This window comes from Equus asinus, chromosome 7, assembly GCF_041296235.1.
Source record: "Equus asinus isolate D_3611 breed Donkey chromosome 7, EquAss-T2T_v2, whole genome shotgun sequence".
Classification (NCBI taxonomy): domain Eukaryota; kingdom Metazoa; phylum Chordata; class Mammalia; order Perissodactyla; family Equidae; genus Equus; species Equus asinus.
Window position 1 is genome coordinate 32,405,249 of NC_091796.1, and position 288,358 is coordinate 32,693,606.

At 37.9% G+C, this 288,358-nt stretch overlaps 1 protein-coding gene across 6 annotated transcripts; it reads right to left on the reverse strand.

The window, feature by feature from the left end:
* Positions 1-10,439: 10,439 nt before the first annotated feature.
* Positions 10,440-168,195, reverse strand: PIK3C3 (phosphatidylinositol 3-kinase catalytic subunit type 3). 6 transcript variants are annotated; one of them, XM_014850180.3, is made up of 25 exons: positions 168,025-168,195; positions 165,592-165,780; positions 162,001-162,144; positions 148,839-148,968; positions 107,949-108,035; positions 105,449-105,544; positions 102,714-102,785; positions 99,877-99,981; positions 99,118-99,210; positions 92,327-92,512; positions 84,995-85,149; positions 83,026-83,116; positions 76,763-76,830; positions 70,258-70,363; positions 68,579-68,695; positions 64,172-64,303; positions 60,662-60,790; positions 59,938-60,007; positions 57,538-57,602; positions 54,605-54,689; positions 49,432-49,506; positions 35,185-35,353; positions 28,469-28,559; positions 18,821-18,946; positions 10,440-11,219 (listed from the first exon to the last, which is right to left on the reverse strand). In XM_014850180.3, the coding sequence occupies exons 1-25, from the start codon at positions 168,090-168,092 to the stop codon at positions 11,205-11,207; spliced, it is 2,664 nt and encodes an 887-aa protein (XP_014705666.2). In that variant the 5' UTR covers positions 168,093-168,195; the 3' UTR covers positions 10,440-11,204. The 6 variants fall into 6 exon arrangements, with proteins under 6 accessions (XP_014705666.2, XP_044630592.1, XP_044630587.1 ...); XM_044774657.2 differs by having other exon boundaries at positions 165,570-165,780; positions 168,025-168,151; XM_044774652.2 differs by lacking the exon at positions 49,432-49,506 and having other exon boundaries at positions 168,025-168,193.
* Positions 168,196-288,358: the final 120,163 nt, after the last annotated feature.

Sequence of the window (288,358 nt, forward strand, 5' to 3'; positions counted from 1 at the left end):
GCGAAGCCCACTGTAGCACGCACATGAGAAAGAGACAACCTTAAACAACTACCGGACCCAAACATCACTAATTAGCTACTTCCTGTCCAGTTAATAAACCTGCTGCCAGTCCACCTCCCTGAAGGCCTGCCTGCCCTCCTTGGGCCTTCCCCCTCCCCCCACCCCACCCCCTACAACCCCAGACTCACCTGCATGGTGTATGAGGCATTGCACAGCAGTGGCTATGTGGTGACCAATCGACTAGCTTTCCCTGTCACACGACAGATTTTCACTTGATGTTGCAAACAACCCTATGTAAAAATGTTGATTGCTGTACTTCATATACCATAAAATTCACCTATTTAAAGTAACAGTTCAGTGATTTTTAGTATATTCAGAGTTATGCAACCATCACCATCCAATTCCAGAACATTTTCATTACAAAAAGAAACGCCACCCCCAATAGCAGTTACTGTCCTCTTGAGTGGGGCATGCATTGTCTCCCAACAGTGTGGACAAGCGCAAGGTCCTGGACCTAAGTTTGAGTCACGGAAAATGAGCAGCAGCTGGAGGCAGGAGCGTCTGGGGTCCCATCAGAGAGTTACGCAGATTCCAACCTTGTTTAACTCACTAACTTAGCAGGGCTTTGTCCTGACCCTGTATGGACTGCTAAGAAATATTTAATAGCTTCTCAATTAGTAGCATAATATCATAGACTCATCCTTTAAAACTTTTGAATCTCAAATTCTGTTTTCTTTACAGCTAAGCACTCCTGTGTTCTTCCTAATACACAGTCAGAGAAGCTTCCCCAAAGTAAACCCTTTATGAGACTTGCCACTGATTGATAATTTGCAGATTTTAGAACAAGGCTTATATAATCACCAGTTCCAAGGGATATTCATTGAAAGGCTGTTCCAATGTTTTAAGCTTTTAGTTTTCTTGTTTTTTTTAATCTTCCACAGAGAACTTTATTGTCAAGACTTCAATTCGTCCCGTCACTGTTACCTTGTTCTGATTCAGTCCACAGAAAGTTGTCGCTGTTAATTTGTCTTTTTTCTCTATTTGAAACTTCCAAGAAGCAAGCTCAAAATATCTATCTAGTTTTTTTTTCTGCATTCAGCAACATTAAGCAGCTTATTTAGATTCACAAAGCCCTGCTAACTCCTGCTTTTTGATCCCCTTCCATCAGTCATATTCAAAGAGAATTGCTTCCTCTGTAGTAACCCAACTAATTTTTCAAGTTCCTAGAGACGTGGCAATTGATATCTGTTGTCCTAATGAATCTCTGGCAGTTCCTCCTCCCCTTTCATTGTTGCTTCTGTTTTCACACTCTCATTCTAAATGGCTTGTTTCAAGTTGTCACTGTGTTTTGTATTTCTCTCAAAGTCAAGAGCAAGGTGACGGAGGCAGTGGCCTCCATCCAAGGGGTAACGTCCACCTCAGTTTCTGACCTTTTCTTATAGACTTGGTGAGGTCCTATCTTCCCCACCACAAGCGTGCTAACTCCTTGTCAACATATTCGAGGTCCAACTCAACCACAGATGAAGAAATAGGCTTTAAAAAGCAGCTACATATATTATAACCTCTATAGTTTAATTTGGCTTTTCAATAATTTTACTTTCTTAGGCCAAGGCAGTGCCTTTTAGCTGATATTTACTCATCTAACATTTCTTTTTAAAATAAAATTCGTTTTACTATTTCAAATACTGATGATCCAAAGCAAGTACAACAGAAAAAGCTCTACTCTTGGCTCCTCCTTCCTCCTAAACTCCCAATACAAGATGCCTTCCCCCCAGTGCCAGATCTCTGCTGGTACCACTTGCACTTCCTACCAAGATGGCCCTTCACCCTCCACTAACCCGGCCCTTCCTACTTGCTGTGTTGGTTGTGCTCGGTTTTCTTATATTTTTATATTTTCTAAGGCTTATGTTTCTCTTATTTTCTTATGACACAAGTTATGCATGCTGAGTACAAAAATATCAGAAGATGCAGACAGGCAAAATAATATAAAGAATATCCATTATGCTCACCTGCCTAGTCACCTGCTGATAATACACTGGTGTATCTTTCCTTTTAGATCCTTCTCTATGCACATGTATTATTTTCTTCAAAAATGGGATTATGCATTATGTTTTGTAATCTACTGCAATTTATTTAACTAATCCACCAGTTGTTGTAAAATTATATTACACCAACTTTTCCCTGTTACAAAGAACAAAGAAAAATTTAAAAACAAAAAAGAAGAAAACCACACAAATTCTGAGCAGAAAGAAAATGCTTAAAGCCTCTTAAAAAGTTATCCAACGACCCCATGGCGCACCACAGCTACCAATACTAGAAGATCCTTGCCAAAGAATTATTTTTTTTTATTAACCAAATATTCATTTCAACCAAATTGATTCAGCCCAAATCACTTGGAACTTCAGTGTCCCAGTGGGTCCTTGCCTTCTCTAGGAAGCTTTCTCCAGATTTTCCAGTTGATATTGATTCCCCCCTTCCACAGACCATGTGTCTTGAGGTGGGTATGTTGGCCTCATTATGTTCTAACTTCCTCTGTTGCTTCATTTTTCTCCTGTCCTCAGTTTAACTCCCCTTAATTAGGGTGCTTTGCATATGGAAAGTCCTCAGTAAATAAATAAGTAAATAAAAATAAGCAAGGATCACGTCCAATATTACCCACTATCCTGGGGATTTATTTTGAGGCTTTTTTCCTGACCCAGTTTCAATTCCCCTATTGGGTATAGGAAATTGCATTAGCCAGGGGTCTTTCAGATAAAGGTGATAGAAAACCAATTCAAAGTAGCTTAAGCAAAAAAGGAGTAATGTATTGCTTCATGTAATTGGGAAGACCAGGAAGACACTTCAGGCATAGATAAATCCAGGGGTTCAAATAATTCTCCCTCTTTTTCATATTCTCTCTCTTACTATTTTGTTCTTTTTGTCTCCTCTTCCTGTCGGATTTCCTTTATAGCAGGTGTTTGGGGGCTGCTGTTAGGGTTGGGAGGTTGGGACTACAGATCCACAGATAGATCCAGGCTTACATCATCGCAGCTAGTAAGCCCAGATCAAATAGTTCTTAACTATCTCTCGCAGAGACTGCACATGAAATCCCGTATGTATATAACATCCTGAGCGCTATGATTAGGGCAGGCGTGAGTCACATAGCCACCTCTGCTGCTGGGGATGCTATGTACCATAACTGAAAGGTCTCCTAGAACTGCACAGAATAGGACAAAAATGTAAAGAATTTTTTCTATTATTTTTTAAAGAGAAAAATATGACCGAAATTTCAGATGGTGCCAAATAGTCCCATTGAACACATTCTTCTCCTGCCACTTACATTCCTTCTTATCGAAATTCAGAGACTACAATCAACTTGTTTTCTAGCCAGGTGGAATCTTAGAGTTTTAATTCACCCCCTTCATTTTATTGATGAGGAAATGGACTCTCATCCATCATCAGTGAGCCAACTAGCAGAGGGAAAGTCTTACAGGTGCCTAAGCAAAGGAAAGAGGCTGTAGTGTGGGAACTGGGAAATCAACATGTGGTTTCAGCCCCACAGGAATTCCCTTGTGTCTCAGAGCACTCATGTCATCTTTCTGGGCCTCAGTTTCTTTCATAAAATAAAGAGTTAGGATTCCACGGTTTCTAATCATTTTATGATTTTAGGCATTGAAATCATGGGTCATAAAGATTCGTTTGCTTTTTCAAATCACTGTCATTGATAAAATCTTATAAAAAGAAAACAGTGCTTTTTAAATATTTTCCCTAAAAATGAGCATTCTACCCCATTTTCCAAGGAAAATGGTGCTAACCTCAGCTCACGTGTAAAGAAGTTGAAGATTCATAGTTATAAGCAACATGAGCAAGATGATTTACCCTGGAATTTACTTTATTCTCAAGACCTAAGCTGCCTGTGATTTTTAAAAATTTAAAATCCCACTGATAAGGTGACAATAAATTCTGTATAAAGATCTGTGGAAATGCTTTAGTAACATGACACATTTCAATGGCAGCATGTGTACGTGGCTTTTTTCCCTAAGAAAAGACAAGTCAAGGGGCCACCAAGGGTGGTTGTGGTTAAGGTTGCGTGCTCTGCTTCAGCAGCCGGGGGTTCGCGGGTTTAGATCCTGGGTGTGCCATGCTGTGGCAGCATACCACACAGAAGAACTAGGACATACAACCAGGATATACAACTATGTACTGGGGCTTTGGCGAGAAAAAAAAACACAAAAGAGGAAGATTGGCGACAGATGTTCGCTCAGAGCCAGTCTCCCTAACCAGAAAGCATACCTTAAAAAAAAGAAAAAAAGACAAGAAACCTATGAAATAGACTAGAACCCTGGGCATTCCTAGCACATATTTTGGGATGGGAGATTAATTCCTCACCCAAACCGAGAAAAAGTTACAAAAGTCTCAGAATACCACTTTGGCTTTTTCTCATAACTTTTTCTCATAATTTATAAGCCCTGGTGCTGTTACTACCAACTCAGCACCCACACCCGCTATATATAAAAGGATTGAAGGGGGGCGGTTACCTTTCCAAAGGGACTGCGATGTTCACAAGAGGTTCTTTTTCTCCTCCTTGTGGTGAAGATGGTATTTTCTCACCCCGTGCCCCAGGAGAAAGGCCCCAAGAGAGCTACTCAAAAGTTTGGAGGCGTCTGCTTATATACTGGGCTTGCCTCCTGTTTGATCTCTGCCTCTTGCTCTATTTTCTTATCACAAGTGTTTTGTGAATTGAAGATTCCATGTCTCAAATAATGTACAGACTTAAGCAACACACTGTCTTTCAAGATCTGAGTCTCCTTAGCAAACTGGACGTGTCATCGTGCACTGAGTCCCAGCAGGTTGTTAAGGAACTCGGCGTCTGTGGCGACGTGCCCAGGGCCTCAGGGTCCTCCGTGGCTTCGCAGGCTCCTCTTGTTCCTCTGCAGCGGCCTGCGCTGCTCGGTCCCTACCATCAGCCCAGCCAGAAGGCCCAGAAATACACACGGTGTCAGTTTCCCATGACTTGGAAAAGCAGAGCTGAAGAAGGCATTGCCTGCTAGGGGTTCATAGGCCCATGATGGGGCCAGTGACTACAGTGCAGGCAACCATGGAGATCCAGGCGAGGCCCAGGTTAAGACCAGGCAGACATGGCCGAAGTTGTGGCTTGAGCGGAATTCTCTTGGAATCGCCTCTTTAGGGTGCCATGTAGTCTTCTTACTTCTCCAAATCTGCCCGCCTTACGTGAGCTAGAAAGCCAATGTTTCCTTGCCTTAGACAATGAGTTGCTTCGGATATCTTAGAACCAGCTTTACTGAAGCACAATTTACATGGCATAAAACATAATTCTACGATTTTTTTTTGTTTTATTTTTGAGGAAGATTAGCCCTGAGCTAACATCTGCCACCAATCCTCCTTTTTCTGAGGAAGACTGGCTCTGAGCTAACATCTGTGCCCATCTTCCTCTACTTTATCTGTGGGACACCTGCTACAGCATGGCCTGATGAGTGGTGCGTAGGTCCACACCTGGGATCTGAACCAGGGCCCCCTGGGCCCTGCAAGCGGAACGTGTGAACTTAACACCTGCGCCATCAGGCTGGCCCCTATGATTTTTAGTAATACAGAGTTGTGCAACCATCACCAGAATCCAATTTTAGAACATTTCCATCATCGCATAAAGCTCCCTCAGTGTCCTTTTCCAAACAATTCTCGTTTTTACCCCCAGGCCCTGGCAACTTCTGACCTGCTTTCTGCCAATGAAGATTTCCCTTTTCTGGAAATGGAAGCCTACTATATGCGGTCTTTTGGATCTGGTTTCTTTCACTTACATATTTTTGAGGTTCATCTATATTGCTGCAGTCTAAGTAGTTTGCTCTTCTTTACTGCCTAATAGTAAATAGCATGTATCACATTTTGTTTACCATTCACCAGTTGACTGACATTTGAGTTGTCTATTCTCTGTGTTACGATGAATCATGCTGGGAACATTTGTGTACAAGTCTTTATGTGGACATGCTTTCGTTTCTCTTGGTAGATATCCAGGAGTGAAACTACAGTTTTGTATTATAAGTTTACGATAAACTTTTTTAAATAGCCAATTCAGATCTCTTTATTAGATTTAAAAGAGAATGTGTGATCAAGAAGCCAACTTATTGAAACTAAACTTAAAGTTGGTGAAGAATGTTCTAATTAATGTTCTTGTTAACTGAGAATTAACTATTCTTTTACTCATTTTTGAAACCCTTATTGAGCTGAGCATTGCACTAACCATTCAGTATTAGGTACAGTTAACTAAACATCATTGGTTTTCTTTGATGACTGGTAATCTTGCAAAGAATCACGGTTATGAACATAACAGGCATTATTTAGTGGTGTGTAAAGAGAATGGGGCTAAAAGTATACAGACTTTAGGATATATTCTGAGAATTTTTTTAGTTGACTTTACTGAATTCCTGAAACCAACTTGCTTGGTTTTACTTGCTTTTTTTCTTCTAAAAAGAGAGAATAGGGGGAAAAAAAGTGAGTTGTACCTAGCTTTACAGCACAGAAAGTAAACTTTGACACCCACAGAGTCTGTTGATGATGGTCCCGGGAACTGCAGAGGTTTGGGAGACGGGGGTGGTACACAGCTGTATGGGAATGAGCGAACAGGGTATGAGGGATGACTCAGGGAAGTCTGGGTTTCTTGTGACTAACAAAACAGAGATAAAGGGCAAAAGATTAGTTCTGGTACTCTCAAGGCAGATACTGGTAGTGAAGATCTGAAGCTGGGAAGAACTGAAGAAATAGCTCAATTCTAGTGAAATTCTATGGTTCATTCATCTATGGGTTACTCCACCTATTTTGAGCTTATTTATATCCATGTGGTCCATTGAGATGCCAGAGATTTAGAATGGCAATATCAGGATGCCATATTAACCTCTATTTTAGAAAAATCAGACATTTTATTTGGGGAGTTATCTGGTAAAATCAGACCAGAAAAGAACCAGGACTCCTTAGAAGAATGGCTGACTCCAGGGCTGGGGAAGAGAAAGTAGAAGATGAGCCTGGAACATCTTGTGCCAAAAATAAGGAAAGGTTCAAAGGATACTGGGGGCCATGTCAGGGGACACAGGCACCAGCCTGAAGACAGCTCAGTTCTGGGGCAGTTTTACCATCAAAATAAGTGATCATAGGAATACCTTCTATAATAAAATAAAATAGGAATCCACAGAGGCCATACTAATAGAAATAAATGAATACATAATTAATGGAGAAAGGAGAGCTCTACCTTACAGTAGAACACTAAATGTAGAAGGAATAACAATTAAAAGAAAAATCATCATTTGGCTTTCACCACAGTAATAATTGATTCAGGCAAGAATCATCAGCATATGCTAAAATAGGTGGGTAAAAATGTGCTAGAGAACAGGATATTTACATAGCTTCAAAGTATCTCCTCATAAAACACTTAGGAATTGCTTATTAATTTATAAGTATCAAATAGAAATTCATTAGCTTCAGAATAAAGAAAGCTGGAAAACACCATCTTAATCAAGTAATCAAAGTTACCACTACTAGGAATATGACAAATTGACATCATGTGCCTTCTGATAAGATGCCCTGAGAAAAACATATCATCATTTCTGAAGTATTCTTACCAAAAATAAACCCTGAGGAAAATTAAACAAACCCAACTGTGGGTTTTTCTACGAACTAACTGCCTTGTACTTTTAAAAATATGTCAAGATAAGAAAGACAAGAGAAGACTGAGGAACGACGTCAGGTTGAAAATCTCCTTCAGGATGCAGGACTCCAGCTTCTCTAAGCGGTCACCAAGGTGGGATGTGCACCGACCTCGGAGGCTACTCATTCCATTTTTGTTTTTTAAACTAGTCTATATTTTAGATTTCTTTAGTTTTGAGCTTTTGTCTCTTTTCTGTTCCAGGACCATCCAGGTGGTATGCATTCTTTATGGTGAAGTGTTAATATATCAAATTACTCATTTTGGTAAACTAGTATACTTTCTGTATTTAATTACAGAAAGTCTATGTTGTTTTTGAAATTTATCTGCAAAAGAAAATCCTGCCGAGAGTCTCAATCTGGTTTATTTTTTAAAAATTGCTATATTAGATCTATGTGCAGTTTAAAGTACATCATGACTGCAGGTTCAAAGCTGCATGGTTATGATTTACTTTGCCTGTATGTTTTTACCAAATGATTTATTTTCCATCTCAAGGTAAGTATGAATATGTGGCCTGATGACATGACTCAATTTCTTAGAAATTTAATTTACTTTATTGACTACTGCCTGTACCTGTGGTAATCTTGTTCATGACAAAAAAAAAAAGAAAAAGAAACAGAAAAAAGGAATAGGCTTTGTTTTGGGGGGATTCAAGTCTAAGAGACCACATACACACACATGCTCACACTAGCGGTCAGTACTATCATTGTCGCCTCAGTGAGAAATGGCCAGGAGAATTTGATGGGACTGTGATCACTGGAATTGAGAAACTCAACTTCAAATCTCATCTCTGCTCTCACTTGCAGCCTAACCTTGGGCAGATGATTCAACTGCCTTCAACTTCTGGAAAATGAGAAGACAATTCTACCTCAGAGGACTGTTGACAGTGAGATAAGGCATATAAAGTAGTTAGCATAGTGCTGACACATAAGCCCTTATCATAATGTTGACTGCTATTGCTATAATACACACATACCTAAGCTGAAAACTCTAGAATACAAATGAGCTGGGGAGCATCTAACCCTAGTGTATGAAGAATAGCAAAAATCAGGGTGTATTAACCCTTCATTTAGGAACGTGAACCACACGTTACTTCTTTCTTTCTCATAGCCTCTTGGTGGCTGTCATCCACATTCTCTCCCCTACTCAGAAATCTCACTCTGAATACTTACAGTACATGACCATGGTACTCAACACTTTTTAATTAAAGCACTGTGTCCTCACAAATACATTTCTCAAACTCAAAGAAAACCCTGCTTGAAAAACTATTGAACTTGTCAAAGGATCTGGATGGCAATGACAGTAAAGAAACACATAGTCTACACTGTAAAGACAGAGCTCTGAACAAAAACAACGGATTCGGGGGAAACAGTATGAGCAAAGAGATTGCTTTGAGCAGCAGAAATTGAGACCGATGAATTACTTTTCTTTCTGATGTAGGCTCGCCTCCCACAACCAAAATACACTCAGCAAAACCACAGCCACTGTCCATCCTGAGATGCTCCTTCCTCACTCACTACCTATCTTCCTTCCTAGACAGCTTTACCTCCTTTATAATTATCAAGTTCACACTGAATACAAGGTTACTCCTGATCAACTCTTCTTACCATTTGTCAGTGTTTGCCCTTATAGAACTTCATATTAGTCCAAAAATTATTTATAGAGCTCCACTATAAGCATGCTACTATCTATGCAAAGTGTTGTGGAGTTTATAAAGATGATGAACATGACACAGTTTTCCCTTATAGTTAATTCAAACAGGGTTCTGCAAATTATGGCCCAAGGGTCAAATCTGGCCCTGCCCATTTGTTTACCTGTTATCTATGCCTGCTTTTTCACCCTAACAGCAGAGTTGAGTTGTTGTGACCAAGAACATAGGCTTTCCAAAGCTAAAGATATTTACTATCTTGGCCCCTTACAGAAAAAGTTTGCCAACCTCTGAAACAAGAGACGCAAGCATAACAAAAATACCCTACTTTACGAAATGCCAATTAAAAAGCTATATATAAAGAATTACAAGAGTTCAGAAGATTGGAGAGGTCACTTTCAACAGCGCCATTTTGAGAAAACTTTTTGGAGGAGGTGCCAATAGAAAAAGGACTAAAAGAATGGGAATGCTGATGGGTTAAAAACTCCTAGGTAACAAAAAACGATGTAACTATGTGAGGCAAAGAAAAAGCAAGACAGAAGATGGAGCCTGCCAATTAGTTTGGGCATAAACTCTCTTAACGATGATTTGTAAAGGTCTTTTCATCTTCACCATTTCTCTAATCTGCATGTATGTTTTATACAAATCACATTCCATATGTCTCTAGTATGTCTCTAAATTATATGCTTGCTTTCCAGCTGGTAACCCCACTCTAAAGAGGCAAGCTCACAGATGAGAATTTGCTATCAAATAGACATTATAATTAACGGCGTTCTCTGAAACTGTGACTTAATTTAACCTTCTTAATCTTTTCTGTCATTTGATATTTAATATTTATTCAGCACCAAAAGAATGAGATATTGTTTATCTTCCAAAACAAAGTCACGTGACTACGCAACACATTAATTTGCAAAGATTATTATGTTGCTCTTCTCATTTGTGTGTGTTCCTATTTCCCAAAGTTCCATGAGGGAAAAAAGCTAGATGGATTAGTGGGACTTCCAGTTTTAAAAGACAAAAAATTATTTTGCTTAGATCAGAAAAGATATATTACATTAACAGGTTTAGCAGAGCCAATTCAAAAAGCTTTTGAAAACTAAGTTTTCATCAAAAAGGAATTTATTGCAGAAAGGCAATTTCTACTTACATTTTGTGTAAAAATATCTTAGGCTCAATACTAAAAGCTTTTGTCTTATTACCTATTGGCCAGTTATCCAGTAATTACATTTTTATATCCTGCTTTATGTACTTAAAACCTAGGAGATCTGTGAACTATAGTTTTCAAAAAGAAAAACCCACAAGATTTATAAGTAAGAGAAAATGACTGTCTTATTTGAAGTATATACAATTCTCGAACTATAAAAGAAGGAGCCATAACATGTAAAACTTGAAGTATTATAGATAAGGCAAAAAAAAATAAAAATCTGGAAACGAAGGAAAGAGAGACAAAACAGAAAAAACTTCTAAACTGAGACAGTTAATCCAAATTCATATAACTACACCTGATGAGAAGGGCTGAGGGAAGAAAGGCATTTCAAACTTAAACACTAAATGTTTTACTATTTCAACATAAAATTCCTCCAGAACTCTCACAATATGTACATGATCCTGAAATAGCTTTTTAACAATGTGTACATTTAAAAATAAATATATACAGTATTTCAAAACAAATCCTTCAAGACCATATTTAAGCAATGACATTCAAGGAAACAGAATTCAGGCACCATGGAACATTCAGGACGGATGATATCTTGAAGATTAAATGTTCTCTTCCTTGCTTGTTACTCTGAAGTCTTCCTTATACATAGGTTTCTTCTAAAGTAGTTTCCTTATGGAGTCAAGCATCTTGATGGGCCAAAGCCAGTTTCATTTTCTCCAGTACTACAAAAATTATGAACAAATAAAGAAACATGTAGAAAATAATTAGCTTCACTGTTCACGAAGAAAAGTAAACAATAGAGTCTATAGTGATAAAAAATGCTTAGAAAGAGAGGAAGATATAATTCTTTAATAGAAAAAAAAAACTGAGGTAATTCCAGTCAAGTTTTAAAAAAATACTTTTATTAAAAAAAAAAGTGAAAGAATTACTTTACTAAACGCCATGAAGAGGATTGCAATTAACCACAATGTACAGAATTCCTGAGACAGCTTAAAAATCGGTTTACATGAGAAAATACTTGGGGGAGGGAATGTTTGCCGACTGTAATCTCAAGATGATGAATTATTATATGGCAGACAAATTTGGCGCCAGGAAAACAAGAATACCACTGAACTCTGCAGTGACAGAAGATTAATATTTTGGGTAGTGTGCCTAGTTCTTTGTGTGACATTTTTAGAGAGACTGCACACCTGTAGTTTATTCCACAGAGTGCAGCTGTTTCATTCCAGAAATGGTCTGGAATAAAATCAAAGGAAGTTGTCTTGAAAAAACAAGAGAGGCCCAGCCAAGAGTAGTTTTGGGGCCAACACATTAACAGTATTCAATATTAAAATATCAAGTAGAAATAAAAGAAATCAACATTTTCAGCACCTATTTCATGCTAGGCACCCTCACAATCATCTCACAGAGGGCTTATAAAGAACTATCAGTGACACTGCCCTCTCTTCATTGTTATTATCTCTCAAATTTAGCATTCAGTGAAATTGACAGAATATACCTATTACTTTTGAGGACAATTTAATGCAAAAATAATCTGCAACAGTTAATGGTTGTCTTTAACATGTACAGATACTGTCAATCACCCACACTCTCAGTAAGGACAACTCTGATCATTTTGTTTGGGTGAATATACATTGAGACATCCACACCTCACGTGCCCTTTCAGTCAAATATATGTTCGCATTATCTTGAAGGAATTAAGAATGCTGTTTATGCGCAGCAAAATTTTGTTTCTATGAACTTCACCTCATTATTACTCTGAAAGGAAACGTGAAGGAAAAAAACCTTGTTGACAAATCTGTTTGGTTTTGGTGTGTACACATGCGTGTGTATGTGTAAAACAGTGAAAGATGCCGGCTGATTTTAATCTGATACAGTTTAAAGAGGTAATTCTAGAAATGATATGGTAAGATATATTTTTAATGCTAATAAAAAGAATGTAATTTACAATTTAAGAAGTGTTTAAATATTTTCCTAAAGGCAGTATCAGAGAAAATAAAAATAAACTTCTCAGATGGTCCTCGGCACTTACATAAAACCACACACATTTATTTGGTGGCTACTAGGCGCCACAAACAGTTCAGGTTCTCTGGGCCACCCCAGGTTACTTACAACAAAATGCCTGAAGACAAAATGCATCTAGGAAGAGTCATTGCGCACACACACACACACACCTCCCACCCCCCAAAGCTGGGGAAATGGGTGGGGGGCTCATCCAGGCAAAGACAAAGGTATACTGCTTTCGGGGGGCAGGTACTGGGTATGGGGAAAGATCATCAGAACTACAAAGAAGGTTCTTTCTGAAGGCTGGTGGACAATGATGAAAGCTGAAAATGTGGGTTAAAACAAAACTGTGAAAGGTCCTCACTGACACATTAGGAAGTCTAAATATCCCGGAAACAATTAAAAACGACACGTGCATGCACACATGTATGTGTGTGTATGAGAAAAATGCTGCTACTGCAGAGACGGTCTCGCATACATTTCCTAAATACTTTAAAAGTGCCTGTGTCTGCGGAAAAGAAAAATTAGTAATACTCTGTAGCAGAGCCAGTCCCAAAATATTCAACTCCCTGTACATTTGAAAAATTTATATAAAACGGTTTGATGTAAACCAGAAGGGCAGGAAAACAAGTTAGTGTAACAATGAACCTTACTAAAAGCACTGTTAATGAAGCAAAGAGGCAAATCTTACCATGGACTACACTCAAGTGTTTGAAAACTTTCTTTGGGAAGAGAAGGAAATTAAATTTGTACGGATGAAAAACAAATGGCAGGGCACTTCAGCTGAAAATTTTGGGGCATCTGCTGACTGTTGCTATTACAATAATGAACTAATCTTAAGACCTTACAACACGTGTGATGCAGCAAGTGCCTATGTTGTTTTTAAAGATCACGCGTTTAAACGGGTAGTTGGGCAGCAGTGTTGATTACAGTGCAACCAGGGAGCACGTGGGGGTCAAAAAAATTCAAGACTGCCTTTTGGTCAATGTGCAAAATAAATGTTATCCCATCTTTTTCCTATTTATCTCAGATTAACTATTCCCAGTGACTCCTTTTTATATCATACTCTACTGGCTGTTTCTTTTTCTCTTTTGATGCTCAGATGAAAGATTGTGGAGAGAAAAGTTAAAAGATCATTTTTTAAATTTACAAGTCTATTTTTAAAAACTTGCTGCTCACAACAAAATCTATTCATACCTAGTAAATTAAGCTTAGATGCATATGGAGAAAAACATTATTTAGAAACTAGTGTCTATTTCTGCAAGTCAGGGTGTGGGTTTAAACCTGGACTTTGTTGCCTATTAATCCTGAGACCTTAGACAAGGTATTTAATGTATCAAAGCCTCAGTTTCCTCATCTGTGAAACAGGCCTAGTGATATACCCACTTCACAGGTGTGGACATTAAATGAGGTGATGCAGAAAGACATGGAAGCGACCGTGCCCCCCGACTGATGACTGGATAAAGAAGATATGGTATATACACGCAATGGAATACTACTCAGCCATCAAAAAGGATAAAATCATCCCATTCACAACTACATGGATGGACCTTGAGAGTATTATGTTAAGTGAAACAGGCCAGACAGAGAAAGACGATCTCTGTATGACTCCACTCATATGTGGAAGATAGATAAACACATGGACCAAGAAAACAGATTAGTGGTTACCAGGGGAAAGGGGGCTGAGGGGTGGACACAAAGGGTGAAGTGGTGCAGCTATAATAGGACTGACAAACAATAACATACAACTGAAATTTCACAAGGTTGTAAACTATCATAACCTCCATAAAAAAAAATTTTTTTTTAAATGAGGTGATGCAGAGAAAGCACTTTACACAATTCCTGGCACATTTAAGTGTTCAACAGCCTGTTACTATTGCTAATATTGTTGTTTCTTTGTTGTTTTTATTCCTCCCAGGATAATTCAAATAAATGAGGAATTGATCCAGGACACAAAATGATGCAAAATAGTTTTGAATGACATATTTTGTGTTAAGTCAGCTATTTATTTAAACCACTAGTCCGGGGATCACCTGACTCTTTAGAAAATTATTTAGTAAACTAAAAAGCACTTGGTTTTAGAGAAGAAAAATTTCTATTTGGCCACAGATTTCAATACTTTTTGTCTTGTTCAACAAAATATTTTACACTGCTGTTTTTTATTCCTACTGGCAAAATAAGGTCCATACAATGTAAACTCAGAAAGGATGCTCTGTTCTCTTCTCCTTCAGGCATCTTTTGCATCTATGCCTTCTCAAAGTCGATGAGAGAGTAGAACAGTTACAGTGGAAACATCCTACACTGGGTTTAGGTGCCAAGGGCAGCACATGAAGGTAACACTGGAATATGTATATAAACAAAATCACTCAAGAAAAGCCCTTCAGAAGGGAACACATCTAAAAAGTCCAAAACAGGAAGTTTTTCCCCAGTACTGATGCAAAAACCCTGTTTGTTTGAGCAACAGATGGGGCAGATAGCTTGCACTTAGAGGCAATAACGTACAAAAAAACAGGAAATTCAGTATTGGAATCACATTCAGCATAGTAAGATGCCATGGTACGGGAGGCACTTGGGATCTGAAACACTTCTGAGGGAGCCCCTGTCACGTTTACTAGAGGACATACGCTCTTCAGGGGAAATGTCTGGCATATTAACCACACCATTTTCCTCCTTTTATTGACTTTTGGGTTTTTTTTTTACCCCCCTCAAGCATTTGTGTGTGTGTGTGTGTGCGTGCGTGTGTGCGCGTGCGTGTGTGTGCGCGCGTGTGTGTGCGCGCGTGTGTGCGCGTGCGTGTGTGTGCGTGTGTGCGTGTGTGTGCGCACGTGTGTGCGCGTGCGTGTGTGTGCGCGCGTGTGTGTGTGTGCGCGCGCACGTGTGTGTGTGCGCGCGCGCGTGTGTGTGTGTGCGCGTGTGCAGTTGAAGTCTTAGGTTAAACGTGCACAGATGGACGACACGTTCACGTGCCCCTCTGCCTGCACCTGCGCTTTTCCTCCTTGAACACCACAGGGGCTAAGTAAGGTTCTTGTCAAATGAATGGCAGTGACGTGTTCTTAGTATCTTGAGCTGGAACTTGGGTAAACTTTCCGAACCCAATTTGTTCTTACTTTTTTATGCTCAGTCTGCAAAAAATATATCTCTAATCCCAGTTAATCTACCAAGATTCATTTAATTAGATTTAATATGTATTAAGATTAAAGGAAACCATACTCCATTCTACGATCAATCAGTGAAGAGAGAGACAGACAAGAAAAAGCAGAAACTGGAAAGAAATGGGCTGCGATGTGAGAGAGCACCATTGAAAGGCCTAGTTTTAGAGTGATAAGTGACCCAAACTAAGTGACATCTACCTTTCTGTGCAGACAAGTCTAGAAAGCCCTTTAAAGATCATTTCAGCGAGGAGAAGAGGTTCTGATGATGCAATTTCAAAGACAATGACCCAAATAAAAGTGTTTATCAGTGGAAAATTTGTACCACTAATAGGTGGGTGTTGCTAGGCAACGGATATTGCAGTGTTTAATCTCTACCCGTCCTCGGGAATGACATGATGGAAGAAAATAAGCCTTTTCAGCATTTCCATATAATAGTTGTATGTGGCAATTTTTTAGTCATCTTTTAGGATGTAATTTCTTTTATGCTGAAACAACTATAACTTTTGCTAACATGTATCAGTATGCCTCCATTTTTAAAAAACTGGGTTCTATAATCCATAATGATTAATAAGAGTACTCTAAAATTAGCATAAACCAATTAGCAATATACATCCTTATAATAAATGCTATGCATGACGAAAAAAAATAGATGTCCTCATCAGAATTTGAGTGTGTGTGTGATTTATTAGTATCATACTTAGAAAGTGTGTACGTAGAAATGTGAGTTTCAAAGAGAAAATAAACTTCAGAGATTAGTTAAGAAACAGCTCTGCTTCTATAATTTTATAATTTGAACAGACTTATGTGAAGTTAACACCGTACTTAGTAGCTCTTGTACCCTTCAATGCCTAAGCAAGTTCCAATGAAATTTAACATCCTTAGGTTACACTTATTTTGATATTGTTTCACTTGCACGATAGTATGGGCACAAGTGACATATTTAAGGAAACCTAAAAAATAGCATGAGCATTTTCAAGTTAATTTCTTAGGATAAAGAATATGGGATTCTGATAAAGAAGACCTGAATTTGGTAAGCTAGGAAACAACCTTGGATGCGGGAGTCAAAAGATTTGGGCTCAAGTCTTGGTTCTGTCCCTTGTTAGACTAACATGAAGTTGGCTAGGTCATAATACCTCTCTGTGCCTTTTTTTCCCTATAGCTCTTAAATAATGTGCTGAGCTATACACAGACCCAGATCTACCATTAGCTATCTGGGTGACTTCGACAAGTCACTTACCTATCATCATCACGGTTTACTCTCTTCAGAAGTGACTGGTTAGGATTAACGACATGTGAAGCAGACCTAGAATTGGCACTTGTAATAAAATATGACCCAGATTGGTGTTCAGGGAGAAGAAATTTTTTTTGTTAAGTGAGAAAAAGAGTATAAGCTAACATTTACAGGAAGAAATTCCCTTATGTCATCAGATATTTTTTAAGTGCATAAGGCATTGTGCTCCTAGGTGACTGATAGATATAGCCCAGCCTTCAAGAAGTTTGCATTTTAAGAGTTATAAAGCAAGTATCCAAATATCTATAATAGAAAGCAAAATGTAAGTGCAACTCATAATAAAAGTACAAATACTATAGATATTCAGAGGAAGATGAATCAGAGTGGCATTAAGAATAGATCTTGGAGGACAGATTGGATTTTGGCAAATAGAAGTTTACAAAAGGTTAATTATTAAAAAGATGGATTTTCCGGACTGCAGAAATGGCAGCAGCAAAACAGTCACAGAGATGGAAGAGAACACAAATATTCAGAAAAGGAGAGTATTAGGGGAACAGCTTGGAAAGGGGCTTAGAACACAACATGCTGGAAGGCCTTGAGCTGCTAGAGGTTGGACGCCACTGTTAGGCAACAGGGAAACACTGTACACATTTAAATTTAAAAGGAACAAGGTAAAACATTATTTTGTGAAAATACATCTCATTGGAAGATTTAGCGGAATAAAGATAAGAATGGTCCAAGAGAAAAAGACTGAAAAACAGAGAGAACACAGTCAATGAAGGGTTTTAGTCATCTAAGGTATGGTAAAGTGAAGAACAACTGGATTAGAATGGTAGTAGCGAGAAAATTACAAAACAGGATACTTTAAGAAATGGTTAAGGCTTGGTGACATTCTGGATACTGAGTGAAGGAGGAGTCAAAGCAGACACGTTTTGAGCTTGGGTGATTACTACTCAGCCATAAAAAAACACCAAATCTTGCCAGGTGCAACAACATGGACGGACCTTGAGGGTATGATGCTAAGCGAAATAAGTCAGATAGAGAAAGACAAACACCGTATTATTTCATTCATGTGGAAGATAAACAAACACATAGATAAAGAGAACAGATTAGTGGTTACCAGAGGGGAAGGCGGGGAGGGTAAAGGGGCACATATGTACGGTGACGGATAAAAACCAGACTATTGGTGGTGAATATGAGGCATTCTATATAGAAACTGATCTATAAGAATATACACCTGAAATTTACACAGTGATATAAGCCGATATGACCTCAATAAAATAATTTAAAAATATATTATTGATTGAATATATATAGTCAAGACGGAGTTCACAAGGAGAGGTGTGTGAGGGTGTGGGAGAGGAAAGCAGCCTAATTTTTCTGTTTGCTAACCACTTTCATAATGATCCTCATTATGAAATTCAAAATTAAAAGAGGTTTTAAATCTCAGGTTTATCATCATAGGCTAGTGTGAAAGGTCTTCCGTCAAACATTTGTATGGACGATTCTGCTAACTAAGTCTACGGATAGACCTTTTCAGTGTGTGGAATGCACTGCTTTTCACAGCTTCTAAACTCCTTTCCTAGCACTTCACCATTTACCAAAACCCAATACATGTCCAAGTCTCACTTGCCAAGGCCTCCGCTAGACCCAAGATCATTCTCAAGAAGGGTTTACAATCATCACTGACTACAAAGGACGAATACACCTATGCTGATGAGCCACAATTTAGTCATTACTAAGAAAATTTAAGGGGGATACTTTAGAGTTACTAATGCATTGAACACGTTCATATCAGCTGGCTGGTGAGGTGTCAAAAAGGCTTAACAAAAAACCAGAAAAGATGTCACTGGCAGGAGAAAAGTGTGGCTCTCCGAGGACTGCAGGGTAGTACATGGAGAAGCTGAGGTAAATGCACTGCCCTCAGAGAACTTACCTGGGCAAACTTGTGAATCTGCTCCACCACGGCAGCAAACAGGGCGTGCACACTCTCATCAATCAGACTCTGCATGTAATGCACCGCCTCTTCGTCAGACAGGTCTAGACGGAACTTATCCTGAACCTACAAAGTCACAGTCTGTTAGTATTTTGAAGGAAGAAAAGCTGACATATTTTGAAGAGACAGAATCAAACGGATATAGATATTACAATATATTATGAGCGATTTCTATGCCAAAGAAATGATTCACACTCACAAGGAGTTTTGAATACTGTTCTCTCGAGTGTAGAAGTTTACCGTTTTATGCTCTTTATATCACCCTATCTGTCTTGGTTGTAAATATTTTTTAAGAAAAAAAATTAAGAAAGTAAATAAAAAATCTGATTCTATTAGGCCTTGAGAATTTAAAAACAGACAAAAATTGTTCTTTTAACTCAAAGGTGTGCTTTACTGTTTTGCATTTAAAAGCTGGAGCTACTATATAAGATTTAAATTTTGACATATTTATTAACAATCTCCTTCACTTTATCCCTGTTATTATTAAATGGATGCAGTAAAGTCAGATTACATTAATATTCTCTCCCACCTTCACTGCCTATATGACAACAAGAACTATGTCATTCACTGGCAAAGAAACTAACCTAGATCTTCTAAAATGTTTCCTTTCCTATAGGAGTTTCTAGTACTTCTGCAAAGAACTACTTCAATTGGTCTAGAATTTCCAAAGACAGAGGAATTTCTCCGTATTTCATATTTAAAGATACAGTTGATTCTCAAGAGCAATAAGTACAAGATAAATTAGTAGACATACATGAGACTGGTTCCCTAAAAAATAAAAGCCGCCAATGTTATTGAATGACTACTTTGTGCAGAACACTGTGCAAAGCACTTTACATGGAGTATTTCACTTGACTCTCATATTGGGGGTCTATCAGATGATCTGACGGCTCTGCAGCCTCAGGATAGGGGAGGTACAAGAGAGGCAGATATAAAACTGACGGACAATTCGGTGAGGGGGAAATCTAAGGGTAGAGATCTTCAATGAACTAACTCTCCCATTTCTGGACCCCAATTAATGACACACAAGTTCCTTGAGTTTAATCTTTTATATTCCTTGGTTTCTACTCGAGAGACCATGTCTGAGAATTTTGAAACTATCCTTTATGGACCTAAAAAAATTACAGGGCAGAAGAATCAAAACAAAACTTTAACCCAATTTATCAAAATTTGCATACCTGTATAAGTACTTGAATTACAAACAGAAGATATGCATTTGGCATATAAAAAATGTTATTTACCAAATACGAAAACAGTTTTTATAACAAAGTTTAACTGCATAGATTGTTGATTTGGTATCATATCTACTGACTTATTTTAGGTTACTTGTTATTGTCCCCTATGTCCTTAGGGTTCTAATCATTTTCTTCAAGCTACATTCTCTCTGTTCTTCAGATTATATAATTTCTATTGATTTAAGTTCCCTGATTCTTTCTAATGCCATAATCCAATCTATTTTTAAAGCTATCCAATTAACATTTCATTTTAGTTACTATATTTTTAGCTTTAGATTTTCATTTTGTTCTTTTTCCTTACTAATTTTTCTTTCTCCGATGAGATCCCTATCTGTTTAGTCATTATGCATTTGTTCCCTTAAGCCCTTGAACACACTTATAAGAGCTTCTTTAAAGCCCTTACTGTGACATCTGGGTCATTTCAGTGTGTTTTCACTGACATTTTTTTTCATTGACTGTGGGTCACATTTTTCTGTTTCTTCACATATCTACTGATTTTTTATTAGATACTAGACATTTTGACTATGTTACAGAAACTGAATTATGTTGTGTTCCTGTGAAGAATCATTCTAACAGGAAGTCAAGTGGCTGAAATCAAATCCAAAATCTGTCCTTGTGATGGACAACAGCTGTAAACTCTGCTCAATTCTTTAAGCTTCTGGCTGCTGCTTCCCCATCCCCTGGGATCATTGCATCCACATAGTTTCACTTTCAGTCAGGATTTAGGAAAATTGTACGCAGACTAGGGGAAAGGGACGCACTACTTCTGACTTTCACCTTTCCAGAATTTCTCCCCTAACTTCCTGACTATCCTACCAGCTCCAAACTCTGTCCTTTTACACTTCCTCAGTAAGGCTACACCTGAAACAATCTGGAGAGTGCCTTCAAGCAAAAGGTTGCAAACTTGCAAATCTGAGTCTCTGCAGTTCATCTTTCAAAGGTAGACATCATTTGTGTTTATGCTTATTTTTGATTACTCCCCAATCTTCTGAATAGTATTTTTTATTTTTACCATACTTTTAAACTTGTTATCTGGATCAGTGTTCTCTGTCTTTGAAACAGGTCTAATGCTTAGTACAATGGAGATATACCAGAAGATCGAGGGAAACAACCTAACATTCAGTTTCTATTTCTCCAACTTATAAATGCAATCACCACCTTCCGTCCTAATGATCCACTTGCAATCTTGCACCATACTGGAACCATTTCAGCCACAGGAAACAAAACAGCTTCTCTGAAAGATAGTCATTCATCCACTAATAAAATTTCAGCAGGAGGCAATTAACTAAATTTTGAGGAGCCCATTTTACCATTACCAGCTGCTAAAATTATCTCAAAGTTCCAGTGAGCTAAAACATGTATTCCTTCATTTCAGTTTTACTTTAAGTTTACACCTTTTTTTGTGTTGGTCCTTCTGTACCTTCTCTTACTTTGATTAAATTTCTCTGAGGTCTTTTTCTGGTCTTCCAAATGCCATAATTGCCAAACCTTTAAATATCCTGGAAACAGCTTCACTAGACATTCCTTCCATCTCTTCTTTAGCACTGTCATGTCCTGACTGGTGTGTCTCTATTCATCTTAAAGTTTAATACGGTAGTAGACAAATGCTATAGAATACGGTAGAACTAATATCTTTCTTCATTTGGATATAGTATTTCAAGCAGTAGATAATAAGTTTTATAGGCTTTTATATTAACCACACACCAGTTAGTTCTCATTAAGCTTGAAATCAACTGGAAGGTGGGCAACAATCAACTAAAACATCACTTGCTTATGTGCCCACGGTGGAAGATTTCTGGAACTGGTAAAAACTTTGAAGGTGTTAAATACACACCCTAGCCTTAGGCAGTTGGAACTAAATGAGGGAAAATAAAATAGTTTCAATTTTTCTGTTCTTTTTTTTAAACCAATCTATCTTATTTTTAAACATGTAATGATCTCTTGGAGATCAACTTTCACCCTCTTTGCTTTTTAATTCCTAGACGCACCAGCAGTAAAAATTAGTAATTACCACTCTGTCCTTTTAAAACCCTCATTTATCAACTGTAAATATAATCCATTTTATCAAAATTGTATTGGAATTTGACTTACAAGCAAAAATGAACCCTTTTATTTATATTAATTTATTTATTTCCCTACCTTTTTAAAGCTACCAGAAACTACTGTTTATTCTTTTATTTTTGAAAATTCCCCTTATTGCTACGCTTAACTACAGAGAAGAGAATATAGAACAAGAACTTCAAACTTAACATTATCACTTCATGCTTGGATGTCTTATCTTTAAAAGCATAAAATATTGGTGACATGAAAACAAAATTTTTATGACTAAAAATGATTACATGGAGGAGCACAAGGCATTATTTCATCTTGAAAAGTTAGAATCGTTTGAAGACAGTCTCAGTTAACATCCTCTGCCAATAATAAACAGGACTGATCATACACGTGGGTTGCATCACTTTCATATTGGACTGTAAGAGAGGTTTAATCTGGCAAAATTTGTATTGTAACTAGCCTATAAAAATTGATATTTTCATTTACTTACCAAAGGGCAGCCTAACATTCCTTGTCTAACACTGAAGGGCAGTGTAACCTCTCAAACTGTGCTGGAGAGGTACTTATTTATTATCTTGGATTATCAGGTTTATTGTCCACTAAGTTGTCTATCTGCTCATTTCAGTTTTCCATCCATAGTCAAACGACGGTGTAAGAATCAATGACATACATTAGAATAACTTTAAGAAAACAAAGTAGATAAAATTTTTCACAAGATGTAATAGACAAAATCTGTATATTCTGTAGACTCTATCATTCACTGATTCTAGACATGATTCTAGAGAAGTTGTAATTAATGATAAACACATTTGCTACTCAATTAAACTTTATCAGCAAAGTACAGTCATGTGTGGTTTAACAACAGGGATATGATCTGAGAAATGCGTCGTTAGGTGGATTCTGTCGCTGTGCAAACATCATAGAATGTACTTTCACAAACCTAGATGGTATAGCCCACCACATACCTAGGCTATATGGTACTAACCTTATGAGACCACTGTCATATATGCGGTCCATTGTTGACTGAAACATCATTATACGGTGCATGACTGTAACAGAAAGTCTCTGAGATATCCAAATCCCATTTTCAGACACCATTTTACACTTGGTCTCTTTTAACTAGAGAGAACACTTTTTCATTGTGGCTTGATACTTCATGTCTAAAAGATTTACTAAAAACATGTCCTTGACAGTACGGCTTTTAAAGGAAACCATGGGCATTTCACACCAGAGGCATCCACTGTAATCAATGGACAGTTGTGATGCCCAGCTTAGGCAATTAGAGCAGTGTACCTGAAGTTTACTGAGTTCTTTGTATGTCAATGAATTACCAGTTGCTGATGTCCAACTGAAAGGTCATATCTGCTACAAAAGACAGAATTGAATAACGTGACTTCCTGCTTTCAAATGAAGACCTATCAATTTCTTTCTTCCAACTAACTTCATAAACCTCATTTTGGATACATTAAAAAAGTGAAAACTCATTTTCTTATTTTTCTGTTGAAATGTTAGCACACTTCTACTCACAAATTTAATGTAAACATTTAATGATTATCAAGTAGAATAACAAGTGAGTAATATGTTTTATTATATTTGAAGACTAATTTAAAAGTATACTCTTCTAATCTGTCCCTGAGGATTTAACATGTGATGTGAAAGACAACCATTCTTAAGACACAAGAGCCCTAGCTATTATATATCTGTTCTTCTGATAAATCTTGGATGACTGATACTTTTCTTTTTAGATTTCACACTTCTGGCAATGAGAGATAATTCCACATGTCAGATGGTTTTTTGGGGCACCATAATTAGGGATTATCTAAATATGTAGAAGGATAAGGAACCTCATTCCTCCTGTGATCTGTTACTCTACTCTGTGGTCAGACCAAACTCTGGAAAAGGTTAGGGGAGCTAACAAAATACAACTATTACAAGACAAATTTAACATAGAAAGAAAGCTTTTGCTTAAAATAATTTAGTGACAGCATCTCTGAAATAACAGTAACTTTCATTAAAATAACAAAAGCAGACATTCCCTATCAAATTCTTCCTACTCAAAGCATTAGAATTAGAAAAAATATTTTTCCTGGTATTCATTTCTTAATAACTTAAACACAAAATTAATCACAACAAAGGAATAATTTCATTCATCAGGGTGAAAGGAAGAGTTTTCATTTAAGTATTACTTTCTTGCTGAGTTCATCTGATTACTTGAGCTGCATTAGAATTAAAAATCCCTTAACTTGAGTAAAACCCAGAATTTAAAATAAAGAGTAATTAAAAAGAAAAATGATGAAAACTGAACCCCCATCCGACTACTGCTAAAAGAGAATCCGGGAAATAATTGTTTGTAAGACACATTACTATTAAAGAAAAAAACCCTACCTACATTGTCAAATTTCCATGAGAGTAGATATTATAGCTTGTATGTTTACTAATCTTATAGGCACCAAAGGCAATTTAATTTTAAACATCATTCAAAATAGATCTTCAGATAATTTGTGGCTGCTTGCAATATAATAATTTCTTTGTTTTAAAGTTTGGTAAAAAATCATTTTAAAGGAGGAACATATCCATTTAATTCTTCAACACAAAATAGTATTATTGGGTTAAATTACTTCGAACAAGCTTGTTACACCACAGTTTAAAAAGGTTTCTTTTTTATTATACTGATTTAAAGGAAAAGACAAATGGAAACGCATTGACTGTCAAGTGGACATGTTTATCTATTAAAGTAGTTCTACCTTCTCTTTCCTTATTTTTTTCTGAACAAAGATTCATATGTATCAAAAGGCTAAGAAGATTTAAAACTCCTTGAAGATACGCAATGTCTCCTTTCAACACACTCTCCCTAGTAGCAAAGTTAATGATTTCCTAGGGAATACATATGCTTTTTATCTCAAATATTTTAACTTTCAGTTCATTCATTAGTGCATTCTACAGACGTTGAGTAAGAAGTCTTATTTCCATACTGCAGGTGTATAAAAATCTCCTTTTAATTTATTCAAAAAGAGCTCACACACACCTTCTGGGTGAGGCCACCCCTGGCCACCGAAACTAAAATTGCCAACACCAGTACCAACCCAACATTTAATTTCCCTCTTATTTTAATTTTTTTCTCTATAATACTGATCTCTATTAATATGCTGTAAATTTTACAGAACTCACTTTATCTTAAGGCTCCACGAGGGCAGGAAATTTTGTATTGTTTATTACTACAACTCAAACACTGAAACAGTGCTTGATACATAGTAAACAGCTCAAGTAATATTGCTGAGTGAATGAATGAAGTATAAAAAATATTCCTGGGAAGGATATACTCAAACTGCAGGAGAATGATTACCCTTAGGACAGAGGAACGCACATGAGTGCAATTCAACACCAATTGTAGTATTTTGATTCATTAACAAAAGAGGATTTAAAGCAAATAGGGCAAAATGTTAATATTTATTAAATATGGGTGGTGGTTAAATAGGTGTTTGTTACATGAACATCCACATTTTTTATGATTTGAATATTTCATATAAAAATTTATTAAGAAAAGAACTAATATGATCTGTTTGCTCATTGTCGGAAATTAGTCTATCTGCTATGTTTTAGTTACACCAGCACCGTAACATTTTGCTTTTATCATATGTATTATTTTTATTAGACTACTTGGATAACCTTGCTCTACATTATGAAAAGATTAAGACAATTTTTGATCAAGCTTCTTACAGCACCAAGCAACGAGTACCACACTAACCTACTAATAGCAGGTATTCAATTGATGTTTGAGATTAATGATTATGTGTTTTAAATAGTGATCCCAACTCATATGTTTGGGCAACTGTATTTTCTAAGAAATAAACAAATCTGATTACCAAAATATAATGTATTTCATATATAAGTAATAATTTCCAAAAAATTAAAATGAAATTGACATACGCCAAAATAAGTTATGGAGACAGGAAAATATTGTTGCACTTTGGAAAACCTGTACTTTTGTGAAGACTTCAGCCTCAAATGTTCTACTCTGTTTCTCTAGCCGGCTTCCATCATGAGGCCAATGAAAACATTTTTCAAGTAGTAAGACTTCACAGTAATGCCAGAAATCGTTATTTCATCAAAGTATAAAAACCTATTTCTACCTCTTAAAAAAGTCAACCAATATGAAACATAAATTTTAGCTTATTCCAGCATAACTTTCCAATATTAGGATTTTAATGTCAAGTTTATGCTGCAATTGGCTACTTCACATTCTTTATAAAACAGCAGAAAGCAAAGAAACCTTTTATGAAATACTCTTTTGGGGAAAAATATGGTAAAATACCTTTTTTCAAGGTTCACTTAATGAAAAGAAATAAACAGCTAGAGACTACTAGTCTGTAGAAAAATGACTAACGTACATGCTTTTTTCTTTTTCTTCATAAATGAATTGCTTTGTATTTTAAAAGATAGTGTCATAAAGATAGCTGGTAACAAAAGGGCATTCTCCTTAAACAATAAGATCATGATTTTCTAAAAGAGAAACAGAGTTGGAACAAAGGATCTAATAAGAACAAGAATAACATAATTTAATTGGCAGAAGACACTGGAAGACTACATTTGACAAATGCTTTTAGAACTTTCATAAATGACTTCTGAGAACAAGTGATGTTAGGGAAGAGTGAACATATGACAGAGATAAATGGGTTTAAAATAAACAGCAAAACAGACCCTGAATACAGCAATGAAACAAAACCAAAAAAAAGGCAACAACATTTGAAATCTGGTGCAGTCATCAATTATAGCTATGGAAATTTTCATCAGCCAATTATATTTCTTGATGGATGAGCTTTAGTCAATAAAATAATAAATAAAATGACAAAAAATAAGCCATGCCAAAAACTAGTATGATAAATAGTCTATTTCCTACTGGGGGCGGGATTTTACTGAAACAGTGCTTGCTGGATAAAATAATAAATGAAATCCTAAGAGCCTAATTTTCTTAAATGGTTAAACAAGAAAATATTTACATTAAAGCCCCTCTCATTGTCTGTCAAAGACTTATAAAATTAAGTAAAAGAGATCAGCCTCGTTCATATTTGCAATGGTCTGAATATTTGCATCCCCTCAAAATCCATGTTGAACTACTAATGCCCAGTGTGATGGTATTAGGAGGTGGAGCCTTGGAGCAGGGTTACGAGGGAGGTAGAGGCCTTATGAATGGGATTAGTGCTCTTATAAAAGAGACTCCCAAAAAGCTCTCTAGGCCCTTCCACCATGTGAAGATACAGGAAGAAGTCTTCGACCGGAAGAGCACTCTCACCTACCATGTTCGTTCCCCAGGCTCAGACTTCCAGCCTCCAGAACGATGAGAAATAAATTTCTGTTGTTTATAAGCACCAAGTCTCTGGTATTTTTGTTATAACAGCCCGAATGGACTAAGACAATGGTCAATCAAACAGAGGTATCTTCCAATAATGTTTGGAGTCAGTTACATCAGAACTCAGGGCTTTTGGAGCCAATAATTATTCTCAACCACCACAGTGATTCTATCTGTGAGACTGCAACTGCCCTTTAGTAATTTTATACTTCTACAAGGTTAAAAAGCTATATTATCTTTCTTTGAAGTTCAATATGAATAATCACACTGATATTTAGGATCATCTTATGTTATCTCTAGGGGAATAAAGTGCTTTACATACACTGCCCTCCCCCATCAATGAATCAGAGAGTCAAATTAATCTGGACAAAAATCTTCAAATCCGCTACCCTTTCTCCCATTTCTTGCTGGAATTCAAGGGAAGATAGTTCTGAATCACTGTTCACCTATGTGATGAATGTCCTTTGTTCTTGTCTTTGTAGGCAGAGTTAAAAAGCAGGTCTCTACTCCCCTGACACAGTCAGAAATCCCTGTAAGGGTATAGAAGCGAAGGATAAAGAAGGCCTGTTTCTTCCATATGTTATTACAATATTTTGTTTCTGATCCTTAGCTTGCTCAGCCTGGAGGGCAAGGAACCATGTATCCTATTATGAGTATTAAAGAAGAACTAAACTTTTCAGGACAAAGAGCAAGGGCTGTGGTAGTAAGTTTTCTCTCTAAATAAAGTGACCTCTTCACGGGGCTATGAACAGGGAAAGGGACAAAACTGGCTGCAGAGGACACGAGAGGCTGTTGTATTCTGGAATGTGAAAAAAATTACACACAAGAGTTTGTTCTTAATTTATGTTACTTAAGAGTCTAGGGGCCGGGATGACGGGGAAATGGGTTATTAAAACCCTAATGTCTTCTACCCATGAAAGTAGACTGTGATATCTAAGCATGCATAAAAATTACCTTTTTCACAGTTTTATCTGGTTCAAGAGCAATATCTGGAATGTTTGCATCTACCATCAAGGAAAACAAGTTCAAAATCAGATTAGAATACCTAAAGGAGAATGGGAAAGAAAAAAAATAGCAATGTGTTAGAATTTTGCCGTTCTTTCACATAGCAAGAACACTCCTAGAAGTAATGATACTTGGATCTTTATAATGATTACTATTACTCCTGTGGAAAACAGAATGCAAGACTATTCACCAACTGTCTCAATGAGAAGCAAGCACTGAAAATATCTTATTCTGGGGTGTTGATATAATGCCATTTCTAGGTCCCACACTATGGAAAAAACTTTTGGAGTAAGCATCTAATAATGACATTCTTCTCATTCTTTAATAAGTATATTCTTTTTAGAAGGGGTCTAAGGAGAATCCACTTTATACCTAATTAGCATTTTACTAAACAATGAAGATCTGCTTTGCTAAATGATGACAAGAATATGCTATTTTAAGACCACTTCAGTATGTCATTGCTAAACGAATGAAAGGGAATACTGTCATCCCACTAGTCATTCATGAGTATCCTTCACAGATACTAATCACCACTTCAGGAACTACAGTGACTAGTCTGGATATGAGTAATCCTAAATGAAGGGAAAAATAGCTAGTACTCTTCTCTATTAAAAATCAGCAAGATAACTAAATAACTTTGGGGTATGCTGGCCCCTACAGGAACTAAAGGGTCATCCTCACCAATCCTCAAACTCTTCCTCTTCCTCCAAACAAGGAGAAAGAATGTTACTATTCCAAATGCTCGTTTCCGGAGGTGAAGGCTTATGGGGAAAGGTGTAAATAAGTGTACACTGCGCACAACCACCTCCTGCTCTAGAACACTCTCCCCTTGGACAGTTATGCTCCAGGTGGCCCCTTAGCACGACAGTGATAAAAGGAGGTTCAGGTTTGACTTTGGGGATGGATGTGAGTAAAGGAAGCTTTGGTTTTAGGCAATGAAGGTTTTTAGCTGGTCTCAGTAAAACGGTCAACACAAGGGCCTTGCACTGTCTTCTCAGAGGGTGGACGTCAGGGGTCAGGTGGTACAGAATCTTTATTCCAGCCATCTACCTATCCAAATATAAAAAAGCACAATCTGATACATAAAAACTATTTAACACTTGAACTATAATGATAATAGAACTTGTAGACAAAAATGACTACATGAACCTCAAATTACCTATTTTTATCACCATTTTTGTATTTTATATTACCCATGAAGATCAAGAGGGCTCATAATGAAAACTTCTACCTTGACATAGTCTTCCAGTCAGATTAGGCCCCAATTCATTTATACTTTAAAAAAAAAAAAAAAGCATGATCATAGGTAAACAGCTTTAACATAGCTTTAAGTTACTGATTTTTTTGTGGGAATTGATAAAAAGCATATCATAGATGTCATCACACTTTTCCTCATGTAATTGTATTCATTCAACCGACAAATATTTACTGAGTGCTCACTCTATACACTATTCTAGGTACTGAGGATGTAGTGTCAAACTGAACAAACAAGGTCCCTACATTCACGAAGCTTACATTCTGGAAGTGGTGGGGGGACTCACACAATAACCTGATAAAGAAGATAATTTCATACCTGGTTCACTGATAAAGATTTAAAAAATAAAGTAAAAACAAGGAAATGGATCAGAGACTGATGGGGTGGAAAGAGGAGTCATCTTAAGGAGGTATGACTTTATTCTAAATGCACTGGGAAGTAACTGAGTTTAAAGAGGGGAGGCAGGTACTCAGATATGCATTTTTAAAAGCTTACACTGACCATCTTGTGGGGAATAAGAATGGGGGTAGGGAAACTATTTCACAGATGTCCAGGTAAAAAAGAAACAATAATATAGAGGCTCTCAGACTATATTTTGAAGATGGAGTGAATGACTCTTGCTGATGGTTTCAATGGAATGGGGAAGAGAGGTAAGAGGAACTGAATATGACCAACAATTTAGCCTAAGTAATGGGGAACTATGGTTATTTATCAAAATAAGAAAGAGTGAATGATGGAAAAACAGGATTTTGGGCAGGGAATCGAGAATTCCATTTTAGACCTATTGAGTTTGAGACGCCCACTAGATTCTTAGTCGAGATGTCAAGTAGGCAGTTAGATATATCTCAGGAGAGATATTAGGGCTGATGGTATTTGAAGACATCAGCATTTGGATCCTATTTAAGTCACAGGTCTGGATGAAAATGCTTAAGCAGAGAGTTTACAGAAAAAAGATCCAGAACTAAACACTGATAATGGAATTTCTAGACAGTTCACTATGTGAAAGTCAGACAGAAGAGGGAAGAAATCAGCAAAGAAGCAGGAGTGGCCAATAAGGCAAAAAGAAAACAGGGGAGTGAGTTACACCAAATCTAAGAAAGGTTTTTAGGAACAAAGACGTGGTAAACTGTGTCAAAGCCGCTAGTAAGCAAAGGTGGCCACTGGATTTGGTATAGGTGACTGTTTATCTTGATAAAATTAGTTTTCATAGCAGAGTAGGACTGGAAGTCTTAGTGGAGAAGGCTGAAGGAAGGGCGAGCAAGAGGAGACAGTGAGAACAGAATTTAAGGTAGACGGGCTGTGAAGGAGAGGGCACAGTACAATGGGCAGAAATAGGGCAGCAATACAATGTTTAGCAATATCCTTGGCCTCTCCCCACTAGATGTCAGTGGCACTTGCCCAGTTGTGACAACCAAAATTGTCTCCAGACATTGCCAAATGCGCTTTAGGTGGAGGGCAAGTGTGAAACAGCTCTCAGCTGAGACCCATCGATTTAAAACCAGTGGTGAGAATACCATCATTGTTGGATTTTCACCAGTAACTTACAGCTGTTACACTGTACACATGAAATAGGAAGACAGACAGTTCTGAGTAGAGTTGGGGCTTCGAGAGGGCTGCAAGGACGACAGTATCAGCAGAGTACAGCTAGCTCCTATGTATTATGTCATGAAAAAAAGATGCTCCTTCAACCAACCCTCAATTACTCATACTCTGCTTTGTTGACTATAGTTTCTCCCAATCTTGTCATAGGGGAATCTCAGAAACATACCACAGGGTAGGTCACAGGGTAACACAGGGAGGGAAATAAATGGCTCAGTTTTGAAAGAGATATTTCAGAGGTTCGCAAACCTGGCTGCCCATTAGATTCACCTGAGGAGCTTCTTAAAAAAATACTGGGCCCAGTGCCACCCCAGTGGCGTAGTGGTTAAGTCTGTGAGCTCCACTTCAGCAGCCTGGGGTTTGGATCCTGGGCACGGATCTATGCACGGCTTGTCAAGTCATGCTGTGGCAGGCGTCCCACATACAAAATAGAGGAAGATGGGTACAGATGTTAGCTCAGGGCCAATTTTCCTCAGCAAAAGGAGGAGGATTAGCAGCAGATGTTAGCTCAGGGCTAACCTTCCTCAAAAAAAAACAAAAGAAAAATACTGGGCCCAACCCCAGACCAAGTAAATCTGACAGGGCCCAGAAGTGCCCCCCAACCAAAGTTCTCCAGGTGATTCCAATAGGCAGCCAGGAACTATGTTAAAATTTCTGCCTTTACAGATGCATAATGTGTGTTCTTTTTTAAAGGCCAATATAAATGCTTTCTGGATTATTTGCTGGTTTAAATTTAACTATTCATGCTTCTATTACTATAGCAAAGGGAAACAAGAACGTAAATAAATATAAAATGGAATATTCTGTAAGGAGTTTAAACATTCAATTACTTTGTGGATAATTTGTCCCTATTTTAACTGTATTAATTTTTACATCTGTTGCCATTAACCTGCATTTTCAATTTAAGATAGAACAAATGACCCAAAACACAAAGTCTATGTTAGTCATTCAATATCCTACCCAGAAAAACAGATTTAAAGGTTACTAAAAATCTTCAAAACCATTATCAAAAGAGAAGATACAGTTAAGGTTAAAAAAATAATGACAAGGTGGGGAAAGTGTGCAAAATCAAGTCTAGACAAAGATGTAAGGATGGATATGATATAATTTAGATTTTGTAAAAGGAGTGGGTTGAGTACAGTGTTCTAGGAAAACGTGTTCTTTCTCTTACCCATGTTTATGCCAACCACCATGCTACCCACCAGTCATACAATGATGGTCCAAATTTTCAGTAAAAACCTTTAATACTAAAAATAAAAATGCATTGAACTACATCAAGTGAGGTTCTTACAGTGCTTCAGAGATCTACTTCCCCTACAATCTATCCATTTTGCATGCGACAAATATCAGAGTAGAATCCCCAAAAAAAGGCTTATTTTATAAGTGTACAACTTCAAGGAGGAAAAACAATTAAGTGAATGATAAAAAGTAGTGTGATCAGTAAACTCACTGCGATTTGGTGACTAGGCAAATGTCCTCTGATGCAATATAAGAACTTTGCTTAACACAGCTAAATGCTTCCTAATTTCAGTATATTTACTGAAAAATTTAGGCCATTTTTGTATTATCAGTGTCTAGCATTGTGTTTGACATAAATATGAGTTAACAGAAGGAATTACGTTTTCCTTGAATACTTAAGATTTCAAATGTTTTACCATTGCTACTGCTGCCATGAGAGAGTATTCAAAAATAAACTTACCAATTAGTTACTGGTTTAATGGGTACTGATTAATAAAAGAGACCATAATATGTTTTGTTACATGAAAATCACACCACCATAAAATGTGTTCTGACATCCGTACAACTGTAACCATTCCTAACTTAGTTCCAAAGGAACTGCTCTGTTTATGTAGTCCACTGTTATTCAATGGTTTCTTGTTGCAGAAATTGATCAGAAATCAACAAAAACCATGAAAAAGAAGATGGTTGGTCATACTTACCTTAATAATAAACCTTAATAATAAACATCTCATAACCTTAGCTCCAAAGAAGCTTTTGACTATCAGGTTAACTCTTATGTCCTAAGGGTAATTTTTACTAACTGAACCATATTCTAAAATATTACATTAAAAAATAAATCTTGATCAAAATTTTAGGGTCCATCTAATCATAGCTGAAGTACAGTGAAATTTTTAAAAATAAAAAATAAAACAATTTTCACGAAGACTCAACATAAAATTATTTAGATTAATTTGTTTCTGATTTTTCTTAGTAGTGAGGAAGGTTAATTTTGGCTCCACATTAATAATCTGCCTCTGTTTTCTCATTCTACTGAATTGCTACCAATCCATTATCAATGACAGTTCATAAAGCACATTGTTTTCCTTCTGCTTTCAATAAGATGGAGCACCTTTGACATTTCTCTACTTATCATTTCATATCATCTTGTCTGCCTCCTCACTGAGATCACCATGGTTCCCTTTAGCTTTCCGTAGGCTTTGACTATTTGAAATTAAAAGTCCCAGATGTTAAAGTGGAACTTTCATCTCTCTGAACGTGTTTCTGTAATGCCAGGCAAATCAAAAGAGCACTGATCTTCTCAGTATTCCTTTAGCATTTCTGGGAAGTAAAACTGAGCCACTCTGCCACTCAGAGGATAAATAATGTGGCCATTTGTAAAACGCACGTTAGAGTTTGTGACACATAGTAGAGCCGACTTAACAATGAAGGCCCATTGAGTCACTGCAAAGATGAAACCTGATTAATACAGGACCACCATTCTCCTGGGACCTGCAGCATCAACATCACCTGGGAACATGGCTTCATCCTACACGTGAAGCAGAAATTCTGGGAGTTTTCATGCAAATACCGAAGCTTCAACATACATATATTGAGTGTCTATGTTCTAACTACTTTTGAGTAACTGAGCTTACAAAATAGACAAGACAGAGCCCAAGTGCACAGGCAACTCACAGTCTATTGGTATGTCTCCTGAGCTGGGATTTTCTGCTGGACTAAGAATATTCATTTTGCAGAGTTATGTTGAAAACAGAGTTAGAGTCAAATGATCCTGCCATTTCTGATAATCATCAGAGTTGTGTCATGAATTTAACAAATGCGACTTTTAATTTACTTTGTACCTGATGATATATGATGTTCAGTCCTGATAAACCAGGGTGAAGGAAACAGAGATACAGTGGCATTGGAGAAAACAGAAGGGATAGAGAAAAATCAGCTTTTTTTTTAGCAGAATGCCTGATGAGATGCTAAAGAGAGACAAAATCATATGTAACGTTTATTCTTCAATCATTTAACAAACTTCTGAATGCTCCTGAAGAGCAATCAAAACTAAGGCTGATAAAGGTGCTAAAGAGTAAAAATGACTGGATTAATATCACTCTAAATAAGCTAAATGCTTCAGTCTTTACTAAGAAGAGGGAAATCAGCTAGGGAGAAGGAAAAAACCCAATGTGGTGATTATAATCCTTCAAGACTGGCCTCAGGGAGGTCTGAATGGTATGAAGCTTCTCAACCTTTTCTCTATCCTAGCACTGTCAAAGAGCACAGAGTACATTTTGCTAAAAATATTTCAACCCACTGATTTGGAAGCCTCTGTGTTTGCCTAATCTTGTGTAACGCCAGCTTCCCATTTGGTGAGATTTAGCAATCAGATAATTAGTGGGAAAACAAGAAATTCTTCTTCCTTCAACATCAGACTGTTTATCAAAATAGACATCAAATGCACATTAAGAAATATTGTTGGTTGTGTCGCTATAAGAGTGATGCTAAAGAACACGTACATTTAGCAATTCTTTTCTTGCTCTTTGAAAGTAATTTACCAAAATTCTCCATGTCAAGCAAATCAACTTACCTTCGAAGATGGAGAAAAGCCGTGTAACACTGTTTACGGAACTCTTGGTACTGCTCACTCTGTGTGCCCCCCATTCCTTCCACCATTTCTTTATTCAGCTTCATGGGAGGAGGAAGAGGCTTCGGATCCCGACCCAAAATATATCCAAAGTCTATGTGGAAGAGTTTGCCTGGATGTTGAGAAGAAACTCATCTGTTTCCAGATTATCTTAAAGAACTGGGAAGGGGACATGTCATACATTTGGTAAAGCAGTGTCTCTTCATAAAGAATACTAGTTCATGATGAAGTCTATTAAATTATTTGATTTTCTAACCCTAGGCTCAGGAGTGACTTTCACAGCATATTTTTGTTTCGACTCACATTCAATCAGATGAAACTATGTTTAAAATTATCCCACAGTAATAATAATTTAAAATTTTAAATCTTACTCTTAGATCTACAGAATCAAAGACAACTTTTTAAGTATTAGTAGAAATTAGTATCATGTAGCAAATTTCTCATGCTAAAGTTTAAGCGAAAACTTGCCCTTCACATAGCAGAAAACTATTTCTTTTAAGTATTCCTAAACAAATCTTTCCTTTAACTTATCACTATTCTCCCCCTGCCCCAAACAATCCCCCGATTTCAAATTATACTGTTAGCTTCATCTGAACCATCTTCCACTGATCCATGTCACTCATTATTGAAAGCTAAGAAACCAACCACAGTATTTACATCTGCCAAGAGCTGAACACAGCTGCAGTGCCCATGAAGACAGATCCTAGTAGAGTAGCCATCTAAACTCAAAGACCAGAAATATAAGAATGCGATCATTTACTTCAGAGAATGGTTCACCACAGAATTCAGAAGTACCTTATGATTGACCGCTAGGTATAAAGTAGGCACATATTTTAACACAAAAAGTAGCCCCATGGATCCTACAATCTAAGCTCCACCAAGGCAGGGACTTAGGCCTGTTTTGTGTATTGCTGTATCCCCAGCCTCTGAATAGTTTCTGGCACATAGTAGGTACTCATTGTTGAAAGAAGAAAAGAATTCATTTAAAAAGCCAACCCAGGGGCCAGCCCGATGGCACAGCAGTTAAGTGCGCACATTGTGCTTCAGCGGCCCGGGGTTCGCCAGTTCGGATCCCAGGTGTGGACATGGCACCGCTCGGCAAGCCATGCTGTGGTAGGCGTCCCACACATAAAGTAGAAGAAGATGGGCATGGATGTTTGCTCAGGGCCAGTGTTCCTCAGCAAAAAGAGGAGGGTTGGTGGCAGATGTTAGCTCAGGGCTGATCTTCCTCAAAAAAAAAAATAAATAAATAAATAAATAAAATAAAATAAAAATAAAAACCCAACCCAAAATCCCCCTAGCGCAACCTGCCCCCTCTTTTGTCTTGTAATACATTATGACCTGTTTTATGTGGCCTGTCTTCCATCATGTATTTGGGAATCTTAGATTTTTTTCCCTCGAGCTCACCAGCCAAGTGTTCCTTCTTGAGGTACACGTGTTGAGTTTTTGCACACTTTTGCCACCTTGCAAAATATTTTTATATATTGACTGTACCCATTAAGACTTTAGCTATGCCCTTCTGTCTACCTCTTTCTCTGTGCATTATTTACTGTTATTGGTAAACTTTATATTCCATCCTTAGGGTCTTCTGGAAGTATACAACAGTGACAGGCACAGAACGGACTGGTTATGGCGATGAAGCCCCAGATAACAGTGATGTTATGGCATGCTGAGTCTGTAGTACAACCGCCCTAGAGTACAGCTGACACCTTCAGGTCTCACTTGATCGGGTATGTGACCCTAACAAAGCTGCTTAACCTTTCTAAGCCTCACTTTCTAAACTGCAAAATAGGTTCATACTGATAATTACCTCATAGGGCAGTACTGAAAGAGATAATACATCTAATATTTGGGACAGTACCTGTTACACAGTCAACACTCTAAATGTTAGTTGTCATTATTCTTCTTCCCAACTAAGTTATAGACGAGTGTGTTAAGTAAAATTACTAAAAAATCTCGTTTAAGTTAAGAATAATTACATCTATTGCCTTGTCACATTTTGGAAGGTATGTCCTTAAGTTAGAGAAAAAAAAAAATTTTAGTCTGAACACAAAACTAAATCAAGCTATTTAATATCTAATGAGCAGATCTCTTAAAGGTGCTCAAAAAAGTTCATCTTAAATACCTTAGACGCCACTTTAAAAAAAATTTTAAATACTCAACTCTATTCAAATTAAATAACTATCATTTTAAAGATGCTTAAAATATACTGAATTGATATTACATGTTCCTTATACCTGAGATCACAACTACTAGGAATTAATAAAATTAAATAAATTAAATAAAGGGCTAAGTAATGTCACTTTTTGCAATTCTTTAAGGCATCTTTCTTACAAAGAAAAACTAAATAATACATTAAGTTGGAAACCTTATAAAACATTGAAGAGAGAAAGAACTTCAAATCTGCCAAGGCCAGAAAATAAAAAAAGTCTGCATTTTAGGCAATAATGATATTAAATTGAAATAAAATTCAAGATAGAGACTGGCACTATTTTCACACAACAGTAAAGAAAACCACACTGCAAATTATCTGGAGGTGACAGTAGAAGTTGTACTAAATTTGGGACATGGGATTCATATATAAAGAGAGAACAGCTCACATGTGAAATAATAACTATCCAAAGGCTGAAACACTGTCACCACCTGGCTGTAGAAAAAGGAACTGCTGTCAATTTAACCATTGCACTGAAAACCAGTTTTCCATTTACCCAAATCATCTCCTTGTCTTTTTTTTTAAGGTTATATCAAGCTTAAACATTCTGTTCAAATTGGAGAACTTGTGAAAGTCTCATAGGAATTTTTTTTAAAAAATGGATATATCTAGTACAGTAAATGACAAATGGGAGGAGGTGAGATGAGAAGGAATTATAATTAGATATAGATAGTAAGGTACATGAAGAGAACTGAAAAATGGTTTTGTCCCCCACCAAAACAACAAAGGCAGTAACAGCTTATAGCTAAATGGTTCCTCTAGCTCAACTAGGGTTACCCAAATCAGCATGCATTTGGTAAGCAGTTATGAAAAGGGCTCCTATCTCACCTATTTTGATCAAAACACCTTCGCTAAGTGTACATTGCAATTACCTTTTCATTTATATTTCTCTCCCACACTAAACTCTTAATGAATCATTAAAAGTCTTATAATCAAGAATCTTGTCTTATTTATTTTTGCTATAGTTCCGAAACCTAGGATAATGTCTAGCATACAGGAACACTCAGTGTGCTATTTTGCATTCATTAACCAATGACATCTCAATTTTGCATTTACAGCTTAGACAACTTTTAATAACATTGTTGATATGAAAAATTTTCTCCTAGAATCCTGAGAGTTCTTAGGAGAAGCAGTTTTGTTTTAAAAATTTCATGTCTTCATTTCCATGAAGATCTATAGTAAAATTAATCGAGGCCAAGTCTGGATCATCTGGATGCTACATTACTACTTAGTACTGTCCTGTGATTTCAGGGTTTTTGACTGGTTGGTATCAAACAGCAAGGCTATTTTAATTGTCGCAGGCTAATACTAACAGAAGCAGAATTAGTTACACCTTGAAATTACATGAAAGCATCTTGAACAAATGGAGGTTATAAAGTAGTTCAAGCAGAGAAAAGCAGTATAAGAATAATCACGTGGGATATATTAACAGCACTCTGAACTCAAACTCACATCATACTATCTGTATCACAGTCACACTGCAAGTGACAATTTAGTTTCAATGTTACATCTGTCACATTAATGTTGTTAGATTTAATTTTGCTACTCTGTGTAACATGATTTAATTTATAAATCTGTTTTTATTTTATAGCATGTAAGAGTAGATGCACAAGAAGTTAATACTAGGTTTTATGCTGTACATATTTAAGATTATAAAAGGCAATATGTCAACACAGGGGGCTTCATTTCTATTTAAAACAGTTCTGTGTGTTACTCACAATTGAAAAATACCTTTTCAGAATCTCGAAATAGGCTTCAGGGGTCTCTAAACACAACGAAATCAATTGTTGGGGAAATCCATAGACTTCAACAAATTCAAAGGGAAGTTGATAACTCCAAAAAGATGAGAAACGAGTTTTAGAATAATGAATTTGATAATTGTAGTACTCACTGGGAAAGCAGCATCTCCTAATCGCTTAAGGTTCAAAGGAATATGCTATCATTGAATTTTCCATGATTTGGTAAAAAGTCCATGACCAACTTCTGTTAAGGATTCCACTGCCTATAACTAAATATGTATCCTCTATTCAAAAAAGCTAAACACTTCATTTTGTGCCTCATTCGCATATTTTCTACCTTATTAGAGAAACAACATTCTACCCTTCAAGTAATAAAGAGATAAGAAGCTTACAATATTATAGGTACAGATAAACTTTCCTGGGTTTTACTTAATTACTGAAATAAGTTTTGTTACCAGTATAGTTCCTAATGATACTCAGCTCGTGAGCAGATGACCTTCCTGACCAATCTTTGATTCAAAACTGCCACCCTTAATAAATCATGCTATCCTAGTTTCAAATGGCATCAGCCATCACACATGGTTTATTTAATGGCCTCCATGCTTTTAATAGGAAACCTAGCCCCACTTTTCTTCATTTCATTACAGGCATTACTGGAATTCCAGTGTCAGCTATGCATCATTGCCTGCAAATGAAGAGCATATTTCTATCCTTCTTGTAAGAAAACTCTCAAAGAACAGGATTACCGCTTAATTATAAGGCATAAAAGATTCAATATCTAACAATGAAACCATTATTATGCTTTGCAAGTTCAAAGAGTCATGTATTTTGAAAAGAGGCTATTAATATTTTAAGAAAATTCATCCTCATACATACCAAAGAGAATAGCTCTTTTAAAGTTAATATCTGTAAATGAAACTTGTAAGGATTTTTAAAATGCATTTCATGAAATTTACAAAATTTTCAATTAAGAGATTCAGGGAATGTGGCCCTATTCAAATCTATCACCTAGTCAAGAGGTAAAGTGTACATAAAACAAAACTAATGTTGACTGTAATTACTGCCTTTTGTCCCTGATTTGCAATACAAAGGGAATAAGAGGTGCTAATTAAATTTTCCTCTTATTTGCATAAGTAACATGAACTTATTTCTAAAATTGTAGTTCAAGACATTTGTAGTTCTTGGATTAAAGAGAACAGAAAGTGCTGAAATGAATAGTTATTTAACAGTAGAGGTTTTTTTAAATTTCCATTTTGTCTATCTAATAGCTGAAAGTGACCAATCTCAAAGTTGTACTTATTCCATTTTTCACTCCTCTGCTTACTCCCCTTCTATTTGATTCTCTTCTTCTGTTCCTTATAATCCAAACTGTGTTTTTTTGAAAATCCTGCAATTCCCAAATTCAAAAATTCCTCCCTGCCACTCTATTCCACAGTAAGTTTCTCACTCTCTTCAATTTTCTTTTTTTGTATACAAACCTGACATTTTACTATTTTCCCACAAAGTACCTTTATTTCTAATGTGAATGTTACATCTTTCCTGTTGCCCTACCATGAAACCTAGAAACAAAGAAGGTGGCAAACAACTATTCATCAATGCAATGGAACCTGTATTTCTGGAATTAAAAATGCTGCCTATCCACACTCCCACTGCTCCCAATATTTATTAGTTAAACCCTTATGATATAATTAGAAGTATTTTCACTTAGAGTTAAAAGCATAGCAACGATGAAATATTTCTCAACAATAGTTTTTGTGTAACAAAGGACAATAAGACATACATACGTACAGATTAGTATAGACATTCCAACTATCTGCTAAATGTTTCATATAATTTATCATAATTTCACATTCAACTGTTAAGAAGGCTTCTAATGAATAGGGACAAAATTAAGTTAACTGATGAAACGGGGGCAAACTATGTTTACTTATTATATCTTGATTATATATGATGAGGATTTTTAGGCTGGTTAATTTTAAAACTGCAGATGAGAGGGGGCTGGCCCCGTGGCCGAGTGGTTAAGTTCGCGCGCTCCGCTGCAAGTGGCCCGGTGTTTCGTTGGTTCGGATCCTGGGCGCGGACATGGTACTGCTCATCAGGCCACGCTGAGGCAGCGTCCCACATGCCACAACTAGAAGGACCCACAACGAAGAATATACAACTATGTACTGGGGGGCTTTGGGGAGAAAAAGAAAAAAATAAAATCTTTAAAAAAAAAAAACTGCAGATGAGAGGCAGGCTCAGAGGAGTGGAATTTGCTTGCCCTTTGATCAGAGACAGTTGCATTTGTGAAGGAAATCTCCATGCCTCCCTCTCTGCTCCAGGAGGAAGGGGGGGATGGCCTTAACTCTAGAAACTCTTAATGGGGAAGGCAAGGACTTAAGTTGTTTACTGTCTGGCAACCTCATGCAACTGACCGCCCCCCCACCCCCCCAAAATCCTCTTTTGTCTTTAGCTGAGGATAATATTTAAGTGGTGACTTCTGCCATTTACTCAATCCGGTCTGATTCTTATCTAAAAGTTGTGGGATTGCCCAATGGCCCGACCCTACCAGCACTGGTACCATTTTAACCGTTTTTCTGTCTTGTAAAGAGATAACTCACATACCTATGCCTTAAATTTAGCCTTACTCTCCACCCATGTTTGCAGGAGAAGCGGCAGCAGCAACATGCCGGCAGCAGCTCTGCCTGCCCATGGGTCCTGTCCCCATGCCAGCGGTGGCAGCAGCAGCTCCCCATGCCAGCAGCATCTCTGACTGCCCGTGGGTCCTGTCTCCATGGCAGCAGCAGCAGCTCTGACTGCCCATGGCTCCTGTTCCCATGCTATTCCACACTATTCTCTAAATAAAAGAGCACTACTGTCAGATCTTAAGGGTCTAAGAAATCTTTCTTTCAACTCCTCGGCTCACTGACCCCACATCATATAGTCTATTTCCATTCAAGAAAAACATATTCTTAAATCTTATATATATATTTTTTCCTATAGTGATTAAAACCAATGAAGTATTTTCCCCTGAAATATTCTTTTCTTCTAGAGAACTGTTTTAATGTCTAAAGCCGAACAGTAACCCTTTGAAGATGTAAAACAATGACCTTCAATAAGCAATTCTAAAACATTTTGGTCTCAGGACCCTTTTATGTTCTTAAATATTATTGAGGGGCTGGCCCGGTGGCACAGCGGTTAAGTGTGCACGTTCCGCTTTGGCAGCCCCGGGTTCGCCGGTTCGAATCCTGGGTGCGGACATGGCACCGCTTGGCAAGCCATGCTGTGGTAGGCATCCCACATATAAGTGGAAGAAAATAGGCAAGGATGTTAGCTCATGGCCAGTCTTCCTCAGCAAAAAGAGGAGGATTGGCGGATGTTAGCTCAGGGCTAGTCTTCCTCAAAAAAAAAAAATTATTGAGGACCCAAAAAAGCCTTAGTTGGGCTACCTCTACCGATATTTACTGAATTTGAAATTAAAACTGCAACTTCTTAAAAAATACTAATTAATTTGAAAATAATAAGTCAATAACATTTTAATGTAACTTGTTTTTATGAATAATAACCGTTTTCCAAAACAAAAATAACATAGTGAGGAGAGTGGCACTGCCTTATATTTTGCAAATCTCTTTAATGTCTGACTTAAAAGGAGACAGCTGGATTCTCACTTTTTATTCTTCTCTCAGTCTATGATGATATATTGTTTTAACTGAAGCAAAAGAAAAGAATCCAGCCTCTAAACAGATATGAATTTTAAAAAAAGAGAATTTTAATAACCTTTTCAGATAAGTATGGATAGTTTTCTTTGCTACAAAAACAAATTCTCAGGCTCTACCCTACCTAATGAATCAGAAACTCTGAGCCTGGGACACAGCGATCTGTATTTGAACTCACTCTGCAGGTGATTCTGATACAGGCCGAAGCTTGAGTACTTCTGATCTAGTTTATACGGATTAGTAGAACTCTGAACTTCAGTTAGGTCACTGTGAAGGGGATAGTACTAAGATGAATCATTTAAATAAATTAAAACTCATATTCAAGACTAATAGTTACAGTTTTCCTGTGTTGTATAATCCCATTACCTTAAAATTTGACACATTTTTTGTTCAAGGGGTCACTATGAAAATGTATTAACTTTTTAATAATCTAGTTTATGATCACTAGTCTATGGTGGAACTTTGAATGCTTTAAAGGACATTACAATTTACCCTCCCCCCAAATTATTCATTGCAAAGCAAAACAAACGCAGTGTCTTTGCAGCATTAAAGAATATATCACCTGATAAGGAAACTTACATAAAAAAACTTAATATCCTAATCTGCAGCTCTACTTCAATGACTGAATTCAGCTGTGCTATATAAAAGGTAACCCAAAAGGAAGTAGACTGATTTCCCTCCAGAATCTGACCTCAAATTAATCTAACCAGTCTATATAAACCTGCAAACGCACTGCTTATTTCAGCTTCTGGGTATTTTACTGGAATGTGTGCTTTTCTCCATTTGCATCTTATACAAGCCCAACGCATCCTTCACAACACACTCTAAGTTACTTTCTTCATGAGGTAATTTCCAGCTCCGGAGGCACAGACAGTATAGCACTTTATCATTTTTTATTACTTCTAATGAGAAGAAACAATGTCCTTCTAAAACAAACTTAAAAATAAAAGCACCCTTTACAGCAACCATTAACATTTTCCTTAAGATAGGTTTCAGTAAACATAAGACAACTGACCTGATAAGAAATACTCAAGAAACTTTCAAAAGATCAGATTCAAATAATGTTTAAAAAGAAAACTATTCACATCAAGACAAGTCCTTCTCATTATTATCTAAAGTAATGATTGATAAAGACTAAAAAAGTATTTATGGATAAAAAGAGAAGGTCTTACGTGCCTGATTCTCTTTTGCATACACCAACTGAGAAAAACCAATCCAACCGGTCTATAAACTCCTACAAAATAGTAGTAAGCCCACAGTCTACAGGAACAATAAAAGTTTAGACAGGAGACTGGAAACCCTGAAGACAGATAAAAATGACATGAAAAAATCTAGTTGATTTATTCATTTTAAAACCATTTTTTGGGTGCCTACTAGGGGCATAAAACTGTTTATATCCCTTTCTCTCATGTCCCAGAGAATAAACAAGCACATTAAGAAAATAAGTCTGTAGTTTTAGATTTTACAGTATATTTAATATATTAAACTGAATAATTCAAATACAAATAGTTGACGAAGTACCACCATTTGAATAGTAACTACGTGCTTTCTAAGTAAAAAGATTTTGGAAATCATGAACAACTGTATTATGGCCTGAAAAAAAAATAAAACAAATAAATAAACGTTTATTTTTAAATTATCAAGGTTTATCTGAAAACACAGAAAGGATGACATTAAATCAATGATCAAATTGACTGTTTCTCTTTATAAATCTTCCTACACTCCCAAACTACAGAGCCACTCAGAATTTAGAAGGCAGTAACTTAAAGGAGTTTGGGTTTTAGGGTGAGAAAAAGGAATTTTTGAAATACATTACTTATTTTCTTATCTCTAAAATTAAGATTGCAAATAACAAGCCAAAAACAGAGGGCATTCTTATTTCCTGGTGGTAAAACAAACAAGCAAAACCATAATAGCTGACTAGTCCTTCAGGAATGTTTACTGCCTGCTCAGTACCAAACAAAACTCTACTATACTATCTCATCAACCTTCCCAACTCCACCAGGAGAGAGGTTCTATTTTTATCATTTACAAATTCAGAAAAAGAAACTGAGTCACAGACATATTAGATAACTTATCTAAAGTCACCCAATGGTGGAGTAGCAATTTAAACCTAAGGAATGTGACTTTAGAGCTTGACATATTAACTTCTATGTGAGTCTGTTCCTCCAAATTAAAAAAGGAAGGGAATCAATTTCAGATAAAATTAAAGAATGATGAAGATCAGGATAAGAGATGTATTTAAAAATATATCCAATTAGGATCACAATAAGAATGACTACTTTCCTTTACATTGAGCTTTCTGGCAAAAGGCTCAAAGGGTATTACTGTGAAGTGCCAAGACAGACAAAAAGTCACCGCTTCTCTCACTCTGTGAACAGATGACTCTAGGTTAGAAGGGCCATCCCTAGGACAACACGGAACTTTCTATTTACTACAGACATCCAGCTCCTTGTTTTCCTTTGTGAATGTTTTCAGGTTATTTATATATTAATTTTATGCGTTAATTCCATTATAAAGTCTTTATACCATAACAACAAAGTTTTCACTTACATTATTCCTTTTTGCCCCTCAAATTCTCAAAAATAAAAACAAAACAAACACTTTCTCCACAGAGTTGAGATAAACTCAAATCACGTTTCATTTCAGTCCTGCCACAACTAAATTACCCTGAATAAACTTATTAAAGCTTCCTCAAAGAACACCCATTCTGAAAAAATTCATTTTTTCTCATCTCACACCATAGCTTAAATTTTGTAATTTCTTGCCCAAATAATGCTATATTAATGCATTAATAAGGGAAACATCATTCACCCTAAATTTGTTTCAAGAAAAACAAGTTATAATTGCCCACATGACAACACACTGACAAAGGATTTCGACTTTTACGTTCATGATGGATACACAACGCCCTCTGCTGCACAAGCTGAGGAAACTTCAAGCTGAAAGCTGGCACAAGAAAATAAAGCAGGGGCAAAAGCATGTCTGGGAAATCTGTCACTAAGACTTATATTTTGCATGTTTGTACACTACCACCATATAGATTTTGCAGTTCTCTACATGCAGTGTGAAACATTTTCCTCCACACACTCCTAAAGTTCTCAGTCTGACCCTTTTCTGTCTTATCTATATTTATAGGTAGAACAGTGTGTTGGGGGCAAATCCCCAAAACACTCCAGTGAAATGCAGTCTGGGTGTCTCCTTCCTCCCTGCTCCGTCTCTCAGACCAGGGAACGGGACACAGATGAGTCAGCGGAACTCTGATTACAATCCCAAACCAATTTCACCCAGAGCAGAGTCATAGACTCTAAACCTGCCCAAGCTGGCAAATGAGAAGAACAGAAGATAAAAAGTGTTTTATTTTGAAGAATGGGAGGAACGTTACTTATAAAAAAATGTTCTACCAATACTAAGAGATTAAAGAGTTATATAAGAGAATCTAAAGTTCTAAATTTTTAATATGTAACAGTCTGTGTTGAAGGCATCATGGATCCAAAATATACAAGGGAAGACGCTTCATGATATCTGAGGTATTTTTAACCACAGTTACTGAAATGTATTTCCCGCAATGAACTACACTCAAAATTCACTTTAAATATATAATAGTTGTCTAAACCATACAAGTCTAATTATAACTTATATGTAATTAATATAACCTGAAGCTGCTCTGAAATATTGTTAGTGAAAATGACTATAGACACAAAACATTTTTAAATAAATTATTTTAAATTTTTTGAATTTGAAGCATTCATTATACTTCCATTTGTCTTGACATAATTGCTGTTTCTTTATATGTATAATCTAATTTGATTCAAACTAAACCTGAAAATGGAAAACATTTATCCGAGTGAGGAAGACTTAAAATGTCTGATATACAGCAGTACCTCATTTCATTCCACTTTGCTTTATCGTACTTTGCAGATAAGTGCGTTTTTTACAACACTCTCCACCAGCAAAAACATTACGACTTGCTTAAGGCTCAGGTGACGGGAGCATTTTTTTGCAATAAAGTCTTCTTTAATTAAGGTTCGTACATTACTTTTTCAGACATAATGCTACTGCACACTTCATAGACTACAGTACAGTGTAAAGCTAACTTCCACATGTGCTGGGAAACAAAAAATTCGTGTGACTTGCTTTATTGCAATATTCACTTTAGTACAGTGATCTAGACCTGAACTGCAGTGTCTCTGAGGTATGCCTGTAAATGGATAAAATAATTAAACAGTAGTTATGAAAAAGTAATTTCAAGAAATGCTCTTTTAAAAGAAACAGACTGTGCCTCTTATCTAGCACATTTTAAGGTTAACTTTTTGGTTTTTAAAGGCAAATTTGGAGCACCCTCTAGTGGAAAACTGGTGACAAGAAGCTTAAAACCTTCTGTTTTACAAATTTTACAAATCAATTTCCATAAAACAAGTAACTGTGACCTGGGCCAAAAAACTATATTAGGTAGGCTCCTCTTTCCAAATTTTATTCAAAATACTCCCTTCAACACACACAGACACACAGACACAGACACACACACAAGACAGAGCAGTTCTCAAAGTCCATCAGAAAAAGGCCTATTACTTATTAATTTCCAAAAGAAGAGACAAGTAAGATCTGTGAATATAACATTATAGATGTGATGCTACTCTACACATTAAAGAATTCCATTATGGTTATAAAATGATCACAATACAAAAACAAATGTGGTTAAAAGATTCAACCAAATTACAATTCTCTCCAAATACACTTATGTTTTATAAATATCCTTTGCTAAATTAGCAAATTTGGCAAGAACCTCCATGACAATCTGACTACATTACTTCAGTCCTGGCTATTAAAGGGACTGCCTGGCCTTGACACAGACATGGCTTTCATATGCAAATTCTACCACAGATAACTTTTCACACTAATACCTTAAAACTGAATATATGAAATTCCAGATTATGTGAATTAATAGGGTTACTATATTATTAATTAGTCAGTCTCCACTCCACGTACTATGTTAAATTCTTGGGATGACAATTTGGAAGAATATTAACAAAACGGAAAATGTTCTTGCCGGAGAGACTATTTTAAGAGTACTTTAAAATTTATTTTCTGTGAAAGGCTGAAGAAACAGATTATTTAGCCCAGGAAAGAAAAGGCCACATGGAAGAGCAGAAATATTTATTCATTCATTCATTTAACACTGATCACTGATTTATCAAACAGTTTAGCTAGGTGTTGTTCAAGGCTCAGGAGGTGTGGTGGCAAACTGGGTGGGCAGGGTCTCTGCTCTCATGGAACCTGCATCCTGAATGGGAGCAGATGATGATAAGAAGTCAACAAACCCCATGAGGGCCAGGATTTCTGTCTGCTCTGTTCGTTTTGGTATCTCCAGCACTGAGAACGATACTTGGCACATAGTAGGTGCTCAATAAACATTTGTTGAGTTATATAAAGAAGATAACTTCAGCTAGTGATAAGTGCTGTAAAGGAAACAAAACAGAATAATAAATACAGAGTAATGAGAGGGGTAGGGTGGCAGGTATATGTCATTTCGGATCAGAGAGTTAGAAAAGGTTTCTTTAAGGAGATGCCTTTCAAACTTAGATTTAATAACCAAAGTCAGACTGGCAAAGATGTGAGAGAAGAGCTTGCCAGGAAAAGGAAACAACAAGGGCACTTGCCAAAAGCAGGAGTGGTTTGACACTCAAACTGGTCACTGTGGGCAAGGCACCATGGCCACAGTAGAGGTCAGATTTTACTCAGTTTAGACAAAACATGTTGGTAGCTTCAAATGGGGTCAAAGCAGTGGAAATGAAGAGAATGAGTAACTTCATGATCTATTTTGGAGGTGAGGAGTAGACAAGATTTACTGATAGGTTCAATATGTGAGATGAGGCCAAGAGTAGAATTAAAAATGACTCCTAAGTCTGGGGCTTAAATAACTGGGTGGATAATGTTGCTATTTATTGAGATGGGAAAATGAGGCGAGAAGCAGGCATTAGACAAGTAGTGGAGGAAGAAAACAACTTTTACAACTGCTCATATAATTAGGATTTCGAGTGGTTAGATATTTTAGTTTGAAGCTGATGAAATGGATTGAAGTAGAAAGCTCTAAGTTTGGAAGTTGTTTGCATAGAGATGGTGTTTAAAGCCATGGGATGGACGGAGATGTGAATGATTACTCCATGGAGCTCCGAGGGGAAAGGCAAAGAAAGAGAGGGGTTAATGTGAGTTAAGTGTAGTTTGATAAGGGAAAGAACGTTCCAACATTCTAACTAGAGCTGTACAGTAAGAGACTGGACTGCTTGCATACATTACGGGCTGTCCACCAAAGGAGGCATTTCAAGAAGCAAGGGCTATAACCATCTGTAGGATTACTACTAAAGTGATTCTTAAAAGGGATGAGAGTTCCCCTCGATGCTTCAAAGGTACCATATAAAGGGACTTTTAAAATTCTATGATTTATCTTCATTATGCAACTTATTTTGTTACTAAGTAGATTCCAGGGTAAAAATCACTGGCATATAAAAATGTGTATCTGCTAGTAGCTGTCATTTGTTACCTGTTTTTGTGAGTAAAAGGTTATCCAGGTGCCTGTCTCCAACTCCAAGTATATAGGTAATCACGCAATATCCAGCTGCAGTAACAGTTCAAAAAAAAGAATTGTGAAAAACACGTGCAAACCAGGTTACACATATAATTCAATATAAAAGCAGTTTGTGCTACTTTAATTTCAATTTGATTATTGCTTTCTGATTTCTCACCTAAATTTTCAAATTAAATGGGTAATCTTCTTTGACTCTATGAAGAGTTTACCATTTGAAACGCAAAATAATGATTTGCAGCAGAAAACATATCCTGCAGAGTATTGTCAAATTATAAAAGTCACTTGTATCAAAAGTTAAATAAAGTCCCAAGAACCTTAATTATAACCTGTGTCTACCATTTCTCACTTCAAATTGGACACATGTTAAAGATCACAGGTGGAAAAAAGCATCTACAAAAATACACATAAAGAATAGAACCCTGTTATCTACAAGATAAGAGAAGTAAATGCAGGGTTTAAAAAGAATCTTTAGAGAAACAATCTTGAAGTGCCAGCAGATAGGAAGACAAATGAATTTATTTGAGCGTTAAGGCGTTTATGAAGTTCACAGCATAATCTAAACTATTGAGAAAAATTACACGAGCAGAGCTTGGGGCAGAGTCTCTGGTTCTCGCTTTATTCTCTTTTATCTTTCTCTTCTAAAAGGTCTGGAAACCTGGCATGTGTTGAAAATGCTGAAACACAATTAAGCAAATAACACCTTTTTGAAGCTTATTTTTTTTCCACCCTCTTTCTCCCATTAGTAACTTCACAACAAATACAAATTGCAAACATACATATGACTATACCAGTACTTACAAAAAAAAGTTTATTTCAGCCAATATGTAGAAAAGAGATTAGACCACCTGTTAATAAACAAATTAATCCTGTACAAATTCAATAAATATTAAAGTTCATTTGACTCATGTTCAAGGCCATTCTGGAAGTCCAAAAGTGACTTAAACAATGATATCATCATTGGATTAATCTTTAATTAGTAATTAATAATTAATAATAATAACAGTTAAAATTTATTGAAGGCTAGGCTCTTCACTAGGCACATTACATTCATCATCTCTAACTCTTTTAATGATGCCATCTAAGTATTATAACCATCCTTCAAATGAAAAAACCTCAGGCTCCAGAAGTTAAGAGGATTGTTTAAGGTCGCTGGGTTGGAATTGGAACCTAAGTGTGACTCTAAAGTCCTTGCTCATGCCAGTTTTACACTTTGCAACTCCTCCTCCCCTAAGTGGCTATTTTGATAGATGCAAGATTCAACAAGATATTTAAGATCAAGTATATCTGTTTAGACTAACTAATTATATTCTAATTATAGATAAAACTACATATTATATATATTTCAAAATATATCCATATGTAGAAAATGAATAAAAGATAGCATACTATCATTCAAAAAAACACTTCTAATCATATACTAGTCTACTAACAATTCTCACTTAACTGTAACAAATCAGTTACAGTTCACTGATAATCAGTTATCTTCAAAACCTAGTCTGTAGTGTGATAGGGACTACCAGTTTGCCTACAAAATATCCCTTCTGTGCTTCTTCCTTAAAACAAAACCAAACCAGGATTTACAGGGCAAGACTGAGCCTAGGTAAAAGACCACATTTTCCAGCCTCATTTGCAGTTAGGAGTGTCTACTGAAATGTAAGCAAACGCAGTTTTGTGGGGAACATTTTTAAAAAGGAGGCCAACTGGACTGGGAGGTGAGCCCCTAAGGTTTTTTCTTCTTCCTGGCTAGACTGCACAGACAATGACTGCAGATGCAGGAGTCATCTGAGACCAAGAGAATCACAGAGACCTTGGGGGCCCTAGCATCCTTAAGCACCTAAAACAACAACAGCAATTACATCTGAGCTTCTTACAAAAAAGAAAATTCTTATGTGTGTAACTCACGATAGTTAGATTATGTTAACTGCAGCTGAAGGCAATTGCTTATACATTTAGTGGTCCACTGGGGGACTTGAGGGCACTCTAAAGGGTGAGTCTGAGACAGTTTGAGGGCCAAAACTGGTCTCCCTCTGTTTTTACATTTCATAAATAAAGTTTATTGGAATACAGCAACACCCATTCATTTATATATTTACATAGTAGATTAGAGGATTTTTAGGGAAACTGAAGTTATTCTTTAACTACAATGGAAATACTATACCAGTCCAAGGGAATCTTGTCAAAAGGCTGCTGTAAACCAGAATCTGACTCCACGTGAGATGCCTCTATCATTAAATTGATTTTACAAAACAATTTTGATTTAAAGTAAAATAAAGAGAAATACAGACAACTAAATGATATGATTTACCTTTCCTTAGTAAAGATATGTGTGTGAGAATAATTGGTGTTCTCACATTCACTTACATGATACAGACTTGACACTTTGTGTAATCTGGAAAAAATGTCACCGTAACTATTATCGCTTTCTTCTTACACTCTGCCAGAAACCTAAAACATTACTTTTTAAAATGAAAGTTATACATACATCTATATGATAATGTCCAACAATCAGATTCTAGTACAAAGTAGCAACTTATCAAGCATTGAATCCTCTAATGAAAAAATTCAAATAATGGCTTTCAACCTCTAACACTACCTGGAATGCTACCAACCTCAGTGAAACAGAAAAGATTGTTTTGTAACATAGTAAGATATATAGAAAACAGAAGGCTATTCAAAATACGATGCAAAGAAAAGCGGCTCGCCATCAAATCAGTTATGAGGGAATGAATAAATGTGCAATGTTGAGAAAATGAGAGGAACAAGATCTAATTTGAATTTAACTGTCTGATAGGTATGACAAACGGCTGTTTTTTTTTTTTTTTACATGAAAAAGCAGTCATATTTTCATTAGCTCTTCGGGAGAAATGGAACATTCTATAAAAGGCACAACACTATGACATTTAGCATATATCCATAACATATTCTTCCAGTAATTTTACTAAGTGAGCAGGGTTTTCAAATTTTAGTCAACATTTATAGGTTGTGTGTGTATGTATATTTCAAGTAGAAAAAGTTAACATTTCTTTATTAAATAGACTTAAGATATAAAAAAGTTTATCGTAACTATCTGAAAGTTAAGTTAAAAGACCCAAGTATTTGAGGGCATGCAAAATATCTCATGTATAAGGTACTGAGAACTAGGTGTGGTGAATTAAAGAGAGCCACACATTATTCAACACGCTTTTCATTCAAGGTGGGAATTATATCCCTCTGCTTGAATCCAGGCAGGCTCTGTGACTACTTTGACCAACAGAATACAGCAGAAGTGACAAACTACCAGCTTCCCAACCCAGGCCTTCAAAAACCAACAGTTCGTACTTTCTGTGTCTTACAACACTTCCTCTTGGAACCCAGCCCTGAGAAGCCCAAGTCAGAGAGGCCATGCATAGGTGACTTGATCGACAAGCCTTGCTGAAAGACAGTATAAACTACCAGTCATGTGAATGATCTATCTTAGATGTCCAGCCTAGTCCAGTCTTTAGATCATATGTAATTTTTTTACATCATAGAAAACACAGACTTGAAGGTCTGAGAAAAACAGGAAAGAAGACAAAAGGAAAGAAGGGAGGAAGGAAAGCAGGGAGGGAGGGAGCGAAGGAGAGAGAAACACGGAGTAGGAGAGTAAGAGAAGGGAAACATTTTCTCTGGAATGTTTCAATCAGTGTTTTTTAGTCTTTAAATTTAAATACACTGTATGTGATCATTTTTATGAGTAAACACAGTTAGATGTAACACACATTATGTTCCCTCAGTAAAAATAAGAATTAAAACCTTGGATTCTAATACACACACATATTTTATTTCTATGTTTTTAAACTTCCTAGGAATATTACATCTTCTTCATACTTCTTAGCCAAAACTGGATTATCAAGTATAAATTTGGGAATAAATTATGGGGTCTAAAATAATGTAGAATACTACCTCACAGGAGCATTGTGAAAATTTTAAAAAATCATGTATAAGAAAGCAATTTATAAACCATAAAATGATATGAAAGTTTAAATATAGTTGTTATATGTCTAGAAAGCCCTCTACTTTGTTCTCCCAGCTTTGATTACTTAAGTATAGGTATGAATAGGGGCATAAACATAAATAAAGATAATATTTATACAAAATAGGAATAACATATTATATACCAGATACCATTCAGGGCTCAACTCTAGTGTCAACTCCTTTATTAACCCTCCCTTAAACAATGTTTAGTTATTAAAAACAAATCTTTTAAGAAAATAAAAAATAATCTTCTAGAATATAAACTTCATGAAAACTGGCATAAATGGTTGAAACATATGAATTAATCCCCACGGCATGCTGCTACTTACTTATTTCCAGGAAAGAACCATGAAAACTAATCTAAAATACCATGAGAGGAACCCTCATAATACAATACTGTTATCCTAGCTCTTGAGATTTATCGAAAGCATAATTATTGTTGACTGAGACTTTGTCCACAGTCAACTTAATCAGTTACTCAAGCACAGGGAAAATCTAGGGGAGAATTAACAGCTTCCAGGGAGAGAGAACTTGTAATTATAAAGTAGATAAGTGATTTCAAAGATACATCTATTAAAGACTAAACAGAATTTATATCTCATTACTAAGATTATGTCAAAACATTAATGACTTCTTTTGTCAACACTTTATATCTTGTCATCTTCTCATAGAGCATTTAAGTCTGCTATGATCTGCATGTTTGTATCGCCCCAAAATCCACATGTTGGAATTCTAACAGCCAATGTTATGGTATTAGGAGATGGGACTTCTGGGAGGTGCTTAGGTCATGAGGGTGGAGCCTTCATGAATGGGATTAGTGCTCTTATAGAAGAGACCCCACAGACCTCCCTAGCCCCTTCCACCACATGAAGACACAACAAGAAGTCTCCGACCCAAGACGGCCCTCACCTGACCATGCTGGTACCCTGATTCGACTTCCAGCCTCCAGAACTCTGAGAAAGAAATTTCTGTTGTTTATAAGCCACTCAGTCTCTGATATTTTGTTATAGCAGCCCGAATGGACTAAGACAAAACCCTATCATGTTCTAAATGTGTATGAATATAGCAATATCAGGATAGACTGCTTTCCTTTATTCAAACACATCAATGGAAAGTAACAGCTTGAAAAACTTACCACAGCTTTTAACGTAAGTGTCCATAACCTCAGCACTGATCCCATTTGGCCCATTCTCACTTGGTGCATATTTTCTAAAAAAGTTCTGAAAAGATATTATTACATGTTTATAAATTCAATATAATCTTTAAATAAATTAAGCATTTCAAAATTGTAAATAATGACCAAGAAGTGTCTGCTCTAAAGACTTAGTCAATAATTATAAATTGTGGATTTTAGGAAGCCTACTCCTCAGTAATCAGTCTTATTACTATGCTTACAGACTATGTATATATATATATACACATACAATATATATATATATGCTGCCATTTCTATACCATAGGGAAAATATAAAATAAAATAAATTTACTGCTATATCTCTATACTTAATACATCACTTTATTTCATCTTTCTCCTGAAAGTAAACATGAGTGGGTCTTTTTGTATCACACATTCCCCTGAAAATAAACAGAGTTTTTAAAATCACCTTGTAAGCATACCTACTGAAATCCTGTCACCATTAGCACGCTCAATAAAATTGTGCCCCAAATTTTTAAATAATTACAATACAAGTGCTAAGAATTCTCAGAATTCAGTAGAAATTGATAAATATGAGAAAGATAATGACTGAACAAAAGAATTAAGGGGGCAATACACTGGAGTGTCCAAAGAGTCTGGAAACAATGGAGGAAAATATTTATTTACTTTTTTAAGATTACAAACTGGATCTATTCCCCTACATTTAGATGTTAAAGAAAAACACATAGAGTATATTATTTGAAAATACAATAATGCACTGTTAAAAAAATAAGTTTACCCTATATTTCTAGCTTCTATGAATACCTTATAAGTTAGACAAAGGATCTATATCTAAATATATTTAATATATCTGTATAACATAAATATAATAAATATATGTCTAAATAATATATTTATTATATATATCTATCTATCTATATAGATAGATAGATATATAAATCTATATATAAAGAACTCCTATAAATCAATAAGAAAAACATAAACAACCCAATGGGAAAACAGGCAAAGTATGTGAACAAGTACTTTGCAGAAATAAATGGCCTATCCATATCCTTTTAAATGCTCAACCTTGTGGGTAATCAGGGAAATACAAAGTAAAACCACAATAAAATAAAATTTAAAAGTCTGACAATACCAAGATTAGGCCAAGATGTGTAGCAATAAGAAACACAAGAGGTGAAACTATTTTGGAAAACAGTTTTTAATTACTATCTACTCAAGTTGAAGATGAGAATAACCTGTGACCCTGCTAACTACTGACACAAATGACATGGAACCAAGAATCAGTATACAAACTGCTGTTGTCTTTATTTTACAAAATCTTAATTACGCAGAGTAGCATAATAATTGGTAACTTTATTAAATAATTATTTTAGTTAGAATCTATGTTAAAACTCTATATATATTTCATATCATCTTCAGAACAATCCTAGAGCTAGGTACTATTAATTACTACCCAAATATTGCAGATGCAAAAACTGAGGTTTAATTTGCTAGATGGAGTCACAGACTCGACATATAGTTGTACTACAACTAAGGTTTATTACAGTGAAAGGATACACAACAGGATCATCATGGGAAAAATACATAGGCAAAGTCTAGAGAATCCTGGCACAAACCTCCTTGCTTTCTTCTGTGAGGGATACATTAAGCATACTTACTACTTTTCTCCAACAGCAAGAAAAAAAAAAAAAAAAAAGGAGTAATATGGTACAATGTTTCTGTCCAGGGGAAGCCCAGCAGGAACTCACATAGGCACCCTCTGTCTGGCAACTATCAAAATTCTAAAAAGAAAGCAGGTTGTTGGCTATAAATCACATCATTTGTGCCGTATAGGCACAGTGAACCACATTCTCAGTTAGGGAACAGAGGGAAAACACTGAAAGCCAAGTTCCCAGACACCAGCCAAAGGCTAAACTTGTAAGCAGGCCTTTCTCAAGACAGTAGCCTCAGGCCGGCTCTTAACTCTTTTCTGCACAAAGTGTGAAGCAGTCACTTAAGGTTACATAGCTAGAAAGCTGCATAGCCAAACTTCAACCCTAGGCAGTTTGATGTTCTGAGTCTGAGCTTTTAACCATCGCACATAACTACACCCCAAACCTAAGACCACAATAACTACTTGCTCTACCAAGAAATCAGAGAAACACTTTTCTGCAAATCTAAACTCCACACTGAATTACTGGGACCCTCTAAACTGGGAAAGACAAAAACACACTGCAGCAAACATCCTCTATCAAGCCCGTCTCTGTATCATATTTCATCTCAGGCATATCAGTTTTTGTGTGTGACTTACACAAATTTTTATTATACAGGGGAAAAGAAAAATTATATTTAAAAGATAAAAATAAACCATTAAGATGCAATAAGAACTAATCTGTGTATTTAAAATGTAAAAAAATTCCAAAGGTATAAATGGCTTAGTCCTGGGAACGACTCACTTTTTCTTTTATTAAAGGAGAGCAATGAGGTTAGAGGGGGAGGAACAGGGTCTTAAAACAATCGTGAAAAACATGCATGAGCAAGAATATCACTATAGCACTGTTCTGAATAACAACAAAAACTGGAAATAATAAAAATGTTCATTAATGCTTAAATAAATTATATGATTTCATACTTTGGGATATAACCATAAAATTTAACAAATTTTTAACTTGTTCACCAATTAATTCCTGATCTATTATGTACTAGGCACTGTTTAAGGAATCGAGCATTTCTATGTACTGACATGGAAAAATTTTAAACTATTAGCACTATTTACTTCTGGGAAAAGGAAAAGAACTTGAAGGAAGAAGGGTGATAAAAGGAGCCTTTCACTTTTAATTCTATATACTTTTTATAAAGATTAAGCTTTTTATAACAACATACAAAAATATATTTATGAATTGTATAAATCTTTAAAATAGATACTGTACCTGAATGCTTCCTTCTGTATCAAGAACTTCAGCAACAGGAACTGACTGAATGAACTGCATGAAGCCTACACAGAAATACATCCGCTGTATTAAACAATGCTACTGTATGTCAACCTAAAAGCAAATTCACCTGTATTTTATCCTCGAAATGATTTTATCCAGGAATAGCCAAAAGAATTGCAATTCGGGACATGCATGCTATGACAAACCAGAGGCTAATCCAGAAAACAAAGGAGGGGAGCTGCTTTTATAGAGAAAAAGGTGGGGGGTGGGGAGCGGTAGGAAGGAGCTGTTCTAAATGAAAGTCCATTGGGAGTAAGTAACAGTTCAGGGTGACAACGGCTTCTCATTGGCTGAGCTGCAGCATTTCTCATTGACTGGGCTGTTGCTGGGTAGGGAGAGAAATCTTCCTTCAGTAGGAAAGTGGTTCTACTTCCTGTTCAAGATGCAAACCTACCTCTCTTCCAGGTTGGTGTAATTGATGATGTATGATAGGGCGTGAGAGCTCCCCCTACAGGCCTTCTCCACTCCAATTTAGTTAGTTAAGGTTCCTTTTATTAATTCCCACATTTGGCTAAGCAATAAAATAAAGGTTCTGCTAAGAATAACTTTCATTTACAAATATATGCACTGCATACCTGAACAACTTAAAGAGGTGTGTAAACACTATATTAAGTTTATACTGGCATTTACATCAGAAACTACAAGGAAGCTTTTAAAAAAATAAGCTGATTTAATCTGCATGCTTCTCTAGGCCAATTTCTACTACTGTACACAAAGAACACAAAGTAATAGACTAAGCTTCTTAAACCTGGCATAAAAATTTCTTCTTTCTGTAGTTTTATAACATATAGCAATTAAAAATATTCCAAATTTAAAATCACTTTAAGTAATTTGAAATTGTGTTATACCAATCACCCAATGCTAAAGCTATACTACGTTTATTATTCCATCTTCTGCCATTTCCTGGAAATGATATGAGAAGAAAGTATGAGAATTCCTTAAACTACCAAAAAGAAGGGGATAAGAGTGCAAGAAGGAGAAAACCTAAGTCCAGGAAGTCTGGGAAACAACTGGTGTATAAGATAACAACTCTATGAAAAAAATCACAGTTGAAGAAAGGAAACTATTTCAGGAGCATAAACTATCAAGATTTGGTTTTGGTGAGCCTTACATTATAATTGTTTGCATGCAAATTAGGAGATTGCATACTTTAGAGTAAGAAATGTCTCATTCATTCCTATATCACAAACACGGAATAGTCTGCATTAATTCACTTGAGATATTTATTGTTTTTCTAGTATTATAACAAGAACTTCTCCAGGTAAAAAATAGAACCTTGACCCTGCCTTCATAGTCATACAAGCTTGCAAGTTTTATTTATTCTACAAATGAAAGGGAATTGTGTAAGGAAACCTAAATCAGAATAGAGATCAGAAGGCATCTGACATTTGAGCCATGTTTTGAAGGATAATGGACATAAATCGGTAAAGGTGTGGAAGAAAGGATGTTAAAGGTAATAACTATCATAGCATATGAGAAGGCCTTAAGGCTTAAAAGAGCACTTGGGAAAATGGAAGGCGGCTGGTGTGGCTAACACCTAGGAAACAAAGGGGAGAGAGACAAAAAAGGCTTGAGAGGTGCAGGAGGGATGTCACACCATGCCAGAACTTGTAGACCAGGCTAAGGCTTTTGTCTTTGTCCCAAGAGCAAACGAAAGCTAATAAATCATGTACATAGGATAGTCAAAGAGCCCATGTGCACTTTTAACAAGATAATTCTAAGAGGAAAACGAGAAGAGGAATTAAACCACCAAAAAGATTTGAGAGCAGCCAGGGGAAGGGCAGGAAACCTAAAAGAGGTACTTTTGTTTCTCCAAAGTGTTTAGGGTAAAAAGCTCTAACAGTAACAAGACTATGGAATTCACAATAGGCATTAGGCGAGCATTCCTATGAAATCTTACACCAAACTTACAGAGGTTATTCAATCTCAAAAAGACTTAGACGCTATAGATCTACATAGAAAATTAATTAATAAGGTAACATCATTTGCTGAGCGGCTTTTATAAGCAGACACAGTACAAAGCCACTTTGATCATAGCAATTCTCAAATGATGATTCAGGACACAGATTACCATGTAAGAAACTACTGTGAATTACAACCAGTTTTGCATGCAAAAAAATACATCATAAAGGTGTTAATTTTTCTTCCAAATACACTGTTTAATAATTTCATGAGAGAGGAATGGAGGGAGGGAGACAGGGAGGCAGGCTGGCCCAACTGATCTTCAGGGCTACAAATGAACTCAATGTCTAACATTCTTAACAACTTTCAACTGAAAAAGGAAAAGTATACTCATTGGACATTGAAATAAACAATCATGGTGTAAAAGAAACTTACCATGTTTTGTACTAGTGGCTAATACTTTATAGGGTGTCAACTTCAAATCCAGGTTTTCTTTCCGCAGCAGCTTTTGATCAAAAGATAAATGCATTAACCAAATATAAAGATTGCTATGAAATAATTTTCCAGACATGTATTACAGCAGTTTAATATAAGAGATTTAGGAGGTAAACCTAAATTAAGGTTTAACTAAATTAATTAGTTAATTTAACTTTCATCATCAAAGTAAATTTATTAAGCAATTACTTGATGGTACGCCAAATTTTTTCTTATTCTAAATCACTGTCAGTAGTTTTCAATGAACAGCAGGGTTCCTGCTACTCATTTATGCAGTTTTTTCTTGTCATAAAGTATTTTAGAACTCAGAGAAAAGAAAATGAGGGCAGATATGTTCCTTTAAAAGCCAGGGACAGGGATAAGATTTTAAAAAGATCTAGCTGACTAAGAGGAAGGACATGACTAAATCCAACATTGAGAGATCTTAACTGGGAAAAAAGTTTTTATAGAAAGGAACATGCACTTTCATTTTATACTCATGACAAGAGCCATTCTGCAGTGTACAACCACCACCAAACTTGTTCAAGGTCAAGTGGAGATCGCTCAGCTTTCTGGATTGTACCTAAATATTACAAATACTTCTATGTTCATACGTAACGTATGCATTAAACCATAGTTTTCTAAAATGAAATAATGTTCCCCACTAACGTAAGGTTATATTCACCTTGTCCATGAGTGAAATGATTTGAAGAATAAGTTGATCTTGGCGTAAATCATCTCCATGCTTAAATATAACTGGATATTTGCCTCCATCTTCTGTCTTAAAGAATAATTGTGCAGGCATAAGAGCACTCTGGAAACAAAAAACAGACTTTTCAAATTTGGATATAAATTAATGCATGAAGATCTACTAAGTAGAGAAGCAAATGCTGACCTGCAGGTAAACAAACAGATAAACAGGACTGAAGGAAACAAGCTGGGTTGGCAGCAAGACGCACTTGGGTACCTTGGAGGGAACCGTGAGCTGGCTAATAGCGAGAAGACTACATGGTATAAAGAGCACAGCTCTGGAGTTAGTCATGGACATGAACCCAAGCTCTGCCAGATACGAGCTGAATGATTCTGTGCATATTCTTTAACCTGTTTCCTCTCCTGTAAAATAAAGATAACACCTCTGCTGCAGAGTTGCTACAGTGATCAGAAATTGTAGAAGTCAAGAGTCTGGCACCATGCCTGATACAGAGCAGACAATCTACATACGTTCACCACTATTATTTTATTATTAGAGACACACTGCAGTCAAAGAGGTGACACAGTGTCACATAAAAATGTACCAGATAAAAAGTCAAGAGCCCTGGTTCCTAACAGCAAGTACACGACGACTGTGCAGCTTTGAGATTCAAATTCCTCTTTTATAAAACGAAGGGAGATCTCAAATATCTGTATCTTTTACTCTGGAATAACTATATGTTTTCCCCAGAATTCTTCCCTTAAGTAGATGAAATCTTGGATTTACTTTAGGTAAATGTTTAAATTAACAAATAATGAAATTAAATTCTCTTAAGAAACAAAACATCACATAGAATAGCACCTGGAGACCACTAATTTGGAGATAAAAGGTCAGAAAACTATCCTGAGAGAGATGCCCTACTGGTGTTCATCACTGAGAAGAAATTATATAAGACAGAAATTTGGAGAAATTTTATAATAATATAAAGAAAAGAAATGAATCTGACAAAGAAAACAAATGATAATAATCTTAATTTGTACAGGCCATGAGAAATAATAGGACAAAAAGTATCACAGAGAGGGATGAACAGCTATGTCACAAAGCAAACAAAAATTTTAATGACAAAATCAAAGGGGTAGGTATACAGTTGTTTACTGTTAAATTCTTTCAACTTTCTTGTACATTTGAAAACTATCCAATAAAATGTTGGGAAAAAGGCATCAAAAATGCTATAAAGAATATGTTTTTACAACTTATAACCTCTATGGACTGCCACTCTGAACATTAAATTATCTTAAATTTGGACTGGCCTTTTATCACCCCAGGCAAAAATACATCTTATAAATTATCTTGTGCCCTAGTTCACAAAAGCTCAAGAAGAATAACTGGAAGTGATCTTCCTAAAGATAAATGACAGGCAAGAGGATCTTTGTTGTAATTTCCCCTTTCAGCTTCAGATCTGATTCTGACATTCAGATTCTACCTGAAATCTAAAGCAAGCAGATGATGACCACAGGATGCCAGCGCTAATCCCAGCACCTTCAGGGACTCACCCCCATGAAGATCTAGCTTCAGCCCTTCAGCCAAGGGCTACAAAATACTCTTGAAAAATATAAAAAACTGGGTCCATAACCTCTTCCCTCTAAGGAGTTCATAAAAGGACAAGAATCCATGAATGTGTACAGAAATTTCAGCGTATGGGCAAGTATATGGGTAACTTTCTAAAGTGCACAATCAATCCATCACTTTCCTTGCACTCTCAAAGGCACTCATGACCCAAAAATGATTAAGAATTACTATGGCAGAGTTATGTAGTAAATGTCCCAGAACTATTAATCCTAAACTCCAACTCGGAATTTTCAAGAATGTCCAAATACTTAAGGGCTCGAAGAAAAAACTCAGGACTGGATATTAGGATCAAATAAGATGTCCCATGATATTTTACTGACCATCTACTTTGTATGTATAAGATACAATTATAAAATTATATAATTAAGAAAAAAATGGGTCCAGAATCCACCTAACAATAGTGGAAGATACACATTCCTTTTTTTTCTTTTTCTTTCTTTTATTTTTGTGAGAAAGACTGTCCCTGAGCTAACATCTGTGCCAGTCTTTCTCTATTTTGTATGTGGGATGCCGCCACAGTGTAACTTGCCAAAATGGTGTGCAGGTCTGTGCCCAGGATCCAAACCTGCAAACCCAAGGCTACCAAAGCAGAGCGTGTGAACCCAACCACCATGCCACCAGGCCAGCCCCATAGATATACATTCTTACACCCTACTCTTACAACTCCTGCTGTGTATCTTACATATCTTTTTTCATCCTGTTTGAAAAAAGTGATAAAACTACCTTTTTGGTTCAATGCTCTTGATTAGTCCTTAGGGACCGAGAACATTAGAAGCTGGTCTTTTTTGGGAGTTCCAGCCCAAAGGAACATCAGTTGTTACATATATACCATCTTGTGTGTAGCTCTTTATATTTCGGCCTCCAGTGGACTGTAAGCACGAACTAAGAAATGTTTGGATTTTATCTCCTGTACCAGTATTTTTCAAATTGAAGGTTATAATCCACTGAGTTTTAAAACCAATTAAACAGGCTCAAGCAACATTTAAAAATTAATGCAACAGAAAAGTTTTTAAAAGAATAGAAACTATCAGAGTCCATAACATGCAGTACACTTTAGTACCACTTTATGAAACTTATGTGTCAGTTGTGTGAGCTGGACTGCCATAGGTTGCCTTTAATCATGTCCTTAAAAAGTCTGAACTATTTCTTACTATAATCACGTCTTTTTTTATACACCTAAGCTGTTGTTCTATGAGTCTTTTCTTATCTGATGCAAAGTAATATTCTAATGCAACTTATGCCCTCCACCCCTGGAATCACAAAACCTAAAACACAGAGAACTTTCATTATGATGCTGGGCAGATAACGATGCTTCATAGGTAGTAATGCTCAGTCCTGTGGCCCAATTAGAGACGGCAGCTGCCACCAGCTGTTTCTAACTATCCAAGTGGTGGCCAGCCAAAAGAAACTATTAAGGATTACAAAGAATTACTATTTGAAAGCATAAGAAAAAATTTAAGGCATAAGAACAGATAGCAGATTGAGAAATGTTAAAAATGTCAGGACTCATCTAACCATGTGAACTTATGAAGTGAATACAAAACATAAGTCTGCAATTTAATTTTTTTTAAAAAATAGCTTACTTGGAAGAAAGCAGGTGTGGCTCTGATTAATAAATAGTTCAAAGAATTAAAGATTAAAAAACAATCCAGAGATATAAAAATATTTTACACGTTTCATATAAAAACACCTATTGGTAATACAAGATCTTAAAACATACTGAAAAATAAAAAGTACCTTTTTATCCAGTATTTACTAAATCACATAAAATTATAAATATTACTTGCAACATAATAATTTTCAAAGGTAGTGTCTCTGTTCCAGCTTTAAAGAATTGGGTTCCAATCATATACATTAAAAACCCATCACAATTACCTTAAATAATGTGGCTGTTTCTGGGATTATGCCTCTAATTTTCACCTGCGGTTCTAAAGGCAACGGGATAAGTTCCACATCTGCCAGGTTCATCTTTTCATTGTCTCCAAGCAATGCCTGGAGTCTCTCATTCTAGGAGAACAAGTTAGAAAGAATTAGGATAAAAGGGAAAAGCGGTTTATAAAACATATGGTAAAGACGGATTCTGTTAACTTTAAAATATTTGCAAAGCACCATAAAAGAATATGCAAAGTAACATAATGGAGATAGTAAACATAAAGACAAGCACTTCTAATCCACCCGACAACAGCAGCAGCACGCTTTAAAAGGAGCAATCTGTTAACTATGAAAAGCTGGACTTTCACAAGGTTAGGCAATACATTTCTCTTGCTGCAGCTGAGAATCGGGAGTGCTCTCCAGCTGGACTTAAAGATTCAATTTGTGTTTTCAAAGGATTTCTGAAGCCACAAAAAATTCGTAATTTCATTTGAAGCTTAATTTTGCACGACCAAATATTAAGTGAGAATTTCATTATGCTGTTCAACTACATGTTCTGGGTTTAAAAAGTAAACTCAACTCACTTGGAGGAAACTTGGACCCTACCTTTTCCTGTTCGTTGACTCTGTCTGATCAAACTTTTCCTAGGAAAATAATTTTTTTTTTCTATAGCTCACATATATACTGCATTTAGCCATGATTTCCAAAATAGAAATTCCAGTCATGGCAAAACAGCTTCATCATCTAGCAGTATTTATAGTGTTTAGACCAAGGCCTTCCATTACATTTCAAAAGAACACTCTATTTTCTTTGAAAGCTGTGAGAGTCTTGTAGTTATTCAACAGGTGAGCTTGTTCTTAAAGGGAGAAAACCTGACTTGCGAATCCCAGCAGCATAAAGCACTTCAACCAGAACACTACTGAGAACATCAAAGAAGAGAATTCTTAAATCAATGAGATGGAAGTTCAAAAAAACAGTATGTTTCAAGGACCACCAAGATACCAAATTAAATTCCTCCCTTTCAGTAATACTCCAAATCTCCTTCCGAATGATGAAAAGTTCAAGTTAAGGTCAACTGAAAATTGGTATGAATTCCTACACATCCCTTACAAAAAATCAGTAAATCTACCCCACACCAAATGTACGATCAGTTAGACTAGTATGAATTAATGTCAACTAATCTGAATTTCCAGTTATCCTATCACAACAAATTTCTAGCTGATGTGCTAATAAACATTAAAATAACCAGAGAGCAGATAATAAGAGAAGGGTGAGAAATCGAGCTACTTCTCACACCTCCACTGCTGTAAGCCCTGTGGTCCCAGCCACCATCACTTCTCATCTTGATTACTGCAACAGCTTCCTGACTGCCCCTCTTCTTCAACCTTTGCCTCTTGCAGTCTTATCAAAAACAACCCAAGTGCTGCTGCTAAGATGAAAGTCATGTCAGTCTTCCGCTTAAAACGTCCAATAGCTTCCACTCTTGCTCATTGTTTCACTCAAAGTCCTCATAATGCCTTACAAGGATATACTCCATCGGTTGCCTTATCACCTCTGTTCCCATCTCCTACCACTCTCCCCCATCCTCCCTCTTCTCCCAATACATTGGACTTCTTCCTAATTCTCAAACACGTCACACATGCTCCCACACCAGGGCCTCTGTACTTGCTGTTCCGCTGGCTGGAATAGTCTCCTCTAGATAGTCACATGACTTGCTCCCTCATCTGCTTCAGGTCTTTGTCCAAATGTCAACTTCTCAGTGAGGCTTTCCCTGACCATTGTATTGAGAAGTGAAACACTACCTTACTACTCAAACCCAGTCCTTCCCACTCTCTATTTCAAAAGGATGTGACCACCAGGTGACCAGAGAACTGGACCTGGGCAATAGGAGGCACCTGATCCCTACCCCTGTACTTGGAATGCACACTTTCCCCCCAATTCCCACAGTGGGAGCTGGTTTCAAAGAAGCAGCCTTGAGAGAGCACTGTATCGTTGACACCATTTGGACAGCATACATGACTGTACCTAGTTATGACCTCTATATAAACTTTTAAGAGTTGGTGGACAGTTGCGGAGATCTGCTCATCTTGTGGTCACCCAAGACAAGCCTCCTAAGTATATCGCTTGCTTACTAAAACTGCCCCCTACCCATCTGGAGTGGCCTGCCTTGTTCTTCAGTCTCTCTTTGCCCTCCACATATGGGGGCCAGTTTGTGAACCAACACCCCTTTCCTGCTTTATTTTTCTCCATAGCGTAGAACACTATATCTAGCATGCCATATATTTTACTTATTTATTTTGTTTACTTTCTCCTCCAACAGGAAGGTAAGATCCAAAAGGGCAGGAATTTTTATATTCACTGTTGTATGTCCAGAATCTAGAAAACAGTTTGTCACACAGTAGGCATGCAATACATTTTTAAAGAACAAATAAATGAGTAACGTCACCTAAAGAATCACAAAATGAAAAGCAACTATTTAATATGCAAAATGAAAGCTAATTTAATTTTTAAAAAATTTCGATGAAAAACATTTTTATTAGAACTCAAATATCTCAACTCAGAGATCTCTTCTAACAGAATTTCTCCTAAACTAGAGGTTGATGTGAGAAAGAAGATAGCAACAATAGCATCATTTGTTTTAACCATTTGACACATAACTCACTGGTGACCTTGCCATCTGTCTAACACTATGCACTTACCAATGTCTCTCCCAACTTCCTTATGAGAGATGGAAAAGTGCAACACAGGATTTTAAATTATTAGCAGTAGCCATTTCATTATTACTAGTAGTAACAAAATAATAACAGAAGAGACCCATCTTGGCATTTCTCCTTGGTGCTGGGGCTTGTTTCTAGTAAATCTGTGTAAATAAAATTGTCTTTTACCATATCATAAAAAATTGTCTAAAAAGATTTTTAGCCAATTTTGAGACTGTATTTGGGATTGTCTGACTTAAAATATAGGCTCTGCAGCAAAAATAAAATTTATTTTGGTGGGGCTCTAAGTGATGTTTCAATAGGCAGTCATCCTCCAGAATAGCTAAAAACTGAGGTGTAGCCAGAAGCTTATATGTGTGGTGAACAGACGAGCATGTCACACAAACAGAAATTGTGCTCTAAATATATACCCTACTGACCCCATGGGTGAGTGGCTAAGTTTGCACACTCCATTTTGGCAGCCCAGGGTTTTGCTGGTTTGGATCCTGGGCATGGACCCAGCACTACTCATCAAGCCATGCTGAAGCCACATCCCACATAGCAGAACTAGAAGGACCTACAACTAGAATGTACAAGTGTGTACTGGGGGACTTTGGGGAGAAGGAGAAGGGGGAAAAAAATACATATATATGCCCCAAACTGACCATCACAGGAACCCACACTCCCTCGGCTGGTGGGCATTTGGGATCTCACCTTCTCACACAGGCGCCTCTGGGGAGAGAGGCTCCAGGAGGAACAGCAGTAGGGATTTAGTTATTTAACCATAGTTTGTGATTCTTCTCAACAACAAAGAAAACACCAACTCAATAAAAGTGTGTTTCTCTTCATCCTGTTTTCTCCTCCCTAACCTTGTGAACATCATTCCTGCACATATCTTTAGACCTGATCCCCTGCCTTTGGACTCCTGACTATTTTTCACCATCTCTGCTCTCCACTTTCCTCTCATAAGTTTGCAGAGCAACAGTCTGATGAATGGGTTGTGTTGTTTTACAAAGGTCACTAAGAAAGATCTGCCTATGACGGGTAAGGGGAAGATATCAAGTGAATCCTTCATATCATTTCAGCTATTAATCAGGAAAAAGGACATGAAGAACGGATAGGTACCCATCTGAGGCCTGTGAGTAGAGGCCTCACTGTTGAGAGAAAGGTCAGTGTACCAGCCATGAGAACAGATACAAAGCCAGTGCTGTTCCTAAACTAGTTCTGCAACCTCGGACAAGTCACTCTGGACCCTCAATTTGTCAGAAGAATTCTAGTCCAAATGATCGCTAGAGGTCCTTTCCATGTCAAATAGATTATATTCTAGGATGCTAAGATTCTAAAATAAGAGTCACAATAAAGCATCATAGATAAAAATATGGACCCAGAATGCCTGGGTACAATTCCCAAACCCAACACTTAGTAGCTGAGGACACTGGACAAATTCCTTAACCTCTCTACCCCTGCTCTTCCTTACAATTGGGATAATAACAGTACCTAACTTATAGGGTGTTGTGAGGGCTAAATCACTATATGTAAACTCATAAAATAGGATCTCATACATAATAAGTACTTTTAAGTGTTCCTATTACTATAGTTACATGATAAGAATTTCATAAAATATATCAGCCCAAAGAGACAGTACCAAAACTCAGTATCTTATGACACTGAGGCATTATGAGTCATAAACAGAAAGCAAGGCCCAGAAGTTTACCTTTTTCTTACGATTTCCGCTTTCCCGCTGTACTGCCTTCATTAGATGCACCAGCCGATCTACAAACGTCTGCTGGGCAGCCAGCAAAGAACGCATAACTCTGACAGACTTATCACCCTGAAGGGATTCAAAGGAACGGGAGATGAGTTCTATGTAGCATAATGATCAGGGTTTCTTCAATAGCATGTGTGATCTTTACTTATTCTCTAATAGCTGCAAACCTCAATATAAAGTGAAATTGAAAAAGATTAATTATCTTGATTTAGAGATAATGAGAAACCTATCTTAGTTAAACCCCACCAACTCTTCCACAGCTGAAAATTATCTGAGCCTTCAGCGAATACTACAGTCTATTAAAAGTAGCACTTCTTTTCACATACAACCATGTAACAAGATAGAATTCACTCATCCAAAATGCATTCACTCACTGATTTAGTTACTATCTGGAAGCCGATGATGTCTTCATAAATGTGCTGGGCATATGGCAGAAACAATATTATCTTCAAGAAACTAAAAATCTACTAAAAAAAAGGAAACTACTCAAATAGCAACATAATACATGCTTGCTTAGTAAAATATAAGTCATAAAAACTAAATGCCTCTTATAAAGTCTTATGAAGCGATTCCCTGTTCATAAAACACTGGAAAATACATCTTATCATTTAATCTTCCCAATTATGCAAAGGGCAGCTGGGCAAATATTATCATGCTCATTTCGAAGATGAGGAAATTTAAGCTCAGAGAAACTGAAATTTCTTCACAGGATGGCAAAGGCTGTCAGTGATAGACCTGAGATGAGACCAGAGGACCAACTGCTTATTTGCCAACTGGTTTGATGTAGAGAAGCTCTGAACTCTGTGAACTAAGTTTAGTCTCAAAGAGTTCAGTACGATGTGATTTAAATTTTTAAGAACATGGAATAGGAAATAGATAAAAGATGCTATGAAGTAAAACACTTCTTTAGCAAATCACAAATTAACGTTGTGAGTTTTCTTTTCATTGCCCGTGCGCCCTCTGCTGGCTGAACTGCGACACTGCTTTAAGAATCACAAGAATACCTGGGGAGAAATGGCTTTACAAATCTCTAGAAACTGTTTAAGAAGCAAAAAATATAAGTTACATAGGAAGTATCTGCAATATGACCATTATCCAGAATATTACCATTGCCAGATTTCTGGAAATGTACCTAGTCTTGATAAGAAAAACAGAAAACAGAGAGTGAAATGAAAAAGGAAAGCTTTGGGTATTTTTGTTGCATGTATAGGTTTATTTCATTAAATCAGGGGTCAACAAACTTTCTGTAAAGGGCCCACAATAAGTACTTTAGGCCTTGTTGGCCATAAAGTTTCCATTCCAACTATTCAACTCCTATTACAAACTCATAAAATATGGATCTCATACATAATAAGTACTTTTACAATACTGTGTATAAGTGCCTATTACAGGGCAAAAAAGGCCATAAACAATATAAAAACAAATGAGGATGAATATGTTTCAATAAAATTTTACTTATGAAAACTGAAATTTGAATTTCACATATCACAAAATATTATTCTTCTTTTGATTTTTTTCAACCATTTAAAAATAGAAAAACCATTCTTAGCTCACAGACATACCAAAACAGGCGACAGACCAGATTTGGCCCAGCCACTGTGCTTGCTAACCCCACTACCAGTTACCTTCAGCAATGCTTGGCTGAATCGTCTCATTACATTCAAGTACATCTCATGGGTCTTTGGATCTCTCTGCTGAGTATCCTGATCTTCACATTCCACTATCACATACCTAAAATATATGTTAAGTCATGTGAATTGAAATAAAATTCAGATTCATTTTGTAAATGTACTCTTCCATTAAAGCAGATTAATTCACATTTGCGAAAATAACTGGGATTAACGAAACACATTTTATCATCACTCTTTTAAAGTGGAAAATTAAGGAACAACATATACAACCATCTATGAAAGGTAAATTGATAATAGTAATGCCTTAATTTGTACAAGATCCTAGATTTTCTAAAAATTGTCACATCAAAACAAGCATTTTCTCCTAATACTTTACAAGGTACACTGAGCATTAACATCTTCAGAAATCATCTATACTCATGTCCCTACTAAGTAACTCAAGAACAAGAATATTTTCATAATCTATGTAATATAATACTTTTGATATTACATAAGGATTTTCCATTCTGTAAACTACTCTGAAGCTACTTCTCTTATTAACATACTTCTGAACAAGGAATAAAATTTTTAATTGATTTTTCCTTTCCCATCCAATTTCCCCATTTCTTAAATATCCACATATAATCTTCAATTTTTCTACCATAAAATTGTGGTTTTAGGGAGTTAAAGAAAGTTAAATATTTTCTTAAACCTAAACCACTTACACAATTACAAAATTATAAACAATGATCTAGATTAGATCTTAAAGATCATCTAACCCAGTGTCTCTAACTGTTCTGATGGGAACAAGCCACAGAAAAGAACAAATTTTATATCACAACTTGGTACACATAACCACATGTACATATAAATGCTTAAAACTGAAAAAAAAGTTTCAGATAGCAATACTCAATGAACAATATGTTTATATTTGCTATTCTGTTCTATTTCATTACTGTTTAAATAAGAAATACTAGATTGTGAACTGTTAAATTGATTTCAATGGATCATGATGTGTAGTTTAAAAAACACAGATCTACACCAATCTGCTTGTTTTATCAAAAGCAAAACTTAGAGAGATCGTGTCTTGCCCATGGTGGCACAATTAGTTGACAGTAGAGCTGAGATCAGAACCCAGGATTTTGGCCTCCTAGGCCAGAATTCTTTCTGTTCTACTAAGCTTCCTCTCACTGTCTTATCTTTAAAAACTACATGAAACTTCAACCTCCTTAACTCATAATGTTCCACAAATCTCAAGTCACAGCACTTGTTATTTGCCTTTACGCTATTTCTGAGAAAGAGTATATTCAGCCATCAAGAAGGTAAACTCCGTGAGAGCAGAGAGCTTCCCTGTCTTGTTCACACTATACCCTCAGCACTTACATGCCTAGCTCGTAATACTCAATGTATTACTGTTGAATGAATGACTCCAATCTCCTGAATTTAATGACTACTCAATGTTGATAATTCTCAAATATGAACGTACTTCCCTTTTTTCACACTTAAGGTCTAATTTTGCATTTCCTTATGTGGCCTGCTTTCACACTTATCCACCCTAATTTTCAAGCACCAGACCCCCCTTTCAAGATACTGTTTGTCATTTTGTCATTTTTAACTGACCATGTGTAAAACTGAACATACGAAATGACTTATTTTTCTATCTCCATTGAAAGTACTATCGATATTCCAGGTATTTGGGCTGGAAATTCTCAAGTAGCAGGGTTCACAAACTCAAGTATTCTCAAAAGTCAGGTAGGAAACATCAATGTTAGAATCACTTGACTACAAGAAAAAAGAGCTGAGGCTGTAGCCAAACCAGAGAACACAAGGCCTACCTAAAACTGTCATTGGCCCTTTGTGTTTAATTTGTAGTCCCTGCATTTAGAGTCAAATTCAGCTCACACTCCCTCCCTCAAACACCTGTACTCAATTAGTCCCCACAGCCTGTTGACTTTTTCCTGAAAAATGCATCTTATGATGGTTCTGCACTACTAGCCAGCTCTATCTGGAATCAACCAGCAGACACCTCTTACCTGGCTTTCCAACTATTAAAAAAGAAACTCCTTATTGCTCAATGCAATCATCCTGAATTTTTCTTCTTTAAACTACTGTCATTGTCTCCCATCTATATTAACAAAAACATCAGTGGTTCCCTCTTTTCTACTATTTTAAAACACTTTCTACGGCCCCAACTTCTGGTTCAAACATCCACTAACCCTAATTTATGCATTCAAACTCCAGTCAGGTCACCCCCCAAAGCAACCCTCACATGCACCCATTTTGCTTTTGCTCATGTTGCAGTTGCCACCCAGAAACATGTTCCCATCGCCATCTTTCCATATTCCAATCAGCCTTCAAGTACACATGACATACCATCTCTTCCAGGAAGTCTTCACAGACCCTAACAATTTCTTCCTTCTTTGACTTTCTAGAACAGGCATGGCCTCTCACACAACTTGTGCTGATAATGTTATCTTGCTTGTCACTGTTTCACATGTTAAACTCCTAGCTCCCGACATAGGTTATAAAGAAACTGATGCCAGATGCCATATCTCAAAAATTTTCAGTAGCCCCTGACACACCCAATATAGTCTTATACACAGAAATATTTTAAAGGTTGATAAAAGTAAGAGCTCTCCTCTCCTGACTTCCCAGTGCAACGCTTTGCCATAATAATAACAGGTGTTCTAGAAGTTCCCAGAGTTGAATAAGCTAGAATTTTCTGTAAAGTGGTATGAGGAACTGAACCATGACACTATATCGACCATATCATGTTCACAAGAAGAGTTCTAAACTAAAAATTCACGAAGGTATTCTTGAATCTTGAATCAAGAAAGCTTTCTAGAGCCATCGGACACATATGACTATTTAAAATTAAATTAATTAAAATTAAATTAAAAAATTCAGTTTCTCAGTCACACTACCCACATTTCAAGCACTCAGTAGCCATATGTGCAGCATTGTAGATTATTTCCATCATTGCAGAAAGTTTCATTGAATAGCTCTGTTCTAGATGAATAAGCTAAGAAGAGTTACAATAAACTCATATTTCCTATTCATGGCATTCCAGGATATTTGGTCATTTCAGGACACCACCTAAGAATGTCAGACAGACAGTGATTCTAAACTAGAAAACCGGCAATACAGTCCTATTCAAATCTAATCCATATCCTTCTAACCTTTAAAGTCCTTGACAGTCTCCATCACTTTAGTATATCCATTGTCTTTTCCCTGTGTTTACAGAGCAAACTCATTTCCAAATGAGCAATACAGAACACAGATAACCACAATATATAGGCTCCATTGCTATCTTCAGGTCTCCTTGACCAAGTGAACACAATGGCCCAGTTATTGCCTGTGATTGAGGGTATATGTTGATGCTCATGATAAAGGTCAAGTATCAAACACCTCTCAAAATCACTCAAGCCAAAGTTCTGCTGCAAAGAGAAAGTCCATCTAAAACAAAGATGACAGCATCATCTTCAACGTGAAGAACAAATTAGATCAAGACTAGAAGACCTAGGTTTGAATCACTTCTGAATTCTCTGTTCACAGCAATAAGCTAGGTTATACACAGCACTCTAAGGTACTCCCTTGAAACTTGCCATCTTCAAGTAGAAATGCAGACAAAACTGTCCAGGCACCTATTGTAAGATGACGTCAGTGGGCTACCTGCTTCCTGGCCATTTCATTTTGTGGGTAAATAACCTTTATTACCTTGAAAGGTCTTAAAAGTTATAGAAAAACATGTCAAAGCATCCAAAGTTTACTTTCAATTTCAACATACTGGAATAGCTATAAAAATAAAAAACTGGAACGATTTATAGATCCTGATGCCAAACACTTTACAGATTGAGACTATAACTCCCCTCTGAGGCTTAAAAGGTTGACACTATTCATTTTAAAAGGATTGTCTGCACAACTATAGGCCCCTAAGGATTCAGCTATAGCAGGAATCCCGTTTAAATTACTGGAAAGGGAACAAATGAAAAAGGAAAATCAAAATCTTCAAAAGGAAACAGCACAATTAAAATTTATATTGTAATACATTTGTTATAAAAGAGTAAGCTTAACAGTGAAATGCATTTAAATTGTTACACTTGATTAATATTTTTATACTATTCTGTGCATGTTCAAAGGAAGAGAATGATCATTTTAAACCAACTATTTGAAATTATTACCCATATTTTCATCCTACAATCACAAAAGCAGTGTGTACCAAAGTCAGAAGTCCACATCAATAGCTTTTTGCCCCAGGAGTATTTCTGAATATGTAATATGTAGACTGTAAATATAGGAAAAACACTTACTCCTTAGAGAATGAAAAGACATAGTACAAGCTACTGCTTCAATGAATCACAGAAATAGTGGAAAAACACAAATCAAATCTAAATTTGATGGAATGCTTATAAGACTGGGAGCTGGGGGTGCACTTCGTTTCTTATCTACGGAGAAAACAAAGTGCTCTTTCTGAACAAAAACTATTGCCTTGTGGGAAACTGCTCATCTAACAGTTCATCTACTGTTTGGCTGCTTTCAGAATGGTTTAAAAACTCTTCCTCCTTGAAATAGGAGATCAAAGATTCTATCATAACTAATTTCAGATTTTACAATGAAATCTGGTATGGTCAAAAAAATACATAATTTTAAAATACCACATAATCAGTATATTGCACACACAGCTCTTATAATACTGACTACTCTAGACTACAAATTGTCAGCCAGAAAACTTTTCATGAATATTCCAATGAAATAAAAATACCTATAAAGGAATTCTTAGTAAATGATTTAAAAATGTGTAAAATCTTAATTTTAAAATACCTAAGAAGCTTATAAGTACTTACTTAAAAACTCAGTAACATGCTCCATACATTTTTTTCATTTCCTTTTAAATATTTACCTAGATTTTCATCAAGAAATATTTTTCCCTAACACCAGTCAATAGACATGCACTTAAGAATTCATATTGGAATATGTAGAACATTAGGAAGCAAGAGGTTTCATTAAAAGGCAATAGCCATTTGGCAATATGAGAAGTTCCAAGTAAACTTTTGAAAGCAAAAATGGTGATTAACAACTACCCAAAAAATTTTGTGGGTATATTTTCAAGGACACACTGAAATTTAATGTGAGGGAAATGTAGTTTTATGAGTATTATATTAAACTGCTAAAGTAAAAGTAAGGAACTATTTCTCTTTCCACTACTAAGGGCAACAGAAAAAACAAATCACAGGTTTCAAAGAGAAGAAAAAGCAACATTTAGTTAAGACTGTTGATAGCAGTTTTCCTTAGAGAACGATAAAGACTAAAACTAAACAATTATTTACTATGTAAGTAATGAACACCCGTGTTTGTTAAAAGTTCCTCCGAGTTCGTTACCTATTTCTGGGCTACAGGGGCAGTGTCCAGAATAATGCAGTGTTTGGAGAGCGGGAGAATGAAGGTAAGGCTTGATCTGACCTGCAGCACAGTTTCTCTAAACTCAGTCTGAACAAGATAATATTTTGTTTAATTTCTTCATGGAAAGCAAAATGCCTCATTATTCTTCAAAAATACTGAACTTTCAGAATGGACATCTATTAATTTGTACTGTTTAAGTAAACACAGTAAATTGAGTAAGACCAGAGATCATTTCCAGAGTTGAAAAATATCAAGTATATCAAGAAGTTTAAAGTGTTCTCTCAAACCAAATGTACAGAAGACTTCCAGGAGGGCTGACCCCGCTGGCTCTGTCCTTTGTCTGCTCTGTAAACTGGTTAAGGCTCTCTTGTCTAGTGTTTAATCCTATTGCTTTCTTTTACTGAACCAAAATATTTCTCATTATGGCTTAAGCTACTCATCCATTATGCTTTAGAATTCTGTGACAGATAAAGGGAGCCATGCTTCATATTAACTGCATCTCAGGAAGTCAGCCTCTCTGTGCTTTAGTTTATCTCTTTCCTGCAACTCACTCAGGAAATCTGTTCTCATGTAAAATAGAGATACTTATACTTGCCCTGTTTAAGGGACAAATGAGATAAGGTCCCGGGAAGTCCTCTGTAAATAGCAAAGTGCTAGATAAATGATCTAATCTTAGTTCTGCTTCTACCTGGTCAGTTACATCATGCCTCTACCTTAGTTTCCTCATCTATGAGATAAGTAACTTCAAATTCCAACTTTCTATTTTTACATGATTCAAATGTTTTGGTAAATACTGTGAAAATACACATTCTTAAAGGACTGTGACTGTATCATATTTACACTACTTAATAGGGTGAAAGCAAACAGATATCAAACTGAAAAAACCCATGACCTTACCCCGTTTTATCTTAGATCCTGGAAGTTATTGACAGAGAAACACTGGTGCAAACAAGCATTGCCATGAGAACAGTTGTAAAGGGATACAGCTGGATATAAACACTGCACTGAGGCTTTTGATGATTGATCATACCTTATTTTAAACTGCCTTCGTGTTTACATATGGGAAAAAAATAGTCCTAAAGAGTGACAAGAAAATAAACAAGAAAATTATTTCACATACCAGTATAAATAATTAGCCAGTGTTGAGTTTTTGCAGGCTCTTGATATCAAGAAGGTACAGAGATCTTGCTGAAAGAATTAAAAGACATGTATATATATTATATTACCATCTGCTATTAACAAGGAGGAAATAAGAGAATCTACATTTGCCTATCAGTTTGCATCTATGTATCTTATGTCACAGATCAGATTTTCACGCATCCATCTATCCCTCCCATCTCACTATCCAATATTCATTCTAAACCAGGCAACATATGAGAGGCTAAGGACACCATGGTTCCCAGATTTTCTTGTCCTACTGTAAGCTTAACATTTAGTGGAGGAGAAAGACATTAAAGAAACAGTCATAGGGGCCGGCCCAGTGACGTAGTGGTTAAGTTCACATGCTCTGCTGGCGTGGCCCAGGGTTCCTGGGTTTGGATCCCAGGTGCAGACCTATGTGCTGCTCATCAAGCCATGTTGTGGCAGCATCCCACAAACAAAATAGAGGAATGCTGGCATAGATGTTAGCTCAGGGCCAGTCTTCCTTACCAAAAAAAAAAGAAACAATAATAGAAATAATTTAGGTTGGGAAGTCAGACAAGGCAGCAATGAGGACATGAAATTTAGGCAAGACCAAAATGACAGTAGGTATAAAGGCCCTGAACTTGACTGTTGAAGCAATTTTAAAAAGGCTCAATGTAGCTAAAATATAATGGACACTAAAGTAAGGGAGGCTGAACAGGTAGGCAAAGATCAAATTGTGCAAGACCTTTAAGGTCACACTATTGAGTACAGATTTTATTTTCAAAGCAACAGATATTCAACCAAAGATCTTAAGCAGGAGAGTGAGATGATCTGATTTATATTGTATGAAAATGGCTCTCGTTGCTCTGAAAAGTACTGACCTGAGATCAGTTAAGATGCTATTATAGTAGTCTAGAAGAGCGAACAGTGAGAGTAGAGATGGAGAGAAGTAGACAGATTCTAAAACTACTTTGGAAGTATTAATAGGACTTGCTGGTGAAGAGGAAGTAGGAAGGAAAAAAAAATTGACAGTAACTCCAAAATTTATGAATTTAACAAATGGGTTGATTTGTTACATTACAGATGGAACTTCCAAGTGAGGGACAGGCTAGTGTGGGGAGAGTTGTATTCTGAAATATTAAGTTTGAAATGCCTGTCAGATATACAATGGAGATTAAGTACGTATTTGGATATATGAATCTAAAACTCAGATGAGAGAAATGTGCTAGAAATATAAATTTGAGTTTATCGGTACAGCCTGGGGCAAGAGTATAAATTGAGAACAGAAGAGGACCCTGAGGAACATTAAGATGTCAAGCAGCAGAGAAAGTGCTGACAAAGGAAACTGAGAAGGAACAGCCAGAGAGGAGAAGAGAAAACAAAGGAGGTACAGGATCATCTAAAACACAAGAGTTAGTTTTCCAAGAAGGGAGTCATTTACTTTGCTGAGAGGAACTGAAACGTATGTGCAACCACACATTAAAGTCATTTACTTCTTTAGCAAAGTATGTTTTAATATAATGATGGGAAGCAAAGTCAGGATGACGTGGATTAAAGACTGGAAAGAAAAGAAAGAGGGGTCAGTATGTGCAAACAACTCCTTTGAGAAGCTTGATCACGAAGGGAAATAAGAAAATAAGGCGCTGTTTCAAGGGACGTGGTATTAAGGGCGAGTTTTTGTTTCGTCTTCTCTTTTTCATTTCTGAATTTTTAAGATGTGAGATACTAACACCCACTTGAATATTTCTATCAGGAAAAGAAGAGAGCATATCTTTGAAGGGAGTTATATTTCTTCTGTGTAAGACAACAGAAAGACAGGATGGGAAGGCATTCACGTCTGTAAACCAGGTGATGGGAAATTGAGGCCATTCTTACCTAGCAGCTTCTACATGTTTCCATTAAGAATGAGGCAGATCTGTCATTTGGAGGTTGGAAGGCAAGGCATGAAGAACAGAGAAGAAAAGTTATGGAAGAGACACTGCAGAGCGGGGAGGACAATCCACTTAGTGCCCAGCTCATGTCTGTGATCATGAATTTATAGTGATACCAACATACTAGGCCATGCGCTTTTCTTTAGTAATATTCAGGCATAGAGAAATTAGGTAATTAATTAGGCTTATCAAGGGGTGAGATTTTGCTGGAGGAACTGAAAGTACTATTAAAAGAATGATTAAAATGATGAGCCATGGGATAAAAGCTATATTCAGAGGAAACCAAATATTGAAGGGGGCTGATGAACACAGAAAAGGGTAAAGATCAATGGATTCGAAATTTCAATGCAACAGGAGCATTTAAGAAAGTAAGCTAGAGTAATACAAGACTGTTATCACATAGCAGATACATCAGTGCTTTCAGAGGTAGCAGGAATCTTATCTGCAATTCTAGAGTAAAATCTTAGCACCACATTTTAAATGTAAAACATTTAAAAACCCAATAAGGAAACTCGTCAATCAGAAAGCCATAACACAATGCTGAATCCATGAGTTTAACAGGTAGAATCTAGGCCTAAAGTTTATCTGACTATATAAGAAGGACAGTATACTTTTACATAATGATGTATATATTTAAACAGAAAATGCATGTGTCTCATTTAGACACTATGCTTTTCTCATTAAAAAATTATTTACAGGGGCAGGCCCCGTGGCCGAGCGGTTAAGTTCCCGGGCTCCGCTTCGGTGGCCCAGGATTTGGATCCTGGGCACGGGCATGGCACCACTCATCAGGCCATGTTGAGGCAGCGTCCCACATGCCACAACTAGAAGGACCCACAACCAAAATATAAAACTACGCAGTGGGGGGATTCAGGGAGAAAAAGCAAAAAAAAAAAAAAGATTGGCAACCGTTGTTAGCTCAGGCGCCAATCTTTAAAATATATATATATATATTTACAGAGCATAAATAGAGAAGAATTAAATTTAAAAACATTTGTGAAACAGGTGACATGTCTTATCAATTTTTAAACTCAATTTGTATAAGCAATATTTTAAAATTTAAAAACAATTAGAATAAAAAAATGCGCTTTAGGCAAAAAGAAAATGATCTCATATTGAAGTTCAGAGATATAAGAAGAAATGGTGAATAGGGATACAGCTAAGTACCTCTAAATAATTACTGATTGTCTACAATAACAACATCATCTAATTTGGGGGTTAAACAAGACAGAACTAAATCACTGGATAAAAATTACATACAAGTAGAGATGTGTACTTGTTTTGGAGAAGGATAATACTGATTATGCCAGACTTACAGTTAAGGATAGTTGTTAAAATATCTAGTATAACCAGTGAAAGGACTGGCATGGACAATATAACCTCCAAGCTGTGGGTGGAGGGATGGGGAGGAGAATCCAGGCAAATACAGACAAGAAGAAAAAGACTAGAAAAAAATAAAAGAAAGAATAGAAAGTATCAAGGAAGATGGTGATCCTTCATAAATAAAATCCAATAAATAAATCCAAATATAGCCCTAATCACAATAAAAACAAATGGTGTAAAAGTTCCAGTTAAAAGACAGAGGGGGGCTGGCCCCGTGGCTGAGTGGTTAAGTTAGCGTGCTCCGCTGCAGGCGGCCCAGTGTTTCGTTGGTTCGAATCCTGGGCACAGACATGGCACCGCTCATCAAACCACACTGAGGCAGCATCCCACATGCCACAACTAGAAGGACCCACAACGAAGAATATACAACTATGTACTGGGGGGCTTTGGGGAGAAAAAGGAAAAAATAAAATCTTTAAAAAAAAAAAAAAGACAGAGGGTTAAACTGATTAAAAAACAAAATCTAGCTATATGATATCTTCAAGAGACAAACCTAAAATACAAAGCTACAGAAATATTGAAAAGAAAGGATCAAAAAGTATACCAGTGCATACTAATCAAGACAAAGCTATATGAATATCAGACAAAACAGACTCTAAGGCAAAGAACATGATTAGATATAAAGAGGGTTACTAAACAGTCATAAAAGATTCAATTTACTTGAATGTACCTAAAAAAATAGCTTCAAAATATTTCATGCAAACGCCAACAGAAATACAAGGAGAAATTGATAATTCCACCATTATACAGGGGGAATTTTATCCTAATTCTTTCAAAGATCGAGCAGGAAAAAGCAGCAGCAAGGGTACATAAAATTTCAACAATACAATTAATAAGCTGGCCCTAGTGACATCTGTACAATGCTGTACCCAACGATTGGGGAATATATTTTCTTTTCAAGAACCCATGGAACTTATGAAAAATGACCATATTGGGGCAATGAGATTCACTGAGTTTCTATCTTCTTTCTAACATGTTGCCAGATATACATAGTGGTTTCCTGAAACTCCAAGAAAAAAGGGAAAGGGAAGAGGAAGAAAATGAGACACTCCTCAGGTGTCAGGGAAGCGACAAGGATGTTGGTATGTCAAGCCGTGATATGAGGAGAGGGAACTCAGCTCGGCTGGATAGCACCTTGACATCTCTAGACGCTTAATTGTTTCGGGCTACCCCAAGGATAACGACTGCTTGCCCAGTATTATTACTCCACTGGGGGCAAGGGAACGGGCGGGGAGCTGCACTCAAGATGATCCCCACTGCTTTCCAGGATAGCATGGATTACCTGAACCCTTTAAAGAACTATTCAGCTGAGAAAAAGGTAAAATGACTTAATCATTGAGGAACAACAGACAAGTTCAGCAGTCACAAAAGAAATATTAGAAATATATAAAACTTTTAATTTTAGCCTAGAAGTTTTGAGTGTGTAAAACCATATTCTGAACATAACTTTCAGAATCCAATCACCTCACACAATCTTCAGTGTAAATCAGCCTGGTTCAAGCCACCAGAAAGTCTCACCTGGATTATTTCAATAGCTTCCAAGTAACAGTTACTTGATCCCGTGACCTGTAAGGCCCTACGAGGCTGATCTCCTGCTCTCTCCCTGATCCAGTCTTCCACCACGCTCCCTTTCGCTCACTCCCCACCCAGGCACAGTGGCCTCTGTTGTTCCCCAAAGACATAGGTAAGCTCTGGTCTTAAGGCCTCTGTACTTGTTGTCCCTTCTGCCTGAAATGCTCTTCCCCTACATTGCCACATGGTTGTTCCCCCACCTGCTTCATCTTTACAAGGATGCTATTTTTCCAGGGAGGCCTTCCTTGACCAATCGTTTCAAAATTGCAAACACTGAATCCTACCCCAACACTCTCTATCATCCTTCTCTAATTCATTTTTCTCCATAGAAAATACAGATCATTCTCTCTTCGACTATACATAAATATTACTATCACCCACCCAAAAACTGGAATGTAAGCCCCATGAAGACTCAAGTTTTGACAGTTTTGTTCTCTACTGCATCATCCCCAGCATCTGGTACATAATAAAAGCTCAAAAAATAAGTGTGAGTGAATGAATTACTGAATCAATAAATCAGCATCTTACCTTTGAAAGGGCAAAATAATTAAACTGGAGGTGAATGCTTCCTTAAAGGACTCCCCTAAGGATTCTATCATCTTGTAATTTAAAATTCTTTTTTCAATATTTTCTATGATAGTAAGAGGCAGGCAAACATTCAAACTTTGGTTAACAGTTAAGAGTGAAAACAAGAGTCATTCAGCCATCAACATTAACTCCTAAAATTTGACTAAAAGCAATGTATATACGTTAGAAAAATCAACTGAACTTTCAAATATCAAAGCATGTATTATATGTTTTCAACATCAGGAGTGTGAAATATTCTCCTCAAATTAGAAGTCTTGGGGAGAAATTCAACAATACGTACTGGATCAGCTTCTGCAATGCACTTCCAAATGTACTTTTCAGAGCAGCACTAGCCAAATAGACTGTTTTACCTTAAAAATTAGCCTACTTATCTAAAAGGACTCAACAATTTTCTGTAAGAGTTAAAAACAGCTGCTTAATATATGATCCCTAGTAGCAAAGTCATACATTTCTACAATGTAATCACACCGACAATTACAGTAGTGTTCATAAATATGTTAACAATAAATATTCCTGTTTTCTTAATAAAATATTTAAGCCCAGTTTATTTTCACATTGCATATGAATCCATTTATATGCCCGAAGCACCAATAAAATGCGTTGAATTGAGGATAATCTGGCACTTTTTACTGAGAGGAAAAGTCATAAACATGCATCATAAAACAAGTTATTTAATAAAGTTGTAATATTTAGTTTATTAGTCAAAATCAATGTTTAAAAGACTAACATAAAATGTTTATCTGGTGAGATCTCCTAAAGGAAACCTGGAAAGCTTTGTACTCACCTCCAGACTTTCACCATCTGGACCTTCTTTTGTTTTAGATGCAGGAGGAGGGGAAGACACTGCAGGAAGGGGGCTAGTTATAATCTGGGAGCTGAAAAGATAATAGGAGATAGCACGGATATGAAAAATTTTCTGTCTATAATAGAAGATACACATTTTTTTAGCACAGTTGACCTCACTTGTGTCTGGTTAAAGCACCACTTCCTAAGGTATGTTCTGTGCAACACTGAGTCGCATCATGCTCCGGAAAAAGAGGCTCCATAGTTAAATAATATGGGTAATGAATAGCCTCTTGGAGATTTTTAAGTGTAAGTTTGCATAGTAAAAGGTTTTTTTTTTCTTTTTTTTTTTTTAAAGATTGGCAGCTAGGCTAACAACTGTCGCCAATCTTTTTTATTTTTTTTTTCCTGCTTTATTTCCCAAACGCCCCCGGTACATAGTTGTATATCTTAGCTGCAGGTCCTTCTAGTTGTGGGATGTGGGACGCCGCCTCAACGTGGCCTGATGAGCGGTGCCATGCCCGCGCCCAGGATCTGAACCCTGGGCCGCCGCAGCAGAGCACACAAACTTAACCACTCGGCCACGGAGCCAGCCCCTATTAAAAGGTTTTGAAAAATAATGTAGTTTAAAAAGAAGCCCATTTTACTGTAAACCCAAATATATTTTCCAAATATATTTGGCCACAAGACCACCATCACCTCTTTATCTTTTTAAAAAACACACAAAAATTAGTGACCAGCAGACCATAATTTGAGAAATACCAGGTTACAGTTTACATCCGGTCATGAAATCCTAGACTTCTAATAAGACGTTCTAGGTGGCATAAGTTAGGAGGAAAGTAAACAAGCATGATTAGAGACTGAGGACTCCAATGTACAGTGGGAAAAAAACCTAAGGGGTCTCTTCTCTTAAAAATAGAAAAGTCGAAAGCAGCCTAGGGAAGAGAAAACGATTTTTCTTGTTTTTCAGTTCTTCTCCAAATGAAACATAAAAGATAAAAAACAGTACTATCATAAACATAAAAAAAATTCAGAAATACATCTTGATAATTGAAACAATTGGACCGACTCAGGAAATCTGAATTCTAAACATCATTCTGGGGGATTAACGAATCTCATGACCTTCACAAAACAATTTTATAACCACTGAACCTTAGATTTCTAACGCAAAAGTTCCCATTTATCTCAAACTTGAAAATTTTATGAAGAGTAAAATGGCAAAGTAGAAAGAACGTGGGCTTTGGAGTCAGCACTACCATTTGCAAGATATAAGACTGTGGGCAATTTACTTAACTTCTTGCTAAGTACTTTATCTCGAAATTAGGGATGTGAATACCTATCTCAGAGGATTACAGTAATGAGTTAACACATGTGGACCACCTCACAGTGTCTGTTACAGAGGTGGGAGTTGTTAACTGCTATTATTGTTCATCCCTGACTTTCGATTCAAGTTAACATGCTATTTTTTTTCAGTATAACTACTAAAGAGATGAAAAGCAGTCAATAAAAATACAACTTTATAATAAAATATTTGAGTCCACTAACATGCCCCGTCCTTCATTTTATTTTCGCATGAACAGTAATAGTACCTAACACTGAGCTCTATGTGTCAGACACTTTTCTAAATGGTTTATGTGTAATTAACTCATTTAATCTTTCAACAACCCTTACATATCAGTTACTATTGCTGTATCCCCATTTTTAAGATGAGAAACTGGGGCCACACAGAGAGTATGTAACTCACACAGAGCCAATATTTTAACACAGGTATTCTGACTCCACAGCCTGAAAATGCTGCTCTGTAAGATGGTAATTTGTGTTCTCTGAGTGCACCTCCCTTATTCATTGGTAAAACTTGGAACTAAGTACCAACTAGGGTTTGGCACATTTGGGAAAAAAGGAAAGGAAGAAAGTTTGAAAAGGGAGAAAATTGTAAGATTTGAAAGTAAGTCCTCCCTGGATATCCATACCTATCTATTTCTGCAGAATTTATTCCAGAATTTGACACACTCTCTGACACTGAACCCTGACTATCCTTCTTGGTAGGTTCTAATCCATTCTTTATGTCATCAAAATTTTCATATTTGAGAGCCTGGACCAGCTGTAATAGGTACATCAACAAATCCTGGAAAAGAAACAAAAAATAAGCTAATATTAGAAAAACATGCAATATGATTATAGGCATAATTTATTCCTAAATACCAAGTTAACAATTTACTTTTATCTACCAGTCATCAGCTGTGTTACCTCTGGCGGGTTACTAGATTACTTAACCTCTTGGTGCCTCACTGGGTCCTCATCTGTAAAACGGACATAATCATAAACCTTAGAGATGAGTCACGAGGATTAAACCACGTCACAGAATAGCGCCTGGCACAAGGTAAGTGGCCAGTAAATGCTTTGTTTAAAGTAGTATCCAGAAAGCAAAGCAAGAAACAAAAACAAAAAAAGGATCAAGAGAGTTCACATAAAACTAAGAAATTGGGGAAGGATCCTTTTTTTCAGCAATAGATCAGATATTGGCATTTTACGTCTAAGATTAGATAAGAGACACCCAATTTTCAAGGTTTCAAAGATTTTCTGTTTTATAACCTTTTCTGGTTTTAAAAATCTTGTGGGGTTTTTTTGGCTGAAAGCTCAAGTTTTAGAGAATTTCAGTTGTTTCTTTACTGGAAAATCCCATAAAACAGGCGTTTTAATTTAATATTCTTGGTTAAGCGAAACGCTTACTTTCCTGCCAATTACCAATAATGGCTTGAAAAAAACAAACTGCTGAGCCTAAATTTTCCATACTTCTATTGACATTCAATGGGATAATTAGGACTTAAAATGTGCCAATAAAGTAGCTTTAACTTTTCTGAGTTTTTCCTTCAAGTAAAAAGATTCTTTAGGTTTAATGGTTAGGATGGGAAACATTTCCTGTCTTACTCTATAAATGTAGTTCTTAGCCATTCCCAAGGACTATTAAGAATATTCCAAAAATCTTACTTTTAAACAGAATTACAAACTGAAGAAACTCACAGAGCTGAAAAATATTTTACAAGTATCTATTATCTTCCAATTCCAATTCCGACTCACCTAGTTAGCCCCTTAAAACTCATAATTAGATCATTCTGAGACTTTGTAACTACTGATTCAATTTCAGTCTCATCATTAAGCCCACGAACGAGGTTAAATACCCTGTGAAAATTTCATGGCCCACTCTTTCCTTTCTTATTTGTAACACCTACAGCAATTGTAATTACTTGCTTATTTACTCTATGTCTTTTCCACTTTTATATTATATATTTTATATTATAAACTCCATGAGGACAGAGACCACTTTCCCCTTAACTAATACCATATGTATTTTTTCATAATTTTTTTCTTACACTGACATAGTCAACATTTTTATCATTACCCAAATACTGACAAAGTGCAATTAATACGCATGATTTTACCAGTAAATACATTTTTTTTTTTTTTGAGGAAGATTAGCCCTGAGCTAACGTCTTCTGCCAATCCTCCTCTTTTTGATGAGGAAGATTGGCCCTGAGCTAATATCTGTGCCCATCTTCCTCTATTTTATATGTGGGATGCCTGCCACAGCATGGCTTGATAAGCGATGCATAGGTCCGTGCCTGGGACCCGAATCTGCAAACCCTGGGCCACTGAAGCGGAGCATATGAAGTTAACCACTGCACCACCGGGATGGCTCCTAAATATGATTTTTTCACACAAAAAATTAAATGAAAGGTTAACTGGCTTACTCTTATTCAAACATGTCAATGTCAGTGGCCAGGGAAATCAAGTGACTGTATCAGAGCACCTCTCCAGTGCTGTTTCGAAAAACCATTTTTTATTTGGAACAATACACATCTGATTTTCTATTATTTTATTTGAGATATGCAGCTCCAATTGCTACAGGAATACTTAAATGCTTTTTCTAAGAAAAAAAGTGTATTACATAACAGAAAACTGATCTAACTATGTAAGGACAAGTATCCTTCTGGGGAGGTGTGAGTTATTCGTTTCACTGCTAGCCTTCATTACCGAGGCATGCTTCAGAAGGGCTGCTGAATCTATCACCTGTTGTGTTTTCCCAATTATACAAAAGACTAACCACACGAAATCAAAACGGCGGCACTGTTATTAAATTCCCCAGCAAGGGGAAATTCAGGGGAAAACTTTTCTCTTTTTAAGTCACTCATCACCATCTGACTTGTTGGTCCATCTGGTATTCTATATTCAAACTAGACTTTCTTTCATTTGTATGAAAATGAATTAACTTCAATAGTAAATACAAAGTCTATTTGCTCATTACATAGTCACATCTTGAAAAATACAAAAGTCCTCCAAGCATGAACGACCTAAAGCATAAAACAAAAGAAAAATCAGGTTTTCATCTCAGGCTATTCAGTAAAAATCTCCCAAGAGTTACAAAATATTATCTAGATAGTGATCACCATTTTTCTCAAGAACAAGTTAATTCTAATGCTTGAGAGTGCAAATCCAAAGTCCCATGTCAAAACTCACTCCCCGACTGTCCCATTTCTTACTCAATTAGGAGTAGTTCTTCATATAGGCATTTAGTTAGAGAGACACGAGTTCTGATCTTGTCTCCCAGACACCTACATATAGCCTACACTCCTGTTAAAGTGAAATATTTTCTATTACTCCTGTACTGTTCAATCTCCTTGCCTTTGCTCATATTGCTCTCTCCATTTGGAACGTAAACTCATGTCCAACTGTCAAAATTCTATTCTTCCTTCAATGCCTATCTCAAATGCCACTTCCTCCTTAAAATCTAATAAGGAATCTCTCTCTCCTTTTGAGCCACACAACAGTACAAAATATCCCTTTAAAAAATCCCTAAATAGAAGAATATTGGCAAGTCAAATTCACAAAGGCATTAAAAAATTGAGTAAGATTTATTTTACAGATGTATGGCTGGTATAACATTAGGAAATCTATCAGCACAGATTTCATATATACTATATACTATATATATATCGATGTTTTTCAGATAGCATGAAGCAATACCTACAAAATATACCTACCTACTATCTACTAGAAGTACCAAAAGAAATCACTAAAGCGGCTAGATGAAAAAATACATATTACAACAAAAACACAGTTTTCCACATTTAACCAACAAACAAAAATAAGAGATAAAAGGGGTGAGGTAATTCATAACAGTAATAATAATATAATTGTCAGATAATAAAATTAATTTTTAGAAATGTATAAGATTTTTATAAATTCAAAACTTGAATGAATTAAAAAATCATATATCTCTAGGAGGGAAGATTTAATATCATAATGATGTCAGTTTTTCTCTAATGTAAATATAAATTTAATGTAATTCCACTTAAGATCTTGGTGGAGTTTTAAGAAAATGACAAAATTATTCTAAAATTCATGGGAAGAATAAATATACAAAAATTATAAAGAATTACAAAGGGAGATTTGTCGAACCATATATTTAAAGTTATTATAAATCTATTGTAATTTTTTTTAAGTACAATATAAGCACAAAAATAGAAAACTTGAAGAGGATTATCAGCAAAACGTAAAAGGCACATATCTTTTGGCCCAATAGTTCCAATGCAAGCTATTTAGTCAAGAATATGGAAAAAAACATATACACTAGTCTGTTCACTAAAATACAGTCATAGCAGAAGACTATAACCTAACTGCCTACTGAAAGACTGACTGGTTAAACAAGTTATAAAACAAACTTGCAGTAAAATATTATGTTGCTGTTTAAAAAGAATAAGAACTACAGGTATCCATAAGGTCTAGAAACACAGTGGTTTTTTTTTATAGATTAAACATATCTTGACATCATTATGGACATTCATTTGCCTATGTTTCCACACTTTATGGACACCGAATACATAAGTTGCTAATGTAGGGGAGGAGGACATTTCCTCTCCCCAAATGTGGGTTTGTCTGGCTGGAGAACGAATTAAATTCACATGAGACAGAATAGCAAGAGAAAATTAAACAAAGCTTTATGAGGAACCATGGCCCGGGGCCTTTCTTCCCGAAGGAAGAAAGGGCACCGAAGAAGTGGGGTGCACAGAATGGTTATATACCCCCAAACAGGGTGTTTCACATGTGATTGAAATGTCCCTTTTACAATAGTCACGAGGTTGCTCTGTCAGCACAGCTCTCGATGGAAACGGCAGATAGGTCTGCTGTCTCAGTGAGCGCCGCAGGGTGGCAGGTGTGTTACCTTGGGCTGGGGGTCACAGATGAGCCCCGCAATCGGTTCCCAGCCTAAAGAAAGATGCTTAATCTTTAAGGAGATGCCAACGTTGGGAGGGGGAGGGAAGTCAGTTACAGGAGGTTACCAGACTAGCACAATAAAATGCAGATTTAAGTCCTTGCCTTTGGTATTGATTAAGAGTTTCTAGAGAGAAGGTCATCTCCTTTCTTCTTCCTGGTACAGAGAGGGAGGCACCTTTACAGATAGAGATTTACCTTACAAATGTAAACGTGTCCTAACAAAGGGCAAGTTCCACTCCTCAGAGCCTCCTTCCCTGTCCCAGTTTATCAAAAGCAATCAGCCTCAAATAATCCTGATGCCAAAGAGACATATCTTGGGGTGGCCAATTCCAGGTCCCCACGCTAATAAGAAAATGTCCAAGATATACTGTTAAGTTGGCAAGTTTTTAACAGTATATACATAGTATAGAACACAAATAAATATTTGTGTTCATTTTTGAAAAGTGAGAAGTATATATACTATACATGCGTACGTACGCTTGCAATTTGCATAGAGAATACATGAAAGGATATGTAAGTGGCTACCCTTCTGGAGATAAGAAATGGTGGGAGGAGTAGGGCTGTTGCAAGGAGTATTACTGTCTACATTATTTCTTTCATAATTAAAAAGGAAAGCAAATCAGAAAAAAAAAGATGAATATTACAGCAAAGGAATAAAACAAATGCTGTGGGAGTAGGAAACAAAGGAAAATGCTGCTTGCTTCATGGGATGGTTAAGACAGGCTTCCCAAAAGTGATGAGATTTGGGCTGCAGCTTGAAGGATGAAGAGGATGAAGACTCCTCCATGCTGATGAAGTAACACACATAAGGGCATGGCTACTGGACAGACTATGGCATATTCAAGAAATCAGACTAACTGTACAAACATACAACACGGTATTTTCATTCAAGTTGCCCAAGATGTGGATATTTAGACAATGTGGCCTTTAATGTGTCTTTTGATGCTATGATTCTGATACCAAAAAAATTCTGAAGTTTTATAAAACCATAAATACTCTATTCCACAGATAATGCAAAAACAAGGGGATATTTTAAACCAATTAGGAACAAAAGGTACATGAATAATTTTACTATGAAATTTACATAATATAAATGTGCATTCTTTCTGCATATGTGTATAAGTAGTTTTCAAAACCTTGCCCCACAATTCTTCCTTCATAACTATCAAGTGACATAAGTAGCTACTGTCACTATTTTTTTGGATAGGAAACTGAGGTGAGAATAACGTATAGTGTTCCCAAAGACATATATAAAGGTACACAGAGTCAGAGGAAAGACAAAATTCAGATCTTAATATACATCTGAAGAATCAGTAGTAAAGAATTAAAAACCTTTTGTTTTAGCTGAGTATACATAATTCATTACTGAACTAAGTTCACAGAAAGGGAAATCAAGAGATAACTGCCATACTATTTATGCTATATCTCTAAAACCTCAATTAAAATAACTATGAATAGTTGAATCATATTTTGGAGTTTGGAACACATGCAATGTTTCTACCATTATCATCTATCTCATAATAAAAATTATAAAATGGTCTAAAAATAGTTCAGTATCTGCATGAACACTGATCACTCCAGAGACAACCAAATACCTAGCCTCTAAGCTTGGAAGGGAAGTGACGTCAGACAATCAAAAATGATGATTTACAATTTTTTGATTTAAATTCTGAACTCACATCCAGGGGCTGTCTGGACTACAGCCCAGAGGGCTTTATTTAAACTCTATGACTCATGTCAAACATAGATAGAGAATTAATGACTTAAGTGACATTTCTAATAAACATCAAAATAAATATTTCAATATTTCAAATAAACATTGTAATAAATTTTTTACTTGTGATATAGTAAAGACAACGAAAAAAGAGAAGATAATCACAATGCTTAGATTGCTTTTTGATAGGAGAGTGAAAAACATCCTATTCAGACAAAATTATACAACATCTGAGATTTGCCTCAAATAATCTAGTGGCAGGTAGGGGACAGGAAGGAGAGAGTAAATGGTGTTACAGATGAAACAAGACTGGCTATGAGTTGACAGCTGCTGAAGACAGGTAAATTCTATGTGAGCATTCACTATACGATGTACTTTAGTGTTTAAATTTTACTATAATTAAATATACACATGCACTATCAACCTTAAAATGCTGCATTTTGCTTCCTGATATTCAGATACCACTATGAATTCAAAAATGATTTATTTTTATTTTTAAAAAAAGGTCTTTGATAACAGCTGTTCTATGGGATCAGCATCGAGGCTTGAGAAGAGTCATCCCATATCCCACAAGCCCTAGGGGCTGGCACAAACTATTAGGTTATACTGGAGAACATATTCACTCTATAAAAATTAATAAGTAAAAACAAACTGCTGGATTAGTCTGCCTCATTAGGAATTACTAAAATCCAAAGTCCAGCAATGATTTGTGTCAACACAGAGTGTTCCTCCTTCCCTGGTGGCCTTATATGTATATAAATAGCCAGCATAAAGTTTGCAGTCTTTGCTTTCCAGAGGATTCAAAACCACCTTCAGAAAATCTACATAAACACCTAATTGTCAGCAGCTGAAAGTTTAAAGAAGGAGTTTGAAGGAGAATAAGATGACCATGCATCTCTCTGCTTTAAAGGCCCCAAGGGCTTTCCAAGGCTACAATTAAATGTGGCTTGTTGTATACTGACTGACGGAGGGGATCTGAATTATTCCCTAGCTGGTGCTGCATTAAACCATTTTTCATTAGAATTCCTTTTTCCAGACACAGCAATACAAGCTCTGCTGCCAGGTAAATGTCCTGGGAGAGACTGTCCTATCACGTAACAGATCAGGAAGTAAGTTTTCATTTCACAGAGAAGTCCTTGGAGGAATATTTTAATTTTACTTCTGAAAACACACCTAGCATATCCTCTTCCCTTCTAAAATCTCTGTCTCTCTCTTTCTCTCTCTGTCACACACGCACACACACACGCACGCAGAGTCTATAACCAGTCTCTAGTTTAAAATGTGCCCAGTTGAGGAGGAGTAATGGATAATGTACCTCATCATCTGCCTGTCGCAACCGGGCAACAGCATAACGCCTCACTGTTGGATTGGTGTAATGGGAGGACAACAGCTCCAAGGAATCCTCTACATCCATTGGTTTCCATTTTCCCAGAAGTTCCAATGCCTGTTTGGCCTCCTGAGGTAGATCCCAATTAACACATTTCAAGAATTTTGTCAAAGCCTAAAATCAGAAAAGATTTTAAAATTAGAAACAAGAGGCCATTGCCTGGGCTAGGGAAAGTCAAGAGTGACGAGGCAGTTCCACTTGGTCCTGATGGCAGTCATACAGTCAATGGTAGACTCCTTGTGTAAACGCTAAACAAAGTTATACATATGATCCTAGAAAAACACTACAGGAGAGGAAAAAAAAACCATGTTCCCTGTAACTCCACATTTCTCAGGCCAAACCACTTGCAGAACACTATGAATTTTTAAATTTGTTTTGACTTTTCTTCATTTTGCTTTTGTTATGTTAAAATACTGTATGCCTCATGGAAGTACTTAAGAGATGTCTCATGAAGCTGAGATGCCTTAGAGACAATCTTCATTTTACATCTATATGTGACACAAAATACTGCAGCCAATGGATGAAAGAGTCTGATGCCAAGTGAAGGCAGAATCCCTACGATTAACCCCACTCTCCATCACCTCCCCTAAGTCACTGGGTTTCCTAGAGGCTCCCACATGAGGACTCAAACTAAACTGAATATGTATGTCTCTCTTACACAGAGAAGTAACTATTTAAAAAGACAGACATTCAAAAAAAACTCAAAGAAACAAGAATAAAAACAGGTATATACAGAAGCAGCAGCAAATATTCTATGATCCAGCTGGCTGTAGCATCTTTCTGGAACCTCACTTCTGTAGATTGGTAGCATACGGAAGTTTTCACAAGACTGTCAGTTAACTAGATTCATATCACTCATGGTTGCCTATGTAATAAATGCTCTTTTAAGAAAGGTACATAACTGTTTTTCATAAAAAGCAATCTCTATTTTAGGTCTCCCTACTGGTAACACTTTCCCAACTGAACCCAAGACATTTTCTTCTTTGTCTCCCTCTACAAATTCATCTCTTGAACAAAGCTAACTTTAAAATTTTAAATTCCTGCTCTGCCAAACTAAAATCTTTTCACGAGTCAACCAGTCAAGCTCTCAAGAAAACGTCCACTTGGACAACAAAACACAATTACTGTATAGTATGAAACAAAACAAACCTTCATGCCCATCCCCTAATTTATTCTTGATTTTACTAAACTAAGAAAAAAAGGCACTGTGGAGATTACCTAGTCCAATGCTCAAATTTCATATAACCTCAGTTAAGCGCCTTGCCCATCACTACAAGTGGTTGACAATCTAGACCTAGAATCCAGGTGTACTAAGTCTCAGCCTGTGCCTCTTCCACCAACAGTTCCTCCCTACCATTAAGGCACCACCATCTCCTAATCAGCTAAGCCCATGCCCCTTGGAGCCATTACCTCACCAACACTGATCTCCCTCCTGCATTCCCCAAGGACAGCTATCCATTTCTTCTGCACCTCCTGCACACCATTTAGCATAATGTTCCGTCTCCATAGAGGAACACAGATTGCCCTACTAATTTACTCCACGCATCTATTTTTTACTTCTAAAATGTACTTCTCGGTTGAATGTGGAAACAAAGTAATACTTCTTAAATAACTACAGTGAAAGCTTTTCCATTTCACAGTACACCAGCAGTCTTAATAGAAACGTGTGGGTATGTACTTATTATAGGCAAATCTTGCAGCACGCCAATGTACTCAATTCAATAACTGCAGCAATCTAACCCCCAGATTCTCAGATTTACTAGCAAGATTTATAGAGCACACTGCTGCCAGGGAACTTAAGGCACTGTACAAAGAATTCCACCACTTTATAATGCTAAACATTACAAATGTAAGCAAGGAGGTAGCAGACTCTGCGGATAACTGGAGAGTACAGACTTGAGAGCCAGGGTGCTTGGGGTCAATTCCTAATTCCCAGCTCCAACAATTATTAACTGAGCCGCTTGGAGCACATCATTTATCTTTTAAGCGACCTATCTCATAAGATGTGATAAAGATTAAATAAGTTCTTGAACATAAATGTTTAGAACAGTACCTTGTATATAATACTTGATAAATGTTAATATTTTATTATTCGATATCATTATTGTTATTCTATTTCTGATGTTGAGTCCAATGTCAAATGTTAACTTACCTGCATTTATTACCATGTTTTATATTAACAGCAATAAATATTTTGTTAACCTCCCTTCTATTTTAGAATCATCTCACTATTATTTTCTATTTTTAGAATTCACAATCACAATCACTTCAGAACTGAAAAAACTATTTATCATATATATTTTTAATTTTAACTTCTATTAAATCGATTACTGGAAATTTTTACTTTGCTGCCAACAGAAAACTTATTCTACTTAAGACACTTCTGACACCACATAGGTGGGTTTTCTATACCAACCAATTCTCTAATTCTCTGTGGACACCAATTGGGTGTCCTACAATTTAATTCAATTCTGACACTAACTACCTGGAGTTAGTGTAGATTCCACAGGTTAAGGGGTCAGCCTCACAAGACCACTTCCCATTTCAGATGCCAACTGCCAATTCTGGGTCCCCAGGTTGCCCACACTTCTGTCTGACTTGGCCACAAATCAGAGGTTCCCACAACACTCTCCTCAGGTTTGATGATTTGCTATAATGTCCAACAGAACCAGGAGAAATACTTTGCTTATTACTGCTGGTTCATTATAAAGGATACAAATGAATAACCAGGTGAAGAAGTACATTGGGCAAGGTCCGGAAGGGTCCCAAGCACAAGAGGTTCTGTCCCCATATAGTTTGGGGTGTGCCACTCTCCTGTCACGTGGATGCATTCATCAACCAGAAGCTCCACGAGCTTCATTACAGGTTTTTATGAAGGTTCCGTTACACAGGCAGGATTTATTAAATCACTGGCCACTGGTGACTAACTCAATCCCTAGTCCCTCTCCCAGAGGTCAGAGGGTGGGGCTGAAAGTTCCAACCCTCTAATCACATGGTTGGTTCCTTTGGCAATCAGCCCCATCCTCCAAGATTTATCTTATTAGCATATATTCAGGTAAGGCTGAAAGGGGATTACTATGAATAACAAAAGACACTCCTAACTCATGAAATTTCTAGAGTTTTAGAAACTGTGCCAGGAACCAGGGATGAAGACCCAACAGATATTTCTTACTATACTGCAATATCACAGTTGTTCTAAGATTTTCAATTCAAAAATGAAAATATCTCCTTACCCTGCTTCTTCCACTTGCCACATTTCCTCATTTCAAGCACTCAGGCCTAATCCTGGGAGTTGTCTCCAAGTCATTTATACATTCTTCTTTCTCCCCCTTCCTTTGCCCTCCACTATCACTCTCAAAATCAGTACATAAGCCTCCTAATTTTGTTGCTTTTTTCATTCTCAGCTCTGCTCCAATCCACCCTAGTTTGTCTTAAAACATCACTAGTTAAGACACATTCTGTTGCTTTAGCGGTTTCCTATTGCCAGTGAAATCCAACTCCCAAGGATAAAATTCAAGGCGCATCATAAACTGATTCCACTTTTTCTACTTCATAACCACTCATACAGACTTTTCTGTCTCTGAACCAGACATTCTGTGTTACTCATGCTATTCCTCCCCATGAAAAATGAGCATCAAATAAAAAACACCATAAAAGCTTACTCAAACTTTGACCAATCTTTGCTGTGTGAAAGCTCCTTCATATCACAGCACAGTGATCTTGTTCTACCCCACACTTCTATCACTCATAGTAATTACCTAAATGTTTACTGAGAGCAATCCTCAGTCAACCACTCTCCTATACATCTCCATTTTAATTGTGCATGAATATCCTTCCGGAAAACAGTTTAATTTATATGAAGACAGAGAAATGACATCTTAAAGTCCAGAGTCTTGAATAATGCTAGGCCAATAGTTGATAACAAATGCTTGCTGGACTGAATTCATTTCTGCTATGGGTCACCACCAACTTCTTGTCATGAGGTACAAACATGATTATTGTCCTGCTGTCACTGTCTCAGTAGCTACTTCAGAAGCATTCTCTTAGGAACATTCAGTGCATCACTATTTCCTTCACCAAATATGACTCTTCCTAACCATAGCGGAAGGCATTCAGTTAAAATAACAGTTATTTTTAGTTAACATTTTTATAAGAAGAAAGGCTATTTACCATGGTAAAAGCTGGTTTTGAAAAGTTACAATAATAAGATTTTGGGTTCCATAAAAATGAGTCACTTCCTACAGGCTATGGAACACAAATTTAAAAATACTTCATAAATTTAACTGGTTTGGTTGGACACAGTTATTACTGCGAACTTTTTAGGTGCAACATCAAATCCAAACTAGAGGGTTTTCATCTGAAACACTCAAGACAGGTCATTTTGGAAAATAACAGGTGGAAAGATGAAATTTAATTAAAAAATAAATAAGAAGTATAACTGTGTAAGAACTGATTTCCACCAATTCATTTTCTGCGCACTGCTTTCTCTCTAGGAAATCTTTTCAGCCTCAGGGCCCAAATGCCAAATAACCTAAATCACAGTTCCTGAGAAACTGACACTGAAAAAATTCTTTGTGTAAATAAATTAAGGGACAGGAGTACAGGAGTATTTGTTTTCTACAAAACCCATTTTAAATTATTACAAAGATACAAATATGGCTGTGTGAATAATTCCTCTGGTCACTTCAAGGCCAATATATATTTGGTTTACTGAAAACTGCTTCTTGAACATTAAAAAATATCGTTCACTCTACTCTAGTGATAATCAGAATACTATAATATGTCCTGAGAATTGAAGTTTCATCACCCACCTTTCGAAAACTTGAAATCAACTAGTTAAATGAAACTTGTCACACACTTTATATCACTTGAGCATTTTATTTCTTTTGCACATATCTAGAAGTAATTGAATTTCAGTGGGAAGTGACTACTTGTTTAAACAAACAATTTTTCTTGCAAGCCTTTCTATCTAGGCAGTTCTGCTCTGTAAATCTATTCCATGCTTCCTGAACCTATACATTGTAACAGGTTTAATTCAGTATCTTGTCATGTATTTTGGACAACACTGTGCAGCATTCAAGATGCAATTTCTGTGACAAAGGTTATTCTTCATTTAACAGAGTATCATGTACTCACCTGATCTTTTTACAAAACACAAAATCACAAACCTGTGTTTCTATGGATGAATATTTCCTTTTTTGCAGTGATGAAGAGAATAACACTCAAAGCAACAGAAAAAACTTAAAATTCTTCTCTTATTCTTGTTATGGATATAAAGGAGAGTGAATATGATTCCACTACAAAGAATTTCCCAAGGCATCAATAAAAGACAAAGAGGAAAAGTTGAAGAGTTAAGATGAGCTGCAAGAGGATTTTTATCTTTACTTGAGAAACTAAACGAAACACAATTGTTTCAGAAAAAACAAGTTAAAGTACCTAAAAGACCATCTCAAGTAAAATATATGCATTCATTCTCACAAAATTATATAACAGCTTTCTGGCAGATATTAATTTTCCTGATGCTTCTCTGTTTTGCACCCAATGCATTTCAGGATTCCTGCTGAAGCATGTGCATGATGCTATAAATGTTTTCTCTACAATACTCTCTTCTACGGCTTCACTGATTACCATCTCTTCTAACTCACAAATGTGAGCATATCAAGAGGAAGCACTTATAAGCTTTATGATTCTGCAAAGGTCCTTTAATCGCTACTACTCAAGTTTTCTCATCTGTAGAACAATAACAATAATACTTACATTGTGGGGTTGCTGTGGGATTTAAAAGATCCATGGCACACAGAGGCTGTTTAATAGATGCTGGTTATTTTTACTATACCTTAAGAGTTAGTCCTTGAAGCTATGTTCGAAGAATTTGTAGATTATTTTAAGAACTAGAAGAGACATAAAGTTCACTATCATTTAATAGACTCTTACTAAATATGAGGAAACTAAAACTTGGACAGCTGAAGTAATTTGCCTGCAGTAAAAAGCTTTCTTAGTGGCAATAACAAGACTCAAAACCAAGTCTCCAGACACAAGTCTAGTGCTGACTAATTCCTCACAATTCTCTCTCCAGAAACTCTATCTGTTCCATGTTTCATTACGGAAAGCAAATGCCTAGTTCTGACCCAGCCTCTATCTTGCATGCCAAGCTGGATGCCACTCCAACTCAATTTGCACATTTCAAATCACATTTCTCATACTTTCTGGCCACATCTCCTCCAGAATCCTACATTTCTTTTAATAATGTAAGTATTTGGCTAGTCACCTAGCTTCAAAGAGGTAAGAAAAATGAAGATAGAAATGAATCAAGATTTACTCTGCACCTACTTTGTGCCAGGTACATGGCCAGGTTATTCACCTGTATTACCCTACCTGTGAAAGAGGGTTGTCATCATTAGAATAATGAGGAAACCAAGCTTCCCAAGCAATCTGCCTCACCTATCTGGTAAGAATAAGTTTTAGTGCCAGAAACTGAACCCAAGTCTCTCTGACTTAACCCATTCCAAGACTGTCTATGCATCAACAAACTGGTACATGTGTCTTTGTGTGTATACCTTTATAATTTTTTTAAAAAAAGAGTGTGAGATATACTGTTCTATAACTTTTTTTTAATTCTATGATAACTCTCTATTTCCATGACAGTTTTACCTCATCTTGTTCATTAGCAACAAAATCTGTAGATAAATTTGATATATGAAAATATTCAAGAAACTCACTTTTTCTTGATTAGTAAGATAGTATCTAAACTTCCAAACAAGATCTTGTTCTTCATATGTAAGTTGCTTGGTTGGTGGATAACTCACAATAATCTACAAGGAAGGAAAAAAAGAACTACTTTTGTCAAATGTATTCTTCCTATACATTTCCATTTCAGTTATTTAAATATTTCTATAATAGAACTATTATAAAAGCAAGGAGAATGTACATGCAGCTGAGTAAGACTTAAATTTGCTGTACTTATCAGTCCAAAGGGATTAATTATCACAGTGTAAGGGGGAGAAAAAGATGAGATGAAAAAGTCACACTCCAGATAAATGTATATAACTATAGAGCTAATCTAATTGAACCAAAAACAAAACAAACCAAAATAACAAAAGCTCCCTCCCCCCACCAAAGAGGAAAAAACCCAAACAATAAATCTTTCTCTTGTAAAGTCAACGCACACATCAAAGCATGTGTGCACACCAAGGCCTTTTGAAGGCAGTGTACTTAGGGCCAGCTTCTAAGAACACTATATCATGAAAGTATATGCTACTATTTGTAGCTGTGTCTCCAGGGCTAATATACTTGCTGAAAGCCCCAAAATGATAATAAAACTACAAAAGTGTGAAACTGTTAAAATTACGTAGGGTTCACTAACCTGGAAAAAACATGCATCTGAATCACTTTTTAGTGAAGCGGCATCACATCACATCAGTTGAAACCAAAATACCCATTTAATTATTTTTATATTAGTATTTTATGAATTCTCTTACATTGAGTTGATCTCTTGTAGCAGCATTAGGTTTGAGATCATGGTCAGAAGGTCCACTTCTTAAACTCCGGGCAAGCTTGTGGTGTTTACTCTCAACTAAATTCTCCTACAAATTATTTAAAAGTATTAATCAACAAGGAAAACTTCACCAAAACAAAGTTTCAATAGCCAGTTAGAAATAGGAAAGTAAATAGTTACTTAAGATCATTTTAGAATAAAGTTATGCGTCACTTAATGACAGGGGTATGTTCTGAGAAATACGTCATTAAACGATTTTGTCATTGTGCGAACATCATAGAGTGTACTTACACAAACCTAGATGCGATAGCTTACCATACACTTAGGCTCTGTGGTACTAATCTTATGGGATCACCATCAAATACGTGGTCCACCATTGACTGAAACATCGCTACGTGGCACACGATTGTACTTAACATTTTATTGTTGTAACTTTAATCTCCTATATATCTCTTACAAATAAATCACCATTTTGAGATAGGGAAACTAAGCATGCCTTGTGCTTCACTAGCGCCATAATACACACAACCATTCCAGCTTCTTAAAATCTCTAGCCTTCATTCCCCACATACTCACATCCTCTATCCACTTAAATATCACCATCACTCTAAAATCTCCCCTGATAACCCAAACTAAAGTTTTCCCTCTGCCTCTGCACTACTAGCTACCTTGTGGTATCACTGCACTATCGTCTTAGCAGTTCAACTGCCAGTAGTAAGTGAGGCAGGGACAATGACCATAAGGCTTGAATACACATATTTGTTGTTCACGAGTTTGCCTATGGCCAAAACCCTTAGTTTTGAACATGTTGCTTAAGAGACTTTTTATTTTATTTATTTTTGCATGTGTGAATTGTCTGTTCATGTTTTTTCCCTAATTTTCAATTAGCTTTTTGATCCTTTGTTCCTCAGTTTTTAAGAGTCTTTATATATTAGATATCAAACCCTTTGTCCGTGATGTGTCACAAATAGTTTCTTCCAGTTTGTCAACTGTCTTTTGACTGACTTTGTTATGGTGGTTTCACCATGCAATTTTTTTAACATAGACAAATTTATCAATCATTTCTTTTACTGCCTCTGGATTTTGAGTCATCCTTAGAAAGTCTTTCCCTACACTGAGAGTAAAGTGTTAGTAAGGTTTCATATTTTAACGTTTAAATCCCTGATCCATTTGGAGTTTTCCCTTATGTATGGTGTGAGGTACGGATCTGATTTATCTTTTTCAAATGGCTAATCAGTTCCCTGGCACTAAGTTCCAATGATAAAATGTCACCTTTATCATATACTAATTTCCATATGTGCTTGGATCTATTTCCGGGCTTTTTATTCTGTTTTATCAGTCAATTTGTATAGCTATGTGTGTAGTACCACACTTGTAATTATAGAAGTCTTACAGTCTGTTTTATTGTGTGATACAGTGGTACACCAGCTCAGTGGTACTCAAAGTTTCTTTGTTAAAATATATTCCTCTATTTAGTAAATAATCACAGCTACAAACTGAACAGAATTCATGAACATAGAGGGTGAGGAGGGTAGTTTCATTTTTTTAATCTTTTGTTTTATGCTTGCTTGCATTTAAAAGTAAAAATTTTTAACAGAGTTCCTAGTTCTATTTTGTTTTTTTTAATTACAGCATCCATAATGCTAAAACTATAATTGGCAATAGGCATTTTTTTGGAGAGAATCCACTAAATATACAGACATCTCATTTACTTGACATTTTGGTGGGAGTTACACAAAAGTGACATCTAAGGTCCCAGTATGAGAAAATTTGTTTACTCTAAGCCATTTTGAAGGTAACCATAAAGAATGTCCATTCACGTGTTGCAAGTATCCAGAATGTAAAATATAATTTGATTTTATAATGAAAATTCCAGTGTCAACTGTAGATATACTAACTTGATTTCATTATGCTATGCATAGGGACTGTGAAGGTACTTAGGGTGTTTGTTTCTAAAAGATTCCCAAGTAACCTTTTTCCTAACTTTTTTATACTCTTTTTCTCCCATCTCTTTGATGTTGGGCCATCAGCCATTACTTCCTGCTTTAATGACCTGTATTTACCTAGGTCATCATGTTTTCATCTTCCAATGTGCTACTTTTAAACTACTTTGGTCTAATTAGGAAGGTAACTAATCTAATTAGAAATCTATAAAATGAGAATAAAATGGTTCAGAGTGACATAAATGAGTTATACGTGTGAACATCACGCCATGTATTGTGCTCCTAAAAGGATTTTTCGCCTGGAACTTTCTAAATCTAAAGTCGTCTAATTAAACCTCTGTTGCAAAGTAAGAATTCTTCCTCTTCCATATCCCCTAGATAGCTATCATCTCAAAAATTCAATAGGTAGGTATCTCAAAATCATCCAAGTCACCATGATCCAAATTGAATAGCTGTAGTAGCAGCAACGATCTTCCATATTTTTCAACAAAATCAGTCTCCCTAAGATTTTCATCTGCTGGTCCTAGTGTGACTTCCTGGTATAAACAAATTCCCCTTCTGTATGATGACTATCTTTCAGATACCTGTTCCCCCAAGTCCTCACTTCAAGACTACACTCCCTAGCTCTTTCAATAATTCAAATAAAATGGTTCCCCACACTATACTATCCTGACCTTATTTTTAGGTGTTGACATTTCTTGTAAAAATTCCCTCTGAATCTGATCCCAGATAGCTGAAGTGGATTTATGAGGTAGGTATAGACATACTTTTTAGGTAGTTACAGATACACTTTTTAAAAAGAAAGTATATGACATGGATGTAAGTAATAATCACTCTGGAGAAAAGCACTTTCATAAGAAATTTGACAATAACTCACCATAGACATCTGAGGGTCAGGAACTTTCACTATCTCAAAGCTTGTTAAAATTGGAGATGACTCATCACCATCCTGGATTACAGTGTTGTAAGTTAAAAAAATAAATATATAAAATTTAATCAATAGTAAGAAACAATACACGATGATGTACACCTCAATGTATTTTAAGCCTATTAGGTGAACATCATTCCTCCCTTTAAAAACATTACCTTCTTTTAACTATATTTTAAAATACATATCCACTCTTTATCTTTTGTTGCTGATGAAAAATTCTGAGAAAAATAAAATCTAACAATAAAATTTTATACTACCGCTTTTAGAGATATGAAGTCTAAAATTAACAGATTGCTTTTGTTGGATTTTTTTTAACTTTGTTTATATTGACAAAGGATCAAAACCAACATGTCCTAATTTTCAAACTTACAACAAGAAACCAGAGTATAACTGAAATATGTCACAATGGATGTGTGGCATCATTTGCAAAAACTACTAAGTGGATGTTGGTTACTCTTCAAATTATCACAATTGAGTTCCATTCAAAGAAGCAGAATTTTAAGTGTGGGTTACTAAGTGGATGTTGGTTACTCTTCAAATTATCACAATTCAGTTCCATTCAAAGAAGCAGAATTTTAAGTGTGGGTTAATGTTACCCAAATTTATACACAACTAGAAACTCAGCTGCATTGCTTCTCAGAGAAACACCTACTCAACACAATGTAAACATGAATACCAAATATCAATCCATCAATTCTTAAGAAATAAAGCTGTCTTATTTTGTTGGTATTATCATTTTAAAAGAACGCTTTTATTTTTATCCAATTTAGGCAAGAAAGATAATTCAGCATTATAAATGTCACAGCATACACACTGGAAAAGGCAAACTAATTAACGTCGAAATGCAATGCCTCACAATTGTACACCTAGCATCAAGTTTTTCTGTCAATTTCCAAATGCTAGAATATTTTCAATTTTAGATACGTGCAACAAAATCAGAAGAGACGGAAAAAGGGGAAGTATTGTGACTTTACTTGGGCTCGGTAATTGAGTCTTACAGAAAACCACAAATCCCCACAGCCGTTGTTTAACAGGCTGGTTCTCAGTCACAACACCAGAAAACACATTTATCAGCCCAACTGTGACAAGTAATCTTCACTAAGGCTATCTGTCACAAAAGACAGGTGACAAGAAAGTCTATTTTCATTAGATTCAATACACTAGCCCAGCAATCTTTACACTAAGTGGAAATATGACAGGGTAGGTAGACAGGCATTAATTTATGGGCAATTTTCAAGAAGCAGTAGAAAGGGGTCAAGAACCTTTTCAAAAATACTTGAAATTCTTCTAATTTCTATTCTGTTATTATTTCATCTATTATCAAAGCTGTCTTTCAAAAGATCTCCAACGTTTGAAAGTACCATCTCCATTAGCAAGTTTTTGCAATATAAACTCCATATGGGCAGGAAATATTGCTTTTAATGAAACTGCATATACTATAAAACGTAAAATGTGATTTTACTGAAATGTGTTGGTGACAAAACAATTTCATTCATTTGAATCTCCCTTCCTTTTTAACATAGTTTTTCTAATGAATTAATAAATAATGTTGAATAGTCTATCTTCCTCTTCTTTTTTTCCTAGGGAGTATCATTTATAAAATAAAAAGCTGAAACAAGTTAACTTTTCCTAACCTTTTACTAAAGGGAAGGTAGGGTACAAGCTAAAGGGAAAAAATATGAATATTACTTGAAAAATACTAGAAAAATGATTATAAATTGACTAAACAAATCCTAAACATCCATTTTGAAAACATGTTTCAAACAGTAATTTATAGCTATAAAAATATATGTATTTCAAAAAATCACTCATGACAGCTTTAATAAATAACAATGAAGTGTAAACGTAATTTAAAAGTGCTGCTTCTAATGAACAAATATACCGCATATAAGCTTAGCTATATGCTAGAAGAAATATTACGCTATTACGCCATGTATCAAAGTCTGTCCTCATTCACAGTGATTTAAGCACTTGTCTAAGTATTTTCTCAATAATAGAAGGTACTTGGTTTATGTGGTTTGGAAATACACATTTCTGTAGTACTTAAACGAAGACCCTTCAACAAACATTTAAGGCACAGATATTTTTCAAGTAGCTAAATATCAAACATACAACTACTTTATTTCATATAATGAGATCAGAGTAAATCCATAACTGCATACTTATCACTCAGCCTACTAATAACACGGTTTTCTTAATTCTGCATATATTATAAAAGTAAATGCATATTTATGAAGTCTTTCATAAGCATATTTATATTAGGTCATATATACATTCCAACACATTATACTCAAATAACAAACATACCCTTAACTTTCAATAGCCTACCACTTAAAAAATATGATTCCCTCTTTTTATTTTTCAAATGAATACTAACTGTTAAAAGCTATTGCTTTAATGTCCTACTTGCCAATCTGAAGAACAATTAATCAAAAAGTTTTTAATCTCTTGCATATTTATTGAATTCTGGAACCCAAAACTGCATTACATGAATGATCGGTTTTTGTAATCTTGTTGTAGCTATACGATTTGATTTGTGTATACATAAACAGCTGCTGCTGACAGCTGTCTGCCACTATCCCGCAACCAAATAATTCATCGCAGCAGGAACAACAGTAATTTTTTTTAATGTTTCCTCTCCCCTCTACTTTAGAGACTATAAACAGTTCCAAGGCAAATACCTTTTCATAATAAACAATGCCATATTCCTTATCATCACACTTGACACATCGAAACTCAACCATCAAGTACATGAAATTAGAACTTCGTTTTTCACTCTAAAAAAAGAAAAAGATTTTTATGAAAAATGATCATCTTCAACATTCTCTTAAAGGATCATTGTATACTGTTATTCCCCATTTAGTAATACATAAACCTATCAAGTATAACTTAAAATGTAACAAATTTTTATTTCATTATTATAAATGCACTATTTTATACAGTACTGCTATTTTATTATACACAGCACTACTATTTTATCCAGTAGTGTCTACTGTTCACTTATAACTCCTTCTCCAAACTTAATGAAATGTTTGGTTTATACGGTAGTTTACATTTTATGATATAAAATCATGAAAGTATTTTGTATATATTTGCATAAGAACTATTTTATTCCAAAAATAAAGATGTTTTGTACTTCTTTTTTTTTTTTTTTAAGATTTTATTTTTTCCTTTTTCTCCCCAAAGCCCCCCAGTACATAGTTGTATATGCTTCGTTGTGGGTCCTTCTAGTTGTGGCATGTGGGACGCTGCCTCAGCGTGGTCCAATGAGCAGTGCCATGTCCGTGCCAGGATTTGAACCAACGAAACACTGGGCCGCCTGCAGTGGAGCACGTGAACTTAACCACTCGGCCATGGGGCCAGCCCCAATGTTTTGTACTTCTAACAATTTTAAGCAAAGAACAGTTCTCCCTTAAATGATATAACTAACTACAGAAATTAATCTAAGTATCACAAAAAAACAAAAAGTAAAAGTATGTAACAAAGGAAAGAGTTCATTTGAGCTTGATAGATATAATTTTTACAAGTTTTTCACAATTTATAAATGGCTGGAAAATGACTAACAGTCATTTGTAAATTTTTATCAATATACTACAAGTATACTGGGGAATAGTTACTTTTTCCCCAACATACGAAAACATTGATTGTGTGTATAAATGCGTTCCCTTAAAAAAAAGCAAATACTATGTTAATAATAAAAATGAAGTCTAAAAGGGTGATTAGTCTTGACCCAAAACAGTTTTTAAAATGGCTATTAAATCAATATGTATAAAGCCATAAAGGTCTAAAGAGGTCACAAATTGTTCAGCTTTATGAAAGCATCTCATAGTCTATTATGGTAATGCTAATGGTCTCTTACCTTTTCAAGAGTCGGGATAGGGAGGATAAGAAAGGCTGAGCCAAGGAAGCCCTAACATTACGTTTTCCATATAAGTTAAGCATTTTGGTTAAACTATTTTTGGTATGTACCATAAAAATTTAAAAAATTAAACTTTTCTTCTGGTTTCAGTATATGAAAGTGTATTACGAGTAAATTTAGAAAAGATGTCCCGTATTCATACTGAATTTAAATGTTATGAAACACCACTCATTTTTTGTAAAAAATGAACAATGCTAGAATTTAACTTTTATAATTCATTGTAAAATTAAAAATTTCTCTCTCTTTCCATCTGCTGAAAACTGCTCAGAGAATACAAATTAAGAGAATTGTGCCTTGTGGTCATCATTATAAGCTAAACATATCAAAAAAGTAATACTCCTCGCTCCTAATGTTATGAATATAATTTTTATTTCTGCTCTCTCGACAGAGAATGTTAGGCTAAACAGCTAGTGTTTTCATACAAATATACAAAAAAAGAAATAAATTTTTTGTTCTAATTTACGGAAAGAGGTACATTGAAGCCATCTTTTTTCTTTTTTTTTTTTTTTTAGATTTTTTTTTTTTTCCTTTTTCTCCCCAAAGCCCCCCGGTACATAGTTGTATATTCTTCGTTGTGGATCCTTTTAGTTGTGGCATGTGGGACGCTGCCTCAGCGTGGTTTGATGAGCAGTGCCATGTCTACGGCCAGGATTCGAACCAACGAAACACTGGGCCGCCTGCAGCGGAGCGCGCGAACTTAACCACTCGGCCACGGGGCCAGCCCCTGAAGCCATCTTTTAATTAAACATATTCAAACCAATACACAAGATCAAGAAAAAAATACATTACTTGACCCATGTAACATTATTAAGGGTGCAGAGTCCTACAAGTAGTACATAAGACACACAGTATCTTAACTGGGGAGAGGAACTGCTAACGATGATTTAACGTAACTTGAAGTGAAGAGGTAGCATTGTGTTGACAGATTTATCCAAGACTGACTTGAATTTGATCATAGGCAGCCATATGAAGAGAGGGAGAACGCACAAGTGAGGCATCAAGCTTAATACAGGCTTCACTTATATGATACTTAATACACTTATAATATCCACTACCTACTTCATGGTTTGCTATAACATTAAAACATAAGAAAGGCGGATATCTCAAGTTTTCGACTTATTAGCATAGAAATCACAACTACAGGTTATCCTTAACATTTCAACATTTGTGAGATACCTGGCAATAAACAATTCTTCTAAAAAATTCTTGATTTAGAAATCTGGAGAAAATATTTTGAAACAAAAAGGAAGGATAAAACCCACCTCATTTATCATTTCTATTTCTCTAAATGTCAATCTGTCCAGCCAATCTACTTTCACCATGTGTCCTTGTCGATGAGCTTTGGTGAGCTGCAGAACAAACATAATGGAGAAAGTTTTAACATAGATCTCTCAGAAAGGAGGACAAACAAATGGTAATGATCATCAACATGATAGTGGAAGCACCAGCTAATACAAGAAGACAAGAAAAAGGAAATAAAAGGTATACAGACAGTGAAGAAAGAAAGAAAGCTGTGTTTATTTGCAGATGACATCATCTATGTAGAAAATACGAAAGAATGGACCAAAAACCTCCTGAAACTAATAAGCAATTATAGCAAAGCTGCAGTATACAAATGGTGCAGCCACTCTGGAAGAGTTTGGCAGTTTCTTACAAAACAACATACTCTTACCACACAATCCAGAAATTGTTCTCCTTGATATTTACCCAAAGGAGGCGAAATATTATGTCTACACAAAAGCCTGTACATGGATGTTTATAGCAGCTTTGTTCATAATTGCTAAAACTTGGAAGCAACTAAGATAGCCTTTAGTAGGTGAATGGATAAATGTACGTTCAGACAATGGAATATTATTCAGCGCTAGAAAGAAAGGAGCTATCAATCCAGGAAAAGATTTGGAGGAAACTTATGTGCATATTTCTAAATTGAAAGAAGCCAATCTGAAAGGCCACATACTGTACGATTCCAACTATATGATATTCTGGAAAAGGTAAAACCATGGAGACAATAAAAAGATAATTGGTTGTCCGGGGTGAGCGGGCAAGAAGGGAAGAAAAGGTGGAACACAGAGGACTTTTAGGGCAGTGCAACTACTCTGTATGCTACTATAATGATGGATAAATGTCATTTTACATTTGTCTGAGTCCACAGACTGTACAACACCAAGAGTGAACTCTGAGGTAAACTATGGACTCTGGTTGATTATGATGTGCCAATGTAGGTTCATCAATTGTAACAATGTACCACTGCAGTGGGGGATGTTGATAAGGGAAGAGCCTTGCATGTGTTGAGGCAGGAAATATATGGGAAATCCCCATACCTTTCTCTTAATATTCCTATGAACCTAAAACTGCACTACAAAAATAAAATCTTTAGGGGACAGCCTAGTGGCCTAGTGGTTAAGTTCAGCGTACTCCACTTCAGCAGCCCAGGTTCACAAGTTCAGATCCCAGACACGGATCTACACAATTTGTCAGCCATGCTATGGTGGCATCTCACATATAAAATAGAGGAAGATGGCATGGATGTTAGCTCAGGTCTAATATTCCTCAGCAAAAAAACACATAAATAAATAAAATTTTTTTTTAAATCTACAAAAAAGAGAAAAAAAACTAGTAATGTCACTTTCATATTTGATACATTCCTGTACATAACAGAAACCATTCACAACTATCAGGATAAGAAATGGACTTGGCTAGAGAATAATCATTATGCTTTTTTAGAGAAAAACAATTAAAAAAATTTTTTTTAAAAAGTCCACAATCTGCCATCTAAACACGCTAAAAGAGGATGAATTCTTTCCTGAAACTATCTCCATGTCCTGCACTTCTTGTATTTTGATTATGACAAAGAGAGAGAATTATAGTAAGAATAGTTACTCGAATGGGACATAAACTACTTTTTTCTATTTTCTTCATACCTCTCAATCTAAAAAACATTATGAAAAATAAAGAGTTATATACAGTAAGGTATTTCTCTGGAGTCTATAATTTAATACTCCAAGATTTAAGGGCATAGGTGTGTTGGTGTGCTTTAATTTTAAGAAGCAGTGATAAAAGAATTAACAGTTATAAAAGAATTTCTAGAGTTGCAGTTGGTAGAGTCCTCTTCCATACCAATCTACTGTTGGCTTCACTAATTAAATAATACAATGACACTTCAAATCCAGAGAATTCAAGATAATTTCCAAGGTCCTCAAATTGGAACAAGATTTTGTCTTAGAAAGCGTAATTTTAAACATCAGCATTATCCATCTATCAAAACTCCCTCTTTCTTTCTGAACAAATTCATAGTGTAAAGCAAAACTGAGGATCAAAGCCTCACATAGTAGCTTGTCTATATCAGTGTCTTCCTTTCCATTATACATGCTACAATGGCTTTTCTACAAGGATGCCAAACACTCCCACTAATTAATTATCTCTCTCACAGAACTAAAACTCTTCACCATCAATACTCTTTATCTTCGTCAACTAAGCAACTCTCATCACAGCTATGTGGTCATACGATTACAGAAATGAAAACAGTAACTTCATACAAAAAGCTTCAGGATCATTATAATATAAAAATAATATCAGGGGCTGGCCCAGGGGCAGAGAAGTTAAGTTCGGTGTGCTCCACTTTGGCAGCTTGGGGTTCACGGGTTTGGATCCCAGGTGTGGACCTACACAGCGTGATTCACCAAGCCACGCTGTGGAGGCATCCCACATATAAAACAAAGGAAGACTGGCACAGATGTTAGCTCAGGCACAATCCTCCTCAAGCAAAAAGAGGAAGATTGGCAACAGATGTTAGCTCAGAGCCAATATTCCTCACCAAAAAAAAAAAAAAGGGAAAGAGTACCAGCTTAGCCTTCCTCCAAATAACAAATTCTTTTTCACCTGAGGTAATCTCTAAGCAAAAACTGATAAGGCAACAACAAGTGCTTAGCATATAACTACTCACATAAAGCAGGGATAAACATTTTGTTGGCTCTGGTGGAATTTTAGACAAATATGCTGCAACATGGAAAGAGACCAAGAATTAGTCACAAGGGAACCAAAAGAACATCAGGCAATGTGACCTAAATGAAGGAGTGCTAGCCCGGGAGCCAGAAGACCTGGGTTCGAAACCTTGCACTCCATTTTCAAACTCTGTCATTTTTTAACCCACATCTACAAAATGGAAGTATTAATTTCTATTCCTCCTCCCCAAATTCAAATAAGATAATGAATGCAAAATAAGACAGGTAGCATTATTTCATGCAGTCTTTAAAGAATTATATTCTCTGTCACTTTGCAACATGTTCCAAACCGGTTTTTAAAATTAATGAAAATAAAAGGGGTCATATTACATCCTTTGCTTTTATGAACAAAGTAACAGTACAGAATTTGTAACAAAAGCTTATATTCACTTCCTAGATATATACAGCAAGAAGGAAGAGAAAAATAATATTTATTTACACATCAAATTTTTGGCACTTTTTAAAACCTGACCACACTATGAAGTAGATAATCATCCACAAGTTGGGGTCAGAACTATCAACAACCACAGTGAAGTGGCAGAGCTAGGATTTAAAGCCAGATCTATATGATTCTAAAGTCTATGTTCCTTCCACCAGTCTTTGTTATCCTGTCTATTGATGCACTCTTACTAAGAGATTTAAGTTCAACTAATTTCTGTAATTTACCAAACACTAGTTTCATACTTATGATACAGTAGTTGATTCCCTCGAGGAAAGAATCAGCCAATAGCCAATTAAGCTTAGACGTGGGAGGATGTGGCGGGGCTTCTTCTTTTCCTTATTAAATCATTGGACAAATCAGAAATTTTCTAAAGTCTTTCTCACTAGCTCCAGAACTCAGATCTGTTGCTAATATGTTTTACTTCTTATATAGCATCCTCGTAGCTTCCCTACTTGAATACTAAAGATGGCGATTCTCAACCTTACGAATAGCTATCAAAGAATGCATGGTCAGGATGGTAGCACCATAAAGTGGTAAAGCCACTTTGGAGGACAAGTTTAAATTATCCTAGATACATTCACATTTGTGTATCATTATTTGCAATATAGAAAATTTACACATACAGGAATGTAAATGTCCATCAGTAATGGGTACTGTTAAGTAAACTATAGTACACACACATTATAAAATACTATAATGAAAAACAGGGAAAATCTATATACCGATAGCAAAAAATCACTATAACTGCTGAATGCACAAGCAACTACACTTATGCTATGACTGTCTATTTACAAGCCTGTCTCCTGCACCAGACTCTCTGATTGAGAGCAGAATTTCTAAGTATTTCTCGAATTAGTTTTATAATTCCTGCAGAACTGGAAAGTTACCACTCAAAATGTCCCCTAGCCACTTGTGCTACTTATCTATTACTAAGAAACAGAGCACTCTAAAACTTAGTGCCTTAAAACAACATTCTTTTTTTTTTATCTCCCATGATTCTCAGAGAAGTCAAGAAGTCACCTTCTTGAGGGGAATCTGGACTTTTTTTTTTTCTATTGGTCTAACAGTCTTTCATGAGACTGCTATCATTTGGGGGCTGGAGCTGGAATGTCCAAGATAGCTTCACTCATATTTCCAACACCTCTGTGGGAAAGGGTGGGCTCAGCTGGGAAACTAAGGTGGTGCGGTCTCTCTCTTCCTGCGTGTACTCTCGGTGCTGCTCCCTCTCCAGGTGGTCTTTCAACAGTCACTCCAACAGGGTAGCCAGACTTTTAGACGGTAGCTCATTATTCCCCAAAGCACAAAAACAGAACCTATCAAGCTGCCTTAAGGTTCAGGCCAGGAACAGGCATAGCACCATTTCAGCTGTATCATATTGGTCAAAATGAGTCACAGGGTTAGTACAGATCCAATGTGGAAAGGTGTAAGTGTCAGGAGGCATGTTTCATTGAGGGTCATCTTTGGAGACCAGCTAGCATAACACTTACTTAGTGGAAAGTCCAAGCATACAATATAATTGATTGCTCAATTGCAAAAGAGCAGAGGGAGAGAATCTGGAAATGGTAAAATGAGCTCTTGGCTAGACTTTAGGCAGCAGGGAAAGTCTAGAATTAGTTATCACAATTATTAAACGACTGGCCCCTGCCTTCATCTCCAAAATAATCTCCTACAACTCTCCAACTGACAAGCTACACTCCAGCCACCCTTTTCAGTTCTTCAAACCAGAAGGTCTTTTACTTTTAAGACTCAATGCAGATGAAATAATTAAATATTAGATGAAAATTTCTCACTAAAAATTTTGTAAAATTTTATAAAACTACAAAGCACTATGCAAATTGTAAGCAACTATTGCAATTAACCCATGATCTATGTCATTTCATCTCTCATAGATGCTGATAGCAATGCAGACAGACATGGGTGGTTTTTAGCAGTCCCGAGCAGCTCTAGTTATCTCCAGTCTGGGACCTTCTATAGATACTGAAGACCAAAATTCAACTTTAACAATTGATATTTCATTTTGGGTCTGAAATGTCAGTGACCTAGATCTTTCAAAAGAGAAAATCTGCATTCTGTTAATCAGCAGGGTAAAACTAGTACAATCTGTTTCAAATTGCTTGCAAAGAAATAATCCTCACTAGGGTGCCCATCTTAGAAAGCAGACGGGTCAAGAAATCCATAAAAGAGTCATTCTCTCTTTTTAAGGAGCACAAGTTAATACAGAATTCACAAGAAGTCATATAGAGCTTGGAAGAGAAGGCCACTGTCACACAAATAATAGCATAATTATTGAGTTATGGCTTCTTCAAGAATTAAACAGCAATGGATTTTAAAAGCTATTTAAATAAAAGAATCTGTGAGACCACATAACAACATGCCCAGGAAACTACTTGGAGTACTAATCATATATTATCAGATTTAATGGGAAGACAGAAATATGTGCTTGGGAAAGATGTCTCAGATTAGTAGGTGTTCAATACAAGTACCAAGGACAGACCTAAAAGTGGGCCAACTCACTGCATTGTATATAGACTAAGAATAGCAGGGGAAATGAATGTCAAACTGGATGGTGATGCCTGGGAAAAGACAGACTGCCATGATCACCACAACTTACAGTTCGTCACTCCTTATTCATGAGTGCTAGAGCTATGAATGGTTGATAGAATTCAACATTTATTCACTCAATGAATATTTACATTTATTCAAAGTGCTTCTAACAAGGAAGGGTGATATAGAATGGAAAACAAATGTTTGTTTACTTTGGAATTCTGTTCAAGAACTTTACAGGGTTGATGGGGGGAGGGGAGGGAGTGATACTCAAAAGAAAGCTGGAGACTCTTCCCTAGTCACTTTTCCCTAGTATTTACATACTTTCAAGGGAAATACATATTACTTGATAGCTGTTAGAAGTTACAAACTTCCATCAGGTCTTCTGCTCTGGAAATAAGCATAGAATGTTGAACAAAAGAAGTAAGTTCCCTGCCCTCACAGAACTTAAAGGCAGGAACAGGTGAGCCATTCATATGGCAAATGCCTATATGTGTAACCGCAAATTGAAACAGTAATATGAAGGTAATGAACAGGATGCTGTGACAGAAAATACTTGGGGGGGGGGGTGGTTCTTGAGAAGGCCTCTCAGGCAGGTCACATTTAACCAGAGGCTTGAAGGATAAGGAATCAGTCAAACAAACAAGATGAAATCTTGCAGACAGAGGAAACGGTTTGTCAGCACATAAGTGAGCTTAATGTGCTCATGCATTAAACAGAGACCAGAATGGTAGGCCTCAGTAAATATTTAGCTAAATAAATCAAGTCCTCTTCAAGGTGGAGTGTAGAAAGATCTATACGTACATAAAATGCTTGCTGGGAATCATCTTTCTTGAGTTTCATCATGATCTAGATTTTTCCTTATAGTAGACACTACACTTAAAGCCTGAAGGGGGAAAGACTGAGAAGGACTGAACAACAATGCTTATCTATTTCAAGTCTGCTTGAGGAGGCGAGGCACGGTAGGGGTCAGGGAGACAACGACACAGGGGCAGATAGACAGACTCAAAGGGAAACTATAGAGCAATGTCTTCCACTCTACAAATTTTCCTTGGCCAGTTTCTTCCATATTCACAGACCCATTTTATCTTAACAAAAGACATGTCACTGTATTTAAAAAACAATACTAGATACATGGCCCAAGTTCACAGATGCTACACAAGGTGGGTTAGTTTTATTTGTTTATTAAAAGATAGTAGGATTGTTTGAGGAGTTTAATATCTAGCTGTGAAAACAAAATAAACACATAAAATAGACTACAATGGATAGAAACAATTCAAAGATATATACCAAACTTTGATCCTAATTTTAAGCATTCAAATATAACTTATAATTATGTCTTTTAACTTCAAAATACAGCATATGAGCAAATCAAATAACCCATCTAAAAACAACTCAAGAGCCAGCCCTCATGGCCTAGTGGTTAAAGTTTGGCGTACTCCACTTTGGCAGCCCAGGTTCAGTTCCTGGATGCGGAACCACACCACTTGTCTGTCAGTAGCTATCCTGTGGGGGTGGCTCACACAGATGAACTAGAAGGAAAGAGAGGAAGACTGGTAACAGATGTTACATCAAAGCAAAGCTTTCCTAGCAAAAGAAAAGAAAGTAAAAACGAAAGCACTGCTTGCTTAATTTAAAAAACAAAAATTATGGAGTGATGTCAGCAACGTGGTGGAGTGAGCTGTTCCCTTTCTCTCTCTCCCTTTGAGCTACAACTAAATGGACAGTCATTAACCAATGGAGGATACCCACACAGCAGAAAAGGATGCCTAAGAGACCCACATAGCTACACATATGAAGGTGGATGGACCAGCTCCCTGGGAAGTGGTAGAGATAGGTGAGAAATCCCTTACCCTTCCCTGGCAGCCCTGAGTGTGTGCCTGAATGTTTCCTAGCTGGCAGGAGTATCCATAGTACTGCTGCAGTGCTGAAAATGGGAACACACCTAGGTGTGATTGTGAGAAGGGGCAGCGGCCACCCAGGGCCCGTGAGCAAACACTTTACCAGCTGGTGGGAGAGCCCACCTTGCCAGTGTGGTCCCAACCAGTGGCCCAGGCTCGAATCCCACAAAGAAGCCCCCCTCATCAATCACAGGGGCCAGCATGACCATAAGAAAACGTGGTGGCAGATATACACATGCAGCAAACGCTTTCCCGGCCAGCACAAGAAACCCATAGTACTGCTGTGGCCCCACAAGAGGGAACACACGTCAGACTTGCAGCAGCCCTGAGCCCATGTGTGAACATTTTCCTAGCCAAGCAGAGCAGCCACCATACCCTCACAACTTCCAGGAGACGGGGAGGGATCAGAAACACAGTTCCTGCTTACCCCCGGTGGCAGCAGGTGAAATCTGAGACCTGATACTACCACAAATACCATGGCAAAAAATTAGTTCACCAAACACCATGAAAAAACTACAGCAACAATTCAAAGCAAAAGGAAAATGACAAATCTCCAGAAACCATCACTGAAGTCATAGAAATTTACAATCCAAATGACAGAGAATTCAAAATTGCTCTCATAAAGAAACTCAACGAGTTATGAGAAAGCTCAGAAAGACAGTTCAATGAGCTCAGGAATAAAATTAATGAGGAGAAGAAGGAATACCTCACCAAAGAGACTGAAATTATTTTTAAAAACCCAAGTGGAAATTCTGGATATAAAGAACACATTATTCTGGATATAATGAGGTAGAAAATAATTCAGAATTGGGGCTGGCCCAGTAGCATAGTGGTTAAGTTCATGTACTCTACTTTAGTGGCCCAGGGTTCACAGATTCAGATCCTGGGCATGGACCTAGCACCACTTGTCAAGCCATGCTATGGTGGCATCTCACATAAAATAGAGGAAGATTGACACAGATGTTAGCTCAGTGACAATCTTCTTCAAGTGAAAAGACGAGGATTGGCAAGAGATGTTAGCACACGGCCACTTACACACACACACACACACACACACACACACACACACACGCACAAATCTAGAATCCTTAAAAAAACAGAGCTGACAGTATGGAGGAAAGAATTAGCGATTTAGAGGATAGAAATATAGAAATGCTTCAGTTGGAGAAGGAGCGAGAACAAAGATTTTAAAAAAATGAAGGAATTCCTAGAGAAATATGTAACTCAATTAGGAAAAGCAACCTAAGGATTATAGGTATTCCAGAGGGAAAACAGAGGGAGAAAGGAGTAGAGAGTTTGTCCCAAGAAATAATAGCTGAGAACTTCCCAAACTTCAGGAAGGAACCGGACTTACAAGTACATCAAGACAATAGAACTTTTAATTATATCAATGCTAAAAGACCTTATCCAAGGCATTTAATAGTAAAACTGGCAAAAGTCAAAGACAAAGAAAAAATATTAAGGGCAGCAAGGCAGAAGAAAATAACCTACAAAGGAACCCATATCAGAATTCCAACAGATTTCTTGGCAGAAACCTTACAGGCTAGGAAACAATGGAATGATATTTTCAAAATACTGAAAGACAAAAACTTTCACCCAAGAAAAACTATTCTTCAGATACAGTGGAGAAATAAAAGCTTTCCCATATAAACAAAAGCTGAGGAAGTTCATTGCCAACAGACCTCCCATAAAAGAAATGATTAAGGATGCCCTCATATCTGAAACAAAAAAGCACAGGTCTACAAAGCTTTGAGCAAGGAGATAAACAGACAGGCAAAATCAGCAAACTTCAGCTCTCTTTCAGAAGAGGGGTAGCAAATACTTAATTATAGCTTGAAACATAAAGGGAAAGAAACCATCAAGAGTAACTATAAACACTTTACCTTAGTCACAAACTCATAACACAAAACAGAATAATTTGTGACAACAATAACTCAAGGGGAAGAGGAGGGGGATTGAACCTACTTAGGCTAATGGAGATAAGACACTATCAGAAAATGGACTATCTCATTGACGAGACCTTTTATACCCAAGGTAACGACTAAACAAAAAAATCAGAGCAGAGCCAGAATTCACAAAAACAGAGAAAACCTTCTCAGAAAATCACCAAAATGAAATGGCAGTCAGAAATACAAAGGAAGAGAGACAATGGAAATATAGAACAACTGGAAAACAAGAGATAAGATGGCAGCATTAAGCCCTCACACACAATAATCACTCTAAAGGTAAATGGATTGAATTCTTCAATCAAAAGGCACACAGTAGTTGGATAGATTAGAAAACAAAACCCTTCCTCCAAGAAATACATCTCAGCTCAAAAGACAAACATAGGCATAGAGTGAAGGGATGGAAGACGATATTCTGAGCAAATAGCAAAACAAAAGTAAGTAGGCATTGCCGTACTTATATCATACAAAGCAGACTTCAAGATTAAAAAAGACAATGAGAGACAAAAAGGAGCAGTGTATAATGATAAAGGAGACTTTCCCCCAAGAGGACATAGCACTTATCAACATATATGCACCTAACACAGGAGCACAAAAGTATATAAAGGAACTTTTAACAGATTTAAAGGGAGAAATTAACACCAACATAGTAACAGTAGGGGACCTCAACACCCTACTTACATCAATGGATAGACCTCCAGACAGAAAGTCAACAACAGTGGATTTAAATGATACACTTGATCAGATGGACTTAATAGATATATAGAGAGCATTCCATACAAAAACAGCAGAATACACATTCTTCTCAAGTGCACACGTAACGTTCGCAAAGATAGGCCAAAACTAGGGAAACAAGGCACGCCTCAATAAATTTAAGAAGACTAAAATCATATCAAGCTTCTTTTCCAACCATAATGCTTTGAAACTAGAAATCAACTACAAGAAAAAACCTGGGAAAGTCACAAATAGTGGAGAGTAAACAACATGCTACTGAACAACGGCTGGATCAGTGAAGAAATCAAAGGAGAAATTAAAAAACACCTGGAGAGAAATGAAAATGAAAATACAACATACCGACTCTTGTGGGATGGAGCAAAAGTGGTGAAAGAGGGAAATTCATAACAATACAGGCCCACCTCAACAAACAAGAAAAATATCAAATAAGCAATCTTAAACTACACCAAACAGAACTAGAAAAAGAAAAACAAACAAAGCCTAAAGTCAGCAGAAGGAGAGAAATAATAAAAATTAGAGTGGAAATAAATGAAATAGAGACTAAAAAAGAGTACAAAGGATCAATGAAATTAAGATCCAGTTGAGAAAATAAACAAAATTGACAAACCCTTAGCCAGAATAACAAAGAAAAAAAGAGAGAAGGCTCAAATAAATACAATAAGAAACGAAAGAGGAGAAATTACAACAGATATTGTAGAAATACAAAGGATTATAAGAGAATACTATGAAAAACTACATGCCAACAAATTGGATAACCTACAAGAAATGGATAAAGTTTTAGACTCACACAACCTCCCCAAACTGAATCAAGAAGAAATAGAGAATCTGAATAGATCAATCACAAGTAAAGAGATCAAAAACCTCCCAAAAAATAAATAAAAGTCAAGGACTAGGTGGCTTCTCTGGAGAATTCCAAACATTCAAAGAAGATTTAATACTTATCCTTCTGAAACTATTCCAAAAAATTGATGAAGACAGAACGGTTCCTAACTCATTCTATGAGGCCAATATTACCCTGATAACAAAACCAGGCAAGGACAGCACAAACAAGGAAAATTAGAGGATAATATCGCTGATGAACACAGATGCAAAAATCCTCAACAAAATATTGGCAAACAAAATACAGCAATACATTAAAAGGATCATACATCATGATCAAGTGTGATTTATCCCAGGGACCCAGGGATGGCTCAACATCTGCAAATCAATGTGAGACACCACATTAACAAAATAAGGAATAACAATCACATGATCATCTCAATAGATACAGAGAGAGCATTTGACAAGATCCAACATCCATTTATGCCAAAAACTCTCAATAAAACAGGTATAGAAGGAAAGTACCTCAACATAATAAAGGCCATATATGACAAACCCACAGCCAACATCATACTTAATGGTGGAAAAACTAAAAGTCATCCCTCTGAGAACAGGAACAAGACAAGGGTGCTCACTCTCGCCACTCCTAGTCAACACAGAATTGGAAGTTTTGGCCAGAGCCATTAGGCAAGAAAAAGTAATAAAAGGAATCCAAATTGGAAAGGAAGAAATGGAACTCTCGCTGTTTGTGGATGACATGATTCTAAAAAGACAAAACCCTAAAGAATCCATCAGAAAACTATTAGAAATAATCAACAACTACAGCAAAGTTTCAGTGTACAAAATTAACTTAGAAAAATAAGTTGATTTCTATACACTAATAACGAACTAGAAGAAAGAGAAGTCAAGAACACAATCCCATTTACAATCACAACAAAAAGAATAAAATATCCAGGAATAAATTTAACCAAGGAGGTAAAAGGCTGATACACTGAAAACTATAAGACATTATCGAAAGAAATTGAAGATGATATAAAGAAATGGAAAGATATTTCATGCTCATGGATTGGAAGAACAAACATAGTTAAAATGTCCATATTACCTAAAGCAATCTACAGATTCAATCCAATCCCAGTCAGAATCCCAATGACATTCTTCACAGAAATAGAAGCAAGAATCCTAAAATTTATATGGAACAACAAAAGACCTCGAATAGCCAAAGCAATCCTGAGAAAAAAAGAACAAAGTTGGAGGCATAACAAGCCCAGACTTCAAATTATACTACAAAGCTACAGTAATCAAAACAGCATGGTACTGGTACAAAAACAGACACACAGATCAATGGGACAGAATTGAAAGCCCAGCAATAAAACCACACATCTACATTCAGTTAATCTTCAACAAAGGAGCCAAGAACATACAATAGAGAAAGGAAAGTCTCTTCAATAAATGGTGCTGGGAAAACTTGCACGTGGGCAGCCACATGCAAAAGAATGAAAGTAGACCATTATCTTGCAGGATACACAAAAATTAACTCAAAATGGATTAAAGACTTGAATGTAAAACCAGAAACCATAAAACTCCCAGAAAAAAATACTGGCAGTACACTCTTTGACATTGGTCTTAGCATCTTTTCAAACACCCTGTCTACTCAAACAAGAGAAATAAAAGAAATTAACAAATGGGACTACATCAGACTAAAGAGCTCCTGCAAGGCAAAGGAAATCATGAACAAAAAAAAAGACAACCCACCAACTAGGAGAACACATTTACAAATCATATATCCAACAAGGGGTTAATCTCCAAAATATATAAAGAACTCATACAACTCAATAACAACAAAAACCAGATCAAAAAATGGGTAGAGGAAATAGACATTTCTCCAAAGAAGACATACAGATAGCCAACAGACATATGAAAAGATGTTCAACATCACTAATTATTAGGGAAACAAAAATCAAAACTATCATGAGATATCACCTTATATGTGTCAGAATGGCTATAATTACCAAGACAAAAAATAATGAATGTTAAAGAGGATGTGAAGAAAAGCGAATTCTCATATACTGCTGGTGGGAATGCCAAGTGGCACAGCCGCTATGGAAAACAGTATGGAGATTTCTCAAAAAAATAAAAATAGAACTTCCATACAATCCAGCTATCCCACTAATGGGCATTTATCCAAAGGACTTGAAATCAACAATCCAAACAGATTTATGCACCCCTAAGTTCACTGCAGCATTATTCACAATAGCCAGGCCATGGAAGCAAGCTAAGTACCCTGCTATGGATGAATGGATAAAGAAGATGTGGTGTATATATATATGGAATACTACTCAACCATAAAAAAAAAGACAAAATAGTCCCATTTGCAACAACATGGATGGACCCTGAGGGTACGAGGTTAAGTGAAATAAGCTAGACACATTATGTAAAGCCCAGCAGTCTTTACAAATCATGTTGCAGAATTATCAAACGATCTTGCGACACCATTAAGTGCAAAAGTAGGAATCAACTAAACACACACAATATGATCACAATTTAAAAATAAAGACATACATTCATACATACACACATTTATTAATTTACTGGAAGCATATCAACTAAAATATTAATGATGTTTATTTCTGAGCAGAGGGTTAGAGGTCATTGTTATAGTCTTCGTCCTTTAACAATCATCTACCACTATGGAAGACGCATATTATCTTTGTAATAAGAAAAAATGATATAAGTTACTTAAAAACTAAAGTTATTTTAAAATAGTTAATTGCAGAGTAATTTCTGTTGAGAAAACCACTAAACACTGGAATTCATCAAGATGATGCTAAATAAAATTATTTTACTTCATAATAAAAACTCAAAGAATAAAAACCTATCTGATTAATTTAACTTGACCAACTGAAATGAAAACCAGGTATTAACACAACTGTTCTCTCTAAAATTATTTCTTCCAGGAGCCTTTCAACTAGGTCCAACTAAAGAACCATATAAATTAAATGCTGCTACCATTTTTCAACATGTGTTTAATAATAACTCCTATATGTAGAAATTTATAGGCTTTAGGTATCAAACCCTACTCATGTCAAGAAACTTTAAAAGGAGAGTTACAAGATAAATGGATTTTACAAAAAAAGTAGCTATACAATAAGTGATGCTTGGGCCAGATACATGTAAGCTTTCTTAGGAAATCTAAGCATAAAAAAATAACAAAGCCATATACTGCTTCCCTTTTTTCTCTTTCATTTGAAAGATAAACAAAAAAACTCAGTCTAGGGGCTGGCCCCGTGGCCGAGTGGTTAAGTTCGCGCGTTCCGCTGCACGCGGCCCAGTGTTTCCTTGGTTCGAATCCTGGGCGCGGACATGGCACCGCAATAAACATATGATGAGTCCTATCTGCATCAAATTAAATACAAGCTATGCAGTAATTTATAATTCAAAACAAAATGTAGTTGTATATAAGAATTCACTTGAACTACTGAGATTAAAAAAGGAGTGGTGTGTATGTTAGTTTGCACAAATGCCTATATATTTAATTCTTAGGAAGCAGAGGAGTTTCTTCTATTTTCCTGATTAATGAAGCCTTAGCCACAAATCTTCAATTTTACTTTGAAACTTTACATGTAAATCTTATTCAGGAAGAGTGATATTTGCCTCATAAACTTTCATTCAGTTAAACTTCTCAGAGATTAATCTAGTCTTAAAAGTATGTTACTTTCTATTTTTCTGGCAGAAACTATAGCCATAAAGACAGACAATAGATTTACAGAACATAAATCAATATTCTTCTAGGGCTCAATCTTACACTGCAAAAACTAATTTAGTCTACTTGCTACCATTGATTTCTAGACAAATCTAAAAGTTCTGACAGTCTTAGACAACAATAAGCAAACCAAAGTCACTGATAAAAAAGTCTCTACCATGTATCATTAGGAATAAATTTATCAGAGATTCCCAAATCCTTCTTTTATGACACAAAAGAATGGCAACACAGAATCAAATCAAATAAGCTATGTTTATAAAGGTTACAGATATTATTTATACAAAAACCTGTAGCTAAGAGGTATTTTTATGATGTCAATGGTATCACTGAACAAGTTTCATAGCCTTGAATAATTTCAGCACCTGTCATAATAATTCTGAAGTTTACTATTGTCATTTAGAAAACATATGAGGAAGGAAATAAAACAAAATGAGACTCCTCTGTCCAACTTAAATCAGACAGCCAGGATTCTGTTTTTTCATTTTCAAAGCAAAAAATTTCTCCATTAACACTTTTGATCACTGTTTTCCTTCCTCTAAAATGCAGACATTTAAAAAACAGAAGTTTTTTGTTTTGTTTCTTGTCATTAAAGTACATTATTACAGACAAAATACATAAATGGAGTACTCATATTTTTTGAGAACATGAAATTATTTTTACTGTACTCATTACTATATGGTCAAGTCTCAAGTGCTTGTTTTATACTGTGGATAAAATGTAAATATAACAGACATACATAAAGACCAAACCCTGTATGCACTTTGTCCATACATTTACTTAGATGTGGGTTACATGATTGTGGGTAGCTGAATCACATTTCTAAACTGCTGTACCTAATCTAATATTGCATTGCATGTACTGTTCATATCATAATAACAGCAGTTCATACATGAACTGGTTGGAAGATGAAAAGTTGAAGATTATCAAGGTACCTCACTTATAACCTTAATCATTAGCACTATGAAAAAAAGAATACTTTCTTTATGCGAAGAGACCTAATCAAGTACAGATATTACAAAGAATACCAACTTCCCAAGAAAAGCCCCAACATAAAATCAACTGAAAGTATCTCTAGGAACTCAGTATTATATTCTGAAGACAGTAAATTACATAATCGTGATAAGGGGGAAAGATTATTAATAGGTTCTACTAAATAATTTATTCTATTAAACTAGTTTTACCCAGAATGTCAGTTTATTCATGAAAATTATTTCACAAAGCTGCTTCAAGGTAGCAATGTATTCAGAACCCAAGAAAAGTATACTTAATTAACTTGCTATGCTATGAACAAAATGGTCTCTAAGGTTGTTTCCTTGTCAGATAGCTCAAATATATTAATAATAATGGAATTATTATGATTCCTATATTTAACCAAAAGAATGGAGTCCAAGTGACCACATTTTATCAATGAAAAATATCCACAAATACAGAAGTAATTGGTTATGCAATGAGCCACTGTGAGAGCTATAAATCATAAGTTTCCACTGCCAGTCTTTATATCCAGTTATAACGCATCTCATTACAATTTAAATCTTCCATCAGTTTTGATAGTTCTATTAATATTAAAAGCATAAAATAAAAGATGCCCTATTTTTCAAAACACCTCCTTAGATAATTCCATGTTCCTCGTTTCTCTAAAATCTAACTAAAAAACATGTTATTATGTGGGTAAAACTTTAAAAATCCACATAAATCATCAATTTGATAATCTATTCTAGGATTTGTAACAAGAAATAATGTCCAGCTTATAACAAAACTCATTCCTTAAATAAAATTTCAAAAAACAAAAACATTTGCCAATCTTACTTTTCCAATATATCTCTTCCATTCTCTAGGTTCCTCTAATATCAGCAGCAGATAAGCAAATGGTGTGGGGTTTGATTTCAAGTTTCAACAATGTAGAAGACGAATATAAACTGAAAATCTTCCCACAACAGATAAAAATATGAAGTAACAGTAAAACAGGTATAACAATTTAGGAAGGTAAGCCTTGCAAAAGATGAGTTTACAATCAAAAACTACAATCCAATGAAGGCTAAAACCAATAATCATAATAACTGGAATACATACACCAGAAATTCAGATAATGACTACTGGAAATGACATAACTATTTCAAATAAAACAATAGTATAAAAACATAAAACACAAACCAAGGAATCAAAATACAAAGGAAAGAACAAGACATCATTTATTACTATAGCTATATAGTAAGCCTTAACAGTGAGTAAAGTAATTCTTCCCCCTTCATTCTCCTTTTTCAAACTCAAGTGATTTTATAAGTTGGATCTACAAAAGCTGCTGAGATCAATATGACCATGATATTAAAACTAGAGAAGAAAAATTAAAAAAAAAAAAGGAAATATAGGCAACTCTCACTAATAAACATAGATGCAAAACTTCAGCAGAAAATTAGCAAATGGAATCAAGCAATTGAAAAAAATACACCATGACCAAACAGGATTTATCCCAAGAATGTAAGAGCAGTTTAACACAGAATATCTGTTAGTGTAATGCATTACACTATTAAGTGTTGCACGGGTCCCCAAGATCAGCAGATGGGCTCATAGGACTCAGAGGCAGTTGTAATCCACGCTAAGATTTATTATAGCAACAGTAAGAATATACAGCTAGATGGTTCAGTAAGGGAAAAAGACATAAGTGGGGTCTGGAGAAATCTATATACAGGTTTCCTATGCCATCCCCTCCCAGCCAAGGAGAGACACAATTGAGTGTGCTTCTTTCTCTAGCAAGAAAAATGCAGCGTAGGAAAGCCCATTGTAGAATCAGAGATTAGGGTTTTATTGGAAGCTGCTAACACAGGCATTCTCTGCTCTCAACTACCAAAATTCTAGACTCCAAGAAAGCAAGCAGGTGTTCTTCGTAAATCACAATGTACAAACAGCCCAGGCACAGTGAAACATCTACACCAGTTATGGAATGTTTCAGAAGCCAAGTTCCCAAACATAAGCCAAAGGCCATTCTTGCAAGCAGGTCCTTCTAAAGACAACAGCCTTAGGCATGTTATGTTAACTGTTTCCTGCATGTTAAATTAAAGGAGAAAAACAAATATGGTCAAAAAGATCCCAAAAATCTTTTGGTAAGTTGCAACACTCATTCATCATATAAAGTTTTGGTAAAATAAAGAGGACTTTCTTAATCTGATAAAAGACATAGATCAAGACTAATATCCAACATCTTACCAAATGGTTAAATGTAAGAAGCATTCTCATGAAAGTCAGGAACAAAACAAGGATGCCTCTATTGTTGTTTCTATTAGACACTATACCAGAGTTTCTTGTACTAGTCAGTACAAAAACAACACATATATCAAAGTAAGAAATAATAATTAGAGAGTTAGGACCAAGATGGCGGCGTGAGTAGTCTTCTTTGTCTCTCCCCCTTCAAATCTACAACTAATTGGACATTCATCGCTTAACAAAGGATATCCATATAGCATCTCAGGATGCCTGAGAGACCCGTGCTGCTATACATCGGAAGGGGGACGGACTTCGCCCCGGGAGGAGGTGGAGATAGGTGAAAACTCTCCGACCCCCACCCTCAAACAGCCTAGTACCTGCAAGCAGCTTTCTTTCATCAGACGCCCCCAGAACATCGCCACACACCAAGGGCAGGAGGGTGCGCACACCAGAGGAGCGACTGTGGAAACAGGTGACCACAACGCTACCTAAGCTCCCCGCGATTACACCTAAGCCCAGGGGAAAACTCCAGAGTTCCACACTGGAGGCGGCAAGGAAAACCTCTACTTGCCATTAGTGGAGAGGCCCCACTCAGCATCCACAATGCCAGGAGGCTCCCGGAGAGAATCCTGAATGGGACAGCAGCCCACCAGCTGCCGCCACTGGTCTCACAGTCTGTGGCTGTCGCCAGGTCGGGGCACGGGGCTACCAGAGATCTCCTGGGAGAGGACTGGGGCTGGGTGGAGTTCCAGTGGCCGGATCCACGGCCCAGGGGGAAACTTCAGGCATCCGTCCTGGCAGCAGGCAAAGCCTCTACCCACCATTAGCGGAGAGGCCCCACAGAGCATTCAGAACGCTGGGAGGGTCTCGGAGAAAATCTTGATCGGGGCAGGAGACTGCCAGCTACCACTGCCGGTCTCATGGTCTGCGACTGTCGCCCGGTCAGGGCACAGGGCTACCGGAGATCTTCTGGGAGAGGACTGGGGGTGGGTGGAGTTCCAGCGGGCCGGCTCCGTGGCCGAGGGGGAAACTCTACAGTCTCACAGCAGCCTCAGTGAAAGCCTCTGCACAGCACTAGTAGAGAGCCCCTGCCTGGCAATCACAAGGCTGGAAGACCCTGGGACAAAAGTAGCACAGCTAGGTGAGCTAACCACAGACTGCAGAAGATGCCCATAGCTCTGCTGTGACCTATAGTGGACAAGTAAGATTTTGTGGGTGCCGACAGTGACAGAGCTGCAAATATAGGTGATCCTGCCCCTGGCCACTGGGAAAGCCCATAATACCACTGCAGACCATAAGGAGGGAGCACGTCTAGGTGGTCTGCAACAGTAGGCACCAGCAGCCTGAAGCCCCCTTGTGACTGCCCCCACAGCTGAAGAGGGACCCCACAGGACCACTGTGACTACGAGGAGGGGCCCAGGACCAGTTAGCAACAGCTGAGAGGGTTCCTGGTCAGTGCAGTATAAACAGCTGTTCCCCCACCACACCAGTAGAAACAAGTGGAAGCAGTAACTAAACTCTATCTCTATGCGGAGGCACAAATCTACACCATCAAGCAATATGAAAAAATATATTAAATCTCCAGAACAGAAGGAAAATGACAAATACCCAGAAAACAAGCCCAAAGCCAATGAAATATATAACCTAAACGATGATGATTTCAAAACAGCCATCACTAAAAAACTCAATGAGTTAAAAGAGAATTCAGATAGACAACTCAACGAGCTCAGGAGCTATGTCACAAAAGAGTTTGATACTATAAAGAAGAACCAAACAGAAATACTGGAAATGAAGAACACAATAGAGGAGATTAAGAAAAATCTAGACGCACTGAACAGTAGGGCCAATAATATGGAGGAAAGAATTAGCAATTTGGAAGATAGGAATATAGAAATGCTGCAGGCAGAGGAGAGAGAACTAAGACTAAAAAGAAATGAAGAAACTCTCCGAGAATTATCTGACTCAATTAGGAGATGCAACGTAAGGATTATAGGTATACCAGAGGGAGAAGAGAAGGAGAAGGGGGCAGAAAGCCTGTTCAAAGAAATAATGGCTGAGAACTTCCCAAACCTGGGGAGAGAGATGGAACTTCATGTGACAGAAGCCGATAGATCTCTAAACTTTATCAATGCAAGAAGACCAACCCCAAGGCATACAGTAGTGAAGCTAGCAAAAGTCAACGACAAGGAGAAAATACTAAGGGCAGCCAGGCAGAAGAAAATAACCTGAAAAGGAACCCCCATAAGGCTATCAGCAGATTTCTCAGCAGAAACTCTACAGGCTAGAAGAGAGTGGAATGATATATTCAAAACTCTGAAGGACAAAAACCTGCAGCCAAGAATACTCTACCAAGTGAAAATATCCTTTAAATACGATGGAGAAATAAAAACTTTCCAAGATAAACAAAAATTAAGGGAGTTCATTGCCACAAAACCTCCTCTTCAAGAAATGCTCAGGAAAACCCTCATACCTGAAAAATCAAAAAAAGGAAAGGGGCTACAAAACCAAGAGCAAAGGAGATAAGTAGAAGGACAATAACAGCAAGTAGCAGCTCTCCATCAGAACAGGTTAGCAAAAGTCAAATAAAACATTAAAGATAAAAGGAAGGGAAAAACCAAGAATAGATATAACCCTGTCATTTTAACCACAAACTCATAACACAAGAAAGGGGAAAAAAAATCTGACAATAACAACCTAGAAGGGGAAGAGAAAAGGGATAGAAAGTTTTAAGGAAATAAGAGGCTATCAGAAAATGGACTATCTCATCTATGAGATGTTCTATACTAACCATATGGTAACCACTAAACAAATAACAACAATAAAGACACAAATTACAAATAAGAAGACACCCACTACAGAAATTTACATACCTGAATTAGTAATCCAAAAACTATGGGACGAGAAACAAAGGAAATGCAAGAGAACCAGAAAACAAGAGATAAAATGGCAGCGGTAGGCCCCCACATTTCAATAATCACTCTAAATGTAAATGGATTGAACTCTCCAATCAAAAGACACACAGTGGCAGGATGGATCAAAGAACAAGACCCAACAATATGCTGCCTCCAGGAAACACACCTCAGCCCCAAAGACAAACACAGACTCAGAGTGAAGGGATGGAAGACAATACTCCAAGCTAATAATGAACAGAAGAAAGCAGGTGTCGCTATACTAATATCAGACAAAGAAGACTTCAAAGCAAAACAGATAAAGAAAGACAAAGAGGGACAATACATAATGATAAAAGGGACGCTCCACCAAGATGACATAACAGTTATAAATATATACACACCCAACACAGGAGCACCAAAATTTGTAAAGCAACTCTTAACAGAACTAAAAGGAGACATCAACAACAATACAATAATTGTAGGGGACCTCAACACCCCATTAACACCAATGGATAGATCATCCACACAGAAAATCAACAAGGAAATTATAGAATTAAATGAAAAATTAGACCAGATGGACTTAATAGATATATATAGAACACTTCATCCAAAAACAGCAGGTTACACATTCTTCTCAAGTACGCATAGAACATTCTCAAGGATAGACCATATCTTGGGAAACAAAGCAAGCATCAATAAATACAAGAGAGTTGAAATAATATCAACCATCTTTTCTGATCTTAATGCTACGAAACTAGAAATCAACTACAAGAATAAAGCAGGGAAAAGCGCAAAACATGTGGAGACTAAACAACACGCTACTGAACAAACAATGCATTATTCAAGAAATTAAATAAGAAATCAAATATTATCTGGAGACAAAGGAAAATGAAAACACGCCATACCAACTCATTTGGGACGCAGCAAAAGCAGTCCTAAGAGGGAAATTCATTGCAATACAGGCTCACCTCAATATACAAGAAAAATCTCACATAAGCAACCTCAAATGACACCTAACAGAATTAGAAAAAGAAGAACAAGCAAAGCCCAAAGTAAGTAGAAGGACAGAAATAATAAAAATTAGAGGAGAAATAAACGATATTGAAACAAAAAAGACAGTAGAAAGGATGAAGGAAACAAAGAGTTGGTTCTTCGAAAAAATTAACGAAATCGACAAACCCTTAGCCAGACTCACTAAGAAAAGAAGAGAGAAATCTCAAATAAATAAAATTTGGAATGAGAGGAGAAATCACAACAGATACCAAAGAAATACAAGTGATCATAAGAGAATAGTATGAAAAACTATATGCCAACAAATTGAACAACCTAGAAGAAACATACAAATTCCTAGACTCTTACAACCTCCCCAAACTGAATCAGGAAGAAATAGAGAATCTGAACAGACCAATCACAAGTAAAGAAATAGAAACAGTAATCAAAAACCTCCCCAAAAATAAGAGTCCAGGGCCAGACGGCTTCTCTGGAGAATTCTACCAAACATTCAAAGGAGATTTAATACCTATCCTTCTCAAACTATTCCAGAAAATAGAGGAAGACGGAGCACTCCCTAACACATTCTATGAAGCCAACATCACTCTGATCCCCAAACCTGATAAGGACAACACAAAGAAGGAGAACTACAGGCCGATCTCACTGATGAACATAGATGCAAAAATCCTCAACAAAATTCTGGCAAACCGAATACAGCAATACATCAAAAAGATTATACACCAGGATCAAGTGGGATTTATACCAGGAACACAGGGATGGTTCAACATCCGCAAGTCAATCAACGTGATACACTACATTAACAAAATGAGAAACAAAAACCACATGATCATCTCGATAGATGCAGTGAAAGCATTCAACAAGATCCAACACCCATTTATGATAAGAACCCTCAATAAAATGGGTATAGAAGGAAAGTACCTCAACATAATAAAGGCCATATATGACAAACCCACGGCCAACATCATACTCAAAGGACAAAAACTGAAAGCCATCCCTCTGAGAACAGGAACAAGACAAGGGTGCCCACCTTCACCACTCCTATTCAACATAGGACTAGAGGTGTTGGCCAGAGCAATTCGGCAGGAAAAAGAAATAAAAGGAATCCAAATAGGCAATGAAGAAGTAAAACTCTTGCTGTTGGCAGACGACATGATCTTATACATAGAAAACCCCAAAGAATCCATAGGAAAACTATTAGAAACAATCAACAGCTACAGCAAAGTTGCAGGAAATAAAATCAACATACATAAATCAGTAGCATTTTTACACACCAACAATAAACTAACAGAAAAAGAACTCAAGAACTCAAATCCCATTCACAATCGCAACGAAAAGAATAAAATACCTTGGGATAAATTTAACCAAGGAAGTGAAAGATTTAAACAATGAAAACGACAAGACTTTCTTGAAAGAAATTGATGACAACATAAAGAGATGGAAAGACATTGCATGCACATGGATTGGAAGAATAAACATAGTTAAAATGTCCATACTACCTAAAGCAATATACAGATTCAACGCTATCCCAATCAGAATCCCAATGACATTCTTTACAGAAATTGAACAAAGAATCCTAAAATTCATATGGGGCAACAAAAGACTGCAAATTGCTAAAGCAATCCTGAGTAAGCAAAACAAAGCCGGAGGCATCACAATCCCTGATTTCAAAACATACTACAAAGCTACAGTGATCAAAACAGCATGGTACTGGTACAAAAGCAGGTGCACAGATCAATGGAACAGAATCGAAAGCCCAGAAATAAAACCACACATCTATGGACAGCTAATCTTCGACAAAGGAGCTGAGGGCCTACAATGGAGAAAAGAAAGTCTCTTCAACAAATGGTGCTGGGAAAACTGGACAGCCACATGTAAAAGATTGAAAATTGACCATTCTTTTTCACCATTCACAAAAATAAACTCAAAATGGATCAAAGACCTAAAGATTAGGCCTGAAACAATAAGTCTTCTAGAAGAGAATATAGGCAGTACACTCCTTGACAACAGTTTCAAAAGAATCTTTACGGACACCATAACTCCTCAGATGAGGGAAACAATAGAAAGAATAAACAAATGGGACTTCATCAGACTAAAGAGCTTCTTCAAGGCAAGGAAAAACAGGATTGAAACAAAAAAACAGCCCACTAATTGGGAAAAAATATTTACAAGCTACTTATCCAACAAAGGGTAATCTCCATAATATATAAAGAACTCACACAGCTCAACAACAAAAAAACAAACAACCCGATCAAAAAATGGGCAGAGGACATGAACAGACATTTCTCAAAAGAAGATATGAATATGGCCAATAGACACATGAAAACATGCTCATCATCACTAATCATTAGGGAAATGCAAATCAAAACTACACTAAGATATCACCTTACACCTGTTAGATTGGCAAAAACATCCAAAACCAAGAGTGACAAATGTTGGAGAGGTTGTGGAGAAAAAGGAACCCTCATACACTGTTGGTGGGAATGCAAACTGGTACAGCCACTATGGAAAACAGTATGGAGATTTCTCAAAAAGTTAAAAACTGAAATACCTTATGACCCAGCCATCCCACTACTGGGTATCTATCCTAAGAACCTGAAATCAGCAATTCCAAGAGTTCCATGCACCCCTATGTTCATCGCAGCATTATTTACAATAGCCAAGACGTGGAACCAACCTAAGTGCCCAGCAACTGATGATTGGATAAAGAAGATATGGTATATATACACAATGGAATACTACTCAGCCATAGAAAAAGACAACGTCGTCCCATTCGCATCAACATGGATGGACCTTGAGGGTATTATGTTAAGCGAAATAAGCCAGACAGAGAAAGATGAACTCTATATGACTCCACTCATAGGTGGGAGTTAATATATCGACAAGGAGAACTTATCCGTGGTTACCAGGGAAAATGGGGGAGGTGGGGGGAGGGCACAAAGGGTGAAGTGGTGTACCCACAACATGGCTAACAATAATGTACAACTGAAACCTCACAAGGTTGTAATCTATCATAATCTTAATTAAAAAAAAATAGAGGAAGATGGGCACAGATGTTAGCTCAGGGCCAATCTTCCTCAGCAAAAAAGAGGAGAATTGGCAGTGGATGTTAGCTCAGGGCTAATCTCCCTCCCCTAAAAAATAAAACAAAATTCTATCTAAGCCAGGGTTTCTCAATCTTGGCACTACTGAAAAACACAAAAGAAAAAGAAATAATAATTATTTACAGATGATCAGATACAAAGCCAAAAGAACTTTAAGACCAACTATTAGAAATGAGTTCAGAAACGTTGCTGGATACAAGATTAATAAACAGAAATTAACATTATTCCAAAATTCCTAATTATTCCCTTTTCCCCAATCAAAAAGTATAATCTTTAGAAGATATTTCCAATAGCAACAAAAACTACACGAAATTTAGAAATAAACCAAATAGAAAATGTATAGATCTTCATCTTAGAAATCCAATTTCACTCCTACATTTCTACACTAAAGAAACTCAAAAAGGGGCATAAAAAGAAGTACACAAAGATATTCACTTCAGCTCTGTTAACAATATAAAAAGCTGAAGTTATTGGGAGAATAAATAAATTGCTTTACTCATACAGTGGAATACTATACAACAGTTTAAATGAAAGCACTTGAGCTATATAGATTAACAGAGATCAATCTCAAAAATGGCACTGAGTTTAAAAAAGTAAATTATGAAATAAAAGAATGAGGGAAGTCTTTACAAAAATCGGATATCTTTTTAAAATCTTTTTTCAAAAAGATGTGAAACAAGGCAAAATGTTAACATAAATTCAATCTTGAGGGGCTGGCCCCATGGTCAAGTGGTTAAGTTCACGCACTCTGCTTTGGCGCCCCAGGGTTTCCCCGGTTCAAATCCTGGGCGTGGACATGGCACCGCTCATCAAGCCATGCTGAGGGAGCATCCCACATGCCACAACTAGAAGGACCCACAACTAAAAAAACACAACTATGTAACGGGAGGCATTGGGAGAAAAAGGAAAAATAGAATCTTAAAAATAAAAAGATTCAATCTTGACAGTGAACACGACGCCTACTACATTATTCTGCATACTTTTCTAGATTGTTATACAATAAAAATAAAAAATTTAAATACATACATAATTTTAAAAATGTAATGCACCAGGACAGGGAAAAGTGAATAACTCTATAGTCAGTGTGTGCCTTCCTACTACCTCTTCTCACCAATCTTGAGCTTCAATTACCACTTAACCAAATTATCTGGTTAGCTCCACTAGGCTGAAGAGCACTTTGGTAAAGAAGATAAAACTCAACTAACTCAATTAGGTTGTCTAACGTAGACCTTCTTCTTCAATGTGCTTTTAGGACCTTCAAAACAAAAGGAAAAATACAAATATTCTGTTATCCCGAGGGATTTTTCCTTCCAAATGTAAGACAATTCTTGTCACAAGCCCTTCTCATGTCCAGCTCAAATCACCTCTTGAGAATCACTGTTTCTCTTGGATTATCTTCTCTTTTACATTCTCAAATTAACGGAATATCTTGCCTTTCTCCAAACTTGTTGAAAACTGTTTTCTTAGAGTCCAAAGACTAACCTCTCACTTGGTCAATTATTCCACTCCTTGACCATAACTGCTATCCCAAAATATCATGTGACCTCTTTAGATTTTTCCAAAGTTCCTGTTATTCCCCTTTCACCAACTGGTTCCTTCACGTTGGTTATAATTAGTCCTGGAGTAGCCATGTATTTTTTCCTTAACCTTCTGAAAAACCATCTTGTGATCAAGCAATAATTTGACAAAACCTTGGGCTAAATAAATGATACTTCATTACCACTACTAACTTTCAAACTGCATCATTTTTTTGTGATCACACAAAAAGTATCAGCTACTTCCTCTCCATGGTTCTAAAACGTTTCCACAATTGTATCAGCATTTGTTCTTTGTCTTTTATCCTTAGTAGAGGGTTCTCACATGTGTCTGTACCCTGAAGTTCCTATCATATTGTTTCTTTGAACAACACATATCCAGTTCACAGTTATGTTTCCATTCCTCTGAAACCTTAGTTCTTTGAGGTCTGTGGGTGAAAGAAATCTTAAGAGTGGCTGTTTTTTGGTTTTTTTGCTTTTAATTTATGCATTGGTAACAACTGGAGCCGTAAGTATTGTTTATAACTCCAGTTCCTTCAGAGCACAAATATGTAATGGGCACTCAGTCACCACAGGCAAGTCCCTATTTACTGAGTTACTAGGCCTCATCTTTTATGCACTACTTGAGGACCTGCAGGTACATATACCATGTAGGGGTGGAAGAAATTTTCCTCTACCCTTCTAGGTTTTTCCGGCTAGTCTAAGAATTAAATTGATATGTGAAAGAATAACAGGAGAAAAGTTAAATAAGTTTAATAACATGTATAAATGGGAGAAACCCAAGAAAACTGAGTAACTCAGCAAACTGGCTGAAGCTACCCCCTTAAATACCATCTTCAGCCAAAGACAAAAGAAGATGTTGGGGGTAGTGGTTTGGGACTTCAAAGGAGAAGAAGGCAATTCACATGGAGATGGAAAAGTAAATGTTTGGTAAACAATTGTTTGCCATGCCTTGCAGAAACAACGGGACATGCAGAGGACTTTGATCAAATGGGCCTTGCTATGTTCCTCCCTGTCTACCACACCTAGTTTAAATTATGCCAGTTATCTATGGTGATGGCTCCTTCCTAGAACAGACCTTCTAAAATTCTTTTAGGAGGAAGGTCAAAAGTTTCTTCCTGAGTCTCTTATTCCTAAAAATAATCAAGCCAAAGAAACACATTTTGGGGTAGCAAATTCTGCTCCCCTACAATGGTTTCATACTCCCTCTGCCTCTTCGATTTTCAATTTTAATCCTCTTGATAAGAAGAACACAATGTCCATGCAAACAAATACTTCACAATTCTTAAATCTTAAACACGTCACTGATACTTAAATTTGGAAAGACATTTACAAAGAAGTTAAAGACTTGATTTTACCTCATGGTTCTACAACTTACTAAACATGAAACCTTAAATAAATCACCTAACTTCTCTGAGCTTCCATCTTTTCATGAGTTTAAAAACAATGTATATTACAAGTCCAATTATTACACTTGTAGAATCAAACAAAAGCAAATAAGATAAATTAACGACAACAGCTAACATTTATTAGTGCTCAGTATTGCTGGACAATATGCTAAATCCTTTAAATCTTTTATCTCATTTATATTTAGTCTTTACAATAACTCAAAAAAGTAGATGTAACTACATATTATTACTATTTTACAGATGAGGATTTCATTGCTTAGTAAAGATTAAGTAGATAATCCAAGATCACAACTAAAGAAAAAACACAACTGGAATCTGAATTTAAAAATCTCCAAAACCCTGATTTTAACCACTTCTCCATTTTAGTTCTCAATCTATGCTAAAGGGTTTTATAGATATTAAAGCACTTTATACATACATAGTGATTATCATTATAGTTACTACTATTATTACTCATAATGGCACTAATAATAATGACAGCATCAACCTCGTAATACACTTTTTGTGTCTCCAACATTTACAAGTGTGTCTTTGACACAGCAGGTGATGGTGGTAGACATAAAGAGGACTTGTTCACATACGTAAAATAAAAATCTCGGTGAGCTCCTCTAATCAATGCCTCAAAACAAGTACCCATTCTCTGTCTGCCATTAGCAGAGGGGACACGCACAGCATTCACGGCTCCGGGAGAGGCCCGGAGAGAATCCCAGAGGGCGGGGCGACCCCCAGCTGCCGTTGCCCGCCCCGTGGGACTAGGGATTTCCGAGATCTCGGAGAGGACCGGGGCTGGGGGAAGTTTCAAGTGCCGGCTGTGCGACCCGGAGGGGAAGCGCCAGAGTTCCGCCCAGGCAGCAGACAAAGCTCTCTGTCTGCCATTAGCAGAGGGGCCACGCCCAGCATTCAAGGCTCCTGGAGAGGCCCGGAGAGAATCCCAGAGGGCGGGGCGACCCCCAGCTGTTGCCCGCCCCGTGGGACTAGGGATAGCCGGAGATCTCGGAGAGGACTGGGGCTGGGGGGAGGTCCAGAGACCCAGCTTCGTAGCCTAGGGGGAAACCCTACAGGCTCACAGCAGCCTTAGGGAAAGCCTCTGCTCAGCACCAGTAGAAGGCACCCAGCCGCCAGCCATAAGGCTGAAAGACCCCAGGGCAAAAGCAGCATAGCTAGGTGAACTAACCACAGACTGTAGAAGATGCCAATAGCTCTCCTGCGACCCATAGAGGACAAGTGAGATTTGGTGGGTGCCGACAGCAATGGAGAGACAAATATAAGTGATCCCACCCCTGGCCGCTGGAAAAGCCCATAACACTGTTGCAGACCCCAAGGAGAGAGCACATCTAGCTGGGCTGCAACAGTAGGCACCAGCAGCCTGAAGCCCCCCTGTGACGGCCCCCACGGCAGAGGAGGGAATCCAAAGGGCCACTGTGGCTACGAGGAGGGGCCCAGGCCCAGTTAGCAACTGTGGACAGAGTTCCTGGTTGGTGCAGTATAAACAGCTGCTCCCCTACCGCAGCAGCTGAAACAAGTGAAAGGAGCAACTAAACTCTATCTCCATGTGGAGGCACAAATCAACAACATCAAGCAATATGAAAAAATACATTAAATCTCCAGAACAGAAAGAAAGTAACAAATACACAGAAAACAATCCCAAAGAAAATGAGATATATAACCTAAATGATGATGACTTCAAAACAGCCACCATTAAAATTCTCAATGAGTTAAGAGAGAATTCTGACTGACAACTCAACGAGTTCAGAAGCTATGTCACAAAAGAGTTTGATACGATAAAGAAGAACCAAACAGAAATATTGGAAATGAAGAACACAATAGAGGAGATTAAGAAAAATCTAGATGCACTGAACAGTAGGGCCGATAATATGGAGGAAAGAAGTAGCAATTTGGAAGATAGCAATATAGAATTGCTGCAGGCAGAGGAGGAGAGAGAAGCAAGACTAAAAAGAAATGAAGAAACTCTCCGAGAATTATCAGACACAATTAGGAGATGCAATGTAAGGATTATAGGTATACCAGAGAGAGAAGAGAAGGAGAAAGGGGCAGAAAGCCTATTCAAAGAAATAATGGCTGAGAACTTCCCAAATCTGGTGAGGGAGATGGATCTTCAGGTGACAGAAGCCAATAGATCTCTAAACTTTATCAATGCAAGAAGACCAACTCCACGGCATATAGTAGTGAAGCTAGCAAAAGTCAACGATAAGGAGAAAATACTAAGGACAGCCAGGCAAAAGAAACTAACCTACAAAGGAACCCCCATCAGGCTATCAGCAGATTTCTCAGCAGAAATTTTACAGGCTAGAAGAGAGTGGAATGATATATTCAAAAATCTGAAGGACAAAAATCTACAGCCGAGAATTCTCTACCCAGCGAAAATATCCTTCAAATACGATGGAGAAATAAAAACTTTCCAAGATAAACAAAAATTAAGGGAGTTCATTGCCACAAAACCTCCTCTTCAGGAAATCCTCAGGAAAACCCTCATTCCTGAAAAATCCAAAAAAGGAAAGGGGCTACAAAACCAAGAGCAGAGGAGATAAGTAGAAGGACAACAACAGAGAGTAGCAGCTCTACATCAGAACAGATTAAACCATGGGACGAGAAACAAAGGAAACTGAAGAAAACCGGAAAACAAGACACAAAATGGGAGTGGTAGGCCCCCACGTCTCAATAATCACTCTAAATGTAAATGGACTGAACTCCCCAATCAAAAGACACAGAGTGGCAGGATGGATCAAAGAACAAGATCCAACAATATGCTGCCTCCAGGAAACACACCTCAGCCCCAAAGACAAACACAGACTCAGAGTGAAGGGATGGAGAACAATACTCCAAGCTAATAATGAACAAAAGAAAGCAGGTGTCGCTATACTAATATCAGACAAGGTAGATTTCAAAGCAAAACAGATAAAGAAAGATAAAGAGGGACAGTATATAATGATAAAAGGGACTCTCCACCAAGAAGACATAACACTTATAAATATATATGCACCCAACACAGGAGCACCAAAATTTGTAAAGCAACTCTTAACAGAACTAAAAGAAGACATCAACAACAATACAATAATAGTAGGGGACCTCAACACACCATTAACACCAATGGACAGAACATCCAGACAGAAAATCAACAAGGAAATAATAGAATTAAATGAAAAATTAGACTAGATGGACTTAATAGATATATATAGAACACTTCATCCAAAAACAGCAGGATACACATTCTTCTCAAGTGCACATGGAACATTCTCAAGGATTGACCATATTTTGGGAACCAAAGCAAACATCAATAAATACAAGAGAGTTGAAATAATATCAAGCATCTTTTCTGATCATAATGCTATTAAACTAGAAATCAACTACAAGAATAAAGCAGAGAAAGGTGCAAAAATGTGGAGACTAAACAACACGCTTCTCAACAAACAATGGATCATTGAAGAAATTAAAGAAGAAATCAAATTTTATCTGGAGACTAATGAAAATGAGAACACGACATACCAAATCATTTGGGATGCAGCAAAAGCAGTCCTAAGAGGGAAATTCATCGCAATACAGGCTCACCTCACTAAACAAGAAAAAGCTCATATAAGCAACCTCAAACGACGCCTAACAGAACTAGAAAAAGAAGAACAAACAAAGCCCAGAGTCAGTAGAAGGAGGGAAATAATAAAAATAAGAGCAGAAATAAACGATACTGAAACAAAAAAGACAATAGAAAGGATCAATGAAACAAAGAGTTGGTTCTTCGAAAGAATTAACAAAATTGACAAACCCCTAGCCAGACTCACCAAGAAAAGAAGAGAGAAATCGCAAATTAATAAAATTAGGAATAACAGGGGAGAAATCACAACAGATACCAATGAAATACAAGAGATCATAAGAGAATACTATGAAAAACTATATGACAACAAATTGAACAACCTGGAAGAAATGGACAAATTCCTAGACTCCTACAATCTCCCCAAACTGAATCAGGAAGAAATGGAGAATCTGAATAGGCCAATCACAAGTAAGGAAATAGAAATGGTAATCAAAAACCTCCCCAAAAATAAGAGTCCAGGACCAGACGGCTTCTCTGGAGAATTCTACCAAAGATTCAAAGAAGACTTAATACCTATTCTCCTCAAACTGTTCCAGAAAATTGAGAAAGATGGAGAACTCCCTAACACATTCTATGAAGCCAACATCACTCTGACCCCCAAACCTGACAAGGACAACACAAAGAAGGAGAACTACAGGCCGATATCACTGATGAACATAGATGCAAAAATCCTTAACAAAATTTTGGCAAACCGATTACAGCAATACATCAAAAAGATTATACACCATGATCAAGTGGGATTTATACCAGGGACACAGGGATGGTTCAACATCCGCAAGTCAATCAACTTGATACACTACATCAACAAAATGAAAAACAAAAACCACATGATCATCTCAATAGATGCAGAGAAAGCATTCGACAAGATCCAACACCCATTTATGATAAAAACCCTCAGTAAAATGGGTATAGAAGGAAAGTACCTGAACATAATAAAGGCCATATATGATAGACCCACAGCCAACATCATACTCAATGGACAAAAACTGAAAGCCATCCCACTGAGGACAGGAACAAGACAAGGGTGCCCACTTTCACCACTCCTATTCAACATAGTACTGGAGGTGCTGGCCAGAGCAATTCGGCAGGAAAAAGAAATAAAAGGAATTCAAATAGGTAACGAAGAAGTAAAACTCTCGTTGTTTGCAGACAACATGATCTTATATATAGAAAACCCCAAAGAATCCACAGAAAAACTATTAGAAATAATCAACAACTACAGCAAAGTAGCAGGGTATAAAATTAACGTGCATAAATCAGTAGCATTTCTATACACTAACAATGAACTAACAGAAAAAGAACTCAAGAACTCAATCCCATTCACAATCGCAACGAAAAGAATAAAATACCTTGGGATAAACTTAACCAAGGAAGTGAAGGATCTATACAATGAAAACTACAAGACTTTCTTGAAAGAAATTGACGATGACATAAAGAGATGGAAAGACATTCCTTGCACATGGATTGGAAGAATAAACATAGTTAAAATGTCCATACTACCTAAAGCAATATACAGATTCAATGCTATCCCAATCAGAATCCCAAGAACATTCTTCACAGAAATTGAACAAACAATCCTAAAATTCATATGGGGCAACAAAAGACCGCGAATTGCTAAAGCAATCCTGAGCAAGAAAAACAAAGCCGGTGTAATCACAATCCCCGATTTCAAAACATACTACAAAGCTACAGTGATCAAAACAGCATGGTACTGGTACAAAAACAGGTCCACAGATCAATGGAACAGAATTGAAAGCCCAGAGATAAAACCACACATCTATGGACAGCTAATCTTCGATAAAGGAGCAGAGGGCCTACAATGGAGAAAAGAAAGTCTCTTCAACAAATGGTGCTGGGAAAACTGGACAGCCACATGCAAAAGATTGAAAATTGACCAGTCTTTTTCACCACACACCAAAATAAATTCAAAATGGATCAAAGACCTAAAGATTAGGCCTGAGACAATAAAGTCTTTTGGAAGAAAATATAGGCAGTACACTCTTTGACATCAGTTTCAAAAGAATCTTTTCGGACACTGTAACTCCTCAGTTGAGGGAAACAATAGAAAGAATAAACAAATGGGACTTCATCAGACTAAAGAGCTTCTTCAAGGCAAGGGAAAACAGGATTGAAACAAAACAACAGCTCACTAATTGGGAAAAAATATTTACAAGCCACTTATCCGACAAAGGGTTAATCTCCATAATATATAAAGAACTCACACTGCTTAACAACAAAAAAACAAACAACCCGATCAAAAAATGGGCAGAGGACATGAACAGACATTTCTCAAAAGAAGATATGAATATGGCCAATAGACACATGAAAAGATGTTCATCATCGCTAATCATCAGGGAAATGCAAATCAAAACTACACTAAGATATCACCTTACACCCGTTAGATTGGCAAAAACATCCAAAACCAAGAGTGACAAATGTTGGAGAGGTTGTGGAGAAAAAGGAACCCTCATACACTGTTGGTGGGAATGCAAACTGGTACAGCCACTATGGAAAACAGTATGGAGATTTCTCAAAAATTTAAAAATAGAAATACCCTATGACCCAGCCATCCCATTACTGGGTATCTATCCTAAGAACCTGATATCAGAAATCTCAAGAGTCCGTTGCACCCCTATGTTCATCGCAGCATTATTTACAATAGCCAAGACGTGGAACCAGCCTACATGCCCAGAAACTGATGATTGGATAAAGAAGATGTGGTATATATAGACAATGGAATACTACTCAGCCATAGAAAAAGACAACGTCGTCCCATTCGCATCAACATGGATGGACCTTGAGGGTATTATGTTAAGCGAAATAAGCCAGTCAGAGAAAGACGAACTCTATATGACTCCACTCATAGGTGGAAATTAGTATATTGATAAGGAGATCTGATCGGTGGTTACCAGGGAAAAGGGGGGGTGGGGGGAGGGCACAGAGGGGGAAGTGGTGTACCCACAACATGACTAACAAAAATGTACAACTGAAATCTCACAAGGTTGTAATCTATCATAACATTAATAAAAAAAAAAAAAAAACAAGTACCCATTCAATGCAACGCATTCACTGCAAAATATTTTCTTTCAAGGCAAAATGTTTCAGCAGGTCAAAAAGTACTATAACATAATTTAAAATAGCCTCAATCCCACTTCACGAAATTATATGACAAAAAAATTTCTTGTTATCTTAACTTCAATTTAAAGGAGTATTTTGTGACCATGATCACTTGTCAATGTTTATGCAAAAGATGCAGTGTGGCCAGTATATTCAAGTAATCCTGCAACTAGAAAGATAATGTCAAGAGAGAAAGTCCTTTTAAGATCTCCCCAAACTGCGAGAAATAGCTCACCAAACTTTCTAGCTCCTCATATTAGCTCCTTCAGGCTAGTTTCTTCATGGCTCACTAAGAAATCAACAATCTCCTGAAGACTAATTTAATTTCCAAGGTGCCTTGAAAAATGGTGTCCTGGGTAGCAGACACAAGCAATACAGTTACCAGAAAGATAATAATATGGTTACTCACCCATTACAAATTAGAAAATTGGCACTCTAAACCAGTACTGTCCAACAGAACTTACGGCAATAATGGAAATATTCCCTATCTGCACTGTCCAATAGGTAGCTGCTAGCCACATGGGGCTATTAAGCACCTGAAATGTGATTATGGTAACAGAGAACCTGAATTTTTAATTTTATTTAATTTTAATTAACAAAGTGCCACATGTGAATTATTGCTATTATCTTACACAGTACAGCTCTAGACTGTAAGTAACACTTTGAATTGATTGGCGCGAACCTAGTCTCAACATAGTAATTATTCCTGGATGAACTAAAAAAATCCAGTTCCTACTGCTATAAACCTGAGGTCTGGACCCTGGACCCAGAGTGACCCCACGCAGGCAACCCAAGGGTCAGCCTGAAACATCACCACATCTTACCACAACTTCACTGTAGCAAATGCTCACCCATACACACTGCTCAACATTCCCCAACCTATCTGTGTCACACAGAGAAAAAAGCATTTTTCATCTAGTCATTACTTTCTCTTTGCCTCCTCTTAATCAAATTGACAGAAACTAAAGCACATTCCGAAGGCATCAAGCAGAGCTGCTAAAATGAAAAGGAGACAGTGGAGGAGCATGCTTTTGCACTCACCTTTCATGTCTAAAGACACGGATTCAAATATAAATCAAACAGTAAAGCTTGGTAGTCACATCTCCAACCCCAGGTGGATATGCATCTTGGTCATAAAACTCTTACAATATGACAGCTGAGAAACGGAGCAGATGGGAACAACGGGCAAATTTGCTCAAGGAAGGCTCACAATCATTAAAAGGCTGGGTCACGGCTAATGAAAGTGTAATAAATGCCCCAGAAGTCTGGCCTTTGATTATTGTCACAAATCAATTCAAACAGAAAGATACTATATGAGTAAAAATTAATTAGGGAAGTTTAGATATGGGAAAGAGAAGACAATGAGGAAGATGGGGGGGAAAGAATATATTTTAATACATTTGTTTCTTCCTGTTCCTTACTAAGCCTAAGAAATCGAAGTTATAAAAAATAAGAACTAAACTGAAAACTATTCAGTTTTGTTTCCTTTTCTCACACTCATTTTTCTTCAAAGAAAAACTAGGCACGTTCACAAAATGCGTGAAATCGTTAGAGAGGTTAATTCTACTAAAATCCCTCCGAAAGGATTCGACTTTCAAAAAATGTTAAACCTAGAAATCAGGCTTTTAAACTTCAGTTATTCATACTGCAGTTATAACTCAACTTTCATAGCTGAGCAGTAAGTCAGAATAAAAATATTTAGTCCAGCTTGAGATTGAGGTTCTTTTCTTAATAATTATCTGACACCACTTTCCACAGGCCATTTAAATAGTCACTGCATTTTACAGTCTTCCTGTCCCATCATCCCCAGGCAGCCAAGACTGAAGCAGCTCTAGAACTGAACAAACTTTCTTACGTTGCGGTTTGAAAATTATCACTATGCTATTTATTTTGGCTCATGGGTATAATGCATGGTAACTCTGTGTTACTATTATTAAGATTTATGAGCACCTTTTTACTCTGAGGCCAACTGCCTTCTCAACAATTAGAAACAATCATAGTAAATTCACTAGCTAGAAAATCAAAGCGCAACAAGAAATAAACCATTCAGTTCTAACCACTTAAACCTCATCTGTTTGAATACTCATTTATTTTCTTAAAACGGCAGTGCGAGAAATATAAGTACGACATTTAAAATTTCTGTTCCTTTTGTATGAAAATGGAAACATGAATATACACACTCTTTTCCAGTTTTTAAAAGCATATTGTACCAAAAACAATTTTAAAATGTTTTGAGGAAGAGAATGATAATCTAACTGAACAAACTTTTCCATGTGGAACCAAAAAAATCAGAGGAGGAGGAGAAATGAGAGGGAAGGAGGAAGAAAGAGCTGTCGTGGCACAATTTTAAGAACAAAAACAAATATCAAAGTATAATCTTAAGTTAAGAACACAACAAATATCAAAGTATACTCTCTCCAGTCACTTAAGAAGTCAAGACCACAATAAATACCAAAGCACACTTTCTCTGGTAAAAGGCAAGGGCAACACCATGGTGTGGGGAAAGAAAGAGTTTCCAGGAAGTCAGTCTGAAAAGTTTAAGTAAAGAAGCAGGCACTAATCAAACAACAACAACATAAAGAACACCTAAGAGCACATCAGGCAGGCCCTGAATAACGCTTTACTCTCAGCACACGCAGCACAGGAAAAGGAATAACATGAACACAACACGTTCACAATTGCAAATTGATGACCACCTGTTTATTGTCTACTATACGAGATATATAGTACATTATCTCTAAAAATATATTTCTATAGTGATAACTAGAAAATCCAGGTAGACAAATAATCCCAATTATTTCTATTTCAGTACTCTTAGAATCACAGAATATAAACAGCCAAATAGGACCTCAGAAATCATCCATTCTAAACTTTTAATTTTACAGCCTTAGCAATTATTTTCCCTGAGTCAGTAGGATGGCCAAATCTGACTCATACTACAGTGCTCTCTTTTCTCACTGTAGAGTGCTTCCCAGCACCCAAGCTTCCAATTGCATCAAACCTAAGACATAATGTTAAAAGCACATTCTTCTTCAACAGCAGCAGGGATGTTACAGGTTCTGAAACCTCAACCACCATGACCAACAGAAAAGGATAAAACATATTAGCCCCCAGTGCCAAGAGATAAAAAGAGCTTCCTTCAAAGAGGGAGCAGTTCCTTCAACAATGCTTCAAACATGATGCATGTTCCCCTTAAGAAAAGTAATTACTGCTTTTGATGGTTTCTATATAGTCTCTTGGGAACATGAGACTAATGCAAGCTGTCACAGCATAGCAAGATCTGAAGTCTCCTCTCCACTCAGCTGCAAAAAGCACAATTCTATTAGGGGCAAAGAATTTTGAAACAAGCTCATCTCCAACTAGCTTCAGAAAGACTGTAAGATGCTTAGTCTCATTAATCTTTATTCCCGCTTTAAAGATTTAGAAACCAGTGCACAAAGACTTACTTGAAAACTGGTAACCACTCTAGGCAATAAAGACAGCATTTAAACTTTAATACCTAGCTCTTGAAAAAGCAGGACTCAACCTGTCATACTCTCCAATATAAAGAATTCAGACTGTTGATGATGACTGTTCCCGATGAACAAAAATGCTAAGAACGCTCCTTCCCAACTCTGCACATGCTTAGTCATTGTTCCTAGAGTTGCTCACGACCTCTGACAACTAAAAGAATAAATATGAACCATATAACTCTTTAAGGGGTTACTGTATCAATCATTAAAGACTTAATCATTATCAAGGCACATCTTTTTTCCTACCATAAAATTGAAAAGATAAAATTAAGAAATGTATACTGTACCATCATGCTACATTAAAAGCCAGAAGTCCAGTTGAAACAAATTCCAAAGACACATATACTGCTGTTTGAAAAATGTCATAGTCAGTTGTTATAAAAATTTATTTATTTATTTTTGAGGAAGGTTAGCCCTGAGCTAACATCTACTGCCAATCCTCCTCTTTGTGCTGAGGAAGACTGAGCCCGAGCTAACATCTGTGCCTATTTTCCTCTACTTTATATGTGAGACACCTGCCACGGCATACCTTGACAAGCAGTGCACAGGTCCGCACCCAGGATCCAAACCAGTGAACCCCGGGCTGCTGAAGTGGGACATGTGAATGTAACTGCTGTGCCACTGGGCTAGCCCCTATAAAAATTATTTATGAACCTTCCATAAAAAATAATTGACGGGCCAGCCCAGTGGTATAGTGGTTGGGTTCAGTGTGCTCTACTTGAGCAGCCGGGTTTGTGGGTTCAGTTCCCAGGCAGAGATCTACACCACTCATCAACCATGCTGCAGCAACCCACATACAAAATAGAGGAAGACTGGCACAGATGTTAGCTCAGGGCAAATCTTCCCCAGCAAAAAAAATAAATAAATACTTAAAAAAATAATAACAGTAATAATAATAATTGGGAAAAAACATTAGGAACATGTGAACAGATGCCTAAATAATCTGCTTAAGAAAGCAACAAAGTGGATAAATTGTCAACTACACAGTTTTATATTTCTTGACTGTGCCCATTCTCCTTCAAATCTGGAGTTTTATCCATAATGTGACTCATAATATTGGTTCTCAAAAACCATGTAAATCTTTTGCTTTGTCAACATATCTTCTTATGCTTGAGTTTTAACCTTTTTCACATTATAGTGACCCATAGGCTACAAATGAGCTGATTCTGATAAAATTTCTGTTAATATTCAAGGTTTATAAAAGTCACAGAGAATAAATTAAATGAAAATTCATCACTAAGAGAAACACTTAAAGAGAAGCTAGACATATGAAAAGCTTGAGAACTTTCCTATACTCCGTGTAATAATATAAACAAAACCTCAGAATGTGTAGCTGAAATGAAAATTAAATTTTATTTATTTAACTATGGAGAGGAAAGCTACCAATAGTAATTTGGTTTAAAAGTTTATTAGGTAGCTATGACATTTTTCCATAAAAGAGTAATACAAAATCACATACAATGAACTTGACAACAAAAATTTTACATTGAAACAGAAAGCCTAGCCAGCACAAGTACTTATTCCTTATAATTAAGATTTCTTCCATATGTAGCTTGAGATAAGCTGAAAAATACTTGGAAACAAAACTTTCTCCAGACATTAAAGAGTCAACCATACTAACAAGATTGCAAAGGAAACTTACATGTAAGAAGTAAAAGAAGTTTCTTAATAAAAGAATTGTAAAAGGATCTTTAAACAGTATCTAGCATAGTGCTTTGTGAATTGGTATTCACAAAATAAGCTATATTGTTGTGATTTAAGTACAGAGTTGAGCTGTTTTTGTATTTTTAAATGAAAACACTTCATTAAAATAATTTTGAAAGAAAAAGGTAATAACTCAGTCTGCTTACAAAAACGGGGGGAAGGGGTGTGAAGTGAGGGCAATTTAGACTAGCTAATAGTATAAAAACTTTTCACTTCTAAACAACCTAAAAATCTCTAGCATGTAACTGTTCTATCTATGTCAATAAAAAAAAGGTAGGTGGTCATCTTGAAAATATCACCAAAACATCCAGAATTTAAAATCTGACAGAATTCCAGAGACAAAAGGCTACAGCTATGAAACGTACAGAATAGGCAAACCCACAGAGAAAGTAGATTAGTAGCTACCAGGGGCTGGAAGGAGGAGGCAGTGGGGAGTGACTACTAACGGGTATACAGGAGTATTTTATGAAAGTGTTCTAAAACTAAATAGTGGTGATGACTGCATAACTCTGTGAATTCACTAAAACCCACTAAACTGTACACTTTCCAAAGGTGAACTTTATGGCACAGCCACACGTTGCTTAACGACGGGGATATGTTCTGAGAAACGCATCATTTGGCAATTTCGTCTTTGTGTGAACATCATAGCACGGACTAACACAAACCTAGATGTTGTAGCCTACTACAGACCTTGGCTATACGGTACTGATCTTATGGGACCACAGTCACATATGCGGTCTGTTGTTGACCAAAACATCGTTATGCAGCGTGTGACTGTATATGAGTCATATTCAATAAAACTATTATTAAAAAATTAAATTTAAATAAAAAAATAATCTGACAGAATTTATAACGTCATTCTATACTATAACAGACATCACTCAGAGCGTTCCGCCTGTTCCAATAGTCTCTTTTTTACCTTGGCAAGGCGGCTCATCTGATCTTCTGAGACAGTACTGCTTGTCCTGCCAGGAGTTTTTGTGGGTTCTGATCCATCTGCTTCTACATTAGGCCAGACTTTCAAGTCATGCATCCCTTGGCGAAACATGCTAGGCAAAAAAAAGAGAATGTTCAGAGTAGAAGTAAATTAATGCAGTTCATTACAGGAAATTTTAGATTCCTAAACAAAGAATTCTACACGAGTAAATGCATGTCTCTCTTGCCAAGCTTTAAGCCCCCAGTGGGTTGTGAAGCAATTAACTAAGCAACTAGAACCCATGTAATAGTGTTTTTCACAGGTCATTCTTTTCTCTTCCAAGCAGTTAGAACTATCATAGATTCTAAGGGTAGAGTGGAAGGAGAGAAGGATCCATCATAGACCATACACATTGCATCACTTTTACAGAGACCTTAATAATGGAGACCAAATTCCTACCCAATGGAAGAAGGCCACATTTACAACAACTGAAGCCAAAACTTAAATAATTACATAAGCGTCTTCTTTAAGTGACAATTCAGCATAGTTGACTGTAGAGTAAAACTGCCAGGGTTTCAATCTCAGTTGTGCTATCTATGACCTATGTGACATTGGGTAAGTGACTTATCTGTGCCTCAGTTTCCTAGTCCATTAAGTGAGATTATAAAGTGTATCTGTATCTCACAGGGTTGTTGGAAAAATTAAGTAAATTAGCAGAAGTAAAAAGCCCTTAGAATAGTGCCTGCCACATAATAAGTATTCAATAAATGTTAGCTATTATTATCCTTTTCACTAGGTACAGGTTGATTTGTCTCCTGTCTTCTTTTCCATAAGAAAGATGTCTAAAAGGAAATACAATAGTGGGTTTATATAAAAAAAAAAAGTCCCATGTCTACAAATCAGAAACTGAACATATAGTCAGAATTCAGTCTAAGCTTGATGATCCTGCTTTAAAGTGAAAGACTATTTAACATTTAGTGTCACATTTCCTTGAAAAAGCTACGAAAATGATCTAGAGTAAATGCCAAACACATTCATAAAGGAGCTTTAGACAACTATGCTTTTCATATATGCTGCTCTCAAGTTTTCAAGTTTGCTTTTTTACGAGGGGTTGGACATGTTCTTCTGTTAGTGTGTTCTCTTTATTTAACCGTTTTTTAACAAGGCCTTTCAAACAATATAAAGTCTACTCAAGAACATCCTCCTAAAGCAGAAAGAGCAAGCTGTCAACATCGACAGAATGAGTAAGGCTGAAAGTACGTGCAGGTGACGAGGCAAGTCCACAGCATTTTGCACACTCTCACATTTGGCAATTTTTCTAAAACTAAGGTACATGTTGGATATTTTGATACATTTTTTCCATCTTTAAAAACATTGTCTACTTAACTGTAAAAAGGTTTCCATAATTTTTTTTAAACCATTATCATGTTCCAACTAATGGAAAATTTCTTCACAGATTTTTCTGAGGTAATAAACCAGATTTTCACTAAACACTATGTAATGTATATAAGTAATTATGCCATAAACATTTAGATTGGGAACTATAAAGGATAGCTACAAGCTCATGAGTACAACAAGATTAAGGACCATATCTGCTATAAGGTCTCTAAGGTTGGCAATAAAACAGGTAATATCCAGCAACCATCTCTGTGAAATTTTGTCTTATAGGCCCAATACAAAACGCACTGACTGGTTGTGAAGAATCAAAATTCTCAATATTTGTTTATCACGTTAAAGATAAAAAACAGGGGGGCCAGCCTAGTGGTGCAGCGATTAAGTTCACATGTTCCACTTCAGTGGTCCAGGGTTCACTGGTTCAGATCTCGGGTGTGGACCTACACACTGCTTATCAAGCCATGCTGTGGCAGGCGTCCCATACATAACATAGAGGAAGAGAGGAAGATGGGCACGGATGTTAGCTCAGGGCCAATCTTCTTCAGCAAAAAGAGGAGGACTGGCAGCAGATGTTAGCTCAGGGCTAATCAACAACAACAAAAAAAAGATTTAAAAAAGGCATATTACCAAAAGAGCACATATACAAGCCTTTTATAAAATTTATATTCTTTCCCTTTCAAGTGAGATATAGATTCACCATCAAGCTGACTCACTCAGTCTCTAAGAAACTTGGTACAGTGAGGTAATAGCACCACTCTAAACGAACATCCTTAAGTGTACCTTCAGAAACAGCAGAAGGTTTCCCTTCTCTCCACCTCCCCAGCCCCAGTGAATACTTTGGCTGAACTTAACTACATCAAAAATAAGCATATTTGGCAAGAAGTCAGTTACTAAATGATTTAGGTGCCTGGGGATGGGTCTGGAGAGAAGATTTAAGATAGGGGATAGGGAGGGTAGGAGAGTTGCCAAGTGACTCAAATGATCAAGTGAACATATTACTTTCTTTTGACACTAATGGAACCTTTGCAGAGAGTTACACAGCCTCCAGGTGGCAAGCCAGAAGATGCTCAGAGCCTCGTGTCCACTTGGGAAATTAAGCCAAACAGTCAAGACAGAAGAAACAGCACAGCAGGATCTCCTTCAGACTCCAGCAGAGGGCCCAGAAACAGCTGCCGTTGAGGCGCCAGCTCCCAGTGCCAAGCCACTACAGCAGCAAGCACCCCGACTCCAGAATTCACATTTGGAAAAAACATCTGCAAGCGAAATCTGCAGCTTGCCTATGGGTCTTTGCCAATTCAACCTAATGATCAATCCATTCTTTAGCTTCTTAGAAATCTCACAAACCAGACTTTCAAAATGAGGACTATTAGTTATCCTAGCCATATCCTAACAAATCAGTCTTTCAATTATTAATTACACTATTATCCAAGAAGTGCTGCTTCACATTGACTCAAATATACAAAACAGATATCAGCATTTAGCAAGAGCTGGTAGTCACAAGATTCCCAATACTACAATAAAACTATTAGATGTTTGGAGGACTACTTTTAAAAAGCTGCTAAGTCCATAACAGGCCTATTTAGGAAACAAGTGAGGAGCAACCGGTGTTATTTCATTGCTTAAGAAGCATTCCAGGAAACCTGGGTCTAAAGCACCATTTCCCTAAGTCACGAGAACTGTGGTGGCACAGGACATGATTTTTAATGGCAGGTGGAAGAAAATTTGCCCAGGCTTCCTGCTACGGCCACCCAGAAGACTCACGCTGCTTTCTCTCCCTGGATGTCAGCAGCAGCATACAGAGCAGCAGATGTGACCCAGCGGTCACAGTGGATGTCTGCACTCTGCTACCGCACCTGGAACCTCCTCCACGTCATATTCTTCCATGATCCAAAGCTACACAGGAAGTCCAGTAACATGCTAGGGAATGCCTAGACTTGCCTCCTCTGCAACCCAGTTTGCTCTCATGGAAAGGCTCCAGGAGACAGAGAAAAAGAAGTTATTTTACTGTCCTGAGGTTTCTTAGGATTCCTTTTTCTGAGGTGAAGATAAGCATAAGTATGAGCCTATAGTGAACAGGAGCAGATAACCTAGCTTTTTTGTATTCCTTCCCCACTGTTCAAAGTATACATCGGCCACTATTAAAATCTAATGTTATCATCTGGCTAACTGCCCTACAACCATATAGGAGTTGGACTGGTTAGGAAAGAAAATGCTGATGTAAAACCTTACCTTTACTTTAAATTAAGTGACAATGAGCCGAATAGCCCCGACTAGGCACAAACAGAACCATTCCAATTACAGGACTTTTTTTTGCAGATCACTGCATGCACATTTTGCAAATCAAATAGATTTAGTATCATTTGTATTTCATTAAGGGTTTTTTGCTTAAATTTCCAAAACTTAATAACATAGTTATTTTCATTGTATTTATTTTTATCATTACCCACCAATGTTAACTAATACTTGCTTTCCATGTAAAGAAGGGATGTTAAGATCTTGTTTTAAATTAATTGGAAGCAAAGAAAGGGAGCTGGTTTAAATAAAAATCTCAAGTAAATAAGAGTATACTTAGTACACAGACAGAGCAGGAATTCTGAAAGTGCAAAGTCAATGATTACTCATATTTGAGAAACACTGCTTTAAGCGAAGTAATTTCACAGAATCAATGCAGCTCTCCAACATATTTCACTTCTATCTGACATCTGATGTGCTCACGACATGGAGGAACGGCATGAACTATTTTCCAGTTCAGAGATGAGAGAAAACAGATGACTGTCCAAGATTCAAAGTCTTAACTTAACACCAGAAAAACTAGTTGAAGTGTAACTCCCACTTTACTGCTACTACTACCTTTATGGAAATCTTTGGAATTTAATTACTTCTTAAAATAGAACAAATACTACTGATTTATCTTTCAGGCACGTTTCCAGTGTGATCTGGATGGGAGGTAAAGGAATTTTTCTTTTACTGGGATGTACATAAAAATACAAATAAAGCCAGGGGATGGAGTAAAGGAAGAACTCTTGAAAAGAACTGCATGCATAAGTCACATAAACAGACTACTTGGGGCTAACGCAGTGTTTCTTAAAATGTGGTCCATAGGCCACCTTTCACAGAATCACTCAGGATGCTTATTATAAATGCTGATTCTTGGGCCCCACCACAGACTTACTGAATTAGTGAGAACATAGGAAGGCGCTTTTCTAGTGAGCTTCACAGATGATTCTTATACAGGGACTGATTACTACTTATTTCATGTACTTTTTAAAAGTGCCAAAAGCCAAGCAAAAGACTGTCACCAATGTCAATCTGAGAGTTTGCTTGGCTGTAGGCAGGTCATTTCACCACACTTCTGTGCAAATTTCAATTGTCTTACACCTACAGTCTCGTCAATATCTCCTGAAACTCTATCCTAAGATCATCTAAAATGCACGAGTGTGCTAAAAGAGGTGTTTTTATAAGGGAACCTCCAGCTGATTTTCCAGGAGGTAAATCATTTATGAAAAGACTGGGAGGAAAAACCAACAGGTCTACCTGGCTGTTTCTCAAGAACATTTAACCACTAAGATTACAGTTAAGATAACTATGATAACTATAAATAACTATTGTTCATTTTTCTCTGTGTGGCAAGCAAATCCCACCTTAGTAAAGAAAGGTAAAAGGGAACAAACGTTCTGGAGAGGAACCTTACTGATTTAGTAATATGTCCGTCCTACTGTGACATGCTATTTTATCAAAAATTATATTTAAAAACTGGAGGCCACAATGCTTCAGACTATGTCTAAATTACTGTTCCTGCATGTATTTCAATAAGAAACATCTCTTTAATAGCTACAATAAACTAAAATGCCAACACATTACTAAGCAATCAAGCTATTCTCAATGGAATTACATCTAGATTTTATTGATGAGTTTAAGCCTTTCTGAAACACCCAACTGCTGGAGAGAAAAGTTCAATATTATAAAGGTTTCAATTCTCTCCTTAATTGGAAGACATAATTCAATATGATTTCCCAACAAAAAAACAATGAGCTTTTGTTTTTTTGGGGTTTCTTTTTTGGTGAGGAAGATTCACCCTGAGCTAACATCTGTTGCCAATCTTCCTCTTTTTTTTTGCTTGAGCGAGATTAGCCCTGAGCTAACATCTGCCACCAATCCTCCTCTTTTTCCTGAGGAAGACTGGCCCTGAGCGAACATCTGTGCCCATCTTCCTCCACTTTATATGTGGGATGCCTACCACATCATGGCTTGCCAAGCAGTGCCATGTCCACACCCGGGATCCGAACCAGTGAACCCCAGGCCGCTGAAGTGGAACATGTGAACTTAACCGCTGCGCAACTGGGCCGGCCCCTGTTATCTCACTTTACAGAGGCAGAAACTGAGGCATAAAGAGACTAAATAACTTGCCCAAGGGTACACAGATATTAAGCAAAGGAGATAGGATTTCAAGCCAGATAATCTAGTTCTACAACCTGCCTTCCTAACCACCATATGATATACCACACTGTTTTGCTTAGGCTTCAATACAAGATGAATTGAATATATAAGGATACCATTTCAAAATAGTTGAAAATAATGACTTATTTAATAAACAGTGTTGAGACAAATAACCAGTCATTTGTTATTTTCTTGTTGTTTAAAAAGGAGCTGATTATCAAAATATTGTTCCTTTCACAAAAGTAAATCTAGTTGAATCAAAGATTTAAATGTAAAGGATTAAAAGAACAACAGGATAAAACCCCTTTTAAAAATAGAAAAAGGGGGGTCAGCCTGTTGGCATAGCGGTTAAGCTTGCGCACTCCACTTTGGCAGCCTGGGGTTCACAGGTTCAGATGCCAGGCACAGACCTACACACTGCTCATCAAGCCACACTGTGGTGGCGTCCCACATACAAAATAGAGGGAAATTGGAACAAATGTTAGCTCAGTGACAATCTTCCTCAAGCAAAAAAGAGGAAGATTGGTAACAGATGTTAGCTCAGGGCCAATCTTCCTCACAAAAAAATTAAATAAATAAATAAATAATAAAATAAAATAAAATAAAATAAAATAAAAATGGGAAAGGACTTTCCAAAACACTAAATTCACAGGTCATAAAAATACAAACTGGGGAGGTGATGTCAGCATCATGGCAGAGTAAGTTTCCCCAGTAATCTCTCCCCTCCAACATACAACGAAAAAGACATTCATACTTCAACATAGGACATCCAAACAGAACACAAAAAACGTCACAGAGTCCCATGCAGCCATACGATGGAGGGCAGAGAGGCGGGAGCCTCCCTTGGAGGAGGTAGAACAGGGTAAGAGAAAACTTTGCTCCCTTCCCTGAAGACTGATACCAGGACTGCGGGAAGCCTTGGAAAGAGAAGGAAAGGGGGAGGGGACGTTTGTTGGTAGGAACATCAAGGATCCCCCAGGGCCCTTGCAGCCTAAAGGGAAGCCTTCTATCAAGGCAAAACCTTTCGCTAGGTGGGGGTGGAGGGGACCTCATAAAGCCAATATCCCAGGAGAGCAGATAGTGAGAGCAGACCAAGAAAACCCAAGAAGATGCAGGAGAAAGCACCCCTCCTCCCACCTGTCCAGCACCTGGCATCTCAGCTGAAGGCAGAGAGCTCAGAATACAGGGCTCTCAACGCCCACCCAGTGGCGACAGGCGGTAACAACAACCAAATAACACCAGGAAGCAAAGACACAGAGCCACTCCCTCTAGCAATATCAAACATTATATCAGATCTTCAGACCAGAGAGAAAATGGCAAGTACCCAGAAGTCAGTCCTGAGGACACCCAAATATGTAATCTAAATGACAAAGAATTCAAAATAGCTCTCATCAAAAAACCCAATGCATTAAAAGAGGATAAAGAAAAACAATTCAACGAGATTGGGAGCTACTTCACAAGAGATTGAAACTATAAAGAAAAATCAATCAGAAATATTAGAGATGAAAGACACAATGGAAAAAATAAAACAAAATATGGATTCTCTGAATACTTGAGGAGACATCATAAAGGAGCGTATCAGCATAAGTGAAGACAGACATGTTGAAATGCTCCAGACAGAGGAGGAGAGAACTAAGACTAAAAAGAAATGAAGAAAGTCTCTGAGAAATAGCTGACTCACGTAGCAAATGCAACATAAGAAATACAGGTATTCCAGAAGGAGAAAAGAAGGAGAATGCAGCAGAAAGCTTGTTCAAAGAAATAATAGCAGAGAACTTTCCAAACCTAGAGAAGGAGATGGAAATCCATGCAGAAGACAATACCACATCTCCTAAATATGTCAATGTAAAAAGACTAACTGCAAGGCATATAGTAGTGAAACTGGCAAAAGTGAATGACAAACAAAGAATACCAAGGGCAGCAAGGCAGAAGAAAATAACCTATAAAGGAATTCCTATCGGGCTTTGAGCAAATTTCTCTGCAGAAACTTTACAGGATAGGAGAGACTGGAATGATATACTCAAATCTTTGAAGGACAAAAATTTTCAGGATCCACAAGATATCCAGTGAAAATATCCTGCAGATATGATGGAGAACTAAAAACTTTCCCAGACAAACATAAGCTAAGGGAGTTCATAGCCATGAGAGCCTCCCTACAAGAAATCCTCAAGATGGTCCTCATACCTGGAGGGAAAAAAGGGAGAAAGGGGTTACAAAGCATGGAGTCAGGAGACAAACAGGTAGACAGAATAAGAACAGAATAGCAAATACTCAATTATAGCATTAAAGACAACGGGAAGGAAAACACCAAAAAAAAAGATAATCTTCTTATTTTAACCACAAACTCATAATACAAAATGGAATAAGATGTGAGAAAAACAACTTAGGAGGGGAAGAGGAAAGGGACTGAATCGGTTTAGTCTAAGGAAATAAGAGGCCATTAGAAAAGTGACTATCTTATCCATAAGATTTTGAATACAAACCTCATGGTAACCACTAAACAAAAAAGCAGAGAGACACAAATAATAAATAAGGAGAAAACAAGGAAACACAACATAAAATACTACATAACTCAACTGGTAGAACAAAATACACAGGATGAGAAACAAAGGAAATGCAGGAGAACTAGAAAACAAGGGATAAAATGGCAGCGTTAAGCCCTCATGTATTGATAATCACTCAACGTAAATGGACTGAATTCTCCAACAAAAAGACAGAGTGGTTAGATGGATTAAAGAACAAGACCCAACAATATGCTGCCTCCAGGAAACACATCTCAGCTCCAATGACAAACACAGGCTCAGAGTGAAGGGATGAAAGACTCCAAGCTAATGGCAAACAAAAGAAAGCAGATGTTGCAATACTTCAGATAAGGCAGGTAAAGACAGACAAAGAGGGGCAGTACGTAATGATCACAGGGACATTCCATCAAGAAGAAATAGATAAATATCTATGCACTCAAAACAGGAGCACCAAAGTACATAAAGCAACTATTAGCAAACCTAAAAGAAGATATTAATAATAAGATGATAATAGTAGGGGACCTCAACACTCCATTCACATCAATGGATAGGTCATCGAGACAGAAAATCAACGAGGAAACAGTGGAATTAAATGAAAAGCTGGACCAGTTGACTTAATAGACATATACAGAACACTCCATACAAAAACACCAGAATATACATTGTTCTCAAGTGTGCATGGAACATTCTCAAGGATAGGCTATGTCCTGGGAAACAAGGCAAGCCACAATAAATTTAAGAAGACTAAAGTAATAACAAGCATCTTTTCTGATCACAATGCTATAAAGCTAGAAATTAATTAGAAGAAAAAAGCTGAGAAAGCAACAAAGATGTAGAGACTAAACAACATGCTATTGAACAAGCGATGGATCACTGAAGAAATTAAAGGAGAAACCAAAAAATATCTGGAGACAGATGAAAATGAAAACATACCATACCAACTCATATGGGATGCAGCAAAAGCCATATTAAGAGGGAAATTCACCACAATACAGGCTCACCTTAACAAACAAGAAAAAACCCAAATAAGTAATCTCAAATTACACCTAACTGAATTAGTAAAGGAAGAACAAACAAAGCTCAAAGTCAGCAGAAGGAGAGAAATAATAAAAATCAGAGCAGAAATAAATGCTATTGAAACAAAAAAGGCAGTAGAAAGGATCAGTGAAACAAAGAGCTGCTTCTTTGAGATGATAAATAAAATTGACAAGCCCCTACAGACTTACAAAAAAAAAGAGAGAAAGCTCAGATAAATAAAATCAGAAATGAAAAGAGGAGAAATGACAACAGATATCACAGAAATACAATGGATTATAAGGGAATATTACAAAAAACTATATGCTAACAATATGGACAATCTATAGGAAACTGGTAAATTCTGAGACTCTTAGAACCTTCCAAAGCTGAATCAAGAAGAAATAGAGAATCAGAATAGATCAAACACAAGTAAAGAGATTGAAACAGTAATCAAAAGCATCCCAAAGAATAAAAGCCCAGGACCAGACAGCTTCCCTGGGGAATTCTACCCAACTTTCAGGGAGAATTTAAATACCTATGCTTTTCAAGCTATTCAAAAAAATTAGGGAAGATGGAACACTTCCTAACACATCCTACAAGGCCAACATCACTCTGATACCAAGCCTGACAAGGACAACATGAAAAAAGAAAACTAAAGGCCAATATCGCTAATGAACACAGATGCAAAAATCTTCAACAAAATATTGGCAACCCGAATACAACAATACATCAAAAAGATCATACATCATGATTAACTGGGATTTATACCAGGGACACAGGGATGGTTCAACATCTACAAATGTATCAGTGTGATACACCACATTAACAAAATGAGGAATAAAAACCACATGATCATTTCAACAGATGCAGGGAAAGCATTTTGAGAAGATCTAACAGCATTTATGATAAAAACTCTGAACAAAATGGGGATAGAAGGAAATTACCTCACCATAATAAAGGTCATATATGACAAACCCCCCAGCCAACATCATACTCAATGGGGAAAAACTAAACATCATCCCCCTGAGAACAGGAACAAGACAAGGATGCCCACTATCATCACTCTTATTCAACAAAGTACTGAAGGTTTTGGCCAGAGTAATTAGGCAAGAGAAAGGAATAAAAACTACACTAAGCTACCACCTTTTGCCTGTTAAAATGGCTATAATCACTAAGACTAAAAATAACAAATGTTGGAGAGGGTGTGGAGAAAAGGAAACCCTCATACACTGCTGGCGGGAATGCAAACTGGTGCAGCCACTATGGAAAACAGTATGGAGATTCCTCAAACAACTAAAAATAGAACTACCATATGACCCAGCTGTCCCACTACTGGGTATCTACCCAAACAACTTGAAATCAACAATCCAAAGTAGCATACGCATCTCTATGTTCACTGCAGCATTATTCACAATAGCCAAGACATGGAAGCAACCTAAGTGCCCAGTGACTGATGACTGGATAAAGAAGATGTGGGATATATATATATATATACCCCCAATGAAATACTACTCAGCCATAAAAAAAGACAAAATCATCCCATTTGCAACAACATGGATGGACTTGGAGGGAATTATGCTAAGCGAAATAAGCCAGATTGAGAAGGACAAACACAAGATGATTTCACTCATATGTGAATATAAACAAACACGTGGACAAAGGAAACAGTTCAGTGGTTACTAAGTGAAGGGGGTTGGGGGGTAGGCACAGGAGATGAAGGGGAGCACTTATGTGGTGACAGACAAGAAATAATGTATAACTGAAATCTCACAATGATGTAAATTGTTTTGAACTCAAATAAAATAAAAAAATACAAACTGGGGGCTGGCCCAGTGGCACAGCAGTTAAGTTCACACGCTCTGCTTCGGCAGCCCGAGGTTCACTGGTTCAGATCATGGGTGCAGACCTACATCCCGCTTGTCGAGCCATGCTGTGCCAGATGTCCAACATATAAAAAGTGGAGGAGGAAGGCCACAGATGTTAGCTGAGGGCCAGTCTTCCTCAGCAAAAAGAAGAGGACTGGGGACAGATGTTAGCTCAGGGCTAAACTTTCTCAACCAAAAATAAAAAATACAAACTGACAAATTCAACATAATTTAAGAGCCATGAATTGCAAGCAAACAAGCAAAGAAACATATACTAATTCAAAAGGAAATGCCAAACAGGAAAAACAATATTTGTAACATATAACACACAAAGGGCTAATTTCATTAATCTGCAAAGACTCCTTATACATTAATAAGAAAAATCACAACTCAAAGAAAAGCAAAAGGGAGAAGCCCAGTGGCATAGTGGTTAAGTTCGCATGCTCTGCTTTCATGGCCTGGGGTTCGCAGGTTCAGATCTCGGGAATTGACCTACACACTGCTCATCAAGCCGTGCTGAGGCAGCCTCTCAAATACAAAGCAGAGGAAGTCTGGCACAGAGGTTAGCTCAGGGACAATCTTCCTCAAGCAAAAAGAGGAAGACTGGCAAGAGATCAGGGCCAATCATCCTCACCAAAAAGAAAAGAAAAGAAAAGAAGAAAAAAGGCAAAGAATGTTACAATATGTGAATTTATCTCAATAAAAAAATTGGGAAAAAGACATCAAAAAGCAATTCACAGAAACATAAACACAAAGAGCAAATGAAGATATCAAAATATGATCATCCTCATTCATATTTAGTGACATGAAAACTAATTCAAGGAGATAAAATTTTTCAACTTTAAAATGGGCAAAAGTTAAGAAGTCTGCTAATACCTAGATGAAGGTCTCTACCATTTCACAGAGAAAGGAACGAGGACTTCTTTGAGAGATGCCAGGTCTGGTGCAGAAAACTGCCCAATGAGCCTGGAACAGCTTGTCAACCAGAAGTCAAAGAAGCTACCAACGACCACTGGACTACTGTCCAAAGGACACAGGATGAACTTGAAGAGGCTCCTACTGACCAAAAATGAGAGGTTTTCAGCAATATAAAGAATAAAGAGAGCAATGGAGTGAAACATTTCAAAAATGTCTACAACTAAAAGTTCAAGACAAAACTTAAAAACAAAAAAACCCATCAATCATCACCTTTGCAATTACCAGGGCACCAACTCATTCTTAAAACTGGCAAGAGGGAAAAAATTAGACATCCGTCCGCCTTTCCTATACGAACTACATGAAAATATATATACAACAAGGTAACTCAACACTTGATGAAAGACCAAGCTCTTTAGAGGAAAATTCCAATTAATAAACATAAAATGAATAGAATATCACAAATTCTCCAAAGATAAATAGCAACCCCTCTGATACAGGAGAAAAGGGACAGAGAAAAGCACCCTTCAGGACTATGGGTTCTATTTTTTTTTTACAATAAACTTCTACTCTCTGTAAATTTTTTAAAAACTGAATTAACAACTTTATTATAATCATGACCATTATTAGAAAATTAGCACTTTTTAACCCTGCTTATTGCCCTTTCTATCACTACTATGACAAAGCAGAAAAACCCTATAACAAAGCAGTATATGACAAAGAACCTTTGTTTCCTAAAAGCACGATTCTAGTTTCCAATGACGATTTCCTCATAGAAATCACTTTACCCATCACTAACAGTAGTTACATAAATTGTGTTTCTTAATTAATCTATCTACATATCCCGTAAGAAATATGCGTCAAATTCAGTCTCAAGAATGACAGAATCATGTACCAAACAGGTTTTTCACTTCCTCGCACACAGAGAACCAGACTGGGCAGAAATGATTAAAGCCCTCCCAAAAAGAAAAGGGCCTGCACCATTCCTAGAGACGAGGAGAAGAGAATGCTCACCCGTATTTTCCAAAGAGCGACACTGTTGTTCCTCCCACAGGCACTGCCTTTCCTGGTCCATACACATCCCATATGGTCAGGGCCACCTGGGCATTCCTGGGCAGGTCAGGGTATTTCACAGGCAGTTTGAGCCATTCATTCCAGCTATGAAAATAAAGTCAACATAAACATATATATATATATATATATATATATAACTGTCTTTTAAATTAACAAACCACACAAGAAGGTTTGGCCAGAGAAAATGTCCCAAAAGATTAAGAGAGTACTACAAAAAAGAAGGTGGCAGTTAGCTCAATTTTGCTCTAGGCAACTCCAATTTTCAATACAGAACACATGAAACAAAATTTTTTAAAAACAAAGCTCATGTAAAACAACAGTGGTAAATCCTTTAATCAAGAAACTCAGGGGCTGGCCCAGTGGCACAGCGGTTAAGTTCACACTTTGGCGGCCCTGGGTTCACTGGTTCGGATCCCAGGTGCAAAGCTACACAACACTTGTCAAGCCGTGCTGTGGCAAGTGTTCCACATATAAGTAGGAGAAAATGGGCACAGATGTTAGCTCAGGGCCAATCTTCCTCAGTAAAAAGAGGACGATTGGCGGTAGATGCTAGCTCAGGGCTAATCTTCCTCAAAAAAAAGAAAGGAAAAGTTTGTCGCCGGCACCGTGGCCAAGTGGTTAAGTTCCCACAATCTGCTTCAGCAGCCCAGGGTTTCACTGGTTCGGATTCTGGGCACAGACATGGCACCAATCATGAAACCATGCTGAGGCGGAGTCCCACATGCCACAACTAGAAAGACCTACAACCAAAATATACCACTATGTACTGGGGGAATTTGGGGAGAAAAAGCAGGAAAAAAAAAGAAGACTAGCAACAGTTGTTAGCTCAGGCGCCAATCTTTAAAAAAAAAAAGAAACTCAGACAACATCACTAAAACACAAGGAATATGATAATGGCCAATAAAAATCTGGGAAACCACTTAAACCTGTTAGAACCAAACCTGTTTTGAACTGAACTATGATGTTCTATAAGCATTCTCCAGAACACTTAGAGAAGTGTTTTCTCTGAAGAGAAAAAAATCAGAATGACTCATATTACCTGAAAACACTGCTGAGGATGATATGGTCCCAAATGCCTTAATAAAGCAGAAAAAAACAACCAACTTTAAAGAGACTGAAGCAGCCTATCCACTACCTTCATGACATGAAGTTACCAGACTGCTGTGGCCAGACATGTGACAATTTTTTTACGAGATTTTTTTCTGTTCCTCAAGTTATTTCATTAATACTGATAATGCTTAACTATTAGTTTTTTATGCTTTCAAAGCATGTCTGTATATATGATTTCACTAAGGACTGTTCTTAATAATATAGCAATAACAGCAGAGCTCTTTTTTTTTTTCACTCTCTACTCATCTCTGCAAATTTTCTTCGGTATTCAAACTTCACACTGGATTTCTTTGACAATTTCAAAGCCCTTAAATAAGAGATGGCTTTCAAAATCCCAAACGAAAACTATGCAAACAATACACAAAGTAATACCCAGGAGACCCAGAGAATTGTTTCTCTGTTTACTCAAAATTATTCTGTTTACTCAAAATTATTCTTAAAGGGGCATATCCCAATCTAGGTCAAATATATCTGCACTGGTATGAAACTGAACAGAATTCTCAAAAACTCAAAGAGTAAGTCATTTATATCCACCATATAAATTCAAGAGCCTACAGGCAAATTAGAGATGGCTATCAATTTGAAAGAGAATCAAAAAGTCATTAAATCCTTTTCTTGCATGAAGTTCTTAAAAAAATAAGTCATATGCTTTAAAAAGCCATTCTCCACTACAGATAACTTGAGGAACTAAATGAACTTATTTAATTACTATCCACATGGTGGGCCAGGCTGAAAAGGTAAATACTAAGCAGTGTCATCTTGTGCCAATGAACAAACCACCCTAAATTTGTGCTTCTAAGACTTTTTTGGGGTCACAAATCATCTCAAAAAATATCTAATAAAAGCTTGGAGCTCTGTTCCCGTACAAACACGCAAGACACACAAACTCTGCATACAATTTCAAGGTTTTGTAGACTTCCTGATTCCAGATTAAGAACCTCTGATACAATTAAGGCATTTTGGTCCACCGTTTTAGGTGTAATGATGGTACGGTTGTTATATTTAAAAAAGAGATATACAGAAATATTTACAGTTAAGATGGTATAATATTTGGAATTTGCTTCAAATAGTGGACATAGATGAAACAAGATTAGCCTTGATTTAGTAATTATCAAAGCTAGGCGATAGGGCCTTGGAAGTTCATTGTATTATTCTCTCTACTTTCACAAGTCTGAAATTTGCCAGAATAACAAATGTATACACACACACACACTTTGTGTGTATATCTAGCCACAAAAGGACTAGTAAAGAAATTATACCTTTAAAATAGTTGGTTTCAATGTAGCCAGATCACCAGAGCTCAGGCTTCTGCTGTCTCTGAACACTGTCAGCATGCTAGGCCACACCTGGTAAATTCAGGGCTGTACCCTCAACAGCAGAACTTGGCAGTCCATATGGCCACACCTTGTCTTCCATGAAGACTGTGGGAATAAACTCCTTCCTCGAGAGGCACACAACCTATGGATCCTGCACTGAGCTACCAGGGTGCTGAATAATACTCATGGATCAATCATTAAAACTGCACCATACAGAGCCAACCCTGATGGCCTAGTGGTTAAAGTTCAGCGCACTCCACTTTGGGAGCCCAGGTTTGGTTCCTGGGCACAGAACCACAGCATTCATCTGTCAGTAGCCATGCTGTGGCGGTGACTCACATAGAAGGACTCACAACTAGAATATACAATTATGTACTGGGGCTTTGGGGAGGAAAAAAAAGGAGAGAGGAAGACTGGCAACAGATGTTAGCTCAGGGCAAATCTTTCCCAGCAAAAAAAAAAAAAAACTACATCATACAATCTATCAAATAAGAACTGTGAAGAAGTTAAACTAAGAACTCACAATACTGTTCTGGAAAAATAGGGACTTCATGTTCATTATATTTACCTTGTATCCCAACAATGGTTTGCTAATGCACCATGCTCTATAAACCACGAACTTACAAAGGTGGTTTCATATTTAAAATAATAATAAAAATTGGATCCAAACAGATGACAACAGATCTCTCTAAACACCTAAGCTCCAAATATCAGGTTGGACAACATTTCAGACTATCCAGAAGTGTTCACGTGTTCAAGGGCATAAAATGGTAAAGAATTTAAAGATGCTACACATATGCTTTTGGTTTGGGTCTTTTTGTGAATCAGTCAAATTCTTATAAAAATAAGTCAATATACTGAAAACAAACATAAATTCACTTCCACCTCAATTGCAGTTATAATACTGCTATGTGTGATACTTTATTCTATCTGAGTAGGTTATTGCTTTAAACTACGCAATCAGTGCTTATAGCTATCAAATAATGAAATTTTAAAAACCAAAAATTCCTCTGTAATCCCTACCAAACTATACTCCATACCTGCAACGTCTATAAAGAAATGGGAGAAAAGTCTGGAACTCACCATATGCAATAAAACAACTTACTTCCATCTTGTACTAAATGCCTTGTAGGATGTTCTCACTGGCAAGGCCAGAGGCTTCCCTTCTGCAAAAACTTGACAAGTAACATAAAGGTCAGAGCAAGTCTCTTGGTACAGTCCTGAAAACTTCAACATTGGGTCTTCTAGAACGGCTTTGTAACTCTTTTGTTCTCTCTTCCCTTCCAAACTTCCTCTGGAAGCATAAAACAATAACGTTTAGACACATTTTTTAAGCATGTACACAACAAATACTAAGAAGAGTTTATGCTTGTGTCACAGTAAACTGCTGCTACCTAAACATTGTCCTATATATGAAATTAAAGTTACTTTTATATCTAATAAAGGCCTCTTAAAAATCCTAACATACCTAAGATCATTCCTTTCTTCATCAACATATTTCTCTATGTTAGGCTGCTTAATTTGAAACAGTGTCATCAACTCTTGGTCTATCATCTAGATGTCACCAGCTTTCCAGGTCTTAATTTCATTTTATTAATTTCAAGCTGACCACTTATTCATCTATTCTTCCAACAAACATTTACTGTACTAGGCACAGAGGTCCAGAAATAAAAGACAACATAGTATTACAAGAAAATGTTAAGTCCTTGCTTCTGGGGAAGAAACACACTTTTTAATTGCATATTCTTCTTGTACTCTTTCAATTTTTTATTTTACTATGTAGATGTATGTATGATCACTTCTTTAAGTTGAAAATAAAGTGTTATAAGTCATAAAAGATATTCACAAGATACTATAAAAGAGGAAAGAACATTGCTTGGACATCAAGATTACATAAGATATTGTGCCAGGCACTTTATGTACTCTTTCTTACTTATTTTTCACCATATTCTTATTTTATAAACGATGAAGCAGAAACTCAGAGATCAAGCTCATTATCCAGGATCACAAAGTAAGTAACAAAGCTGAGACTAAAAACCAGGGCAGAAGAAGCCAACACGAACCTTCTTCCCACCATAGAAAGATACATCAAAAAGTCTCAGGAGCACCTAACCCAGATACATGCCTGAAATGAGCCTGAACAAGATAAGGCAGATGGGAGCCAAGGAGGTAGGAAGTCAGCCCAGAAGACAAGAACAGGAGACACAAAGGCAAAGAGGCAAGACGGTGTGTCTGCGGCAATCCAAGTTGTTTGATTGTATAGCGAAAGCATAAAGCTCATGGTGAGGAAGAAGCTGGAGGTGAAAATGCAAATTAAGGGGAAAATGAAATTTCAGTACAGTGCCTGACACAAAGTGAACATGCAAAAATCTGTTCACTGAATTATCTGAAGTGAGAGTAATATAATCAGATTTGTACTTATGGCACTTTTGGCAGGGGGATAAGAACATAATGGAGAAGTGGGATTCAAAGCAAACAGATCACTTAAAAGAACTTCAGCCAAAATTAGAAAGGAAAATGGCAGGCTAAGGCTAAGGGCAGTAGGGCAGAAAAGGGGGCAGGGATCAAAGATATTTAGCAGGTAGAGTCAAGACAACTTGTGAATGACTAAACGGAGAAGGTAAGAGAGGGGAGTCTGCACAACTGGAAGTTTTCTGTCTTAACCACCTTGATGAATGATGTTAACAATCACTGCAGGTGTGCTGCCCTTTGCCTGAGGCACATGTATTGACTATTGAGCAAACATATTATGAATGACGTTGTGATTAATAATTTGTGATAGCTTTCACATACGAAAATACCTCTAGAAGACTTGCCTTAAAATGGACAGAATTTTCAACTCAGTCCTACCCGTTCCCCATCTCAGTTCCATTATTCTCATATCAAGATGTCATGCCCTTTACTTCAACCATGATGCCCCAAGATTTTCCTGCAAGGCTCCTTTCTCAGATCTCTGGTCCCTTTCCACCTAGCACCTTCATTTTTGACTCACAACCTCGCTGGCTAAACAATTCTAGACTGTCCAAAGATTCAACCTAAGCCTCTATCACCTCCGGCGCTTCTAATACTACACTCACGTGCTCATCTTCTCAACCCCCACACCTGCCTGTGTCTACCTCTCCATAACTTCTGCAGTCTCTATTCCACCTTCTAGCCCCGTTCTAAAGTAAAGATCTTCCAATTATTAACTGCGTGACGATGACTTTACCGAGGCTTGATTTCTTCTTCGGTAAAACGGGACGGTAAGAACCCATCAAGAGGTTGCTGTGAACAGCAAAATGCTTTGAGGAAAGTAAAACACCGCGCGACTTTAGGGCTATACCTACCACTGTCCTTCTCACAGAGACCACGTCCTCAATCCTTCCCCACATGGCTCCTCCCCACTCTCCGTTCTCCCCGCTTCCCCGGCCACAGCCTTCCCGGCCGCCCCCAGGGCGGCCTTCAGGCTAGTAACCACTTTCACTCCCCAACTCCCAGGCACCTGCCACCCCGTCCCTAAGCTCCAGCAATCGCAGCCCCTGTCCCCAGATTCTCTTACATCTTAAGCTGCACGTTGATGTCCAGGTCACAACTGTAGATGTAGTGAAACTTCTCCGCTTCCCCCATGGCGCCCCGTGCAAAAACAGGACCTACGCCTGGAAGCAGGGCACTGGAACCACGGCGGGACTGAACCGGCCGAGCCCCACAACACGGGCGCTTCCGGCCTCGCCTCTCCGCCCGAGGGCAGCCAATCCCTGCCCGCAGCGCGACCGGATGCGGCGGAACCACCCGCCCAGGCTTCCATTCTGCGCATGTGCAGAAGGCGCCCACCATCTTGCTTAAGGGCAAATCGGGTTCCGGAGACACAGCCTATCTGGTTAGGTTCCAGGCTTCCTGTGTTCTTCCTGTCTTAACAGGATTTTACTTTTTTTAAAGAAAATTGGAAGCTGTCGTTTGAGCTTGAGCTGTACCTAAAATCAATGCAAAAGCAAATTCGATTGAAAAAGATTTGTGACAACTTCCACTGGCTGCAGGCTGAACAGGGAACAATTACGAGAATTAGAATTTTGCCAAGTGTAAATTCCAGTGGCCTTTCGAAAAATTATGGATTTGATCACTAATTTGCTATCTCAAGCAAAGATTTCCTCTTTCTGCTCTAAAGAGTGGAGAAAGGGCTAAACAAAGAACAAGGGAACCAGGATTCCCGTTTTGGCACTACCAATCTTTAAGCTGCTTTGGACAAAATACTTGGGTGCTTGTTTACACTGGATGTATTCAGACCCAATGTGACTTCCAAGACCTAACCCCAGTTAAAACCTAGAAACGTCCAATAATGACTCTAGAACTCAAATTTCTGAATGCTCTGAACAACAACAACAATGCTTTTCATAATATTTAATATTATCTAAAATTGTAATCTTCATTTCCAACTAGATTCAAAACTCTTTGAAGGCAAAAATAGTGTGTCATATACTTCTTTGTCTGCCCCTATTGGCGCCCAATACATTGCTGAGTTGAGTAATTCCTGTGTGTTATTGATGATATTGAATAAAAGTCTCTATTTTCTATGTGTTTATTTTTAGGTGCCACATTGTAAGAGGGACACCTGCTAGAGTGTGTGTAAGTTACAGTAATTAGGGAAAAAATATCTTTCAAGGAAAGGTTGAAAGGAGTATAGCTGTTTAACCTGGAAAGGCAAAAAATGACTACTGCACAATGCTTTTTCCAAACTAAGTACTCAAAAATATTTGTGGAAGCAAGACTAAGGAAAAACATGACAGTTATCCTCCTATAACTTCAACTTCCAACAAAAAGAACAGCAGACTTGATTTGTTCCTAAGTATAACTACCTCCAAGGTTTGGAACTTACAGGAAATGTAGTTTCAGCAAACAATAAAAATTAAGCTTTTTAATCATAAGAGCTGTCCAACAAGAAAACAAATAGTTACAGCTGCCCTGTCTAAGGGATGATTCCAGCAGTGGTGTGAGGTTTGATGTGAAACAGATTTCTCAAACTTGAATAAAATTGTAGAGGATTAAATGCTCTCATCCTAGACTTAAATTACTTTTATTATAATATTATTTAATGTATAATCGTAAGTAAAAGTCTGTATGTATAGATATCTATTCTTATAAACTATTAAAAAATCAAACTTAGAAATTAAATGTAAAAACTTCAAATTAACAACCTTAGTAGAATACATGGTCTTTCTCTGAAACTCTATTGCCTACAACACTGAAATGTCATTGACTACTCTTACAGGACCAGTTCTTTGAAATTCAGCACATCTATACTGCTGTCTACCACATGGAATTCAATTTTCTTGCCTCATTATCTAACTCAAATTACTATGATATATTCATTAGTGTAAGTACCGTGATGGCATTTGGCCTTTTCTTGGCCCCCAAAGCATTTTTGGTTTTAAGTCTATTTCTGTCCTTTTCTCATTAGCTCACAGCAGTTGAAGTAATACTAATTGACCCAAACACAGTCACAAACACAACACAGATAAAGGCATAAAAATGAAGTATTAGTGCTTAGTTCTGAGATATTCACTCATAGAAGACATGGTAGACTTATATTAACTTTTCCAAGAAAATCATCAGTAAAAATAACGTTAAAAATTTATTATGGGGGAATCTTAGAAGACTGGACTGTAATTGTTGGACATTAATGCAACAAGAAAAACTAATACGCCAGTAAGGAGGAGGATTTTGGTAGGTCATAGAGGCATGGTAAAAGTCACAGAAGCCAAAACTGATTGTGCCTTTCCTGGATCAACCATGGGTGAGGAAGATATTGATTATTAGATCTGGGTATCCAAGTCCAGTTGGCAAGGTTATGTCCATAGAGGAAATGGAAGCCTTAGGCATCTTATCCTGAAAGGAAAGGAATGATAATTTTTTTCCCATTTGATCTCTTACAACTCATAAATATAACGCACACATAATTATAGAACGCAATTTGCATTGCAAGAACCCACATTTCCACAGACCACTGCTGGTCTGTAGGAAAGTAACTTTTATGCATAGGTGTTTTCTTTGTGTGTTAGGCTACTTCATTGACTGGTCCCATGTTTAATTCACTTTTGGAGTTGTAGTTTTCATTTTGTGTTTCTTTTGCCATATTGTTTCAATTTCACGTTTAATTATTCAAATAATGTTTGAATGATGGTTGAAAAGTTTGTTGATAATGGTCTATTCCTTCAAGTTGCCCACAACTCGTGTAGTGATAATGAGGTTTGTTTTCATCAGTTTCTGTCACCCAATTTATCCTCTTTAGCTTGTAATAAAAAAAATTGCACTCATAGCTTAAAAAAGCAACCATCTATTATTGAACTTCTGTCAAGAAAAAATGACTCTGATATTGTGAGATTAAAATGATCTCATAATTCCTTTTTCTCTAATTAACAAAAAAAATAGCCTTTACAAGTTTTCTAATAACTCCAGGTGTCTTAGAACCTAATCACATGAGAGAACAGACAACGGTGTCAGGAAACTTGAAAAATCTTACATCATAAGCCAAGACTCTTGGCCATTTGTCAAGCGACAATGTGGAAAAAGATGGATGTGAGAATGTCTCCTAGTGATTCTGGAGCAGGAACTCACAAGGCCTGGGTAGGGATTCCATTCAAAAAGGTAATTTCTATCAGCTACAAAGAGGAAAAGATCAAAAGCATGAGGTATTTTGAAAAATAAAAAAAGTATATCTTGCATGTGTCCCCCTTTGTACTATTTCTGTTATGTAATAGAAGAAGCTCCTTTCTCAGTGTCACAAGTGAGAAAAGAAAATTTGTAGTAGGGCCGGCAGGGTGGCGCAGCAGTTAAGTACTCACATTCCGCTTCAGCGGCCCAGGGTTCGCTGGTTCAGATCCGGGGTGTGGACAATAGCACCGCTTGGCAAGCCATGCTGTGGTAGGCGTCCCATATATAAAGTAGAGGAAGATGGGCATGGATGTTAGCTCAGGGCCAGTCTTACTCAGTGAAAAGAGGAGGATTGGCAGCAGTTAGCTCACAGCTAATCTTCCTCAAAAAAAAAAAAAAGAAAATTTGTAGTTGAATCATATCACTGTCAAGAATCATAGCTATAAAGTGGATTGGGGTCATATCTCCCCTAGGAAGTATGATCAAGTCATGCCCAATGAACATGGTTGTGGGATGAGCTCTTTGTCCCTCTTCACCCCTCTCACTCAACATGGTAAGGATCTCTAATACTCAGACCTTGGAAAAGAGAGTTAAAAAACAGTATGAGAAATATCTGATTGTTATTTATATTCTCTTGAGTCAAGATTTTAAAAGATTTTAAAAACTCTAAGCCCCATCAACTCTGGGCTTTTACAAAGCTATACTGGACCCTAGGAGATTCTCCATCATCCTCCCCCATCCCACCAAAGGAACATCTGTTAGATCTTTGCATTGCAAGCCTAAGATCACACCCTCCAAGAAGCCTCCTCTGACCTCACTTTCCTCCCCAACCCTAGTTAAGTCCTCTTACTCAAAAAGCTATCATTCCTTCTAGTCTTCTTTCACAGTATTTTCAAGAGTTCCTGCCAGAATAATTCAGCTAATGGCTGTCTCTCTCACTAGACTACAAGGTCTCCAAGGGAAGAGTTTGTGTCAATTTTACTTAGCGCTGTACCCTACTTTAGTTCCTGGCACATAGTGGTGTTGAATAAGGATAGTAGGAAAGAAACTAGCTCTTGAAAGACTACTATCTGTCAGATAACACGTTAGGCAATTTCATGTAGATTATGTATTTAATTATTTCAACAAATTAGTGAGGATGGTGCTGTTACCCTATTTTACAGAAAAGTAACTATAAGGTAGTTTAGATGATAGCTAATGTATGACAGAGCCAGGTGTGTCTGACTTCAAAATGCATAATATCTTTACCAAACTATGAGGAAGTATTCCAGAACAATTCTGGAACTTTTCCAACAAAAACTAAACCATTAATGGAGGTATGTTTAACATCCTTGGTGCTATTTAGTACTACCATTGATCCTCTACCTCTATATAGATTATACTCTCAGGTAAATGTCTTGACTCATTACACATTAACTCCACGGAGGGAGGAGATTTTGATCCACTCCATCTTTGCAGGTCCTCCATTTATTTAAAAAATGTTTACTGAGTGCTTAAAATGTGCCATGAACTACACCAACCATTGTATTAGACATTGGCCTCTCCAATCTCACCAGGAAGAAAATGGTGTGCCCCATCTTGTGTGTGGTGCCACCCCTGGTATCCCTCAATGTCATCATGCAACCTGTCCTGTAAGATCAGAGGCTACAAAGAGCTTTATTTCATTTGTTCTGTAAATATTGTGGGATGGTAATAACTTTAGACATTGCTGAGAACTCATTGTTAGGAAACGCATTGAAATGAGTGCATCCTCAGCCTACATTATGTTAGATCTACAACTATAGTCTGTGTTCACTCCTTACTTGTGCATCTACGTGCTCCACAGGACAGAGATGCTGCTGTTATTTTGGGCACTTCTTATTGCCTTTCCTGTGTGCGTTTGTGTTTGTGCATGAATATCTAATCACGGACACGTTGTTGACCCAGCACTCAGACTTGCTTCTCTGAGAGAGAAGGAAGAGGAGCGATCAGAGTCTGAGTCCATAGACAATAATTAGTGACACAAGTAGTTCCTCGTGATCCCTGGAATCATTCTAAGTCACTTTGCCACCTACCCAAATTCTATAAATGCACAAGGAGAGAGTGACAGAGATCTCAAAAAGAAGGAAAGATCTTCACTATGTTGTAGGAATTTATCTTTTAATGAGAAAAAGAACAAAGAGCTTATTTAAACACTAAAAGAAACCCTGAAATGAAAAAAAATAGGCGGGGAAAGAGAGAGAATTGTTCACTTGAGAGTCTGCTTGGATTTGAGCTATGTGTTATTGTGAAGTTTCCAAAAGTTAATACTCATTCCAGAAAGAGAGGGATGCTTATCAGACTGGAGGGGGATTTAATAGGGGAACAGACAGAGAAAGACTCAAATGAGAGAATGTGAGAAGTAAAACACTGGGCCCTCCATCTTCTCAGAGAAACCAAGCCTAACTAAGGTGCAGGGGTGAAAATTTGTCTCTTTTTTCATCTTAAAGACAGTTGGAGGTGGTCATTGAGAGGATGTGACCACTGGTTGGCCTACAAGCTGGACCCAGGCAATCAGAGGCTCTTTATCTCCCTCACCTGTCCTTGGAAGGTAACTTCTATCCACTATTCCCACAGTGGGAACCATTTTCAAGGAAGTAGCCGTGAGAGACAGCAGTGTGTCGTTGAGACTGTCTGGATGGTATATGGGACTGAAGCCAGTTAAGACTGAACCCAGACTGAATTCTCTATATAAACTCAAGATTCTGGTGGGTGGGTTCAGAGATCTACTCATCTCCCAGCCGCCCAAGAAAAGCCTCATAGGTAAGTACCCTTGCTTATTAAGCCTACCACCTACCAATCTGGAGAGGCCTGTCCCTTTCTCTGGTGTCTCTTTGCCCTCTGTGTGTGGGAGTCAGTTTCAGATTTCACCTGGGAAGCTCCATGTTTGTGAACCAAGAAAGACAAAACAACACAAAGTGTGGTTCTATCCCAGGGCTTTTCACAGCAGTTAAGAGAAAACAGGCTTTCTAGAAACCTCATGGACTATTTAAAATTGCAGCTAAGTTTTAGTTGTTTTGTGAAATGGTTATTTTCTATTTGTCTCTCAATGTTTGTTTGAAGGTATCAGTTCTGTGTAATATCCTTTCTCTTATTCTATGTTCAGATTTTGCCTCTATCTCCACCCAGCAGTGGGATAGTAAATTATTGTGTGTAAGGTCATCATGCACTGAATTAATGAATACTGAATTATTGCTCTTAGTGGAAATAATGTTATTTGGGGGTACAGTGGGGTTATGTTCTTGCAAGCCTCTGGTCACAATATTTTCATCAAACAATGAACACGTAACCTTGTTTTACATGTTTCTGTTTAAAGACACCTTATTTAATATATGTTGTTAATTTGTTAACGTTGAACTCATGGCCAACAGCACTATAACTCATGCCCGAATGAAGTCTACCTAACATGTATTTCTTCCATGAGGCACATCACATTCTTCTTGCTCTTAGGAACACCAGACAACACTCCAGCACTGCCTTTGGGGGCTATTTTAAACAGTGAAATCACCAATAAAAAACACAAAAATTGCAAACAAACAAACCACAACATGGCACTAAATAGCCTGCAAAAAAGACATTTGTTTACAGTATAAGACCTGAAAGAAGAAGACAGAGCGTTACATTGTTTGACCTCAGCTGGGAACATGTGTATCAGGTGACTCTGATTTTACACTGCTCCAAGTGACTCAAATACTCCATCATGGCTATGAGTATTGATTTGGGGGTTACAAATAAATTTCAGCAAGCAGGTAAATTCACAAATACGGAATCTGTGACTAATGAGAATCAACTGTATTTGCTCTCAAAGGAGAATGAAGAGCTTCTCTAGGTCGGTGTGCATATGATTCACTAGGGGACCTTACTAAAATTCAGATTCTGATTCAGTAGATATGGGGTGGTGGGGCCTGAGAGTCTTCATTTCTAATGAGTGAGGCTAAGACTCGCATGAGTAGGGATAATCCGTATCATCCATTCCTCTTCATTTAGAGACACAGAAATTGAATCCTGTACAGACTAAAGTAAATTACTAAGGTCATACGGATAATTATAGAGTTGGAACTGGAGTACAGTGTTCGAGAAGACTTCATGGAGGAAGTGGACCTCTGCAAGGCTAAGAGGCATCAACTAAATTTATGGTTAGGGTTTCTTAGAAAGCTATTGTAGGGGAGGAAGGCATTTTCTCGACCCTCTCTGGGGTCGTCTGGCTGGAGAACGAATTAAATTCACATGAGACAGAATAGCAGGAGAAAATTAAACAAAGCTTTATAACATGTATACATGGGAGAGGTCAGGCAAGCTGAGCAACTCTCAAAAATGGCTGAAGTCCCCACCTTAAATATCATCTTCAGCTAACGACAAAGGAGGATGTTGGGGGTGGGGGGAGTCAGTTACAGGAGGTTACCAGAAACAGGAATAAGATTATTATGCAGGTTTAAGTCCTTGCCTTTGGCATTGATTAAGAGTTTCTAGAGGTAAAGTTATCCCCCCTTCTTCCTGGTAGAGAGGGGGATATCTTTACAGATGGAGATTTCCTTTACAATGTAAATATCTCCTAACAAAGGGCAAGCAAGTTCCAGTCCTCAGAGCCCCCTTCCCTGTCCCAGTTTATTAAAAGCAATCAGCCCCAAATAATCATTATACCAAAGAGACATATCTTGGGGTGGCCACATCCAGGCCCCCACACTATGATCTGCTTTGGTTGCTCTTTGCTTCTCCCCTTCTCCATTCTATCCTAAATCTCCTTTCATTTCTTGAAGGCTACCTCAATGCTATGGAGGGTCTTCTTAATACTTCTTAAAAAGAACAAAATCTGTCTAATAGGATTTCTTATAAGCCCAGATGAAGGTCCATTCTATCCTTTCCATCATGCTTACACTTTACTATACATCACAATGAGTTTGCCCCTCCCGTGCTCAAAACCCTCCAATGCCTCATCACATCTGAAGGGATAAAAATTAGGTCTCCTATCTGGAACTGCTTTATCTTCCAGATTCTTACTTCAGCCTCCCTTTGGTATGTTGTTTTCTACTGCTTCTCAAGGTGAACCTCTGCTTATGGTCTAGCCAAATGCAATCTTCTGTGCAACCTATGTTTTCCCACATATGTATTGCTTATGCTATGTTCTCTCCCTAAAAAGTCTCTTCTTTCCTCATCGTCTGACTTACTTCAAGAACCAGCTTCATTCCCTTTAGCCCTCACTGATCTTCAGGCACAAATTTTTTAAACTCCTAGATGTCTTTGAAACCCCTATACTTATTGGCATACATATGAATGTACATTTTGTCAGCAAAAATAATCCATAACCAATCTATAAATGAAAATTTGGGAGAGTTTGTTCTGAGCTAAAATGTGAGGACCATGGCCTGGGGCCTTTCTTCCCAAAGGAAGAAAGGGCACCAAAGAAGTGAGGTGTACAGAGTGATTATATACTCCCAAACAGGATATTTCACATATGATTGAAATGTCGCTCCCACAATAGGCAGGAGACTGCTCTGTTGGCACAATGCTTCCTGGACACAGCAGGTAGTGGGTCTGCTATCTCGCTGGGTGCAGCAGGAAGCAAGTCTTGTCTGGAGCTGGGTGGTCACAGGTGAGTGCAGTAATCAGTTTCTAGCCTAAGGAAAGATGCTTAATCCTTAAGGAAATGCCAACTTTGGGAGGGGGAGGGAAGTTGCACCTTTATCTCAAGGGCCTTTGTTCTTGCCATAGGGAATATCTAAAGCAGATAAACAATGTATGCTCAATGGCCATGGTCAGGCCCTTTTGGAAAGACAAGGTCAGGCTGAATTAGGTTTACACCAAATGGCTTCCTCATATATTCCAATATATCCTATTACTTGCCATTTTTATTTGTCAATTTGTTATTTTGTATAAGTAGCCCAGAGCCCAAATTAATTTATGTTTGCATTTTCCACAGCACAATAGCATGCAAATTTATTATTCCACCTGTCATTCATTCATTCTTTCAACAGATATTTACTGAGCATCTGCCATGGACCAGGCATAGCACTGGAGAGAAAACAGACAGGTAGATATAGCCTCTGCTCTCTCTGAGTTACAATCTCATAGGGAAGAGAGAAAACTAAACAAGTACAGTAATCTTCATTATTCACAAATTCCATACTGATGAATTTACCTAGTCTCACTAAAATTTATCTGTAACCCCCAAATTAATATGGCACTTTTGTGGTCATTTGCAGACATGCAGAGTGGCAAAAAATTTGAGTCATCCAATGTGCACATTTCCCAGTCGGGATCAAACAAGACAATGCTCTTCCTTCTTCTTCTTTTTTTCTTTTTTCAAGGAAGATTAGCCCTGAGCTAACGTCTGCTGCCAACCCTCCTCTTTCTGCCGAGAAAGACTGGCCCTGAGCTAACATCTGTGCCTATCTTCCTCTATTTTATATGAGGGACGCCTACCACAGCATGGCTTGCCAAGCAGTGCAATGTCCACACCAGGGATCTGGACCAGCAAACCCCGGGCCACCGAAGCAGAACGTGCGCACTTACCTGCTGTGCCACCGGGCTGGCCCCGGGTGTCTTTAAACAAAAAGACACACAAAACAAGATTGTGTATTGACTGATGAAAATGTTGGGACCAGAGGCTCACAGGAACTTAACCCTATACTTTCCCTAGGAGCAGTATTCACCAATTGAGTGACCATGGAGACTTTATAGAACATAACTACTGCAAAGAATCAGAATTGACTGTAATTAGTTGTGATAAGTATGAAAAGTAACATAGTATTCCATGGGAGCACACCAGAGTGGTTCATTACATTTGTGGGGTGCAGGTGAGACAAGGAAGGCTTTGCAGAGGAATAAAGGATGAAGCAGAGATCTGAAGGATGAGTAGAAGTTGGCAGGTAACTGGGGAGAAACATAGATGGGAAGGAAGGAAGAAGAGTGTACTGGCAAGAGGATACAGCCTGGGTTTCCTCAAAAGAGGATGAATTGAAAGAAGCACCAAACACAGTAGGAGGAAGGGCGTATATTAGTTTGCTAGGGCTGCTGTAACAAAGTGACATAAACTGGGTGGCATAAATAACAGAAATTTGTCTCATAGTTCTTGAGGCTAGAAGTCCAAGACCAAGGTCTCAACAGCGTTGGTTTCCTTTGGGGCTGTGGGGGAGAATCTGTTTCTTCTCTCTCCCTTAGCTGCTACTGGTTTGCTGGCAATCTTTTTTGTTCCTTGGTTTATAGATGCATCACCCTGAACTCTGCCTTCATATTCACATGGCCTTCTCTTTGCATATGTGTCAGTGTCCAAATTTCCCTTTTTCATGAGGACACTAGTCATTGAATTAGAGCCCACACTATTTCAGTATGAGCTCACCTTAACTAATTACATCTGCAATGACCTTACTTCCAAATAAGGTCACATTCTAAATCTTGCCATTTGCAACACATGGATGGGCCTAGAATGTATTATGCTAAGTGAAATAAGTCAGGCAAAGGCAAATATCATATAATTTCACTTATATGTAGAACCTAAAACCTAAATAAACAAACCAACTCCAAAATCCCCAAAACAAAGTCATAGTTACAAAGAATAAACTGGTGGTCACCAGAGAGGAGGGGAGTTGGGGGATGGGCCAAATAGGTGAAGGGGATTAAGAGGTACAAAATTCCAAGTATAAAATAAATAAGTCACAGTAATGTAATGTACAGGTAGAGAATATAGTCAATAATATTGTAGTAACTTTGTAGATGACAGATGGTTACTAGACTTGTCATGGTGATCATTTCATAATGTATATAAATGTCAAAATCATTATGTTGTACAGCTGAAACTAACATAATATTGTATGTCAACTGTACTTCAATAATAAAAAATAAGATCACATTGTAAGGTACTGGGAGTTAGTACTTTTAACATAAGAATTTTGAGGGTACGTAATTCAACCCATAACAGAGAGAAACAGCAATGAAGGAAGGTGAGAGAGAGGAGGAGCCAGGGTCTGGTAGACTACTAAAAAGTTCAGACTTCACTGTAAAGGTCATGTAGAAAAAATTGGTGCTTCAATGAAGAACTACGCATTTCCCACTGACACTCCTCCACGTTATATGATTCTAATCTTTCATTGTTTTTGAGCTATCTTACCACTTCTTAAATTATAGGCAACTAACAGCAATGCAAAATAATTCCTACAGACAAATTCAATTGGCCTTTTTAGGGAAGGAAGACATTTCCTCTATCCTCTCTGGGTTCATCTGGCCGGAGAATGAATTAAATTCACATGAGGCAGAATAGCAGGAGAAAATTAAACAAATCTTTATAACATGTATACATGGGAGAGGCTAGGCAAGCTGAGCAACTCGCCAAAATGGTTGAAGCCACCACCTTAAATATCATATCCAGCTAAAGACAAAGGAGAATTTTGGGGGTTGGGGGAGTCAGTTACAGGAGGTTACCAGACAAGCACAATAAACAGGAATAAGATTATTATGCGGATTTAAGTCCTTGCATTCTGTATTGATAGGAGTTTCTAGAGATAAAGTCATCCCCCTTCTTCCTGGTACAGAGAGGGAGACAACTTTACAGATGGAGATTTCCCTTACAAATGTAAATGTCTCTTAACAAAGGACAAGCAAGTTCCACTCCTCAGAGCCTCCTTCCCATCTGCAGTTTATTAAAAGTAACCAGCCCCAAATAATCCTCATGCCAAAGAGACGTATCTTGGGGTGGCCAATGCCAGTCCCCCACAACTTCCCTCCACAACCTTTGGAAAAAAGAGTTTTGCCTTAACTTGCACATTTATGTCAATATTCCTGATTCAAAAACATCAGGAATATTCTTTGAATCCTGGACATCTGGTCATACCAGGCTGATGTGTAGAATAAAATTATTAACATGTATTCATTTTTATATCTGTGTGAGAGTCATCATTTTACCTTTTTCTGAAAATTACCTTTTACAGGAATATGAAGCCCTCCATGCATGATACATCAATAAATGAAGAAGTGCATGTATAGGACAGGTTGTCTAGTAGGTGAACTCTCAAGAGACAAGACAGTTTGGTTCTAGTTAATAACCAGATTGAGAATGACAATGTTGAACTTTGTCTGAGCCCTGTGTTACTGGAAAACAAGAATGGTTAAGAAAACTTCTCTTCTTTGTGATCTGGGAAAATGGATTACTGCAAAGAACCACCCTTCCCTCCGTGATTTAGATAAAACTTGGTAATGAGCCCCTTTTTATTTATGATGAGACCAGACACAGACCTTTCCTTCTTTGTCTCCTAAGTGATTAAATGAACTCTTTGTCCTCCCCAAATTAGCTAAACACAGAGAGAGATATTTCCTGTTCAGTTGCCTGAGAATCCTCCTGATTATAAAAACAATCCCAACTGTGAAATCATCCCACCTGTGACTTAGCTACTTCTCCCTATAAAAGTCTAAGATGAAACCATCCTGCTGAGAAACACTGATCTTCAGATCCGGAGTGTCCCACTATTCATAGCCTGAATAAAAGTGATTTCCTTCTGATGGGCATGGATGTTAGCTCAGGGCCAGTCTTCCTCAGAAAAAAGAGGAAGATTGGCAGATGTTAGCTCAGGGCTAATCTTATCCTTCCCCCCAAAAAAGTAATTTCCTTCCTTGTTTTGTCTTTATCAAGAGCCAATCCCAGATTCCAATGCCTCCAAGCATTCCTGAAATGGGAATGAAATCTAGAATTTAACAGACAATTTGTACATTCAGTGAAATTATTATTTCCTCTTCAATCTTAATTCCAGTGTCAACTCTGCCTTCTCTTTTCCCATTCCATAGCTGGATCTCATCCTGTAGTTTTTGTATTTATTGCTTGAATATATTTGCTAATGGGACCCTCTCACTGTAAGAGGCCTGACTTCTCCCTGCACGATAATCCTCTGATAAAAATTTAAAAACTGGGGCTGTCCCAGAGGCATAGTGGTTAAATTCACGTGCTCTGCTTCAGCGGCCTGGGGTTGGTGGGTTGGGATCCTAGGCACAGACCTATGCGCCGCTCATTAACCCACGCAGTTGCAGCGTCCTACCTGCAAAATAGAGGAAGATTGGCAGGGATATTAGCTCAGTGACAATCTTCCTCAAGCAAAAAGCAGAAGATTGGCAATGGATGTTAGCTCAGGGCCAATCTTCCTCACCAAAAAATAAAAATAAATTAAAAAAGTTATTTTTAAAAGCTATGTATTCCCCTTTTTTATAGAAGGTGATGTGGGGTTGGTGAGCCGAGGAGTCAAAAGAAAGATTTCTTAGACTCTCAAGATCTGGCAGTAGTCCTCTTTTATTTAGAGAATAGTGTGGAATGGCGTGGGGACAGGACCCATGGGCAGGCAGAGCTCCTGCTGCTGCCCCGAGTTGAGGGTTAGGGCTAAATTTAAGGCATAGGTATGTGAGTCATCTCTTTACGAAGACAAAGGAAAGAACAAAAAAAGTTAAAATGGTATCAGTGCAGGTGGGGTCTGGTCAGTTGGGTGATCCCATGACTTTTAGACAAGAATCAAATCGGATTAAGTAAAGGTCAGAAGCCACCACCCTAAATCAGTTACATGAGATTGCCAGACAGCAACCAACTTAAGTTCTTGCCTTCCCCATTAAGAACTTCTAGAGATAAGACCATTCCCCCTTCTTCCTGGCACAGAGAGGGAGGCATCTTCACAGATAGAGGTTTCCCTTAGAAATGTAAATGTTTCCCAACAAAGGGGCAAACAAATTCCACTCCTTGGAGCCTGAATCTCATCTGTAGTTTTAAAACTAACCAGCCTAAAAATCCTCATCATAAGCCATTTTAAAATTAAGCAGCCTAAAAATCCTCATCAGAAGGCACCCTTTTAAAATATAAGTTTTTCTTATACTGATTTAGTTCTGCCATGACTCAGAATCTTTCTATGAGCTGTCGATTTTTCCCCTTAGCCTCACAAATGATCCCACCTTAAAACGCAAAAGTCCTCACACCCTTTTTAATTTTATTTGAACTAGATAATTTGTGTGTGTCAACAACAATATCTGGAATACAAGAATTTAGTTAGGAAAGCTTTATTGCTCATACACACCAACTGGGAGACATGGCCTTTTCAGTGACAAATAAAAATGGCAAGTAATAGGATATATTGGAATATATGAGGAAGCCATTTTGGTGTAAACCTAATTTGGCCTGACCTTGTCTTTCCAAAAGAGCCTGACCAAGGCTGTTGAGCATGCATTGTATATCTGCTTTAGATATTCCCTATGGCAAGAACAAAGGCCCTTGAGATAAAGGTGCAACTTCCCTCCCCCTCCCAACATTGGCATCTCCTTAAGGATTAAGCATCTTTCCTTAGGCTAGAAACTGATTGCTGCACTCACCTGTGACCGTCCAGCTCGAGACAATAGACTTGCCTCCTGCTACACCCATGAAGATAGCAGACCCACTACCTGCTGTGTCCATCAAGCGCTGTGCAGACAGGGCAATCTTGTGACTATTGTGGGAGGGACATTTCAATCATATGTAAAGCACCCTCTTTGGGGGTATATAACTATTCTGTACACCTCATTTCTTTGGTGCCCTTTCTTCCTTCAGGAAGAAAGGCCCCGGGCCATGGTCCTCAGATTTTAGCTCAGAATAAACTCACCCAAATTTTCATTTACAGATTGGTTATGGATTATTTTCGTCGACAGCAGCAAACTGTCTGCTCTAGGAGAACAGAGAAAGGGGCTGCTTTTGTAGAAAAAGTTCCACCCAGGTTAACCTATGCAAATGAGGAACGCAAGCCAGTTTAGTCCTGATTGGTTGGCGCAGGTCACAGTCTTATTGCTTAGGTCCAGGTGGCTGTTCCAGGCTTTTTGTAAAATCAGGAACTTTGGCAGAGTCAAAGCTCAAGAGTTCATTCTGTGTATTTTTCTGAGAACGGAGTATGTTAGCTGCATCTGGGCCCCACCACAGCCGTTTGACTCCATTTTGTTTTTAGTTCCCAGTTAGCCACACAGGGTCCATCTGGTTGTCAGGGGGTCTTTTTGATTTCATTTTATTCCAAAATGTTATATGGGTGAGGTAACCAGCATTATGAAATGTGTCAATGCAAATAATCCATAACCAACCTATAAATCAAAATTGGGGTAAGTTTATTATGAGCCAGAGTGAGGATTAAAACCCAGGAAGGGCTTAGAAGGCATTCTAGAGAAGCATGGGTTTCAGTGCAATCTTATACCTTTTTAGAACAAAAAAGATACAGTAAACACACCCAGGGTACACTTTCAAAAGGTATTCAGTTGCAAATTAGCAGGTCAAAATGACCAGGATGCCAGAAAAGGAACTAATCCAGGTGTTATGAATAGGGTGTTACCAATAGGGCGTAGGAGGGGAAGTATACATTCTTTGTCTCAAGAGAGTGCATTCTTTACTTTAATGGATAAGCAGATGTACAGCCTGTGTTTGATAGGCCATAAATCAGGCTTTCTGGTTCAAGCCGAATCAGTTTTGAACTCGAATAGTTACCCCATATAGCTCAATATGTGAAAATCTCTTGTCAAATGACATAATTTATTTATAGGTTGGTATTACTATACAGAAAATACAAGCTTTATTTATTCAACACACATGTGGGACACCTAGAATATGTAAGGAACGTTGATATTCCTGTTAGTAACTTTAATTAGTGTGCTGCTTTCTTTGTTATTGTTTCCTGTGTTTGCTTTCTCACCCCACATTGATCAGCATGCAATATGACTTTTATTTTCTTATTTTCATGAAAGATCCCAGAACAGCGCCAGACAGATACTGGCACTCAAAAAAAAAAAGGTATTTGTGTTAAATTGATTATCATTTGAGCAATTGCTTCTAGGTGAGTGACAGTGAGCATTTGCAAATCCCTGTTTTTATTAATATGTTAATCTTTTAAATATTGAGACAAAAAGTCAACTAAATAACCTTGGGGCATCCCACTGGAAGGAACTTAGATAAAAATTTCTTTGAAAGTGAACCGATAAATTCAGTTTTGCTGGTGTCCCCAGGGAAGGATGATGATTAAAAGAAAACAGCAAGAATCTCCATTTCTGTTTGGCCTTATGTAAGAAGGGTGTTAAGGCTCCATTCTGCAAGTTCAGTAGGTCATTAAGTGAGTAAATAGAAATTTTGAGAAAAGGGGGAGCAGTGAAACACCAGCACACACAGTGCTGGCTCTGCTTTGCCCTATTTTATACCTAAAGTGACTCGCAGGGCCCCTGATGTGATTTGAATCTTAAAGTGAATTCATAAACTCTCTTTTGTCTTTTTCCTTCCCTCCCCACACCCCATCAATCAGAGATTATATTCGCACAGAGGCAGTCTCCATCATTATGAAGCTAGGCTGCTTCCTGATGTAAATCTGTATTTTAACAAAGAGAGAAAGAGAGAAAAAAGGAAGGAGAGCGAGATGCCTGGGGCAGGGTCATCCTCTGACCCCAGGCGATTGTCCTTCCCCACGGAGCAGTCCCAGGACCAAGCCCAGGCTAAAACAAACACGTCTGCCCCATCAGCTGCTACCTTGCCTCCTGCCTTTTGAAGACGAGGCTTTCTAGTGTGACTGCCTAATGAGTGCTGTCTGCCACTCTCGGGCTGGCTTTTACAGCGTGAAGAGCCCTCTGCACACACATTGAGCTCTTCTCTCTACTTTGCACTTCAAGAATTTAGGAAGCTTCAGGGGAAATAAGGATTCAGGAATTTTTTTCCCTCCATTGTGATGAGCATTTGCTTTCCCCACAGGATGCATTGAAGCACCTTGAAAATTCACATGCAGCTTTCAAGACATGGGGCAATTCAGAGACAGAAGGAGTGTGGTCTGCTGATCCAGGGCTGGAGCTCCAGGAGGTCCTTAGCAGCACTGGGCTGTGAGCACACCCACCTGGCATCCTCTCTTGGCTCACCCAGCCCTGCCAGGTAAATGGGAGCAGCTGAGGCTACAGAGAGGGAAAGAATAATTGGTGAAAAACCCCAAATGATGATATTGTCCTCAACCTCAGTTGCTATGCCTCCCTCTGTCTTCCCCAGCTCTTCTCACCAGGGCTGCAAGGCCTTCTACTTGCAGAGTCCATCTCTTCCCAATGTCCAAGGTGATCCCAACTGAATAGGAAATACTTAGTGTTCCAGCCCTTAGTGTTGACTCTCCTTGCTCTTCCGCCCTGCGCCTTTCCAAACACACACATACTCCAATCCAGCAGAGAGGCTGATCTAGAAGTGTAGCCTGTTGTTTTAATGCCTCAGTGTACAGTGGGGCCAACTGTGAATATTAGAGTCTGGGTGGAGAGGAAAGTAATGGATGGGAGCTCTGGTCATCAATAAATAAGGGCAGACCTCTGGTCCTTAGACAGACGAGTAACTGAGAAGAAGTGATGGACCCTGATGGCAGGAGCTTGGAAAGAGTTTGGGGTTCAAAGTAGGACCACATTATGACTTTCCTAGGCCCTAGGCATATAGCCCCTCCTTCATAAAAAATACTAAAAAATGTATTTTACAACTGCATTAGTAAAAGATGAATATAATTCACGTTGGAATATATTCATTTTTTTCTTCTGATTTTAAAAGAAATCAAAATATTTTCCTAGTCCCCTAAAAGCAACATAGGCCCTAGGCACTGTGCCCACTGTGCCCAGTGGATGTCTGTCTTCATTTGAAGGTGGATGAAGGAGAAATGGTTGGAAGCAGCAGTGGGGATCGAGTGAATATCTACTCCACCTCCTGGCCCTGAAGTAGGTGGTGTATAACAGGAAAAAAGAAACAACAGCCTCTGTTTGAAAGCGATCAAGGTATCCTCAGGGGATGGATACATTACCCATAGGCACAGAGGTGAAGGCATTTTCCGGAAATGAGGTTGAGGTTACTGTCTGATCGCAGAAGACAGTTCCAGAAGGCCCAGAGAAAAGATTCAGAGAAGAGAAGGGATGGAATTGAGTCAGATTAGGGGTGTTGTGGCCAAATGGGAATGAGAATTCTGGTGATGATGGATGACCTGGACTTCTAGCGGCGAGGGGCAATATGAGTATGAGGCTTGATACGCTTGGAGAGGTCCTGAGTTGTTTAAAAGTGGGTGGGTGGCCCATCAGAGCTCTACTCTGGGAATTCAGCTCACTGGAGTGCTATCTTTAACCTCAAAGGACAGTTCCCTCCTGCTGTGATGATCTGTGAAATGACCGAGAGGGTGCAGACTGCATTCAAAGCACTTTTTATGCTTCATGTCATTTAATTCTAACAACAACCCATTTTACAGAAGAGTGATCAGAGAAATAGAGAGGTGGATTCTTGTCTGGGGGCACTCCTCAGTAATGACGTTCTCTCTCTCTGTGTTGTGTGTGTGTGTGTGTGTATACATGTATATATGTATATACAGAAGCGTATATATACAATTACAAAAGTATGTAAATATACAGAAGTATATATACATACTTATATATATACAAACACATATATACAGAAGTATATATGTACACACACATATATCAGATGTTTCTGCTGTAGTCTTAAGTGTGCCTTGAAAAGCGAGGCCCCCTGTATAGTGTATAATGGTCCATTATTGTGTAAGGTAATGCTTTTATTCTTTAGACTGAGTGTCCTTTATGTATCTGTGCCTCCCATAACGTAATTGCCCTGGCTTCTAGCTTCCTAGAGGGCAGGAAACATTCTAAAGCAATCTCAGTGTATCCAACTGCTAAATAGTGTTTTGATGATAGTGAAAAGATAGAGTTTTCAGCTTCCTATATTAAAAATATCGGCTATTCGTAGTCCTCGTTAGTTATCACAATGGGGAAAGAATAAGAGAGCTTCCTATATTTATTCTACAAATGTTCCAGATTTTATTGCTTGTCAGGAACATTGCTACTGAAGCTAGACTTGCCCCCATTATCTGGCTATCCTAGACAAATTACTTCATTCCTTTAAACCTTTGTTTATTATCTATGTAAAATTACTTAGTATAATTCCTATGAGTCAATAGTTGCTCAATAAATAATAATAATTATTACTGTTGAATACTTACTTTGTAAGGTCTTAGGGATTCAAGTATACTCTCAAGGAGATCATAAGCAAGTGGTGAGACAGTGAAACAATGAATTACCCCTCCTCCTCCCCCCTGACACACACACACACACACACACACACCCCCCGCACACACACAAAGTTCTGCATACTGTGATAAACAAATGCACAGTGGACTTTGACACTACTGTGAAAGTAACTAAATATCAAAAGGAACCAGAGATCTCACATCGAGATGGTGGCATTTGGTTTAATTTCTGTGTGTTTGGGGGCAGTCATACTTCTTCTGAGGACAGCTACTTTTTTGGCCTGAGCTGCTTAAGATTCCCTGATCAGTCCCCCACCACAGGGAAGGCATAGCAGAGTAAAACTGGTGTCTGCCATCTATATTCTTTTCTAGATGTGCAAAGCAGCACAGAGGAGGAAGCAACACCCCAGAAGCTTGAAACTCCAACTCTGTCCCTCCTGTTCATGCTCTCCTCCCCATCCTTCCCATACATCAGCTGTGGTCCTGAGAGAGCAGGATGGGTTACTTGGTCATGAGGTACTGAGAGGCAGGTAACACAAGGAGGTGTTTCCTATGTGATTCTTTTTTTCTTTTCTTTCTTCTTTTTTTTAAGTTTATTTTTGCTAAATGAGCAGCCAGAGCCCCAAACTTACTGTTTCTCAGAATCAACAGTAAAGAGCCCTACATGATCACATTTGGAGTTTTTCTCTCTCTGGAATTACAGGCCTTTTCACAATGCTGATGCACGATTTTTAGCTATGTTAGTTCAGTAATGTGAGTTCTGAATATTTTCATAATATTCCCCTGGTAGTTAGAAGCAGGGAAGGATTTATTTTAAAGGGGAAAAAAAGAGATCATTATTTCAGCCCCAGAGTCACAAGTTAAGAAAGTTGGAAAGTGTAAATGCAATACTCTTAGCTCAAACTCTAAACCACCTCGGGTTTTGCCCAGCTCCGTTTATTTATCATTTCAATTACAGAAGAGATCTGTTGCTACAAAGAGCCATATTGTGTCTATTTTCTAAAGGAAGAAAAGGCAATTCAAAGCAATTTAATCTTTAAACTCTTTCATGTGATTATTTTTTTTCTACCATTGAGCATTTTAGGAAATGAAGAAATGTACCTATAACCAGTTTCTTTTCATCTTCAAATCATCTGAGCACAATTTGTTTTTCATCTTTTATGATAGTCCTGGTACCCCTTTTTTCTGAAGCTTAATTATTAAGCTTACCAATGATAGACAGATTTTTTTTAAAAAATCATATGAATTTTATAAACTAAAGGTCTTTAAAAATCTCACTAATTTGCATGCCACCTATGGCCATTCTCAAACTAATTATGTGTTCAACAATGTTTTTCCTACACGTCATTCAAGAAAAATTAGTATGATATGTTTTTCTCATGATACCATAAAGACTTTAAAACAAACAAACAAACAAAACCCATGTGTTCAGGTACGTTTTAAAGATGTTCCTTACTATTTCTAATTCTATTCTCAAACTTTGGTGAGAAAATCAGATGCATCAGGAAAGAGCCACTCATCACTAATCCAGCATAATTATGGAGACAATTGAAAATATCATGAGCTCTTTATTAAGATATCTAATAACAAAGATGTAAATATCTACTAGAAACATGGAGCTCTCACTTTCCATATAACTGTGTATATTTTTATATGCTTTTACAGCATTTTGCATAGTTCAAAAGTAGGATCTTGACTTTCTCCACCTTTACTGAACAGACCAAAATTCTGGTATTAACATTATGCAATGGAATTGACATATAGATTGAGGGCGCTGGCCCCGTGGCCAAGTGGTTAAGTTCACAGGCTCCAATTCGGTGGTCCAGGGTTTCGCCGGTTCGAATCCTGGGCTCGGACACGGCATGGCTTGTCAAGCCATGCTGAGGCAGCATCCCACATGCCACTAGAAGGACCTGCAACTAGAAATACACAACTATGTACTGGGGGGCTTTGGGAGAAGAAGGAAAAATGAAATCTTTGAAAAAAAAAAAGGGAAATATAGATGAAAATAAAGATTGAAGGCAAGAAATTTATCCTAGGGAAATAATCACAATTATGTCAAGATAAACATTTATTTAAAAAATTATACTTTGCAGCACAATTTATAGCAGCAAAGAATTAAAAAAAATCTAATTTTCAATAAAAGAGGATTGTCCAAATAAATTCAGATTTATCTCTGAGATGGTAAACTCTGTTGACAATAAAATAAATTTTCCCAATAATTTTAGTCTCATAAGAAAATGGTCAGGATACAGTGCTAAATTTTTTAAAAAAAGGAGGATTTAAAATTGTATGTACTATATGAATCCTCTTAATGCATCTAAGTAGACACACACAAAAAGATTGGAAAGGAATATTCCAAAATATTAAAAGTAGTAAGGTTAAAGGCATTTTTAATTTCTTCTTTAAACTTCTCTATACTTTAAAGGTTTCCGTAATAAGCATATATTACTTTTCTAATGAAAATGAGCTTTTTAAAAGTTAAAGAAAAAGGATCTAATTTATTTATTTATTCATTTATTTTGTATGTCTATTTATTTATTTTTTTTTGAGGAAGATTAACCCTGAGCTAACTGCCGCCAATCCTCCTCTTTTTTCTGAGGACGGCTAGCCCTGAGCTGACATCCGTGCCCATCTTCCTCTACTTTATATGTGGGACGCCTACCACAGCATGGCTTGCCAAGCAGTGCCATGTCCGCACCCGGGATCTGAAACGGCGAACCCCGGGCCACCGAAGTGGAATGTGCACACTTAACCGCTGCACCACCGGGCCAGCCCCAGAAAAAATATTTTAAAATCAGAGTTGGAGACAAGCTCCTCATTAGATTAACAACTAAATACTCTTTAAAATCTTGAAATATACACATCACAATTGAATAGAGAGTGATTTTACGTTAATCTATTTGTTTTAGTAAAATATCTTTTTAGTATTAGAGTGAAAATAAAGGGTGGTCATATTAAATTATGTTGAAATGGATGACAGTAGGATGAAACTGCTCTTCAAATAATATATCAAAGACTAAAATTTTAGAGCATATGGTATTCATTCATTCCTCCAAAGTATTTTTTTTTTTTAAAGATTTTATTTTTTCCTTTTTCTCCCCGAAGCCGCCCGGTACATAGTTGTACATTTTTCGTTGTGGGTCCTTCTAGTTGTGGCATGTGGGACGCTGCCTCAGCGTGGCTTGATGAGCAGTGCCATGTCCGCGCCCGGGATTTGAACCAACGAAACACTGGGCCGCCTGCAGCGGAGCGCGCGAACTTAACCACTCGGCCACGGGGCCAGCCCCAGAGTATTTTTGCCCAGGAAGATTCCTGGTTGGGCTGGCTCCTGCCTGTGGATCTGGGGAGTGTCTCAGTTGCCTGAATTAAAGCATCAGATCCCAAACTTTCTGCTTTGACCAAAACGAAGGTCAACTGAAAAAACCTGGTCATAACAGAACAAACAAACATAAGAAGACTTTGAAAGGTGGAAAGAAATGGATAGACTGCCTAGGGACCTTAGGACTCGAGCAACCATAGGGCAATGAGTTCTTTGGGTTTCCTTTTCACCTCCCATATATTCCAGGATTAGATCTGGCTGGCAGAAGCACCTGGAATCAGCAAGAAGCACAGACAAAAAGGCTCCAAGAAAAGCCTGTTTCTCCTAGCCAAAGAACCGGGAAAAGGGTGGCCTTAGAGAAAAACCAGCACACACTTCCACTGTGGTTTCAGCAAGGCTGAATGGAGAACTGATTTTCCATCCTTCCCTCCCTCCCTCAGTGAAGCAGGCTCCCCTGACAGGGCAGTGGCAACAAGGTCCTATGTGGAGCTGAGCCTTCATTCACAGCAGGCAGCAACAAGACTTAAAGAGATGATATGAGGTAGGCAGCTGTAGGGGATTTGAGGGGTGTAGGAGGTTTAGTGCCACTATGCTTCACTCCTCCTCAACCCAACTCTTGTCAGCAGGGCTCAGTGGGGAGCTGAACCTTCACATCTACCTAGCTGCAATGAGACTGAATGAGGCAGTGCAAAACAGGGCTAGTCTGCACTCCAGTCCCCCTTCTTGCTACCAGCTCTTTCCCTCCCATATCCCACCCCCTTCTATCTTTTCATCAGCAAGGCCCAGTGGGGCGCTAGTCTCTACCCCTACCTGGCATCTAATGAAGCAGAATGAGTTGGTAGGAGGCAGGGCTAGTTGGTACTGCACTTTCTTTCCTTTCCTCTTCTGGTGTCAGCAGAAGGCCGAGCTTAGAGCTCCATTTACACTCCCACTGGAGAGAGTGTCATGGTACTAGTGTTGTCTCACTTTCTTGGGAAGGTGTCAGCCTGGCCAAAGTGGGAGATGAACTTTTACTCCATGCATTTGCAAAGAAGCAATAGGAATCAGGACTCCGCTTCTGCTGGAGTGCTGCTGGGAAATGGAGACATGGGAGGTGGGGCCTAGAGAAGAACATACACACCCACCTGGCCCTCTCAGTACTCTTCAACAGGTGGACAGCCTGCTAAAAAAGAAGATTATGTAGGATCCAGACTTTCATAATATATTATCCAAAATATCCAGGATACATTCAAAAATCCCTTTTCATACCAAGAACTGGGAAAATCATAAGCTGAATGAGAAAAGACAATCAATACATGTCAACACCAAGATGAATGACCTTGGAATTATCTGGCAAAGATTTTAAAGCAGCCATCAGCAAATGCTTCAGCAAACAACCACAAATTCTCTTGAAACAAATGAAAAAAGAGAAAACCTTGGTAAAGAAATAGAAGTTATATACATTAAAAAAAAACCTAATGGAGATTAATAGAACTGGAAAATGCAGTAACTGAAATGAAAAACTTTCATGATGGGCCCAGTAGTAGAGTGAAGATGACAGAGAAGAAAATGAGTGAACTTGAAGATAGATTAATAGAATTTACCTTATCTGAACAACAGGGAGAAAATGAGCTAATGAAAAAATGAACAGAGTCTCAGGGACCTGGGCTAACATTTGTATCACTAGACTTCCCAAAAGAGGGGAGAGAATGGGACTGAAAAATTATTCAAAGAAATAACAGCTGAAATTTTCTCAAATGTGGTGAAAGACATAAATCTACAGATTAGAGAGCTGAGTGCATATCAAATATCAAATACAATAAATCCAAAGACTCACACCCGCTCTGATGATAAGTATTAACTAGAAAGGGCAAAAGCATCTGGGCTGGAGAGAAAGGGCACATCACATTGCTTAATGAGCCCCATTTTTTTTTTTTTTTTAGAAAAAACACTCCCTAGGACAGGTGGAAATCCACTTGGAATTTTACTAAGGTCTCAAGCGACTCGTTTGCATGCTTACTTTTCAAATCTTTGCTTCTCTTCCTCTCTTCATTTTTTTCTTTTGGATGTTTGTTTTACAAGGAAGCATTCTGTGTTTTCTTTGTTTAATAAATATGTATTGAACATCTACTATATTCTATTCTAGGCACTGTAAAAAGTTCAGGAAACACAAAAGGGAAAAAGGCAAATTATCTCCACCCTAGTATTTCAGAGTTCAATGTGGGACACTAATGTTGATATGACCACGTGATAAGAGATGTCAGTAGGAGTTGTGCCAAATGGAGTCATGGCTTACACTAATGCAGGTTTGGTTCTTATGGAAGAATATATATTTATTTGAAAACATGAGTGTAAACCTGTTATCACATGGTGGCAGCAAAGACTACTTAGATTATGTGTGCCTTTTTATTTGCTGATAGATAGTGGCAGACACTACCCTGGAACAGGAAAATTAGTCAGATCAGTAAATAACTGAAGGTTAGCCTATGAAAAGATCAACTTCCTACAGGTGGCTTTGTGTAAGGCTGCTAGCATTCAGCAACCCCAGAACAGCTGCCCTGAAGTTCAGACTTTGATGTCCACGCTCAGACTATGTCCGCATCCTCCACAATGCATAGCAGCACAGGAAAGGAATGCAGCTGCAGAGGGCAAGATCCTTCTCTTGGAGCCCAGTCTCATGGTGGGACCATTGCTACTCAGTCAATCAGATTACTTCACAGGATGACATAAGAATTGGGAAGACATACATGTGCCAACCCTCTGTCTTTGGTGTCCAGCCTGAAAGAAATGGTGCTTTCTGGTGTTGCTGAAAACCCTATTTGTTAAATATTTTTTAAAATCAATATCTGTATGAGGAAACAAAGGTTCAGTCTGCCTAAATCTTTGCTCAAGGGCTCTAAACCAAGAGTGGTGGAATTATGGTTTCAGAGTAGGTCTTCTAATTATCAAGCTAGAAACCTCTCCACCTCATCAAACTATCATTTCTAGTAGGTTTGAATCAAAAGAGGATATAAATTCTGAATGAAAAAATATATGAGAAAATGTTATTCATAGCATGAAAAGTTAAACAAACTCTTCTGACTTAAATGTTTAAAGATAGAGGAGATTACCATTATTGACCAGATAGAAGGCATCACTGTCTCACTTACTAATGTTGTAAGGTCTGTGTATATTTATCTTTAAAATTTGAGGAACTGACTTGATTGGCTTCATTAAAAAATATTTTTTTCATGATTCATCTGCCCCTAACTGAGTAAGAAATGGATTGTCTACACAGTATGCAAGTCCTGTGATTTCAAATAAGAAAGAATCATTATTGTTGAAATGGTTTAACTGAATTTCCCTTCATATTTGCTTTCATTTTAAAATTACAGTTAATTTTACTAGGATATGTGTTTACCTGTATACGTTTCTTGATCTATTCTGCCTCTGATCTATGTTGATCTTGATCTAGTCTGCTCAATATTACCAAAGTAATTTTCCTAAAATAGCTTTTATCATATTATTTACCTTTTCATCATCGTGTAAGGTATCATATGTTAATTAGTCCACTCTGTGTAGGGGCAACTGCTGGGGGTCAGTCCAACCCACAAGGCCATCTGCCTTCTGGGAGTCCCTTGATTCACAGAGTGAGCTCCCCAGCATCCCTGTATGTATAATGGGATCCTCCCTCTGGTCTACAGCTGATTGGGTCAGTGGGTGACATCTGACCTGAGCAGCACCCAAAGGTCATCTCTCCTAGGATATGATACTGGAATCTAAAACTGGCCAGTCTGTGTCTGGAACTGTAACATGTAAATAGAAGCTGAGAAAGGCAGTCTGGAGAGTGAGAGAGAGAGAGAAGAATGAAAAGATATGTCAAAAAAAGTAGAGGTGAAATGTCCAGAGAAAGTACTTGGACCACTTTTCCCAGATCTGGTTCTTAACCTTTTCTGAGGCTTGGAGGCATTCCTGCATTTGGATTCCTTTGAACTCCTCCATATCATTTTAATAATTTTCCCTATTTGGTTTAAACTAGCTCAAATCAGTTTGTTGCTTGCAGGTAAATTATCTTATGTAATGCATTGGGTTTCAAAGGCTCTGTAAGATCTGGTCTTATGCTATATGGCCAACCATAGTCCTCAATGTTTTTGAATACTTTCTTTACATTCGTCATTGTCCTCTTTTACTACATAGACCTCCCATCTCTCCTTTTGCTCAACTTGCGTATCCTAGCCTAGAATGCTTTTCTTTGTTTCCAAATACCAACCATTCTTGACAAAGCTCAAGCTGAACCCCCTTTTCATACAAATTTGCTTCAACTTTAGACTCATAGCCTATATTAGTCAGGATTGATGGGTTATGTTGTGGTAACAAAATGCCTTGAAATATCAGTCGTTTAACAAATCTTTCTTCCTTTTTTTTTTAAAGATTTTATTTTTTTCCTTTTTCTGCCCAAAGCCCCCCAGTATATAGTTGCATGTTTTTAGTTGTGGATCCTTCTAGTTGTGGCATGTGGGATGCTGCCTCAGCCTCAGAGTGGTTTGATGAGCGGTACCATGTCCGCGCCCAGGATCCAAACTGGCGAAACCCTGGGCCACCGAAGTTGAGAGCACCAACTTAACCACTAGGCCACGGGGCTGGCCACAAATCTTTATTTCTTGTTCGTGCTGCATTTCTAATAAAGGTCATCAGGGCTTTCTCTTCCGCACAATCACTCAGGGACCAATACTTGAAAAAAATAGCTCTACCATCTGGAACACACAGTAACTTTACTGAAATTAGATTTGTTCCTTCCAAATAATTCCTGGAATATAACATCCAATTTACTAAGAAACAAGACTTCAGATATACTCAACCCAATAGCATATCTGTGGACCAAGAAATAACTGAAAGAAACTCTGAGATTCAAAATTATCTGTTATAATATTCTAGCATTTAACAATCTGATTATTTCCTACTCATACAGATTCAAAGGCTATTAAAGTTTTGCTTGTAATTATCTAACACAAGTGTTAGGAAAACAAAAGAAGGAAAACAGGTAGCAGCCAGTTTGGGAGAAAATTTTCTTCATAGATTCTTTTTTCCCTTCCTTTAGAAAAAACAAAAGCCAAGACCATGTCAATATTCAGGGTTCAAAGATGAAAAATGGCACAAGAATAAAAAAAATCTTGTTTGGTCAACATGGTGCAGCCAGAAGAATGCGATAATTTATTTAAATTGTATCTTTAAGTAAGATTAAGAAGCTAATACTGTGATGATCCCTATTCTTCTGCTTATGTCCTAGAAAGAAATGTCAATGTAAGAACTCTGCTCCCACATCTGTTCTGTCCTCTCATCTTCTAAAATCACCCCCCCGCCCCTTACCACCTTTATGGAAAGGACATTAGTGAGAAGGGAAAGAAGGTGGGAGGAGGGGTCGTGGTCACAGAATGGGGCTGCTGGGAGGAGCAGTATATTCGTTTTATGAGGATAAAGTCCTGGTACCCATCCCAACTCCTCTGGCTCTCCCTGGGACTGAAAAGATGGGAATTCATCTGTTCTTTAACACTGAGTCTACCATAAGCTATCCATCGTTAAAGGAAGAATGGCAGGACTCAAGAGTTTTCCATCTATCAGTCAAACTGGGATCTCATTGAGTTATGGAAGTGCAGGGCAACTGTCCTTTATTTTAATTTTATTTCTATAACGAGGTCCCTTTTTTTCCTTCTAAACGTGACTGATGTTAAAGAGTTTGTTTGGTTGAAACATGGGGAAGGGCTAGGGAGAGGTGAAATAACCTTTCTGTAAATTTATGAGAAGCCTTCATAGAAGACATTCTTCAATGATAACAGAAGAAGCCATTGACAGCCTGGGAGGATAGGACACTCAAAACAAGGCAGAGTCAGATGGTGCATAATAGTGTTTTACAGGGAATGGACATTCATAATCCTGTCCCCATTTCATGAAGAAAAGTTGGGTATGGTCACTATTCTCTGCTTCAGGAGTCAGGAAAATAAAGCGTTTTTGAGATATTTCTATCAAGTATGATTAAGGAAAACACAGTGTGGGGCTGGGTTGCAGATAAATTTCAGTTATTTTGTAATGTTTACCTATATATAACAATTCCTTCCTTAAGGATGACAGGTGAATATAGTATCATCGAATTTTGATTTCCACAAAGGGTTTTCCTCAAATCTGATGAGGAAGTGAATACATTTTGTATTTGAAAATAAAACCCAAGAGAGGAACAGAAGAAAAATCAAAATTTGGTAACAGAAGTCTTAAGTTCATTATTGAATAAAACTGGAAGAAATCTCATAAAATTCTATGAACCAACTTCATGCCTCCAGATTAAAAAAGTCTAAAGGCATCAAGACAGTTTATAACACATTCTCTTCTGGAAGCACTCTACAACAATGCCACATATATTTTCTTAGAGCTTTCCAAGCAAATTCTAGTAATTCTAATAATTATGATAATTGAGACATTCTTTGAAAAACCTAACCACCAATTTTTCTTCTTAAACTATTTTTCTTTTTTTAAAGATATTTATCTTTTCTTTTTTTTTGCAGGGAAAGATTGGCCCTGAGCTAACATCTGTTGCCATCTTCCTCTTTTTTATTTCTTCTCCAAAGCCCCAGTGCATGGTTGTATATCCTAGTTATAAGTCATTCTAGTTCTTCTATGTGAGCCACTGCCACAGCGTGTCAACTGATAGACTGGTGGTGTGTTTCCATGACTGGGAAATGAACCCAGGCTGCTGAAGTGGTGAGCACGGAACTTTAACCACTAGGCCGTCAGGGGTGGCTCCCCTTAAACTTTCTATTAACAGCTTTATTGAGATATAAATCACATAGCACAATATTTACCCTTTTATAGAGTACAATTCAGTGGTTTTTAGTATATTCTCAGTTGTGCATCCATTGCCACTAATTTTAATACACTTGGATCAGTTCACAAAGAAACCCTCTACCCATTAGCAGTAATTCCCATTCTCCCTTCCCTTATCCTTTGGTGATCACTAACCTACCTTCTCTTTCTTTGAGTTTGCCTGTTCTGTTCATTCCATATAAATGGAGTCATACAATATGTGACCTTTTATATCTGGCTTCTTTCACTTAGCATAATGTTTCCAATGTTTATCCATGTTGTAGCATGTATCAGTACCTGATTCCTTTTTAAAGCCAAATAATATTCCATTGTATGGCTATGCTACACTTGTTTATCCATTCATCAGTTGATAGACATTTGGATAGTTTCCACTCTGGCTATAATGGATAATACTGCTATGAACATACGTGTACGAGTTTTTGTGTGTACATACGTTTTCAATTCTTTTGGATATATACCTAGGAGTGGGATTGCTGAATCATATGGTAACTCTATGTTTAACTCTTTGAGGAACTTCCAAACTGTTTTCAAAGTGGCCACATCAATTTACATTCCCACTAGCAATCCACGAGGTTTCCAGTTTCTCCACAGTCTCACCAACACTTGATAGCATCTGTCTTTTTGATTATAGACATCCTAGTGGGTCTGAAGTGGTATCTCATTGTGGTTTTTTCATTTGAATTTCTCTAATGACTAAGGACATCGAACATCTTTTCACGTATTTATTACTTCTTTGTATATCATTTGTATATTCGTATATGGAGAAATGTGTTTTCATATTCTTTGCAAATTTTAAAAATAGGTAATTCATCTTTTTATTGTTCGGTTGTACAATTCATTATGTATTCTTGACATAAGTCTCTTATTAGACTATGGTTTAAAATATTTTTCTCCCATAATATCTGTTGTCTTTTTACCTTCTCGATGGTGTCATTTGAAAAATAAAAGTTTTTAATTTTGATGAAATCCAATTTATCTATTTTTCTTTTGTCTTTTGTGGTTTTGGTGTCATATCTAAGAAAACATTACCTAATCCAAAGATTCTGGTTTTTTTTTCCTAAGAATTTTATAGTTTTAGCTTTGACATTTAGGTCTACGATATATTTTGAGCTAATTTTTATGTGTAGTGTAAGGGTCCACTTCATTCTTTTGCATGTGAATATTCACTGGTCTTAGTACCATTTGTTGAAAAGACTATTCTTTCCCCATTGAATGGTCTTGACACCCTTATTGAAATCAATTGACCATAAATATAGGGGTTTCAGTTCTGGACTCTCAATTCTATTCCACTGATCCATGTTTAGCCTTATGCCAGCAGTGCACTTTTGATTACTGTAGCTTTCTAGTATTTCTCCTTAAATTTAAACTAAGTTTCTCTTCCTATGCTAGTGAGAACAATTTGACTGGCCCACTCCATCATTTTAAGTCCTTCTTTTCAGAGTTATGGAATATCTCAGCTGGAAGGGAACTTGGTGATTAGCTGGTCCAGTCACTTCACTTTGCAGATGGTGACTCTAAGCCACAGAGATTTGTCTACATGATGTGATCATATGGGCTTTCCTGCATACATAGTACCAAGTTAAAGAAATCTCATCCATTTGTCATATTTGCAATAAATCAAATATCACAGACTTGGTACTCCTGCTTGATTCTATTCTTCTCTTTCCCATCCGAGGAAAAACCTCCATTCTGAATCTAGTGTGTATCATTTCATGTTTTTGTACTTTTCCAGAACCAATACAAGAGAGTGTAATTTTCTTGGTCATTCAGCAACATGCTTTTCTCATTTTAGCATTGTTTTTAAGGTTTATTCATGTTGGTACGTGTAGCTTTGATTCATTCACTTTAAATATTCTATTATATTCCATTTAATGAATATACCACTTTTATATATCCTTTCTCCTGTTGAGAGGCATTTATATTTTCTTCTTTTTCTTCTGTTATGAGCAATGCTTGTACATTTGTCCTCATGTTCATATATGAGAGTGACTTCGGTGGAGAAATGCCACTGGAGAGCAGCAGAGGACCTATAGCTTTTTAACTAGATATTACAAATTGCTCTCCAAAGTGCTTCTCATAGCTCTTGTTTTTCCCATCCTCACTTGTATTTGATATTGTCACACTTTTTAATTTTTGACAATCTGATGTGTGCATAATGGTATCTCATTATTTAATTTGCATTTCCCTGATCACTAGTAAAATTGAACTTTTTTTCCTATGTTTATTGGCCATTTGTTTTTTCCCCTTCCATTACATGCTTAAAAAATACATTTCAGAATACTATTTTTTCTCCCGCAGTTTGAAATTGCTGCTTTGTATTTAGCCTGTGGTTAAATATGCCTCCCCAAAGAGTAGCTAGTCCTGCTGCTCCTTCTATCTTGCTGCTGCTGCCACCACCAATACTTCCTCTACCGCTCTTTCCCGAGCAGCTGCTCTGTACCTGGAATATCCATTATCCCAATGCTCACAAGTAACTTGCAAGGATATATTATAATTTCCATTTTAAAGATAAGAAAACTGAGGTTCAGAGAGGAAAAGTGGTGTATGTAAACTTATAAAGCTAAGAAGTGATGGAGTTTTATTCAAATCCAAATTCATTTTCTTTAAAAGCCCTTTTCCTCCCCTAAGGATTTTTCTTCTATCCAGTTCTCTAGATCTCTCTCTATATTTTCTCTAAACGTATCTCCTTGCCCCCAATGATTTTTGTATTATTTTAAAGACAATTTTTCCAATTGATCAGGGATGTTTGAAATTTTCTTTCTGTCTTCTAACACTTTGTACTATATTGAAATTTCTTTAACTACAGTGTTGGTTTTTAAAAAAGAATTAGCCATTGTTTTCAACAAATAGGTTGAATAGAGTGGATTCTAAAGATGTATCATTTGGGCCACGATTTGAAATTGTCAGGGGAAGAGTGAGTCATTTCTAACTAACTCCCCTTCAAATAATCCCAGGTAGCATCGATGGCTACAATTCCATGTTTCCTCCAGTGCAAATGATATTTGTCGTAGCCTCTAATGTCTTACTGAAAGCATGAAACATTTATCTTTTGTCTGTGTAATCTATGCTTTATCATAGGAAAAAACAAACCAATCTAAAATGTTATGTTCTTCTGGAAACCATGTTGATATTTGCATGATATTTTATGTACAAAATATTTGCTACTTGGTCAATGACTTGTTCTGATATTTCAGGTGCAGAGACAATCTGGCCTAATCTGTCTTTATTCATTCATTCTATTCAACAAACGTATATGTAGCTCTAATATGTGGCAAGTACTGTACTTGGCAGTAGGGTAATAATCCCATATCTAATACTTATTGAGTGTCTACTATGTCTTAGGCACTGGGATGGGTATTTTATGGGCATCATCTCGTTTAATTTTCCCCATAATCTTCTAGGGTCATTGACTAAGTTTTGTAAATGAGGAAACTGAGGCTTAAGAAATTAAGCAGCATGTCCAATGCCACCAGACTTGTAAGTGGTTGACATTCAATGAATCACACGTTACTTAGTTGACTTGTACATTAAGCAATTGCCAGTCAGGCCAAATTCTTGTGTTTGATTACTTATGTTAGAGTCTTGAGAGAAAGGAACAAGAGAAGTAAGTACTGGCAGAGAAGAAGAAGGGAAATGCTGAGGTGTAACTTGAGGTATCTGAGTGTGGGCTCCTGGAAAGGTATCAGACATCACGAGGACGCTGGGACTTGGCCATCGGGGAAGTGAAAAGTAAGCATCAGTAACTTACTTAAAATTTCACATGTGACAAGACATGCTGTTACCTTTAGATGTTGGAGGTGGGTGACATAGAGAACAAAGGCCTGTCTCCTGAAATGAAGATGAATAACTTATATATCTATCTTTAGTTATTTATTTATTTTTTACTATTAATTCACCAGAGACTTTATTTATAATAACTGATTTTTACAAAAAGCAGCAGAGTGGCCCATAAACAATCATTTCCCGGCTCACTTGTTGGAAGCCATCTTCTGACCTACATTGCTTTGCAATGGCTTCTGAATGTGCTACAAATGGATTTAATCATTATTAGCATCACTATTGTTATTAAAGGTGAAATACGACAAAGGAGATTCATGCTTGTCAACAAGGCTACTTAGCACTTCGTGGTTTTCCTTTTCAAATGTGCTTTTGCAAATATTAAACAGACAAATGATTCTACTGTGATGTGAATAGAAGCCACACAGCTGTAACTCCATGGCCTCTGTGAATACGCTGCCTGCAATGTCAATTAATTTTGCTTCCTGAAGCATACTCTTTCATGTATAGTTTCATCCATGCTGTGTGTTCTGCCTGGAATGATTAGAGGCCTGCTAAAGTGGATAAAAATAACAAATTAAAAACAGAAAAAACAACAAAACATAATAGCTTTTCAGGAGTGAGGCCAGAACTCAGAGTCTGTTTTCTTTCCATTTTCTATGTTTTAATTTATAGTGTAAATTAATCGCCTTTCTCCCACCCCGTGATAAGAATGGTCTTTTGCACTCTATTAACCCCAGGTTCTAGAGAGAGGCAATTTCTGAACAGGTGAATTAACACTAGATAACATTACCTCAAATACCAAGTCATTTAATGTGTAATTGAAAAAAAAGTTTTAGGAGGGAGTAAGGCAGTGTCTTAACTTTTTTTTTTTTAAACATTATAAAGAGTCTTTACAAACTAACTATAGACTCCTACCTCCCGAGAGTGATTTGCCTATTAACAAAGCACAAGAACAACTCCCACTACCAGTACACGAAGAAATAGCCCCCAATTTCCAATTACTTTTGCCGCTGACAGTTCACTGGACTGTTAAGACGCATTCGGCACCATTGTGTGGATGTGGCGAAGCCAGGCAGCCCGTATGCGCCTCTCTTTTTGATTGTGCAGTAATTAGACTGTTCCACTAATGGAAGGAGGGAAAAAAGTTTCTAGAGAAAATGACATCCAGTGAAGCTCGCTTTGAAAAAAATCACCGGCACAAAAGAATAAAGAGTAACCTTTTTGTCACGAACACTGTGAAAGGTTTTATGCGTTAACTAAGCCGCATTGAAAATGAAAAGTTGGAATCTCAAATTAGCTCAGGCATAATTGTATGTTTGCTTGCAAATAATAAAGCAAATAGGTGATTCAGACAAGCTCATTAGTCAATAATAAGGCCTTTCAGAGACGTACACAAGAGGCTTTCTGGATGCAGACGAGCATCTCTAAGAATCCCGGATTCTGTGTCTCTGCTCCATGAATTCATTGAAGATCCCTTGATGGTATTCGGAGGGTGGGAGATTGCCCTTTTGTCCTTGAACTGGCTTCACCTGAGAGCTCAGCTCTTCCTGTAGGTTATTAATGTATTATCACCCTATAAAAGTTCCCTTGATTTATTTTTCTGGCGGAGAATTTAATTCCTTCTCCTCTTAAAATTAAAAACTCAATTCAGTCTCTCTGCTCTTTCAGACTTGCCCCGACATCCACAGTCTTCTTTTCCCCTTTTCTCCTTTTCTTCTCACTTTTTTGCCTCACTCAACTCTGTACTTTTAGTATTTTGTGTGAATGTGACATTTTCCTTTTTACCTATAGAATTTCCCCATTCTCTCTCCCCGGTGTGAATTGAAAACGGTGATTCTTTATTCAGGGCACTGCAAATGACTGACATTCTATTGCAGGTACGAATATAACCAAATGTCTCCCTTTTTGGTCTTATAAATTCTTAGAGCTTGGATGCCCTTTGCAGTTTTCTCCTTTTTTTTTTTTTTAACTGACATAGTAAAAAGAGTTTGGAGATGGAAAATGTTGAAATTATCAGTTAAATGCATGGCTCTGTTGAAAGAGAATTTTTATTTGTCTGGGTTTTCATATATTTCCAGTTTGTGCCTGATTTATACCTGGTTAAATGTCTGTATAATGGTTCTCTAGTTGTTTCTTTTTTATATGGCGATTAAACAAACATTATATTTTTAGCAGATTTCCATGGTGACCGTATTTTTCAACCAAAAATTCAGGATCCAGAATTTGACAAAAGACTTTTGAGCCAATGCTGCCATTGAGAAGCTCATTGTTCGATTTAGATTGTGAGATTGTTACAGACTTGAATGCTGGGATCTTTCCTTGCTTATGGGATGACAGGACATTTAAAATGAGGATCCGTGAAGGTTTTCAACATGGAGCTATGGTATGGACAAAATAGAAAGGCTTTATGTACAATTTTTAACATACTAGTTGTATCTTCATTTTTCCTCTCTTAAGAGAGCATATTTGAAAGAAAATGAGTGAAAGTTATGTTGCTCAAGGTAGAGCCTCAAAGATACTGTTTTATTAAAAATCACATTTTAAAGTATTTTCCCTGTCTAATTAGATCACACTCTAAGATTGATCTTAAAGTACTTCACAGCTGTGATGAACAAATGAACATGTCATGACACCTTAGTTGAGAACTGGTGATTTAAGATATAGTCCCCTGTGTCAAGGAATGTAATGTGGTTTGAAATTATTTGTGATTCTCTACCTATTATTGCCAATGGAGAAAAGGAAAAAAAAGGGAAGAAATGACAATTTAAAAAGGCCCATTTCAAATACAAGATTTTTCATTTTGCCAGTCTTGATTACCTCTGCCATAGACATTATTACTGTCATTAGCATCATTAGTGTGATCATCACCATCATCAGACCCTGCAAATCTGGGAATCACAAAGAAAAGACATCAGATGTCTCTGCTCTTAAAGGTCTTTAGTGTTGTCCAGAATTTAAAAAAATCCAAAAACCAAAAACCAAAAAAAAAACAAAGAAAAACTCTTTCAGCAAATACTTGGAAAATGTATTTTTAAATTGGTTAAATTACTCCTAAAGTAAATGTTCTCAGACTCTCTAGTCTGTATTTTGCATTGCATATATTCCATTCATTATTAAGACACGTAGCATGTAAGCTAAAGCTGGAAAAGCAGAGATTCAACAACAACAAAAAATTGGAGCTGCTTCTCTTTCTGAAATATTGATGCGAATTAAATTCGTGTAAATGGAAGAAAGTTTTAATTGAAACATGCTTTTACATGAACAAGATAGCTAATTTTTGAAATTAACCTTGCAGAAAGTCATCTATTAAATAGGATACTTTTTTTTTGGCAATAGAAATAATTGCTTCCCAACTTTTTGAATATATGTTTTAGAATTTTTTTATCCATATTTCCTTATGCTGGATTTTCTTAAAGTTTGACATCCATTCAACGTGCAATCTTTTTGCTCCTTGGATAAACAGGATATATGTAGCAAAACATACACTTAGGGAGGATTCTGATTTCAGTTCTCAAAACTATTGAGGGAACTTCTGACACTTCCGACCCAGAATATAAGTATATATTTATGGATTTATTTAGGACCTCAGATGCAGAGGGTTGATTTTTTTTTATGCTTCTCAGTTTATAGCACACCATCACCATTAGTTCATGCAGGAACCCCTTCATCACTGTATCCACTCCTATAATTATGCCTTCTTCTACGTCCATTTATTTTGCTTAATATATACTTTTTTGTTTGTATTTTTATAAGAAGCAATTTTTTTCTATGTTCAATGTCTATGAAAGGTGTTAGTATAACATTCTGTTCTTTTACTTTTTTACTAAGCACTATCTCTTAAAGATATGCTCGTTTTGCTGTGAACATTGATTGGATATTTAAAACTTAAAAAGCAGCTCACAAGCAAGCAGCCTTGAGTCTGCTGTAGAGTAAGAGAAGTCTTAGGACTGTAATACAGAAGCAGGTGTGGATCAAAGACTCAGACTGATACATAAAACACCCAATAGGATCATTATAGAATATTATTAAGTAGGAAAATACGAAGTGCTATATTTGGTAAAATTTCAGAGGAAATCAGTAAAGAGTGGAGAAGTAAAAGAAATCTAGAAATTGAAAGACCCAAGATTTGAAAATTTGAAAATGAAAATGAAAAGAGATGTAGGTGTTTGAAATGGGGTCGGGGAGAGTGGTAATAGAGCCACATGACTAAAGGTATAAACTTGGAGGCTGCATGACACAGGGTAGTGAGAAATAATTTAAATGATTCCTCATAGATCTATAGCAAGATTGGAAAAGTGGTTTTGTGTGGACTTGCTCTGTCTTTCTTTGTTCATATCTACTTCTTTTTACCAGTTGCCCTCTTTCTCTACTGTTATAGACAGCTTCCAGTACGTGGCCGGGGAAGATAGTAAGAGTCTGTTTATGTCTAAATTCATGGGTAGACTATTCCTGGTTCTTCCTGGATATCTGTACCTTGGACCAATTGCTGAGGATGTGGGAATGGAGATTCACATGATTAAACCTCTACCCTATGCCCAGGTCTGAGCTTAGAAACAAGTGGGTCCCAGTGAAGGACAATCCCACAGGAGACTTGTAGAGGGAGAAAGGGGACAGTTCCTCCAAAGAAAGAAGGAGTTAGGCAGACAAGAGCAGGAAATATCCATCAAAGTTTCCCATGTGACCCTCACAGCAGTTCCAAGAGGCAGGTAGGACAGGAATTCTCATTCTCACTAATTTATAAGGACACAGTTGCTGGCCTGAAGTCAAATAATTTGTAAGTGGTTGAGCAAGAACTTGATCAAAATCCATTGAATATTTTAGAGCAGGGAAGTGAAATGATCACAATGATGTTTAAGAAAGATTAACAATATAGAGATAAGCCCTAACAGTTATGTTTTATTTTTGAACAAAATTTCCTTCCATTCTTTAAGTTGGCTTTTTGCTTCCTGTTTTCTTATAACCTGTGAATCATATGACAATTCTTTGAGGATAAAATTCAGAAAATGCCAAAAGCTTTTCAATATTCAGAAAAAAAGGCATATATCTAGATCTTAAGCACACACACATTCACATCCACTCTCATTCACACTCACAGGCACAGTCCTATTGCGTTTATTGAGAGTTTACTGTGTTCTAGGCAGCTTCCACACGTTATCTCATTTAACCCTCACATAATGACCCTATGAAGCAGGCTTTATTGTTATTCACATTTTATAAAGTCACAGAGAGGTTAAATAATTTGCCCAAGTTCATGTAGATAGTAGGTGGTAGAGCCAAAACTGATACATACCTTGATTGTCAGAACAGATGTTCTTATCCACCAAGCCATACAGCTAAATAATGTATGCCTATGCAGGCAAAAAATATGTGTATGTATTTTACTACACAGGTATATTTCACTTAATCTGTGAAATTGCTAATGTCAGACAATCTGTAACCAACTTAAACTACATGTTTATTCCATTAGAACTCAGAACATTTCTTAATTTAATATTCTGCTGTTCATTAGAATAAATGGACATGTCAGGTCTGGACTAACATAAATTTAATTGTCAATAGATGACCAACTCCAATTCTTCCTATATACAGAAAGCCCAAATTAGTCGTGAGGGAAAATTTCAGATGTCAAATAGTCTGATAATCACAAGTACATTGACCCATATATAGTTCTATGACTTAATCTGTTATCCAAACACCACTTCCAGGACTGAAAACTTACTAAAACTATTTTTCATGTTTCATTCTGAATATAATTGTTCTTGAATTATATTATAAAAGGCCAACACTTAGCAGCTGGAAAATAACAATTTGATGGTAGCTGAGACTTGGGAAAAAATCTCTACTATGGATCCTGTCAATATTCAGCTGACAGAGGCTACTCTTGCTTGTTTCAGGGGAAGATTTTCAATCTGTCTGCAGCTAGCTGCCAGAACTTTTGGATGAATAGGGAAGAATACAGTCTATCATCCAGATGTTCCACCTGCAGGAGGCCATGCACCCAGCTATTTAGAAACAACCAGGTGCCTGGAACATGAAGACAACACATCTGGAAGATGAGTGTGTGTGTGTGTGCATGCGCGCACACACACACACGTTTGTATGAACTTTTTGAGGAGATATATTGATGTCATGTTGAAACAATTATTAACTGCTCTTGTACCCAACTCTGAGATAAAGTATATATGATATAGTTTCAAGGAATGTGTAAGTATAGTCCATATTATATTTTGGTCTTATTGATAAAATGTGGATAATTCTATCTCAGCATATGTATGAATGCGGATTATCTAATGCTCAACTTTATTTGGATATTGCATATTGAATACTCATCTTGGTAATTGTTAATTAATTATACTCACTCCTAGTTTTTCTTGGCTTTCCCTCATCTCCATCCCAATTTCTAACACTTTATCAAGGTCACCTAGTCCTAAGCGAATTCAAATGACCAATGAAGATAAGAAAACATGCTTAACCTACCTAGGAACTCAGGAAATGTGAATTAAAATGAGATATATCATAGGGATTTTAAATCAGGAGGAGGATGTGGTCAGAATGCTTTTTAAAGGTTTAGCTCAAGATATAAATCATATTGATCTGTGATTTTGAAAAACATAAGCAAAATGTGGTGATTTAGTACATGGAAATATCAGAATATTCTGGAACAGTGAAATACTGAAAGATGGTTTTGTAGCCCCAATCTTAGATGCTCTGGAGTATCAGAGTCTCAGTCTTAGAGGAACAGAGGCAATGGGCAGGTTGTGAGGACAGCAATATAGGATAGGCGAACAAGAATGATGTACTGTTATTGAACGGGGGCATAAAGGGAGGAGGTTGGAGGGGTGTCAGTTGGGCTTGGGGTATAGGCTGAAATACACTCACTCCACACTGCAGAGGCTGGTGATATGGCCTGTGGTAAGGAGTCAACTGGGGGTCAGGGGGCCCTGAGGCAGGGCCGTATTCTGCAGCTGATGTACTGCAGATCCTTGGACAAGTCTCTGTACAAAAAGACTGAGGTCTAATCAGCAGTCTCCTCCCAACCCCAACAAGTGTTTGTAATGGGCTTACAGTTTTATTGTCTTACAGTTGGAGATAGAAATTCACTTAGAAAAATAATCTTTTTTAGGAAAGTACCTAGGTAAGATTCAGAGAGAAAGGTGAGATCCTCGTTCGGTCTGCAGGAACCCAAACCACAAATGAAATAAGTACATTGCTCTGAGTTAGAAAGAAATAGAAATTGAGGTGGGAGAGAGAAGAGATATAGAGGGAAGGAGAAAAGAGCCAGTGAGAAAGAGGGCTGAGGCACCATGGCTGATGTGGCCAGCTGAAAAACATCCCTGGGGTGGATTAAAAAAATTGAGAACAAGGCTACTTGAAAGGCTAATGTTTGTTTTGAAGTTGTTTGCAATTCTATAATGTTTCATCCCCTTTTCCCCAGATCATTGATAACATCTGATGAGAATTTTAGTGGGACCCCAGAAAGGGACTTAGCTTTGTACCTGTATTGATGTGGTGTAGAATGTGGAGTGTAGACCTGAGAAGGTGAGAAGCAAGATCCTCAAGCAAGAGGTCGTCATTAGGACATATAACATTCACTTCCATTTTCCCAAGAATCTGGAGAAAATTTAGTAAGGGCTTGAGATTTCTATAGGACATTTAATGGAGCTTGAGCCAATCAGATACATTCTAGATAAGATTCTAAAGAGCAGGGAGCCATGAGCTGACATCTAGGCTACTTTGTAGGTCTGGAGTCCTACTCTCTTCTTTTTAAAATAGTAAATGGCTTTTCTCCTTTAAGAAATAGGTTTAATGCAACAGCTGAGCACCGTGATAAATTGTCTGAAACCAGTGTGGACCATCTGGCTGTCATGAATAGTCTTAAATAAATCGAACCAAAAGTAAGAAATCTAAGGAGACAGTAGGTTCCATCTTAGGAGACTGAGTAAGAATGAGTAAGAATGAGAATGAGTTTGAAAACATGCTCCAGTTTTCAGAGGCTTGTGCATTGCAACGTGAAACATTGACTAGTCACAGGTGATTATGACACCATGACTAGTTCTACACCATCAAAGCAAAAATAGGATTATAAAAGGATTCATAGATCTCATAATACCAGAAAGACTCTCCAGATAAGTAATTACTCTGTTCCTATAAATTTGTACTCAGGGACTCAGTCTTTATTTGACATTAACGGAAATTTAGTGACATTAGAACCACTATCTCCTGATGATTTCTTTTTCTTATAGGTCCAAATCTAAAAGTATCCATTTATTTATTTATTTATTCATCCATTCATTATCAAGCATTTATTGAGTATTCACTATGTGACAGACACTGTGACATAGCATTGAGGAGACACGGATAAATAAGATACAGTCTCTATCCTTGGGAGCACATAGTCTAATGTAAGGATAGCAGGCAAACAGTTTTAATGGAATTACAAGTCATGAGGCTTGGGCAAGGTTTTTGTGGGAGCGTGGTAGACAGAGGTGCTGACTCTGCCTGGGGAATATGGAAAGGACTTCAAAGAGGAAGTTACTTATGATGAAAGCACAATGAGTAGGATCACATACTTAGGGCACGTTCCTGGAAATGAAACAGGTTTCTTGAGTTGAAATGAAGCATAGACATATGGAAGGCCTGATTTTATTAGTGGGTATTATATTTCTCCCCACTATTTTAACCACAGAAAAAGATAATCAATTTAGATGAAGATACATATCTTAATAATCCTTTCTGCCATCAATATGTTGCATATTATACTAGCTAATGTAAGCTAAACAGTTGTAATAAATAGACCCCGAATTCAGTGGCTTAAGGCACAATCAGTTTATTTCTTGCTCATGTAATTCCAGGGCAGGTATTCCAGGCCAGAAGGCAGCTCTTCTCTGCACACAGATTCAGTGAACCAGGCTCCTTCTGCGTATGGCTCTGTTGTACCCAAGGACTTTTTGTCAACAGTATAGTTAAGGTGAGTCATAATGTCCAAGTTCAAGAGGAAGGATGGAGAAAGGATGAAGTAGGTATACCACTGCCTTAAAGCCCCCTAAAGTAGTCCCCACCCTTTTTGCTCACATCCAGTTGGCTGGAAATGTGTTTCAGAACTGCATAACTACAAAGTGGGCTGGGATTCAGTCAAGTGCCCAGAAAGGGAAGACTAGGTTTTGGCCAGCAAGTCTTCTCTGCCACAGATGTAAAATTAAATTTGATAAAATTCAAACAGTCTAGGTCATTCTAAATGGGTCTAAATACATAAGATAAAATTTCTCAGTATAATATGTAAATTCCTTCATTTAGGCCAAAAAAAAGTTAACTGCACAAGTACAGAATAGGAAAGCCAAATTAACAATGTTCATGTAGGAAAAAGACCTGGAAATTTTGCTCATAGACTAATTCATATGAGGCCACAGTTTGATGTGGTTCTTGAAAGACAAATAAACACACTAACAAACAAAAAAGTGAATGCAATTGTAGGCTGCATCAATACAAATGTGCAGGAAGGAAATGAATTCTCATCCAGAAAGGCTTAATTCAGAATCTTTTAATAGAGTTCTGGTGCTATTTTTAAGAGGCATGTGAGTGAATATAAAGGGTCTAGGATGATAAGGTGATAGGGATCTTGAAACTACGTTATCTGTGGACAAGTAGTAAATAAATCAGATTCTGTCCTAGAGAAGAAATAGCATGAATTGGGAAGCGTGTTTGTGTGTGTGTGTGTGTGTGTGCATGAAGTGGGGAAGGATATAGATTAAAGTGGTCTTTAAAACTCAAAGAAATTTAAATTTAAATGCTTGAAGGTTAACCATATGGAAGAGAGAGTAGATTCATTCTCTTCTGCATCATGAAACGAAGAAAAAAACACTTTGGCCTAATATGATGAAGATGTGAATAATAATTGAAGCAATCCAAGAATAGTGGAATAGGCTGCTTAGAGAAGTATTGAAATTCACATTACTGGAAGTACTTGATCAGAAGTTGAATGACCTCATGTCAAGCCTGCTGTAGAGAGAATTTTCTCTTAGAGTGGACTAGATGATGTCTAAAATACTTCTAATTCTATGATTCACTAAATTTGGCATTATTACGATGACTCTTCTGGGTGATTCAAGCCAAAATAAAATTCCCATTGAGACATATGACTGAAAGCCACCACTGTTAACTTGGCCAAGAGGCACAGACAGTGTGGCCAACATCATTGACAATCCCTCTCCCACTGGAAAAGCACTTCTGAAATCATTTAACTAGCAGCTTTTTTCATGAGACACTATTTTGCTTGAAATTGAACACTGACAGACAAATTATGGTTATTTAGACTTGAGAATTTGGCAGACCCTTTTTGAAAATGAACAATGTGAATCTGTCACTTCAAGAAAACAATGAACAATATTTATTGTCAATGAAAACATTTGAGCTTTTAAGCAAAAATTGGCAGTATGGGCCCCTCATATCTACCGCATGACCATGGTAGCTTCTCAGTACTTAAAGAATTTTCTGATGAGGTCAGTGGCGATATTATTAACAAGTGTGATTTTTTTGATATTGTATAATAAAATGTGTCAACATTTGGCTGATCTATATAACTCAAAGAGTCAAATGACCACTGTTATAAAATCATACATGGATAAAAGATCCACTCAAAGTACACAATAAACCAACGGATTTTTATGTAATGGTGTACAAAAATCATTGATATGGTTTCAGATTCCACAATGTAAGTAACTTTAAAGAAATTACCACTTGTTGAATTTTGGTGTAGTATCAAAGAAAAATATTCACAATTATCTGAAGCTGCTACTAAAATATTCCTCTCCCTTTCAACTACATATCTGTTTGAGGCCAAATTTTCTTCACATACTATAACCTAAAGCACACATTGCAATATTGAATGCACAAGCAGATGTAAGAATCTAGCTGTCTTCCATTAGAGCAGATGTTAAAAAGATTTGCAAAAATGAAAAACAATGCCACTCATCTCCCTAAATAATTTTGCTTTGGAAAATACTCTTTTCATACAAATATATTACTTATATAAATATATAATAGGTTTATTATTGTTATTGTAAATGAATTAGAAAATATTTTAAAACATTTTAGTTTTTAAAATAATAAATATTTTAAAAAAATCTTCCATTTGTACTCTCATCTAGTACTTTCAATAACCATGTATATAGGTATTATTATCACATTTTACTTTTAATGAAAGGAAGAAAATAGAGGTTTAGAGAGGTTATGAGACATACTCAAGGTCATAGAGTGAATTATAATTCCAATTTAGGTCTTTTGCTCTAAATAGACTTTATGCTTTCTTTTAAGAAAAGGTCAAATCAACCCAGAAAAGGAAGAGAGGACAGCAGTTGAAGAGGCATCTGGGACAGCTGCACTAAGGAGGAAACTTAAATAAATCATTACACTGAACTTGCAGCACTCAAGAGGGGCAATTAGAAAACAACTTGATTTACTTCTCCACTGCCCATTCAAACACATGCTGCAGGACTAATATTTGTCTACCTTTGAGTGAAAGCTAAGGCATGGTCCATGATTCTTGGCAAATCTGAGGTGATAGAAATGGTACCAGCCCAGTAATTAGTATGTCTAGGGTAACAATAAAACAGCAAAACTTCTTTTGACATTACAGCTTCTCTGCTTCCCCACCCCAAGATTAGGTCTTACAAAGAGCAAGGGAGTTTGGAACTTTTCCCCTCACCCAGGGCTACTGCTGTTTGTTCATCTTCCTTAGTATGAGTTACAGTGATGGGATTGGGGGTTCAGGAGGGGACAAAGGAGAGTCAGTGGCAGGAGTAAAGTCCTTACTTGACTGATGATATCACTGTGATCTGAGTTTCCTATACCGAAGGCTGACTCTTTCTCTCATGGGAGTGCTTCTGTGGTTCTTTAAACCCCATCTCCTCCCCCGCTCCCAATCTGAACATCTCTGATCATCAGGTCCCTCAAAATGGATAATTACATTTCTTTTCCAACTGGTCACTTGACTTCCAGGCATCCCATGGTGCACATCCTGCTTCCTTTTGCTTGAGTCTTTCTCAATACTTAGGTTTTCATGTCCCTCTAGACAGGGATCCAGGACATCTCTCTCATCATCTCTCTAAAACTCTTGGTTCATGTCTATTCCACAGGAAGCCATGTATCTGTGACCCATCATTGGTAGGAGTATATTAATTTCACAAACTGCAGTGCTTTATTCAGCTGCTCTTACTTCAGATTTATCTAGTTTGAGTCAGACACCAGTTCATGGAATCCTCCAGATTTTAGGAGGTGTATCTCAAGCTTTACTTCTTTCTGACTTCAGTTTAAGGGCAGGCACTCCTTACCCTTCATTTTGGTGTGTTTATAGAAGGGAGTGTTAGTTATACTCAAAGCTCAGCATCTTACCTAATCTCCAACTCTTGATGACAGTGAGGGGTTAAGAACTATAAACCTGTTTCAGACAGTCCCTTTAAAGTTCTACAGGGGGGTGTTGCTTGTCGCTGTGAAATGTAGCATCTACAGGGGTCTTGAGGTAGATTGCTTGCTAAAATGGACATTTTTCTTCACTTCTCCTGTGTCTACATCTTGTGCAAAGTGACTTTGTAGTTCGTCCTATCAGAAGGTGGAGTCTATTTATTTATAATCTGAACTGATCTTGCGATTTGCTTTGGCCAGTTGATTGAAATAGGATCCAAGCCTGGGTCTCAAGAAGTCTGGAGTGGTTCTGCTCTCTCTGGGTACCCCTTACCACCATGTAAACAAACCCAGGCTAGCCTACTGGAGGCTGGGAGAGAACAATAAGAGCTGAGTTGTCCCAGCTGTAACAATCTTAGACCAGCCCACAGCAGCTAACCAATTAAATAAGAAATTGTTTTCTTATACTGTACTCATAACGCTTCTGACATCAAATGTGTGGGGTTTTTTTCCCCCCACATCAGTCAGTTCTCCAACTCTCTGGCTACCAATTGGGTGTCCTACAATTCAATGATGACATTAAGTACCTAGAGTTAGTGCACACTCCACAGGTTATGGGCTCAGTCCCACAAGACTGCCCCTAACTTCAAATACCAGTTGCAAGTCCCATTCTGTTACCTTTACTTCTGACCAACTGGCTATAAATTGGGAGTTCCAACAACTCTCTCCTCAGGATTAATAATTTGCTTTAAGTGCTCACAGAATGCAGAGAAACACTTACTTACATTTACTAGTTTATTATAAAGGATACAGATCAATAGCCAGCTGAAGAGGTACATAGGGTGAGGTCTGGAAGGGTCCTGAGAGCAGGAGCATCTGTCCTCATGGAGTTGGGATGTGCCACCCTCCCAGCACAGGGATGTGTTCACCAACCAGAAGCTTTCCAAACCTCCTAGTTCAGAGATTTTTATGGAGGCTTCATCATGTACACACGATTGATTATTAATTTGATCTCCAGCCCCTCTCCCACGCCTGGAGGATGGGGAGTGGGGCTGAAAGTTCCAAGCTTCTAATCATGGCTTGTTCTTTCTAGTGACCAGCCTCCAACCTGGAGCTATCCAGGAGCTCATCAAGAGTTGTCTCTTTAGAACAAAAGACTTTCCCACCACCCAGGAAATTCCAGAGGGCTTAGGAGTTCTGCGTCAGGAACCAAGGTCAAAGACCAAATATTAGAACAAAAGATGCTCGTAGTGCTCCTAGCACTGAGATACTTCCAAGGGATTTAGGAGTTCTGTGTCAGGAACCAGGAGCAGAAACCAAACATCTATTTCTTATTATGTCACATCAACATACAAGTGAGACAGCTGGACCGAGACTAGCAGAACTATCTACTGAGTGCAGAGGCATAAGTAAGCCCAGCTGAGACCAGAACTACCTAGTTAACTTATGGACTTGTGAACAATAATTAATGCTTGTAGGCTTTTTTTGGGAAAGATTAGCCCTGACCTAACATCTGCCACCAATCCTCCTCTTTTTGCTGAGGAAGATTGGCCCTGAGATAACATCTGTGCCCATCTTCCTCTATTTTATATGTGAGACACCTGCCACAGCATGGCTTGATAAGTGGTGTATAGGTCTGCACCCGAGATCTGAGCCAGTGAACCCTGGGCTGCCAAAGCAGAGTATGCAAACTTAACCACTAGGCCACAGGGCTGATCCCTTAATGCTTGTAATTGAAAACCACTAAGTTTTGAGGTGATTTATTATGCAAATTGATACAGGTCTCAATGAGAACCAAGACTAAAATAGTTCCATTTTGATATCCTGTTATAGTGATATAAAACTTGAAGACGAATAGGGTTGAATAGGCAGGGAAGAATATTACCAACTGGGGAGAAGGGACAATAGTAAGAAAATGAAGAAGAAAGAAAATGAAGGCTAAAATATATATTTATTCAGGAGTCAGTGGATAGGTGTGGAGATAAAACTTTATACCAGGGCACAGAAGGAGAAAGAGGCTAGAAAAGCGAGTTTGAGTCAGACTGTTAAAGATTTTGATTTTGGGGCGGAAGCTTCTTTTGTCATCCTATATGCAATGGAGAACCATTGAAGGTGATGACCGTGGTTTGCTCCATCCCCATTTCTTACTTTTCTCTTTCATTTCAGCCACGACTCAACCCTAAAGCATTTGCTAAAACAGAGTACAGAGTCAATAGAAGCTCCACAATTTTATTCCACAGAGCAGTGACTGGTGATAAAGGAGACATTCTCGATGTGTTTTCTTGTGAATAAACCCCAGCCTACATGTTATGGCTTGAGCACACTTTGACAGAAGATGAGCCAAGATACTTCTATCTTGACCAAAAATAAACATATAAAAGAAATAATTTCCTCTAAAAGAGAAGGCAAACGGAGAAAAGTCATCCTGTTTAAATAGAAAAGATAAAAACATGTTTGGTTATTCATGAAAGGCTTGAAGTCTTTCCTTCTTTCTTGAAGAGCCATGTTAATTTCCTGTTGACCACTGGATGGCACTTGTGTACAGCATTTGAAATTGGTTCCTGTGAAAACAGGGATACCACCGTGTGGTCAGAATAGAATCTGAGGCTTTGCTCTTATGCAGCCCACTTCCTCCCCCACCTTGAGTCAAGAGGGGTAGAATAGAGGGACTAAATCTCTTCTATGCTTTTTTGACTTATAAAGAAAAATGAACATGGCGGAAATGTTCCTGATTAGATCCAGAGAAAAAGGATGATGCATTCTTGCAGTATGAATCAGGAGAGATGATGTTCTGTCATTCTTTAGATATAGACCTGAAATACTAACTTTAAATTTATGATTGCTGGTCCCAGCCATGGTTCTCTGTTTATCCAGCCAGTGCATTTGGGTGAAGCATGAATAGTGTGTCTTCCAATTAGTTACTTTATCACACTGACGATTTCAGAAGATATAATAACTCTTACCCTTTTGGGTGAAAAACACTGATCTCACAAGTCTTCTTATCAGATTGCCATAGTTTGATTCATCTTTTTGAGAGCTGGCTGCCTGGTTGTTCACTGCTGCCTCAACTCATCTGGACATCTTCAGTTGATGCAAAGGGTGATAGTAACTGTGAACATCATCCACAACTGTATTGAGACCAGTGTAGGACACATCTTCAAAAAAAAGAAAAAAACTAGCAAGCAAGCAGACAATCAAACACATAAACAAAAACCTCAATAATACAAGACATCCCAATGGAGGACCAGAGGAATTGATGATCTTGCCTAACCTGTGCCCCCTCATTTCTCTGGGCCTGGAGCTGTTATTGAGAACCACCTAGCAAACCACAACTCCTTTTCTGGATTGTGTGATGCTGGCGATCTGCCAGTTACACTCTGCCAACCCCATGAGCTTGTCACTGCTGTGCTGAGCCTGATCTCTTTTGGGTCTTGTCTAATCTGGCCTTTCAGTAACCTCAGCTTTCTCCTGTTTAGCCTAAGCTGCTGTAAGCACATGTTTTGAAGCATCGCCAGATCTGATATAAAAGGGACATCTGTCCTAAAGAAGATTAGGGTGAGGTCAGGGAGTCCCAATAGGGCAAAAAGAAAACAGCAGATTGGGTCAAAGGAGTAAAGGGAGATCAGACACAGAAATGTATGTGCTGGGGAAGCCACATCAGAGACAGGAGCTCCCTTTATGTCTGTAGTCCTATGCCTTTGACCTCTAGAATGACATCTCTTGGTGCTCTTTTTGGTTACTTGAGCTTTTAGGCTCTTTTCCCAAATTTCCTTTTTAAATCCTACCTTGGGAAGAGAATTGATAAACTAGTTCCAACTGAAGATTGCCATTTTAAAAGGAGTCAAAGCAAGAAATTGATAAAGCAGTGGCATCAAACTCTAATGGTAAGAATGAAAGTTTTGGCGAGCAGTGTAGACACACCTCCCTCTTGTTTGTGAAGCCACCATTTAGGCTATCTACTTTTGTGTTTTTTACAAAACTATCCCTGACTAAATAAATTAATGTATGACCAGGAGCCTAGTTAGCGTCTTGGTTTTTGACAGCACCGAATATGCTCACTTTTACTAGGAAATAAACAGGGCTGAATTATTGGTAAAGTGCCAGAGTTGGAATTTGGTGAGGGACACATAAAAGAATGTGAAAAAGCAAATACATTGAAAATTATGCATGAGAAGCTCAAGGATCATGTGGAGGTAGACGCAGCAAAGGGCCTTGGAGACTGACTCAATTGAGGGAATGTGAAAGGTACCAAAACTCCATGGAGGAAAGAGGTGGAGTTCATGGAAGATTAAGACAGGAAGCCACAGGTGCAAAAGGCAGTCAGGTTCCAGAGCTGACAAGGTCCAAGTAAGAAAGAGCCCTGTTGATGGCGGACACTGTCAGGCACAAAGAACTAGCCCAAGATCAGAGCTTGCTTGCTCCCTCTGTGCTGGTCTTCCTTGTTATCACAGTGCCCTGAGCCTGTAGGCATTAATCATTGCCTGAAGAAAGTTTGAGGATTTAGTTGATACCTGCTACTATTGTCAGGGGCAAACAGAGAGATGACCAGAAGATTCCTAAGTAGAGTGAAGTGAATTTTTATAATTTATGAGAAATGGTCATATGCAGGGCCAATGGCTTCTTATACTGGGCATTTTTTTTTTCTCAACTTACGTTTCCTCTTTCTTCTGGTATGAATATGTCCCTTTCTTTGGGTAATTGACCAGGTGGTCCTTTTGGGTCTGCCAAATATAGTATCTCAATCTTCTGGTTACAGATTAAACATGTTATTAGGCCTCATCAATCCATAATATCTGGTATATAACTGGCTTATGATCCAAAACCAGCTGATCAGAATTCTTCCCTGGGATTTTATATCTGGAAAAATGCTATCTCTTTCTCTGGCATAGCAAAGCTGGGGTGAGGCAAGCCTGGAACTTTTGGTGGCCTGGTTCCCTCCTCTCCTCAGTACATGCAGCAAGACTATCGGAAGTCATAGAGAATGAGGCCAATGCGCAGAGAGAAGCAGAGATGTGAGTTGAGCAAAGGGAGAGATGATAAAATAGCTCCATCTCTGATCCTCCCAGTTAAATGACCCAATTCAATTCCTTTTTAGCTTAAACTATTTGAGCTGGGTTTCTGTCACTGGCAGCCATGAGAATCTTGACAAAGGTATTCCCCAACCAGCCCAACTGAGTCTTCTAATAAGACACATGTGTTGTTAGTAGGAATTCCATGAATTAAATTATTTTACATCTCAAGCTCAGGTTGCCATCTGATTCTAATAAAGACAACAGTCAGTATCTTTAGAAGAAAATATAACTATAATTCATATTTTGGTCATTTTGACTCATGAGCATTTTTTATGACCTGAAGCACAAACATTGGGTATTGCTTCAGGAGATATTGTTTAGGACAGAATCAAATAACATTTACACCAATTTACCTCCTTTTCATAAGGGAATTTTTAGTGAATATATTTTTCACCAGCTCCTGGGCTTTTTGCTTAAATACTGTGATGACTGGCAGTGTGCTGAGCTGGCCAGTGTTCTTCTCTTATGTATTCTCCTAACAAGGCATCAGTGGTCAGTTAGGATTCTAATTCCTGCTCTTTTGTTTTTTTGGAGATTGGCACCTAACTGTGACAGGATTAGATGAAGGAAAAACACACATCAGCAGGAAATAGAATATAACTTTTTGCTCTTAGGTCCCATAGACTTTTCCCCTTACCTCCCACCACCCCCACAGTAGAAATGCAAGCACCTTAGTCCAACTCCCTTATTTTGTACAAGAGGAGACCTAAGAGGTTAATTACGTGATCTAGCCAATGTCACAAAGCAAGTTCGGGAGGAACCAGGACTCCCTGTCCTCTTTTGACATACTAAATTGCACGTAAATACTTGTTCTGAAAGGAATTATCTTGTTGTCATTTAAGGTGGTTATTCTCCCAAAGTGATGAGCCCAAGATAGTAGATGGAAAAAGGAGTTAGGCAATCTTTATACAAACATAAAAGCAAAAAAAAAAAAAAAAAAAAGATGCATTCATAGCTTATCTTTTTTCCACAGCACCATCACATCATATCCTTTCTTTCCTTGACCTTGCCCATGTCTGAGTTTTCCAATTCTGTGCCACTGCTTTTGTTGTTTGCATCTCTTGCAATAGTCTTCCTATGCCTCAGTCTGTTTCAACACACATGTAGTGAGCACCTTCTCTGTGCCAGATGCTTTCAGCACTGGCACTGTCCAACAGGAATAGAATGCAAGCCACACAGGAGACTTTAAATTTTCTAGTAGTCACCTAAAAAAATGAAATAGTACAAATTAATTTTAATAACATGTTCTATTTAATCCAGTACATCCAAAATATTATCATTTCAGCATGTAATCTATATAGAAATTGTTAATAGGATATTTCATATTCTTTTCTTTGTACTAAGCCATCCAAATCTGGTATGCATTTTATATGTATAGCACATCTCAGTTTTGACTAGCCACATCTTAAGTGCTTAATCACCACACATAGACACTGGCTATCATATTGGACAGTCTAGATGAAGACCCTTAGAATAGACTTATAATGTAGCTAAATTTACCAGTTTCTCAAGATCAAAATCAAGATTCATTTTCCCATTGTCATTTTCCCTTTATTTTGCAGGTCAGAAGGATTTCCTACTCGGAACTAATATTTCTGTTACTGTGAAAAATACCTTTTTGCCATAAGTATCAACAAAGAGCCAGGCGTTCTGCTAGATCTTAGGAAAGTCTCTCATTCTTCCTAGAACAGTTTGCCTGTATCTCTTGGGGCCCTAATATACTATTATATCTTATCCTATGTGTTTGCTTAGCTTTGCACTTTACTCGAGAGTAAGCAATCTGCCCACAGGAGCTCTTAATTATACCTGTATATGCCATACTGTCTTGGCTATGGGCCATCATTAATCCAAGAGTGTTGAATTGTATAGATGAGATGAAATCAAATCCTGTGTATTATGTCTTCCCACTTAGAATGTGAGCATCTTGAGGAAAAAGTCCATATCTTGGTTTTCTCTGTGTGCTCTCAGAAATTCATCAGAAAAAAAATTGTTCAAAGAATATACTCGCTGAGTATTTATTGATTGATTTTGATCTCCACCAAGGCAAGGCAGGCATTTTCCTATCCTGAAGCATAGTATACATGAAGGAGATGGAAGTCTGAGTCTCACTTGATCTTTGCCAAATGGGCTTTGTTACCAAACACCCCATGTCTCTGGATAAGATGATTAATTTCCCAGAATTTTTTTTAAAGTCAGAATTTATTTCTATTTAAGAGTGTTCAAGAGACTTTTAAAAGGCCCAAATGCCCAAAGACATCTGGGTTTAACATAAGATTACACTGAGGTGGTGTCTGTTCCTTCCTCCATTGCTAAGTTTTCTAAATTTTCTATCTTGTAAAGTTAGATTTGTATGGAGCACAGATTTAGTGGAAAGAATATGGGCTTTAAATTGAGGAAGACCTGGCTTCTAATACTGGCTTTGTTACCTCCTACTTACATAGTTTGGTTCAGTTATTTACCTTTTTTTTTTTTTGAGGAAGATTAGCCCTGAGCTAACATCTGATGCCACTCCTCCTCTTTTTGCTGAGGAAGACTGGCCCTGAGCTAAGATCCATGCCCATCTTCCTCCACTTTATATGTGGGACGCCTACCACAGCATGGCTTGCCAAGCAGCGCCATGTCCACACCCGGGATCTGAACTGGTGAACCCTGGCCTGCCAAAGTGGAAAGTGCCAAGTTAACCACTGTGCCACTGGGCTGGCTCCTATTTCACCTTTTTAAACTTCCATTTTCACATGTGTAAAATGGGGATCATGATATTTATGTAAGTTGTTCCAATGATGATGAACGTATGGGTTCAAAACCCTTTCTCAGTGTCTGACATACAACAATGAATGCACAGTAGATGCTATGTTTTTCCTTTCTTTTGCCAGAAGGAACACAATTAGTAAATGATAACCTGGGGTTACAAAGTAAGTCTGTCTAAGGTCTGTGCTATATTATTTCTCTTTCTTCTGACTTCCCATGTGGCTTCAGGCAATAATGCAGCTGCAAGATAAATGACCATTAATCTAGAAGAAAGTCTCTTGAAGTGAGTCTCGGGGCTCTCTCTGTCCAGGATTTTGTCCACTTTGTCTTCTTATTGAAGATCTGTGTGAGGACAGTGAGAGAATGCTGATCAAATTTGTAAGTGGCACAAAGCTAGGCTGAATATCTAATATGTCAGAGGTCAGCATCAAGGCTCAAAGAGGTCTTCAGATGTTGGTGTAATGGTCTAAATCCAATAAGATAAAATTTACAGGGAATAATGTGAGGTCTTGCACTTCAGTCTGAAAACTCAATTGGGGGAGATGTAGCTTAACAGTAGATCTGTGGAAAAAATCTCAGGAGGGTCTTAGCTGACTCTAAACTTGATATGAATCCATAGTAATAGGATTGTTGAAAAACAGAAGTCAGTCTTAGGTTGCTCTCCTGGATGTTTGGTATCCAGGATGAAGGTAGTGATAAATGTGGTTCTCTGGGCTTGCTGGACATTACTTGGAGTTTACATTCTATTTTGGGTGCCACACCTGTAGAGGAACAGAGACAAATGTGGGCGTGCTCATCATAGGGCAAAAGCATTTGGAGCCATTCATGCATTCATTTACATACTCATTCAGCATATCTTCAGTGAGTGCCTACTGTGTTCCAGGCACTTCCCTTGGCTCTTGGAATATAACAGTGAATAAGGCAGACAAGCAATTTCTGAGGGAACTCAGGAAATTTAATTCGTCAAAGAAAACTTAGCAAATATGTGCTGTTTTCCAATATTTGAAGGGCATAGCATCCTTCTGGTGGATCACAGAGATAATGCTAAGGTATATATGTTAAAATAGGGTAGTGTTTGGGCCATGACTTTCTACCAATTAAAAGCATCCTCTGATGGAACGGGTTGCTTTACAACTAAGGTATATAGCTTAAGTGATTGATCTCTTATAGGCCATAAGAGGGTGTCAAATATAGTAAAATCCTGTGATAATGAGCGCCATGATAATAGGGATTCTAATGTAATGCACTTGACAATTGGCCATTTTGTCCATTGTCTTCTTCAAAAGGGCTGGCTAAATTTGTTGTCTTTGGGGGGGCATAGAGAGGGAATGGAGAGTTCACTGGGATGTGAAGAGGAGAGGGAGGTTAAGTAGGGAAATACCAGGTAAGCCCACCCAGGGAAGCAGGCCTCTATTCTCCTGGCTCAGTTTCTCCTGACCAGACCTAGGGAATGGGTGCCACTTCATTAAATGATTCCTGGAATTGCTACAGCCATCTTAGGAGTCCCAGCCAGCTCTACAGCCCTGAGTGTCCTCATCAGTATTAATCTGGAATAGATAACTGCCATCAGGTGGCACTAACCATAACTGTGATCCAGTTTATACCATCAAATGAAATGCCACCATTGTCATTTCATTAACTTCACAATAATCAGCTTGGACATGTTGTGCGATTGAAAATTTTGAGTCCACTTTTCAAACTATGGAGGGATTTTACGGTACTGAAAGCATTGCCGGACTGCATCACCACTAAACTTCCACCCAGCCCTGTGTTTATCTAACTGTCTTACCTTTGTGGTGCTCCACTCACCCTTCAGGGACCCACTGAGATGTTATGTGGTAACGTCTAGTCTGATTCCCTCGGTTAGAAATAGTTTTTCTTTATTTGTATTTTTATAGAATTCTTTCATATTTACCCTCAGTTATTAAATTGCATTACAATTCCCTAGCCCCAATACATTCATCAGTAAATATTTGCCAAGCACCTGTTCTTGCCTAAACACAAGGAGAAGAAATGGCACCTGATTTTAAGGGGCTTTCGGGATAATTGGGCAGATCAGATCAGACCAGCATGGCCCTCAGACAGCATTGCTGGGTGGGACTGCAGAGCATGGTGCTGAGAGGGGCATTGCTCAGAGCTGGGAGAGGTTCGTGGGAGCAGAGGAGAAGGACAGGCTTCCAGATGAGCCAGGACTCCTCACTGCTCGGGTTACTCTCCTGGGGCACATCTGGGTCTTTCACGGCATTATTCTATCACATGATCTGATTTCTTCCCAGTTAATAGTGGACTGAAGTGGTGTTAGATGAGAATATATATATATATATTTTTCAATATTTCAGACTATGGAGTCAGGTTTTCAGGGCAGTGCCATGAAGTTATCAAACATTATATCTTAGCAACTATAGCTCCATTAAAAAACAAAACTCATCTGTAGTCTGAAAGCATTATTATCTTGATAGTTAGAGAATAGTGCCTGAAAGTCATTGTCAATATAGCTGCCTTTAAGCACAGAAATTTGAAACAGGATCATTTCCCCAAACACTGTTTACCTTTTTTTTTTTTTTTAATTTAAGGTGTTGGCTTCATGTTTTTATATTAATTTATTAACTGTGAGCCTCTAAGCCAGCCATTTTCTCTCGCCGAGTCTCAGAGTTATCATATGTAAAAACGTTACCGTACCTTTTAGGGCTATCAAGAGGATCAAATGAGATCTTAATGTAAAATTACAGACTAACTGCTCTTCTCTGGGTATTTTCTAAACCAGGCAATTGCTGCCTCAGTTGCCCATCTTCTCATGGCTTATTTCCTTGGTTTCTGCCTGCCATTCACATTGCTTGATGAAATCTAATTGCTGTTTTTCACGATCAATTGCTGTTGGCAAATCTCTCCAAATGCCTCATGTTTTTTCCATCAATAAATAAGGGATTAAAATTATTTCATTGACTGCAGAGCAGTGTATTGGTCTTTGGGAGAGTTTTAGATGCTCTAAAGAAGACTCGGTCCTTGCCCTCCAGAAGTCAATAATCTTAAGAATGTATTAACCAAGACACAAAATTTTCTATAAATACGTACATTAAACCCTGTGTTCCATCCACCTAGAATTTATTCTAACAAGGCACAAAAGGAGAGGTTGTGGGAGCCCCTGGCTGTTCTCCTTGCAGTTAAGGAGATAGGAACATTTTCCAAATACGCTGATTCTTTTCAAGAACACTTTTAGATCTATGAATTCATATCAACTCTTTCTGAGCTATTTTTAAGTTTCTAGCCAGTGTTAGAATCAGGGAGATACCAATGACAATTGTTAAAATGGGTTAAGTTTTTATTATGTTTTCTATGCCATGTGCTCCATATGCACTGTCTCATTTTCTTATGGCAGCCTTGAGAGGGATGATACTCTGATAACTCCCATTTTACAGATGATCACATTGAGATTTTATAAGGTTATTTGCCTTAGAACACACTTAGAGTAAGTGAAAGAGCTGGAATTCTAATTCAGATCTTCTGATTGCAGAATTTGTCTGCATGACAGGTTTGTTAAACTGCCTTAATAGCAACTTCATTCATCTTAAAACTGCTTCTTTCAATTTTTAAATGTCTCTCCACTCTGCCTTTTCCAATTCTGATATTCTGCAATATCGTAAACCCTCTCCTCTCCACCATACCAAAACTTTCGTGAAAATGGATTTGTAGTAAAATGGAAGCACACTGGTTTAACAATCAGAAGGCCCTCTAATTTTTGTTCCATCAACATGTATCTGGGTAAATATGAAAAACTCAGTTCTCTACTTGGCTTCCACCTCTGAGAAATAGAGATGAATGATATCTTCTGTGTAGGCTGTGAAAAAGAAAAACTTAACATACATGAAACTATGTGGTAACCTGTAATGGATAAAACTAATATATAATACAAAACGTAATTGATTTCAACTATCTCTTGCATTTCCTTCGGATCTTGGAATTTTGACATTATAGAGGAAGTCTCCATTTTCTTAACAATCTTAATTATCTTTTCTGGATCTTTCAGAATAACGTAAAGAATTTTAGAAGTATAGGTGCCAAGGGAAAGATACTCTCTTCTTACTTTTCCATTTCCTATCTTAAAAATGTCCTTTTTTTGACTCCTCCAGAAGATTCTGAGATGGGCTGAATGAATAAGTTCTAAGACACAGAAGAGTCATATCTTCATAGCCCTGAAAGATGGAGCTTATTTGGGTTGGCTTATAAATGGTTGTTGAGTGCTTAATAGGCAGTACTAGAAGCAAGAATCAATTGGCTCTTTGAGAGATGCAGGTCAATGATGACCCAATAAAACATTTTCCTCCTTTCATGTGTATAATTCTTCTGCTATCCAGGGAGAATTCCAAAGGATATTATGGTTGGATAATAGAAACTCCTGTTGTTGCCTGGACCTTCAAGGATACTTTTATATGAGGAATGACTGGGTCTTCCAAAAATGGTGGCACTTGTAGTCAAGTCTTAGTGCTGAAATTCTCAAGCAAGCAATGTGTGAAATGGCCATTCTTATACTGGGAGGTGGGATTCATTGACTTTGTTTGAGCTGGGATGATGACTCAGTTTGGTGCCAAAGAATTATTTTTAACATTACATCATTTCTAACTTGTGCATATTGCTCTCTCCCCAAGAATCTTAGTCCTGCAGCCATTCTCTACTGACTATGCATAGGACCTATGAGATAGCCAGTGAAGAGAAAAGGAAGGATATGGGAGTGAGAGGTAGGTGGGGTTTTACAGTCATTTTGTTGAGAGGAGTTCTAAATTAGAGATTTTATGATTGCATTTCCCATGGGTTTATGAGGTCTGGGAAACTTGGGCTTACCATACTTGAGTTCTTTGTTTTGTAGGAACGGCAGACCCAGATCTTGTGATGGTATGTAACTTCGTTATTGTGCTTACTCCAGGCACCCCCACCATCACTCATACATAATTTCTACTACTTATAGTATCATCTTGGGAGAGTATTAGAAACATCGTTTATGAGAATGAATTGCTGTGGGTGAAAATTATAAAGTAGGAAGTTATTTGTATTAGTTAGAGTATAATATCTGTGTATCAATGTATCATAAAGCATGTTTCCCTGTAAACTGCTGAAGATTATGACAGAGGAAGGTATGAGCAAAAATGTTAAGAGTAAGTTGAGGGTTGAGGTAGTACCCAGAGAAGGCTCATCCACAATGCTAAGGAACTATTTATCAAGATAGAGGGCCACCTAATGAATGTGAGTGGGGAGGCTGACTGATGGGGAGGAAAAGCCCCCAATCTCTGGTGCTTTCAGATGGGGGATACAGTTTTACCCAATATCCTATGCTTCTGGTAATTACTTATTATAATATACCCTGTTGAAAAGTTGGGAATGTGAAACAAGCTTCTTGAAGATGGAGCAGCTTCCATCTCAAAAATTCTGAGAGAAGCACCCTTGATCTTTGATCAATTGCCCAAGAGCCCAGTGGCCTTTCCTGAACCTATGGCAGTGAGAGAGTGTCTTATTTCATCAACAGAAGGGAGTCAAGAGCTGGTGAAGGAACTATACACAACTATACCCCCTCCTCCTTCAGTGCCTTTCTTTCTTTTTTAATGTTTAACTTCTTTTTCTGGGTGGAGAGCAAACTTTTATAAAGTTAAGGAATCTTATTAGAGCTTTGAAATTCAAACCCAAGATAAAAGGCGTGTTCCAAGTCCTGTGCTCTGGGAACACAGAGGAGATATCTTGGAAATTTGGGATAAAGACAAGAGATTCTCTTAGAGTAGATGACACTTAAGCAGGGTCCAGAAAGATGAGCTCTGTGTTCAGTGGCACCATGTTGGTACCTTACAATCAGGCATTACATATTTACACCATGGGAATCAGCAAACACTACAAACCAGGGCTTGATTTATTGTTTTGCTGATTATCTAGACTTCAAAAGTGATGGAGAATATGCTCATAATGCAGATTAAACCTAATGTGTGGTATCTCTGTAGCTGTTACATTGTGAATAGGATAAAATTTGAGGAAATATTCTTCTAGTATTCAAAAACTATTATTGATTGCACAAAGAAGTCTCTAATATCATTGACCAAAAAGTGAAGTTCCAACATCTTCATGTTTCAGTTTTATCTTTTTCATTAACGTTTAATTAATTTTTTCCCTAGAGAACCAGTTGGTAAACATTTATGAATGAATCGTTGCTCTCAGGCTATTGTCTACCAAGAAAGACCCTATAGAAGGACATGAAGGTTGGGGGCGAGGTGGGGAATATTGATGCTAGTTTTGTACATTTGGGTCTAGCAAGTAGGAAGTAACAAATGTGACACTTGAGCACATGATATGATGGGTTTAGTAAGGAAGGTAGAAAGTGTTAGAGAGGTCAATGTAAAAAACGATCATTGTTGACTGAATTAAGGATGGTGAAGTTTATGGATTAGGAAACGTTTTCATTGAGCCACACGGAAAAGGGTGGCCTTTTGAAAGAGATGGTAGGAAAAGATACTTCAGACTGAAAGAGCAGTAACAGCAGAAGCATTTGGGTGGGAGAATGTGGCATGATTTTAGGATACAGTTAGAGGTCAAATTGACCTAGAAATTAGGGTATGTATAAGGTAAATTGTAGATTTTATTAGAAAGGTATATTAGGGTTATACTGGAGAAGACATTGATAGCCAATATGAAGAACACATTGGAGAAATATATGATGAGATAAATTATAAGTAAGGTATTTTTCTACATAATGAAACATGGATAGTTTCGGGGCATTTTTTTTTTTTTTTTTCTTTTTGAGGAAGACTTGCCCTGAACTAACTACTGCCAATCCCCCTCTTTTTGCTGAGGAAGACCGGCCCTGAGCTAACACCCCCTCCCATCTTTCTCTACTTTATACGTGGGACACCTACCACAGCATAACTTTTGCCAAGTGGTGCCATGTCTGCACCTGGGATCCGAAGCGGTGAACCCCAGGCTGCTGAGAAGTGAAACGTGCGAACTTAACCGCTGCACCACTAGACCAGCCCCTCAGGGCAGTTTTATAAATGCCTAAATTTATCATTTTAGAGCTGCAAGGAATATTATTCATTCCGTTGTGTTCTTTAATTTTTTTATATGAAAAACAAAAATACAGATTTTTTTTTTGAGGAAGATTAGCCCTGAGCTAACATCTGCTGCCAATCCTCCTCTTTTTGCTGAGGAAGACTGGCCCTGAGCTCACATCTGTGCCCATCTTCCTCTACTTTATATGTGGGACACCTACCACAGCATGGCTTGCCAAGCGGTGCCATGTCTGCACCTGGGATCCGAACTGGTGAACTCCGGGCCACTGAAACAGAACGTCCGAACTTAACCACTGTGCCACTGGGCCGGCCCCCAAAATACAGATTTTTAAAGGCAGATCCAAATTTAGAGCCTCAGCCTCCTAGTTTAGCATACCAGGCTGCGCCTACAATTGAGATCTATGTTACTAACCTCAGTATTTTCTGGCTTTTATGTCGATTATTTACTTACATGGAATGCCTGCAATCTTTTTCGCATCCAGCCCAAGCCTGGCACATAGTAGGGGCTTCATAAATATATTAGCTGAATAAATGGTTGAATATCCTGGAAAACAGTGATGACACATTTTATATACATTGAAGGGTCACGGTAGCCACCAAAAAACAAAACTCTTATAGAAATTATAAGACTAAATCAAAAGCTTATTCCTCTAGCCTGATAATGGGTTAAAAGTGAAAGAAGCACAAGAAAAAATCATGGAGGGAACAAATGATCTTGCCAGTGTCAAAATGGTAGTTTGGAAAGGAGGGAGAAATTGTCAAAATAAATAAATCAATAAAACATACATACATACATATATACACACACACCTGGCCTGATACAAAGGTACTGTTGGCTGGGTGAGATTTCTATTGACAGGCCTGTGAGAAGTCAAGGAATGTTGAAGAAAGCCTTTAGGGGAGAGAGTTTGTACCCAGGCCTGTCAAGGTGGCATGTCCTGACTCCTCACAGTAGAGGCTGTGAAATAAGTCCAGTGCACACAAGACTCAGCAGCCTGACTCAAGTGCCAGCCAGAGTCCTCTTCATGAATTTAGTTCAGGGTGAGCCTAGAAATGGTGATTAACATCAAATGCCCTGTAAAGGGTTTTCCAAACTGAGATTTGAATTGGTCTGTAGGTTACTAGAAAGACTTTGGTAGAATGACTTGGCTTGTAATTAGAAGGCAGCAGGAGTTGAGATGGGACCCCACAGAAGTGATATTTTTTTGTCAATGAGAATTTTCCAGGTTGCTGAGACAGGCGTATGAATAGAGGGGCAGAACTCCTTTTGAGGGACTTTCCCTCAGTTGTAATTCTGGGCATGGATCAGGAGGTATTTCGATACAACTTGATTAAATTTCACTGAGTATATTAATTTTTTATCACGTAACAAGCTGGCCTTCCATGTTATGCTATTTCATTATCCCTTTCTTAATACATTTTAAAGTATCTGCTTATTGTATGTTAGATGATTTGCCTTTATCATAGTGGCCTTTTTTGTTTGCTTGTTTTTCTGAGCAGGGTGGAGGGCTGGATTTCGGAATGGGCATAGGAGTCAAGTCCCATCTTGACTGTGTGGCTTTGGGAAAGCTATTTAACCTCTTCAGGGTGGCTTTTCACTGAGCTGTGGCTACTCTGCCTCCCTCTTCCCTTGCCCCCAACGACCTGGACCACTTTCTGCTCCTGCGGAGGCTCCACCTTCAGGCTCACGCTCTTGCCCCTCTCATCACTCACCCCCACAGAGAGAAGTGATCTCCGTCCTCAAAACCAGGCTCCATGCCACTTGCTTTCCTGATTTCCTGGTAGGAAATGATTTCTTTTTTCTTTCTAAACTTCAACAGCGTGGTACTTGAAACGCTCTTGCGGCACTTAAGTGTTTCTGTTTCTACATTGAATTGCATTTGTTTGTATAACTGTTAACTGATCTACCAGATAGTCACATTCAGGGGTGGGGAGGTCAGGTCCTAACTACTTTTGCCTTCCTCCTTGTGGGGAGCTGGAGCTGTGTTAATGAATGTTATTCCTAAGGATACGCTGTACTAACCTGTTAATTTCTTATCCTTGTTCTATTTCTTCACATTTCTAGGCACTTATCTGACCTTACAGTTCAAGATGTAGGACAAAAAAATAATAATGAGAGCAGTTAACAGTTTCTGAGCACTTACATGTAGAGTCGGCCACTGTCTGAATGCTTTTCTTTCATCCTCTCATTTAATCCTCATGACAACCTTATGAGGTAGGTGCTATTATTGTCTTCGTTTTACACTTGACATTACTGATCCAAGTAATAAAGAGCCCAGTCTCCTCTGCTTCTGCCACTTTTGACACATTGATTTTGAGAATAAAACAAGATTCTTCTTACAGCCCCCGCACCCCTCCCAATTTCTTCTCCTTATAATTACATAGCACATGTGATCTCTTTCCCTAGTTGCTTCTCTGGTCAATAGTTCTTGCTTCAAGTGCTTTGTGAAATGTCTTGATCTTTTGCCTTTGTATGCATTTTGTAATCCTAAATCCAGTGATTAGTATCATTGTTGCTTTCTCTGGTTGCTGAGTCAATCAATCAGCAAGCGTTTATTGGATTGGTACATACCATTTGACCTTGGTCTTGGCTGGATATATCTTAGGTTTTGTTTTGTTTTTGTTTGTTTAGGGGAAGAAGTTACTTTTGATTTCTGAGTGGTCATTGTAGTTGTATTAGTCAATAAGCTCCTGAGAAATAGAACCAATAGAATGTGTATATATGTAGGAAGAGATTTAATATGAGGAATTTGCTTGTGCAATTATGGAGGCTGGCAAGTCCCAAGATTTACAGGGTGGGCCAGCAAGCTGGAGACCCGGGAGAGATGATGTTACATTCAAGTCCGAAGGCCATCTGCTGTAGAACCAGGAAGAGCCAATGCTGCAGATGAAGTTCAAAGCAGTCGGCTAGAGAATTCTCTCTTGCTTGAGGGAGGCTGGTCGTTTTGTTCTATTCAGGCGTTTAACGGACCAGATGAAGCCTATCCACATTATGGAGGGCAATGTGCCTTACTCAAAGCCCACTGATTTAAAAGTTAATTTCATCCAAAGACATCCTCAGAGAGATACCCAGAAAAATGTTTGACCATATATTTGGGTACCCTGTGGCCCAGCCAAGTTGACACATAAAGTTGACTATCACAAGAGTGTTCTAAAAAGCTTGAACTCAAGTTTGAAGGATGTTGGGAGCTTCTAGCAGAAAGAAATTAGGGAGACTGGTCCAGTAGACAGGCAGGGCAAGCTGACTATGATAGCTGCAGTGGCTCCTTTCTGTCTGGGAAGAGTCAGAAGCAGAAAATACTAGATACAAAAGGCAGCATTCACTCAAGTTCAATCCAAGCTGATGTCAAAACACAAACGAGATCATTTTACACTAGCTGAAAAATGACATTATTTCTTTGTGTTCTACTTTATTCTCTGTCTCCCCCACTGTGCATATTAAATTTTGTTTGTATGAATATTACAGTTTCCTCAGTGACTGGCACACAGTAGTGCTCAATAATTTTTTATTGTTGTTGAAAGATGGGGGGGTATGGTGGAAAGTAAGGGCTTCTCAGTGGCAACAGATTGCAGTTTATGGCTCAGGGATGTAGTTCAAAGAGGACTGTCCAAGCTGGGACAAAGCATATTAGACACAGGGGCCCATCCTGGGAGATAGAGCCAGGCAGAGTGGGGAAGAGGCAGCTGACTGCCTGGGGCTTTGTAGCAAGACTTCAATTTTGGTGAAGGCAGAAGTACAAGCAAGAAACCAGGCCAGAAGGCTAATCGGATGGATAAAGAATTGGCTGCATACAATAAGTGTTAACTAGGAGAACTACAGTGTGATATTCACAGTAGGCATTGCTGGTTCCGTAACCACAGGATCCTGGACCTGGGGCTTCAGTCTATGTCTTGACTTACTAATTGGATGCGTTTGCCTGTTGGGCACTACACAGCTTCTCAAACCTTGGAATTAGATTGGACACTTCCACCCTTATTTCCAGTTCCACATTGATTTTCATGCGGTATTGGCTTTCTTATCACAGCAATCACTGAAAACAGCATCACAAAGATATGATGTCACTGGAAGAAATGTAGTGCAATCTAACATTGAAATTGCAGCATCTGATGTGGAGTATTGCTGTTTCCCTCAAAAATTAAAAATATCCTGAAAGACTCTAGTGAGTTTTTAATGGAGTACATTTGGGGAACTATTAATTAAACAATTTTAAGCAGGGCATTCACATGACCAGCCTGTGTTTTGAAGAATCCACTCTGGCCTGTGGATTGCTCAGAATCAAAAGTGGAATTGGAGGAGATGAGTTCAGAAGCTCTTGCCCTGAAGAAGATAAAATGATGGCAGGTTAGTCTGGCATATTTTTAATAGAAATGAAGAAGTATGTGTGAACCTTATTCGAGAGAAAAGTCATCAAAACACAAGGCTTGGAGCTAAAGCAAGGGTAGGGAAAATAGAGGATTTGGACCCAGAATTATTTATTTAGGATATAATGTTTTTGAAATATATTATATTGCAATAAACTCTGCTTGATCCAGGTGCCGGGATATATTCCTTAGCTATCTCACATTTCACTCGAATAATTGGTTAGTCTTTTGTGCATGAAAATTGTCTGTAACTCTTGCTTTCCCCAGCGCCATGCCATGGCATAAATCAGGTTTCATGGGCTATGCAGAGATGCCTCTGGATCGTGACCAGTCCCGTGGTGGCTACAGGTGCAATGCCCTATGCTAGAGGAATGGGCCACACTTTTTTCTTGCCTTTCTTCCCAGCATCACGAACAACTCAATTAAGGTTGTAGAACAGCCCAGAGAGTCTCAAGGCTGCAGGGCGCCTTATCCTGACTAGCTGGCCTCATACCGCTGAACCTCAAATCAGTTTTCGTGCTCTTCTCTGTTGAACTAGAAGTCTTTCCAAAATGCGAGCCTCAGACGCAGGGTTGCACATCACTATCTGTTCCATTGGCAGTTGCCACTTTACTTCTGAGTGTCACAGTTCTTTCAGGCATCAGTGGTCAGTTAGGATTCTAATTCCTGTTCTTTTTTTTTGAAGATTGGCACCTGAGCTAACTTCTGTTGCCAATCTTCTTCTTTCTTTTTCTTTTTCTCCCCAAAGCTCCCCAGTACATGGTTATGTATTCTAGTTTTAGGTCCTTCTGTTTGCACTATGTGGGAAGCCGCCTCAGCAAGGCGTGATGAGTGGTGCCACGTCCGCACCCGGGATCCGAACTGGCAAAACCTGGGCTGCCTAAGGCGAGGACGCGAACTTAACCACTCGGCCACCAGCCTTGCCCCCTAATTCCTGCTCTTTTGGTTCCTAAATGTTAGCTTTGGTCTTAGGGTTATTGCTCCCTCTATCAAGGCACCTAGGAAGGAAGGAAGTCCTTGCTGGGAACCTCTTCTTGTGACCCGGAGTAGCGCAGAGAGATACCACTCAAGAATTCTGACCATGCCCGGGCTCCAGGCAGGGCCAAGATCTATGACATCTTCTTCCCTCTGGCCAAGTGGCTCCCTTCCTGGGCATTCATGCCTGTGGCTGGGGACATTTACATCCCTTCTTTTTGTGAAAATGTCTCAGTCCTGTGGACCAGTGACCTAATTATGAGACCCAGGCCCTCCTCCTGATTCCCTCCAGAGGGTCTAAGGGTCTGCCTCAGTGTCTCACAAGCCCCCATAGCAGGATGGGGTAAAGCTGCTCCACCATGACCCTTCCTGAAAGTGCAAGTTTAGTTCACCTCTCCTAGGAGACAGCTTTTCCAAGACCTGTGCCAAATACACTCCCCAGTGTATCTGTTTCTCTTTTTATTCATGCTTAGGGACTTATTTGGATTGGGGGGTTAGAAGTTGAAACATCAGGAGCAGTGATCTTCTAAAGGGGATGAAACATTTAGGGAATGGCAGTGCATATCCCCAAATGCCTAATCACCCTTAATGAGAAAGGCTGCTAAATTTATCCTAACTCCACAGTGCTAACAAGACCTGGGCCTGTACCCCAATTTATGGGCGTACGTGTGTTTCAGGAAGTCATACAATAGACACCTACACAGGCATATGACAACTTTCCTGCAAATGTATGTCTGTGTGTGCCCTTTTAACTTGATATCTTTTCTTTCTTTCATTCAATGTCAGAGTAAGGATGGCAATCTAATTGTGTGGTGTGGCTTTGCAAAAGTCCACTTGAGGTCAAACACAGCCCCTTTGAGAGATGCTTGGCTCTGAAGCATGAGGACTTTGCGATGGTATTTGCAAGATGGAAACAACCCACAGATTGGCATTTGTGAGGTGCAGGCAAGATGACTTCAAGCGGCAAAGCTGGGCCTTGACAGACGGATGTAGCACCATTAGCAGTGGCTTGTTGAAAAACAAAAATGACTTCAAAACTCTTCCCTCTGAACCAGAATGTTGCATTCATCTCTTCGTTAAAACATCCGTTATTTGCTGACTTGTTTTCTGTCGCCCCCACCCCCTAGCCTCTCACTCTTTTGTGTCGGAGCTAATGTTCCCAGCGTCTACACTGCGTAGGCCCTGATTATTTGTGAGACAGAGTGAGTTAATGCAGATTTGCAAGCTGTTCCCATTTGTTAAATGTCAGAAAAACACATGCAAGTCACTGGCTTTAGCACTTAGCTGCCAGCTGGCTCTTCTGGAGGCAGGGGACAAATGACAGTCTATCACACAGCATGCTTTCAAAGAAAGAGGGGACCTATTCCAGAACCGCAGCATCGGAGCGGCTTTTAACAACATAAGCAAAATAAGAAGCCAACATCAGTTTTTTTCCTCCCTTATTTCTCCCCCTGTTGTTGAATGAATGGCAACACAACATTTGGGAGCTTTTTAAAGCCTTGGGAATATCGATTCCACTGCCCACCATCTGAGAGAGTGATGGGATAATGGGAGCTTGCCAGAAGGGCTGTACTCTCTGGTGAGTGATGATGGAGATACCCTTCAAGCCTTGGGGGAGAGGGTGCACCCCTCCTCACCTCTGTCCTTCAGGTGGTTGTGGCTCCCACCTTCCCACTGTCAAACCTCTCTGCAGGTGTCTAGATTAAAGTTGAATTTCTGCCTTCATCTCCCTATTGGAATCATGCTGCTGTCCTTCTGGGTCCTAGATTCTATCACTCAGAGCCCACCCCCGCCCCACCCTCTTAAGAAGGTAAAACTTATAGGGTGGAAGGAATGCAGGGACCTGCCTTAATTCCTTCACTCATTTATCCACCAGTCATTTACTGAGTATCTAGTATATGTTGGGTATTGGGGGGGGATTAAAAGAAGTAGGAGACATGAATTGTTCTTGCATGCAAGGATCTAATAGAGTTGTTGGTGATAAAAAATAAAAAAAAAATCACACCTGAAAGTACAAATGGGTGCAAATGATGACAGAGGAGGACAGAGTCATAATTCTCTGGTATCAAAGAAAGAGTTCATGAAATGAGCGGGTAATGGACTGGACTGGGAAGGACATGAAAGATGTTAATAGCCAGAAAGAAACAAAGGGGCCCCTGAGGTGGAGATGATGCTGAAAGGGGTTAATGAGCACGAGAATGTGGATTAGACGTTGACTGTGAACATATCAGCCTATTTAGGGCACAGAGTTAGTTAGGGGAATGGTGGGAGAAAATGAGAAACGAGACTGAAGCCAGGCTAAGGCATACTGTCTTTCAATGGAAGATGTTGAAGCAGAGGTTGCCATGTCAGAGTGGCCTTTCAGGTGATTTTTATCTATTAACCCACGTCAGATCAAATTCAGTGTTGTGATATCCCTCAGTGATTTATGCACAAAGCGAAAACAGGTTTTCTCCATGGTAAGTTCAAAGAGGGGCATATTACAGAGAACAATTTCACGGTTTGTTGGGACACTTTTTTGGGGGCCTTGAACCACATTCTTAATGGAAAACTGACTTCCCCCTAAAGTCACCATCTCTCTTACATTGGCAGCACTGCTTATCTTCTGATATTTGGTCAGCAATTTTTAAATTCCCCATGACTATTTCCAGATCACGACTCTTAGACTATCATGGAAAAAATCCCCCTTTGTTAGGTTCATGTCACTGGCTACTCTTTACCACCCCTTTTCATTTAGGACTTTGGTTCTTGCCTTACCTTACGGTTTCTGTCTCTAAAGTCCTAGGTGACTTCAATCCCATGTAGACAGCCCAGGCAAGAGGTGGCAAAATCCTGCCATATGTTCCTGTGTTTACTTCCCCAGGGCAGATATTACTCATTGACTATGGTACTCTTTTCTGTTAAGCCTACATGAGCCCCTAGAATCCTTGTCAACATAGCAGTTCATGAGACAAAACACATTTGACCTTCTTGCTCCAGCCTTAAAACTTAAAAAATATTTATTATCTCTTCTACTGAAGGCTCATAATTCAAGATCATACCTTGGGTTTTTGTTTCTTTTAATCAATTAAAATCTTAAACTGGCTGTATGATCTCTGACACTTCTTCCATCTCTCCTTCCTAATGTGATGGACCTCCACTTCCCTCCTTTTCTTCCAGGCTGCTACCAGGCGTGATTTCATCTTCTTCCCTAGTCAGCCAGGCTTCAAGGTGAGGGCTGGCATCTCTACAAAGGTAAGGCTTTGTCCTGGCCTTCCCAAAGCTCTAATATCTTGTGAAGGGTCACTTCATGTTCCGGAAGTCCCCATCCCCAAATCTGTCCCATCATAGCAGGTGACCTTGCCTTTTGCTTTCTGGGAAATTTATACCTTCCGCTAGACTCCTCTCCTTTCCTGAGGAACAGGAATCCCTCCAGAGCCACTCATGATCCGTCCCACACCTCTCCTCTAAAATGTTGTCATTTTCTTTCTCTGCTTTTCAACCTCTCCCACTTTATTGGTTCTTTTTCTTTGTCCTATAACTATGCTCAAGCCTTTTCTATCTTAAAAGACAAAAAATCCTCAAGACAATCTCTCTATATTCCACGCCTCCCTCTAGCAATGACTTCCTTCTCTCCTTTGATGAGAATCAAGCTTCCTGACCTCACATTCAGGCTTCAACCCACTGCCTTCTGATTTCCATCACTGCACTTTACTTCAACATTCCTGGCAGAGGGCATGAAGGAATGTCTGAGACTCAATCCAGCAGATTTTTAAACTCCCATCTTACTTGACCTCTCAGAAAGATTTAACGTTATTGAATATGCCTGAGGACAAATGACCAGATTTCATCAATTTCCTTGTAATGTTGATGATTATGGGTTTGGGCTGTTATGGTAATAGAAGTGACTTGCAAAAATGGCTTCAGTGTGAAGATAGGCTTATTTCATATGACTTGTTAAAAAGCCTACTCTTTGCACTGGTCTTGAGATGGGATATTGCTTACTCCCTAGATGATGGAGTACACCACATAGCAGGTGCTCAAAAAATGTAGGCTGAATAAGTAAACGAGATCAGCAGAGAATCTAAATAATGGATAAACTCATCAGACTCCTGCTTTCATGACCTTAACTATGAAGGTTTCCAGAAGCTATAAATACTGAATGTGAGGTGGTGGGTTTGGAGTCTGGCAACACTAGAAAAGAGGAGTATGTAACCCAGACTCATAGATCCTGTCAAAGAAGCTGAGTCTTGGTGGACAAGTAGAAGTCAGTGAGGCAAAAGGGGTTGTGAGGGCATTCTAAGGAGGAAACCATGGTGGGCAGAAGGCATGGCTTACATGACATCACTGTTTACTGATTCTCTTCTCTCTTCCTTCTCAACGTTTATAGGTTCTTCTTCATCTTCCAGCTCTTTAAATGTTATAATAATAAAAATAGTAACACTGATGGAATACTTATTCTATAATTTGCATGCATTATATCATTGAACCATCAAACCATTCTGTTGAACAAATATTAACCATCTACCACATATCTGGCATTGCTTTTGGTTCTATGACACAAAAATGGAAAGATATAGGCTAGACCATTCAGCAAGCTCATAGTCTAGAATTCGGGCACATAAATGCCATGTGACGCAGGTAATTTGACACCTAGAACATAGTAGGTACTCAACCAATGTTTGTTAGCTACATTATTAATATAAAAATTATTTAGAAATTGTAAGACGGACACTCATTTCTCATCCTTATCCCTGCACGCACTGCAGATTGCTTTCTCTCTGGTTGTTAGATATGTGTGTATAAGTATGAACTCTAAACGAGTAGATAAAAATGACACTTGTGGAAAAAAGCTTCGCCTAACCTCTTTCTCTTAGTCAGACATAGCTGAATCTTTGCTCTTCCCCAGCCAGAATTCAAAGGGTGGTTCAAATTATTCTACCTTTTCAACCAATTGTTGCCTAATATACAGAAAATATACCACCTCTGTGAGTGAGTTCATTCTAATAAAGACACAGGTTATTTAACAACCCTTGTAGAACCAAAAGGAGCACAGTTTGACCAGAAGTCACTGGGGAAGGGGAGATCAGAAGAAGACAGTATGAATTACCCTGGTAATCTTAGATTGCAGACATTTTCTTTCTCTCTCTATCTCCGTCTCCCTCCCCTCTCCCTCTCCCTACACCTACATCTGTATCTACATCTATATCTATATATCTAAATCCACATCCTCTGCATCTAACTACATATTCCTATTAATGTGGCTTACAAAATTTGTCTTCGTAAATTACTCCAAACTCCTCACTTCTTCTCCCAAAGGATCAGGATGGCTAGAGAATTCTTTTGACATCTGACATATGTTTTTCATGCTTTATAGAAGTACAAAAGAACTTTACAGAGGCAGGCGAAGAAACATTATAAGTTTTTCTCTTCTATATCAGGCATGCAATAGCATGCTAGGGCAAGGCAAAGTTAGAGTACGTAAAGTAAGAAATAGACAAACAAAAGCTCAGGATGGTATGAGTGAGAAGAAAGGGTATCTAACTGAATTATTTTCCAGAGATAAGACACCAGGAGAGGAGAAAAATTGCAATCTAGAGTCGATTCTATTGGTCTTTCTAAAAGGGTTATGTTATCATGACAAATGTTGGGGAGACAGCCCTGGATGCTCAAGTCTGTAGATGAGTCAGAGTGCATGTGCAATGCTGGTTACCAAATGGCTGCTTTCTCTGTGCTTGTATCCAGCATCCTCTCCAGGAAGGAAGAGCATCCATGGCAAAGCTTTTATGAGTAAAACTAATTTGTGATGGTATTTAATAATGATGACAATGATACTCATCCAGCATTTTATTCTTTATAAAGCTTATTAAAAAACATTCTCTCTCTTCTAGATTATTAATTACATTCCACATTTATTAAGCATATTCCTATTTTTGTGCCTTACCTCCTACTTCTTATCCTATATATAGCTTCCATTGCACCCAAAATTGATCTTTTACTACCCTTGAAACTGGCTTGTACTTTTCAGCCTTTTTATATGCCATCTTACTTGCAATGCCTCTTTTCTCCTTTCTATCCTCCCAGATTCTTAAAAGCATAGCTCAAGCTCCATCTTCTATGGAAAGTCTTCCCTTGAATGTCTACCCTGAACTCCTATAACTTTTGTTATCTGTATATCTCACTTGGCAGGTATCTCTATGTATTAGTTAGATCTCTTTCAGATATAAGTGATAGAAACCCAACTCAAACTATCTGAACTGCAAGATCTTTTGTGAGAGGTCGCAGAGCAGAGAAATTAAAAATTTGAGTGTAGCTTCAGGAGTAGCTGAATTTATAAGTTCAGTGACATTGTCAGGGCTCTTGTATTCTCTGTGCATCTCTCACCTTGGCTTCTTTCTCAGATAGGCTCTCTCTGTGCATTGGGTGAGTTGCTATTGGCAGCCTCTGACCCTTATTCTCTCAGTTTAGGAAGTTTAGGACTTCCTGGTGATAGAGAGGAATTTTCTTAGAGATCTCCAGCATAACATTTCTAGGAGGACCCCAATTTGCAAATTTAGATTATTCATCATTTCTGCACCAATTACTGTGGCTACCAGTATGAGTTACTGTGGGGTCAGTTCCATCTGAACCACAGAGAGAATATTCCCTGCATGAACAGAAGAATGAAGGAAAGCAGACAAAAACGATAGACATCCATGATACCTAGTTGTAAATAGTTCTCATGTATTTAATGGTTTTCCTCTACTCAAGAACGCAAACTTTTAAGGCTTAAGATTGTGTGTCAAATTCCTTTGTTTCTCTGACTATTCTTTATACACACTTGGTGTTCAAAAATATGTTGAAATGATTTTGGAGTAATTATGTAATGTGTCTGTAGTTGGTTATTTTGGTTGGTTAGGATATGGTTTTTAGAAAGTCCAAACTGTTGAATATTATGTTCACAAAGGCCACTTACCTGTACATTCATTCTTCCAGGGCCATGGAATACTCCTGAGGCCTCAGACAAGCTGTCTTGCAAATATAGCTGCTGGGTTGGGGGTGCAGATGAGAGCCTGGAAATGGATCACTACAAATCTAATCCCTTTGTTGGAAAAGCAATTCCGTGGGCACATTCTGACAGTGTATTATCTTCACAAGAGAAAAACATGATTAATAGTAGAACATAATATATGACGCTAGGGTGGTTGGGAAAAAAAAGCCAATTTTCTGTGCAGCATTTGGACCCCCTTGGAAGTAAGTTGTATTGTAAATTCAAAAGAGTCTTGTACAAATCTGGTACAATTTCTATTGGAATAGATGACCTATTTAGTCTATTACATCTCTAGTTTCTACAATTCTGAGATTCCTTGGGGCGTGTGCAGAATGGAGCAATCGAAGAACAGCAAATTTCACAGTATGGTCCACCATCTGTATAGGAACAGCAAGAAAACTGATGGGATTTCTCTCCCTGGCAGATATTTATTTCTCAAGTGCCTTTAAAACAGGAGGTCTGCAAAATTCTTCAAGAGTGGTTAAAACATGAAGATTGATTTACAAATGTATATTTACTAGGAAGAAATATTTCACAATGTGCCTAAAATTTCCATTAAAAAATCTAACCAAATATTTCTAGCTTCTCCCTGGACCCTTTAGCTCCCACAATTTTAATAAATCAAGGAACATTTGTAAGTGCTAAATGTTAAATGGTTATTCACAGTTAATTTTTAATCAACTAACAACAGTTACGTGTTAATTGAATGCCATTAACAAACCCTAAGTTGATGCATTAGCTCTTTTGTTATGCAAAGAAACTTTTCCCCACAGCTTTTACATATTGTCTGATGTCCTTCTAAATAGAACATCGATATCTACAGACTGTGAATTTAGCAAATGCATTTGTGGACACATAGGTGTGTGTAAGTGTGTGTGTCCCTGCACCCATTTAAAACAAATCAGAATGTGCTGAAGCATTAAAAATGAAGGAGAAATACAAATTTAGTCCATTGAAAGGAATTAGATAAGCAGCAGCCAAAATAGAAGCTGATTTGACATTTAAAATTTTAATCCTAACTCATTGTTTTACTTTGAATTTCTGAGTAATTTGCTTAACATTTCTTTGACTTCTATTTTCAAGAATTACTGTCAAAAACTGGCTGGATTGATTTTGATAGGGGATATTTCTTCATCATAGATTGAAACAGAAGATTAACACCATTCTCACAACTCAAAAGACTGATATAAATCACCATCTTAATGTATTTCTGAAAATGTAGCATAGCTTTGTGGTCAAAAGAAGATATAGCTTGGGTCACAGTGTGGCAATTATCATGGCCCTGGTAGAATAAGCTGGAGGCATACCAGGGTCTTAAGAACAAGGTCCAGTAGGAAACGAAGAAACAGTACCTGCCAGGTCAGCCTGATTGTCATGCATTGTGTCTGAAGTGCTGTTCTGTAAATATAGCCATTGGCCAACTCAGGTAAAAATACACCATTGAAAGGTACCAATTGTGAAGGTTTTTCTTTTCCTCTGTTTATCTCCTCTGCTCACACTTAGGCTCCATTGTCCTATCAGACTTACTTATAAAACAAAAGATAAGATTATTAAGACTAATAATAAGAGCATTAAACCAAGTATGGGGCCTTTCTGAATGTGGGATCCTGTGTGACTGCTCGCAAAGCCTGACTGTAACCCTGGACTGTCATAGGTTCTAAAGATGTATGGGAAGTCTGCAGATAATGGCACTCACTAGGAAGATTTGAGATGGGGCGAAATAAGGCAACAGGAGGCATTCACATCAAAACCGAACACACTGGTTGCTTGATCTTTTGGAACATTCTTATAATAAGTTTGAAATCTCCATGATTATTACCCATCTATTTTTCACTTACCCTGGAGTGGTCATTGACCAGCCTTAAGTTCCCTAAGATTCTTCCAAGCTGCATTTGACATCTTTGAAGTATGTGTAAAGGAAAACATAATACACTGTGCATTGTATTTATCTGTAATTAGAAAATAGATTGGTTCTATTGAAAGACGTATAATCCTATTAGTATTATGACATACAAGGGAGTTCTAACCAATCAAAAGTATAGAAAATATTTCTTGGTTGTTCTTTCTGAAAGCATTTGCAGCATTTTGTCCATCTAAACACTTCCAGAAGGGTCAAGGTGACCCCCCATCCCTACCTCACCATGGACACTAACTTTTCCACTGCTTAAAAGGTAGACACAGTGAGGATGTCTAAGCCAGAAGCCAGGCGCACCTCACAAATGTACTAGCTCTTGATTTCCAATTTTAGGTAGATCTCTACTTTCCCAAAATATAAGGTCTTTTTGGGACAGACTAATTTAATTCTGTGTCCTGCCCTGGTGCTGGATGGCTTTCACCAGCCATGCTGGGCACATTTCCATAATAATGGTGATAATGAATATTTGTGTAGATGTCTAGGACTTTTTTTTTTAAAACTTTACCTCATTAGGCTCTTACAACCCTATCAAGCTAGTAGAAAAATTCCCCCATTTCACAGATGAAGAAACTAGCTAAGGCCGGTTACATGATTTGCCCAAGTCACTCACATGTTAAATGATGAAGCCAGGCCTTGAAGTTGGGTCTAACTCACTCAGCTACTTTAGAGAAATAGGCGGAGTCTTCAAGGGCCCTTCAAGGCTTCCTCCTATTCCTGGATGCCTAAAAGGTGGAAAAAGGACAAGATCTGCAAGGCTGTCTAAGACCCACCTCCTAAGATCTCACTTGTTTCCGTCATTCCAGTTTACAGGACTGCTCATAGTCCTGCTAACATACATTGTAAATCTGCTTCTGTGGCCTTCTTTAATGCACCATCCCTAATCTTCAACTATTGAGGTGTAGCTTTCCTTCAAATTCAGATTCAGGTTTAGTGTGTGGGGAACTGGAATTGGCCACCCCAAGATATGTCTCTTTGGCAGGAGGATCAATTTAGGCTGGTTACGTTTAAAAAGTGCAGACAGGAGAGAAACTCTGAAAAGCAGAAGTTACCCTTTGTATCAAACATTTACATTTGTAAAGGAAATTTCCATCTGGTAAAGATGTCTCCCTTTTTGTACCAGGAAGAAGTGGGGTGACCTTATCTCTAGACACTCTTAACGATGCAGAAGGCAAGAACTTAAATCTGCATAATAACCTTACCCTTGTTTACCGTGCTTTTCTGTTAATCTCCCATAACTGGCTCCCCCCAACCCCAACATCCTCCTTTGTCTTTACCTGAGGATGCTATTTAAGGTGAGAGCTTACACCATTTTGGTGAGTTGCTCAGTTTTTCTGTGTCTCTCCCATGTACACATGTTATAAAGCTTTGTTTAATTTTCACCTGTTATTCTGTCTCATGAGAATTTAATTCATTGTCTGGCTGGAAGGACCCAGAGTGGGTAGAAGAAATATCTTCATCTCCTACAAATGGCACATCCACAGTGAAGACTTTCTGCAGTAGAATGGTCTTCTCCTGCCTCCAAACACACACACTTAAGGCTTAGGTTTTGCTTATACCTCCTGCCTGGACCTCATCTCCCTTGCTACTAGGACTATTTGTGTACTGCGGCCACGTTTTCTAGTGGTCTAGGAGAGCAGCAAGACCTTGTACGTGCCTAACTCACAGCCTTGATCGTATTAGAGTTCAGTGAATGCTGGTTACCCATACTTCTAAAGTGTAGCCATTACATTTCTTCTGTTATTAGGGTTCAGTCAATCTTGTCTTTTTAGTCATTTGCTACCTCTATACAGAAAGAAACATACCTTAAGTTCCCTTCTATATTCCTTAACAGAATTTAAGACAGAGTAGGTGTGCAATCAATACTTGCTGAATGAGTCATTAAGATTGTGTTAGCCTATGCTTTTCTTGGGGACATCCAAAGTCAACTATAGCTCAAATTATGAAGTAAGGTGACTCGTTTTTGGTATTCTTCTTTCATTTATTTCTCTTCTTCAGTAATTCAGCTACTTGCTCTGCTCAAGTTGTAATTTGGCTTTATTAGGGCTCACCTTTATGCCACCTTTGTGTCCGTCGTCCCTGGGTGGCACCCACGGCTTCAGACTCTACTCCTCCCAGCACGGGCTCCATGTCTCATTCCCTCAGGGTCCTTCTATGCCAGTGCATTCTGGACTGCTATTGTGATTCAGGCTTTACCCTTCCTGGAAGTAGGAGCATAATCCTGGAGTTTTCTGAGACAAAATACTTTAAATTTTAGTGTTTTTGGAAGAGTTTTTTAATGGTAAAAGCTTTAGACACCATGATAAGCAAATGACAGGGAGGTTTCAAGGCACAAGAGTGTGTTTTCTAGTTCTTGCAAATTGCATGTCACAGGCATCTGCCAAAGTACAAATGTGGCACTGCCATCATTCCTGCCTTTTAAAGGAAAATAGGAGAGTGCAGAAGGAGAGATTCCCTGCAGCCAAGTTTACCAGGGGAAATGGGGTTTTATATCTAATTGAAACCCCTTATGGAGATAGACTACTTTCTCGCTAAGTTGGCTTCAACTTGGGGAGAGTCTTTCCTGGGAGGCAGTAAGTGGGAGTAGGAGCAGACAAGGCCACAAAACTGGGATCTGGCTGTGTGACCCTAGGTCATTGCTTTGTCCAGGTTCTCTCAGTTGTAAAGTACATGATCGCTTTAAGATTTCCAAGAGTCCCTGCCATTAATATTTTACCTAATCAGTGCAACAAAATCTTGCCTTAGCTTCATCATAAGAGGGGGCTGGATTGCTGATCTTTAAGGCCTTTTTCAGCAATAAACTTATATTTATTTAGAGACAGTTATTAATTGCCCTTCAGCTTTCCCTGGCTTTATTATTTGGGGGAATAATCTTATGGATTAAAAAATACCCCAATTCGGTGTTTCTTTTTTTAAAATATTTATGAAAATATTTTTAATCTGGGCACTTTTCAAGAGACTAATTACTAAACTAAAGATGAAATATTTAGGCCTCTCAAACTTGACAGTGTCTCTTTAAATTGCTTTTTGCTCCCTCATGGCTAGATCCACATCTGTAGACATGTGCGTCCTGCTGCCAGCCAATCTTGCCTATAGCTACTTGAGTCTGGGAGAGCGTTCCATAAAACTGATTATAGCATTTCCTTGCCACACAGTGAAAAAACAATGTAGTGTGACATGATAAAGCGTGGATTGAATCCAGGAATATGAAGGTGTCTGTCCTCAGATTGGAGGGGGCAAGAAGAGTGGCCTTCTTCTTTCTCTGGGGTGAGGTGGGAATGAGAATTGCATAGATATTCATTGAGATAAGCTCCCTAGTCTTTCCTGAGAAATGACTTTATTATCAGCTTTGCCCCTTTTCAGCTACCATGAATACTGTCAGCCTCCTAGAGTGTGTGTGTGTGTGTGTTGTGATGGGGGAGATGGTAAAATGAAAGAGGAATCGTATTTGCTAAGTATTTATTCACTGATTATTTCTATATATGTTAATAAAGACCATGGTGTCTTGCTAAGTGTCTGGCATCTAGTAGGTCCTCAATTAAACCATTGAATGAATGAAAATATAGTTTCTAATCCAATGAAATTAAATATAAGACAAAAATGAATATTTTATTTTGGGGTGAAAGGATAATGCATTGACTGGGATAGTGGTTGGGTTCTGTGGATGGAAGAAGCAAAGGGCCTGGTCACTCTCCTCAGGGAGATTATAAACCCACTAAATAAAAGAGTTTGTACAAGGGTTAATAACAACTTGAGGAAGTAATTAAAATGACAATAAGAAAGCTGTTTTAAGACAATACATTGTAAATGTTGACTGAGTGGGTGTCGCAGGAAGGTGAAAATTCATAGTAGAGAGCTGTTCCTTGGGGATGGGCGGACATACAAAGAGGAATATATTTAAATAAAAGCATTTATTGAGTAGCTAATACAGGCCAAGCACTTGGTAGGTCCTCGGCATACAACAATAAAATTTAGGTCACGGAAAAACTCAGAATTTATATTAGTGGTTCTCAAACTGTTGTGGGCTTAACATTTTTCTGGGATACTCGTGACAATGCAGATTCCTAGAACCCGTCCAGAGAGAATCATATTCTGGAGTGGGACTTAGGAAGCTGCATTTGACAATTGCCTGAGATGTTGGGTATAGATAGTCTGGGGACTGTGTTTGGGGAAACACTGATATAGGGCAGTGTTTAAATCGTGGTCCCCAGACCAACAGCATCACCTAGGAATTTGTTAGAAATGCAAACTCTCAGGATTCGCCTTAGACCTATTGACTCAGAATCTACGAGATGGGTCCAGCAATTTGTGATTCGGATGCTAAAGGATGAGAACTTGGTCTAGGGGCTGTAGTGAGACTGGGGGTAGCTTTTGCCTCCTTTGTAAATCCTCTGGGCACGTCATGAATAATGTTTATCCCTTGAATATATGTTTGCATTATTTAGTTCAATTTGAAGTCACAGCATGCTGTCAAAAAATCCAACAAGTCTTTGTGTGAGATTAAAATACAGAGAACTGGCCTAGAATAAAGAAAATAAACTTAATTGGGAAGAACTTCATAACACCAAGTACGTGTTCATCGGTTGGTAGGTAGCAAATCAGGTGTTGGTGAAAGCAGAGGAGGGCTCAGCCAGCAAGGACGGTCCTTTTTCCTTCAATAGTCTTCCACATTTGTACTTTCCTCACCCCCACTGTTAGAGAGACAGTGTGAAATGGGGTTAGCACCCAGGACTCCAGTGAGAACGCCTGAGTTGATGGCCTTTTCTAGCTCTGTCACCCTTCACAACTAATGTAATTTCTCTCAGCCCATTTTCTTGTTAATGTATCCATAATGCACACCTTATCTATCATGCAGGGTGGTTGTAAAGATGATAATAGGAAGAGCTAACATTTACTGAGGGCTTACTCTGTGCCAGACACTGTGCTAAGTGCTCTATGTGAATTATCTCTTTTAATCTTCCCCAGAACTCTATTATCATTGTTGGACAGATGAGGAAATTGAGGCTTGGTGAGATTAGGTAAATTGCCTGAGGTCACACAGCTGGAAAGTGGCAGAGCCAGGATTTAAATTTAGACTGACTCAGAGCTCAAGCCTATAAGGGCCATACTGGACTATTAAATTGGAAATGAGAAAACACATAAGCTGTAAAGTGCAATTCACATTGAGGAAAAGGTGCGTGCCCATGTGCTTTGCTTTGTTTATTCATAATATCATCCAAAATATTGTGCATGGAACAGGACCTCAGTAAAAACCAGTTGAGAGATGACAATTATGTCTTCTTTGTTTTTTTATTTCTTCTCTCCAAAGTCCCCCAGTACGTAGTTGTATATTCTAGTTGTGAGTGCCTCTGATTGTGCTATGTGGGACGCTGCCTCACCATGGCCTTACAAGCAGTTCTATGTCCTTGCCCAGAATCTGAACCAGCGAAATCCCGGGCCACCAAAGAGGAGTGCAGGAACTTAACCACTTGGCCACGGGGCCGGCCCCAATCATGTGCTCTTTAATTTTTTTTCCTAACCTAATGGTCTTGTCTTGTCTGATTATGTTCTCAATGTTATATAACAGGCTCTAAGTGGGAAGGAAACCGAGAAGCTTAAACAGTTCCTAGGGTAATGTTGGCACTGAGAATGTTCTCTGAAGTTCCTGCCCAGCTTTTGGTTCTACCACCTTCTTCACATGTTTGGGCAGACAGTACATATGTAGTGTGGTTCTATCTCCTTATTATAATGAATGCTCTGCGGGCTAATCTTTAACATCTAGGTTTTCGTACCTATTGAATAATCAGCAGTAAATCAAACAAGCAGCACACACGGATTCTCTCCATGAGCTCAGAACTGTGCTAAGCCCTGTGGGACATGAAAAAAGTTTATACCATAGAACTATGAAGCTACTCAAGGATGTCATAATCAATTAGGTAGATAAGGTGAAGGAGAAGAAATGCAAAATAGAACAATAATTAGTGATATAGCTGCTAACGGGATCTTATAATGACAAAATAAAGAGTTAGGGAAACACAATTACCAGAGGCACTGAAAAGAATTCTAGAAAAAAGTCTATATATTAGGAACTTAATAAATATTTGTCGAATGAATAATGGATGGATAGCCAAGAATTGGAAGACTTGAACTCTAGTTTTGGTCCTTTCTATTCTTGGTATGATTTGGAAGAAGTTACTTAATCTTTTTGGGTCTCAATTTCTTCATTTGCAAAGTGATAAAATAATCCTAATCCTAGCACCTTCCAAAGTGTATGATGACAATTAAATAATATAATGGATGCAAAAGTACTTTGTAACTGGAGAATGAAATACAATTTTAAACTGTTGTTTTCATTTTTGAATGTTTCCACAATGTTTTAAAATATGCTACATGTGCAATAAAGGGAAACAAAAAATATAAAAATAAAAGGAAGTGAATTCAGGCTGCTGGGCTTCCTGGTTGCAGATGGCCTTGAAGAAGGGGCATGGTTTCCTGCAGGGATCCCTGTGGCTGCTGCCTCTCTCGCTGACTCAGGGAACAAAGCCTCACACCCGTGTCCACGTTGAAACTTAGGAAGCATTTAGACAGTGACCTCAGAGCTGGGACCTCAGTATCTTGTTCAAGAGCTGTTCTTAAAATGCCATCTACAGACAGAAACAATAACCACCTAATACCAACTCCTTGCTTTAATTCTGCGAATTTAACAAAAATACAGAAGGCTACATTGATTTCTTTTTTTTTCTGAAAAATAATTACATAAGTGATTTATGAATTTTAATTCTTCTTATCAAAAAGAAAAATGAGAATGGTAAGATAAAGCTGACTGTCTTCTTTGTCCACCATTCTGAGTTCTGATCCTTTGTCCTCCTCACCACCGGGTGAGTTTGGTGGGTATATCCTCAGTTTATTTTAAAAAGCACTTGTTTTGTACGTCTTTAGCATCATACAAATAGTAAATAGAACATATTGTTCTGTAATTTTTTTCAATCACTGACTTGTTTTTGATTGCTAGTCAGTGAAAATAAGAATATTTAGCTAATTTCCCTTAACTAGACAAAGACCTACTAAAAATGCATTTTAAAACCATGTGGGACTTTGTCCTCTCAATAAGCTCATCGCCTTTAAGAAAAGAGCACATTTAGCACAGCTCTAGGACACACCGCCTCCCGTTTCCAATAGGACAGGCAAAGCCTGCCCAAAAAGGTAAAGAACTACTAAGGATGATTCGTAATCAATATCATGAAACACAATTCAAACAATGGCCCGCTTCTGGGAGCCACTGTTCAGTTGACCTGAAAATAATCTTTCTGCTGCTCCACGCCTGTGCTCTGTTCTCTGCCCCCATTGTCCCCTCCCCAGAGTCTTTGTGTGCTGAATCCAAATGAGTTGAGTTTAAGCTCTAGCCGCTTTCCCAAGAGTATTATTATTTTTCCCCCTTTAAACTTAAGGGTGCTAATTAATGTAGGAAAAGTTATATGCCAAGTTTGCTCTGCCTGTGGTTTCCTTAGATTAAAGGCTCCTGGCAACTCCAGCTCTGTCAGGAGGGCCAGTGCGGTATTCTTATCCCCTGAAGGAGGCTTCAGCTCTGCTGACTCAAGGAGACTTCAGCTTTTGATTTGGAGTTATTGGATATTGACCCATCACTCACTGCAGAGTTATGGGCCTGCTGCCCTGGATCCAGGGGACTGGGCTCTGGCTTTGCCTGCAGCATCCTCCACCCCTCCCTTTTCAGTTTCTGTTGAACCTAAGCCTGCAAATGTCAATTTCATTTTGTAAAGGCCAGGCAGTTGTCAGTTCTTCCAGGGAATTCAGGGAGAAGGAGCTCAGGACGATACCCTCGGCTACGTTTACAGTATTTTGCTGTGGCTTTCCAACTTCAGCCTCTCTCTCTACTTCCTGTCCTGTCCTAGTCTCACCCAACCCATCACCAATTTCCCTCGCCTTGGAGACTATCCATGGCCTGCCTGAAAAATACAACCAGTTTCAAACTATTTCAATAATCTGGAAGATCTGTTATGATATAATTTCAGTACAAAGAAAGTTTTAATACAAAGAAAACTAAATTGTTTGGGGACAACTTCCTCTTTGTAAGAGATTGCTCTTGACAAAAACAAAATCCTAGTTGACCAGATAATGGGATTCACCAAGAGTGGTAATTCTAATAATCTTAAAGTGAGGAAAATCCTTTTCGGTTAAACTTTAGATTCACAATTGGTCCACAGTTATTTCTCTTTAATTCTGATTGTACAAGATCTCAGCTCAAGATGAGATTCCTACACCTACGCCTACAGAACAACTGGATCTGAGGCCATGCCAGAAGGAATTTCATGAAAGCTAAGCAGTCTTGTAGGAGGAAAAATCAAGGGGAGGAAGGAACCAAGCATGATGATCTTGACCTCCTGGCAAAGCCTTGGGTTTGAAGTGATGCTGACGGTCACAAATAAAAGCAGAAAAAGTAGTTCCACTTAAATCTCTGTAACATGGAAGGCACGAGCAACCTGGATTTGAAAGCCCACTAAGACTTTGACACAAGAATGGAATCGAAGTCTAAAAGCCTTCTTTCCCTTTCTAATCACCCCTGACTATTTTGGCTCTTTAAAGAATCCATGTACCAGTGAAGGCACCTGGTGGGAAGTGCAGACAATAGAAGGGCAGCTGTGGAGAGAATGACTTCTGAACAATGGCAGTGCTTTGTGGAAGGTAATTCTTAGATGTGGCCACAAAGCACAACAAGGCTGGGCACTATAGCATGAATGATGGAACCCAGCAGATGCTACCTCAGTGCCTAATGGATGTGGCAGGATCCAGCAGAGGTGCAATGGCTTCTAGTGGTGATAGGGAGGCACAGGAGAAGTAGCAGTGTCAGTCGGTGTAGGTGGATACCAGAGTGAACCAAGTGGCAGACACCATGTGTGATTGTTTCCTGCGGCTTGGAAAGCCCCAGGAAGGCCCCATGCCATTCGCACAGCCTGATGATGTCTTGCAGGCTGTGGAGGGCTCAGGGCAGGACATTACCTAAAGGTGCTAAAACAAGAGTCGAGGCCAATGCTGGGGACCAACTTACCATGTATAGTGGGCACCTTTGGGGTAGCCAGCTCACAGTGTCCTGCTGTTCTCCAAATTTTGGTCAATAATGACCCAATCACTTTTTACTGTTGTTTAATCATGGTGAGTACGTGATCCAGGCCAGGCTAGTTAATTCCCATTATCCACAAATTTCAGTTGGGCCCAAAGGAGGTATTTACTCTCTCCTGGTAGCTGGATCCATGTCTTGCATTCTTTGAATTGTTGGTGGTTACATGAACTGAGGAACCAAAGAGGCCCACTGTAAGAAAGGCTGGGCAATGAGGCAGAGGCATGGAGACGAGCCCAGCACAATTCAAGTTGTGGGTTCTGTGAGGCCTTCCTGTGTTCTTCTAGTGTATCCCTCTAATTTTTATTTCACAAGGAAGATTGAGTTGCTTTTGTACTCTGCAACTAGAAGAGTCTTACGTGCTGGCAGATTTGAGTTTCCAGAGTGGGGAGGAAATTTCCCTGGACATTAGCGAGAAAGGGCTCCGGAACCAAGAACAAGGCAGAATCCCCTTAATAGAATCAAAGACATGAAGCAGAACCTTAGCTAGGAGACTGGGAACTCATGCCCAGGGAAGACCAGCAGCAAGGATTGAGTGTGCAACTGGAAATGCTTGGCTATTACCTTTCTCAAGTCCAGAAGACACTGGGAACAGGGGTGGGGCAGAGTAGCTGAGAGAGGAGGGTAGAGAGGGCCAAGATGCCAGCAGAGGGGGTGAGGAGAATGGTCAAGGCTGGCTGGCGCACAAGAAATGCTTGAAATCTGACTCGTGAGCGTCTGTTAAATGATTCAGTGTCTACACGCAAAACTTTAATCTAACTATAATGCAATAAAATTTTCAAGTGCTTATTCATTTAATGTATAGATGAAGCCACTAGGAATCTTTTGTCCCAACTCTGAGAGAAAACATATTCTCAAGATACAAGATTATGTCAGCTTTCCTACAATTGAAGCATCGTGGCCTGTATCTATATATGATTGAAAGCTATCATTGCACTTTTACATGGGCTTAGTTAATTGTAGATAATATTTTAAAAAACAGAATTTCCAAAATTCAAAGATAATAACAGTAAGCATCAGCATAATATCAACACCTTATTTCTTGGCAATGCTAAAATTCCTGTTTTAATGAGTATTTCATTTAATCCTTATAATAATCCTGCAAGGGTGGCAGGATAGAGATTTTTTCCCCTTATTTTGAAGATGAACTCATAGAGAATTTGAATGACTTGCCAGAAGCTACTTAACAACTTAGTGTTAGAACGAGACTAGATTGCAATCTCCTGAGAGAAGGGAGATGTGATCCAACTTCTGCCCTCTATGGACCACACAATCTGACATGTGACTTCACTTGGTCCCTGCAACATTGCTGCAGGACAAGATTTATTATTCTTTTTCATAGACAAGGAAACTGACTGTCGATGAGATAAAGCAATTTATGATTACCCAACTACTTAGGGTGCAAAAATGAGTGGAACCTGGATCAATCTTTCTACCTTGAAAGCCATCCTCTTTCTCTTGTCCCAGGCTCTCTCCATCCTCTCGATTTTCTGCTGTCCCCGATCCCAGTGAGGATACACTCGTATCATAACTCTAACACTGTAAGGGATTCTCTTGAAGAGTCTGGGATGCTGATGAGGCAGGATTGGAATTCAGTGGAGCAGAGCCATCTATAAGAAGTACCACTAGGTTTAAGTTTGTAAGGGTAGCTGGCGGGAGAGGGTGCATAAAACATGGTTTTTGAACAAATTCAGGAGCTGAGGGGATGTGGGGGCACCCCTGAGATGGTGACCTCAGACTATGCCTGGATGGGGACAGAGGGTTGTTAGCACTAAGCACTTACCCAGTTGTACCATTTGGAGCCTGGAAAAGTTCCCTTCTGATCTAGGATCGGCTTAAGCCCCGAAGCGTGAAATGTGAATACCTTTTGCTCAGCATCCATTAAATAAATATTATTCTTCTCCCTGGCAGAAAATACAAATTTCTCTACTCAGAGCCACTGTGTAGCAGAAGGAACAGAATTGACAATATTCCTCTTTACGATAATGGCTCTCACCTTCCAAGGAAACGAGCTTGGAGGGAAGGAGCACCATTGAGTGCCCAGTGACAAGTCGGCAGGGCTTGCTGCTGCTGCTAATTATCTGGCAGGGAGGAAAGGCTGTGTCCCTGGAATACGGAGGAGGGTTTGTGAACTTTGGAGAATGGGCAAGGCACTCAGGTGTCTGTGTCATGCAAACTGGAGACTGGCCCCACCGGGTCGCGTCTGACCTTTTACCTCTTCTTCACTACTGAGTAGACGTTTTTGCCAATTATAATCCCAAACACGCTGAAAAGTACCCTTGGCCACCGGCAGTTTGCAAGGGAGAAGCAATGCCTCTGGAATAATACCATGCCTAGCACAAAGAAGAAGGGTAAACAAAGCATTACTTTGTGTTGCAAATAGATGGTTTTGTTAAATACTGGAGAAATCCCCTCAGTGTCCACCCTACGCAGCTCTGATAAAAATGCATTTGCAATACACTTGGTGTCAAGAAATCACATCTTGCTGGGCCATGGAGGTTAAGAGCATCTCCCAACTGCAGAATAAAACTCATTAAAATAGTCTTTCCAGCAAGAGAAGGCCCAGTTTTCTATCCTCTCCACACCCTCCTCTTTTTTTCTTTTAAACTAATGTATTGCAGAAATAGAGACACGATCAAAATAGCATAATCCACATTTGTATTAAAAATAATAAGCTTGGTCACAATGGGAAAAAATTAATGGTAAACAGCGTCAGAAAACACAGCAGAGGCAGAAGTTAACTTAACAGAACATACTTGGCCAGCAGGTAACACGTTAAAATGCTATTTTGGCAGACAGAATTGATAGCAGACTTGCTGAAAGAAAATCTGCTCCGAAAAGTCGACAAATACAATCCTAATCCCTTTTTTCCTGCCACAGGCTGCGGATGAGTAAAACCCAGGGGGGATGTTCTTATTACAGAAAATAGGTGTGAGTCTAGAGGAAAAATTAAGTCAGGTTGACAATTTACAAATTTCCTTTCAAGCATGAAAGAGGACTGGAAACCAGGTTATATTTTTTAAAATCCCAAGCTTGGTGTTTGGTACATGTTAATATGGCTGACTGAGAATAGGGTGTAGAAAAAGACTCATTACCAACCCAGAACTCATCTCGCAGAAATAAAGCCAGAATAAAATGGCTTTTGCCAGACAAGTAATATTAGAAGATCTAATATTGGGAAGAGACGTTTCTCCTGCTGCCCAGTGGGTATTGACAGACTGGCAGCTTGAGTTTAGTTAAGGTACAACTGATAAGAATCAGAGGGGGAAAGTACAAGAGTCTCTGGACAGTTAACTATAGGACTGTCAGGGTCATGTGATAACCTCAAGAACATTCGTCTTCAGATGCAGATGTTTTTAAGGGTCTGGGGGTAGTCTCTGACATTTTCATGGGCTTTTGTTGATTCTGCATAGCAGATGTCTTTGCTTATCCAAAGGACAGTCACTTTCAACATATTAATGAATTCTCTGAGACAATGGAGTTTCACAGATGTGATGGAGTTCGAGCCCCAACATGGGCCAACTGGAATATGGAGATAGGAAAGAAATAGAGGAGCAAGATATACACTTAGGTTGTTTCTGAGAAATAAAGGCGAACATGGACCCAAGTGAAGTGAATTTGAAACACACAGGCTGTGATTTGGGTTAATGAAGGAGAAGTCTGGAGCCTGAAGTTCTAGTTGTACTCTTAGATATTTCTAGTCCCTCTGTGTCTGATATTAGCTTTATTTGTGATGTAGGCAAGTCCTTTTAACTAGGGTGAACATACATCCTTGTATGTCTTGGAGAGTCTTGTTTATGTAACTATCAATAACCCCCATTTCACTCTCCAAGTATCCCATTTTGGTTGAAAATTATGTAATCACTCAACTTATTAACTCTGTGGGGCTCAGTTACCATATTTGAAAATAAAAAGATTGTTCAAGAAAATCGTACTCTCAAACATTCACAAGCATTTTCTGTGTTCCACCATGTTAAGCATGCTCTTAATTGGCTAGTGAAATTAATAAAGGTCAACAAATAAGCCGTGGTGGATTAGAATGTTGCCCCTACCAAGGATATTTACCTTTTACTAGGGCATTTTTGAAAATAAGCTTTTTATAACTCAAATTTCTGAATCTTTAATGGTGAGATTATATGCAATCTCAGCTGATACGAGCTATTTTGTCTTCCTCGAGACTCACTAAGTCCAGAGTTGGTGTCCTTCAGTGGATAGTTCAGGAGATCCAAAAACCACTTCTGGGCAGGTTGTCTCCAAATAACCCTGGAAATTAAAACAAGAACATGTTCTTGGGCCCTAACCTCCAATATTTAAGTATGGTCCCTAATTTAGATTTTTTAAAAGCTCTCTCAGTTTTTCTGATACACAGCTGTCTTTGGAGACATAGTTCTAGCCAGTATCTTCATACAGATGAACAGACTGAGGCCCAGAGGGCAGCAGCAACAACAATGGCTATTTGTTTGTTTTTTGTTGTTTGCCGAGTGGTGGACAGTATTTCCTTGAGTCCTTATCAGAGTCCCACAGGGCTTAAAATATTAGCTCCATTTTATAAAGGATAGTATGAGACAAAACAAAGGAATGTGCCCCAAGTGGCAGAGCTAGTTACTGGCAGAATCAGAATCAGTATTCATGTCTCCTGATTCCCATTTGGACTCTATTTCAACAACTCAAGTTGTTGGGGAAAAGCTTGTGTTTCTTTGACTGAAGTACTGAGCTCACTTTCTTTTCTTGTTTTCCAGAGAGATACACATTTAGGAGGTTGTTTTCTTCCTGGTCTTGGATTTTTTTGGATGAACATTTAATTTTGCTCTCCCTCCTCCCTGTGCGTGTGTAGTGGGCTGCCTGGCAGAGATGGCAGGAGATGTTTTCATGTGCAATCAAGGACATAGATGCATTGGCTGCCAGCCTCAGGCAGGGACACAGACTTGTCTCCCACCAGCAGAGCGATGATGCGTTTCCCCAAAATGTTCCAAGAATGGCCTGGAATGTGACTAGACAAGGTCCATGCGGCCCCATGAATGGCTTCACACTGCACCGACTAGAAAACAAACACAACAATAATTCTTGGATTAGCATGAAAACACTTCCAAAGGGGGCTCAAAGACAGCCTTTTTTCCCTTTCATAAAAGAGAAGAGATGAGGTGTGACAAATGGCCTGTTGGATGGCTTTCTGTGCCAGGCAGAGGTCATCTTGGAAGGGCACCACAGACACAATCGGTTTAATAGAGAAGAAACAGACTCAAAGCTAAAGGATAAAGAACATTTCAGAAGAGATGAGGTGGTGTCTAAAGAAGATAACTTAAATTAAAATAGTGAAAAGAGGTAGCATGACTCATGTATTTTTCTACAAGCATTGAGTCACGATGCACATAATGCCAACAACAGGGGCATTTGCAGTTAGGAGACGGAGGTATTCCAACCTGAGCCAAGATACTCTGAAGTTCTGTGCTTTAGCTTTTGTACTCATAAAATAAGGCTAATAATACCTACTTTGCCTGGTTGTTGTGAGGATTTAATAAGGTTAGAGGTAGGAAGTCAGAAGGACGTGGATTGGTGAGGATAGCCTGTGCTGGGACACAGACGATTGGGGCTGGGGTCCTTGTTTCACAGTAACTAGGTGATATGGGGCAAGTCATTTTGCCTGAACTGCCCTCAGATTGTTCAAATCTTTTTGGATATGTCTATGGAACCATAATTTAACAAATTAATTCTCAAGCAAAACCCCAATAGATAAAACAGATAGATGGGACGGGGCCGGCCCTGAGGCCGAGTGGTTAAGTTTGCACGCTCTGCTTCGGCAGCCCAGGGTTTCACTGCTTCGGATCCTGGGTGCAGTCATAGTCCCCGCTCATTAGGCCACGTTGAGGCAGTGTCCCGCATGTCACAACTAGAAGGATCCATAACTACAAAAATATGATTTGGGGAGAAAAAAAAAAAGCAGAAAAAAAACCCCACAGATAGACGTGGAGCTGCCCTGTTTGAAGCACTGGTGTGCTGGGACGTCTCTAGGCTTCGCCATACCCCTTCTCTCCTCCCATCTCTTCTTCCCCCACTGACGATGTCTGAGACAACCCTATGTTTCCGTGCTCTAGAAAAAAGCGAGCAGCTGCTCACCTCTGCTGCCTCTCTCATTCTTTTCAGCCTGAATCGAGAAGTAATTCTTTCAAAACCTCTCACCAAATCTTCTGAAACTTCAGTAGAGTGGCCAAATGTCCCGATCTTTGATGATAGTAAGAACAAAAGGAGAAAGTAGACGAAGGTAAATGAGTATCTGGATGACAGAGTTTAAGGCCTCTGGTTGACTTGGTGCTACTTTCCAGAGCAGGGAGACTTAAAAACCACGTCCAGGGCCAGCCCCGGTGGCCTAATGGTTAGGTTCAGTGTGCTCCATGGCCATGCTGTGCTGGTGGCCCACATACTAAAAAATAAAGAAAGATTGGCACAGATGTTAGCTCAAGGTAAATCTTCTGTAGCAGCAAAAAAAAAAAAAGTCACTTCCACATTCATAGACACAAGATCATTGTCATTGTCCAAAATGCTTCTTTATTTATTTATTTTTAGGAGAAAAAGAAGTAAGAGTCTAACTGTAAATCTCACAGCTAAAGAGTTAATTTGAACTTCAGGTAACCTAAGTGGCTATATAAACAACCAATCTCAGTCTACGGTCAGGAGTGCCACGTAAAGAATGTGTGATTTTCTGACTTTCATTTTCATAGCATGATCTATCACATGTTGCCCTTCTGTTATTTCACATGCACACACACACACACACACCACACACTGCCATAGGGGCCCTCTCTCAGCATCAGGAGCACAAAGCCAGTCTCATGAGATTTGAAGGAACCCGTCAGAAGTCCTCACAGTGCCATGTTACTTCAAAAGCATTTCCTTTGTCTCTGCTTTAGAATCTATCTATGTGTCAATTTGAGGAGATTAGATAAACCTTCAGAGCTTTGAGGATAGAGACGGAGAATTATATATTTGGAGTCATTCCAAGAAAAATAAACAAAGAGCCCCTCCTCTCTGTGTCATATAAAATAAACGTATTTTAATCCTTTGTCATGAGTCCTGGTTCTACCATTCTTTTACTGTGTCGTCCTGGGTAATCACTTTGCACCTGTGGCTCAGTCGTCCTCCTCTGTAAAATGGGGATAAACAATGCCTTGGGAGGGTCAAATGAGACAATATATGTTAGGTTTTGAAAGGTATGAAAATGCTAGTTAAATGTGATCTTTATGATTAAAATTACAAAATATAATTGTTATTATTACTTGAATAATATTTTTAAAAGGATGCCTGTTCCTGCTTCCAGTAATAACCGGAGGAGCATAAACTCATCGCTGGTAATAAATGGCATCATTGATCTTCAGCACATGTGGGACTTCATTTAAGCTTGGAGGGAGGGTTTATGGATAGTGGCTTGGAATGTCAGCACAATGTTCTATTGTCCAGTGGAGTTCTCCGAGACTGTTTTTGTTGGTTCCTGATAGGATCAGGAGGTCTTCGAGTTAGTAAATTGGAGCTGTATTCTGCAGCTGTTGCCCTGCGACTTCTCTTGGGAAGTCTTGGGGCTCTCCAGGCTTGAGCTCTTCAAAGCCTCCTGGAGGATGTAAGAATAGAAACAATACTCAGGGTCGGTTCCAAACAAAAGAAAGGTGTCTGTTTGGGGTTCCTGGTTCCAATGCTACCTTCAAGTTGTCTGCCTTTCTGCTGCCTGTATTCCTCTGCACGGGGAGGAAAGAAATCTGATAAATTCATTTACCTTGAAGTGTTTACAACTGAAAGTGAATCTGAAAGGGGATGCTTGGAGCTGGTAGGGAGGCCAAATTCCCCCAAACAACATGGTGAGAATGAGAGACAAGGTGGAGTCTCAGAAGCAAATCAGGGTGCTGCTAGGAACGAGAATGCCTGCTGGGCAGCCTCAAAAAACACTCACTCACTCTTTCTGCTTTGTTTAATTACAGGAATTTCTACTTTTTTTTTTTTCACTTCCTTGTTTCTGCTGCCAGTTTGAGCTGAGTTCTCTGTCACTGCTCCTTAGAAGCAGCATTATTATTGTGGTGGGAGCGTTTGACCAGGTCAGGAGACAGGAGTTCTGGCTCTCATGGGTCACTGATGAACTGAATGACCTTGGGCAGTGTCATTTTACCTCTCTGGTTGTGGCTTTCCCTTTTTGTAAAATGACTTTGATATACAGATTTTTCAAGGTGCCTTCCATCTCTAAATACTGTAATTACTTTATTTTCTATCTATTGACTTCTGTAGATGGGGTGTGGCTTAATTGTGATATGTAGGTTACTACTCAAAATAACACAGAGATGAAAAGCAACGCAATGAAAGTTGACCACTGTGTGTGTGTCCTTCATCTGGTTTCTTTCCACCCCCAGCACGGGAGGGCAGGAGTGATATATTCTCTGTGTGCTGCACAGATGAATATCTGGCATCTGACTTGTGATCATTATAAGTGATGTTCAGATTGGGATAGCTAAAGCGAGCATGCCATATAACAGGAAAAAGAACATTATTACTCCAGCAGCGATCTTCACTCTTTTAATTGCTGTGGAATGAAAAAGAACTCCTGGAGATGTAAACGGAGGGAGTTGACTACTTTCCCTCTTGAATGGCTTAGATTGCAGCCTCAACCAGAAGCAAGAGGGTGGAAGAGTTGACCTCTGGGAGTCCTGTCTTAGCCCCTCCATTCTCCCAAATGCTGGCCCTGGAGGAAAAGTGTCACACGTCTTCTTGCATGTCCTGTCTCACTCTGAGTAATGTTGCCCCTCTGCCCCCAGCGGAGCATTTTAATGATAACGGCTGTCTCCAGGGACAGATTGTGACTTGTCTTTTAAAGGAAGATGAAATCTATTAAGACAGTGAGGGCAGAAAAGAAAAGCTATGTCCCTGAGAGGAGAACTCTAAAGGAGAGCACGGTCAGTCTCTTTCTTGCCCGCCTCCCCAGCATCTCTTTCTTTCTTTGTTAGGAGAGTGTATCCTTCAACTTCTCTGTTTTGTGTCTGGATTATTGTGGTTGTTGGTGTATAAAATTGCTGCTGGTGTGTATAATTTATAAGCTCTAAAAAATGATAAATAGTCTCAAGTAAGAAGAGTGATTTGTGTTAAAGTCTTCAGGGTACTTTTGTAAAGGAGTTTAATTTCTTGGGGGAAATTATCTGTAACTTCCTGTGGAATGTTAGTTAACTGGTTCATAGCTGGGATTTATTTTCTGTGGTCCTGTTTTTTTTTTCCATTATTGGTTTGGATAGGTTTACCTGAGCAAATGAGACTATATAGCAAAGTCTTGATGAGCTGGGAAGCTTAGGGAAATAGAGAGGCTACTTAATATATTTTTCTTAGTTTCATTTGAAACCTATTGTTAAGATCCTTTCGAGTTTATTTTTTGTGCTGTAGTCCAGTAGTTCTCAACTGGGGGCAATTTTGCCACTCAGGGAACATTTGGCTTACTCTGGAGACATTCTTGGATGTCAAAATTGGGACATTGATAGTGGCATCGAGTGAGTAGAGGCCATAAATGCTGCTATCCATCCTCTGAGGCACAGAACAGCTACCCCCACCAAAGAATTACTAGGCCAAAAATACTAATAATGTCAAGGATGAGAAATCCTGATGTAGTCATTAGGCTCCAGGGGACTTAATTCAATATTCTTTTACCAAGGAATTTCTACAGAATCCCACTATTCTTTTTCTCAACTTGAATTCTCATCACCAAGGGAGGAGCTAGGGAACAAGAAGAGGGCTGTAACGAGTCCCACAGTATATAGAATCTAGTGCTTTTTTTTTAAAGAAATATCTGACCACACCTGTTTTACTATCATTTTTTCGCATTTTCATAATATTTAACTTCAATTACTTGATTGCAATAGAAAAATTCTGGCTAATTGGCGTAACCAGTGAAACAGATTTCAGTCATTTAAGGTATTACCTTCATGGGCTTCTTGAAAATACTTTCAACAAAGAATGATCAAGCATTTAAACTTGTGATCCTAAACTCGCCCTGTATGTGCAAAACTATGGAGATTCAGACTGAACGTTCAGCAAGGGGTGTTGAGTAGTGGGAGTAGGACCTCAGATGCAAAGATCACACTGCCTAATACCCTCTGTACTTTGCTCAGCACTGAATTTAGTAGTTTTTTCTGAGATTAACGGATGGGCTAAAAATGCAGGAAGCACCATCCACAAGTTAGTATTCAACTGTGCGAATATGAACAGCCTTAAACTCCTCAGGCTGGTATTCAAGATTCCTTACCATCTGATTTCGACTTACTTCTGACTCACTCTCCTACCTGAGTCTTCTGCTCTAGTCAAATTTTTATTCCCAAAGCCTCATAAACTCAACTCACAGATAGTCATATATTTACACTGTTGTGTATGCCAATTCCTTCTCCTATTGGCCATTAACATTTCAGCTATCCTTCAAGAGTGAAATAAAATTCTATCTCCTCTGTGAACCAACCAGCCAGAAATACGATTCCCTCCCTCCTTTCTTCTTTTTTGTCCTTCCACGACAAAATGATAACATTGATTAATTATGGGTGGTTGGCACATTTGGGTTTTTTGTTTTTCATTTTTCTGTATTTAAATTTAAAAAAGATGTGTACAACGAGTTAGGGGGCCTCCAGTTCCAAACTGACACCAGCAAAACTTACTGTCTAACCCAGAATAAGTCACTTAACTTCTCTGACCCTCATTTTTTAAAATTTGTAAAATAGGCAGAATAATACTTATTCTGCTTTGCTTGCAAGGTGGTTTTGGATCAAATGAGATAATGAACACAAACAGCCCTTTGAAAAATATAAAGAACTACATAAATGTAAGGCATTATTTTTGTCATCAATTTACAAAACCATAGTGAGTGCCACAATGTGCCAATGCCATGTACATTCTGCAAAGCATTTAGTTGTAGACTGCACTTAATAAATGAGAGTTCATACAAGCGAATTGTTTCCACAGTTAAGACAGACTGGCAGGAATAGCAGTTAGAGATGGGAGGCTGGGTAGAGGTTACTACCTGTATTGATAGAGAAGCTATTAAAAGCAGAATGTGGTTTTTAACATCCCCAGGACCATGATAGAAATGAATAAAATTTTGTGCGCTTTATCATTTGTGACCCAGAAAAGAGAACCCTGAAGGCATGAAAAGTCTTAAAATAAATTATTTGTGTGCAAAAGGAGGCAACGTATTCCACTGATTTGACAATTTCAGTTTCTCCATTAAGAGTACAAATAGGAGATGGGGTCACTTAAGCAAAATGCTCCCTGATTTGTTAAAGTCATTCCTGACTACAAATTAATAAGCCTGAATTCATTTTCATGGCTCATAACTGGCACAGTGTCCGAACTTCCCTTCTTGATTGGTGGGAGGGGGCAGAATTTGACTGGATGGATCTGGGTTTGTGGTCTAGGAAGTGAGCAGAGCTGACTTTTTATTTCTCAGCATGGAGCCAAGAGAACAGTTTCAGTGGCAGTGGAAGTCCAGGGTGACAAGTACAAGGGAAAGGAGTGGGAGAAACAAGAATAGAATCAACTGACGATGGCTCATGGCTAGTGGGTGGTAGTAAGCTACCTAGAAGTCTGGCAGTTTAGCTAGTAGACATTCCCTGAGGCAAAGTAGAGGAGACTTTTATGAATTGACTGTGCGTTACCCTTCCTTAGTGGTTGGGAGGGAGCTTTTAAGGATTTATAGCTATAAGGATATTAAATGAATAATAGATTAATCTATTGTCTTAGAACTAAATGTGGCAATATTTTTTCCATGTGAATATAGTATAAAAAGAGACAGGATAGTGAGTATGAAGAGTTTAGGATCTAAGCTAGCCTGCTTTTGTTCAATTCCTGTCTCTGCCATGGGTTAACTTGTTGAGACCTTGAGCAAGTTACTCAGCCTCTAGGCCTCAGTTTTCTCATCTGTAAGATAGGAATAAAAGTCCCTCCTTGGGGCTGGCCCCGTGGCCGAGTGGTTAAGTTTGCGCGCTCCGCTGCAGGTGGCCCAGTGTTTCGTTGGTTCGAATCCTGGGCGCGGACATGGCACTGCTCGTCAGACCACGCTGAGGCAGCGTCACACATGCCACAACTAGAAGAACCCACAACGAAGAATACACAACTATGTACCAGGGGGCTTTGGGGAGAAAAAGGAAAAAAATAAAATCTTTAAAAAAAAAAAAAAGTCCCTCCTTCACAGCGTAGTTGTAAAGGTTAAATTAAATAATAAATGCAGTGCACATTGCACAATGCCTGGCAGAAAGAGTCCTCAGGGATCGTTAACTGATGTTACTGGATGGTCAGCAAATAGAGATGGCGAAGACTCCTCTTGTATCTCTCTCTCCTCTATCTCCCCAGCTACGTCTAGTTGTTTAAAGAAATGCTTAAAATTGAAGCAATGTAAGGAATGTTTTTCTAGCTTTATTGACATATAATTGACATATAACATTGTGTAAGTTTAATGTGTTCAATGTGATGATTTGATATTCATATATATTTGTGAAGTGTTTACCACAATAAGGTTAGTTATCACATCTTTTACCTCACATAATTACCATTTTGTTGTTGTTATGGTGAGAACATTAAAGTCAAGCAACTTTCAAGTATACAGTATAGTATTGTTAACCGTAGTCACCAGACTGTAAGGGACTTTGAGGACAACTAATGCCTTGCTACTCAAAGTGTGCTCCATAGACCAGCAGCATTGGCACCATCTGGGAGCCCATTAGAAATGCAAGATTGCAGCCTCCTCCAGTCAGATCTACTGAATCAGAATCTGCATCTTAACAAGGGCCCTGGTGATGCTTGTACCAATTAAAGCTTGGGAGCACCACTCTAGAGCAATGACACAAACAGGGTTTTTGGAAAGAAAGAAAAAGGAAGGAAAGAAAGAAAGGGAAGCCACATATTGTCGGGCAGTTTGAGCTTGATTGATACTAATGTGTTGGATCAAAACAAAAAAGTAAAATTCTAGGATAAGAATGAGATATAGCACAGGCATCATCATAATTGCAGGGTATTTATGATTAGACTTAGTTAAGGTGGAGAAAATATAGCAAAACCTAAAGAGGATATGACATCTTAGAAAACTTTGAGAAACAACTGCTTGTTTGCCAAGTATCCATGTTCCTCCAGAAAAATAAAGGAACAAAGGAGCAGCATAAAGGAATTAGGATCAGGATATTTATTAGAGAGAGAAAGAAGTGATTAGAAGGGAAGTTTAGGGAACTACGGAGGAGAGGATTGTCAAATGACTGTATAATAGATAAATTTATTTAATCAATACTATTATTTCTGCAGTACTAATCATAGAACTTCCAAGTGCAAATTAAAGTGCTTTGGCCTAGGGGTGGGGAATGCACTAAAGAAGATGATAGAGTCCTTGTCCTTAAGGGGATACAATTTTATTCCTGAGATCCTTGTAATAAATGAAAATAAGGGAAGAAAGATGCCCAGGTTTATTAAGTTTGTTGAATAAGTTGTAGTTTTACTCTCCCTTGGCTGGTCCCCATTAAAGGTAAGAGGCACTACGCAATTCCAAAAAAGTAGAACTGCTCACACTTTCATGAGCTAGGCCCATCACTCACCCAGGAGGCTGGCTAACTCAGACTTATTAAGTCAATACTTCTTATATGCTCACATTTTTGGGTGCATTTTTAGCATTGGAACAGAGATCATAATGAATGATATGAGATGGGGGGAAGTGGGTTAGTGCAAAGACGAACAAGATTGGCCACATGTTCATAATTATTGAAGCTAAGAAATTGCTATAGGAGGGTTTATTGTACTATTTTTTAATATTTTTTTTATATATAGTTGAAAATTTCCATGAACTAAAAGACAAAGAAAATATTTATTTTCCATTCTCATTGTCAGTTCAGATTGGGCTCTTACTAACTGCAAAGCCTTGTAACTGATCTGCTTGCCTCTCTTCTCTCTCCAATCCAATTCTTTCTGCACATTCCTTCCAGATTAAGGACTCTTAAGGACCCATTTTCATCATTCTGCCTAAATGATGAAGCCCACTCTTGTTAGCTAAATGTTCAAGTGTCTCCAAAGCAGAACTTCCAGCTCTGTTTATAGTCCATTCATTTAACCCCCTTCTTTGCCTTATAAGAATCAGCCTCCCCAACCATACTAATGTACTCATTGGCATCTTTGACTTTTCTTCAGCAATTTCGCCAGATAAATCCTGCTAGATTTTGAGCTCTATCTCAAACAATGACATGTTTACGAACTTGTCCAAAGTGCAAGCATTGATGTCTTCCACTTTTTTGTCTCCCTCTTAGGTTTACACCAAATCTTTGGTTATAGTAGATGGTCACCCAATATTTATTGATTGACTGATGGACATTTGTCTACCAATAACACAGCAGTCAAAATATTGAATTAAGTAGCTACTAAGTTAGCATGAGCAATATTTTTTTTTCTGATAATATTTTCTTTTTTAGAGACATAATAAGATCTCCATACTTGTGGTATGTACTGCTTACTCCCTTTGGCACTTAATGACATTCTTTTGTATTCTTTAAAAATTATTTTGTGTAGTGTGTATGTCTTGTGTCTCTAACTAAATGGCAAGATCTTAGAGGATGTGAAAATTAAATTTTAGGTCATTCCTCTAACACTTAGGATAATATTATATATGTATATTGAGTTCAAATATTTGTAGAACTAAATGAGTACACATCTAAAAGAGTAATTTTATGTTGGATTGGCTTCTAATAAGAATAAGGGCTTTGGTCTATTGAGCATTTACTGTCAGACATTGTGCTAAGTGCTTTACTTAGAAGGTCTCATGTAATTCTCTTGCTGACATTATGAAGTAGCTGCTCATATCCCACTTTACAGATGGTAATATTGAGGCTCAGAAGAGTCAAGTGACTTTCTCAGGGTCACACTGTTAGTCAGTGTCAGAAGTGGATGCAAAGACATCTGACAGCTATGCTGTTCTCTCTTCCAAGATAAGATACTAAGATTGCACCCTTCATTTCCTTTGTGAGGAATTCGTAGAAAAGACACCACTAGCATTAGACCTTGGGTGAAAAGATCAAAGAAAACTGGAACTCTCCTGGGAGACCCTTTGAAGAAATTGTTTTTCCCAGTGTTTTGGTTTGGGATTACATGTGACTTGTCTCTAGGGTTTGGATGTCTTTACAAAACTTTTGAGGCCAAGACACAGCTTCCAAATGATGTTGCATTAATGTTATAATAAAGTGGCCTTATTTCACATTAGCTAGTGAGATCAGGATGCTTTAAACTCTACCTTCTCCAAAATCCTTTCCTAACCCTCCATCTGCTTTGATTTCTACGTTTTCTCCAGCAGTTTTGGATGTGTATCACATAGTTGGCATACATATTACATCATATGGCTAGTTATATGGAGAACCCAGATGTCAACTTTGGTCTCCTTTCTTCCTAAGATCTAGGTTAGCATATATTCCTGTTCCATACTTTGTGTCAGGGATCACTTAGTGTCTGGATCCAACTTCTTGCCATCTCTGAACTTCAGATTTTCTGTCTTGTGTTTTCTCCCTGTTTACTTCCACTGTGGCCTCTATCCAAGCATGAATCTTAGCCCATTTCTCTGATTTCCACAAAAGTATCAGCTTTTGGGTTTTTTTGCATTTTGCAGACTTTACTGAAAGTTTGGGGAGAAGAAAGGAGTCTGTATCCTAACAAAGCAAAATCTTATGATCAAATATTAGGCCTGTTTCTCATCAAAAGGCCTTCTTTTACTTCTCTAAGTTGCTGGGTCATTCTCTCTCTTCTCCCTCCTCCTTTCTTCTCTACTCCATCCCAACCAAATCCAATATTTCCCCCATTTTCTGATGCAAAGGAACTCGGCTCTTATCTCCCAATCTCCAAACTCAGGTCTTAGCCTTTCTTCGCATAGCTAAAAACTCTGCAGAGCTTCTTAATTAACAGACTCTCCCGGAGAAAGCAAATGTTTCTTTTTTTCAGTTATTTATTAATACATATATAAATCTTATTCCTCTTTCTGCAGGCAAATTTCCTTAAGCAGTAGGACAGAATTCTCCTTCTTTGCTACTCCTATACAAAATTTAGGAACTGGTTCATTCATACCTGTTTGGCTGAATAGATAGAAAAGAAAGAAATAGGTATAAACATGAAGTAGGGGAATAATTAGAAAGAGAAACAAGATGGTCCCATTACCTCACCTGTTACTGAGGTAGGCCCAGAAATACTGTACACCTGGAGGCCCCGCCCCACAGTGTCCTTGGTGTTTGGGTGAGGACTGACAGCCAGTGGCTTCATTCCTTTTCTCTACATCCAAATGCTCCTTCTTTTCCATCTGTCTTGTTGGATTCCTTCCTTTTCAGGTTAGTTTATGTTGTCTTTCCTACTAACTGCTCTGCCCTTTAGATACAAATTTCTCTTTTTAGTTTTTACAGTAATGAAAATAATAACAATCATTATTATTTTGACTAATCTAGTCTCTAGCCAACTCGATTTATGCTCCTCTAGGCGGAGAAAGGCAAGATTACAGGAACTAGATCCTTTGCACATGGGGTTCCTCAGAGTTGGAGACTGAGCTGGGAGTTCTGCCTAGATATTCAAGAGAACTAAGCCAAAAGAAAAAAAAAACAGTATGGGAAAGTGGAAATCTGAAGATCCAACCTGGGAGGTCAGAAGGTCATCTGAACCAAAGTGGACCAGTGGCAAGTTTTGAAGTCAGGTATGCAGCTGAGATTTCTGAAATGAGATAAACAAGGAAATGCAAATGGATGATCTGGGTGGAAGGGAGCAGTGGACATTACGGGCTCCAAGCAATTTTTAAAATATCTACTGTTTTTCATAGGTTTTTTTTTTTTTTTTTTTGGTTATGAGAGGACAAAGATTTATGTTCTAGCTGAAAGAGTAGAGGTAGGATAAATATTGGCCACCCCTCCTTTCGACGAATATAGATTAAAAAAATGTTTGTTGAAAGAAAACTATGTACTGGAAGCTATGTGAGGTTTTTGCTCTTCTTAACTTCTTAAAACACAAAATTATGCTTATCGTCAAAACCCTAAGCAGACACATGTAGATAGATTGCGTGTGTGTGTGTGTGTGTGTGTGTGAGAGAGAGAGAGAGAGAGACAGACAGACAGACAGACAGACAGACAGACAACAGAAATAAAGAGAGAGAGAGAAATAGAGTGGAAAATTCTTCTTCATCTCGGTCCCCTCCCAGTTGGACTCTCCTAGTAGAGCCTCCACTGTGAACAACAATGCCACAATTGCTAAGACTCAGAATATTCCATTTATTTGATACTAGAAGGGACACATTTCCTTTCCCTTTTCTGACCACTGAAAGGGACTTATCTTTTGTTCGTTCATGGAATAATCTTCTCAAAGCTTTCTTTACTTATGACCTGTGTTTTCAGACCGCAAATGTACCCAGATTTAAATCTATGGTTAGTCTTCAATATGTGAAAAGTGCACATGGTCTTCTACTGTGCTATTTTGTTTGTTGTGACATTGAAGGCTTCTATATGGGTGGGACCAGGCTATTTCATGCTGTACTGTTCACAAAGGGAAATATTGGGGTCATGAGAAGTTGTTTTACAGGTCAGCCAAGCCATAGCATATAAGCACTGCTCTGTTGATGCCTTATTATGAGCTACTGACATAGAATAAAAGAAGTGCTTCTTTTAATGAAGACGAAATGCATGTTTCATTGAAGGAAGCAGAAATGTCACTTGTTACTTTCAAAATTGGAGCATAAGGTTGAATACTGGTATTGCTTTATGTGCTGCCTATCAAAAGATTTAGATAGGTATTGCAAATTCTTAGCTGAATTGTGGAGTGTAACCATAGAAGAAGAAAGGAAGTTTAAAAAAAAGTAAATTTTAAGGGACAAACCTATGTCTCAAGCCCTTTATGATTTCAAGAATGGTCAAGCAGGTCACATAGTTGGTGGCAGAACCTAGTGATAAATTAGGGCCAAAATAGAGACAATGAAGGACTGACTGAGGCAGAACCCCAAGCCATAAGGCTGACCTTTGAGCTCTGCAGTCTTCAGGTAGTATTTCCTGGTTTCCTCCCAGTGGTTTGTTAATGCCTAATTAGGAAGCTTTGGACTTCAAGATTCCTTGTATGCAATCAAGAAGCTATGAATAGAATAAGTGGACTTTTTTCTCATTTCTTCTAGAGAGAGAAGAAATGGGTTATGCCGCGTGAGTGAATCAGATTTATAGGTGCTAAGTTTCTTGAGAGTAAGGACTTGAGTTTTATTTGTTTTTTGAATTCCTCACCACACCTAGCACATTGACTGACAGCAGATAACAATAAAATATATTTTGTGTTTGGTTTCATTTGCTGTTGTTAAATATAAAGAGAATTGACTGACAGTTTGATTCCAATTGACACGTATTGAGAGCTATTAAAAAGAAGGTGAATTCATGTCAATCTGAGATTATTTAGGTGGGTGCTATGTGAAGGCTGCAGAAAGAGCCAAATGATTTGAACTCCGGTCTCTTCTAAAGAGTCTGCTATTCAATCTAAATACTTATGATAAACTGTGTAATAGGAGGAAACAATCATAAAATGACCCTTTTCCAATTGCTTCAGAGACAAGCAAATTAACACTTTGTCACAGACCCATTTATTTTAATTGTTCTCTCCTAGGTATTATCAAAAAGTCAACATGGGTAGAGGAAACAGAAAAAAAACAATTTGTTCCTCATTAAATGTTAGAAAAGTCCAAGATAAACCTATTTAAAATTGATCTGATAAGCCCGGAGAACCGCGATGCACTGATGTGTTTTCCTCGGCTAATGGTCTTCAGCTAATATTTATCCATTGCTTTGAGTAACCATTAATCTCTTGTGTTGAGAAACTCCACAAATGCAATTTCTAGGGCATTTAACCTTTCCACGTTTGCTGTCTGTTGAGTTTGCGCAACTCAGTTGTGGTGTATACTCAATTTCATTTAGTTTTCTTGGGTCCCAATTGCCAAGATAATAGCACCAAGTACATTTAAAATTAGTCTTTCTTCTTTCACAACACAGCGATATGTTCCTGAGGTGTAATGAAGTTAAATTCATTTTGCCTTCCCACACTTAGTTCGCATCCATTACTACCTTCTCTTCCCTGAAAGGCATTCCCTGCTATTTTTCTCCTCTGTAATTTGACATCAGAAATGGCCACACAGGAAACAGCTGAGCGGTGTAAATGCCTTTCTAATGATCTCAAAACTTCACTGCAAGCTTAATAATATTAATGTCTTCGGATCAATCTTTAGTGGGTTTTTTTTTTTAAATTTTGTTGCCGTTGAAAAATTCTCATAAGCTTAAATAAGCAGCCAACCCAAGCTCACTTTTTAACCTAAGCGCATCAGATCCTCTTTTCCCCCCCTCCCTCTTCTCTTTTCTCTCTCCTGTTTCCCAAGTCTGGGCCTGACAAGTAAGGCTTTTGAAAAAATGACCACGGTTCTGAACAAAGCCTGTTGTTGCAGGTAATTGTTGAAATATCAAGGGTATTGCGTCCTCCATTACTTAAGCTCTCATTTGTGGTTTTCATGGTTTTGAGGAATGTTTATGGCTGACAGTCCTTTCTTTACGGCTCTATCCTTCAAGCTCCGGCTGATACTGCTGAGAATGACCGCTTGAGTGACTGATAAAATGTCAAGATGCCATTATTTCCAAGAGAGTGTTTGGGAGCAATAAGATCTGTTTCAATTTATCTCATCCACCTGAATTTAAGTCTTCAGGTTTAACTTCGTTGGCTGCTACAGCCAAATTGTCTCCAGGTTTTGAGAGAACTGCCGTCATGGAATGCGGAGAGGGTTATGCTGATGGTCACGCCATGATATTTGTGTTGTGTTTCACTGTGCACATTGGTGCAATATTTTGGACTTAATTAATACTCTCCAGGAACCTCAGTTTATGGATGGCAATAACCATATTTTAGATCATGTGAAAAACCGCAACAAAAATTCAATTCATAAGGCAGATGGCAAAGCCTAGTTTGAAGAACAACAAAACAGGAAGATTTACAGTGAGTTTCAGAACTCTTCAACTGGAATCCAGCCACTGCCAACGCTCTGTTATTTCACTGGAGGGTAACAATCTGTGAGGGTCATTAGTGTCCTCATAAAAACTGAGATTAAAAAGTAGTCAAACGAAATGAATAAATACTCAAGGCTTTCTCTGTGCAAGAGAAGTAGAGTTGTTTAAAAAGCAAGGTTTCCAAATGTTTAAAAAAATCATTCCATAGTAATTTGTTTTCAACCTGGAGTTTACTAAAGTAATATTTTTTAATGGGATGAGAAGAATCTCGTTGCACTCTCAAGTGTGCAGCATACAAGAAAACATTTCATAAGCAGGCATATTTTCTCTCTCTCTCTCTTTCAGAGCTCAGAAAAGAACTCAGTGTGGAAACAATTATGATAGAGAAGAAAAGCTAATGAACAGAATGCTGGTAACACCACTGCCCGGTTGCCTTGGTGTTTCTGATTTTGGCACTGCCACAACACTGTACAAAAGCAAAGCATGGTTCATGTAAGTTTGAATCTGATGAAGCACAAAGTTTGTAAATAACTATTTAAATATATAAATATTTATATGTTAGTATATTTAATATTTAAATATATAAATAACTATAGATGCCTTTCAGGTTTTCTGAGACTAGACAGGGAAGGCTACTGAGGTTAGGAGCTGACCCTCCAGCGACTCAGCAAGCACCTTGTCTCTGCCTAAGTGCTAAAGAAAATACAGGGAAATAAACTTTTAAAAAATTATGATAAGTAAGAAGCTTGCAACATCTTAGGATTTTAATTATTTCAGGTTAGACTTTTATAAGTGCTTTTGTCTGTGTGTGTATGGAATTTGTAGCAATTATTCACATTAATATTTTTTCTATTCTAAAAATCACAGTTCTGTTTAGTTATCAAGAAAGTTAGTGGATGGGGACAGGGAGAGTGGGATAAAGAAGTGATTTAAATTTGCCATTTTCTAAGGCCAGAGATCTTGGAAGGATCTGAAAGCAGGGACACTAAGTAGTTATACATAAGCAACAGGAAATCTCTTAGGCAACCATTATTTGCAACCTGCAAACCCTATTCTGGACCACCCTACTTCTAACCACTGCCCTTGACAATTGGCCAAGACAGTAAAGGTACCTTATGGAGAGTCAGAAATTCAGATGTTACTCTTGTTTGAATGTGTGGACTCTAGATTACAGCTCCCCCTTGATGTGCCCTTGGCAACACTGAAGTACTGTGAATGGATTATAGGGGTGCCAAGATTTTGGTCCCCACAGACTTCTTGGTGGCCAAGCAGGGCTGTGGGCAACCAGTGCCCTGAGACGGTCACCCGTAGCTGAGCAGCCTTTACAGATTACCCATTGTGCCATAAGAATGTATTCACTTTCTATGTTGTCATGACATGTACATGGTTGGGAAGAACTGCTTTAGGCCTCGATTTCCAGCGAAATGAGGGGGATTGGGCAAGCTGATTCCCAAGGTCCATTCCATCCCTAGAATTCTATGAGCATCTATCAGCCTGCACTTAAAACACCCAGAACTCCCTGTTCCTTAAGCCATAGTTCCCTCAGTCACAGAGGGTCACAAAAATTGAATTAAAAAACATAGAAAATGCAGTAGAATATATTTCATGGGCTGGAAATCTACTACCTGATTTTTATTGAACTCTGTGTGCAAGAGGCAATCCTTGTTTTTCTGGTAGCAAAGGGGCCCAAGGAACTATAACATGATCTATTATTTAAAAATACTGCTATAATAAAAGAGCTGTAACATATGTCTGTGATCCATCCAGTCCTCTGACTCCTCTACCTGATTTGTTGTTTTTGGCTATCCCCAGTGGTTAGATAGATAAGCTCCCAAATTCTACGCAAAGAAGGCCCTGAAAAGAGAAAAATAATTACTGGCCCATTTCGTTAGTCACGAAGGGGGAGTCTGTAAGGAGAAAGACAATGAAACTGGCTGACTCTTACATGCTCAATAATATTCTTTCTAAGAAGTCAAATTTAATGATTTGTTGAAAGGATACAATAATTTTCTTCTAGATTCAGGGCAGTGGTAGTGGAGAAAATCTTTTTTGTCTTCATTTTACTTTTAGCTACCTTTCAGAATTCCATGTCAGGTTTGCAATCATCTTCTGACATCTTCAAGATCCTGCTTATCCCCTTGGAGAGGCATCGTTCTTTATAAATCTCATAGACAAAGACAAAGTAAAATGATTTCATTTTCACTCTACGAAACTTCAGTTTAGCACACAATTACTTCTGAAGCCTTCCTTGACTGATTAGAATAAAGTTGGTAATTCATTCCTTGATATATAGCTCCAACATTTATTTTTCAATTACTCTATGTTCCTAAGTATATCTTTTTCGAAGGCAAATGAGATAATGGTTATGGAGGGGCTTTGTGAACCATCTGGCACCTTATAAATATAAGACTTTATTGTTATTATCATTTAATTAGAATATAAACATAATAGAATACTATATTAATTTTTTCAATATTTTTTCCATTTTGCCATCATACTTATTTACTTTAAATATTACTCTGTAATTGTTTCATGTATCTTTGTTTACAAATATATTGAAGGCAAGGGTAAGCTCAAAGCTCTTTTATAAACTGCCTGGTCAAGTATTTCTAGCTATGTTCTGTGTTCTCACTGTGGGCAAGGAAAGGAGCAGACAGCGTGTTCACTGACCCTTGTATCCACAATGATACCATTTAATTGATGAAACAAGATCAATGTATATGAAACCATCATGGAAAAACATGAGAAAGAATGAATAAAGTTCTAAAGTGCCCTAGACATTGGATCTCATGGGAGTTTGAGAAGACATGATGGCTCACCAATGGCTGTGAGCTTGGGGGATCAGGGGAGATGCCTCTGAAGTTTGTGCCAAGCTGATCCTTAGCAGAAGAACAGGATTCATATTTATGGATGGAGAAAATGTGCGTGAGTAAATTCTTTTCTTAAAAATACCACAATGCATTGTTGCTGCCCAAATGTGCACCCTTTCCATCACAGTCATGTCTTTTGAAATTGCTACACATTCATAAAGTATTTTTGTAAAGAATATTAATAACAGTAATATGGTATACATGATTATGCTACTGCTACCAGAATATGAGTTAAGCATCAATTAAAGTCAACAAATACTTTCAAGCACTCACTTTGTATGAGGGTCTGCACTACATGATATGAGAAATATAAAGAGGATTAGTACTTGATCATTTTATTGAAGAATGAATAATCTAGGAGGTTGGAAATATCATTTTAACATAATGGAGAAAGCGAGGAATCAGTTAACCGGAATTTTATTTCAAATTTTGCCCTCATTTGTTGTCAGAGCATGAAGAGAAGTTCTTGTCCCTCTGAGGTTTTAGTTTTCCCTTTTACAAGTGCACAAGTTGGATTAGATGCATTCTCTCTTTCTCATCACCATGCCCATTGCTCTTGGACAGGTCCTTGCCATCTCTGGGGTGATGGACCCTTGTCGTGGATGCCTATTTGAACTCTCTCTTCTCTCAGACTTGCCCTTCTCATCTCCACCCTCCACATATACACGAGGAAAATAAATTACAGCACTAATCTGGCCACAGCATTCTCCTTGCAACTCTTGAGGCTCTCCTTAGGGTCTCTGAGGGGCAAAATCCCAGTTCTCTAACATGGTAGAGGAGGCTCCCTGTGGTCCATACCCTTCCTCTCCAGTCATCTCACCACTAAAGAATTCCTGGTTTACATCTGGGAATATGGAAATAACTGTAGTTTCTCAGAAATACCAGGTTGCCTCTCACCTCTGGGGAATTTACTAGTGCATGTAGTCCTTTTTATAATCAATATTTTTCCTTATCTCTTCATGTTGGGCTCACTTATTCCCTGAAGACTCTGCCTAACTCTTTCCCTTCCTGCAGTCCCTTCTTAGCCTTTCTATGAAGCTCTGTGTGTACCACAATCACTGAACCTCTGTCTAGCCTATGTCTGTCATGCTGACTAGTCAATAACTTCTTTGAGGTAGGACACTGTATCGTATTCATTTTTGCTCGGAACGTAGGAGGCATTCAATAAATATTTTGGAATGAATGTATCCATGGATAAAGAGTCTGTGTTTTATATCCTATAATGGTGGAAATTCATAGAAAAAAGATACAGACAAATTGTTATGGGCCTAGAAAGGAGAGAGAGGATAGTGCTGGCTAGAGGGATTGATTTTGTTGACTTTTGACGAGTGAGCGAGATTTTAAAAAGCAGAACTAGGGAGGAATATAATTCCAAGCAGTTGGAACAGAAATGAGAGCAAGGACAGAGCCAGAGAATTTGGCTTGCTCCAAATCATCTGCAAACTTAGTAGCTTAAAAGACAAATTATATATTCTGTCATAGTTCTGTGGGTTGATGAGGCTCTGCTGGGGAGTTTTCCCTGGGTGTGTCTCAGCAGTGGGTCTCAGAGAATAGTTGGGACTAGCTCACCTGAAGGCGCAACTGAGTTGGATGTCCAAGATGGCTGGCATTTCACTCACATGTCTGACCGTTAGTATCCTTCCAAGCGCCTATCTATCAGAGTAGCATGGACTTCTTACATGGGCTCCATGTGGCAGCCCAATTAAGGATTACGCTGGGAAAGGGCACATCATCACTTTGTCCTATCCTATCAATCAAAGCTGCCATAGGGTCCATCCAGATTCGAGGAGGTGGAGAAATAGATTCCACCTCTCATTGAGGAGAAGGGCCATCACACTGCTGAAGAGCACATGAGATAGGAGACATTGCTGCAGCCCTCTTGGAAAATACACTCTACCCAGGCATTTTTTCTGAGAATAATAAGGAGTGTGTGCAGGTCACAGAAAGGGGAATATGGGCTCTTATGCAGTAAAGAAATTTGGCCTGAGCCCGGACAGCTTTGAGTGCAGTCTCATTGGAATTTTAATAAAAAATGTGCTATTCTATCAGTAAGCAGTTCAAGGGGTTTTTCATTCTGCGAGAGTAGTTGCTCTCTTTCAACTCTATTGAAACTTTTTGTTTTAGTATAGGTTTGTACATTGACCTATTTTGCTGAAATTGTATACCTTATGATAGGATATCAAGATGTCTCTTTATTTTATATTTTTAACACATTCATTTTGAGACAAAATGGAAGCTGAGAAAACTTATCAAAGAGGCATATCTTCTGTAATATTTGATAGATTTCAGTGAAATTTAGTACACACGTAGGGGTTATAGAAATGACAGATTGCATTGGGTGATGGCCACAGTTTTCTGAACTGCTAGGGTAGCTGTCTCTGAATACCTTCCAAAAAATGGCTAGCAGTTATTGATGCCCTGGGAGAAGCTAATGTATTGGCAGAGGGGACAGAAATTTAAGAAAACTATGTAGAGATTTGGTTGAAGACATAGCCAGACTATATAAATTTAAACGTAACTGCCATTTTAGTGAAAACAGTTTTTTTTCCCTTGCCAAAGTTTCTAAATTATTATAGCTCTACTTCAGGATGCTTAGATAGGTACAGCTTCTGGATCCAAGAAATCTTAGGAAGCTTTTCAAAAAGCCAAAGCACGATAAGTAACAGCCCATATGTCCCCTAATTTTAGAGTATTTTTTAAAAAGAAAAATCTCTTCTGTTTTTATGCCCACCTTTAAGGTGTAATGCAAACAATGCAGCAGACTACCCCGATACATGATAAACAAATGTTACTTACTAATTTCCTGATCCATTGCCTAACTTATCTACACAAGTAACAGCAGTGCCACAGAAAACTCTATTACTATGTTGAACTTTGTTCCATATCAGTGGCTATATTGGGAGACTTTCTAAGAAATAGTCCTATGAAAATCTATTAATGCTTTCTTAATGTGAATCTATATGTTTAAAACTATGTTGTTTAAGGGCCAGCCCTGTGGCCGACTGGTTAAGTTTTAGTGCTCCACTTTGGCGGCCTGGGGTTTGCCAGTTCGGATCTTGGGTGCAGATCTACATATCATCAAGCCATGCTGTGGCAGAATCCCACATAGAAGGATTAGAATGATTTAGAACTAGCATATACAACTATGTACTGGGGCTTGGGGCGAAAGAAAAGTGGGGGAAGATTGGCAATGGATGTTAGCTCAGGGTCAATCTTCCTCATCGTAACAAAAAAAAAGGTGTTCTCTACGTAAGAGTGTTTTTCTGCGAGGACTCTGCTCCTGGTACCAAAGGAATCAACTTCTCTTGTGCATCTGCCTTGGGTTTTGTCTTCCAAACACCAAGTGGCACGATTGCTAGCTTCTCTTTTTTGTTGTGGTTCTCTTGGAAGCTTGGAAACAAATTTATGCCCCATTTCCAGTAAATTCATTGTATTATACTATGTATGCTTTTGAATTCTACTTTAAATCCTTCTAGGGACAACCAGGTACAAAGCAAATAATTAATCACTCAGTGAGTTAATCTCAAGTTGATTGATCTAGGATTCATTTACCGTAACAGTTGCTTAATCCTACATGGATGTCAACTTCACAGAGTACTGGGAAATTATGAAGTCGCAATCTTCCTCCTTGATTCATGCAAGTTCACTAATCTATAAGGTGAGGTAAGACACCTATGTTTAGTTAACCTTCTCCTTAAATAATGTGTGGTTATGGTGATGGGTTAGGAAACGGCCAGTTGTTTGAAAAAGTGTGTGGTAATGTGGTTACAGCTTCTGGCTTCTCCACGTGGGGACTTTACTTCCAAATTGACTTCGGTTGGTAAATATCATAGAAAGCTGAATTCTGGCAGGGGCTCTGAATTACTTTTCTGTTCATTGACAGAATGTCTACACTAACCCCACATTTTTTATGGATTGTTTCACATATCTTCCCTGCTGAGGCTGTCAGGGAATCTGTGAGATGTGAGGCCAAGAGCAGTGTCCTCTACTAAATATGTGCCAAAGGAAGCGGGGGGGATTTTGATGGCACATATATTTAATTTTTGCTCCATTGGCTGATATAAGTGAGGAAAAAGTCTAGATTAAAGAGAACAGATCCTCTGAATGAAATATCCACACTTGGATACCAAAACATAGTACCCATTCCAGAATGTTCGTGCCTTTATTTGTAAAATATATAAAGTATTCCCATTGTATAGCCTCTGGGTTTATGCACATTGTAAAAACAACAAATAACAATTTATGATGGAAGTAAACCACGTTTGTGGTTCACTACCACCCAAACAGTGATGACACTGACGCTCAATCTCTTTGACTTTGGATTCAAAACACAGTGACAAATGCTACCCAGCTGTCTGTCAGAAATAAATTTCTGGATTAAATCAACAAGGTTTCAACTCAATCCAGATAAATTTGTGGCAATGTTGACAGCATAAGGGCATGACTCTGAGGAACTCATCTGAAATGCATCCTCACCAGACTCATGCAGCAGCACCTTAGAGAACCAAGAAAAATGCAAGTGGATTTGGGTTATTTTGCTGCTAAGAAAATTAATAAACATGGGTTTATTCACCTTAAACCTGTGTTCCATAATAGGGAACATGCATTGTTTCACTGTGGAAATCTCTTGTGTGCAGGACATCAGTAGAAGACTGAATCAATCAATTACTCAAAAATGATGACTAAGCTGTGAGTGCCTCCCAGGGCATAATAAATATCTCTGTGGCAGATACAAATATGTATAAGACACTATTCTTCCATTTGACCAGTTTACATCTACTTGGGAAAATGAGCTATGGGCATAAACCAGAAGCAAATTACAGACAAGTAGTATTGAGAGGAAGTTTCATGAAAGTTTAAAAAGGAGAGAGAAAAACCAGGTAAGGCAATTTGAATTGTGCCTCACAGAAGAGAAAGTGGATGTTTCTACATCCTTGTCATCTGTCCTTTGGTTCACTGATGCTGAGGGACTATCTACCTCTGAATGTCCTGTGAAATAAGCAATAAATGGTACCCTTAAAATCTGAGCCACTTTTAGTTGGCTAGATGAAAGCATCTTGCCATGAAAACCAGTTGTTCTAGATTTTAGCTCATGAGAGTTCTGACGTATTCTGACTTGTGTAGAATCATCTAAAACATTCCCTTGGGATGTTTCCATTTTTCAAATACTTTGTGTTTTGACCCAGTTAGAGCATAGATTTACTAATTCATAAAATACACTTTTATTGAATTATCTTCTATGAGATAGGCCCCGTGCTGGGCATTGGAAATTTAAAGATTAATGAAATGCCCTTTCCTTCACAATCTACTGAGTGAGGGGTGAGAGGAGACACAGAAACAATTAATTTTAATGAATTTTGCAAGTTCTCACAGAAATATAAGTAAGGTGCTTTGAGGTAATGAAAAAGAAAGAAGAGGCATGGAATGGAAATTGTGGGAACAAATTCCATAGAGAAAGTTTTTCCAGTATATTTTAGGAAGTCCTTTTAATGATGGGGACTGTAGACACTGTGGCAGGATGTTGCCATCATTTGACGACCATTCTTTTCTCTTATCTAGAAATATTGCCTTGTGCAGGGCATATGGAAACATTTTCTGTTCAACAAAGAGAGAAGGATCCCTCCCAGGAGATGAAAAGAGCCCTGAATGCAAAGTTATGAACTACTGGGATGGGGTCCCATCTCTGCATTCACTTACTGTGTAACCATGGTGATCACTTCCATTCTTGGACTTGTTTTCCTCACTTCTAAAGAGAAGATCATTAAACTTACTTTTGGATACAGGTGTGAGGTTGGCCTGGAGAAAAGGAAGAGATGTCAGAGAGGGTACTTCTAGTGACAGAAGGAGGGCAACTAGGTGTTGGGCACGAACAGTAGGCTCAGGAAAACTGTAAGAGGAAGAGATAAGCCAACTAAAATAATAATAGAAAAAGCCAACAGAGTTTGGCATTGGCCAAGCATTTACCTGTCCTTTACTTGTGTTAACAAATTTGGTCTTCACAATAATCTTTTGAGGTACACACTATTCATATCCTCATATTCCTTATGGGCAAACTAAAGCTCAGGGATGTTAAATATCTTACACCAAGTCACACAGTAAGTTTTGTAACCTAAGCATGCGGGCCCCAGAGCCTGCATTGTAACGCCTTTCTGTACTCTAGAGCACCGGATGATTGATACCATGCAGGAAGTGAAATTGTGAATGAGACAGAAGATAAATTCCAATTGCAAAATTAAAGATAGCAGGGAGTAGTGGACAGTGTTGTGATGTTCTTGAGTATCTAGCTTCATTTTTAATCTGCATCCAATCTGAAAAGCAAGGTAGAGTAACTACCTGGAATTGTAATATGTTTAGGCTGGTGGAAATAATTGGGCTATAAGAAGAAGTGGGTCTCATTTTGGGTCTCATTCTACTTTATGTGCTAAGGTTAGGAGTGGAAGGGAGGAAATAGTCCAGGTGAAAGAAGATGGTAGCCTGAATTAAGGTATGAGCAGTGGGGATAGAGAGAAGTGAATGGATTTGAGTTGTGGAGGAAGGAAAAGCAACAAGATTTGGTGATTAGTTGGATGGGAGGAGAGTAAGAGGAGAAAGAGAAGAAAGAATGGGGGATGAATGAGTTTTCTGCTTCAGGTAAGTGGGTAGATGGTCTTACCATTCATAGGGATAAAGAATACGAAAGAGGTACATGTTTGGGGGAGTGGAATAACAAATTTATTTGCTTATTTATTTTTTTGTGTGAGGAAAATTGGCCCTGAGCTAACATCTGTTGCCAGTCTTCCTCTTTTTGCCTGAGGAAGACAGTCACTGACCTAACATCTGTGCCAATATCCCTCTGTTTTATGTGGGATGCCACCACAGCATGGCTTGACAAGCAGTGCTAGGTCACACCCAGGATCCAATCCAGCGAACCCTGGGCTGCCGAAGCAGAGCACACAAAGTTAACCACTATGCCACCAGACCGGCCCCACAAGTTTATTTTTTGACATGTTGAATTTGAGGTGCCCCTAGGATGTTCAAACAGAGGTGTTCACTATATGATATATTAGTTCTGGAAATCAGGAGAAAGATAAGGCTAGAGACTATGAAAATCATCAGCACATAGGAACTTCAGAAGCCGTGGGAATAGACGAATTTACCCAGGAAGACAAAATAAAATGAGATGGGAAATAAAAACAGAATCCAAACATTTAAGGTATAGAAAAGAAGATCAATCTCTGAAGAAATGACTAGAGAGGTAGAAGAAAACCCAAAAGACTGAGGTCTCTGAGAAGCTGAGAAAGAGAGGACAAGTGTGTCAATGAAGGAGTGGAGACAGAGTCAATTGCTGCAGAGACGCCACATAATATCTGCTGAGTGAAATGTCCATTGGATTTAACAGTGGAGGCCATCAGTGACCTTTGGAAAAATAGATTCACTGGACTGGTGGGGTAAGGAGAGCCTGGAAGTTGACAGGAAGTGAGGACAGTGATTGTGGATGACACTTTCAAGGTACTGAGTGGTGAAGCAAGAAAGAGGGAGGTATCTAGATGGAGCAGACTTGGGCACATTTAATGCTGAGTAGAAGAGCCATTAGCAGGGGAACTTTTAAAGACAGAGAACAGAGAGGGAGGATTCTGAGTAATGCGAAAACAAATGTCAAATGAGCAAGAGTAACAAGTGAAAACAAAATATTTTTATATATGCCCCTGTATCCAGACACCAGCATGGACTTCTGTCTAGGACTACTTCCCTGGGTGCCCCAGAAGGACTTGTAAAAATGGTGTATTAACATGCTTTATGGAATAGTTTCTGTTTCTGAAGAGGATCAGAGGAACGGTATGGCCCCCGACATACTGAACGTCTTTTCCGTGGGAGTGAAGGGGGTTGGTAGAAGACCTCCCAGCATACTCTACAAAGATGAGCACAGACAAGAAATAAATCAATATGAGCAAGGGTGGTTTATTAGCAATGCTGACTAAAACAATAAGCAAGGAAGGGGAATGTGTATCACTATCAGGTTTAATGAGTCTGGTCTGGCAAACCTTGGGCTTGTGAGGTGAAATATAAATCACGTTACTTTGGCAACAAGAAGACAGTCCAGTGAACTGTGTATATGAAGATGGCCTGGGGGGAAGACAGACAAATGAAAAAGAAAAAAAAACACCAACACTGGCCCTGGGATGGGATACCAAGCCCTTGGGCAGCCGCGATAGCTCTACTTTTAAGAGAAGAATGCTGATCTTCCTATTCTCCTTTTCTCTCGTTCATTCATTCATTTCTTGAAGCCAACATTTACTTTCACCCATGTCTATATGCCAAGCACTGCATTCGGTTCTGGGCATTCAAAAATTAATAAAACCCCATCCCCACCTTCCTGGGATCGCAATTTCTTAGGAAAGTCAGACATAAAGATAAACAGTCCCTGTGCAATGTGGTAACACTATCTGTAATAAAGATATGCAGAAGGAAGCTTAGGTGCCTAAAACTTCCTGGCATAAGGAAAAGACTCAGTTAAGAAACATAAAATCTTTCCTTTCCTTTGAAACTACATGAAATCAGCAAATCTATTTCAGTCATCATTTTTCATAAAGGCATGTTTTCCATATTTTTTAAACGTATTTTTTATCTCAATGAGGAACTCATCCCATTTACACTTGCTGAACACACTGACATGAATGTGTTTATCAAAGGATCATGGAATTCCACAGCTGGATGAGACCTGAGCAATCAAGCAAACCACTTTATTGTTAATTGAAAAGATTCTCCCATTATTTAGTGGTTATCACCCATGTAAATCACCCATTATCAAACTACTCTAAAATGATTTTCTCTTTTTTGCATAATGCCTTCTCCTTATACACATATATATTTGTATGGTTACTGAAGTAAAAATACAATAAAATGTTTTTCTACCATTATTTAACATTGAATTAGAAATGTTTTTCCATATTATTGCACAATTTTTGTAATTTTCATTTGAATGGCTGCATTATCTTCTATTGTCTTGATCTAACTTAAGTTATTCAATCATTCCTGTAATTTTAGACATGTACAACTTCTCCACTTTATAGATGAAGAAACTGAGGCTCAGAAAGGTGCTTCATGCTTTGGATCTCCGTGAGTCCTTCCTTTATGGCATGCTGTCACTTTCATATGGAAGATGAGAGTTTTAGCTGATACAAAATTATTGGCAAAATGTCTTGTGAGGTTGATTAGCTTAATACTGGGGCATAATTTGGTATTCATAAGAGATCAGAGCATAATGAAAAACAGATACCTGCTGAAAATTGAGGAGTCTGGTCAACAGACAAGGGAATATGGGTCACTCTTTCCGCTGACCCAGCAGTAGCTTCTTTTGCCACATTGGACAGATCCCATGGAGATCCTATATTCTCACACAAGCATGTGAATAGGCAGTATGAGCTTGCTTCATGCTTCAAATATTTATATCAGTAGAAGAACTTGGATAAATGCGGGTAAGGCTGGTATAGATGGAAGCTGGTAGTATAGGTTCACCCACTGGAGACTGTCTTAGGACGGCACGTCTTGTAGGAAGAGAACACTACCATGGGTGAAGGAGGGTCTTGGGAAGTTAGGTGTGGAGTTCTTGATAGGAGGTAGGGAAGGCCCCATCAGACCTCTCAAATATTAGAATGTTAGTCCTGGAGGGGATGTTAAAGATCACTTTCAATTCACCAGATATCTATTTAGGTAGCAGAAGTTGAACTCAGACTTGGTAGTGCCAAGTTGAGTGCATTGTCCATCATGGAAAGAATAATGCCAGTGACAAATGTTTCCTCCTTCGATTACTAAGGACTTTCATATACAGTTTCAATTTCTTTAAAAGAAACTCTGGTCATCCTGTTTCTGTTTCCAGAGGACAGAAAAATGTGTTTGGCTATGATCCTCCCCCATAAAGTAGAGATAGGGAATAGCACATCCAAACTCAAGAGTTCATGATTAGAGTCTCAAGCCTTGTTTCAATATGTCTTGAAATATTTGTTTTAAAATGTTAATAAATTAAATAGATTAGTAGTAGATTCACTCAGTATTACCTCTCTAAACGCCACTTTTGGAAATGGTGAGATAAATGGGTCAGGGTTGAAGGAGCATGTAGATAAGAGTTGGATGCAGGAGGGAAAGAAGTGGGAAAAAGGGAGGGAACTTCCCCTCCTGGCATCCCAAAGGGTATGTGCAAGTAAGACACTAGAATCAGAATTTTAGTTTTAGAATTATAATCAGAAAGCATGCTGTTTAATATTTTCATTTTATAGATTGAAAAACAAACTTAGAAAGACTTGTCCAGGTTTCAAGAGCTTATGAATGGCAACACAAGCCATGCTCTTTTTGACTCCAAGCCTAGTGCTTTTTGTCAACCAGTGCAATAATAATTTGTTGCTACTGTTGCCATGAGATAGGATAAGTATCACTGGGCATGAAAGAAGAAGTAGGAACATGTTATTATCCTAAAGATTGTACCAATTTGGAATGCATAGAAAGCAATACGGTATAGATTCAGGAACTTTATCTTGGCATTTGAATAGGATGACTGGAAAAATTTCCTAGAAGGCTGGTTTGGAAGAAGTGGAGTTTGTGGAGATAGTACTGGAACTAGCCTTAGAGAAAGGATAAGATTTGAACTGGTAGCTGGTAATCGAGAGAGATTGTATGTCAGGCAATAAGTATTAACATTGCCACAGGATGAACCTGTGATTGCAGACAACATTCATTTCATTCTTTATGATAGTTTTAATATTCTCATTTTAATCTATGTGAATAACTTTGGGCAAGTTACTTAGCCACTCTTGTCCTCTGTTTCTTTAGCAGCAAGGAGGGAATAACAAAGCAGGGCTGCGTTGCAGGAAAACCGGAGGCATCGTGAATATGAAGCATTATAAAGGGTTTTATTCACATAAAGGGGAAGGAGACTATGCTCCACAAAATTCTACAGCCAGAATTTCAAAGCATCATTGTTGCCTAATGATGGTTTTAGCTTTGCCCTTGGTGGATATATAGTTGGAGTTTTGCAACTGAAAAATATCTTTGTTATGTTTTGCCTGGATCAAAGCACACATAAAGCCTGATCGAATGGAAAAAAAAGAAAGATACAGGAGAGCGCCTCAGCATGACCACGAGCGGCCCTCAGGTTTTTGCTGATGCCCTAACCGCTTAGAATGTTCTGAAACCTTTGTAAGCAAGGACTGAAAATCCAACAAAATTACCATATATCATATCCTGAATGGGTGCTCATGCCTTACTGGAGATCAGAGTTGCTACAGATGGAAAGACCAAAATTTTGAGCCCCTCTCCAACAGGATATGAGGCCATGCCCCCAAAAGAAGAGATAATGCTTAGAAGAAAGTGAAACAGCAAAAAGTTGGAAGATTGTAAGAGAAGGTGAAGATAAAGAAATTTGTTTAAGTAAGAATGAGTCTGTGTAACAAAATCCAGATTTTTCAGTCTTAGCTACTCAATGAATTCCTTAAGTCAAAGAGGTTTTATGAACAGATAGAAGTATCTTCTAAGCAATTTATCAATTGTTTGCCTATAAATGAGATTTTTAATGAGAACCAGAGAAAACTTTCTTAATATGAGTGAGATTGGTGTTTCTGTTAACATGGGACGAGGGACATGTTCCTGTTCTCCAAAGCTGTCATTTCTAATGGCATCCATATACACTGAAGAGTTTTCTTTTATTGTGATTCCAGATATAAATGAAAGCAGGAGCTGCTACCATTAGTTCTCTAAATTCCAACCAGACCTGAGAGAGTCATATTGAAAGTGAGGAATTTTTTTTTTTGAGAAAGATTAGCCCTGAGCTAACATCTGCTGCCAATACTCCTCTTTTTGATCAGGAAGACTGGTCCTGAGCTAACATCTGTGTTCATCTTCTGTACTTTATATGTGGGATGCCTGCCTCAGCATGGCTTGATGAGCAGTGCGTAGGTCCATGCCCGGGATCCGAACCAGCGAACCCCAGCCCGCCAGTGCAGAATGTGGGAACTTAACTGCTACACCACCAGGCCAGCCTGGAAAGTGAGATTTTTTGATGCATACTTCTAGTATTATTGGCATCTTATCTTCTTCTTTAAAGAACTAATTAATGTCTAGTCCTTATCTTTGACTTTCTCAACCCACTCTTCACCTTTCTCAACAATTCTCTCAAGATCTTCTAGAAACATCTTGATGTTTTTATCCTGCTCAAAGGACAACCCTTTGGGGTCCTGAAATCCCTTTGCTACATATGGGCTATGTGTAATAACACAGATGCAAAAGTAGAAAACTCAGTTTAGAAAAGATGTATGGTTTTTGAGCTCCAAAATTTTTTAAAAAACACCTAATTTGATTCACTATTTTTTCTCACTGGAACGACTATTTATCTAATGAAATTCACCTGCATTATAAGCTTGTGAGGGTTACAAAAAATTTCTTATGCTTTCGTTTAATTTCTATCTCCACCTCCAACCACCTCAATATTTACATAAAGTCTTATCCTTAAAAAATTCTCAATAAATACAGGTTGATTGAATGATTATTTGTTTACCAAATTGACTGGTTTATCAATATGCCATGGATGTTGCTTGGCTTCTCAGAACAGTTGGGAGTTTTCAATGGAGACACAAGAAAGCCTTTAGGGATCATGCCAAATTTATCTTAATCTCCCTTATATTGGTTAAACGCAGGCTCTGTTCAGTGCTTCCCATTGGTAGATGCTCCATTTCTGTTTATTGAATACAAAATAGTTTCTATTGTTGAACAATAGCTCCTCAATTAAGTTCTGTTATGAGAACTCGTACCACCAGATTAAATTTAAAAACAAAACCAAATTGTTGTTATATGACCTGGCCTTTCAGTATGGAGAATCTAATATAATAATAAAAGGTTATTTCCTTCAGGGTGTATTCTCTCTCCGGCCAGATGCTCATTGTTATATGCACAAAAAGCTCCTTAGAGCTAAAAGGTTCTCCCTTCTGTGGATGGAGGGGAAAAAAATGAAAACCATTTACCTGGTCAACATTATTTCATAGGGTGCTGAGGAATAAATCAGGCCTGGCATGACCTTCATTGAAATTTCAGATTTATTTACAGAGGTTGCCGCTGATCGCTTTATCTACCGGAGGCTCCGTTTCCCCTTGGTGACTCATAAGTAATGTGGTCCACGCAAACCCGTGTAAATAGAGCTAATATTTCAAGGGAGGTCATGCTATATACTCTTCCCCTGAGAATAGATGATGGCTGACTGCTGGGCTGATATGAAATTTATCTTTGTGAGGGAGAAGAGGGATTGTGTCGCCTAGAGGGCAGTATCGAGGGTTTGTGCAATCCTAAGAGGGGCTGAGGCACTGGAATTCAAGAGTGTTTGTATTGTGTGTTTCTACGTGTGGGCAAAGATTAAGGAAAGAAAACAAAGTAACTCACTCAAGTCAAGTCTTCAGTAGTCTAGAGTCATCATTGATTTTTCTCAATTTATTTGTGTATATTTTTTCCTTTAACCACTAAATCCAGTGGTCTCCAAAGAAGAGTTTGGCCTCACCATTAAATAGATCTTTAAGCTGGTTTCTTCTGTCAACTGCACTTCTCTTCCTTTATCCTACTTTCAGTCCCTCACCGTTATCTCTCTTTCCTTGCTTTTTAATATATTTTGCTGGGAATCCTTGCACATAAGTAGCTCCTTTTCCTCACTTCTACTTAGGGCTCTACAAACAGTAGCCCTTGGTATTTGCTGCACAGACTTCTCCACATATATGCAGAGAGACACTCACCCACCTACATGCACCTACCAGGTGATTGTAAGGCCTTTAGAAAACAAAAACAAGC

Excerpts from the sequence above, each read along its gene's own strand:
- PIK3C3 (XM_014850180.3), bottom strand. The coding sequence starts at position 168,092 with ATGGGGGAAGCGGAGAAGTTTCACTACATCTACAGTTGTGACCTGGAC. Across the intron at positions 64,304-68,578 it reads GCGGAAATCGTAAGAAAAAG|AATGAGAGACTCCAGGCATT; the intron begins GTAAACTTCTGG and ends TTGTTCTCCTAG. Across the intron at positions 49,507-54,604 it reads CACTTACGTTAAAAGCTGTG|CTGGATATTGCGTGATTACC; the intron begins GTAAGTTTTTCA and ends CTGTTACTGCAG.